General features: G+C 42.8%; 3 protein-coding genes, 3 long non-coding RNA genes and 1 pseudogene across 13 annotated transcripts; 3 read left to right on the top strand and 4 right to left on the bottom strand.

The window, feature by feature from the left end:
* Positions 1-1830: 1830 nt before the first annotated feature.
* On the bottom strand, positions 1831-6797 carry ASNSD1 (asparagine synthetase domain containing 1). The gene is given in 4 exon segments (XM_032354156.1): positions 1831-2213; positions 4825-5006; positions 5296-5781; positions 5783-6797. Coding segments are annotated over 4 exon segments (1938 nt in total). The 5' UTR covers positions 6767-6797; the 3' UTR covers positions 1831-1927.
* ASDURF (ASNSD1 upstream reading frame) lies at positions 6697-9965 on the bottom strand (the record flags this gene model as incomplete). The annotated part of the gene is made up of 5 exons (XM_032354047.1): positions 6697-6858; positions 7521-7596; positions 8797-8850; positions 9299-9513; positions 9563-9965. Coding segments are annotated over 5 exons (828 nt in total), but the record flags the coding sequence as incomplete, so codon positions are not given.
* A 381-nt stretch (positions 9966-10346) lies between these two features.
* Positions 10347-110093, top strand: LOC116596940. Of its 7 annotated transcripts, XR_004288373.1 has the most exons (8): positions 45060-47367; positions 53653-54111; positions 54280-55610; positions 90689-90837; positions 93082-93180; positions 93285-93449; positions 96237-96286; positions 110072-110093. It is a non-coding gene; the product is annotated as an uncharacterized LOC116596940 (long non-coding RNA). The 7 variants fall into 7 exon arrangements; XR_004288376.1 differs by lacking the exon at positions 96237-96286; XR_004288371.1 differs by lacking the exons at positions 90689-90837; positions 93082-93180; positions 93285-93449; positions 96237-96286; positions 110072-110093 and having other exon boundaries at positions 54280-54483; positions 55500-58812.
* A 25-nt stretch (positions 110094-110118) lies between these two features.
* Positions 110119-112321, bottom strand: LOC116596939. Its single transcript, XR_004288369.1, has 2 exons — positions 111779-112321; positions 110119-111156 (listed from the first exon to the last, which is right to left on the bottom strand). It is a non-coding gene; the product is annotated as an uncharacterized LOC116596939 (long non-coding RNA).
* Positions 111213-134030, top strand: SLC40A1 (solute carrier family 40 member 1). Of its 2 annotated transcripts, XM_032354158.1 has the most exons (9): positions 111213-111462; positions 111615-111692; positions 113165-113232; positions 118967-119126; positions 121298-121413; positions 122422-122548; positions 129590-129835; positions 130568-131224; positions 132472-134030. In XM_032354158.1, exons 1-9 carry the CDS (start codon positions 111324-111326, stop codon positions 132783-132785), a joined length of 1905 nt encoding a protein of 634 aa, XP_032210049.1. In that variant the 5' UTR covers positions 111213-111323; the 3' UTR covers positions 132786-134030. The 2 variants fall into 2 exon arrangements, with proteins under 2 accessions (XP_032210049.1, XP_032210048.1); XM_032354157.1 differs by lacking the exons at positions 111213-111462; positions 111615-111692 and adding an exon at positions 112448-112702.
* Positions 134031-157118: 23088 nt separating this feature from the next.
* On the bottom strand, positions 157119-161244 carry LOC116596975. Its single transcript, XR_004288401.1, has 3 exons — positions 160989-161244; positions 160017-160105; positions 157119-157707 (listed from the first exon to the last, which is right to left on the bottom strand). It is a non-coding gene; the product is annotated as an uncharacterized LOC116596975 (long non-coding RNA).
* A 46788-nt stretch (positions 161245-208032) lies between these two features.
* LOC116596870 lies at positions 208033-208993 on the top strand (annotated as a pseudogene).
* Positions 208994-230247: the final 21254 nt, after the last annotated feature.

Raw genomic sequence — 230247 nt, 5'->3', positions numbered from 1 at the left:
GTTCAGGTGGAGAGGACGGAGTCAGCGAGGAACACTAAGGGCGGCGGTCGGGAAGGCGGGAGGAGAACCAAGAGGCCGCACCGAGGCAAGAGAGGCGCTTCGTGAGTAAGGGGATGCCCAGCCTCAGTGCTGCGGTCACGTCGAGGGGGACAACTTAAAGTCTTGACTGAGTGTACCAACATGCATGTTTAGTGACGGTTTGGGGGCAGCATTTCTTAGTCCAACCACGTCATGATTGGAGCTGCCGTGGGGGTAGCGCTAGAAGCGACTGCTGTTCCAGGGCAGGGATGTAAAGATATCGCCGCTTCTGGAACAAACTTGCATCTTTGCACTTGTACGACATATATAAATTCTTCTACTGACATGTTTTTTGCTCAGGTACCCGATGGTTTGTTCTGTTTCAAATCTTGGAAAAACTAAGGACTAACACAGAACTTCATCCCAGGGTTTATGGAATTAAGTCCTAAGAGGGTCTGAAGGATTAGTCTCTCTGGGAACAGAACAGAACAGCAAACCCGCACACACAGCATTCTGCTAGAGGAGACGACCTGGCAATTCCCTAGCCGTTCAGCTGGGTTGATCCACGCAGAGTTGCCAAAGCAGTGCCGGCCACATGGTCATCAACGTCTCAACGGCAGATGTTTTGGTGTTGAACTCTACAGTTACTTCATTATATTCCATCTAGACTGCTGGGCAAAGCTGTTAGTTTATTCCTCATAGGAACGATGTCAATTTGGTGCTCAGGATTACAAAGACACTTGGAAGTTGTCTGCCCTCGGGCAGAGGGATGAAAGCTATTAAGGTTAGTATCTAAATATGGTTTTTCCCAGGGGATAAATTCAGGGCATGTGGAAGTCTCTCACAGGCCTCTGTCAGTATCCTAAAACTGCTTTCCCACGGAGATGAAAAGAATCAAAGCGTGTCCAGACCCAGGAAGGATGTCAGCTCTCATTGGGGATGGACCCATGACCTTGGTATGGTGGTCATAGCTCATGTGGGTGGATGTCAGGCTGGAGTGGAGATGACACGGTGGAGATGGTGAGTGTGGATGGGAGGCTTGAGGTGACAAGCCAAGGAAGATACAGAACCACGTATGTGCCATTTGAAGTTGGGTAGACCAGAACACCTTAAATGATGATAGGAAGGATCCTACAGAGAAGAGGCTGAATATCCTGGAGAGAGGAGCAGAAGAGTCCTGTAAGGCAAGAAGGGTTGGGATACGGAGAAGAGGCGGCCACACAGCCATCCGATGGGTGGGTGGACACATCTCCCTTTCTAATGACCAGAAGGGAGAAAAGGATGGGTGTACCTACAGGTAAGGTAGAAGTTCTGGTGTTGGTGAGTGGAGGCATTTCCTGTCCCGATGACTGATTCTCTGTGAAAAGTTCAGGTCATGAGCTGAGAATGAGGCCAAGAGAGGGAGGCTAGAGATTTGGGGACAGGAGAATGCTAAAAGTTGTCCGAAGTTTGGAGTGGGAAAATCAGCTGCCTAAAGAGATGTAACAGAACTAACCAGTGTTGCCCAGGAGTGAGAACCTCAAGCAAATTGTTCAGCCTCTCTAAACCTTAGTTTTCTCATCTGTGAAAGAGCACTGTTTAACCAAGCCCCTGACAATAACAAACGGAGTTATTTCTGGGTATAGCTACCAAGAAAAGAGTTGGTAAAAGCTGCTTTCTTTTAATGTTGCCTGTGGGACGTTACCATGAAAGAGCCCAGTGTGATGCTAGTGTCACAGCTTCAAACATCCAAGGTGTTCCAGTATTCTCTCTTTTCCTCCAGTGTCAATCTGACTCGGTTATATTAAGTTATAGCTAAGTAAGAAATTCATGTAATGGACCTTCATATCATTGCATTATTTAATAAAAGGACAGCAGAGTGTTTTCTTTTTACATAATCATCATTCAGTAAATGTTACATGGTGAAGGATTATGCTTTAATCTCCTTTTCACTAGAAAGGTTTTCTAAGGAAACGACTTGGAGTCTTTCACATTTATCAGATGCCTTTTCATGATTCTTTTCCATTTTTGCAATTCTTGATCCGAACTGCATGGCCCGCTTTGGCAGAAGAGCAGAGGTTGTTAAGCCAAGTTCTACTGCTGCAAGACGCAAAATTAGTTTTTCACCAATTCCACGGGGCAAAGTCAAGTCTGCCTTTTCCCAAACCGGTAGGGAATTTAGAAAGGAGACAACATTTTCATCCAGAAAAGGAAATCTAAAATAAACAGATAAATAGAACCATAAATACAATCACATAAGTATTAAAAAAAGTTATGATTTTTCTTTTACGTTTCATTCAACATTAAAATTTATAGCATCAAATTAATTTCTGATGGCACTGTTTTTCTCAATTAAAAATATTCTGGTTATTTACACAATTTTACGGCTAAAACTTAATCACATTAACAAATATTTCACATGACTAATTTTAATACATAGGCTACACATAAATTCAATTTCAGAGGCTATACACAAATTCATAGGCTATACGCTAATACATAAATTCAATTCTGCCTCAAAAAATAAATAAATTAGGCCTATGGTAAGAAATAATCTCAAATTGTTTCACAAGGTTTCTTTGGGGATGGATGCCTTGAAAATAAGTACAGTCTTTTTTTTTCTTTTTTTAAGATTTCATTTATTTATTTGAGAGAGAGCCCGAGCGGGGATGTGGGGGCATGGGGGGGGCTGGGACAAGAACAAGCAGGCTCCCTGCTGAGCAGGAAACCTAATGCCGGGCTGGATCCCAGGACTCTGGGATCATGACCTGAGCTGAAGGCAGAGGCTTAACCCACTGAGCCACCCAGGTGTCCCACAAGTATAGTCTTGACTCAATTACTCAATCTGTGTGCTCTCTATGACGTCAAAAGAAAACAAATTTTAGAGATATGAAATCAATACAGAAGGGCTCTATAATCCTGAACTTGTGAAACATTTACTTAGGGTAAAATTTTATGGCATCAAAATGATTTAGGGACGCCTGGGTGGCTCAGCCAGCTGAGCATCTGACTCTTGGTTTCAGCTCAGGTCACGACCTCCCCGTCAGGGACAGAGCCCGGAGCCCGGCCCTGTGCTCAGCAGGGCGTCTGCTTCCCTCTCCCTCCTCCTCCCCTGCTCGCACTCCTGCACACACTCTCTCTCTGAAATAAATCAGTCTTAAAACTGGGGTGCCTGGGTGACACGGATAAGTGTCCGATTCTTGGTTTTGGCTCAGGGGATGGTTGGTTGGGGGACTGAGCCCCATGTGAGGCTCCAAGCTTAGCAGGGAGTCTGCTTGAGGATTCGCTCCCCTCTGCTCCCTCGCTCATGCTCTCTCTCTGAAATAAATCAATCTTCTAAAAAATTGTTTGATTACATGTATGCCCTTTAAACGGAGACAAATGGTGTAACAGACAAAGTATTAGATTGAAAAAAAACCTTTCTGCCTCTTGGTTTCCCTCGCTTCCTATAAAATTCTCGTCTGTGTTTAAAACACTTTGAAACTCTCCCTCCGATCCTTTAATTGCGATACTGTTACATTAGTGTTTGTTTTCTTGTATCTTGTTCTCGCTTACACAGAGAGACCGGAAAGGGTAAAGGCACTTGTTATATGGAATATTTTATAAAAGTATATCAACTGTAAAAACATCTCTAAGATAATCTAATTAATTGATCACTGTTAATATATATGCCAAGATACATAATTAGTGAATTATTTAGATCCAGCCACTATCATATTTATTAAAGCACAAGTCTGTATTCGTTGTTTCAAACTTTCTTCATATGCACTTTTATATGAGGGTATCATATGGGGCCTTTAGAATTAAGTTTTACTAAATAGAATAAATTATTTTCTATGACCTATCTGAAATAAAGACTGAATTTGTCTCTCTCTCAAATACATACACCCTTCAAAAGGAAAACATTTTATAGTTTTTATATTATGGTAACGTGTATAAATTATGTATGTATATTATATACGTAGAGTTGATATATATAGAATTTACACATTTTCTATATATACTGAAAAGCCGAAGTAGGGTTAAGAGGGAAGTGTTAGAGTGTTGTACTATGATGTTCCAGTTCTCCCAAAGCTTACTGGACTCTCTGTTCTCACATGCTTACACACTTGTAAATAAACTATCATCTAATAAATTAACCTACTTGAACAAACTTCTGCTTTTTGTAACTAAACAATACCTCTTTCTTTATCCTTAATAATTTAAAGTTGTCTTCAAGCATTTGTTTACTACCATCAGACATTCATTGGAGGTAAAAATAAATCCCTGAATTAAAAAAAGAATATACATATGAAAGTGCCCTGATCTCTTTGACACTTTCAGGTAATCTGCAATGTCTGACCAGACGGAGTCCGAGGAGAGGTGGGTGTGGATCGCTACACACAGACTCACAGACTGTCCATGGCGACAAAGCCCGGTGCCCTCACGCTGGAGGGGAAAGCGTGGGAATAGGGCCTATGCTCTTACTGGGACGAAAGCAAACATTTGAAACAAACCCCAACCCTTTAAAAATACCCTCTCTCAGCATTTCATTGCCTCAGTTTTACAGTCTTTTCCACTGTAACATGGAACACAATCACGTCATTGTATTATCTTTGAAAGTTACCAAAAAGGCATTTCTTAGACAATAAGTTCTGGAAAACAACTGCTCCCCAACAGCTCCCCAGCTTTCCCTCTGATGGACAGTGTTTGTGACAGAGGCCGAGACATTACTGTCTCTACTGCTATTCGTGTGAACGGTCTCCAAAGAGAAGGAACGTTAAAATCTTCTCTTACAGTCTAGAGTTTCTACAGAACCACCCACAGCACTCACATAAGTAGAATTACCTTGCTTCTTTTCCATGATCACCAATAACTCTGTCATCACGACCAAGGTTTCTAGAAGATATTCGTCCCAGCTCCATCTCAATTTCCTGAATTAATCCCTCCATTCCGTGTGTGTGAAAGCGGACACGGTGGCGAGAATAACCCGCAAGCTGCTCGTCAGCACCAAATCCAGAAAGAACCACCTGTGATGGTTTAAGGAAAACCACACTCCCAATATGAGATAAAGGAAATAACTCAAAATAAAAGCAAAGCTTTAAAAGTTATTTATCTTAAACATAACATTTTCTGACAAAAACAAGGGAAGTCATAAAATAGTAAAATATGCCCAATTTTTAAAAAGTCTTACACATTGCACTGTAGGTTAAATGCAATTAAGATATGCTATATTCTTGCAACCTAAATGTTAGTACCTTCAAAGGGTCCAAATCAGGTCTCGGAAATTCCGAGTCCAGTGTGCCTGCCCTCCCATACCTTCGCACTGCTCTGATAGGATCCCATGTCGCCGTGGGCCGCTAACCAACCAGCTCCTCTGGCAGCAAACCAGACTGCACAGCCAATGCTGTCATCCAACACTGTATCCAAGGGCTGAACCAAATGGCGTATTCGAGCTCGTCTTAACTCTTGCAGTTCCTCCAGAGAAACATTAATTTCAACGAAATTCCAAATCCGGGAAGGGTTGGCGGCTTGTAGCTCCTTTAATCCCGCTCTTCCTGTGACTCGATCTGGCACACCGAATCGTCTGTCAACGCCCCTGTCCCCGCTGCCAGTGGCATTATCTCCAGAGGATTCCTCGGAAGGTGTTTCATAACGACTTTTCTGATTTTTCCTCTTTTGGTTAAAACCAGCTAATACGGTCTTCTCTTTAGTCGCGAACGCCACATTAAGAAGATCAATGGGTTCATCCAGGGGTATGTGGAGGTCTGCGAGGGCTGCAAGAACCATGGAATCGACGCCCCCCCGAAAACAGGACCGCGACGTTTGCTCTCCTGGCGCCCATTTCCAAAGCCGCACTGGGGTGAGTCAGGTTTGCATCCCTGGGTAAGCACGAGACACGTCTCTGCACTGCAAGACTCAGGACCTTGAGGAACTGCTGAACGACTTCCTTCGTGTGTCTGTCAGTAAGAAACATCTGAAGCATTTCCCTTGAGGGAGGGACACTGACGGTTCCTCGGGGCATCTCGAGGGGAGCTTGCGGCAACGTCCTATTTAAAGGAACAACAGGTTCTTTCAGATGTAGTCCAGCTTCATTTGCTACCACTGATACAAATGTTGGCAAGTCTGCTGAAACCTGAATTAGGCTATTAACACACTCCTTGATAATAACATTCTCCCCAGAAACAGATTGCCAAGGGTACAATTTTAAAACCACAGATTTGGACATGGAAGCAGACTTGAGATCAATTCTGAAAATTCCAGATGCTGGAACTTCTTGCCACTGACTGGCCCCTCCGGATGTCTGCGGGCCCACTGAAGAGAGGCAGAAACTCTTGTCCAAGTTACTAAAATGCCAAAGCAGGCTACGGCGACCAAAGAAGTCTCTACCAAACCACAAATGATGACTAGATGCTTGATAATATATAAAAGACCAAGGACCTTGGACTTCTGAGAAGAGTGACAAAATATCAGATTCATTCTTACAGGAGGAAAGGTAATTAAACATTATTTGAGTATCATTCTCTTCAGCTTCGACCTTTATGCCACTGAACACTTCTCCATTCCACAGGAAAACATCGTCCGTTTCACCTTCCACAGGCTGGGCAGTCAAAACACCTCTTAAGTGAAGGACATGCCCAGAAAACACACACTGGTAGCTAACACTGGACTTTAACAACTGTTTACTACTACTGGGTCCCCGTCGGCTAAGATTATACAGTAAATCCTCTTTCAAATCTTTGCTGAAATGCTCAACAGAAAAGCTCACAGAACAACAAATGCCACACATTGTTATGTGAAATCAAGTTGACTCTTTCTTGATTTTGGTCTTCTCTGAGTTTTCTAATTCTTGATATTCTTTTTTCAGTTCATCCAATATATCTGTAGGGGAGGGGAGAAGAAATAAGTAAAATTAAAATTCTCGGACCTTTCCCTAGTAATTCATAGAGCAGCACTTACCAAGATCAAACCACTAGAGTACACGCACTGCATTCAAAAGGCTTCTAATGACAGATGTCTATCTTTTGGGAAGATAATTTCTGTTTATTAAATGCTTATTCTGGCCCAGGCACTGGCTATGAACTTTATCTATTCCTTCTTATTTGAATGTCCTCAGCCTCTAGAAGTCCAGTGCGCTATCCATTGTGCCATGGAGCCACCTTATTCCTTCCTGTCTGAATCCCAAAAAACTTTGGAGACTCAAAGTAATTCACTCAAAGTTACAAAGGCAGAAAGCGGCAGAGCAGTTTTCATACCTACATCTGCCAAAAAAATGCTAAAGCAGACAATAATTATGGCTTTCTAATACATCTTATATATTTTTATTTTATTTTTTTACTGCAGACTTCCATCTTTGGAAGGCTAACTTAAAGAAAAACCAGACCACAGTATTACTTTCATCTAACATACCGCCATCTGATCTTCGGATATATATTTGAGCATTCAGATGTAGACAGCATAATTTAGGCACTACCATGAGTTTCTACAGAAAACTTTGAAAAGGCTTTTCATGCATTTCTATATAATATACCCAAAAAACTTACTTTTGCTTTCAGAAAGCATTTCTGTTCGGTCTGCAAGAAAGAATATGTTGCTGTTCTGTTGCTGCCTATATACTTTCTGCAAAACATAATTTAGACTAATATCAGGATTTGATCTAAAAAGCCTATGTCAAAACTTTGAATCCTTTTATTGCATATTCTTGAACTTTAGTAACATATATTCAGAACAATACCTTAGTAAATATAGGTAAATAAAAGTCACCCATTATCTTACCACCTAGAAACTGCTACCACTAACACTGAGCTGAAATGCTTTTTGTCTGCATGTATCAAACTATCAGTTTCCTTGAACAAAAAGGCTCTTATTATAAATAGATTTATTTGCTTTTATCAATGAACAATATATTGGGAATAAGTATTCCTTTACAACATTACTGTATAGGTATAATACTACAGTTTATTCCATAAGTCCTTAAATTTTAGACCTTTAAAACATTACCAACTTTATAAATCAATGTGGCAATGAAGTTTTTTTAACTAAATCTTTGTTCACTCAAATACTATAAATGGAACTGGGTCAAAGTGCTACATAGTTTTAAGGTTTTGATACATTCTGCCAACTTGCCCTCTAGAAAGTTTGTATCAGTTGTGACTTAAGTTCTAAAACTCCAAAAGGAACAATACCAGAAATGTTAAACAAACTGTTAGTTACCAAAGGCTTTAAAGGGCTCAAAATAATTTCTTCCTGACCTTTAAAATGTAATTTCTGACAGTATAACTATACATACAGCAGTAGCTTGCTTGTTTATGAATACATTAGTGCACATGACATAAAACAGCCATGTTAAATATATGGAAGACTTGTGTAAAATAATTTCAGGTAGGGGGAAGCAATTTATGCTTTTTGTTTTTTCAATAATTATCCACAGTCACTTAAAGGCATAGTTTCCTTTCTTAATATATTTAAAAGTTATTCATTTCAAAAGAAAACACCAAATTCAAGGATAAGTCAATGCCATTAGTGATTACAGATCCGAGATAGCACTGTATAATTAATATCGTTTGGTTCAAAGGTACTGCGAGTTTCATATGATGCGAAGAAAACATTATCAACTATCATCAGCACAGACATCCACATACATGTATAAAATCTTGGGCACTTTACACTTCAGCAATGTAAGTAAAAAAAGATACTGAGACCTTGCAAATTTTAATGTAAATATAAATCTTACATACAATTCTTCTTACTTTAGTATACAGTTAATAAGATATAACCAAACCTTCCCACTTACAATTCAGAATTATCCTCATAACTCACCCTGTTCTTCTTCAGGTTAGAAAGTTCATCCACCACAATTTTTTGTTCTTTAATCTATTGAAATAAAGAAAAACTTCTTAAATCAGAGGCTAGCGAAGTGTGCTCAACTGAGGGCCTTTTCAACTTGGAGAGATGGGTGGGACAAGGGGCTAGAATTCTCCGGTGGCGCAAATGGGCGGTCTGCAAACACACGGATTCTTTCTGAACCGCAGCGTGTGGGCTGCAGCCGGGGAAGCTGGGAGAGGAAACCGTGACTACACCTGACAGGTGCTCGAGAGCCCCCTGACCCAGACCGGGGGTTTGGGGAGGGTCACCGGCACTCCTGCAAGGGCCCCAGTTACTCAACAAAGTCTGCGCTTTTTGTTTCAAACAGACAATATGCATCAAAAGTAGTATCGGTTTTCATCGACTTCTTTCAAGTCGATGGCAATGGTTTCCGCGGTTTCTGCGCGAGGAGCCGAGCCAGGCGCTCAGCGCGAGTAGGTCGTGCGAACGCCCTCACCGGCCCGAGGCCGAGCGCTTTCCGTCCGGGCTCTGCTCCTGGTCCCGTTTCCGAGGCGGAACCGGGCCGGCCCGGCGGCGGCCGCGTCTTACCCAGCAGGGCCGGTCCGCCCCGCGCCCGTCGGAGACCCTCGACCAAAGGCAGAAACGCTCGTTCCGGCGGCGGCGGCTGCGCTCCGAGGCGGAGTCCCCGCGGCGGGACCGTCCCCGCGTCGGCCACTGACCCGCCACTGACTCCCGGGCGAGCCCGTGTGGGCGGCTTCGGACCCGCGTCGGGCAGACCCGACCCCCTGGCCCGGTGGGCGCGCTCGTCCCTTAACGAGGGGACGACCCCGAGGGGTCCGGCTTGGCGGACCGGTCGCTGCCCGGGACGGAGCCGAATCGCCCCGAGGCCGCTCGCAGCCGAAAGGCCGTCGCACCGCGGGGCCCAGCGCGTGCCGGAGCGTCTGTCTGCGGGCGGCCGCGCCCCGCACCCGGGCCTCCGCGCCCCTCCGCCGGCAGCCCGCGACCGAGCGCGCGGCGGGACCCCGGCGGGCGAGGCGGGGCGCGTGTGCGGGTGCGGGTGCGGGTGCGCGGACCGACGGGCTCGACGACGGCGCTTCCACACGGACCGCGCGGGTCTTCGCGACCGACACGGCGCGGTCGCGGGGCCGCGGCGCAGGTCGGGGGCGAGGTCACGGGTCGGGGACGAGGTCACGGGTCGGGGGCGAGGCGCTGCCAGCGGCTGGGAAAGCGCAGAGACCCAGGCACGCCTCGGTGCCCGCGCCGCCCGCGTCTAACCGGGGCGAACCTCACGGTCTCCGCTGAACGCGCCGCCGAACGCGCCGACTGAGGGGCGAGCGGCGGGGCCCCGCGGCCGTCCGGGCCGCACTCACCCTGCTGCCGAGGTCGTCCTTGCGCAGCGCCGCGCCGTCCTCCGGCCGCCACCCGCCGCTGGGCATCTCCACGGCGCGGGGAACGCGGGCCGCCCGGCCCGCACCGCCGTCCGCTCCCGCCAGGCCTCGGCCTCCGCGCGTGCGCGCTCCCGGGGCCCCGCCCCCTCCCATCAGTCTCAGCGACAGCGGCTGCGCAATCCGATGGAGCGTGCAGGAGTTTGCGCGTGCGCACTGATGCTCGGGGAGCGCGTGCTCCCGGCTGTGCGGTTCGAGAGGTTTCCGGAGGGTCCCCTAGTGGAGCCGGCGCAGAAAGGCTCCCGCGGCCCCCGCACGTCCGGGAACCCGGTGGTGTGCGTCCCGTGCGCCCTCCAGTGGTAAGCGGGAGGAATGGAAGCGGGGCGGAGAGGACCGCGGGGATGGGGGCGAGGAAGGATGCGCCGCGGGCAGCGGTGGAAGATACATTGTTGACAGCGAACCGCAGGGGGTGGTCAGTTTCCGTTACCTTCTCCCTGGGCTCGGAAGAGAAACGCGGCGGGGCTTCCAGGTAAGCAGCGTGGGCAGTGCCGCGGGGCTTCCAGGTAAGCGGATAAACGCGCAGTGTGCGTGGGCTCCCTGCAGTCTTCGCGGCGTCTCAGTCCCGTGAGAAAAGTCCTCCAGACTCAGCGAGGAGATTGCTGGGTGACTTGTAGGTTCTGAAGCGGCTGCCGTCGGGTGGGATCGTGCTTGCTTGTTCAGTCTGTGTCCCGCTCCGCGATTCTAGCGGTTTCTTCACGAGTCCGTGCTCGGTGTCTCGTGAGCTCTTCGGTTTTGACGTCTTACCTGTTCGTTAACTAATGCACTGAAGAGAACTTCGGCGTGTTGTGCTGGCGAGAGCCGTGATTTCGGGTCCGCCGTCGCGCCCCGCGCTCGAGCGCGGGCATCTCGGGGTCCGGAGCAGGTGCCGGCGGGCGTGTGCGCGCCTGAAGCGGGCGTCGACGGGCGTGTGCGCGCCTGATGCGGGTGTCGACGGGCGTGTGCGCGCCTGAAGCGGGCGCCGGCGGGCGTGTGCGCGCCTGATGCGGGTGTCGACGGGCGTGTGCGCGCCTGATGCGGGCGTCGACGGGCGTGTGCGCGCCTGAAGCGGGCGCCGGCGGGCGTGTGCGCGCCTGATGCGGGCGTCGACGGGCGTGTGCGCGCCTGAAGCGGGCGCCGGCGGGCGTGTGCGCGCCTGATGCGGGCGTCGACGGGCGTGTGCGCGCCTGAAGCGGGCGCCGGCGGGCGTGTGCGCGCCTGATGCGGGCGTCGACGGGCGTGTGCGCGCCTGATGCGGGCGTCGACGGGCGTGTGCGCGCCTGAAGCGGGCGTCGACGGGCGTGTGCGCGCCTGATGCGGGCGTCGACGGGCGTGTGCGCGCCTGAAGCGGGCGTAGACGGGCGTGTGCGCGCCTGATGCGGGCGCCGGCGGGCGTGTGCGCGCCTGAAGCGGGCGTAGACGGGCGTGTGCGCGCCCGAATCCAGAAGTGCTTAGAGCTCTGCGTTTACTGTTGACTTTCCCTGTTTGCTCATATTTTTTTTTTTAAGATTTTATTTATTTATTTATCTGACAGACAGAGATCACAAGTAGGCAGAGAGTCAGGCAGAGAGAGAGGAGGAAGCAGGTTCCCTGCTGAGCAGAGAGCCCGATGCGGGACTCGATCCCTGGACCCCGAGATCATGACCCGAGCCGAAGGCAGCGGCTTAACCCAATGAGCCTCCCAGGTGCCCCTCCCTGTTTGCTCATCTTTTAAAGTTTTGTTTTTGTTTCTAATGTATGGATGCCTGATAAATTATTATACATTACTAATAGCCATGATGAATTTGGTTTCCTGTATGTCCGTTTGATGATACCTATTGCATGCTGGGTATTTAGTCTCTATTAGAAGAGAGATGCGGAGAATCCAGTTTTTTGGTCTTTTTGTTTGTCCTTTGTGAGCGCAAATTAATTAAGAACTTTGTGGCCACTGGGAAGGAAAACTGGATTTTTGACTTCTAGGCTGGTAAATGTTTGTATTTCTGTTGTGCTTTCAACCCAAGATAGATGTAAAACTGGAGCTATAAGCTCTCTATGTGTCCGTATGACGAGAATTTAAAATAGCCTTTATATGTTGCTATCTGAGTGTAAAATGTTTTCATACTTCTGGAGGGTATTAATAAATTCCATTATAATGTCTTTTAAATTAAAGAACTTCTGTTCTGATTGGTCTATAGACATAAATGTGTTCTTGGATAAATCCCCAAATTTAAAAAAGCCCCAAATTTCTAGTATTTAATATGTGTTGGACTTTTTTTTTTTTTGCTTGACAGTATCGTGTTTTTATTTTTTATTTATTTTTATTAACATGTAATGTATTATTTGCTTCAGGGGTACAGATCTGTGAATCACCAGTCTTAAAACAATTCACAGAACTCATCATAATACATATCCTCCCCAATGTCCATAACCCACCCACCCTACCCCCCCCCATCCCCCTAGCAACCCACAGTTTATTTCTTGAGATTAAGAGTCTCTTATGGTTTGTCTCCCTCCCTGGCCCCATCTTGTTTCATTTTTTCCTTCCCTTCCCCCATGACCCCCCACCCTGCCTCTCAAATTCCTCATGTGCTGAACTATTATGGAAAAAATTTCTTCTTAGTAAAACTGCTAGCTTAGATAAATTTGAAGAATACAAATTTATATAAGTAATGTGAGTCTTTGGAGAAATCAAGTTAGATTAAAATTTTTGGTTTAAGAAAGAAAAAAAGCACATATGTTTTTGTGCTGATTTGTCAATGATAAATAAAATACAGATACATTTTTAATGACATTTAAATTTGTCTTTTTATGAAGAGATTACCTAATCTAAATTTCCCAAGCTGCTTTTATTGATTTACTGATGAAATAAGCTGGCATTATGGCTATAAAATATGGAAATTTATGAAAAATGTATATTTATATCTACTAAAATGAATAATTATTCAGACAGACTTTTTACATCAACATAGTTATGTTCTGTATCATGTAATTTTATGCATAACTCCAAAATCCTTAGGTAACTTGAAATCCTGAGATAAGAAATTGGGTTATTTAATGATTAATCATTAGGTAAGCAGATAACTTATTTTTAAAAATTGAATACAGAAACACTGATTAGTAGAAACATAATTTTAATTTTATATACTTTTGCTTCTTGTTTTTATACACTTTAGAATGGATGTCCTTTTGGGTCTTTTTAAAAAATGTTTTTTAAATTTATTTTTTAAGATTTGATTTTTTATTTGACAGAGAGAGGGAGAGAGAGGACACAAGCAGGGGAGTGGCAGAGGGAGAAGCAGGCTCCCGCTGAGCAGGGAGAAAATATGGGATCGATCCCAGGACCCTAGGATCCTGACCTGAGCCGCAGGCAGACCAACTGACAGAGCCACCCAGGCGCCCAATGTTTAACAGTTTATTACCAACTATTGTATTAATTAAAAACCTAAAATTTGGCATTCTTGTAACTCAACTCCTGGTTGCATTCCCCAAAACCTTTAGGGTTATATACAGTTAAGCTGGTGGGAACCTGGGAGCACACCTCTCCTGACACATGGGTGTTATTTTAGTTCATGCTCAGAGGCAGAGTTGTGGCTTTTCTCTGTAGCTCGAGACCGAGCTTCCCAGGACGTTGTTCTCCCTCATACTCGGCGGTCGGTAGCAGCGGCCGGCAGGGTGGGCGTTCTAGCTCTGCTTTCAGTTGACTCCTTGATCCATGATTTTGTCCATACTGAGGGGTCAGAAATACCGCAGGCCAGTCTATAGCTGCTTACCCCCTTTTGGTGGTGGATTGTTGCTTATGGCTGTGTTTGGCTTGGATGTTTTTTGTGGTTGTTTTTTTTTTTTTTTAATTTCTGGGGGCCTCTCAAGGTGGCACACTACTTAACAAAGTAGTGGTATTCATATTTGTGTGGTGAGAAACTGTTTTCAAAGTTCTTTCACATTTTATCTTTTTTTTCATGTATACCCTATTGTTTCTATTTCCTCCCTCAACTGCTGTAATTCCTACACTGCTTAAAATAACATTTTGGGGTTACCTGGCATCATTTGTCTTGTGTGACTGGCTCAGGACTGACCATGTGCAGCCCACCGCAGAATGAAGTAGACTCTTCTTCCTTCTTTCATTTAAGTCCATTCCTGTCATGCACCCTACCTGGTAAGATAACTTCATGTTTATTAAAGCTGTTATACTCTTGCTCTGGTGCTGCATTCTTAATGTATTTCATTCTGTTTAACAATACATAATTCACTGTTGACCTTTTTATGAAAGCATAAAGCATTATCACCCTTCCTTCCAAGGTTTTGAATGATGGTTCCCCATCCACTGTCTTCCCTTGCTTTCTTGGTATATTGCAACACACAATTGTTTCTAGACACATAAGTCTCCTCTCTGTCTTTCCCAAATGAAGTGTGGAATAGTGCTGTGGTTCCCACATACTATGGTAGCTGGGTGCCCTTCTAACTATGTAAAATCATCTGAAAGTTTTGTTCATATACATAGTGATTTCTCAGTCCTTTCCTCAGATTTACTGGATCAAATCTTTGGAACCGGGATATGGTTGTTTGCTACATCGCTTAGTATTTACGATTTGTCCTGTAATCAAAATGGCTGGGCTTGAATGTAGGCTTATATTTATTATATGTGTGACTTTGGATAAGTCATTCACCTCTCAAGCCCCAGTTTCCTAATCTGTAGAATGGGAGTAGTAAGTGTGCTTAAGTCAAAGGGTTGTTAGGAAGATTGGGTGAGTTAGTGTTTGTAAGATGTTTATAATAGTTCCAGGCATATAGTAAGCACTATCTAAGTGTGTGTTAAGGAGATAAGTTAGAAGTTAGCCCAGGTGAATTTGACACAAGCGATGGAGCAGAAAGAACCAGGTTCCAGATGCTTGGCCTGATTTTCATCCAAGGTCTGTCTTCTGTTCTACTTCCAGTGACCCCAACAGGGCTAAGGCTGAAGGTGTTGATTATCTCGGTTGTCACAATAAATGGACGGTTCTGTTAACTCTGATGAGGTAGGACTAGTGGGAAGCCAACTGAAAGGAGACAGAGTGACCAAAGACTTAAGAAGTCTAGACTAGCAGGCTAAACGGTGGTCTTAGCAGGGAGACAGCACTGGAAATGGCATGGGGTGGGATTTTGGCCTGGCTCTAAATAACAAAGAGACAAAATCAAGGATGAGGTAATATTGTCATACAAGTAGGTGATTTGCATCAGGAATTCTGTCAGACTGTGACAAGGCCTGAAGTATGGCTGGTGTTTATAAGCAGGGTTCTAGTATCAGAAGGCAGACGACTGGGTCTTATCATACAGGCACTGGGGGGAGGAGACAGTGTCTTAGCTTAGTAGAGAACCACATCAGCCTGATCTTGGTCACTTAAGGGAAATGGCCGAGTCCCCAGGCACTGGGCAGGAGATGAGTAGACCCTTTCAACTGGAGAGAAGATGGGTTCTGAGGCTTAGTTTCAGGTACGGAACGTGGAGCTTGGACACACTTGACTCTGACAGCCGCATCGCTTTGGGGCTCTTGTGCAGGGCAGGGGTGGCAGGAAGATAAATGAGAAACCCAGGTGAAAAATTTAAGGATGTACACACACTCAAGGTATTGCAGTGAGCACCTCTGTAGATTTCATCCCTAGGTATCTCGTACTCCTCATTCTAGGCGGGCCCAGCTCTTGTATCTACTGGGTCTGAACATCTCATTATTGGTGATACAGTCTTACAGTGCAGGGCTCAGTGTGGCTTGTCAGTGACAGCAGTGGAGGTTGCTTTTTATGGTACCCATATATCTTTCCATCTCTGCCAGTTAAGAAAAAGGCTGATTAAAATGATCTTAGCTTCTGCCATAATTTCTGTGATATGTTCACCTCATTTCTCAAAACTAGGGATATGCTTAAAAATTTTTGTTCTACATTATTGAAGAAGCAAGGTTAAATGTAACCATCTCTGTGAGCTAGATTACAGTGAATGGCTAAGTCAATTGAATAAAGTTATGAGAGTGCTAAAGTGATTAGTCATTTATTGTTATCAAATTTGCATTTAGGTGCTTTTAAAACATGCAGAAATGCATCCATCTGAGTGAATCCATAGGAACAAATAAAGTCTAAGTGATGTATTAATAATATATATTTATATATTTGCATAGTGTTTCTTTATATGCCCTCCTTATAATGTAGAGCTAGGTATTTTTACCCCAGTTCTGATTGTTAGCTATAATAAAGTTTTATAAAGCTGTTACTTCAGATCTGTTTATGGTAACAGTGTAACTCTTCCTTGGTGTCTTAAGTTTTTGTTTTTATTTTTCCTTTCTTTACGAAGCAATTACCAGGAAAATTATATTTGTGTTATCACAGTATGAACAAGCAAACAAGTTAGTTCAAGTTAGTTCAATTTATAAGTTATTGTGCTTGTAGGTTCTGTTGTTTTAGTATTAAAAGCATTGCTACACTGTGGTTATTTGCTTGCCGTAGTAAAACAAAACAAAACAACACATGGATATGTGTCCACAGCTCCTTGGGGTTTAATAGTGGAAGTTGAGTGTGCAAGCCTGAGATTAACTCCCGATGACTAAAGCTGTACTCAGTGCTGATGTACTGTGTCATAGGTGTGGCTGCCACCACAGCTGGGCCGGTGTGGTTGAGCCTACTTGAAAGAAGGGGCAGAAGATAATTTTTGCAGAAGAAAAAATTTATATAAGGGACAGGGGAAGAGGGAGTTGGTGAGAGTATGGAGGAGGTTGGGCAGTTAGAACTTGAGAGACTGGTGTTCAGAGAATAGAAATTATGATCATACCAGTGGTACTAATATTTGAACTAATTGTAATTTTACTTAAGAGTTAAGTAAATGAAGACAAAATGTAACTACGTACAGTTGTTTATTAATATAAACCTATAACGGGGCCTTGGCTTTTTTTCTATGTTACGTGGTTTAATTAAAGTGTTTAGTTCAACTAAAGAAAATTTGTATCAAGGCATGAAAATTTCTTTTGTTGTTGTTGTTGATTTCCTTTTTTAGTTTCAAGTTTTTATTTAAATTCCAGTTAGTGGGATGCCTGGGTGGTTCAGTAAGTTAAACATCTGACTTTGGCTCAGGTCATAATCTTGGGGGTCCTGGGATGGAGCCCCGTTGGGGCTTCATGCTCAGCAGGGTGTATGTTTGTGCCTCTCCCTCTCCTTCTGCATCTCCCCCCCGCTATGCTAACTCTCTCTCTCTCAAATAAATAAATAAATAAATATTTTAAAAAGATAAATTCCGTTTAGTTATCATACAGCGTAATATCAGTTTCAGGAGTATAATTTAGGAGTATAATATAGTGATTTATCACGCTCATCTCAAGTGCCCTCTTTTTTTTTTTTTAAAGATTTTATTTATTTATTTGACAGACAGAGATCACAAGTTTGCAGAGAGGCAGGCAGAGAGAGAGAGGAAGGAAAGCAGGCTCCGTGCTGAGCAGAGAGCCCGATGCAGGGCTCGATCCCAGGACCCTGAGATCATGACCTGAGCCGAAGGCAGAGGCTTTAACCCACTGAGCCACCCAGTGCCCTCTTAATACCCATCATCCATTTAACCCATCCTCCACCCACCTCCCCGCCAGCAATCCTCAGTTTGTTCTCTATAGTTAAGAGTTTATGTTATGGTTTGCCTCTCCGCCCTCCTCAATATGCATCTGTTTTATTTCTTAAATTCTACTTATGGGTGAAATCATATGGTATTTTTCTTTCTCTGACCAACTGACTTTGCCTAGAATAATATACTCTAGCTCCATCCATGTTGTTGCAAACAGCAAGATTTCATTCTTTTTTATGGCTCAGTAATATTCCAACACACACACACACACACACACACACACACACACACACACACCCCACCTCTTCTTTGCCCATTCATCAGTAGTTAGATATTTGGGCTCTTTCCATAATTTGGCTATTGATAATGCTGCTATAGACAATAGGGTGTGTGTATCTCTTCAAGTCAGTATTTTTGTATCTGGGTAAATACCTAATAGTGCAATTGTTGGATCATAGGGTAGTTCTATTTTTAACATTTTGAAGAACCTCCATACTGTTTTCCACAATAGCTGTACCAGTTTGCATTCCTGGCAACAGTACAAGAGGGTTCCCCTTTCTCCATATCCTTGCCAACCTCTGTTTTTTCCTGTTAAATTTTGACGATTCTGATGGGTATGAGTTGATATCTCATTATAGTTTTGATTTGTATTTCCCTGATGATGAATGATGTTGAGCATCTTTTCATGTGTCTATTAGGCATCTGGGTGTCTTCCTTGGAAAAATGACTATTCATATCTTCTGCCCATTTCTTAACTGAATTATTTATCTTTTGAGTGTTGAGTTTGAGAAGTTCTTTATAGATTTTGAATACCAACCCTTTATCACATAGGTCATTTGCAGATATCTCTCCCATTCCATTGGTTGCCTTTTAGTGTTGTTGATTGTTTCCTTCATTGGGCAGAAACTTTTTATCTTGATGAAATCCCAATAGTTCACTTATGCTTTTGTTCCCTTGCCTCTGCAGTTATATCTCGTAAGTAGTCACTACAGCTGAGGCCTGTTTTCTTCTCTAGGATTTTGGTGGTTTCCTGTCTCACGTTTAGGTCTTTCAACCATTTTGGATTTGTTTTTGTGTATGGTGAGAGAAAGTGGTCCAATTTCATTCTTTTGCATTTTGCTGTCTAGTTTTTCCAATACCATTTGTTGAAGAGATTATCTTTTTTTTCCATTGGATATTCTTTTCTGCTTTGTTAAAGATTAGTTGGCTATAAAGTTATGGGTCCATTTCTGGGTTCTCTATTCTGTTCCATTGATCTAGGTGTCGGTTTTGGGCCAGTTCTATACTGTCTTGATCATTATACCTTTGTAATATAGCTTGAAGTTCAGAATTGTGATGCCTCCAGTTTTGCTTTTCCTTTTCAAGATTGTTTTGGTACTCAAGGTCTTTTTGTGGTTCCATACAAATCTTAAGATTGTTTGTTCAAGCTCTGTGAAAATTGCTATTGGTAATTTGGTAGGGATTGCATTAAATGTGTGGATTGTTTGGGGTAGTATAGACATTTTAACACTATTTGTTCTTCTTATCCATAAACATGGAATGTTTTTGCATTTCTTTGTTTCATCTTCAATTTCTTTCATAAGTGTTGTATAGTTTTCAGAGTACAGATTTTTTATCTCTTTGGTTAGGTTTATTCCTAGGTATCTTATGGTTTTTAGTACAATTGTAAATGGGATTGATTCCTTGATTTCTCTTTCTGAAACTTTGTTATTAGTGTATAGAAATGCAACAGATTTTTGTATGTTGATTTTGTATCCTGTGACTTTACTAAATTCATATATCAGTTCTAGCAATTTTTTGGTGGACTTTTATTGGTTTTCTATATGTGGTAGCATGTCATCTGCAAATAGTGAAAGTTTGACTTCTTTCCTACTGATTTGGATGCCTTTTATTTCTTTTTGTTTGACTACTGAGCCTAGGACTTTCAGTATAATGTTAAATAACAGTGGTGAGAGTGGACATTTCTGTCTTGTTCTTGATTGTAGAGGAAAAGTTCTCTGTTTTTCCCTATTGAGGATGATATTAACTGTGGGTCTTTTGTATATGGCCTTTATGATGTTAGGGTATATTCCCTTTATTCCAACTTTGTTAATGGTTTTTATCAAGAATGGACACTGTTCTTTGTCAGAGGCTTTTTCTGCATCTATTGAGAGTTCTTATCTTTTCCTTTATTAATGTGGTGTATCATTGATTGATTTGTGGGTATTGAACCACCCTTGAAAGCCAGGAATAATTCCCACTTGATCATGGTGAATGATTCTTTTAATGTATGGTTGGATTCAAATTGCTGGTATTTTGTTGAGAATTTTTACATCCCTGTTCATCAGGGATATTGGCCTGTAGTTATCTTTTTTTAATGAGGTCTTTGTCTGATTTTGGAATCATGGTAATGCCAGCCTCATAGACTGAGTTTGGAAATTTTTCTTTGATTTCTATTTTTTGGAATACTTTGAGAAGAATAGGTATTAATTCTTTTTAAATGTCTGGTAGAATTCCCCTGTGAAACCATCTGGCTCTGGACTTTTTTTTGGGAGAGTTTTGATTACATATTCAATTTCTTTGCTGGTTGTCAGTCTGTTCACATTTTTTTTTGTCTTCTTGTTTCATTCTTGGTAGTTTGTATGTTTCTAGGAATTTATCAGTTTTTTCCAGGTTGCCCAATTTGTTGACATATAATTTTTCATGATATTCTTTTATAACTTTGTATTTCTGTGGTGTTGGTTATGATCTCTCCTCTCTCATTTATGATTTTATTTACTTGGGTCCTTTCTGTTTTCTTTTTGAGTAAGTCTGGCTAGGGGTTTATCAATTTTATTAATTTTTCCAAAGAACCAGCTCCTGGCTTCATTGATATGTTCTACTGTTTTTTGTTTGTTAGTTTCTGTATCATGTATTTCTTCTCTGATCTTTATTATTTCCCTTCTTCTTCTGCCTTTAGGTACATTTGTTGTTCTTTTCCTAGCTCCTTTAGGTGTAAGGGTAGGTTACATATTTGAGACTTTTCTTGCTTCTTGAGGTAGTCCTGTATTGCTATATACTTCCCTCTTATGACTGCTCTTACTGCATCCCAAAGGTTTTGGACGACCATGTTTTCATTTTCATTTCTTTCTGTGTACTTTAAATTTCTGCTTTAATTTCCTACTTGCCCTTTTCATTCTTTAGTAGGATGTTTTTTAACCTCCATGTACTTGGGTTCTTTCCAAATTTTTTCTTTTGTTTGACTTCAAATTTCATAGCATTGTGGTCAGAAAATATGCACACTATGATATCAATCTTTTTGTACTTGTTGAAGCCTGGTATGTGACCTATTATGTGATCTATTCAGGAGAATGTCCCTTGTGTATTTGAAAAGCCTATTTATTCTGCTGCTTTAAGATGAGATGTTCTAAATTTATCTGTACAGTACATTTGGTCCAGCATTCCATTCAAAGCCACTGTTTCTTTGTTGATTTTCTGCTTAGATGATCTGTTCATTGAGGTAAGTGGGGGGTGTTAAAGTCCCCTCCTATTATTGTATTATTATCAATGAGTTCCTTTATGTTTGTTATTGTTTTACATATTTGGGTGCTTCCAGGTTGGGGGCACAAATATTTATAATTGTTAGATATTCTTGTTGGATACACCCCTTTATTATGATATAATTGTCTCTTCATCTCTTATTACAATCTTTAGTTTAAAATTTAGTTTGTCTGATATGAGTATTGCTCTTTTGGCTTTCTTTTTACATCCATGTGCATGGTAAATCGTTCTCCATCCCCTCAGTTCCAATCTCAGGTGTCTTTAGGTCTAAAATGAGTCTCTTGTAGGTAGCAAATAGATGGGTCTTGTTTTTTTTTTTTTTTTACCCATTCTGATGACCTATGTCTTTTGGAGCATATAGTCTGTTTACATTCAGAGTAATTATTGATAAATATGAATTTAGTGTTATTTTATCACTTGTTTTGTTGTTGTTGTCTCTGTTCCTTCCTAGTCTTTGTCATTTTTATTCTTTTTTTCCCTCAAAGAATCCTCTTTAATATTTCTTGCAGGGCTGGTTTAATGGTTACAAACCCCTTTAGTTTTTGTTTTATCTCTTCTATTCTGAATGATAGCCTTGGTGTATAGAGTATTCCTGGCTGCATATTTTCCCCATTCAGTGCATTGAATTTATCATGCCACCATCTTTGGCTTGACAACTCTCTGTGGAGAGATCTGCTGCAAAGTTTATTTGTCTTCCCTTATAAGTTAGGGACTTCTTTTGTCTTGCTGCTTTTAGGATTTTTTATCTCTGTATTTTGTAAATTTAACTGTGGTATATCTTGGTGTTGGCCTGCTTTTGTTGATTTTGATGGGATTTCTCTGTTCATCCTGAATTTGGATGTCTGTTTCCTTCCCCAGATTAGGGAAGTTTTCAGCTATAATTTCCTCAAATAAACCTTCTGCCCCCTTTTCCCTCTCTTCTTCTGCTGGGACTCCTATGATATGAATGTTATGCTATGGAGTTCCTGATTTTCCTAAGCCTCCATTTGTGATCTAGTATTTTTCTTTCCCTCTTCACTTAAGCTTCATTATTTTCCATAATTTTGTCTTCCATATCACTTATTCATTCTTCTGCTTCTTCCATCTTTGTGGCCATTATATCCAGTTGGTTTCAAATCTCAATTTTGCATTTTTCATTTTGGTCTATCTAGTTTTTAGGTCTTTTATCTCTGATACCAAGGACTCTCTGGTATCTTCTGTGCTTTTCTCAAGCCCAGGTATTACTTATATCTGTTTCAATTAGATCTCTGGCCATGACCTTTTGTTCTTTCTTATGGGATGAATTCCTCCATCTTGGCATTTTTGTCTAGGTCTCTGTCTTCTGTACAGGGCCTGGCGCTTCAAGAAATGTCCCTCATATGCTCTGTGCACTCTGCTGCTTTTTTTGGTCTGCTTTTTCCCTCAAGTCAGTCCTCTGTGGAGTTTCCCCTTGCCTGTAGTTGGGAGTGTTTGGACCTTGGCCAGAGTGTCACAGGTTTTAACTAGGTGTGTTCTGGTCTTCTTGTTTAAAGAGACCTGATACTATTTCCACCAGAGCTGAAGCTTTGCAGAACTCTGTGGTCAGTAGATGTGGTGCATGCAGGGCAGGGAGGGGTTGGGCAGTTGCAGTGTGGACTGTGTGTGGGGGGGGTGGGGGAGGGGTGATGTTGGTGCTGCTCTTCCGCAGGAGGGGCCTATTGCTCTGGTTCTCAGGCACACTTGTCCTGTAAAGAAATACCAGCAGAGTGCAGGAGCTGCCACTGTTGGCACTGCACTGCCTATTGAAGTTAGTTTATAGTGAGGGACAAGGGAAAGAAATGGCACGAGCCTCCTCCCTCATCCCAGAGAGGGAAGTTGGTGTCTAAGAAGTTTCCCAGAAGAGCCAACAATCTCCCCTCATGTTCCCAGGTTTTCCTCAGATCCCTGCCTTCATCCTGTCTGTGTCTAAGCTGTCTGCCTGCCTGACTGTGAACTTTGGGCTCTATCCCCAGACTGGCTGGCTGCTGAGTTTTTAAAACTCTAAACCTTTCAAGACATGTTATGCTGGGAACCTGTGCTAGTCCCCTGGGGAGGGTCTCAGCCATACTGGAGCTGGTGCAGGTTTGTTCCAGAAAGTCAGTCACACCAAAGTATAAGTGGGAGGATTTGTAGTAAAGCAGAACAAAGAGCCAGTATACAGGTTAACCAACCTCAGTAGGTGTCTCTGTCCTTATGCTGAGGGACAGTGATGGAAATGGCAGCTATCAGCTCTTTTGTCTCAGGAGAGGCAATGCCACTTTTCCCAGGTACACTCCAAGAAGGGGGAATTGTCTCTTCCAGTGCTACCTAGGGGATCCTCAGATTGTACAGTCTGTCCCTCCCCCTCCCCCCCCATCTGCCTTCCTTCCCCACAGGAACACTGCTATGCCTGCCAGTCTCCACACCTGCCACAGTGTGAACTTCTCACACTCCAGTCTTTGGGTCCTGCTGGTTGTAAAAACTTGTGAAAATCAGCCCCTCTCACTTTCCCAGTCAATGGCGTTGGGGAGGCATTTTCCTTGTGCCATCCCCTGTGTGTTCCTTTCTCTCCTCCTCTCTCTCCCTGCACCCCTGACCAGAGCCACCTCCCTTCCACAACACCCACCATCCATTTCTCCCCCAACCCATGTCACTTTATCTCCTACCTTCCGTGATGTGGCTTCTTCTCTTTCTCTAGTTGTGCAGTTCATTCTGTCAGTCCTCAAATCGATTTCTTTGGTATTCAGAATGATTTGATATTTATCTAGCCATGTTCAAGAGACAAGGAAAGCCTGGGGTCCTCCTATTACTCTGCTATCTTAGCTTGGTATGAAAATTTCTATCATGAGACTCACAGGACCCTGAACCATTTTTTCAATTTAGGAATTCTTTTATTAATAAATTTAATTTTTTAAAAAATAAAAACAAAATATTTCTTAAATTTCCTAAATGTAGTAATTTAAATATTATATCCTTGTGATATATGAAGAAGGTTACATATTAAGGAAAGAACCAGAAAGAAACTGGTAGGAAAGGAATATCCTTACTGAGAACTAAATGCTCCTGCAACCAACTATCTGAAACTGGTGTAATATTTTATAGCCCTTTATTAGAGTGATAAGCTCTGTTTTTGAGCTCTATAGTATCTCACTTTTTTTCTTTTCTTTTTATGCTTAGCTGCTTCTGATTCTAAAATTATAAATTCTGATTAAAGGGCCTCATCAAAAAATCTATCTGATCCCTATTGATAAACTAGACAAAATACAACAGCATTAATAAAATCCTATGGTATTTCACTGCTTCCTCTTTCATGTACTTAGGAAATACTCAGCACCCCAGATAAGTAAGTTCTAGTCTAAAATGTGGAATCCTAGCTTCTAAAGCTGAGATAGTTCCAATTTGCTAGTTTACTAAATAGTTCTAATTCATTGAATAAGTTTCAAGAACTCTGTGCCTCAGTTTCCTTACCTACAAAATAGGATAATAATAAGCACCTGCATTATAAGAGCGTTATGAAGCTCCCTAAAGGGTAGCTTAAACATAACTCAAAAAACAAGAAGAAACAGAAGCTACATTGAAACTTTCTTGGATACAGAATACTGAAAGGAAAGTCATTTATAAGTTTTCCAGGAATTAAGTTTTAAAACCTCTTCTGTAATTGAGGACTTGGTTCATCTCTAAGGACACAATTTCATATGCCATCTGGAAAGACAAGTTTTATAATATAGATATCTGAAGCATCAAGCATCGTGGAATCAAAAAACCCCAAAGTTAACACCTGGAGCTCCCAATTAATTCATGACTATAGGTTTTTAACTTAGTCTCATTAATCTTATGGTCTCAGAATAAAAATACTAATGCTGCTACCAAGAATATGAGTTATTTTTGCCTTTCGGGAATATCTTACTAAATAAATATAGTTAAATTACTATGCTGTAAAGTGATTAGGTCTTTTTTACTTATGTCATCAGTATTTTCTATTTCTCCACATACATATTTTTCACCTTTTGACCATACATACGTTTACACTTATTCATGCATAGATATCTTATGGGTTTTAGTGGTATTGTAAATGGTAGTTTGGGTTATTATTTTATTTTCTAATTGATCACTTGATAATATATGCAAATGTTTGATTCTGTAGATTGATCTTATGTCTTGTGACCTCACTAAACTCACTTATTCTAGAAACCTTTTTGTAGCTCCTTCAGGATTTTCTATGTAGAAAATTATGTTTCTTGTGAATAAACAGTTTCATTCTTTTTCTTGTCTGATTGCACTGGCTAGAACCTCTAGTATGGTGCTGAATAGGAGTAGTGAGAACACACATCTTTTCGCTGTTCTTAATCTTAGGGGGAAAGCAATCAGTTATTTACCATTAAGTGTGATATTAACAAAAGGAACTTTCATAGGTTTTTAAAATCAGAATGAAAAAGCTGAAAGTTTGTTGAATGGATATTGAATTTTATCAAATGCATTCTTTAAGGTGATCATATGGTGTTTCTTTAGTCTGTCATTATAAGGAATTGAATTTCTAAATGTTAAGCCAATCTTATATTCCTGGGATAATTTCTACTTGGCTGATAAGTATTACCTTTTAATGTATTTTAATGTAATTTACTAGTATTTTGTTGAGGATTTAAAAAAATCTAGGTTCATGAGTGCTACTGGTCACTTTGTAGAAAGCTGTATTTTCTTTGCAACCTATTTTGCCTGATTTTAGTATCAAGGTAATGCTGGCGTCATGAAATTAGTTGGGGAGTGTTCTTTCCTGTCTGTATTTTGGAAGCATTTGTATAAGATTAATATTATTTTTTTCTGTTAATGTTATGCAGAATTTGCCAGTGAAGTTATCTGTGCCCAGAGTTTTTTCTTCTGGATAGTTTAAAAAAACTATTATTTCAATTTCTTTAATAGATATAGGACTGTTCAAATTATATATTTCTTCTTGGGCTTTGTCTTTATTTTCAACGAGTTCCTCCTTCAGCCTTGCTTCAAATCTTACTTGTGAGCACTGATGGTTGTGCATTTCCCTTCTATTTATGGCTTCCAGAGGTTTTATACTCTCATTCTCACTCACATTTGCCTTTTAGCAATTCGTGGACATGTTAGCTGAATTCTCCATCTTGAACTCTATGGTGTCTCATGGGGTCTGTTCCTGTTCTGCACTGATTTTCATGAGATACTTGTTCTTCATCCCAGCAGCCACCAAAACAACTGTGCAAAGAATTGGCATCATCAAAAGAAATATAGTAGAAGGTAATGTTGAAACTGTCAATACTTAATAAATAAATAAAATCTTAAAAAACAGCAACAACAACCCGCTCTCTCAACTAAATAAAATCTTTAAAAAAAGACAGGGCATCTGGATGGCTCAGTCAGGCCATGATCCTAGGGTCCTAGAATCAAACCCTGCATTAGGCTCCCTGTTCAGTGGGGAGCCTGCTTCTCCCTCTCCCCCTCCCCTTCCCCTTGCTTGTACTCACACACACACTCTCTCTCTCTCAGCTAAATAAATGAAATCTTAAAAAAAAAGAAGAAACTGTCAATACCTTGAGTGACTAACTCAAGCCATGTCCAACAGATGTCATATACCCCTGTTTCTCTCCAGAATGTAAAACATTGTACAGTGCCCCTGTGAGTTCATTCTGACACCCTGGAGCACCTTAGTGCACTGTTTGGGAATGTAGGCCTTGCCATGTTGCTGCTATAGTCATCACAGACAATTTAAAAACCTATGCCCTCTCATCACTTCCATTTCTAGGATAGCCCTCTTAAATTTAGCAACAACATTCTACTTTCTGAACACATTAGTATGGTCACACATCATTTCTCATTTTCTATTGCCATCCGTCTGCCATTTTGTACCCCAAAGTCTCAACTCTGAGTCCATTCTATTAGGCTAGAAAATCACCTTCCATCCCCTTACTTCCTTATATGTGTCATCACTTTCTCAGTCCAGTGGAATACAGTACTACTCTTACCTCTACTGACAATTCTTGAAACTCCTAAATTCAAAATTTGAAATTATAAATTAAAAAAAATCTTATTTTTTTTTTCTAACAATGAAAATACAGAAAGGGAAATTAGAGAATCGATTCCATTTACCATAGCAACAAGAGCCATAAGATACCTGGGAATAAACCTAACCAAAGGGGTAAAGGATCTGTACTCGAGGAACTACAGAACACTCATGAAAGAAATTGAAGAAGACACAAAAAGATGGAAAACCGTTCCATGCTCTTGGATCGGAAGAATAAACTTTGTTAAAATGTCTATACTGCCTAGAGCAATCTATACTTTTAATGCCATTCCGATCAAAATTCTACCAGTATTTTTCAAAGAGCTGGAGCAAATAATCCAAAAATTTGTATGGAATCAGAAGAGACCCCGAATCGCTAAGGAAATGTTGAAAAACAAAAATAAAACTGGGGGCATCACGTTACCTGATTTCAAGTTTTACTGCAAAACTGTGATCACCAAGACAGTGTGGTACTGGCATAAAAACAGACACATAGACCAGTGGAACAGAGTAGAGAGCCCAGATATGGACCCTCAACTCTGTGGTCAAATAATCTTCGACAAAACAGGAAAAAATATACAGTGGAAAAAAGACAGTCTCTTCAATAAATGGTGCTGGGAAAACTGGACAGCTATATGTAGAAGAATGAAACTCGACCATTCTCTTACACCATACACAAAGATAAACTCAAAATGGATAAAAGACCTTAATGTGAGACAGGAATCCATCAGACTGCTAGAGGAGAATATAGGTAGTAACCTCTTCGATATCAGCCACAGCAACTTCTTTCAAGATATGTCTCCAAAGGCAAAGGAAACAAAAGTGAAATGAACTTTTGGGACTTCATTAAAATCAAAAGCTTCTGCACAGCAAAGGAAACAGTCAAGAAAACAAAGAGTCAACCCATGGAATGGGAGAAGATATTCACAAATGACAGTACAGACAAAAGGTTGATATCCAGGATCTATAAAGAACTCCTCAAACTCAACACACACAAAACAGACAATCATATCAAAAAATGGGCAGAAGATATGAACAGAGACTTCTCCAATGAAGACATACAAATGGCTATCAGACACATGAAAAATGTTCATCATCACTAGTCATCAGGGAGATTCAAATTAAAAGCACATTGAGATACCACCTTACAGCACTTAGAATGGCCAAAATTAGCAAGACAGGAAACAACATGTGTTGGAGGGGATGTGGAGAAAGGGAAAAAAATTCTTATTAATACCTTGTTCCTTATGACCAGCATGATAGCACTGAATGCAGAGTTGGAGAGAGAGGAGCAGTTGCATACTATAGATGTAAAAAGCTAAAAAGCATGGATAGCAGTAAAATATAGGGAAAAGAAAAAGGATGTGATGAGTTATTAGTACTTACTCTTTGCCTTGAATATAATTTATTTCATTGTAAATTTACATAATTAATTTTAAATAATGGTCATGTTTGACTCTCAGGTTATAAAAGTTCTGAAAACCTAACAATCAGCCAGGTTGGGTTGGCCCCAGCCACTTCTCCTCCCCAGGCTGGAGTTTTAGTTATAAAATTAAAGGATCAAAGGGCATGGGAATTTTTTGGTTCATATTTATTTTGTCAGGTTCTTGTTACCTGTTAAGTTTTAGTGTATGACTATTGCTCTTGCCTTGATTTCTATTCAGTGTTTGGTCGCCCGTTGGACTTGAAATCGGCCATGGTTCAAGTAAGTACGCTCCATGCACTGGCAAATGAAACAGGTGCGAGCTTCTTGCACTCCTCCCTCCCCCACCTCACAGTGGGCAGTTTTTAAACATTATTAACACGCCGTTGTTCTTTTTAGGATATAATTTAAAGGTAAAATAAAAAAGTTATGCCTGAAGAAATGTGGCAGAATTATTCATTGCAAAAAAAAAAACAAAACTGAAAATACTTTAAATTACAGGTCAGGACTGGTTAATGATTTATAGCTTTATCTCTCTGAAGCACTATCAGTCCTTGTAATACACATAGGATGTCTAGACTCATGGACTACTGTGGAGATATAAAACAATGTTGACTGAAATTTTTATAATTATGTGAAAATTTTATATATAGAGGGATAGAGAGTGGAAAATGTCCCCGAAAAATTTTAAATCTTGTTTAGGTGCAGGCATATTACATCCAAAAATTATTTTAGTTTCAATGATTTCTCATTTACTTTATTTAATTAAATTAAATTAATTAATTAATTTATTTTTAAAGATTTTATTTATTTATTTGACAGAGATCACAAGCAGGCAGAGAGGCAGGCAGAGAGAGAGGAGGAAGCAGACTCCCTGCTGAGCAGAGAGCCCGATGCGGGGCTCGATCCCAGGACCCTGAGATCATGACCTGAGCCGAAGGCAGCGGCTTAACCCACTGAGCCACCCAGGCGCCCCTATTTTATTTTATTTTAAAAAAGATTTTATTTATTTTTTTGCCAGAGAGAGAGAGAGAGACAGCGGTAGCAGGAGCACAAACAGCAGGAATGGAGAGGAGCAGCAGGCTTCCTGTGGAGCAGACAGCCCGATGCGGGGCTCCATCCCAGGACCCTGGGATCATGAGCTGAGCCGAAGGCAGATGCTGAGCCACCCAGGTGCCCCTTCTCATTTATTTTATATATTGAACCCAACATATCTTCTTTAACTCTAAGGAAAGGCTTTTTGTATTTATTTCTTGTTATAATGCTATTTTGAAGAGATGAATTATGAGTGATCTTGGTAGGAAGAGTTTATAATGATCCTGAAAACTACAACACTGACCCTAATAATTGTAAATTTTTAAGACACTTCACAGTTTACAAGCATTTTAACACATGTCATTTCATCTAATTGAACTAGGTATTATGTTCCTTGTTTTATAGATAAGGAATCTGTACCTCAAATAGATTCAGTGACTCATTCAAAAGCATACTGCAAAGGGAATGAGTAGGTCAAGTCTTTTATTTTCCTTGGGAGAAATTAATTATTTTTATTTGTAAATGTCTGTATCAGGGCATGTAATTATATATTCTAATGATGTAGTCTTGTTAGCAATACTAAGGCCATAATGTAAACATGATTTATGAAGGCAAAGGGAATGTACACATCAGTAGAAAAGCATTTTCATCCAGCCTTAAATTAGCAGATGGGAAGGAGTAACTTGAGTGGTGGCATGTACGGCGGCGTGGGGCACAGTAGCTGAGCAGAGCTATGAAGACCAGCGTTGTACCCAGCACCCCTACTGACGTTCTTGCTGTGTGAACTTGGGCAAGTTACTTAAGCTCTTTAAATCTATGTCTTCTTCTCCAGAGAATGGGCATAATAGTTCCTATTTAATAGTGTCCTTTTAAGCATTGAAAATATGCTGAGGAGCCAGCACTGAATAGTCCCTCGATTATTGTCTACATGTTGTTAGAATTCTATCTTATTAATTTGCTGGGTAAAATTTTAAGGAAGAATTCATTTTGATTTTTTAATTTATATGTTTAACACTTAGAACATTTAACATTTTAATTAACATATCCTATATGTATATGCCTGTGTATATATGTATGACTATGTAATATATTAAGCGCTTGTAGCTAGTTTGCACACATTATTTTTATATTCAGTTTTTTAAAAACAAAACTAACTACAGAGTTTTCATGTACCAACAATGTCCACATACACGTGTACTTCATATAATTATGTTTTTTCTTGCTTATATAACTGCTACTAGATTGACATAGTTTCCTTGATCATCTTGAGCATGTTTTGCTTTTTATTTTTAAATTTTATTTTTAGAGGAGGGAGAGGGACAGAGAGAATCTTGTAGCAGGCTCCATGCCCAGCACAGAACTCGACATGTGGCTTGATCTCACAATCCTGAGGTCATGACCTGAGCCAAATCCAAGAGTCTGACACTTAACTAACTGAGCCACCCCAGTGTGCTGGCACGTTTTGTTTTTATGAACAATACTACTTTATTATTTATGGGATTATAGACTACGATACGCCCACGTATGGTACATAATGTAGCAATATACCCCACGAGTTATTTTCAAGTTGGGCTTGAATTCTAGCCAGTTATTTACTGGGCAAGTCACCAAAACTGAAACTTCAGTTTTTTTTCCAACCGTGAAATGGAGGTGAGAATAGCCCTGCCTCAGAGAGGCGATGAGAACCAGAGGAGAGGATTCATTTAAAGCACTTAGCGGGGCGACGGGAAAACGGTTGCCATCGCTCACTACCAGCATTGTTCTTGTTTGCTCAAAAACCGTTTAATAGCTTTTGATAAAATAAGAAATCCTTCATGACCTACAAGGTCCCACCTATGGCTGTAGACTCACTTCCACCACACCTTTCCTTTTCTATACTCTGGTTGAACTGTTTTTGTTTTTGTTTTTTTCTTCTTTCTTTCTTACAACAAATTGAGCTTCACAGCATCCCAAGGCCTTTACTCACTCTGGACCAGGGCATTCGGTCATTCTTTTCAGTGCTAATTCCTGTTCTTTAGGTTTGGGTTTAAGTGTGAGACCCAGAGAGGTTTTTCCTGACCTTCTGATTTAAATTAGACTCCCTTTCTTTCCTGTGCGTGTACAGAAGGTGGTCACGACACGTTTATATGTATGCTCACTTGTTTCGCTTACTTCCAGGAGGGCGGAGATTGTACCTGTTCCGTCTGGCACACAGGTCATTGTTACCTCTCTGCCAGAAGTTTGAGTAAATAGTTTTTTTCCTAACCAACCTGAATTTTATACTTGTAGCGGTAGGGATTTGGAAAGAAGACAGGTTGGTGGGGGAAAAGCATGTTTTAAAAAGAAAGAAAAAAAGTTCTCCAGAGAGAACCTAGAGCTTCTAAAACAAATTATTAGGATATGTTTTTAAATAATCAACCGAAGTGTTTCAAGTACAGCTGAATAGATTTGATATACCAATATGACTGCTAGGAAAATATAACCTAGATTTTACAAGCAACTTAACAGCTTTCTGAACAATTCTGTGTTGCTAAAATTAACGTATTTGAAAAAAAACAATATGTAGAAAGGACAAGAGAAGACAGAAGGAATGGAATAGTCCGCACAGTCGCAAACATATTTGCTATTCTTATTGTGCAACTGGAAAGCAGTTGAATGCTGGTGTTTTTGTACTTAATGGCAAAGGATCATGTGCATATAATTAGATTTCGGGGTCTTTTCTTAGAGCAGAGAGAGTAAGATAATATAATTTTGCCAGAAGTTTCTATTTTTGGAATTACTGGTTTTTCTAATATAAAATTAAATTGTATAACAAATTGAAGGTAATAAGGAAAGTGTTAGAATAGAAAAATATATATTTACAATGTTTATTTTCAAGATCAATTGTCAGTTATAATCTTTTGTTTTACCAAATGAAATAATTGGAAATGCAATGTGTAGTAGTATTTTTTTTCTTAGTAACCAAAATAATGATGAGACACTTAAGCAGTAATTATAATGTACTCTCATTTGTCTGCGCCAATAAAATCACTCAAAAGCAATCAGGAATGATCAGTCCCAACTATACAATTAATGTGCTTTTATACTTGATATTTGAATGTGCACATAGAAAATAACAATAGCCAAATTTATTAGGACTTAAAATTACAGATCAGGCACTAATATAAGAACTTAACATATTTTAACTAACTTAATCCTTACAACAATGCTATCACGGGCAAGGCAATTAGTATTTTTTAAAGGATTCATTTATTTGAGAGAGAGAGCGAGCAGGAGAGTAGTGGAGAGGGGCAGAGAGGGTCTTAATTCCATGCTGGACATGGAGCCGGACAGCATGGCGTGGGTTTCAGGACCCTGAGATCATGGCCTGAGCTGAAACAGAGTCAGGCACTTAACTGACTATGCCCCCCAGGCACCCCAGCAATTAGTATTTTAAGGGGGTATTATTTGTAATTCAATAGCAATAAATTTGAACATTTATTTAGTATGGCTTAAATAATAAAACCTGATTTTTAAAAATATAGAGATAAATATGTAAGTATAAACAAATTCAATCCATCACTAAACTGGAAGAAGACCATAGCAAAATAGAACTTGTTCCAAGCTCACCAGAATGGGTTTCCTTGTTGATAACCTAAATGTCAAGTGGATAAAGCCCAGATGTTAGAGAATTAAGTAACAGTCTCCAGGGTTTAAAGCAAGTCATTAAAGTAATTCCTTCAATACGCTTACAACCAAGAACTGACCTCAGTAAAATGCAATTAATATAAAGTCATCAACGATATTTGGAAAAATTGCCTATAAAAGTCTAAAATTTACTGTTTAGTAACAGATGAACATTTATAAGCCACATGGCCATATAACGGTATCAACATCTATCTGGTTCTTTAAGGGGTACCTGGATGGTTCAATCGGTTGAGTGTTTGACTCTTGATTTTGGCTTGGGTCATGATCTTGGGGTTGGAATCAGGCCATGCATTGGGCTCCATCCTAAGCTGGAGTCTGCTTGAGATTTTTCTCCTTCTCCCCCTTACCCCACTCACATGCGCTCTCTCTTTCTCTAAAATAATAAATAAATAAAATCTTTTTAAAAATATCTGGCCCTTTAAGGAAAGAATATAGTAGTACAGTGCAGTTTTATTTTATTTTTATTTTTAAAATATTTTATCTATCTATTTGACAGACGGAGATCACAAGTAGGCAGAGAGGCAGGCAGGGAGAGAGGAGGAAGCAGGCTCCCCGCTGAGCAAGGAGCCTGATGTGGGGCTCGATCCCAGGACCCTGAGATCATGACCTGAGCTGAAGGCAGAGGCTTAGCCTACTGAGCCACCCAGGTGCCCCAGTACAATGCAGTTTTAAACTTTAAATTATAATGAAAAGAAAGAAGACTTTTTTTGGGAAAACATTTGGTAATGGCTTTAATGTATATTTCTTAAAGTCAAAATTAATTTTTATTAAATATAATTGCATTTTAGGGAATTTTTAATGACTATTTTTTCATTGATCAAATATACAGTTTAGAATTTTGAAATTAAGAAAATATGCCCACACAAATATAGTCATATTTAATTCATGAACATGAGAAAAGCAAAATGAAAGCAGTTTTCTTTTTTGTTTAGAACTCAAAGGAATTTCCTTAGACTTTAAAGTAATCAAACTTGGGGCACATGGGTGACTCAGATGGTTAAACATCTGCTTTTGGCTCAGGTCATGATCTCTCAGACCTGGGATTGAGCCCTGGGATTGGCTCAGTGGAGAGCCTGCTTCTTCTTCTTCCTCTGCCTCTTGCCCTGATCATTCTCTCTCTCAAATAGATAAAATCTTTTTAAAAAATAAAAATAAAGTGATAGAACATAAGCCTTCCAGAATCACAGTTCCAGACTTCAAGTTATTTTACAAAGCTGTAGTAATCAAAATAGTATTGTACTCATCCAAAAAGAGAGTGGAGATCCCAGAAATAAACCCACAATTTTATGGTCCGTTAATCTTTGACAAAGGAGGGAAGAACATGCAGTTGAAAAAAGACATTCTCTTCAACAAATGACATTGGGAAAACTGCACAGGTACATGCAAAAGAATGAAACTGGAACACTTTCTTACACCATGCACAAAAATAGACCCACCCAGCAATTGCATTACTGAGTATTTTCCCCAAAGATATAAATGTAGTGCTCTGAAGGGGTGCCTTCTCCTCAGTGTTTATAGCAGTAATGTCTACAATAGCCAAACTGTGGAGGGAACCCAGATGTCCATAGACAGATGAAGGATAAAGAAGATGTGATATATATACATATGGAACATTACTCAGCCATCATAAAGGATGAAATCTTACTTATATCAATGTGGATGGACTGGAGGGTATTATGCTGAGCCAAATAGGTCAGCCAGAGAAACAATTATCATGTGGCTTCACTTATATGAGGGATATAAGAAATAGCACAGAGGATCATAGGGAAAGGGAAGGAAATTGAATGGAAAGAAATCAGGGAGAAAAACCACAAGAGATGCTAAACTATAGGAAACAAACTGAGGGCTGCTGGAGGGGACGTGGGGAGGAATGGGGTGACTGGCTGATGGATATTAAGGAGGGCATGAGAAGTGATCAGCACTGGGTGTTATATGCAACTGATGAATTATTGAACTCTAAATCTGAAACTGATGTTGTCCTGTATGTTGGCTAATTGAATTTAAATTAAAAAAATAAACTCAAAATGGATTAAAGACCTAAATGTGAGACTTGAAACCATAAAAATCCTAGAAGAGAGTAATTTCTCTGACATTAGCCATAGCAACGTTTTTCTAGATATGTCTCCTGGGGCAAGGAAATAAAAGCAAAAATAAACTATTGAGACTACATCAAAATAAGAAGTTCTGCACAGTGAAGGAAACAACAAAACTAAAAAAGCAACTTTCTAGATGAGAGACGACATTTGTAAATAATATGTCCGATAATGGGTTAGTATCCTAAATATATAAAGAACTCAACACCCCAAAACCAAGTAATCCAATTAAGTAAATGGACAGAAGACATGAAAAGACATTTCTCCAAAGAAGACATCGAGATGGCCAATAGACACATGAAGAGATGCTCCACATCACTCATCATCAGGGAAATGCAAACCAAAACTATGGTGAGATACCACCTCACACCTGTGAGAATGGCCAAAATAAAAAAACACAAGAAACAAGTGTTAGTGAGGAAATGGAGAAAAGGGAACCCTCTCGTACTGTTGGTGGGAATGCAAACTGGTACAGCACTATGGAAAACAGCATAGTGGTTTTTCAGAAAGTTAAAAATAGAACTACCCTATGATCCAGTAATCTCATTCCTGGTTATTTACCCCCAAAACACAAGAACACTAATTCAAAGGGGTATATTCAAAGAGTATTTATAGTAGCATCATTTACAATAGCCGAGAGATGGAAGCAGCCCAAGCATCTGTTGGTAGATGAGTGGATAAAGAAGTGGTACATATACACGATGGAATGTTATTTAGCCATAAAAAATGAAATCTTTCCATTTGCAACAACATAGATGGAGTTAGAGGGTATAATGCTAAGTGAAATAAATCTGTCAGAGAAAGGCAAATACCGTATGATTTCACTCATATGTGGAATATAAGAAAACAAATGATCAAAGGGAAAAAAGAGAGAGAAAGAAAGAGAGACAAACCAAGAAACAGATTCTCTTTTGTTTTTGGTTAAGTAAAATATATTATTAAAATCGAGGTAATTTTACCTCTTTTTACATTTTTATTGTTAACTTGAAAACTTAAAAGTACCTCATGTGATTCATTTATTTCTATTTGACAATGCTGGCTTAGACAACTCATGTTATTTTAAAATTTCACTGTTTTAGTATAAAGGTTTATACTGAATGGGCTTGCTAAACATTTTGAAAAATGGTGTAGTTAGTGCTAAAATATGATTTCAATGATTTTGTGACTCTTAAAATTTTTTGCTTATAATATTGTATTTGTTTCAGAGGTAAAATTTTGTGACTCTTCAGTCGCATACAACACCCAGTGCTCGTTATTACATGGTCTCCTCCTTAATGCCCGTCTCTCAATTATCCCCCCCGCCCCCCTCCAGCAACCCTTGGTTTGTTTCCTAGAGTTCAGCTTCTTTTATGGTTTGCCTCCCTCTACCTCTCAATGTTCATCTTATTTTATTTTTCCTTCCCTTCCCTATGTTAGTCTGTGTTGTTTCTTAAATTCCACATATGGTATTTGTCTTTCTGTGACTTATTTAGCTTAGCATAATACCATCTAGTTCCATCCACATTGTCGCGAATGTCAAGATTTCATTCTTTTTTAAAATTTATTATTATTTCTTAAAAAGAGTTTATTTATTTGTTTGACACAAAGAGAGAGAGCACAAGTAGGGGGAGCAGCTGGCAGAGGGAGAGGCAGAAGTAGGCTCCCTGCTGAGCAAGGAGCCTGACGTGGGGCCTAATTGCAGGACCCTGAGATCATGACCTGAGCTGAAGGCAGACACTTAATACCAATCAACTGAGCCACCCAGGCACCCCAGCAAAATTTCATTCCTTTTGATGGCTGATATATACAACATTCCGTTGTGTATATATATATCACATCCGCTTTATCTATTCATCTGTTGATGGACATCTCGACTTCTTTCATATTTTGGCTATTGTGGACATTGCTGCTATAAACACTGTGGTGCAGGTTACCCTTCAAATCACTGTGTTTGTATCCTTTGGATAAATACCTAGAAGTGCAATTTCTGGGTTGTAGGATAGCTTTACTTTTTAGTTTTTGAGGAACCTCCACACTAAAGAAATAGACTCTTGACTATAGAGGACAAAATGGTGGTTACCAGAGGGGAGGCGGTGTAGGATGCGTGGAAGAGGTAATGGGGATTAAAGAGTACATGTCATGATGAGCACTGAGTGACGTATAGAACTGTTGAATCACTACACTGTATACCTGAAACCAATATAACACCATATGTTAACTACACTGGAATTAAAATTAAAAACTTAATTAAAAAAAAACTTAAGCCCTCCAATCTGTGTAGCAAACTGTCTGGCACTTATGAGACATACAAATATTTGTTCAAGTCAACTGAAATCAGTTTTGCAGCCATTGAAAACCATTTCACAATTTTGTTTATTGAACTGTTCTATGATAGTCAATGAGCAAATAGTCCTGAGTCCTGGTATCATCTCTGTACTAATAAGCTATGTGACCTTGGACAAATCATTACATTATTTGGCTTTATTGAGCTATGACCAGTGGATTCTCAACACGGGCCCTTCTAGGACATGTAATCCACTTGTTTATATTTGTTCATAAATGAATTTTTATCTATCAATGTTGGATGAGCTTAGGAACTTACAGTATTAGGCCTGAAATATTAGCATAATAGATATTATTAATTTACCAATAAATAACCTTCTATGAGATAGGTACTATTATTCTGGAATAGCTCTGTTCAGTAGAACTTTAATGAGTCACAAATGTGAACTACGTATTTAATAGAAAATTTTCTAGTAATCACATTAAAAAAATAGAGACAAGGTAAAATTAATTAATTAATTAATTAATTAATTAATTTTGGTAGTATGTTTCATTTAACCTAGGATATTCAAAACCCATAATCCATATAAATCTTAATGAGGTATTTTACATCCTTTTAAACTATGATATCTTTAAAATCCACTGTGTATTTTACAACACATCTCATTTAAGACTTGGCACATTTCAAGGGTTTGATTGCCATATGTGCCTAGGGGCTATTAGTATAATTCTAGGTCTGCTGAATTAATAAAATAATACCAAAGAGTGTCTGTTATTATTTTGTGAAGTCTAACGTGATGGCCAAATAAAACTTAAGATGATTTTCAAACACATCAGAGGTACAGAAGTTTCACCTTGTTGATTTGTAGAATGAGTGACTCGGAGAAGTTCTCTTTCGTGTGTGAGACCAACGCTGTGGTTCTGTGGAAGTGCCTTGTGGAGAGGAGCCGCGTCCGTTGCTGTGTGTGCTGTGCAGGTCATATATGTACGCCTCGTCTCCTTCCATAAAAGCTCTGAGGGAGAAACTATTTGTGGAAAGAAAGACAACTGAAAAAAAGGAGAGAGAGAGAGAAAAGGAAAGACGGGACGGAGGATTCAGGCAATCCAGGGAGAAACCGGGAAGGGAGGAGGGAAGAAGCGGGGGAAGAAAGAGAAAAGAACGGAGGAAAGAAAAAGTTGGAGAAAGGTCAAATCTGAGAAATGTCAATCTCCATTATGTTTATTGGTGATTATCCCCGGTATCAAGTGAACTTTCGAACAGAAAGCTTAGCTGATGGGTGCAGTGCTCTTTTCCAAGAACCCCTTAGACTGTGGACTTATTTACATGTGGCACAGGCCTGACAGACCTTGGGCTTTGTGACCACAGCCCGGTAAACTGTAAAGTTCACAGCGCCATGGGAATGACCAAGCACAAAATCTGCAGTTTGCTTCTTGGATTTTCATGTTCAGTGATATCTTTTTTTTTTTTTAAAGATTTTATTTATTTATTTGACAGAGATCACAAGTAGGCAGAGAGAGAGAGAAAGAGAGAGAGAGGAGGAAGCAGGCTCCCCGCTGAGCAGAGAGCCCAATGTGGGGCTCGATCCCAGGATCCTGGGATCATGACCCGAGCCGAAGGCAGAGGCTTTAACCCACTGAGCCACCCAGGAACCCTGTATTCAATGATATTTAAAAGGGTGTGATGTTGATGTTAAGTGTATTTCAACTTGTAAATTTTAATTTTAAGATTTAAGTGAAATCTCTTAGTGGCTTAAGAAGTACTCTTGGTTGAAGCCCCATTTAATTAGGATAAAGTATAGACTAGTCTACTTTTAGATGAATTTCTAGTTGGAGGTTGAATTGGGAGGTAAACTTCCAGGGAGTAGAACAGAGAAAAATACACCTACTGGGATACTCAGGGTCATTTTCCTGGCAGTGACACGAAAACTCAGGCTTTGGTCATTCATGTCTGCGTTGACTGGACTATGAGTCACTTGAATGCGGTGGATCAGTCGCCTCCCACCTGCCGTGGTCGCTGACACGGTTGATGATTTCATCCACCTCTGCTGACTTCTGTTATCGTCTGTAGGCTAACAGCTCCCCATCTGTAACTTTAGTCTGGGCCTCTCTCTTGAGCTGCAGACCCATTTAATTCAAGACCTTCGCTTGGTGGACCGACAGGTGTCTCACACTCAGTGTGTGTCAGACTGAACTCGCGTTCCCACTGCACCGGCTCCTCCTCTGGGTTCCTCATCTCCGTGAGCGGTGTGGCCACTCAGCCCGTTACTCAGGCCCGAAACTTGACTCATGAAGTTCCCTGACGTCCCACGGCTTATCAGTCACCAGTTCCTTCGGAGTCCCTCAGCCTCAGACGGATACCTCCGGTCTCTTCACCTTTCGCCCTCTCTGCAGACACCACTTCAGTCCGTAATATTTCCCCTGACGACTGCCCTCGCCTGCGTTCTCCGTGTCCACTCAGGCGCCTCCGCCGTCTCTGCATTCCAAGCACTAAATCAGATCACTTCAGCCCGTGCTTCAAACATCCAGTGCTCTCAGAGTAGATTCTAAACTCTCGCACTTTAGCATTTGAGAATATGGTATTTTAGAATAAATTTTAATTTCTCTCACATGGCCCTTCATTTGGGCCACTCTCCCCCTGGCTTACTAGTTCCAGCCTCCAGTCTTTTTTCTGTTCCTAATACAATCCAGTCCCCCCCATTGCTTCCGGCATTCCTCACCCCGCACCAACTCGTTCATTTCTCGGTTTTCGCCTCGACGCGTACTTCCTCTTTCAAGCGTTTTCTGTGTGGGATAGGTTAAGTCCCCTTTATGCATTCTTGTAGCTCTCGGCACGCCATGTGCTTCTAATCAGAGTTGTAGTATCTGTACGATGGCTATCTTTCCACTTGGGTTTGGGCTGTGTTTCTTAGACCCTTCCGTATCCCCAGTAACCCGCACAGGGGTTGACGGAGAGCAGGAGCTCAGTGATAAATATTACTTGAAATGCTGAAGGAATGGGTAGGTGTACTCTGATGTCTGGTTGAATTAGCAGCTGGGTTGTTGCTTTTCACATGTCTGGGCCTACAGATTTTAGAAGACTTTATTATATTCCCTAATATTTTTTTGTGGTAATAATAACTCATAAGAATATGTTAGAATTATTCAGTCTCTTTCCTACATGAGTATCAATACCTAAGATGTTATTGAAAAAAATGGGATAAAGAATATATATGTTTTTATATATAGCATGAAGTAAATTTTGAGAGTTGACACAAGAATTAAAAAGTGATAGAGTTATTAAATCAGAGTTATTTCAGAGCCAAAGGGCATCTTAAGAATCACCCATTTTCTTTAGTTTAACCTTAATTAAGCAACATAATCACTTGGATCAATTAGATTAGAATCCCTGGATACAGTATGTTCTAAAAACTCCTGAAATGATTCTAATGTGTATCCGTGAAAGAGAACCTCTGATATGGCCGAACCCTCCCTTTTTCAATAAACAGAAAATTAAAGCTCAGAGTTCTTAAGTGATTTGCTCAAGGCCATACAGTTAGTGTCTGTATTAGTGGTCCATTTAATAGAATGTATTTATTTATATTAACAGCTAGAAAAATGGAAATTGAGGGGTGCCTGGGTGGCTCAGATCTGCTCATGCTCTCTCTCTCTCAAATGAATAAATTTAAAAAATCTTTAAAAAATAAAAATGGCAATTGATACAGAAGAATGTTGCTAAGCTCTTGAAATCAATGATTTCCTTCTTCAAGATGTCTAATTTCTGATTGGCAATCGAGCCTGAAGATCTCATTAGGTCACTTGGTAAAATAAACCTAATAGCTTGGATCAGTGTTTCCTCAATTCTTCTGATGCAAGAACTGCCTGGGATGCACGTTAAACATTCCAGTTCCCACACCCATATCCTGGACATTCTGAAGCAGTAGGTCTGGAGCAGGGCCCGGGAATCGGAATGGTTTATAATCCCATAAGTGATCTTATCCTCAGTTATGGTTGGGAATCCTTGGCTTAAATGAAGTCATAATTTCCATTTCCAGAGATGCAGTAATGAGGCCATAAGAGCTAACTTCAGCATGGTGGTTTGGGTTTACTCCCAAGGAAGGTCGGTGTCAAAGACCATGATGCAGTAGTAAGCTAAGGTGTGCTGATAAGAAACGGAGATCAGGAGTCTTGAAAGCAAAGGGCCAACAGAGGGCTTCGACTGGAAATGAGTTGGCAAAAGACAGGTGTGCTAGTGATTGTGCCTCCAAGTAGCATTGAACCCTATGCGGTGACCTCAGGTAGGGTGGAGGCTGTGTTCGGATAAGATCAGGAGTGTGTGTCTCTGTGAAGGATGGCAGGTGTTCCTACACCAGCAGGAGCCTTCCATGGAGTCAGTTTGTAGGGACTCACAGTGGGCCTTATTTGAGCACAGCACATATAGTTAAGATGTAGTAACAGCATCTAATGGAATTATAATCCACTAGGGCAAACCTGAAACTCCAGCAGATACCAGAGAGTTAAATTAAGTGCTGGGTTTTTAGGACAGACTGCTGGGGCTGTGAATATCTTTAAATAGAAAGGTCTTGAAGAGACCCCCAGTAGGCAGAGAATGCTTCATGGAGGGGCTTCAGTCTGAGCTGGCCTGAAAGAAAGGCCAGGATTTTGATAGGCATAGAGAGGGATGAGCATCACTGAACATGAAAGGCCCAGGATGAGGGGCACGGAGAAGCCAGGCTCCCCTCAGCCAGCTGGTAAGGTCGTGAGGAGTTTCGGGGGGTAAGAGAGGCTCGTGGGAGACAATTTGACAAGGGGTAGAGAGAGCATTTCAGAAGTCCTGAATGTTACATCATGAAATTTAAACATGATGCTTCAGAAAACAAGGATTTATTAGTGCCTTTCTAGTGGGGGCTGTAACTTGGTGCAGTTAATTACTTCAGAAGATTGTTCTGGTAGCAGGATGCCGAATGAATTGGGTTAGGACAGGGAGGACCCTGAAGCATCCTGAGCAAGGGTTATAGTGAGGACAGGGATCCGGTGGAGTTCAGAGAGTCGGAAGGGAGAGCTGAGTGGAAGAGCCTCTGTATCACTGGAGAGGAACTTGACGGGAATTAAAGATGGGTCCTAATATGTATATGTATTTTGTTTACATTCTTGACTGTGTTTTTAGAATAATGCCATTTTTGCTTGCTTACCCACTTTTGGGATTTACCAAAACTTTCTGCTCTGCATAGAAATCCTGTGGCTTAAGGATTATGGATGTGAGATGTGGATTCCTAAGATTGTCTCATGACTCTGTAGAAGTGAAGTTTTGCTTCACTGTCCTCCAGAGGTCCTCCTGTGACCTCTACGTGCAGTTAGTGCCTTTGTGGGTGAGAAGCCAAGGGAGAGGCATGAAGACAAGAGTCACATATGGGGATGTAATACAGTCAGTACTCTGGGGTCAGCTGACCCTCAGCATGTTGGGTCATCTTGGGCAAGTTGGTAACATCTCTGAACTGACATTTCTCCCCCCCCACACATTTGCATTTGAATTCCATTACTTAACGTACGGTGCAATAATTGTTTCAGGTGTGGAATTTAGCGATTCCTCACTTCCGTGTAACACCCGGTGCCCACCACACCCGGTGCTTCCTTCATCCCCGTCACCCATCTAGCCCGTCCCCTGGCCGGCCCCCCAGCATTTCTTTACTTATAAAGTAGAGGTAATCGCGTCGACGTACTCCGTTGTCAGAGTATTTTGAGAAATTAATAAAATATTCAGAAAGAGCTCAGTTTTGTGTACTAGCTTCCACCAGGACTGATTTTGCTCGCCCATCATGACTGGGGAGGTGCTACTGGCATCTGATGGATAGAGACCCGGCATGTGCTAAACATCCTGCGATGCACAGAACAGCTCCTCACAGCGAAGAATTCCCTGGCCCGAAGTGTCAGTCATGCTAGGATCGAGATTCCCTGGTGTAACGCCTGGCTTAGAGTAGGCACTCAAAAATATGAGGCACTCAAAAAAATGGGTTAAAGCCTCTGCCTTCAGCTCAGGTCATGACTCCAGGGTCCTGGGATCGAGCCCCACATCGGGCTCTCTGCTCAGCAGGAAGCCTGCTTCCCCCTCTCTCTCTGCCTGCCTCTCTGCCTACTTGTGATCTCTGCCTGTCAAATAAATAAATAAAATCTTTAAAAAACAAAAATAGCTACAATTCTTAAAGTTCTTGATCTTTAAAAGATAATGCTGAGTGTGTAACATTTATTTTCTACGTCATTCCTTCCAAAAGTCCTGTGGGAGGCAGCTACATTCCTTGAGCCCACTTTCCAGGTAAAGAGACTAGGCGTCGGAAAAGTTGGGTGACTGACCTGACGGCAAAAAGCCCGTGTGCGGACTCAGGCAGCCTGGGTCTGGAGATCTGGTTTAAACCACTTGTATCGTCAACCCAATATGTGATAGATATTGCTGCTGTTATTACTGTTGTGCAAAGGCAAATATAAATTTCTGAGCCCATCAATTCAACAAATTGAGTGCCTCTGCACCAGGTCTGTACTAAGTTCACAGACAGGCAAATATCAACTTATTAGAGCAATGGGCAAGGCTAGCTTCCATTAACTGGTGAGCTAGGCCTCTTATATCTTTCCCTTTTTGAAGACGGACAAACCAAACCAAAGACTTATGATAATGACTCGTGCAGTTTATAACAATTAGAGATTTCTAAATGGAAGCCACAGTGGTGATCAAGGTATTGAATGGACAAGTTGTTAGTCTCTGTCGTCTCCTGCACTCTTGCCCAAGTTCTGCTATTTTGCAAAGAAGAGGAAATACCTACCCCCACTGACTTCCACTCCAGGTTGCAGTTTCCGTGGCGAATGGAGCTGGAAGAATTGGGAGACTTCATGCTCTAAGCGGGGCCGCACTCTGACGTGATTCGGCCAGTCTTAGATGACTGGGAAAATAAAGTCTTTGGTTTGTCAGTCCCTATATGTGGAATTAATAAATGAAGCTTTAATATTTTTCTATTTTCAGGATCTCTAAATCTGGCTCGCTTTGCTTATCTGTTAGGAAATCTTCAGTTTGATTCTTTACATTCATAATATCTAGAATAAGGTATCCACCTGTATTCACTGTATGTTTTATGTGTGAAAGGTTTTCACGTGAGTGATTGAAAGATTAATCTTGGAGCACGCGATACTCAGGAGTGTTACAGCAGCTACCGTGGAAGAACACGGCAGAGTAACAAGCCCTGAAAAGACCTGTGTGTCGTGGAGAGACGGGATATAAGCACGTGTAGGTCTGCGGGCAGTAGCAGCAGCACTGCCGGACACGAGATGTGGCCGCAGACACACGGAAGGAACACGGAAGGACAAAGGACGTTTCCATGAGACCCAGTGACAGGAAGTGCGGCCTCCCCGTGGGATGGAGAACTTACGGACTCTTTGGTAGCCTCAGGCCGGGGGGTGGGCGGTGGTTAGGGCTCGGCCTGTGGTGTCAGATAGACTCGGACCAAACCCTGGCTTAGAGCTTAGTAGATGTGCCATTTTCGGGCAAGGGATTTCCAGCCTCAACTTTCTGTTTTCTCATTTTTAAAATGGGGAAAATCATAGTAGCTCCTTCACTGGGTTGATAGAAAGAGGAAATGACTTTCATACCTAAGTGCTTAAAATCTGGGCCGTCTGACTCCGACCTTCAGCTGCAAACACCCAAACTACAGCTAGGGTCGTTATTAGTGTTGTTGTGACTGTAGTTCTCACGATGTCGTGTGAGACAGAGGGATTAGGGAACCTCCAAACGTGAGAGACAGTCTGAGGTCGTTACGGAAACCTAGGCATAAAGGATCCGGATCTATATTAAGGTAGCGGCTTTAGAGGCAGACGTAGAAGGGAATAGACCACATCTAAAAGATGCCGCGTCCTGCAAATCCAGAAGGGAGTGTGGTGTGAAGTGCGGGTGCGGACTGACACACGAGAGAACAGGACTGCGACCCCCAGTGCTCCGAACTTGGGTGACGCCACGGAACGTAACGCTCAAGTTTCCTTTTATGACGGGAAAATGATCAGCTCAGTTTTTGAAATGTTAGACTTTGTATGTCAAAGGGAAATCTCAGTGAAGATCACCCCTAGACAATCAACGTATAGTCAGTGAGAAGTTGAAGACGGAAGTAGAAATTTGTTTTTGCGCCACATTGCTGTTGTGTCACTGGAGGAAGCAGGTAGGGTTGGAATATTGTCCCCCTCATCTTATTACTGACCTGTTTCTGGGGTCCGGGTGACTCGTCACCCTTAGGTGTCTTTGTTTAGAATATTTTTATATTTTCTGGTTCTGCTTCCATGTATTTCCTTATTTTAAAACTACTTCGGCCTTGTCTGCTTTACTAAAATATTACAAAGGTTGGTGATCTCATGGCGCAGTGGCCCAGTGATTGTCTCCATAGTTTCCGCCCATTTGATCAGCATTAATGCCTTCATTACTGTGTATTAATAGTTCATCGAAATGTTTCTGAGATTGAGTGTGATGATTATTACCACATAATTGTTTCAGCGGCGTTCAGACGGCTGCCGATGGGATGTGAGCACGAACACCAGGCCCTTCCCTTTTCCCTGACACTGACCTTTTGCTCAGGTCAGAGTACAGTGTTTTATAATTAGCCTTCGAAGCCGAACACCCAGCAGTTGGTAGGAAGCAGCCATATCCATGTAAGAGCCCGAATAACTTTCAGTGTCGTTATAGTAACTTGTAAAAAAGGAAGTTATATTTTCTTGAGGTAAATGGGGTATTTCAGGGTTTCTCAACTTCAGCATTATTGATATTTAGGGGCTAGATAAATCTTTGCTGTGGGGGCTGTTGTGCGATTTGTGGGATGTTTAACAGCATCCCTGACCTCTGCCCACTAAACGATGGTCGCAGCTCCATCCCCCAAAATGTGACCAAAAAAACTCCAGATGATGCCAGATGTCCCCACTGAAAACCAGGTACTTAAATTCTTCCATTTAGTGATTCACAGTGCTAATTTTGAATGTGTTTTAAATCTTTAATACCATATGAAATAACACCTGCTACATATGTGTTTTATCACCAGGGGTTCAGGAGATCGTTGCTTCTCAGCAGGTGATGTGCCCGGTTTGGACTCGTATGCTTCTGCAACGCAAGCCTTACCGTTTCCATGTGCAGAACGATACAGAGAGGAAAGGACAGCAGAGACTTGTTCTCTTGTGTTCCCTCTGTGTCTTGCTGAAGGTTCTTAAGCAAATATTTAAAATCTATTCAACATTCACTCATCTGAGACTCATTAAGGAACTCCTGCGTGCCTGTACTACTGCTGGTTGCTGGCCGCTGACCGCGCGGAGGTGAATGAGACGGTCTCTAACCTCTGAGAGCTCTCGGTCAAGCAGAGAAGCCAGATAAGAAAACAGTTACACCATAACGTGGTAAATATGGCAGCTGAGGATTATAAAACAGAAAGGGTAATTCTTCTTGAGGAAATCAAGGAAGGCTTTTCAGTGTAAGTCAAACTAGAACAGACTCTTAAGATGAGTAGGAATTTGCCAGACGAGTAGGAATTTGCCAGACGCAGGAGGAGAACAAGAACTTGGGGCACAGGGAACAGCCTCTGCAGAAGCTCAGAGCCTGGGCTTTCAGGAAACAAGCAGGTCGGCAGGTCTGGCGTGGGCGGAGGGGGTGCTGGCGGGAGACAGGCTGGGGAGCAAGGCCGAGAGGCTCCAGGCCTGGAATGGCTGTTTGAGGTCCCCGGACACCTGTTTCCTGTTGGCCAAGAGAAGCCTTTGAAGGATCTATAGGCAGAAAAAGTTTTATTCTCTGGCTCAGGATTAGTCTAGCCAATGCTGAGATGTGTGTTTTCCAATTGTGCTTACTTTTTGCTATTTTTTTAAAGATGGTGTTGAATTAAAAAAAAGAATTGAGGGTGGCTCTGTGGGTTAAACGTCTGCCCTCAGCTCAGGTCATGATCTTGGGGTCTTGGGGTGGGGCCCCGTGGGGCTCCCTGCTCAGCGGGGAGTCTGTTTCTCCCTCTGCACTTCCTCCCTCATGCTCCCTCTCTCTTTCCAATAAATAAATAAAATCTTAAAAAAAAAAAAAGTTAAGTGCCTATAATGAATAAGTTCTTGTGTTACACATGGGGGAAATAGAGCCAAAAAACACAAAAAACAAAAACCCAGGCAGAATGCACTATACCAGGGAAGAAAGCCTGGTATTCACAGACATTTGTACATAGCAAGGAGGGGTTATTAACTGCGGGAGAGAGCCCGGGAGTGTGGGAAGGCGTCACAGGACTTTGAGGACTGTGGACCAAGGCTCCGTGCCCTCACCTTGAGAGTCTGCTCACTCTAGGAACAGAAAATGTACCCTTGGTGTATTGGTTCTCATAAAACCACTATTGCTTTAATTTAAAAATGTAAATGGATACATTGAAAAGGCCCATTCAGACTTTTCCTCAAATGTGGATTTTTCTCTAAGGGTTTCCCTGGCAATCCCCTTTTTAATTTCATATTTTATATTTCTTTTATCACCATCTAACAGACTACATTGCATATTTTATTAATTTTGTTGCTTATTTTCTCCCGGAATAATGTGAGCTCCATGTGGCAGAAATTTACATCTGTCTTGTTCCCTGCTGTATCTTCAGTGCCTAGCAGAGGCCTGGTTTCGGAGATTTCAGTAAGTGTTGAATAAGTGAGCATGATTTTTGTAATTACTTATGTTAGACTGCCTAGAATTCAGTTAATTCTTATCGTCACCTACTGATGTACTATAACTGTACATAGTTATAATTGTATAGAATGGATTTCTATATTTAAAAAATTGTTTAATATTCTTGAAAATGGCTTTATTTCCTTCAGTTTTATTCCATATTTTCCAAAGAAAGTGAATTATATCTTTTCTTTCTCTCTTGATTTATACTAAATTCAGAATTCATAGCTACTTTCATAATGGCTGAATGATGTAGTGCAATTTTTTTTGCAATTTTTAACAAAAATTTATTTATTTGACAAACAGAGATCACAAGTAGGCATAGAGGCAGGCAGACAGAGAGGAGGAAGCAGGCTCCCCGCCGAGCAGAGAGCCTGATGCGGGGCTCGATCCCAGGATCATGACCCAAGCTCGATCCCTAGGATCATGACCCAAGCCGAAGGCAGAGACTTTAACCCTCTGAGCCACCCAGGTGCCCCGAGGTAGTGCAGTTTTTAAATTGAGGCTGTTGAAACCCATTTTAGAAATTTTAAGACCAGTAAATTGCTTTGAAGTATATATTTTCAGTATCTATAAATATTCAATCCCAATAACAAGGTTTGGCTTTCAATAAGTCAAAATGTCTTGAATCACTTTGAAAACATATCTAGGGTAAATGTACTATTATTTTATTTTATTTTATTTTTTTATTTTTTTTTATTTTATTTTTTTTTCCGAAAGTATTGAATTCTTTTTATTTTTTTATTTTTTTATTTTTTATTTCCAGCATAACAGTATACATTATTTTTGCACCACACCCCGTGCTCCATGCAATCCGTGCCCTCTATAATACCTACCACCTGGTACCCCAACCTCCCACCCCCCGTCCCTTCAAAACCCTCAGATTGTTTTTCAGAGTCCATAGTCTCTCATGGTTCACCTCCCCTTCCAATTTCCCCCAACTCCCTTCTCCACTCTAAGTCCCCATGTACTATTATTTTAACTCCATGGAACTCCTGAGTGTGTTTCTTTTTCCTCCTTTACTCCTTCTTCAGTCTTTCGTTCCCACGTCTGTCTGTCTTTGCTGTGTTGCAGTGGAATAGACTGAAATTAGTAATTTGAACGGCGGAAATGTATTCTGTCCATACAGGAGGATGAATTAAAGCCAAATTAACTTTAGCGTTTGTTGTTTCAAATTGAGAGATTCTATTTGATTGGTATAGTGGGCGAAGAAGTTGACCTTGGTTCAGGCAACTGTGGTCAGGAAAGGGACATGGTGTGCCGCCCAAGATTCGTCTTTTCAGTGGGGCTATGGTGGTAGCAGGTGGGTGTGTGTTTGGGAGGGGTGAGTAGGGAGAGAATGGGCAGGGGTCAGCTATACAGACACCCCTGGAATACCTAAATATTAACCGCTCGGCCTGAGTTGAGAAGGACCATTTTTTTCCTAAAAGAATTGAGAACCTTAAAAAAATCATTAAGATGAACAGGCACAGTTTTTCTTTTTGTTCCGGAGTTGGTGGTGGTCTGTTCGTCCAATACTTTCCCTGTTCCTAGTATTTATATTCAGCCTATGTGGCGTACTCTTATTCAAGAAGACCGAATTTCAAGAGTTTTTTTCTTTCTCCCCCCCTCCCTCCCCCCTCCCCTCCCCCTCCCTCCCCCCTCCCCCCTTTCCTGTCTCCCTCCTTCTCTCTCTCCCCTCCCCTTCCCTCCTCCCTCCCCCCTCCTCCCCCTTCCCTCCCTCTCCCCTCCCCTCCCCCTCCCTCCCCCCTCCCCCCTTTCCTGTCTCCCTCCTTCTCTCTCTCCCCTCCCCTTCCCTCCTCCCCTCCCCCCTCCTCCCCCTTCCCTCCCACCCCCCTCCCCTCCCCCTTCTTCCCCCTCCCCTCCCTCCCCCCTCCCCCCTTTCCTGTCTCCCCCCTCCCCTCCCCCTCCCTCCCCCCTCCCCCCTTTCCTGTCTCCCCCCTCCTCTCTCTCCCCTCCCCCTCCCTTCCCCCTCCCCCCTCCCCCTCCCTCCCCCCTCCCCCCTTTCCTGTCTCCCTCCCCCTCCCTCCCCCTCCCTTCCCCCTCCCTCCCCCCTCCCCCCTTTCCTGTCTCCTTCCCCCTCCCTCCCCCTCCCCCCTCCCCTCCCCCTCCCTCCCCCCTCTCCTGTCTCCCCCCTCCCCTCCCTTCCCTCCTCCTCCTCCTTCCTTCCTGCCTTCTTGGCTGAGATCCCTCCTGAGGAAAAAGAAAGGAGTATTTTGTTTTGTCTGATATCTAAGAAAAACTCCCAATTCAAACCAAGTATTTGCTTTTATGCTTTCCTCTTGAAGTTCAAACATTGGTCGAAATTCTACATCATAAGGACCGTCAGGTAGCTCTCTGTAGTCTCAGAATAAGACTGTGTTTTGAAGTGCTGTTTGACTCCGTTTATTTTTACTGTTATTTTTGTCTGTTTCCATCTCTTCCTCCCTGCCCTCCCCTTGATGTTGTTTAACAATTTGCATTCCATGTTAGCATTTGGATTCCTTTTCAAGTTAAAACAAAATAAATAAACAAGAGGAAGGATTCTCTGGAATGAAAATTGAGCTTCGCCAGCTAAGGAGGAGATAGGTTCAAATGACCACAAGTTTGTTTTCATCGCTCTCCGTATTTCTCTTGGAGACAAATGCTGAGCTATTGCCCAACCAGAGGCATTTCTTGGCCCACGTGGAAGACAACTTTTAATCCAGCCTGCTAAGTTCCTGTGCAGAAAGAAAACATGAGACCGACGCAGCGCTTCCTACCGAGCCGTACACGTCCTTTGTTTGTGCCACAGATCAATGCTGGCTCCTACCTTGTGTTGGGCCGGGTGCTGGGAGCATAATTGTGAACAAGATAGGCCGCTGTTTTTGCTTCAAGTGGCATGTGATGTAGTTAGGGAGGCAGAGAGGTGAGCAGATTATTATCTTCTGAAGTGATAAATGCTGTGACGTGGGAAGCACAGTTTGCTGTGGGAACATTTGAGAAGCAACAAAACAGATGGCCCGTGGGACAGACACAGAAAAGTCAGGGAAACCTTCGGGAAGCCTTAAGATGAGACTAGAAGCAGTACAAATCCGCTAGGCAAAGGAGGAAAGAATGGGTGTCACAGGAAGGGAGAAGAGAAGTATTTGCTCGTGATCACCACAGACAGTGCAGTCTCTCTGCTTCTGGGGTACTTCCTGGTGATCCGCCCTCACGTTGCTCTCCTGCTGCCCGGAGCAGGAAAATCAGATGAACAACAAGGACTTCTTCACCAGAGCGGACATGTGAGAACTGGCCAGTCCCACTTTGGGCAAGTAACATCTTTGACCTTTTAGTCACTAGAAGTTCCTTTCAGAGCTACAGTTTGCTTTTGAAGAACCCTCAAGCCCTCATCGTGAATGCCTCTATCAAGGCCCGTGGCGCCTTCGCTAAAACTCTTAGAGCACAGGAAAACCTCCTCAGGCATGTTCATAGTCTCAGAGTTTTCTCCCTCTGATTAAATAAATACTTTCTGCCTCCTATAAAAAAGTTGCTTTTTAGTTCATTTAGTTGTGTTAAAGTCTGGTGTTTAAAACCATTTGAATTTTTAACATTGTCAAAAAGATAATGTTTGGCAGCATTGATACAAAAAAACATAAAGTACTTACAAGGCAAAAATACTGCAGAAACAAAAGTTAACTACAAATGACACAGGGAAAAGTACTTGAAACATAGAAGAGGCAGAGTGTGGAATATTCCTCGCCATCAAAAACAGTGAAATCTTCCCGTTCACAGCAATGCGGATGGAACTAGAGGACATTTTACTAAGTGAGATAGGTCAGTCCGAGAAAGACAAATCCCGTATGATTTCACTCATACATGGAGTTTAAGAAACAAAACAGGTGAACATAGGGAAGGGAAAGGAAAACAAAAGAAGATGAAACCAGAGAGGGAGGCAAACCATAAGAGACTCTTATCTATAGGAAACAAACTGACGGTTGCTGGAGGGGAGGTGGGTTAGGATGGGGTAATTGGGTGTTGACTGATGATGGACATTCGGGAGGCACTTGAAGTAATGAGCACCGGGTGTACATGCAACTGACGAGTCACTAAGTTCTACCTCTGAAACAAAAAATACACTATAAGTTAATTAAATTGAATCACCATAAAAAATTTTTAAAGAAGAAAAATAAGCTAAAAGTAATGAACAAGAAATTAATTTAAAAGTACAAATGGCTAATAAACTTGTGGGATCTATAATTTAAAACACCAACGTACATCTTTTTTTTTTTTCCCACAAGTTTTTACATTAAAACACCAGTCTCCAAAAATGTGTAGACCAGAGTACCTCCACTCCAAGCTACCAATCCACTGATGCATTTTGATTGGCCTTGTTTTAGCGGTATTATTCAGTAGGGAACAGGGCTTGGGATTCTCTCATTCTGCGGGCCCCATTCTCATTGTGTTCTGTACCAGTATCTCCTCCCAGAGCACAACTCTATAAACAAAGTGCCCAGTGACCCTTGGGAACCCTGGGCAACACTGGGAGCCTGAGGAGTGAGCCTAGAGTATTTGAAAACATTATTTTAAAGAGCAATAGGTCCTTCACTATTCAGCTAATGGGTTTTGCCTCCTTCTTTTTCATATGGGGGGGGTCCTGGAAGGGAGAAACCTGGTGCTTTAGAAGCAGAGTAAGATGGGGGGGTCCCTTCTTACTAGCCCCCCGTGTCTTTCAGTCCTGTCCGGGCACTTCATCTGCTGTGTATCTTTAGAGATAAGGAAAAGTCTGGGGAGCAGGGTCTTTGGATTTGTCCTCAGAATGTCACTCAGCCCTTGGCGAGGTGTTCTTGGTCTGTGGATTCATGGCGAAGGTCCCCAGACTGACGGTCACGTCTGAGCTTCTCTAGTACTGGATTTGTCATTCATTGGGTTGACTCCGTTTCTCTGAATGTTATGAGAGTCAAGCAAAATGAGGGATGTACACTCTTATTTGCTATATTAAGAGATGGAATTAATCCTGACCATCTGTGGGCAGTGCTTCCCCTACAGACGGGCATTCTCTGTAAAAGAGGAAGTTTGCTGTTCTCGGCCCGTGAATCGGGCGCTTGGGTGAGGTGACGGGACCGGGAAACAGACGTGACGAGCCGTTCTTCTCAGGCCGGGCCTGCGATGCGGTGCGTCAGGTGCCTCAGAGGGCTCCTTTCACTTCACCTTTCATTGGGCCCCACAAGTCACCTTAGCCTCTTTCTCTGTGGTAATGTCTCTTTGATGTCTTTTTTTGCGTCCAGACACTCCCCTGTGCAAGTCTGTGGCTTTGACCAGATGACATGGATATGCCTGGATGAGGACCTGCTTGGTATCCGTGACCATTCTGGCTTCAGAGCACTGGATTAGGGGCCAAGGCAATCTGTCGAACCCCTGTGCTTGGGGAGAGAAGTGTCGGATTCACCTGTGCTGTGTGAACCATGGACGTCCCTGGAGGTCTGCCAGGGTCTACCAGGAGCTTGAAAATCACAAGACAGTACCTCAGCCCCGATCATCAGACTGTGTGCACATCCTGCCTGATATCAAGCGTGGCCTGAAGGAGCACATTCAGGTTGCGTCCCCCAGATCGGGGAAAGAGCGATACCTGCTTGACAGTGTTCCTACAAACATTGTCTTGTGCTCAGAGAGAGGATACGTGTACATTTCCTCCGGGATGGCAAGAGTGTGCTCACCGTGCCTGACGAGCCTCCAGAACCCAGAAGGTGGGGACCGGATCAGGGTGTGTGTCGGGGGGAGGCGCGTGGCTGAGGATAACAGGAACATTCCCATTCCTTCCAACCAGCTGGATCATTCTCCCTTTTTATTGTTTCTTTCTCCTTATTTACCAAAGTCTAAACTGTTTTCTCACTTTTTGCCTCATTTTCCCCCAGGCAGAGAGGCTGAACCATGATGACTTTGGCCATTGATAGCAGGACAATACCGGAACCCAGTAATGCATCATCGTATCAGGCACCTTGAAGACTTGGAAAGGGGCTTTCCTTCCCTGGGGTGCCTACTCCAGAGGGAGACCTATGTGTCATGTTGAAAGTTTGCTTTCCAGACGTACTTTCACCACAGACATGGCAGATTCTGAGGTGAATTTACCCTAATCTTAGGTTGTACTCTGAGCCAGCCCAGGATCCCACACAGCAATAGAATATTCCCTACCATACAAATGCCCACCTAGTGTGTACATAGCTCTGGGCTCAGTGATACTGGAGACGATGTCTAAAATGCAAAAAGCCACCGTTTTCAGGAAAAATGTTCTGTCCCTCACCTACTTCAGAGCCGGGCTCTCTTGGTGTGTGGATGGGGAAGTAGAGATGAGGTCGGGAGAGCCCAGGCCAGGACTGAGCTTTCTGCGTCAAGCTTGGAATCCGTTTCGCACCTCGGCGGTGGAAAGTGACCTGCGTGTTGCGTGGCAGTACATCCACATTGCTTTTCCAGGTCTTCTTTTGCTTCCCAGCCTGTTCTCCCTCTTTGTCTTCTTCCTGACAAGAAAGAGGAAGGGGACAATAGATTCGGCTTCACTACTCTCATCCTGCTTTGCGTACACGGAATCCTGCGGTCGGGGACCAGCACTGCTGTACGGACACACCCATGCCCCTGCACACCTCTCACACCTCGCCTCACCTTCTGTGGGGCGGGAGAGGAAGGGAAATTCTTTGACCTATGAAGAAAAGGCCATTGGGACATAGTCACCTTTCCTTTGATCCAGGAGGACGAACAAGACCCAGCAGCTTGTCTGCTGCCTCCGCCTCTGTCTGCAGCCCTCCAGGCTGCAGGGTGAGCAAAGCCAAAGCAAACTTCCTTCCCGCCTCTGGTCACCTCTGAGGAGCCACAGCACGCCTCCTTCCTTCCTCCAAGCCCAGACTTTGGAGATTCCCTAGACAATACTCCAAACATAGCCCAACAGAAGGGAGCTCTTTGGGATTAGAATAGCAAATATGTTTGGAAAGAATAACACCTTTGGCTGTGAGAAACAGAACAGAGACCGTCCTTTTCAGAGGACATTCCTTTCATGTGGACTGATTCATTTTCTCGAATTGTACAGAAACAGTTCTTTACTTTTTTTTAAAAGCAGTTCTTTAATAAAAATTTTCCTTCTCAGAAAAGATGGAAGACTCTCTTGCGGGCTTGATGGACTGCATCCTTCAAGACAAGCCTAGGACAGTGGAGAGGGTAGCCTGAGGAGCATGGCCTCCTTCCCCCATGCTGGCAGGTAATGACCGGGGACACGGGGGCTGTGGGATAGAGGCGATCCAGGCAGAGTGGCTGATGGATGATTCTGACAATTTTGTGGTGGTGCCTGGAGATACAAAACTCAAATACAGGTATCCTACTGGGTCATGTTCTGGATGAAAGAAAATAGCTTCATGGACATTGTTTTGCAAGTTGATGTTGTGATAGGATAATAGATAAAATGCTGAGGCAATGTGAAATTGACTGTAGTTTATGTATGCCTTGTGTATGTAAGATGGTATCTTTTTTTAAACAAATAGAAACTGTAGTTTTTATAGGTAAAGGGCTTTGGTATATGTGCTTGCCCTTTAATGTTTGAAAAAAAAAAATCCTTCTCTATCTACCTGTCTGTACATAGAGCGTAAGTGAGCACGGGAGTCCAAGGGACAAATGGTTCAAAGAAGGCAGACCTGGTCATGGGTGTCGTCATGCAACTCTTCGTTGGGTTTTCTATTATTGCCAAGTTAAAACAACACGTTGACTCTGCCTTCCTCTCATCAAGAGGCACACATCATCTTTTAATTATTTTAATATTTTATTGTGAAAAATTTTAAACATGCACATCAGAGAAAAATGTAATGAATTCTTATGGCCCACCTTCTACCTTAAAATTATCGGCATTTGTGACCATACCTGTAAACCTTTAAAAGAACATAGAGACCCAGTCCAGTTGACTTCATGTCCTCCATCCCTTGGAGGCAGGGCTAAGCCTCGCCTGGACCAAGCTCTCTGACCCTCTTGGGCTCTCCCCGTCCTGCATCACTTGAGGAATATACTTTCCGCAGCAGGTTGCCATAATGCTGTGGCCTTGGACTCATCTTCCAAGGCTCTGGGCATGGGTTTGCCTTGTTTTCTAGTCAGCTCCCAGGTCCCTCTTTAATGAATTTCCTCCACATAACATGCAGGGAAGTCATCTGACGGAAATAATTGCACTGCATGACAGTATAATCCCTTAGTTACCTGCTACCTGCGAGCATACAAAAGAGAGAGAGAGAGAGAGCGCGCGCACAAGCAACTGGAAATGTAATTAAAACCTCAGCGCCCTATCTAAATACAGTCTAATGTTGATAAGAAAATGGATCAGTCCTGAAACACATCTAAAACAAGAATTTGGGATTCCAGTTGAATAGCATTGATGGAACACATATTTTATTTTATCTTTTTTCTTTTCTAACATAGCACTAAAAATAAACGAATACTACGAAGCCGATAAGAGTGGAAGACGGTAAAAGATTTCACAAATTTGGGGAGATAGAAATTAGATTGGGGTTTGGTAACTAATTTAATAGGGTGAGAGAGTTAACCTGCTTCAGTGCCTGCCCGGAGGGATTCAAGACGCAAATCATGTCATTCTGCAAATCTTAGTGGACTCAGGATTTGCAGGCCCCCGAGAAGGAAAAATGTGGGGTAAAGTGGGAATTGGCGTGGAGGGATTCAGAGAAAGTCTGTGAGATCAGACCCCGCAGTTCGCCTTGAGCAGCCACCTCGCCTCCTTCATCTCTACCGCCTCATCAGCAGGCCTCTTCCCCCGGGCACGTGTGACCCGCGGAAGCAGGATCTTCAGTGCCCTTAAATCTAATCGGATTAGAGAACCAATTCCAGAAAATCCAGGACAGATCCAGAGAACTCAACTCCTCTTGGACCGTCTCAGGTACTAAGTTCCGTATCACTCAGCTTCGGGCCAGAGAAGCGCAATATGTATATTTGTGTATCTCGGTGTGCACACAGACAGACTTCTAGGGAAGCCGACGTGCACAGCCGTTAGGGGCCGAGCGTGTCCAGACTTGGTGGGGCCGCACTGGAAGACCCTGAGCAGGGCCAGAAAGAAGCTCGCTGTCCACCGGAGGCTGGCCGTAGACGAGCAGGAGTGTGGCTCGCGCTAAGGCCGGTAACTTGTAATCGTGGACGTGCTCGCCTGCGCCTCTCCACTAACCGTCCTGGACTGGGCAGCGCTGTGGAAGGCCGGCGGCAGGCGGGCAGGCACTATGGACATGGTGGGCATGACCTGTTGACTCTGTACCTGGGGTCTCGGCGTTTATTTCGCAGCTCTCTCCTGTTAGAAAGACGAATTCCACTCAGAGGCATGAAAGCAGGTGGGAAGGAACATTCCTTCGAGATCCTTAATGAATCAATGACCCAACTGGTTGTCCAGGGCTAGTCAGGGATGGTGATATTTTTGAAAATAATGACTGCTCTTGGTCACACGCCTACTGTGCGCCGCCACACGCCTACTGTGCGCCATCTGACTGCTCACGTTTCTCCACGGCTCGTGAGAAGAGGCGCTGCTTGCCTTCGCTCCTGTCTGCCTTCCAGGGTATTTGCACATACGCTAACCTCACGGCCCAGCAGTCCTATCCCAGGTTTGACCCAGGAGGCGTGGGAACAGGTGTTCATACAAGAAACCTGCTCAGAAGCCAGATTTGGTGCGCATTACGACATAGTTGGGCTCGCTGAATGTGAGCTTCCTCTCCCGTGCTACAACTGCCCGTGTAGGTGGCGTCTAGCTTTCTTGGCATCATCCCGTGTGTCAGGGCTCAGGAGACTCGTGCGAATGCCGGTGTTCTGGTACTGGTCGTGCTCTGAGTCATAAACTGTCCTTTGCTCTCACTCAGGGGTCTCGGGTCTTTTGCTGGTATCCACAACGAAGTTGATGACCTCGGAGAAGCTGAACATGTGAGAGTCTTCAGAGTTCTAGTGCTACACATACAAGATCATAATTACTATAATGCCCTTCTGAGGGAAGAATTATTTCTTCGATTCAGAAACTGGGATTTAAGGAGGCGAAATGGGCAGAGGTGACCATTTATCAGTGGCAAGAGAAGGTAATAAACTTAAGAGCTTTATCTGTAGCCTTGGACTGTCTGTGTTAAGTCCTGACTCCATCACCAAATAGCGTCTGTAAGAGGGGACCTGGTTAGGACTGCTACAGGCTCACTTGTCTTGCCCTGAAGGCTCGAGCATAAATGTTCATGAGGAGATAAGACTTTATACATTTAATATGAGCTGAATTATCTATTTAAATGAATAGGCAAATTATCAGGATCTCTGTTGTCATTTGTAGATCTTCTCATAGAAAGACTGCAACTACCTGATTTTTTAAAACTTTGAGCTCTGAAGTTTTGCAATCAAGTGTTTTAACTTTTTACATTGTGCTTCCTTTCTTCTTTGTCTCCAAAATTCAAAGGTGCAGGAAATCCTGTGACAAGTGAGGTCTATGAGCTAGTAGTGTTGCTGTGGATTTGTCCTACGTACCCGTCTTACCCTCCCGTTAGGGAAAAGTGGTAATGAAACGGGATAGGTTGCTCTTGGACGGGGGATATGCAAGATGATGAAACTGCTTCTGAGGATGTAATGCCAGTGCTTCTGTTGGATTCCTGAGTGATGCTTGGGTCTGAGAGGAGTTCTTCCTTTTCTAGACTATATTGGACCATATCAAGTAAGAATAAACTTAAGGTCCCTAAAGTCAACAAAACAAAAACTTACATAAGGGAAGATCAAGTCATCAGTTTGAATTTAAATAATTTGTCTTTTTATGATATTAAAAATAAAAAGACCAAAAATATTGTCTCAAATAGATTTTTCTGGGAGGTGAGATTGGGTAGGCCTTTAACTTTCTACTTTCTGTGCTTATGCTTTTGGTGGGAGTTTAGGGGAAATGCATTTTTAATAAAGTTTTTAAAAATTAGAAGGAAAAAAATAGAGCCATGCCCTCTCTTACGAAGCCCGAGTGGAAATCGGTAATGGACTTGCTCAGCACAGTGGGGAGGCAGCCTTCCAGGCTGACGGAGAGACGCTCCCTCCTTCCAGGCTGACGGAGAGACGCTCCCTCCTCCCTCTTCCTTTCTCCGTTTTCCTTGCTCGAGTCCTGCCTTCTGAGAGGCTTCCCGCGAAGGCCGCTTCCCAAAAGGTTGGTGGGGGGTGCGGAGGAGGGCCATTTGACCGAGAGACCGAAGTGGCGTATTCCTAGAGTTAACTGAAAGCACGAAGCTTGCTTCGTCCAGCCTCTCACAGCTGCTGGTCTGCATCAGAGCTCTGAGGTATGAGAAGAGTTCTGAGAAACTCGGATTCTTCCAAAAAGTACAAGGATTAATTTTTTTTTCCTTTATCCACTGTCCTTTCTTTTATTTGCAGGTTTTTTTCTTTTTTCTTTAAATCATCTTTGGAGATGACCGTTCAGATTCTAGGAATTTAAAATCTGTGTTAGGTGTGGGTCATTGAGGTCATGAGGAACCCCAGCACCAGTTACATCAGTACAACCGACTCTAACAATAGCTGGAGTCAAACCCTTGTATGTTTTTACACTCATCAGTGTGTACCTGAAAGCTAAGTTGTTCTTAAAACTATCCCATAATTAATATCCTCTTGCCAGAGGAGAAATGCATTTTACTTAATTTAGTTTTCCTTACTTAGTGCCTCTTATTTCAAGTTAAGATTCCCTAGGAAAGGAAGAATGTTCTGTTGAGCATATTTTATTGGATACTGTCATGTACATTATGCCATCGAGGGTGGGTGTTGGCATCCTGTTTTACTAATAGTAAAATGAGGATCAAACCCTGGCTCTGACAGCTTAACCAACCGGCTCAGAGTCAAACCACTGGTGAGAGGCTGGGCTGAAATTGAGGCCCTGTCAGATCTCAAAGCCAGTCTAGCTCTTTCCCCGGAGCTACACCAGAATCTCACATTACGCAATTTTAGAGGTCAACTAAACAGTAATTGAAAATACTCAGTTTCAGCTTAACTCAGGATACAGCATTGAAAGTAAAACCTCACATACTGTTTATTCTCAGCTTACCACAGATTTAGAAGAGCAGTTGTGTTTGCTGCTACTAATACCATAATTCCAGCAAATCTTCACCAAGTAACTCAAGGAAAATTTTCTCACTCAAACATACTCCCTAATTGAATAACTAACAAAAATGAAATTTATATAGAATTATTTAATTATACCATGTGTGACATTTTACACCCTATGAGGGTCTTTAGTGAAATAACTCTTGTAAAGCTTATTATTATACTAGGGAAAATGTCTGCACATGAAAAAGCAGACCCAAGGGTAGACAGGTTCCTGTGGGATTGACATGTTTCCACTCAGTTATCTTAGGTGGTTAGAAAAGAGTTATTGATTACATCATTAGAGCTTAGTGAAGATCTATTTCAGAAATACCTCCAGTTCCCTGTTACTGAACATGCCAAGCTCTTTTCTGCCTTGGACCTTTCCACTGGCAGTTTGCAGCGCGCGATCCTGCCTCCCTGGCTTATCGCCTGGTTGCCTTCTCCAGCTCTCGGGTCAGTGGCCGTCTCCCTACGGAGGCTTGGGTTGTTTTGCCCCTAGCCTCCATCCGTCCTTCTTTTGGCAAAAGAGGGATCTCGTTTTCTTCTCGAGTTCCATTCTTACCCCACTTTCAAGCTTGCGGATTAGGTGGGATGGCGTGGGTCAACAAGCCTCTTCCCTGGCCTTGGCCACAGTGATCGGTTCAAGGACGGGCCTAGAACCCAGTTAGAGCGAAGGAGATGTAAGAAGACGTTCATTAGGTTTTCCGACAAAGAAAAGCTCCTTTCTACTCACCGAAAGCTTTTGGAAGAGACCTCTCTCCTTCCCTGGATGGTTGGATGGTGGTTACGTTTGTGAACGAGAGTGCGTTTGTGTATGTGTGTTTGTGTGCGGGGGGTGGTGAGGGGTGTGGACTTTCTCAGAGAGGAAAGCACAGATGGGAGATGCGCTGAAGAAAATGTTCTGGAATGACTCTGAGGTGGTAGTCTACGCCCTGCGGGAATTTAGACTTAGTCCCAAACAGGTCGGTAAATTCTCTTTTTTAAACCAGTTTTTTGTTGTTCGTTCCCTCTCTGCTACTACTACTTACCATGAACTTTTTTTTTTATCTCCTTCATGTTACTTATTATAATCTTTAATTATATTCTTGACTTATTTTCTTATTTTTTGTCTGTCGCAGCTAAAAGACTATAAAGTCTTCAGGGCTAGAAACTTCTGTGTCTAGTTCACTGATTATCACCAGGTTTTAGAACCGTGTCTTAGCATGTGGAAATAGCATTCATTGGTTGAATGGAGTAGGAGCTTTTCTACAGATCCAAGAATACATTTTCTCCAGATTCCTGCTCTCACCCCCTTGCAAAAGCAAGAAAAGAGATAGATTACGATATCACCGCATGTGCACATCAGCACGAATTCTGACAGTCCTTTTCCAAACAGAATGGAATAATTTTCCTGGAGGTCAGCTTTTAACATGAAATGTTATTTTCTCCAGCCGCAGTTGGACCACCAGCAGTTTCATAGCTCGGTGTCTGACAAACAAATTTCTCACCATCTGCTTTTAATTTTGCAAGGGCCTTCCAAAAGGCACTTTTGAAAACACATTGAAGCAGAACTTAAGATAGCTTTAAAAGAGAAGCATAAAGTTTCTTCCAAAAACAGTGACCCACAGGGTTAGAAATTAATTAATAAATACTTTTTGGCAACAAAAACAGCAAAAACAGAATGACAGAAAGCTTCATCATTCTATGATAGTTGCAGATAATGACCAGAAAGAACTGAGACATAAACATAGTAAAAAAAAAAAAAATATTTTAGATACCCTGAAATTTCCTGAAGAAACATCTTAACAAACACTATAGACTTCTAATCCTACCAGTGATATTTGAGCCATTGCTTTACCTGTGATGTAGAAGTTTACAGCAAAGGATTGTTTTCTTTTTCATATTCTAAAACATAAACTATTCACAAATGGGAAAAGATATATTTTTTAAAGATTTTATTTATTTATTTGACAGAGAGAGAACACAAGTAGGCAGAGAGGCAGGCAGAGAGAGAGGAGGAAGCAGGCTTCTTGCTGAGCAGAGAGCCCGATGTGGGGTTCAATTCCAGGACCTCGAGATCATGACCTGAGCTGAAGGCAGAGGCTTTAACCCACTGAGCCACCCAGGTGCCCCAGAAAAGATATTTTTAAAAAATATTCTCACAGAGTGTTTTTCAATTTTGGAGAGACCACAGTAATTTTGCCAATTTTTCCAATCAAGATCTCTATCTCTTGATATTTCATTCAAAGGAATATTTATTGAGCAGCTACTCTGTGCTAAGCACCTTGTTATACTTACTTTTGGACAAGATGGCAGGATCCCAGCTCTTAAAGGTGCTCATACTTTAGTTGGCAGAGTGTACTAAGTGTTCTAACACATATTTTATATTTTAAAATGCACTGATAACAGGAAATTTAAAAGGTGAATTGCTGAAATCTGCCACAATGTATAACTTTTGATGACCCGTCACTGAAGTATGTTGTATGAGCATTTGAGAAATCTAGTTATTGTAGAGCTTTGGGACTCTAATAATATAAAGGGATCATAGAGGTCATCTAATCCATTCCCTGTGTCAAATAATAGCAGAAGAAAATAATCCTAGAAAATAAAAATCCAGTCCATTTTTATGTCTTTCTTAATGTGACTTCCTAAATGAAGACACATTTGTTTTAGGATAAGGAGGTTGTAATAGTACTTTTAAAACAGATACTCTTGGAATTCTGCTGCTTTGTTCTTGAATTATAAGACTTAAGAGACAAGAAATTGATTTTTAGGAATTTCAAAAACTAAAGAGCTGAGAAAGAAAAATGTTTTCTATTTCCAGAAAGAAACAGAAACCTAAATATTAAATTAAGAGGCAGTAAACTTTGTGTGGCATGGGACACAAAACAAGGATATTTAACCAACCAAAACATCTTAATAAATGCAATTATTCTACCCTGTAACCCACACAGGCTGTTGGTGTCTTCTTTATTTGCGAAATATGCCCTGTGACTTGTCACCACTGCAGATGTTCATTACGGTTCTTCTTTAGAGAAACCTGACGTAGGAATTCCTCGCATAAATCCTTGCACCCCTTTTGTCCCCTGCCGCTGGACACAGACCTCTTCTACCTGCGAGCTTCTCACACAAGCCTCCCCTTGCCATTTTTGCTGCTTCTGCTTAGTCCTTGCTCCCTACTGACATCCCCTTGTTAAGGAAAATTAGCCAGAGCTTGGAAATCAAGCCAAGAGAGCGTGTCGTGTCTCCTCCTCCTCATACAGGGCAGTGCTTAACAAGCCCTCGCCCACCAGGGATTCCTCAGTCATCTTGGGAAATGCACCTGCATTTGAGGCTCCAAGGACTTACTGTGGATTAATGGCTCAGGCCTGGGAAGTTCCGTGTTAATTTAGGGGTTTGCTTCCAGTCAAGGTGCGAGTGTTGCTGTGGTCTGAAAGGCAGCCCAGAGGCTATGGTGGTTACGGTTTCATTTTCCTGTAAGATATTCACCACTTTATTATCTAACTTAGGAATCATATTCTAACATTCTTCCTCAAAATGTTTATAAATACTCAGTTCCTCAAAATGCTCTGTATACCAGTTTTACCATTTTCCTAGCTTTTTCCATTCATTGACAGGTTGAGTAAAACCTTTGACATATATTCAGTTCTTATTTGTACAAGTCAAGTGTTTTTTTTTTTAAAGATTTTATTCATTTGAGAGAGAGAGAGTGAGAGAGAGCATAAGAGCAGAGAAGGTCAGAGGGAGAAGCAGAGTCCCCATGAAGCTGGGAATCCAATGCGGGACTCGATCCCGGGACTCCAGGATCACGACCTGAGCCGAAGGCAGTCGCTTAACCAACTGAGCCACCCAGGTGCCCCTGTATGAGTCAAGTTTTAACTTTCTGAAAACTACATATATTTTTTTGGAAGCTTCTATTGATTTTTCCAGTGAGGCATGGAATTCAGCCCCGCTCACCCCTCCTATTTTAGGGGAGAGGCACTATGTGCTTACTGTATTAAAGTGGAATTAATGCGGCCGGCCTCTGGGAAGTTTATGTGGTCCGCCGGCTCCTGGCTCTCCTCAATACTTACACTGGGCTCAACGGGAAGGTCTTACATCGAAGGTCAAGTTTAAGCATCTTTGAGGAGCTTGGGCTAGAGAATATTAATGTTTCTAACACATTGTGCATTAAACTGGTTTCCTTTTGGGGTTACCCAGAGGACTTTATCACATATCTTGATATCCGTGGCAAAGTGCAAGCAGATTCCTACCAACTATTATATAAAAGACCATTTTGAATGTAACCGGATGGTATGATCATGGACATCTGTCCTCTTTGCCTGCCTGGCATCTCTGTCTTGAAATAGTACCTTGGTTTTACTCAATTACCCTTGGAGTATTAGTGGGAGTTTCTTTCTTTCTTTTTTCTTTTTTTTAAGATTTAATTTATTTATTTGACAGAGATCACAAGTAGACAGAGAGGCAGGCAGAGGGGGGCAGGCTCCCCGCTGAGCAGAGAGCCTGATGTGGGGCTCGATCCCAGGACCCAGATATCATGACCTGAGCCAAAGGCAGAGGCTTTAACCCACCGAGCCACCCAGACACCCCTAGCAGGAGTTTCAGTTAGAATGTCTCATTATCTCCTGGGTCGGGGATGAGCACTCAACTCCCAACCAAGCCAGCTGATGCTCTGGAATTTGAACCTTAAGTGAGAAACAGTCATCTGAAATAACGACTGTGGCTCATTTATCCCAAGGACAGGGGCCTGAAGAGACTGCCAGCTGGTTCCCGATACCTCCATCTCCAAAGCTGCATGGATCCTGCCCTTACTGAGACCTGGTTCTCCAGCTTTCTTTCTATTCCGTGAGCTATCCCGTGACTTCCAGTTAATTCCTTTTTTTGCTTCTGTTAGAGAGACTAGATTTCTAGTGTTGGTAAACAGAGAGTGCTAACTGACAGATTTGGGGATTATATGCGTCTCATTAAAATGGAAATATCAAATATTATATTGTTATTTTATTGCCTTTTAGAACTAAAAATAGTAATTGTAATAGTTAGTAAGTAGCATTTACCAAGTGCCTGCTGCTGCCCTAGATTAACCCTAGATTTCGTCCTCATAGTAGCGCCAGGACATGGAGAAACGGAGGGTCAGAGAGGTCAAATAACTTGATGCAGTTTACACACGGGTAAGGCATGGTACCAGGATTTGAACTTTGGCTGTCTGGTGCCACATCCCTTGCTCTTTTTTTCTTTTTTCTTTTTTTAAGATTTTTATTTATGTATTTATTTGACAGAGAGGGAGAGAGAGCACAAGCAGGGGGAGTGGCAGGCAGAGGGAGAAGGAGAAGCAGACTCCCCCCTGAGCAGAGGAGCCCAACAACGATGCTGGACTCAATCCCAGGAACCTGGGATCCTGCCTTGAGCCGAAGGCAGATGCCCAACTGACTGAACCACCCAGCAGCCCCTCACATCCCTTATTGTTCATCACATCTCTCCTCAGAACTGAAGACACCCTGTAAATTACGGGAGGAGCCACTTTGCAGGTGACCCGCTGCTGCTGAGGCCTCTTCTGCCCGGTGGCGACTTCGCATTTCGCATCTAACGCGGTCTGAGAGCTGGTCTGAATGTCGCGTTTGCTGAGACGCCGGCAGGAAGAAGAATGTTCTCTGCTTTCCCGCTCTTCAGTGGCTCCGCAGTGCGGACCAAAGGAGAGCTTTCCGCCCTCCGCGGTGCCCGTCTGGCTTTCTGGAAGGAATGGCTTCCTCAGCTTTTCCACACTAGCTCTGTGTATGGGATTAACAGGGTCAGCAGCAACTCTGGACGGGGAATCTGAATTAATGTTTTCATAGACAGAACTCTAGACTACAAATGTGGACTTCATCTTCAGTTTTCTGCTCCTTCTCCCAATCTGGATTCGCTACTTTCTTTGTATCACTAGTCTTTCCCTATAGGTCTGGTTCCAGTCGGGACCCCATCCAACTGAACATATTATTGATTGAAGGAATGACCACAGGGGACACCACGCTATGTCAGCGTTTCCTCTTCTTACCTGCCTGATACTATTACCTGATCAGGGTGAATCTGTCGGAGCACCAGCTTCAGTAGAGAACCTTTTACAAACATGCAGATTTCTAGGCCTATGCCAGACCTCTTGGAGGTGGGATCCAAGAATCTGATTTTGATGTCACATTTGGAAACCACCAGCATGAAGGGAAGCCTTTGGAGAATACTTGGGATCTTTGACCCTTAACATGGTCCTCAGCTTCTCTGGGCGTTGATTTCACAATCTGTAGAATTGGGAAACGGGTCATCTCTGTGCACCTCCCAAATTGTGGGAAAACAGCTGGGAAAACATTCAGGCAAATGATTTACTATTATTATTTTCAAGGAAAGACAGTTTAGTAGGTGTTTGTGCTCTACTAGGGAAGTGGAGCTTGCAAAGTACAAGTGTGACAAATCACAAAATTCATGCAAATTGTATGGGACGTGTTTATACAGACTCATTGCCATTGCTGGGCCTGGATCTAAAATTAATCATCGAAGTCAGTCTGAGAGTACTCTAGGGAGTTCTCTGCCTGCACCACCACTACAGTCCCGACCCCACACAAGGAGGCCTAAAGTTCATTTAACAAAGGAAAGGTCTTTTGTTCCACAAGTAAAGAGAGGACCGCTCTTCAGTGCACACTCGTGAGATTAACAGGTTTACTTGGACTGACCCACAGCGGCATAGACTGCAGCCGTCTGCGGGTGCTACTGGAGAGCAGCTTTGGAAAAGGCTCAATGGTCGCGGGGAGGAGACTGGGGCCTCGGTGGGGTGGCAGGGAGGCGCTGCTCTCAAGTGGGTTAGAAAGTGCAGACTAGAAACAATAAGGAAATATGCACAAATACACACTTCAAAATCGTTTCTAGGACCAGCTCTGGTGTGACACCTTATGTTTTTCCAAAGAGGCAGCAACCTCATCTTTCTCTCATCAGATTTGCCTGTCTTTTCTGGTGAAAGTTCAACTATCCTTAAGATTTTGCTTGAGGAGATAAGCATTTAAGTTTCTTATGTTACAGTTGGCTCACATGCAAGGGCGAATGAGGAAGGGAGGCTAGGAATCCAATTTCTAACTCAGCCGAGAAGCAGTGACATTGATATTTGTCAGCTGGTTAGTTGAACGAGTCTCATTAAAATTAGAATTTAGATTTCCCAGTACAGCATCACATTTTTGCTGGGTTCTTTCAAGATACCTATTATTCCCTTGGAAGAAAAAATTGTATAAAGAAGTTTGCCATCAGTTCTGCCATTTCCCTTTTAAAAAAGAAATCATGTATGTTCTGCTCAAGGTCATGGATATTTTGGGATTGAAATAGCCAGCAACCTTGACATTTTTGGTCAACTCTTACAAAAAGGCAGAAAAGCACATTAGAAAAGAATCACAGGAAGAGAAGCTCTGGCTGGCAGAAAGCAAAAAGGAGATAGGGCCTCGCAGATGCCAGCCCTCCCCAGCCCGGGACTCTCGCTGTCTAGTAGCCCTGTGACGGGTCGCAGATATCGGGTCCTAAAGGGCTGCAGGCTCACACCAGTCAAAAACAAACACACCCCAAACCGAAAACAACTCGTCCCTGCCTGGAGGTTAGCATTAAGGGAAAAAACGTTTTGTTCATCTTCACGTGAGAGTACAAACAGATTTATTTTGAAGACAGTTTTATGGCTTAGGCCTCTGTTAGGGAGAAAGGAAGGGGGGGGAATGAGGCAAGAGAGGAATACTAGCTGTTTATGTGTGGGTTACTTTGTTTCCTTTTACATTTGTTCCTCTCCCAGGTTTGCTAGAGATAAAACGACATGCAGGACTGATTTGATATTCATTCTTTTCCCTAGCAAGAGGTCAGAGAAGCTTGTATAACTCTTTTTCCAGTATTAATCCTTCAGTGAAGTCTCCGTTTTGACCTGCGAATCAGCGCGGCGCGAGAGTCGCCGACGGCTTCTGAGGCGTGTGCGAACCTCGACACCCCGCCTTCCCCTTCCCTCCCACATATTTGCTTCTAGTTTTCCTGCCAAAGCAGGCGCAGGACAGCAGCTGGCTCAGCTCTTACTACGGAGAGAAAAAAATATGTACACTCTGGGTTTCATTTTCTGCTGACACCATGTGTTTGAACTGGTCAGTTTGGACATTTTGGGTGGAAAAGGCCTCCTAAATCAGAAGGTCAGTCCTTCAGCAATGCAGACGAAGCAGTTGAAAACACACTCTCGGGCGCTGTGGACCACAGTTCTCATTTTGTTAGAAAAACCTCACGTCTCTTCTGTCATGACTGGCTCTTTCCTGTGGGAAAAATACAATTTAGACTTTCCCCTACATCATTTTTTTGAAGTTAGCACATGCATTTTTATCATGTACTCGTTCTTGCGGTTATGTAAGGTCCTTGGTGACTCCTTGCTCCCGCAGTGCCGCTCTCCAGTGCCATCACCCCAAGCAGTGACACCATAAGGAAGTCGGTCTGGGGGACTCGGGGACAGGGTCATCGAGTCCTTCCACTTGACTTTCGGCCAAGCTGCACCAACTAAATATCCAGTCTAAGAACGTGTGCTTCCTGTGATGGTTTAGCACAAGCCCGTCATCTACCTATACTACAGCTCTGAGGCCTTCTAATAGAGGTTCTAGAGGTCCCGCTGCCTGGGTAAGTGGTTGGCTGGGTGCAATGGAGCTTTTAGGATTACACAGTAATAACCACTTCATGGGATTACAGAGGATTCAATGAGATAAGTCGGTAAAGCATCCAGTATGGTCCCTGACAGGCAGTACGTGCTCATTAAAAATGTTACTTTCTAGGCTAATTCACCTAGTTTGTCCACAATCCACTTGAATTAATTATATTGTCTAAAAGGGGAGCAAACAAAATCCCCAGTTGGGAAAGGGGCTGGGTTCCCAGTCAGATATAATTCTTGTTTTGTGATGTTTAGTGGGATTTAACCTCTAGGTATCATAGATCTTAAAACAATTATTAATGAGGGTCTACAGAAGAAGTTTGAGATACAGTCTCAGAGGAGTGCATGGATTGTGACCCGGTGCGAGACGTACACGATGTATTTTCTATCTGTACTTGTCGATCTTTTCTTTTACCTGTGACGTCTGTCCCTAGCAGTGCAGAGAGGGATCATGTTGGAGTCTTGGAAGACTGCCAGATCACTTCTTTTTGAAGTGGTTGGTGCAGTTTCTGAGATGAGGGAAATTCCTGCTTGAAATCCCGTTTATTTTTAGATTTAAGTTTGTATCGTGTGAGTCGAAACCTGGAATTTGTATATGAAATTGCTCTTGAAGTGTAAGATACATCGAGAGCCAGTTGTGACTGGTTTGTTTAAGCCCAGAGCAAGGTAAGACTGTGAGGGGGAGGGACGGATCAGCCTGCCAGCGCATCTCAAGACCGTGCAAACCAGTCGGACATGCTCACGGGAGCGGGACGCACCCTGGGGGGACCAGATCCAAAAATAATGGCCTGTAAGTGCCAGGGTGTAAAGGTGTCTTAACTTGGATCTTCTGAGGCCGACGGATTTTGACAAAGATTTGCAAAAGCACAACTCTGTATTGTGGAAGTTCATCTACAATTAGAAATTAGGGATGTGGATTTTCATATGTGGTTACAGTAAGCTTAAAACGGGTTTCAGTCATCTGACATTCTACTTGTGATGGTACAGAACACTGTTCGGTCCTTTCGTTGATGCCTGAAACGGTGACTGTGGTACAGTCGTAATGTTTCTCAAGACTCTGTGCACACGCGGGGGTCTGAAGACATTCTCAGTTCCCTGTGTTTTGAGGGCTGAGCGTGTGTGTGTGCATGTGTGTGTTTTCAGTTCAATGATGATATTTAAAATTGTTGTTTACCCTTCCATAAATAAGAGTTTTCTTTTTACAGTGGTGATTTATAACTAAAAGGTGCTTTCATAACTTGTATCTCAGATCATTGTGTTTTAAACCCAGAGCTTGGTGATTCTTATAAAGTTATCTATTCTTTTTATTCAAGCATGAGAAACACTGAAGCTTGGACAGGTCATTCAACCCCAAGCCCTAATTTCTTGATTTTTAAATTACGATTTATTGTCTCCTTCAGAAGGTTTCTCTGGACTAAATGAAGACAGTATTTATAAGTCCTTGGGACTCTGTAGGTCCTAAATCAAAGGTTAGTTCCCTTCTCTTCCTGAGCTCCTGCCCCATTTCATGGGGACATACACGGGTACAAAACAGATAGAGAAAGGACTCCAATTCCAGATGTTTAGTTCTTCAGGAAGGTAGGATGGTTTTTCATTCTAAAAGCACCTTTTTGTATTAAGAAATCACATGCATTACATTATCTTCATATGCTTATGTAAATTTAATAATAAAATTAATAAAACTTAAGTATAGCTAGTGTAACTTCTCTAATTTTATATGGAAAGTTTGGCACATAGCCACAAAATTAATCATACTGATTTCCCACTTTAGGAGATATTTTTATTTCTTTGAATATCGTAGTCCTCTGAAAAAATTGTTTTGGAGGGGTCAAGGAAGGGTGTCTGTATGTTATTAAAATAAGTGTATATATTTCAGTACAAGAGAACCACATTTGATCTAAAAATAAATGATTTGATTTCTAATACATTCATGATGAGTTGATTTTCAATTAGATTTCCGTGAGATTATGATAAACCTCCTTCAAAACAAAGGTGAGGTCGTTATAAATCTAGAGAACAAACTGATGCTTGCCAGAGGGAATGGGGGGAGGGAAGGTGGGCAGGATGGGTGAAGCGGGGGAGATGCAGGCTTCCACTCACGGAGCGAGTGAGCCACGGGAGCGACCGCCGCAGCATCCGGAGGACAGTCCGTGATGCTGTGATAGCGACGGATGGCGCTGGACATGACGCTGTGATAGGGACTCGGATGACGCTGGACGGCAGCTATGTCTGTGGTGAGCACAGCACGGAGCACAGAGAATTTGAATCACTACACCCGAAACGAATGTAGCATTGTGTGTCAACTATACTAAAAAAAAAAAAAAAAAAATTAAAAAGGTCAGGTTCTCATTTCATTTTTTATATGTGTGGAGGGTTATGTGGATAATGTTTTCCCAAGAATTGATACTATATAAAGGTTTGAAATTATGAAAAGGAATTTGAAATAAAATACCTCAATCCTAACCCAAGCTACCTTACAGACACATTTGATGTACCTTTTCAAATTTAAGTTATGAATGAGCATTTAGGGAGCCCACTAGTCTCTCTTGACTGTCCATTAGGTCAGGGATGTACCCCAAGTACAGATATTCTCCTCTGTTTCCAAGATGTGTCACTTCCCAGCGTCAACAGGCACACTGCCCGGGTTCGGAACGGTGAGGAACACCACCTACCCGACGGAGGAAAAAGAGGCTTCCTCGTCTCAAATTTAGTAACGGTTGATTTTGCTCACATATACATTTGATTATTGATCATGGAGATTGTGATTATATGAGCAATTTTACTTGAAAAAATCTCAATTATTACTGTTTGTACAAAGTTACTAAAACATCAATATTTTATATATGAATGTATACCCACAGACACACTTTAAACATATCAAGCTTTAAAAACAAAGATGCATCAAATCATCTCTTTAAATCCTGCACATGGTCCCCTCATCTTCCTCGGAGTATTGGTGATTCTCATCTCCATCCCTTTTGAGTTTTCTTACCCCAGAGTGTCACCCTGAGGCACCCCATAGAACCCCAGGGCCAAGAAGAACGTAGTTTGGATTGCTCTATGGTTGGCTGCGTTGCAACATCCTAATTGCATCACCAAAGTAGGTGCATATGCATGTACAATATTAAAGACTTGGAGAAATGGCTCAGAGATCACAGTTATCCTTAAACTCTGTGATGGTTCGGTGACCATCAAGGAGACGTAGGAGACCAGCAGACGAAGCTCTGCTCCCTGCAGCACCCCTGCACGTACAGTTACTCTCATACCTGTTTGCCCTCTTGGGGCTCACATGTAAGTTTTGTCTGAGAGAGAGAGAGAGAGAGAGAACACACGTGCAACGGAAGTTGTGATTCTCGTCTGGGTTGAATCAGTCCGTGAAGAGCAGAGTCAGGACTACGGCCAGGGTCCACGGGACCGTTGGGCCCACACCGGCTGGGCATGTGCTCTGTGACAACCACAGTCCTACGCAGGAGCAACCTTCTAAGGCCAGTCTTTCTCAGATGCTTTTCTTTCTTTTCCTCTTTTGGCTCTACTTGGATGAGCACCGAGGTCTTCCGGGATGAAAATGGCATAGAAAGAATTCTGTCACTCGGCATGAACACGGAGAGGACTTTTCACTGGGAACTTTCATTCCATATCGCATTTTGACTGGAAGTGTAGTGAACTGGATTAGTTCGGTGCTTACTCATCTGTGGCGTGGTTTTATATATTCTCTGACAAAAGGGAAATGCATGTGATTCTAGTTTAATGGGATTTGTACAGTCTAGGGTTTGCAGGCGAGGCGTAGGGCCAGGGTAGCGTAGTGAGGAGAGGTACTGGAAGCCAGCATTCTAATTGAATTTATGACACGAGATTGAGGAGGAAAACAGGGCGAGGGCAGATCCTAGGCCACGGCAGCCTCGTCAGTCTTGCTGGTGAGGCAGAATCGGCACAGCTCGTTCCCAAAGAGCAATCTGCGAAGTCAGTGGACAGGACACGACCTCGTCCGTTTCTTGCCTTGCTGTAGGTGTGAGCCTTTGTTCTGGCCGCCGCAGCTGCGGAGCCACCATCGCCCTCCCGCGACGGCCTCCCGGGGCCGTTCCAGATGCTGGACACGCAAGCCTGCTCGCGTGGGGGCCCAGGGAGGTCACTCTGATCTGGAATAGTCAGGGGCTGCTCCTGTTGCAAAGCTTCTGTCAGTCGTGTCATTGTGGACGTAAGAATCCAGCTAAAATATTACATGAAGTGCCGACAGCCCACAGAGGCGCGGATTTATCTGTGTAATGTGGGGTTGTTCTATTTAAAAGTGAGTTTCTGTACTGGGTTTCTAAGAACATGAGCAATTGTCCGTTATTCTCTAGGCACGTCAGGGGAGGATTTTCTCTGCTCATTCCTTGTTCTTTCTTCTTCAGTCCTCTGTCCTTTCCCGTCTCTCCTCTCTTATTTCTCTGTCCCTTTTTTCCTGCCGTCCCTGGGAGGTACGAAGTTGTACCCGACTTCTTATCTCTTGGTGTCTTCCTCTGGCCAGATCCTCAATAATTTGTAAATATAAGATATATAATACATAATAAATATATAATAAAAGCAATAATATGTAAGTATAATATAATTTATGTATGATGTATATGAAATATGTAAATATAAAAATTTATGTTTGTATAAATTATACATAAATTCATATTTATGACTTTTACCCATATTTGTAGATAAACTAAGGCACAGAGACCTCTGCCCTCAAGTAGATGGTATCACTATTAGACTGTATGTCCCAGTCTCACCAGCCTGTGAATAAACCGAGTCACAATTCTTCCTTCCTATGGAAATGAACAAGGCACAAGCTTCCAGCATCCTCGACTGCCCCACGTCTGATCTTTGCCAGGCCCCTGCCTGCAGGTGCCCCGGAGCGGAGTCAAGTATGTACATGCAGGTGTGCCCCGGAGCGGAGTCAAGTGTGTACATGCAGGTGTGCCCCGGAGCGGAGTCAAGTATGTACATGCAGGTGCCCCGGAGCGGAACTCAGGTTTTCCTCCTTCAGCCTTTTGGTACCACAGCTCTACTGCTGCTTCTCCAGAGAATAGGGAAAGCATGGAACTTTAGGTAGGGAAGGAATAGTGGCCCCAACTGGGCTCTGAGGGTATTTCAGGGACACTGACACTGGGACAGAACAAAAATACAGACAAGGAAGAAAAACCAGATCCCCTTATCCCAACTGCTGGGCTAAAGTGTTTTTCTAATAATCACACTGTAACCACAGAAAATAGAAAATAGCCACAAAAAATGATCTGGCCTCAAAGGAGAAGTTAACTGTAAAGTTTAACCAGACCTAACAAAACATGTCTGTAGATCACAGACGTCACAAGAAACAGACTCTCACATAATGTCTACGAGTCATGCCTAGTTCCAGACCACTGACCACCAGCAGGTTTCCTGGTAAAGTCCTAATAAAAAGGCAGAGATGAAAAGCCCTCATTGGCGGCATGGTTGGGACCCCTCTCACTCCTGAGAGCTTTTTCTGTATCATTGCTTAGTAGAACTCTCTGGTTTTGCTCGCTCTCCTTTGTCGGTGAGGTTCATTCAACTCTGTGAGACAACCTCGCTCACCTGCCTCACCAGCGGCGGCCTTATGAAGGACGCTGCTCCGCCAGCCTCAGTCGACCTCAGAACCTCTGCTCACACAATACTGTGGTTCTGTGCCCAGCAACACTGCTGCTGCTCCTCTCAGCTCTTCTCAGAAACACAGGGAAACCTTGAGTTCACTGGCATAAACATGAACCCAAAGATCGGTTAAGTGATTTCGTCTCCGGTTTCTCAGAGCAGGGCCTGCTCACCCTCACCCCTTGGCATCTCCGTGCCTTGGACTCTAGACCCTAGAAAAAGATGAAGGACATTTCCTCCTATTACCATGTAGCTATGTAAGTAATAACTCTTGGGAGTGGATCTTTTTGGCTAGAAACAGGTTCTAGGTCTTCTACTTCGAAGGCAGAAAATGATCAGGGCGTTAAAGTAGCAAGTTTGAGAGCTTTCAAAGTAATATTAGCATCCAGATACCCTGGGGCACGTGATCACAGTGAATTCCTGAGATTAACCACATCCTCACAGAGGGGTCCCAAAGCCATCCCCAGCTTCAGCCTTGTTCCCGTAAAAACACGGCTCAATGCCCTTTGGAGGGAGTTGGGACATGTTAATTTGATGAGGATGTGCAATCTTAGCCTTTTAGAGTGCTCTACAGTCATTCCATGTGGTGAATGAACTGTGATTCTAAATGATGCTCCAGAAAAGAACCTGTCTTACATTTTCAGTTACAAAGCTGTGAGCACATATGCAGAATGAAGGAAGATGGACGCTGGCGTCTACTCGCCTGACGCAGACGAGACACGCCTCTGTCCCACATCACTTCGCAGCCCCAGCACGAGTCTGGAGTTTCCAGCCTGGCTGGTTCATGTTACTCCCTTCCCCAGCATCCATCCCCTTCTCTTTCTTTCTCTTTCGTCTGAATTACCTGGGAAACTCTGCTGTGTGTAATTTTTCTTGCTTTTTCCTTGGAGACCTCCTATGTCCCTACTTTGTTCTAGTTGCTCATTAGCATGTGATTGCCAGATTGAAGCAGTTTCCAGGGGAATGTGGTCTTCTAGTCTTTAACATCAGTCCTCACAGGATGGTCTATATGCATTTTTCAACCTTACAAAATAAGGGCAAAAGCAGAGGAAGCCAGTCCTTTTGAATGATTTAGTAACCTCAGTGAAACAGTAATGAAATATTTGGAGATGGAGAAATAAAATTATTGCCTTTCTGTTTATTTTCTTAGAGTTGTTTTCCAGGCTTAAAGCTGGCAAACCATAAGAGACTATTAACAGAGAACTATTAAGAGAGAATAAACTGAGGGTTGCTGGAGGGGAAGTGGGAGGGGGATGGACTAAACGCGTGATGGGTATTAAGGAGGGTAATGTGTTGAGCCCTGGGTGTTGTATGTAAGTGACGAATCACTAAATTCTACTCGTGATGCCAAGTTAACTAGATGTTAATTAAGTAGAATTTAAATAAAAAATGAAATGAAAACAAAAAAGAAAACAAACAAATAAAGCAAGTTTATTCTATTTTTTTCAATAAGCTTTGTTTCTGCATTGTCTGCCGGATTTGGTCAGTCTTTGTTATTTCCTGTGTGTGTGTTTTAAAGTTTCTCATTTCAATCCCGCATGTTGTCATGCAGTTTTCTATTAGACTGAGGTACACAATACAGTGTACACCAACTCCGTACGTTACTCGCTGCTCCCGTGGTACGTGTCCTCTTTGATCCCCATAACTTGTTTCCCCCATGACCCCCCCCACCTTCCCTCTGGTAACCATCAGTTCGTTCTCTATAAATAAGAGTGTGTTTCTTTGTTTGACTCTTCTTTCTTTCCTGATACCCACCACCACTGTGTTTGTTTTGTTTCCTAAATTCCAGATATAAGTGAAATCATATGGTATTTGTCTTTCTCTGACTGACTGATTTCGCTCAGCATAATACTCTCTGGCTCCATCCATGTTGTTGCAAATGGCAAAATTTCTTTTTTTTGTTAAGTTGGCTAAACACCCAGCTTGGAGCCCAACATGGGACTTGAACTCATGACCCGGAGATCAAGATCTGATCTGAGATCAGGAATCAGACACTTAACTGACTGAGATACCCAGGTGCCATGATTTCATTCTTTTTTATGGCTGAGTAATATCCCATTGTATATATATGCCATATCTTCTTATCCATTCGTCAGTTTGGTAGACACATAAACTGTTTCTATTATTTGGCTATATGCTGCTATAAACGTTGGACGCATGTATCCTTTGAATTAGTATTTTTGTATCTTTGGGTAAATGCCTCAGAGTGTAATTACTGGGTCATAGGGTAGTTCTATTTTTAAGTTTTGAGGAACCTCCCTACCACTTCCAGAGTCTACACCAGTTTGCATTCCCATCAAAAGGGCAAAAGAAATTTCCCTTTCTCCACATCCTTGTGAACACCTCTTGTTTCTTATGTTTTTGATTCTAGCCATTCTGACAGGTGTGAGGTGATACCTCATAGTTTTGATTTGTATTTTCCTGATTATGAGCAGTGTTGAGCATCTTTTTATGTGTCTGTTGGCCATCTGGATGTCTTTTTTGGAGAATGTCTACTTATATCTTTCACCCATTTTGTAATTGGATTCTTTATTTTTCAGGTGTTGAGTTGTATACGTTCTTTATGTATTATGGATACTAACCCTTCATCATATATGTCATTTGTAAGTATCTTCTATTCAGTAGGTTGTCTTTTAGTTTGGTTGATTGTATCCCAAAGCTTTTCATTTTGATGCAGTTCCAATAGTTTGTTTTTTTGCTTCCCTTGCCTCAGGAGACATATCTATAAAGATGTTGCCATGGTCAATGTCAGAGAAATTACTGCCTGTGCTCTCTTCAAGGAATTTTATGGTTTCAAGTCTCGCATGTGGTCCTTAATACATTTTAAGTTTATTTTTGTGTGTGGTGAAACGAAGTGATCTGGTTTCATTCTTTTGCTTCTAGATGTCCAGTTTTCCCAACACCATCTGTTGAACAGACTATCTTTTTCCCTTTGCATATTCTTGACTCCTTTTTAGAAGATTAATTGACCATAAAGTTGTGGGTCCCTTTCTGGATTTTCTGTTCTATTCGATTGGTTAATGTGTCTGTTTTGTGCCAGTACCACACTGTCTTTATTACCACAACTTTGTAATACAACTTGAAATCCAGAATTGTGATGCCTCCAGGTTTGCTTTTCTTTTTCAATATTGCTTTGGCTTTTCGGGGTCTTTTGTGGTTCCATACAAATTTTAGGATTGTTTGTTTTAGCACTTGAAAAATGCTAGTGTTTTGATAGAGACTGAATTAAAATTATAGATCACTTGTGTAGGATATACAATTTAAAAATATTTGTTCTTCTAATTCATGAACATGGAATGTTCTTCCATTTCTTTGTGTCAGCTTCAATTTCTTTCATCAATGTTTTATAGTTTTCAGACTGTAGTTCTTTCATCTCCTTGGTTAAGTTTATTCCTAGGTATTTTACTATTTTTGGTGTAATTGTAAATGATATTGTTTTCTTAATTTCTCTTTCTGCTGCTTCATTATTAGTGTATAGAAATACAATGGATTTCTGTACATTGATTTTATATCCTGCAACTTTATAGAATTCATGTATCAGTTCTAGTAATTTTTTTGGTGTAGTCTTTAGGGTTTTCTATATAGAGTATCATGTCATCTACAAATAGTGAAAGTTTTCCTTCTTCCTTACCAATTTGTATGCCTTTTATACCTTTTTATTGTCTCACTGCTGTGGTTATGACTTCCAGTACTATGTTGAATAAAAGTGGTGAGAGTAAGGGATGCCTGGGTGGCTCCATCAGCTGAGTGTCTACCTTCAGCTCAGGTCATGATCCCAATGTCTGGGCTGGAGTCCCACACCAGGCTCCTTGCTTGGTAGGGATCCTGCTTCTTCCTCAGCCTTCTACTCCCCCAGCTTGTGCACTCTCTCTCTCTCTGAGAGACATCCTTGTCTTGTTCCTGACTTTAGGGGAAAGCTCTCACTTTTTCACCATTGAATATGATATTAGTGGTGGGTTTTTCATATATGGCCTTCATTGTGTTGATGTATGGTTCCTGTAAACCTACTTTGTTGAGGCTTTTTATCATGAATGGATGATGTCCTTTCAAATGTTTTTTCTACATCTATTGAAATGATCATATGATTTTTATCCTTTCTCTTTTTGATGTAATGTATTTGATTGATTTGTGAGTATTAAACATCCCTTGCATTCCAGGAATAAATCCCACTTTTTGTGGTGAATAATTTTTTTAAGAGATTGTTGGATTCAATTTGCTGGTATTTTGTTGAGAATTTTTGCATCTATGTTCATTAGAAATATTGGCCTGTAGTTCCCTTTCTTTTGTGGTATCTTTTGTGGTCTGGGTTTGGTATCATAGAATTTGGCTTCATAGAATGAATTTGGAGGTTTTCATTCCTCTTCTATTTTTGGGAAAAGTTTGAGAAGGATAGGTATTAACTCTTCTTTAAATGTTTGGTGGAATTCACTTGTGATGCTATCTGGTCCTGGACCTTTTGTTTGTTTGTAGTTGTTGATTATTGATTCAATTTTATTGCTAGTAATTGATCTGTTGAGGTTTTCTATTTCTTCCTGCTTTAGTTTTGGTTGGTTGTAGTTATATGTTATAGGAATTTATCCATTTTTTCTAGATTGTCTGATTTGTTGGCATATAATTATTCTCTGACAGGCCTTTGTAGTTCTGTAGTGTCAATTGTTATATCTGCTTTTTCATTTCTGATTTTGTTTATTTGAATCCTCTCCCTTTTTTTTTTTTTTCACGAGTCTGGCTAGAGGTTTATCAATTTTGCTGATTTTTTGCAAAGAACCAGCTTCTGGTTTCATCAATCTGTTCTTTTTTAGAAGATTCTATTTATTTATTTGACACAGAGAGAGAGAGAGAAAGAGAGAGAGGGAATGGAAGCAGGGAGTGGGAGAGGGAGAAGTGGCTTCCCACTGAGCAGGGAGTCCTCTGCCAGGCTTGATCCCAGGGCCCTGGGATCATGACCTGAGCCAAACGCAGATGCTTAACAACTGAGCCACCCAGGCACCCCTTCATCACTCTGTTCTATTGTTTTATTAGTTTTTTATATTATTGATTTCTGGTCTAATCTTTATTATTTCTTTCCTTCTGCTGGTTTGGTTTTTGTTTGTTCTTGTTTTCCAGCTCCTTTAGGTGTTAGGTTAGGTTGTTTATTTGAGGGTTTTTTTTCTTTTTGTTTTTTTATTTTTTTAAATTTTTGTTTGTTTGTTTGTTTTGTTTCTTGAGGTAGGCCTGTATTGCTATAAACTTCCCTCTTAGAACAGCTTTTGCTACATTCCATGGATTTTTGGATTGATGGCGTATTCATTTTCATTTGTCTCCATGCATTTTAAAATTTCATCTTTGATTTCGTGGTTGATTCATTTGTAGTGTGACAGGATGGTATTTATTCTCCATGTATGTTTTCCCTTTCCAGATATTTTCTTGTGGTTATTTTGTAGTTTCATAACATCATGATTAGAAAAGATGCCTGGAATGACTTTAATCTTTTTGAATTTGTTGAGACTTGTTTTGTGACCTAATATGTGATCAACTCTGGAGAATATTCCCTGTGCACTTGAAAAATGTGTATTCTGCTGGTTTAAAATGGAATTTTCTGTTAATTATATAGATATCTGTATATTTATTAAATCCATCTGGTCCAGTGTGTCATTCAAAGCCACTGTTTGCGTGTTGGTTTTCTGTTTGGATAATCTGTCTATTGATATAAATGGGGTATTAAAGTCCCCTACTATTATTGTATAACTATTGATTAGTTCCTTTATGTTTGCTATTAACAATTTTATGTATTTGCGAGCTCCTGTGTTGGGTGCATAAATATTTGTAATTTTATATCTTCTTGTTGGATTATCCCCTTTATGATTATATAGTGTCATTCTTTGTCTCTTTTTACAGTCTTTGATTTAAAATCTATTTTGTCTAATATAAGTACTGCTACCCTGGCTTTCATCTGACATCATTTCCATGATAAATATTTCTCCATGCCCTCACTTTGAATCTGCAGGTGTCTTTAAGTCTTAAGTCTAAAATGAGTCTTTCATAGGCAGCATATAGTGGATCTTTGTTTTTTTCTACTCTATCACCCAATGTCTTTAGGTTGGAACATTTAATTTATTTACATTCAAAATAATTATTGATATATTTTTATAGTAATTTTGTTATATGTTTTGTGGCTGTTTTTGTACTTTTTCTTTGATCCTTTCTTCTCTTGCTCTCTTTCACGGTTTGCTTGCTTTCCTTAGTAATATACTTGGGTTTCTTTCTCTTTATTCTTTCCATATCTCTTACTGGTCTTTGATATGTGGTTATCATTTGTTCTGTATAGAACATCTTCTATATAGAGCAGTCTAAATTAAGTTGATGATTGCTTAAGTTTGAACTCATTCTTTACTACCCCCCCAACCATGTTTTAAGTGTTTGGTGCCATATTTTACACTCTTTTATTTTGTGAATCCCTGGAGTGGTTTTACTGATATACTTATTTTTACTGTTTTGTATTTCTTACTTTTCATACTTTTACTTATGGTCTTTACTTTCTACTCAAAGAGTTCCCTTTAACATTTCCTGTAGGGCTAGTTTAGTGGTCATGAACTCTAGCTTTTGTTTATCTGAGAAACTCTTCATCTCTCCTTCTGTTCTGAATGTTAGCCTTGTTGGATAGAATATTCTTGGCTGCAGATTTTTTCCCTTTTTAGCACTTTGAATATATCATGCTACTCCTTTCTGGCCTTCAGAGTTTGTGCTGAAAAATCCACTGACAGCCCTATGGGGTTTTCTTTGTATGTAACTGTCTTCTTTTGTCTTGCTGCCTTCAAAATTTTTTCTTTATCTCTCCCTTTTGCCATTTTAATTACTATGCGTCTTGGTGAGGACCTCCTTGGGTTGATTTTGGTGGGGGATTTCTGTGCCTCTCAGATATGGGTATCTGTTTGCTTCCCCAGATTAAGGAAGTTTGAGGAAATAATAGCTGCCCTTTTTTATTCTGTTCTTCTTCTGGGATCCCTGTAATGCAAATGGTATTACACTTGATGGAGTCACTGAGTTCCCTCAGTCTGTTCTCATTTTGCATATTTTTTCTCCTTGATTTCATTACTCAGGCTTTGAATGGCTCAGTTGGTTCTGCATCTGACTCTTGGTTTCAGCTCAGGTCATGAACTGAAGTCCTGAGATCGGTCATGACTCGGGTCATGAGATCGAGCTCCATATCAGGTTCTATGCTGAGCATAGAGCCTGCTTGAGATTCTCTCTCCCCATCTCCCTCTACTACCCATCCCTGCTTGTGCATCATGCTCTCTCAATAAATAAATAAATTTCCAGGCTTTAAGTCCTGTTGGTTGTGAGAACTCATGAAATTTGGATTTTCTTGATTTGAAATCCAAAAGTTGTGGGGATTTGTCTTCCCCCTGTAAGCTTCCTGGTGTGATAATCTGTTTCTCATCCTTCTGGGTACCCCTAGCCCCCACCCAACTACAGATGGCCCAGGGCTCCCCACTATGTCTCTGCCCTTCCTACCCTCTTAGATGTGGCCTCTTCTTTACTTTTAGTTGTGGGGTTTGTTTTGTCAGTCCTTCTGTTGTTTTCTGGGTTATTTATATCAGTGTGAGTGTTATCTGACTGCATCCGGGGACAAGGTAAGGTTAGGGTCCTCCTACTCTGCCATCTTCCCAGCCTCTCTCCCTCTTGTGTGTTTTTATAATATTTATCATTTATGTCAAACTACAGTACTATGAAGGCCAGATATAATAGTTTTATGTTTGATTAACTACCCATGGTTGTTTTTATGATTGTTCCAACTTCAAGTGTCTTAAGCACAGCAAATTGAAGGATAATTTTTTTAGGACAACATTTCTTTAATTCACATGGATACCAGGGAACCCATAAAAATAAAACAATGATTACTTTACTATTAAATAATTTAAATAACTTTCTATTATTATTTTAGTTAAAATATCATGCAATGTTTTAATATAGACTACAAATTACCTCAAACAGTAACATTTTATAAATAAGAGCAAAAATAACATGGCATATGGAATTTCTCTGAAGTGCTAGGTATACAAATGACATGTCACTACTAGAAAATTAGCAGATTCTTCAAGACTTCTAAGCAGCCCTGTCACATTATCCAAGTTCATTAGCTTGTATTGGTAAATATGTTTTCTGTCTTAACAAATTAGTTTGTGGAATGTGTAAAAGAAAGTTTTCCCCTCTACTGTCAGAATTCCAAACCAGGTAGCTGTAGTAGAAAGAGCTTTTAGAATATGATATGATAACTGAAACAACTACTCTTCTTTTGGCCCAGGTGTTTGTTATGTGGGTGATAACATATATGATTAATGTCAACACCATAATAGTCAAGACTGTTAATGGAAAGACAGTGAACATAATTTCAAAGGAATAGGATGAACCATTCTTGCTGTTACTGTTCTTGGTAATTTCCCTTTTTTTCTATGGGTGCTGTAATCTATTGAACAGGCTTCTTCTGAATAGCACAACTCAATATTTACCCTTTTATAGAATTTTATAGATTGATGGAACCCATAGACTTCAAAAATTTTAATAGAATTTGAGAAGTCATCTAGCTGAACTCTGTCATTTTATAGATGAGAAAAATGAGGGCCAAAGCAATAAATGATGATTTAAATTGCTGTGCTTACAGCAGAATTAGGTCTAGAATTTAAGTTTCTTAGCTTCTGGACCAGTGTTCTTTTCACCATATTATGCTACCTCCAGTGCATATCAAAGATGGAAATGGCTGATTTGGGGAAGTTTCTAGTAAAGGAGAGATGTTTCCTCCTAATTCCTGAATCGTTATCTTCTGTATATCTTGAAGGAAGACATATGAGTTCTTTTTAAATCTTTTGCTCAAAATACCTGTGCCCCAAGCACTCACCACATATTTAGACTCAGAGTAGAGGCTCCTTCAGTGGAAACAGTTGGTATTGAGTTGATCAAATAAGATAGTGGTCTCCAAAAACCTGTGCATGAATAGGTAGCAATTATTGATAAAGTTATCATTCATCCATGGCAATCATAAAAATTAAGGACAATATATTAAAATGATCAGATAGCCAACTTTATTCAATTTAAAAAATTTTAAGTTTGTTTTTTTTCCATTTTTCCTCCCAATTTCTTTTTTAAAAGTTTATTTATTTTTGTTTTTTTATTTTATTAACACATAATGTATTGTTTTTTCCAGAGGTACAGGTCTGTGATTCATCAGTCTTAGAAAATTCGCAGTGCTCACCATAGCCCAGCACATGCCCTCCCCAATGTCCGTCACCAGCCGCCCCGTCGCTTCCATCCCTCTCCACTCCAGCAGCCCTCAGCTTGTTTCCTGAGATTAAGAGTCTTTCATGGTTTGTCTCCCTCTCTGGTTTCATCTTGTTTCATTGGTTTTTGCATTTTTCTTTATTTTATATTTATGACATCATGTTTTCTATTTTATATGTATATTTTTTATTTATGGCATTGATATACAGTGATTTGCCCTCGTAACATTACGTTCTAGTGGAGGACACTAGACTAAAACACACATTTCGTTCATCATAAGTTGTGTAAAAAATAAAGCAAGGTAATAAGACAGGGAATGCCTGTAATAGGGCAGGGGTAAGCTAAATTAGGTCATTAGAGAAGTTCTCTGAAGAAGTGGCATTTGAGCAGGGAATGAATGAGAAGACAGAACCAACCAACAGGTAAAGATCTAAGGGAAGAAGATTTCTATCAGAAGAAAGAATATTTACAAAGGTCCTGAGGTAGGAATGGGCTTGATGGTAGCAGAAGTGTAGTGATAAAAGGGGGAGAGGAATAGAAAATGAGATCACAGAAGAGGTCAGGAGCCAGGTCATATGGGTAAGGTGGTAAGCTAATAGGGCAAGAGGAGACAGAGACAAGTTAAGAGATTGTTGCAATAGTATAAATGAGAGAAAATAAGAGCAGACTAGGGAAGTTGGGGGTGGATATGGAGGTTATGAAAAGTGGCAAACTTGGAGTATATTTTAACTGTTAGCTGACAGTGTCTACTGAAGAGTTGAGTGTAGGGAAAAATATGAAAAGTGACAGACAAACTTTAAAGTGGTCCCCATCACCCACGGCCTTGTGGTGTCATGCTGTTGTGTGATTCCCTCCCTTTGAGCATGGGTGGGACCTATGACTAACTTGTAGCCAATAGAATATGGTGAAGGTAATGAAATGTTACATCTTTGATTATATTATATAAGACTCCATCTTACTACCAGGATCTTTCTTTCTCCCTTTTAGCTTTGAAGAAGCAAGCTGTTATGTTATCAGATGGCCCATAGAGAGGGTTCTGTGGCAAAGAATTGTGAGTGACTCCTAGGAGCTGATAGTGAGAGCTAGCAAGAGGCCAGGGCCCTCAGTCCTACAACCACAGACACTTAATGCTGCTAACAACCTTGTGAGAATGGAAGTGGATCACCAGCCAAGTTTCAAGATAAGAATAAAATGCTGGTCAACACCTTGATTGTAGCCTTGCAAAGCCTTGGAGAACTGACCTGGGAAAACTATGAGATAATAAATATAATATGAGTTGTTTTAAGTTACTAAATTCATGATAGTTTGTTATATAGCAGTAGAAATGTAACACACATAGGATGTTTAATTCAGTCATTCTAGTCTTAGTGCCACAAAGTGCTAAAACAGTAAGAAAGCCATGATCCTCAAACATGGCCCATTTATTGTACAGATTGAGGAAACAATGTCACGAAGAGTCAAGTGACTGGTCTGAGGCCACATGGGTCACTAGCACTTAGAACCCCCTTTCCTCTTCCCTATCTGTAGCTCTTCCTGCTGCCCTCTGCTGCCTTCTAAGTATTATACAGTCCAATTTTTAATTTTTGTTTATTTTGTTGTTTGCTTGTTTTTTCTGTTAGTCTATATAAAGCACTTTATTCTAGCTTATTAAGATTTAGAATTTTTCTTAATTTGACCCATGAAGTTGTGAGTTAAAAGCTCTCTCTTGAGTTAGAAAAAAGATGTCTTTGTTTACCTTATCAGGGAGATCTGTCCCATCTATGAGTCATATGAATTCCTAACCTTTAACCTGTGATAACCTGCATCGTGAAAATGAACTGGCTTGAGTTTAGAGAGAACCCCTTAGAGTCCCCCAAATAGAGCTAATTTTAAAGCTTCCTGGGTGGCACAGTCAGTTGTGTCCAGCTCTTAGGGTTGTGGGACTGAGCTCCGCATTGCTTCCATGCTCAGTAGGGAACTCTGCCTGTCCCACTTGTGTTCTTTCTCAAAATAAATAAATCCTTAAAAAACCAAAACAACTAAAACTTCCTGCCTGGTCATTGCAACTGTCCTCTCCCCCGTAAGTACTTTGGATCTCAGGAAACCCTTGTCCCTGTTTATGAGGCCTCTGCTGAGAAACACAGTCACAGTATGGGTCACTGGAGAGCCCCTGGGCTGAGGTGATAGAAAATATTTTCAGGAAAGAAAGGAGGAGAAAAAAAGGAAGAAAGAAAAAGAGAGAAAGGGAGAAAGGAAAGAAAGAAAAGAAAGAAAAAGAAAAGGAAGGAGGGAGGAATGAAGGAAGAAAGGAAGAAAGAGAAAGAAAGAAAACCACGTGAAACCATACAGCCTAAAAGTCCAGTAACTGTCGTGCTCATGGTTGAAAACAGGGGCCTTGAGCAACCCTAGGAGAACGTCTATCGGTAAGTGCAGAGCTGTTGTCAAGCCTGGTGCGTCTTACCCTGCTTCTGTGTCCATTGTCAGAGAGACGGGAGCTGGAATTTTAGCCAACGTGACTTTGGAAGTTTTCCTTTGCGCAGTTCATGGAGTGCGGGAAGGATTTAGCAAACAATCTCCTCGTATTGGGACACTTTCATACTCTCCTGGCAAGCATCCTCCTATTTTGCTGCTCTGTTTTCACATCGTGTTCCTACAAATTGCTGTAAATTACTATTTTCATTCTTTTAATACCGGGATGAGAAAAGGGAATTCTTTTCTTTTGTGTAGGAGCCAAAGAATGATGAGTGTCGAGGCTGGCGGAGTGAAGCAGGGATAGAGCGAGAGACGACGGCTCCACACCCGGGGGCAGGGACAGCCAAGTATTTTTCTATAGGTTACAGTAGCTTGGGGGTGACTTCGGATGAAATGGATCTTGTAAATCATTTTGGCCTAAGTTATCAAGCTGTAAGCTGGACTGCTGTTCTGCTACTTGATATGAGCAAGTACTAGCAGTCGCAGTTTATGTGGAAATGTTTCACCTGGCCGAAGAATGTATGAATATTTACAGCAATTCCGAAAATAATTTGAGATTACTAAATTTCTCCTATCCCTTTTGCTTTGAAGATCTCCCCCACCCCCACTGCCTCACTCCCTGTCATCCTGCAAAAATACGGTCTTTACTTACCAAGGTCTTGACATTAGAAAACTAACTGCTCATGCTTTGTTTATTTGTTGTTTGACTAAAATTTAAATAACTCAGGAGTGATAACAAATGAAGTTTTGTCAGCTCTTTATACATGAAAGTGAGTCTGTCCCGTCATTTTCTGAAACAGGTTTAGCTGAAGGATGGGAGTCTGGTTAGTAGTGGAGGGAGTTTATGGGGTGTACTTGGAAGGCATATGTTGGGGGATACACTTCCAGAGGGTCAAGCAGAAGGAAGAGGAGTTCTGAAGACCAAATTAGACCAACTGGCCAGGCAGCAGGCTACTGTAATCTCAGCCTGCCTTCTCTGCTGATCCTTGTAGAAGATGGTAGGCGTCTGAATAAGCTCAGAAACCTAAATAACAATTACGGTGTGCCACTCAAAAGCCACACCTTCTTACACATCATTGAGGAACATAAATATTATTCCATAAAGTTCCATGTATTCAAAGCTTTCAGAAGCACCCTATGGTTTTGGGTGACTCAAGGATGTCCTATGGTACTACATTCTTGTCTGATGAGGGTATGTTAACTGATGATATGCCTGTTCTTCTGTATGTAGACAATGCATGAAAATAGTTACATTCTCTGAATTTTCATATTTCTGAGAAAATTTAATTTTCAGTCTGGGCACTTGATATTGTACTTGATAAAATGGTCATGATTGAATTGAATTGGTCAGTTCAATTAAACAAATAATTTAGTAAAATATTATTTCAATTTGGGCATTTTTATTCATTGCCTAAAAGCAAATATAAGCAAAATTAACCAAAACCAAAACAAAACCTCAAATACCAAGCTTGCCAGTTAACTGTCAAAAAAGTTGAGGCATTAAAGGCAGATTTTTGGCAATACATATGTGAATTTTTGTGAATCTGCTGGGAGTTGAAGGAACTTGATTATGGTTAACTTGACTTTAAGAATTAGTTCCTAAAATCTGTATTTATAAAAATTTCCTTCTGTAATGGGGAATAACTTGTATAGTTATGATGGTTAGAATGTCATTATATAATTTATACAATATCAAGAATGAACCTTAATGTAACTGTAGACTTTGGATGATAATGATGTATTAATGTAGGTTCGTTAGTTGCAACACGTGTCCCACTCTGGTGGGGGACACTGATAGTGGGGGAGGCTGTGCCCGTGTGGGGGCAGGGGGCATATGGAAAATCTGCATCTTCTGCTCAGTTTTGCTGTGAACCTAAAACCGCTCTAAAAAACAAAGTGAGAGAAAGGAAGAAAGAAAGAAAGAAAGAAAGAAAAGGAGCCCAGACTTAAGAATATGGACTTTCATTAAAGAGGGAGTAATGATGAAAATGCCAAAAAAAATAAAATAAAATAAAAATAAATAAAAGAAGAAGAAGGAGAAGTTATAGTGTATGACGGAAAACAGAAAAGTAATTTTTCTGATTGACCAGGAAAAGCTTAGAAATGTTTGGCTAAACTCTATAGGTGCCAAAGTTTCATTCAAGAATGAAGTTCTCTGTCCTTCATACTGAGCTCAGTCTCGACTCATGGGCCAGACCACGGAAACACACGGCCCCTGAAGGACGGAAAGAGAGGGAGCTGTGTGTCCGTGGGCGTGTGCGTGCGTGGGAGGTTCAGCTCCCACTCGGCCAGCTCTGCCTGGCCTCATCCACACCTGTCAGCCAGGGCTGCACTGCTTCTGTCCTGGGCAGAAGAAACTGTTTCTGTCATCGGCTAAAATGTCGAGAGGTTTGCCAGCTTCACTCTAGAACATGGGCCGTTTGTTTCTGTTTGCAAAGAAATTTTGGGGGAAAAACCAAGCTGGAATCCCTTGGTCTTGTTTAAAAAGATAGTGCCTATGTGGTGGTAGTTAAGCTTGGGAGTCAGGGAGGTTTGAGAATGATATGTCTGTATGGGATAGACCCTTGCTGTCTGCGTGTTGGCGGAATAGGATTCAATATGTAACAGATACAGGATAATACTGATAATCTTCAGAAACTTAAAGTTATTTTTTAAAAAGTAAAATAAATTAGTTTTTGACCCCAGGATACTATTGAGAGTCATGAATACTTGCAGATCCCAAGACACTAGTGTGTTTTAGCCATAAGTAGCTCAGCTTCCTAAAAAGCTATGAAGAGACAATAAAACCAATACATAAATGCATATATATATGTGCATATATATGTACATATATATTTATATACATCCTGTATATACCTGTATGTGTACATATATACCTATATAAATATCTATATACGTTCTATGAATTGTGCATTTAAAATAAATACTAATTTAAAATGACAAAATCAAATGCATAGCTATTTTCGCATTTAATTTGTTTTAGATTCCCATTACCTAACAGTAAAATTAAATATCATTCCAGCAAGTGCCCTTTTAGAGAGAGAGAGTTCTATTAAAAAGAATTTCACATATCATTTTATAACTACTCCACACAGGGAATTTATGTTTGTTTTGAACTATTCAGAACATTAAAAATACATAGTTATAACAGAGGTCTTTATGCATCAGTTTATTTTTCCTATATAATTCATCTTAGCATTTAAGTCCTACTAAAATAACTCAGGACTATTTAATTTGGGAAAGCTGAGATATGTAACAGATTTTCTGGTCTTAATACATTGGCATAAAGTATTCACGGTTATTTTTACTGCAGAATTAGCAAACTTTCAGAAGTCTGACAATGTACAATTGGGAAAATTCCAAAATTATCTATTTGGACATTGTTTCAGAGAATAAAAATAAATCTTTCCCTCTAACAGCAATTATCTATAGTGTTCTTACACTTTAAATAAATAACCAAATTAATCATCCTCACCCTTAAATTAGATTTGTAGAGTTCTCATTTTTCACAAGAATAGTTGGCTTTCGTTAGCATCTTTTAATGAACTTGCCCATGCTGGGCAAAAATATTCAGATCTAATAAACAATTGGTTAAAATGCATTCCCCTGCACTGGGATAGGGTTCTTTTTTCTTTTCTTTTTTTTTTTTTTGTAATAAGTTTCATTTTTTAATTAGCAGCTTCATCCTGGGCTGGTTAGTATCAGAGCTCTCACCTACTGCTTTGTCCTCAAGACTCCACAATTCTATAATTATGACGCCCATATATATATATGAAGATGCATTTATATTTATTTTTAGAATAAATATAATAATAATCAGTTTATGAAGGTTGCAATGAATCATTGGCTACCAATTGTTTCATTTACTAGTAAATAATAATTTATCATGATTAAATGGGATTAAAATGTTTTTGTTTCTATAGTTCAAAAAAAACAGGGAAGAAAGAAAAACAAAAAAAAAAACTGTAATAAATATAAGTTACTTAAAACAGCTTTTGAAAGACTATTTGTGTGAAGTCTGAAATTGCAAAATGGTTCATTACTTATACTTTGGGGGAAATTTTCCCCCAAATAGCAAATTCAATTATTACGGTGTCATAGGAATTACTGAAAATATATTTATACTTGATAGCATTAAATATATAAATTAAATATTAGCCTTAAGTAAAACTATAAGCAAAATGACTTTGAGGACAGATGACTTAATGAAAACAGTATTTTTTATGTTTTTGCAGAGTTTTTGCTGGTAGCATAATTTCCACCTGAAATATACTCCACTTCCGTATCCCAGCCTTTCATGACTAACACAGAGTCGCGTCGTCTTCCTCAAGGCCCTTCCTCATCCTTTCTGCTTCCTGTAATTCCCATCTGTGGACCTCCCCTGGTAATGTACCCGAAAAATACTTTTATTGATTCTTTGTCAATTACAAAGGCTTTTCAAGTTCAAGCAACAGAGACTCTGACAGTGGCTTAAAAAGATAAGGTTTTATTTTTTTCACGTGACACAGAATCTGGAAGGTGGTGATAGATAAATGCCAGCCGCTCAGTGACATCGGGACCAGCGTCGTCATGTTCTCCCGTACTTTCCCATTTGATTTCGAGATGGCTGCTCTGTCTGATCTTGCTAAGTTTCATCCTTGATGTTTCCCTCCTTTGGCAAACTAGGAAAAAAGAGGCGATCATAAGAGGGATGAAACATCCATGTCTTTTTTTTTTTTCTTCCCTGGATGAATATATGTGTAACAAAATTAAAATATTTTAATTTAACAGAGTGCATTTAAGCAATAATGAGCAACATAAGAAGATATGTATTTCATTTGTAAATGAAAATTGCAAATGGTCAGTATTTTGGAATAATGCATACTTTGGGGGGAATGTATTAATTCTTATATAAGAGGGGGGAAAGAGAGAAAGACATGGGTTTTTATTTTTCATTCAATTTTCTATTTTTTACAACTATTATAAAATGAAGATCTACATTGAGCTTTTTCAAATTTCCAGCAAAAGTCCCTCTCAACGTATCCATTTCTAACCAAAGTGTTCATGTTGTACGCTTTAAATATAAGTCTTAGGTTTCAAAATAATCATTGTTTTATATTAAATACAGACCCTGGGAACAATGCTAATGTACTTCTCTGTTAAGGGCCTTGTTAGACACAACCATTTTTTAAAACTAATATTGGCTTCTGCCTTCTTGGTGTTTTTCTTGGCATTTTTTTCTCTTTTTGGCAGGGAAGATAGGTAGGTTTACACCATTTGTGGGACTGGACCTCAATGTACTATAGTAACAAATGGACTCAGAAGAAGACCTAAAATGCCTGAGGCACCAGGAGCCAAGCCTGGCCTGGATTTAAGCAGCAGAAATGGACGGGGTCCTTGAGGTGGCTTGGCCATTCTGCCTTCTCATGTTCTAGACTAAACTTACTGAGTATCAGTGATCCCTGAGGACTCAGGTTCCTTCACGGAATGTGGACATTTCTGGTGATTCTGAGCTTCTTAAATCCCAGAGTAGACTTGTGTCTCCAGAGCTGGTGACATAACACACAGAGATTGTGAGTGTCTGGATAATGGCAGAAGATTTCTTCAGATTTATCTAAGTCTGGTTACAGCGAACAGAATTAAAGTCATATTGACCTTGAACTTAATAGTGAGTCTAAGGGCCTACCACATTATTCCTTTTGACCCAGTAGTCCTGTTAGTGTAAATATTTTATTAATTCTGAAAACATTAAAAGACCAAAGAAAGGCTTTAAAAACTATTACAGTAATAATACAGAATTATAATAATACAGAAGCCATCTGGGACTGGATGAAAATAATCATTATGAATGAAAGCTATAGATATGTTTTTAGTCCTTAACATGTGTTAAGGTTTTAGAAAAGCATTAGGAGTAATTTGCTGTAATTGGAAGGACTTTCAAGTATTTGGATGAAAGGCACTTTGGGAAATACAAAGAATGAGCTCTCTGATCCATAATAATAATAATAATAATAATTTGGCACTTTTATATGAGGAGTTCAATGCACATCAAATACATTAAATATCCCAACAGGCAGACTCTTTCCTAGATGACCAAACAAACAGGAACTGACTCACAAAAGTTCACAGGACAAGTTACCAACATAATTTGAATTTTAATCTGCGACTTGTTCCCAGTCCAGGTAGCTACCTGTGGTTATAAGCCTATGAGGTGCACACTTACTAATTACCATTTATCCAGTAGTGACTAGGTACCAAGCACTGTAATGTGTGCCAGGTCTGAAGGTGAATGCTACCTAGTTCTGCCTACAGGAAGCTCCCGGCCATTCTGTGTTCACCTAATCAGGCTGCAGCTGCCCGCGTGGCTTTTCTGGAAGGGCCTCCTGGGCTTTCCCCTGCCTCCAGCCTGGGAATCTCTCATAAAATAAATATGAGAAATACGTTTTAGAAGTAGACAGTTGCCTAGGCTCTTTGTGTATCATACACTAAAAATACAAAGGTACATGGATATGTGGGGTGAGGCCATGACTTTTTTGATGTAAATGTATAGAAATATCCTTTTGGGAAGTTTTCAAATATTAAATTATTAACCAATCAAATGTATTATCACTGTTCTTTTTAAGTTATTTTCTTCTTTGCATTGAAACAGTGAATGCTGCTCTGCTCTCCAGCCAGTTGCCTCTCAGCCAGGTGGTTCTTGCCGCCCGGTGGCTCCCTGGGCTCTCTTCCTCTTATAAATGTACTTCATGTTTGTTTCTGACTTTGAAGACGGAGGGTTCTTAGAAAATTCTTTTCCCCTTTTCTGTGGGCTAGATAATCCAGTGATCATCTGTTAACTTCCTTGTCTTACAGACAGAGACTCCTGCATGTTAGATAAGAGGAACTTACAACTGGATACTTTTCAACTCTTCCCTCAGGTCCTAATTTATTGCTGGAGATGCGCGAGGACTTCTGTTCCATCAACACTGGGCATAAACTTCTTGAAAGAATGAAATGGCTACCAATGACAATCCCAAGGTATTGATCCTTATTATTCATAAACTTTTCATATTACATGTTGATTCTATAGTATATTCATAGTCCAATTAAATGGTTTTTAAAAAGATACTTGGAACACAGTGGTGGTTGCCAGAAGTGGGGAGTGGGTGGTGGGCAAAGTAGGGAGAGGAAATCAAAAGATACAAACTTTCAGTTACAAAATTAGTAAGTCATGGGATGTAATGCACAGCACGGTGACTGTAGTTAGTAATACCGTATTGCGTATTTGAAAGCCACTAAGAAAATAGAGGGGCACCTGGGTGGCTCAGTCAGTTAGGTGTCTGCCTTTGGCTCAGGTCATGATCCCAGGATCCTCGACTTGAACCCCACATGGGAGTCTGCTTCTCCCTCTCCCTCTCCACCCACCGCTCACGTGCACACACACTCTCTCTCTCTCTCTTTCAAGTAAATAAATAAAATCATTTTTTTTAAAGTTCTCATCACAAAAATGATAATTTTGCAACTATGTATGGTGACAGATGTTAATTCGACTTATTGTGGCAATCATTTCACAATATATGCAACTATCAAATCATTATGTTGTACACCTGAAAGTAATATAATAGATATAAATTATATCTCAAGAAAAAATTAAATTTGGAGTGAAGTCATGTCACGTCCAAAAGACCTCATAGGTATTTGGGGGTATTTTTTTTTTTTTTTACCACTGTTCCGTTTTAGCAGAGATAATGATTATATGGTTACACGTGTCTCCAGAATGAGTTTTGTGCATACATTTTAATGTGGGTGTTTTGTGCTAGAAATTTGCAGTAGTTCTGACAAAAGAATGAAGCTCAGACTCTAAAATACAGAAGCTTTCTATTTCCTGTGTCCTAGGTCTTCTTACCTCCTCCTTGCTTTCTGCCTCATGCTGGGGATTGACCAGCATCTTCACTTGGTTTAAAGACTCGACAGCTTGAGCAGAGATGGTTCCCTCCATTCCCACCCAGATGACTTGCTGTTGGTTTTTCTCTTCCACGGTTGTTAGCAGGGTTCATTAAAATTTTTACTCTACACAAAGGTACTAAAATCTTTTCCCCTCAGTTTTTGATAGGCTGTACGCGGGCTATTGAGGAAGAAGTTAAGCAGTAAGATAGTATCATAAAGATATTGTACTGCTACCAATAATAGGAACAGTTACCGTTTATTCATGTTCCTTAACTAGTCAAAGATTTATGTTGTATTTGAGAATTCTTCATGTTCAGCAGAGAATTTTGCAGCTACATTTATTTCCCTCCATATTGAATTTCTTCCAATGAAATTAGCCAATCAACAGATGGCACACTTAATCCATTTAGAATGCAAATCCACTGGCCTTTTCTCTGTTTTCACTAGCAAACTAAATTCTTCCTCTTTACTTCTCCTCCTCCAAGTGCATATGTCGTGAGTTCAGAAAGGAGAAAAATCTCCATTTTTATTCTTTGGGTTCTCAACATCACTCATTTTGTAGATAAGGGCCAGCCAGCCGCTCCCGGAATCTAAGCTCTGACAGTATGGTGCTGCTCAGGGGAGTGACCTCTTGCGACTCCGGGTTGTGCGCTTGTTTATAAAGCGTTCTTGTGGGTGCAGGAGCCTGGAGTACGGCCTGCAACAAGTCTTCATCCTGTCTTCAGTTCTCTAAGCCTTTTCTTTATGTAGGTAATATTCAGACATTGTTCCCTTTAAGAGGACAAGACACTTTCATAGTGTCAAATAGCTTTATGTCACGCAATATATTATTAAATAATGAAGGCTGATTTTGATAGTTTTACATATTATTATTAATCATGCATTCATTCTAAAAATATTTATTGCACATCTTTTATGTGCCCAGACTGTCCCAATTTGAAGATTCTAAGTATTTCAGGGATTTCTATTTTTATGGACTGTTGATTGTAGTCCGTAATGTAGCCTTGTCTGTTTAGGATCCGAAGCAGGGAGGAGCGCGGGATTTTCCAGTAGCTCCCCGAGTCTTGTGCGCTAGGTCCGCACGTCAGTGGGGTGCAGGAGGGTCTGAGCAAAGTGTGGAGCCTCCTACAGAGCGGGTGCCCGTGGGTGCCCGTGGGTGCCCGTGGGTGCCCGTGGGTGTCCGTTCTCCATCCTCCGGCCCTCCACAGCCTCCCTTCTCCTACCGTCTGAGGGATCAGTATGTCCAGCCTGCGTGGGTCACAGCGTATGTAAGCCTCCCTGGGTGGCTTGTCCTGTTCCCTGACGTATTTCCACTTCTTGGCCAGCGTCTGCCACCTAGCAGGAGCGGCATTCGTGAGGGCGGACAGGAAGGCCGCGAGCCGCCCTCCCGCAGCCCCTCCAAGAACGTGTGGAAGGCGGTGCTCCTCCCCGCGCCCGACTTTCCTCCCCTGCTCTCGTCCCCCGACTTCTCTGCCCGTCTCAAGACCGGAGAGGGAAGGGGATCATACTTCACACAGAGACTGATAAAGCCATACTTCTGTGTTTTCCCTCAGTTTATGTCTCCTTCCGTTGCTCTCTCATTTGATTAATTTATTTTTGTTTCTTTAATGTTGATAATATAGCAGAATACTGGAGACCCAATTCCGTAGTCTTAGCTCCTAAAAAATCCGAACAAAGTAACAAAATTTGTTCAGAATTTGTTATTCTGAACAAAGTAACAAAATTTAAATGTTTTATTGGTAAAGGGGAAAGGTAAACCACAGGGAATTTTTCTATGCCTGGACTTCGTGGTGCTTATTTCAGTTCATCTAAAGATCTGGAGGATTATCAAGGAAAACCAGGAACTTCAAACTGAAGTTTTACTCACACATTTTTTAGGAGTCACAGTGGTTCCGAGGAATGCGTGAAGGCTCCTGCTACACGGTGGGGTAGGCTTTCATTCCTCGCGGTCTGAATATCTGGTGCTTGCAAGAGAGATGCCCCTTGCAGAACTGCGTGTGGTTCTGCAGTGCTACTTCTAACCAGCGACGGAACAGGGTCAGCACAACCTTTCCCGTAATCTGTACACCCTGAATGCTCCGGCCACTCATACTGCCCTTCCCCATGGACGCTAGGCAGAGGCCAGCTGTGGAGAAGCACTCAGCCATGGCTGGTCTGAGAAGATAATGGGTCCTGTTTGCAGTTCTTTGTTGCTGTCTGCGCTCTCAGGAGGGCATTGAGTACAGAGTTACTGAGACAGAGTGGGTGCTACCTTGTATGCACGACAGACGACACTGTCTATTTTAGGCCAAATGTGAGAAGATAAAGTCCATTAGGGAATTACTACTGCTTAAGGTTTTAGTTTCTTAACTCTCAGGTCCAGAAACTTAGTAAAATGCTTCCCCAGAGGTCTAATCCTTAATTTCTTTGTCTATAAAATGGCATAATAATTACACTTACTTACTTCGTGGGCTTTACTATGAAAACTAAATGATTTGGTGGTACTTAAAGGAACATCAGGCACATAGCAAGTGCTCTGCAGGCGTTAGCTATTATTTTTTTATTGTTATAACTTGATCGTATTTGCTAAACTCAGGGATCTGGTTTCCTCTGCTTTTTTAATTTTCAGAGAGGCATGTTCCTTTCCAGGAAAAAGAATACTTCCTCATACTTTCTCTGCCCAGTACCATGTGATCTGCAAAATTAAATCAATTAATACCAGATTACTTGGTGAAAATTAAATGGGAGAAAGTAAGTTAGATGGCTTTAAAGGATTTTTTCAAGTACGTGTGGCAAAGCCAAATGATGTATTTACTATGGTGAGCTTTCTAGGGCTACCTGTCAGGTCGTGCTGATGACTTTCTGTCTCTGTCTCCGTCTCCCTGTTACCTTGGTCCCTCCCTCCTCGGTAGGGACCACCTCTTTCATAGGAGGGTTTAATCTTGCTAGAGGGCCTTACCATACCCTAAGACAGCCGCAGATCTATCATGACTTTGGGTCCTCTAGCCACCTGCCAAGTGATCACACATTGTGCTATATTATATCCAAATCTTTAATCTGGAGGGCAGAAACAGAAGTTGAAATTTGCCTTCATCGACTTCATGAAGATGGGAAGAAAAATTCGTAAGGTAATTGCTATCCAACCGCTTCTGGTTTCTTTGATTACTGAAGTTGAATCGTGGCTTTTTTATCTTAGATATAGTCTTTCATGTTATTTTTGCATATGAAAAAGTTTAGCTCTCCCGTTGTAATGCTGAAACGTATCTTATTATTGGATGTTATAATTTCCCTTACTTGTGTACACTCTCCCTCAATGTCACATAATGCTATTTCTGCCATACGTGACATTCATCTTTGCATACATAACTGATAACCAAAATTTAATCAGTTTCCAAAGAATTTTTATTACAAAGTATTACCTGGAAGGCGTGTGGTAGAAATGCGATAGGTGCTTTGCTTCAGCACTCACCACCACCTTGTGTTTGACCCTGAAAAAAGTCAGTGCCTGGGAAAAGTCCGATGTTATTTCTTTCTGATGAAAGAAACTTAATTATGATTGATTATTAATTTGCTAAGGCTGCTAACAAAGTACCGTCAACTGGGTGGTGTAGAACAACAGCAATTTACTGTCCCACAGTTCTGGGGGCTGGAAGTCTGGAAGAGCGGTGCGGCCACAGCGGAGGCTGTGAGGGAGCTTGTTCCCTGCCTCTATCCTGGCTTCCGGTGGTCCGTTAGCAGTCTTTGGGGTTCCTGAACATGCAGACCCCTACTTTTATCTTCACATGGCATTCTTCTTGACTGTGTGTGTTCTCAAATTGACCCCTCCCAGTCATCTCGGAATAAGGGCCTACCTCACTGCAGTACAAACTCATCTTGGCTAATCACACCTGGAAAAATCCTCTTGCATAAAGGTCACATTCTGTGGTACCAGGGGTTAGGGATCAACATAGGAGTTGTGGGGGGACATAGTTCAGCCCATTCATAATTACAGTCCTCTAACTCCCATTTTTAAATGTTCCTGAGCAATGGGGCCTTTCTCTTGGGCTTGTGTTTTACTTAGAAATATATAAAGAAACAATTACTGGAGAAAAATAGACAAATGAACCCACTAGCCAACAACGCGCTGCCAGACAGTGATCTCGTTGCTCGGTTGGCAAGTTGATGAGATAGGCTTCGTTTCATAAGCACCAATTCAGACATGATATTCTCTTACATCCTGACAAGTGTCTAACACCCAAGTAAATTATAATGTGGAAAAGAAGTTCTTAAAAAAAAGAATAAGCAGACAAAAGAGAAAAAATCAAATTTGGAAATCTTCAGATTTTATATAATCTTAGTAGGAAACCATAAGGGTAGGCATTCTGTGAAATTGTTTCAATCTTATCAAGAAGAGCTTATACCTTATAAACTTCACTTTCATATTGAAATAATGCTTATTATTTACTAGAGTGATAAAGTGATTACTGGTGATGACTTATCACATTACCACATAGTGTAAAAAGCACATACTGTAAAATGTATGGAAAAACCTATCAATGATAACTGAAGATATTTTTAACAGTTACCTCTTAGAGGATAGAACATTTAAAAGTGAATGACTTTTAATTTTAATGTATTGGCTATTTTTTAAAGGTAGAGATAAGATGAGAGTTTTGGTTTGATAGCCAGGTTTACTCTGATATGTCTGTCTCTTATGAAATATAACATTTGGAGGTTCAGTTATAATGAGAAATGGACAAATTACATTTTTATCATTTTATCCGAATTATAATCTTTAATAATCATTTGAAAATTACTGGAAACAGATTTTTTTTTTTGAAGAGACATTTTACTCTGAGATATCTTAGTATAATATGGACCGTTTTTAGTATTGTTTATGTTTGATGACTATCACCTAAAAAAGTGTATCTGAAAACTGTGCAACATTAGTCTTACTGGTCCTAACAGTCTGGAGAATCTTGCAAATCTGTAACACCCCATCAAGTCATTGCTACCCCATGGACTAGTGCTTCCTGAAACCCTGTACTTCCTCATTTAAACTGAAAACAGTGTTTGAGACCAAGCTTGTGTTTTCATAAACAAGTAGTTTAAATTGAATTTCAAAAGGTTGGTTTCCACTTTTTTGAAAGCTTCTATGATAGATATACTAGATATAGTATCTAGTACTTCTATGGTACTCAAAAATAGTTTGAATTTTTCACTTTTTGTTTCATGATTTTGTTCTTGTGGACACTGAGTAGTAGGGAAACCATGAACTCAAAATATTCTTGTATTCACAATAAAAGACGTGTTTTCAAAAAAAGTCCAGATCACAAACTATTTCTATTTATTTGAGTAGATTTGATTCCCTTTATGAAGGCAAAAAGCCATTCAAATACAGCTCTTCAGAAATGCTGACAAAAGCACAGGTACTGACAAAAATTTAGAAGGATTAGAAATTTAGAAGTTCTTTTCCTTGAATTATACACACCATTTTCTTTTTTTTTTTTTTTTTTTTCTTTTTTTTTTTTTTTTATTTCCAGCATAACAGTATTCATTATTTTTGCACCACACCCCGTGCTCCATGCAATCCGTGCCCTCTATAATACCCACCACCTGGTACCCCAACCTCCCACCCCCCGTCCCTTCAAAACCCTCAGATTGTTTTTCAGAGTCTATAGTCTCTCATGGTTCACCTCCCCTTCCAATTTCCCCCAACTCCCTTCTCCACTCTAAGTCCCCATGTCCTCCATGCTATTTGTTATGCTCCACAAATAAGTGAAACCATATGATAATTGACTCTCTCTGCTTGACTTATTTCACTCAGCATAATCTCTTCCAGTCCCGTCCATGTTGCTACAAAAGTTGGGTATTCATCCTTTCTGATGGAGGCATAATACTCTATCCCCAGGGGTACAGGTCTGTGAATCACCAGGTTTACACACTTCACAGCACTCACCAAAGCACATACCCTCCCCAATGTCCATAATCCCACCCCCTTCTCCCAAACCCCCTCCCCCCAGCAACCCTCAGTTTGTTTTGTGAGATTAAAAGTCACTTATGGTTTGTCTCCCTCCCATACACACCATTTTCATTAAACATTTCCTTAGTTCTGCAGTCAGGCTTGGCAGTGGTACCTAAAAGTACCAATGTTGTACCTAGTTAGAGCCAAGGAGTGTCAACAGAACTCCGGCTTCTAGCAAGCTGTTCAGGTGATTCCAGTAGCACAGTAAGCTGGGGGATAGCAAAGCCATTCTCGTCCAATGTCTTCTTTGCTAAGAGAATCCCTATTTAGATATTCTCTGGAAATGTCATGATCTCAGGGAAAATAGTTCTAGGTTTTTGGTCTAAGAACAAGCATGTGTCCCAGCTCTGACCAATGAAGTGTAAGGGAAAATCCTGTAAGGGATCTCCTACGGAATATTTTCGCTTCTGGTGAGAGGCGGGAGGCTAAGGGAAGCTCTTGCCCTGTACCACTCGCTGTTCCTGTCTTTGAACGTGGTTGCAGAAGGACGTGATATTGGGACTCCTGCAATGATCTTGCAACCCAGAAAAGTCCAAGAGACTAACTTTTTAAAAATTTTCATTCCCATGTAGTTAACATGAAGTGTTGTACTAGTTGCAGGTATACAATATAGTGACTCAACGATTCCATACATCGCTCGGTGCTCTTAAGATAAGTGCACTCTTAATCCCCTTCACTCATTTCAGCCACCTCCCCCCTCTTCTCTCTGGTAACCACCAGTTTGTTTTCTATAGTGAAGAGTCTGGTTTTTGTTTTGTATCTCCCTTTCTTTTTTTCCTTTATGCATTTGTTTTGTCTCTTAAATTCCATGAAAGAGTGAAATCATATGGACTTTGCTTTTCTCTGAGTGGCTTATTTCCCTTAGCATTATACTCTCTAGATCCATCCATGTTGTTGCAAACAGCAGGATTTCATTCCTTTTTATGGCTGAAGAATATTCCATTGTATATAGATGCCACTTCTTCTTTATTCGTTCATTTACTGATGAACACTTGTGCTACTTCCATAATTTAATTATTGTAAATAATGCTGCAGGAAACATAGGGGTATATCTCTTCAAGCTAGTAGTTTCATATATTTTGGGCAAATAACTAATAGTGTAATTGCTGGATAATATGGTATTTTTATTTTTTAATTTCTATTTTTAATTTTTTGAGGAACCCCCACACTTTTCCACAGTGGCATCACCAGTTTGCATTTCCACCAATAGCGCACAAGGGTTCCTTTTTCTCCACGTCCTCGCCAACACTTGTTGTTTCTTGTGGGTTTGTTTTTAGCCATCCTGACAGGTATGAGGTGGTGTCTCATTGTGGTTTGGATTTACATTTCCCTGATGATGAGTGATGTTGAGTATCTTTTCATGTGCCTGTTGGCCATCTGAATATCTTCTTTGGAGAAATGTCTGTTCATGTCTTCTGCCCATTTTTTAAACTGGATTATTTGTTTTTCAGATGTTGAGTTGTATAACTTCTTTATATGTCTTGGATACTAACTTTTTATCAGATACGTCATTTAAGAATACCTTCTCCTATTTGGTAGGGAATGTCTTTTAGTTTTGTTGATTGTATCCTAAGCCTTTTATTTCAATGTAGTCCCAATAGTTCATTTTTTCTTTTGTTTCCCTTGCTTCAGAAGACTTAACTAGAAAAAATGTTGCTACGGCCAATGTCAAAGAAATTATTGCTTGTGCTCTCTTCTAGGATTTTAATGATTTCAGGTTTCACATATAGGTCCTTAACCCTACTTGAGTTTAGTTTTGTGTATGCTCAAAGAAAGTGGCCCAGTTTCATTTTTTGGAATGTAGCTGTCCAGTTCTCACAGCAGCATTTGTCAAAGAGATTTTTTTCCCCCCATGGCATATTCTTGCCTCTTTTCTGGAAGATTAATTGGCCATATAATTGTGGATCTATTTCTGGGTTTTCTGTTCCCTTCCATTGATCTGTGTGTCTCTTTTTCTGCCATTACCATACTGTTTTGATTACTACAGCTGTGTAATATAACTTGAAGTCGAGAATTGTGATGCCTCCAGTTTTGTTTTTCTTTTTCAAAATTGTTTTGACTATTTTGCATCTTTTGTGGTTCCATACAAATACTAGGATTGTTTGTTTTAGCTCTGTGGAAAATGCTATTGATACTTTGGTAGGGGTTGCATTAAATGTGTAGATTACTTTGGGTAGTATAGACATTTTGATAATATGTGTTATTCTAATCCACAAGCATGGAATGTCTTTCCATTTCTTTGTGTTGTTTTCAATTTCTTTTGTCAGTGCTTTATAGTTTTTAGACTAGAGATCTTTAGCCTTTCTGGTTAATCTTATTTCTGGGTATTTTATTATTTTTTGGTGCAATTGTGAATAACATTGTTCTCTTAATTTCTTTTTCTGCTACTTCATTAATAGTGTATAGAAATGCAACAGATTTCCATACATTGATTTTGTATTCTGAGACTTTACAGAATTCATGTATGAGTTCTAATAGTTTCTTGTTGGGGTCTTTAGGGTTTTCTATATATAGTATCATGTCACCTGTAAAGAGTGAAAGTTTTCCTTCTTCCTTACCAATTTGGATGTCCTTTATTCCTTCTTGTCTGATTGCTGTGGCTAGGACTTCCAGTACTATGTTGAATAAAAGTGGTGAGAGTGGACATCCTTGTCTTGTTCTTGACTTTTTGGGTAAAACGCTCAGTTTTTCACTATTGATATGATGTTGGCTGTGGGTTTTTCATATAAGGCCTTTATTATGTTGATGTATGTTGAGGGTTTTTATAGTTTTTATCCTTTTTCTTATTGAGGTAATGTATCCCACTGAATGATTTGTAAATACCGAACCATCCTTGCATCCTGGAAATAAAACCACCTTATCATGGTGAGTGATTTTTTTAAATTGTATTGTTGGATTCAGTTTCCTAGGATTTTATTGAGGATTTTTGCATTTATGGGGATCAGAGATATTGGCCTTTGATTCTCTTTTTTGGTGGTATCTTTGTCTTCTTTTGGTATCAGGATAATGCAGGTCCCAGAGAATGAATTTGGAAGTTTTCCTTCCTCTTCTACTTTTTTCAAAAAATTTGAGAAAAATAGATGTTAACTCTTCTTTAAATGTCTTCTTTAAATGATAGAATTGACCTGTAAGGCCCTCTGGTCCTGCATTTTTGTTTGCTGGGATTTTTGATAACTGATTCAGTTTCATTGCTGGTAAAAGGTGTTCAAATTTTATATTTCCTCTTGCTTTAGTTTTGGTAGTTTATATGTTTCTAGGAGTTTATCCATTTCTTCTAGGTTGTCTGATTTGTTGGCATATAAATTTTCATAATATTCTCTGTCAATCCTTTGTATTTCTGTGGTGTCGATTGTTAGATATCCTCTTTCATTTCTGATTTTATTTATTTGAGTCCCCTCTCTTTTTTGATTCAGGAGTCTGGCTAGATGTCTGCCAATTTTGTTGATTTTTTTTTTTGCAAAGGACCAGTTTCTCTTTTCATCGATCTGTTCTATTTTTTTCTAGTTTCTGTATCATTTATTCCTGCTCCAATCTTTGTTATATCATTCCTTCTGCTGGTTTTGGATTCTGTTTGTTCTTGTTTTTTTCTAGCTCCTTTAGGTGTAGGTTTAAGTTGTTTACTTGAGAGTTTTCTTGCTTCTTGGAATATGCTTGTGTTGTTACAAACTTCCCTCTTAGAAGTGTTTTTGCTGAATCCCACAGATTTTGTACCACAGTGTTTTCATTGTCTCTATGCATTTTTAAAATTTCTTCTTTGATTTCTTGGTTGATCAGTTCATTGTACAGTAGAGTGTTATTTAATCTTCATGTACTTTTGTTCTTTCCAGATTTTTTCTTGTGATTGATTTCTGGTTTCATAATGTTATGGTCAGAAAAGATGTATGATATGATTTCGATCTTTTTGAATTTGTTGAGACTTGTTTTGTGACCTAATATGTGATCGAGTCTGGAAAATATTACGTATGCTCTTGAAAAGAATGTGTATTATGCTGTTTTAGGTTGGAATGTTCTGAATATATCTGTAAATCCATCTATTTTAGTGTGTCATTCAAAGCCGTTGTTTCCTTGTTGATTTTTTGTTTACTCTTTCCACTGAGGTGAGTTGGGTGTTAAGGTCCCTTATTATGATTGAATTTCTACCTATTCTTTCCGTTAGGCTTGTTATTAACAGTTTTGTGTATATGAGTACTCCCATGTTAGGTGCATAAATATTTACAATTGTTATATCTTCTTGTTGGATTGTCCCCTTTATGATGATAAAGTGTCCTTCTTTATCTCATGTTACAGCAAGAGACTAACTTCTTAACAGTGGACCAGCAAATACAATTTAAGTTCAAAGATTCTAGGCTATTGTTTTTCAGGTTGTTTTTCAGAGTCCATAGTCTCTCATGGTTCACCTCCCCTTCCAATTTCCCTCAACTCCCTTCTCCTCTCTATCTCCCCATCTGAGGGTTTTGAAGGGGCGGTGGGGTGGGAGGTTGGGGGAACCAGGTGGTGGGTATTATAGAGGGCACGGATTGCATGGAGCACTGGGTGTGGAGCAAAAATAATGAATACTGTTATGCTGAAAATAAAAAATAAATTAACAAAATATTCTAGGCTAAATATCAGAAGGATCTCCCTACCCTTTTTAATTATAAAAGAAAAAGGATTCCAGTACATAAGTTTCCTTTCCCTTGAAGGGGCAATAGTTATATAAGGATGATTTGAACAATATTTATACAATATTTATATCCAGAAGTAATCTGTTATATATCAGAAGGATAGTTTTACCAATAAGCCTTATAGACACTTCAGAAATGCGCAGCCGCTCCTCTGCTGGCCGAGCGGACAGTGAACGGATCCGGACGGACGTCCATGTCCCGCTGTGTAAGCTTCACTGTCTTTCACGGGCGTGTCTGGCAGAGAACTGCAAGTAGTTTGAGCTGGGAGTGTCCGAACAGCTGGAAGTTATTTTGGTCTTTTTCTGCACGGAGATAGTGTCTATTCAGTCTGACGAAAAGGCACAGTTAGGACACTTCTGGGATATTTGTATCATGGAGCCTTTCCAGGCCCCACGGCTTACAAGGCAGCTCAGAGCAAACGGCAGGGTGACCCGAGCAGTGGCTGAAGTACGCGAGCAGGAGAAATCAGTACTGTTGTCGTGTGCGTAAAAGAAGTTCTCAGGCGCCTGGGTGGTTCAGTGGGTTAAAGCCTCTGCCTTCGGCTCAGGTCATGATCCCAGAGTCCAGGGATTGAGCCCCGCATCAGGTTCTCTGCGGGGAGCCTGCTTCCCCCCACCCACCCCCACCTGCCTCTCTGCCTACTTGTGATCTCTGTCTGTCAAAGAAATAAATAAAATCTTTAAAAGAAAGAGAGAGAGAAAAGAAACATAACTTGGAGCTTCAGATTCCAAATCCTGTGGCCTTCAGTTTAAACTTTTGTATCCCAAGTTCCTATATGGGAGAATCTGACTGGCCCCCTGGTTTGAATACCCTCTCCAATGATTTGTGCCATGGTGGGACTTCCCTGATGCAATAGTTTCCAAAGGGGGTCACTTGTAAGATGATGTCTTGTGATACAAGGTTTCAAAATTCTAACTGCAACTTACCGCTAATATTTACTTCGTTCTCACCTCACCTGGCAAGCACACAGCTGTCCTGCTTAAGAGCCAGATGTCCCGCATTTGGCTCCTCTGCTGGCCGAGTGGACAGTGTATGGATATCTCTTATATCTCTTGTAACAAATCCATAACCATTACTTCCAGAGGTCATGCAAGGGATATGTTCAAGTACAAGACTGAACACAGGGGCGCCTGGGTGGCTCAGTGGGTTAAGCCTCCGCTCAGGTCATGATCTCAGGGTCCTGGGATCGAGCCCCACATCGGGCTCTCTGCTCAGCAGGGAGCCTGCTTCCCCCTCTCTCTCTGCCTGCCTCTTTGCCTACTTGTGATCTCTCTGTCAAATAAATAAATAAAATCTTAAAAAATTTTTTTTTCAACAGTTTGAAAGAGAAAATGTGCCAGACTTTCCTCGGGGCCAGATAATACATTCAAATTAGGATAAACATCACGTTAAGGTAACTCCTGAGATTTTAGCAAGAAACTCTTTCCAAATGCCCAGATGGCCGGTGCAGGATAAACCCGCAATGGGCAGATGAAAACACTTGATTTGTTGTGATCCAAGTGCCACTTGAGCTGGTCAACTGCTTAAAAAATGAGGCTTTTCAGTAGACTGAGGAGACTCCTGTGACAAAAATCTGCATCTTTCCTCAAGCATTTGCGGCCACATCCCCGGAGCTCCGGAGGCCGGCCCCCGGCACAGTGATGCTCGCTGTCCCCGCATCAGGCTGCCACACCGTCAAGGGCGACCCGCCGCGCTCGGGAAGGCAGAGCAGACGCGTCTCCAGTCACTGGTGCTGAGGAGAGACGACTGACCTCCTTAATGACAGCCTGCCTCCTCGTAAACCGGTCATTGCAGTCTAGGCGTTGTTTACTGGCAGTTTTAAATGAGTCAAAACATGAATGTGTTCTAAGGTGACCTCTGAGGAGTGCGTTATTATCGTTTTCAAAGGATGGAGCTGTCTTCGTGCCGGCGACAACACAGAGTCGGTGACACGACAGGCGCACACCGTGTGACCACAGGAAACGGGAGGCTGAGCCTGCCCGCGCCGTCCTCCCGGAGGAAAGGGTGTGGGCAGACGAGGGAGGACAGGGACGGACACACGGTCGGTACAGACGGACGGCCCGGGCGGCCTGAGTGGGCCCAGAGCAACGGCTGCGGCCAGCCCGAGCCCGACTCCGAAATTCCCAAATCGGACGAAGCCCGGAGGTGTCAGGACGCGTTCTTCCAGACGGACCGCCTGGACGGCCTGCCTGGACGGCCTCCTCGCCCGCCCGAGCGAGCGGCGCATCTTACACATTACGTTGTTGGCTACTGCACATAGTGTGTACACGCACACGCACGCGCACGCACACGCACGCACTCGCACACACACTCACACACACGTCACTGCACATGTAGCAACATCTACTGAAAACGGGTCTGCGCGCAGTGCGGGGTCTTCAGGAAGCGCCGTTTCAGCAGCCCCCCTGAGCTTCACATGAAGATGGACCCGACGATTCAGTTCCAACAATAATTTAAGTGCGGAAGCGCCAAAATAGTTACCAAACCCAGGTCCCTTACTTGGGGATACTATTTTTCAGGTTATGAATATTTGGATCCAGTAGATAGTCTAAAAATACATAAGGATTATCTGTTGTCTTAATAACTCCAGATTCCCTAAAGGTATCCTAATGGAATCAATTCACGTGCAAAATCAAGTATAGAACAAAATCACCCTCCATTCCTCTCAAAGGAAATAAAACCCATATATATATAGATAGATAGATAGATAGATAGATATAGATATAGATATGTGAAATATTTACTGAGATTTCATTCCATACTACTATTGCAACTCAGGTTTTCAAAAAGTTTCATTTACTTAGTGTTTTAGGAATCCATGTTTTTTTTAAAGATTTTATTTGTTTGTTTGACAGAGAGAGAGAGAGAGAGAGAGAGAAAGATCACAAATAGGCAGAGAGGCAGGCAGAGACGGGAGAAAAGCAGAGAGCCCAATGCGGGGCTCCATCCCAGGACCCTGAGATCATGACCTGAGCCGAAGGCAGAGGCTTAACTGACTGAGCCTCCCAGGCGCCCTGGATCCGTGTTGTTGAAGCGAATTTGAAGTTAGCGAATCCCGAGTTTGGTCTTTCTGTATGTACCGCAGGGATAATAACAGTACTACTTCATAGGGGTGTTATGAAGATGAAATGAGATAGTATCTGACAAGCTCCTTGTTGAACGTCTGCCACTGTATTGTGCTCCAAGTATATGGTGACTTTGTTATGTCCATGGCTCAGTGCAGATAACAACACAGTAAAACATTGTTTTCCTGACAGACGACCTTGGGAGGGGCCTTCTTACTGGATTTTTAACTACCCTTAACTGTTGAAGTAATCGCTCCAATCACTGTTTTCTAACTGCATCAGAGAGGAAGGCTTTGTCCAGGACACAGGATGTGGCTCTTCATTATTGTGTCAGGATCTTTCTTATTCCACAGACTGAGCAATTTCAGGGACCCAAGACAAGGAACAATGTCTAATCAGGATTTTATGTCCGTGAGACACAGTTACTTTCTGCTATACTATACTCATAATTGTCATGTTCATTGGGCACTTTATGAGACATGAGGGACAAGTCAGCCGCGTGGGAGTCGCGTTTCTAGAAACGAACAGCATGGACGAGCAGATGCAGTGACCGCGTCACTAGGAGGTTGGGGTCGGAGGGAGCAGGAACACAGGGACTCTTGCACTGGACAGGCCAGCCGTGTCCCCAAGGGAACACTGAAGAATCTGACATTTTTATCAAGAGCCCAGAAGGCAAATGTCAGGCACAGTGCGTGGCCCGCGTGGTGGGAATCGGCTTCAAGGTGCTTAGAAACAGGCCGCGGTGCGGAGCGGCCGAGGTGAAAGACGGAGGCTCCCGAGTGTGCCACGCAGGAGCCCTTCGCTGACACGGGGGTCCCCTGTGCTGCTGCTGGGGGGCCTGCAGCCAATCGTGCTGTTGAAACGGTGCCAAGAAGACCCGCGAAAGTGACCGAAGGCCGAGATCGCCGCCCTGTTTCCGCGGCCTGGGCAGGGTTAGGCCGAGAGGTCTTGGGACTGTGAAGGGACTTCGTGGCGACCTTGTGCTGTTACTTCAGAGCACAAGGGCATGTATGTGATGCTGTAGCAGGAGAGAGTCCGGTTAGGCCGCTAAAGAAACTACCTGCGGCCAAGGTGGCATGAGTGAAACATTCCTGGACTGAGATGTGTGTGTTTTCCGGCTGCACGTGGAGAAAACTCAGTTGCATGTTTCATTTTCCAGGGAGTATGACGGGCAGGATGTCTCTCTTCCGCTTCCCAAATCCTTTCTAAGATGTCCTAGGACAACATTTGGTCTTCATTTATACCGGTGAACACTGTTACTGAAAAATGGCAAACTTCCCATACAGGAATAGATTTTTTTTTTTTTTAAGGTAAACTTCACATAACATACATTTCACCATTTTCGCCATTTTAAAGTACACATTTCAGTGACTTTTACTACATTCACAGTGTTGTGCAACCAGTACTGTTTTCTTGTTCCAGAACATTTTCATCAGCCCAAAAGGAAACCCTGTACACATTAAGCAGCTGCTGCCCACTCTTCCCTCCTCCCGGCCCCGGCCCCTGACAATAACTAACACCTTTTCTGTCTCTGTGGATTTGCCATGGGAACGTATTCCTTTTGGGATCTTCTGAATTCTGCATTTAATTTTCCAACTGGAACCTACAGACTACAGAGTGTGTGTGAGAGAGAGAGAGAGTGAGAGCAAGAGAGAGAAATGAGGAATGAGAGTCACTATTCATGAGAACCTTTGCAAGCTCAAGTCTATTTAAAATATCCAAACAAAATGAAAACCTGAGAGGACATTTATTTTTTCAGTTAGATGTCCATCACTTAAACTAGGTGTTAACTTAAATTGCTCAAAGCTTTAGTCAGTTACAGGTTATAGAAACATAAAACAGTTCTTGAAATATGTCTGTAATACTGAAAAAGGGGTTTGATGCAATGTAGGTTTATAACTCCTAAATTGGGCTGAAAAGCTTCACAGCCATCAGAAAGCTCTGTTCTAGATCTGAGCTCTTCCTGTACTAGTCGATGATAACCCTATGGCTTTTCTTCAGGGCAGTGCAGGGGTGACCATTCCCTCCCAACCATAAATACTTATCCATTTAAAATTAGAATATACTTTTTATTCTACTGGAATTTATAAAAAGTTAACCTATTCACAAACTTAAAACTTTGAAAATGAGCTAGAAAATGGTTCTTAGGGCATCTGTGTCTTTGTAAACTGATTTAAAATTTGCATGGCTTGCTTAGTTATTACATTGATAGAGAAATTGTGTTTCTGAGTTCTGGAAGAAATACATATTTTTGAGAGAAATTTTAATTTTCGGCCACTCAAATAATTCCTTGGAAGGAAGAGTAGCCTGTCGGGATGTGATTTAAGCTGTGCTTTATGATCTTCAATGTCAAGGCCAGGAGATTACTGTCATTATGCATTTTGTACATGTTTTGAGGACTTCTATTCCATTTTCATTTTCAATTCCTTTTTTTCCCATGAGCCTTAACTAATATATCCTGACTGTTTCCATTAATAAGGACCTAGGATTTCCCTGCCAAGCTCAAACACCTCGCCGGCTTTCGTGCCGCGGATCTTGCCGATTTCGTTTTCAGACCATCTTTCTTACGTGCTTCACTGCAGTCTCCTGTCTGTTCGGTTTTCTTTTCGTTCTCTGGGTTTGGGCTTCTGGGCTGTCCTTGATGACAACAGGAAAGTCTCCATGTCACGTTTTGAGGTGTACATGGACTTAGCTACTGTTCCCACAAATACCTCTCAGCCAGTGTCAACCAGAAGCAATTTTTTTTTTTTTTTTTAAAGCGACGGGACCTCCTTTATGCCATTTGGACGCTGGGAACAGCACAGCGCTTCTCTTCTGCACGTGGAAATTAATTTAATGCACTTGGAGGTCCTTGCTGCTGAGAGACGCGGTGGCAAACGTGCGAAATGTCATTAGCTTTTTTGCCTTGCTTGAGGAGCTTATCAACAAAATTCATCTCCAGTAAGCCCTGGCCATCAGGTGCAGGGGTCAGTGGGCCAGCTCCCTCCTCCGGATCCCTGTTAATTTGTGGCTGCATGATCCTATTCTCCAACTTTAGAAGACAAACCGAAACTTCTCTTGGAGTAAAGACAAAGGGCTTTAAAGTCCTGCGGATAAAAAAAGGGGGGGGGCTTTAAAAGAGGGGAAAACCCAGGAGCAGTTAGCAGCAGAAAGAAGCTCAACTGTAAAGCCCGTATCTCTGCCCTCCAGACCACATCCCAACGAGTCCCGCGGCGCCCCGCCCGCTGGCGGGCCCGGGAGGCTCCCGACTCTGATGGTGCAGATACTGGGCTTGTACTTATCCGAGTCTCCTTCCCTGGGGGTGTCAGTCCGGCCTGGGCTCAGGGTGTGGAATCTGGCTGGAGTGTCAGGGTGTAGGATCCACTCCCGGGGCTTTGGCAAGATTGAGGAGGGTAAGGTCATGGGCTGGCAGGAGGGGCTGCTGTGCCCGGGGGCTTCGCACTGAGGGGAAAAGGCAGAGTTCACGGGAGGCTTAGCCCGATGATGTTCGTTAGGTCATTCGCCCGCCACTTCAGGAGGCCCCTGGATGGCCTTATCTGGACAGGTGCGGACCCGGGCCACAACTGGGACAACCGGTATTGCTGGAAGCGGCCTGTCCGACGCGGCGGCGCTCCGGGGACAGGTGGGGAAGGGAGGCAGGGGTGGGGGCGGAGTGAAGGTGACGAGCAAGACGGAAGGATGGGAAGGAAGGGTCCGCAGCGGCTGCACCTTGCCGCACCTCCGGGGGGGATCTGGGGACCCGGTGCTGGGCGGGGAGTGGGTCCCCAACACCCTGCGCGGCGTCACTTTCCGCGCCTCCCTCTGCTCGCGGCGGCGGCTCAGCTCTGACCCCGGCGCCCCTTCCTGCGTCCGGTCCCCTCGGAGCAGCTCCGCGGCGCAGCGCCGGGACGCACTGGCGTTCCCGGTGCGGGCGGCCGGAGGGAAGAGCGGGGAGGCCGTCCCCAGCGTCCCGCGTCCAGACTCCCACGTTACAAACCCGGTCCTTGAAGCAGGGACGACCCCCGGCCCCAGCCCCGGCGGGCGCTCTGCCCGGGACCCCGCGGCCGGCCGCCTCGCCACGAGCCTCCCGGCCGCACCTGCCGGCTCGCGCGGCTCCGGGCCTGGCCCTGCGGCCCTGCGGGTCCGGCTCCGCGGTTCCGTCCCGCCTCCCGCGGCCTTCCCGACCCTCCGCCGCGGCGGGTTCCCGGGGGCTCCCGGCCCGAGGGCGCACAGGCGGCGCGGGGGGTGCGCCCCGGGGTCGGCGCGCGGCGGGCGGGCAGACGGCTCCTCCGGGGCGGGGCTGGGGGCGGGGCGGGGCGGGGCGGGGCGGGGCGCGGGGGGCGGGGGGCGCGGGGGGCGGCCCGCGGGAGCCCCGCCCCGGCCCGTATAAGTGCGCGCGGCGGGCGGCGGCGGCCGCGGCGGCGCGGGGTCCCGGAGCGCCGCGCGAGGCCGGGCTTTCCGACTTCAGCTACAGTGCTAGCTAAGTTGGAAGGAGACGCGGAGGACCCGGCCGCCCCTCTCCGCCTGCGCGCTGTCGCCGAGCGTCCCCGCGAGCTGCTGTGTCCCGGCCCCCCGGTCCCGGCCCCTCGGAGCGCGGCGGCGGCGGCGTCATGAGCAAGGCCCGAGCGGAGCCCCGCGGGGCAGGATGCTGCGGTGAGCAGGCGCGGGCGCGGGGGCGCGGGCAGGGGCAGGGGCAGAGGCCGGGGCAGAGGCGCGGGGTCGGGGGCGCGGGCAGAGGCCGGGGCAGAGGCGCGGGGTCGGGGTCGGGGGCGCGGGCAGGGGCAGGGGCAGAGGCCGGGGCAGAGGCGCGGGGTCGGGGGCGCGGGCAGGGGCAGGGGCAGAGGCCGGGGCCGGGGCCGTCGGGAGCGGACGGGCGGTGCGGACTGTCGCGGGGAAGAAAGACGGAGTCCGGGACCGCGACTGTGCGGGAGGCTCGGCGGGGCAGACCGGGGCGCGGGCAGCTGCGGGGCGGGTGCACGAACCGCGCGGGCTCCGTGCGGGACACACTGCCCCGCAACCGACGTTTCGTGGTCGTGTTCAAGGACGCAGAACGCAGTGGGTCCCCCTCCCCGCGCCGACTGAACGCTCCTTCCCGCGCCCTCCGTGTCTCCGCAGGCCCCGTGGCGCAGTACCTGAGCTCGGCCAAGTTCCTTCTCTACCTGGGCCACTCGCTGTCCACTTGGGTAAGCGACGCGGACGCTTGCGCCCACCACCTGCTTGCGTAACCTCTCGTTTCCTTCCACGCGGCCCAGTTTTACTCAACCGTCTTCCAGGTTTTTCGTGCAGCTGAAGAAATAAAGCCGCCAAACACCCAAGTTTCAGTGAAAAAGTTATTTTCACCAGATACTTTCCCGTCCGTGTGAGTTATGCATTGAAGTACCCCACTTGGTGCCGATGAACAGCTACCCAAGATGAAATGACAAGACAGGAATATTTGCAACGCTTGTCAATAGAGTTTGCGTTACTAGGCTTAGGAAATGGTAAAATTTGCTACGAAGCATGGGTGATGTCTCATGTATCTCCCATGTCACATTTGAAGGTATTTCTCCGTTTTCTTCTTTCGTTAAAATGATAAGTTCCAGCATATCGCACAATGAAAATACGTAGAAGAGCGGAATGGCTGCCTTAGGCTAAAAATATCATTCTGAGATTAATTTAAATATAATTAACCCCAAGAACAAATATCTGAGTGATAAGAATTCTCGGCTTTAAAAATGTTATCCATTAGCAGATGCAGGAACGCGTTTGGCATCTCAGGCTCTTTTAAAAACCATCATCCAAAGAAAATTTGCAGATGATTTATAATTCTCCTTCTGATTTCCTATGTGGTCCTAGAAGAGTGCCTGTGTTTCTGTAGGCCTGGATTCCTTCATCCACACCCCAAAAAAGAGTAAACCCAAAAGGATGCTGGATGTGTGTTTAATTAATGGTTAGAATCTTTCAACAATTGTTCTTACTGTTGAAAAGCAGTATCTGAGTAAATTCTGTTTATGCTTCCTATGTAATATCTGATTTTAAAAAATCATAAATAAGAAGGAATTTTTAGGGTAAATTTTGTGAATGTTATTTTCTTTTTAACTGGATCATTGGATCTGTTGGATCATTCTGTTGGATCTTCGTAAGACACGAATGCAGACTATTCTAAGAGGAAATGTGTACCCATGCTCTTGGGAAATTATTAAGCTTGGTTATCGGCTCTTTAAGAAACAGCAGTTCAAAGATGGCTTTGGCTTTTTAGAAAGGCCAGCTCCTATCTCCCCAGAGGCTTAGGCGGGGGTGACTCTGCAAATACACATAAACAAACTGAATTTGTTTTGTTTCCAACAGCTGATGATTCTAAGTAGAAACTAGTGAAACTACTCTTAATTATATGTAAATCAATAGTTTCTTCTTCCATTTAATTTACTAAGTATTAAGTATTTTAAAAACCAGAAACAGGTGGTGGAGATAGTATCTGAAATTGTCGTCTTGTGGTCTGGACCTGTCTCTTCGAAGACGGAGGCGCCTCACTGCCTCACTGCCAAACACTCATTACCTCGCTTCATGTTTATGTGACCTTGTTGCTAGATTGGGAGGTCAGATTTGCCAAAAGGGTGGAGCTCTAGATGTTCTGGGAGGAACTGTTTGTCATGTTCATTAAGAGTCCTACAAGAAAAGTGACAGACACCCCAGTCTTACATTAAGTTGAGCAAAGGGAATTCTTGAGGAATATTGGATTAAAAAATAGAAACAAAAAACCCAGGAATTACAACCATACAAGATTTAGTGGAGTTTTACTTCTTGTTGCAAAAAAGTGCAAAAGAGGAATGCTCGCTAACTCTAGATGTTCTGCCTTTTGCGTTTTGTCTCCTGTTTGACACTGGTTGATTTTATTAGAGCAAAATATATGTGCTTATGTATGTGTATGTCATATACGCATATCTATCCATCCATTCGCCTGCAAGCTGCCAAATCATGGTTTCCTATACACTGAATACAGAAGTGTTAGCATAGAAGGTTAGATTTATGTGGGGTTGATTGCTTTTTATTTGTCTGCCAGTAGATCAATATATTTTACTCTATACTCTCAAAATACAAACTACTGTGACAAGTGGATCTGTTGTCGAGGAGCTTAAAATGTGATTTAGTTTGGGCTTCAAAAAATGTGTCTGGTCACAAAAAGGTGACCAACAGTGTAAGGCAGTGGAAAAGGGGGGCCAGTTGCTTACATCTTATGTCATCATGATGGGGTTATGGAATACAGGTGAGGTTTAGAGAGGTGGAGTCCAGAGCTGACAGCCAAGAAGATTTCTCGAGACATCTTTAGTACAAAATGGTGGTTTATTAAAGCAGAAGACCCATGGGCAGGATGCCCTGGGTTTGTGAAGGGTGACTGATGATATCCTTGGGAGTTCGGGGCGTTAAAAGAGCTTTCACATGCTGAAGAGGGCCCACAAAGTATACAGAAGCCTTGCCATTGTCAAGTTAAGGTTGTTTTTCCCTCTAGAAAGACATTACCAGTAAGATGGTTGGGAGCCTCCTCGAGGAACAGTTCACTCTGCCCGCTTGGGCTGCAGGTTATCAGGGCAGTTAATTGTGTCTGACTTTCCTTCTGGAAGCTGGGCCATTGATGGAAATGCTTTGTTCTCGTAGATCGAGGAGACATTTGTAAACTGAGGGAGACTGGGGTCTTGCAGGCTTGTGATCTCTACAAGTTAACGATTTGTTTTTCCTTTTCTTAGCCTTAGGGCAGCCAGGAGTGCAAGAGGAATGTCACCTATGTCCCATGGGGGGATGGGGAGGTTGGGGTATCAGCTTCTGCCCCGTCCTCAGCTTGCCGTCCGCTCCCTCGTCATTCATGCTGCGGACTGTCTCTGTTCAGATCCCGGGTGTCGGCGCGGCTCCGGCTCTCATTTCCTTCAGGTCTCTGCTCAGAGAAGGCTCTGTTGAACGCAGAATGCCACTTTCCTGCTCCCGCTGTTTCCTCACAGCGTTTATACTCCCTGAACTGTTCTAGGTTTGCTTTAGGTCTCTGCTCCCTGAGATGCCAGCCGTGTGAACATACAGACCTTGGCTTTTAGGTACCGCTGAGTTTCTAGTGCCTGCAGGAGTACTGGGTGTCCGGTAGCCACTCAGTAAGTAGCGAGTGGGTTACTGGCTGTGGCCACTGGTTCCTGGATACTCAGTTGGCCTCGGGCCCGCAGTCAGCTGGGGGCAGATGGACATGTAAACGAATCATCAAAGTACAGGGAGAGCACATAGGAGGCAGGAAATGGATGTAAGGAAGGAATGGGTGGGCTTGAAATCGCACTTGGTCAACATTTACTTAGACTTTGCCTGATTCTTGGGCTTTGTGAGCATGGGAGCTGTTGCCACTTAAAGCCTAAACTCTTTAGGAATTGGGGTAACGGGGGCAATTTTGTGCCTCTCCGTCAAGGAGGTGTCATACCATACAAGGATAAACAAGAAAGAAAATTTTCTTTTAGTAGCACTTGTTTTGACGGCCCACTGTAGAGGAATCTAAAACAAATGTTTTGGGTAAAAAAATAGGACTTAAAAAACAAGAAAGAGAGGAAAGAAGGAAGGAAGGAAAGAAAGGAAAGAAAGACGTAATTGAGTAATATTTTTCATTCTTTGTGTGGAGAAGGAGGAAATTCACTCATGGAGACAGCCTGTCATTAAGGGCATTTATATGTTTTGGGGGTAAAAAATAGCAGTTAAGAAAAAAAGGAAGAAAGAAAAGAAAGAAAGAAAGACAATAGAAATAGAGTAATAATTTTCATTCTTTATGTTGAGAAGGGGGAAACTCACCCACAGAGGCAACCTGTCAGTAAGGGCATTTCTGTGTTTTTTGTCTTTTCCTTGGGAGCTCTTCAGAGGCATGGGGATTAAGGTAAAGGAGGGAGGTACTCTGCTTACTCTTTATTCTTTACTTGTGGGGGCACTAAGTCTCCCCATGCCATTGTGTTCTGATTTAGTCTAAATTTGCTTCTTCTCTTGAAGATTAAGAAAACAGTTTTTCTTATTGACATCTTTATCTTAATATAAACTTGTCCTTTTATGGGTTTCAGACAAATTGTGTGTGTATCATACATTTTTAATAATTTAGTACAACAGTATTTGAAACTTTAATAAATCCTACTTAATTTAAGTGGAGAAACTTTCTATTATCAAAGTGAATACAAGCTGTGTCAGAAATAGTAATTACGATACTGATGAATCCTTGAACTTTTGAACATTCTGGCAACAAATCTCGTGTAGCAGAACAGTGCGATTGGTAAATCCGTCTCGGTTCGGCCACTCCTGCATTTACTCGTTCACAGCTGGGATTCACGGCATGTCTACTCCTTTGTGGATTCCACAGTGTCTGCCCTGGGCCCTGCACGCGGCTGAGGTGTGCGAGAGTGCACACCGTTCTAGAGCTCCCGTGGGTTTCCTGCAGTGCTTGTTTTAACATTTACTTGACCATACCCGCCCCATCCACCGAGGGCCTGATGTTATGTCAAGTTTGAATTGCATTTTTTTTTTATGATTTTATTTACTTATTTGACAGAAAGAGAGAGATAGCAAGAGAGACTGTGTGTGTGTGTGTGTGTGTGTGTGTGTGTAAGCAGGGGGAGGAGCAGACCCCCGCTGAGCATGTGGGGACTCAATCCCAGGACCCTGGCATCATGATCAGAGCTGAAGGCAGGTGCCCCTCGAATTGCCCCTCGAATGTTCATGATTCCCTACATCAGGGTTTCTCTCCCTGGTGGCAGAGCGTTAAAATCACCCCCACAGAGAAATCCTGGTCCACATGATTGCTGTCGTGTAATGTGCATCCGTTTTAAATGTTGAATGCATGAGATTGTTGTTTTGGCTTTATTAAAATTTTTAAATCATTTGATAGACCTGAATAATATTTTGCTCCTGATACATCAAATTTATCAAACAGATGTTAAGAGACTTTGGAAAGAACCAGGACTCAGCACTTACACATAGGGTCAAATCCATGGGGAGCCTGTCCTGGGAATTTTGTTTCTGGTAGTGATTTCCAGGGTTAAATTATAATAGAACATTGCTGTCCTGTTTTATGTTAACTCAGAGGTCAAAGGTGGAGCCAAAATTCTCATAATAAGGTCCACTATAGGTTTCTTACCTAGTAATTTACCTGACTCATATAAAGGTTTTGTTTTTCTACATTTTCCAGTGTTGAATTCCAAAATTTATAGTCTGGAGTGAAAAAATAAGTAGTTTTTTCCCCCTTTCGAAACCCATCTGTATTAAAATGTTGAAATGTAAAGCTGCTTATGCATTTATTTTTGACATTTTTGTAAATGTGATGCCAGAATTTGCCCATGTTAATTTCACGTTTCTGAGCCTTTGCTGGTTTTTGACTTTGAAATTCATTTGTGAAATAGAACACATATTTTAGAATGTTGGAGGTAAAAGAAACTTTAAAGATCATATGGTTCATTCTTACCAGTTTACAAATTGGGGAATTGGCTTTTTCTTGACATTCAAGGCGTATGAATATTTGTGATCTAGACCGTGGTTTCATTCCAGCTCAATATCAAACTACTTTATGCCTCCCAAATCAGCATAGGTCTGTTCCAGGCCCGGGGGGAAACCTGACCTGAAAGGGAACAAGTTTTGTCTCTAAAAGCCTCCTTTGGTATGGAAGGTACATTTTTTCTAGAGTGATAAGGAGTGTGTGTGTCTCATTGATATCATACCTTTCTGGGTTTACTTACTAAATGGGCCAGAATACTTTCCACTGGGCTACGATGGATGGTTTTACCACCTGACCCATGTTCAATTCGTAGAGGAGTTGTTGTCTTTGAACATCTCATGGTATAGCCTAGAAGTACCTTTTGGATAAGGAAGCAACTTCCTCTCTATAATTGACTAGAAAATAAAAATAATTTCATCAAAACATTTTCTCTTTTTTCATTGAAGGGAGACCGGATGTGGCACTTTGCCGTGTCTGTGTTCTTGGTAGAGCTCTATGGAAACAGCCTCCTCTTGACTGCGGTCTACGGGCTGGTGGTGGCAGGGTCTGTTCTGGTCCTCGGAGCCATCATTGGTGATTGGGTGGATAAGAATGCCAGACTCAGAGGTGAGTACCGGTTGACTAAGGCTTTGTATTCTCGGGGCCTGGAAACCCCTGGGACTCACCCAGGGCATGTGGCCTGGCACCCCTGAGGGATAGGATGCTGCATGGCAGCTCTTCTGCCTGCAGGGTCCTGGGGCCCCTGCACGAAATCAGAATGCCAGGATATTAAGCTTATTGATTTTTTTTTTTTAGATCTTTGGCAGTTCGTAAATTCCAGATGTTAATAATTAACGCCATAGCTCTTTTCTGAGAACCGTGTTAAACATTAAAAGTTTGCTCAACTCTGACATTCTTTCTAACCATGATGTGCACTGAAGTCTGCTAGTGTGATGTTGCTGGGACAGCTTTAACATCTGTCCTCTGGGTTACAGTGTTTGACACAGTGGCTTGTGTAGGGACTCAACAACTATAGATTTAAGTAAGTGTGCCTGAGTCTGCATCGTGAAGAGCTGAATTATAAACTTTTGATAAAAAGATAAGAAATGATAATATGTTGACATTTATTCTAGAACATTAATGCAATTTTCAAAGAGAGAAACTGAACAGTTCAGTTGTGCAGAATATAAGGGCACTGTAAAATAAGAAGTCAGGGTAGAATTTTCCCAAATTATGCACTTGGTAATCCACGACCTGGCCTTGTCTGTTTTAGACATTGGAGACAGATTGAGGTATTAGTTTCTTTCAGTGCAGGGTGACTGGCCCTGTGCAGAAAGCAATTTGGATCATCAAATTCTAGGACTTGATGCTATTAGTGAAATGGTCAAGATGACATTTTTCTGTCTTGAGAACGGATCTACCAAAACGCAGATAAAGTGAAGTTTTGTGTGCTAGAAAAACATTCCTAGTTGCTTCCATCATTGTTTATAGGAACGTAGGAATATTATACATCGAGACCTTTTAACCTTAACAGTTGTCAAACACTGAAAATCTAGGTTGGGAATGTTGAGTTGGGTGAAAAAGTGTGGTGGGGTAGCAGTCTCCCATTCATCCCATGAAATCAGCTCCTGGGTCACCTTCCATGAAAATCTCTGATCTTTCTAGGCTGAGTTAATCCTTTCTTCCTCTGTGCTCCCAGAAGACTCTGTCTGTACCTCAGCTGTTGTACTTAACACTCTTACAATTACCTGTTCACATATCTTTCCTTCCTCTGGTCTGTGGGCTCCTAAAAACTAAAAGGACTTCATGTAGTTGACAGTTAGTCCTTGTACAATGAAAGAATGAGTTCTATGTTGGGATTTCATCCCAAACTAATTTCAGAAAGCAGTTTAGGCCTTTATATGACTTTCCGAGCCAGAATGAGCTTCGCTGCCCTTGAAGACAAGAGCTATAATTATACCTCGCATACACACAACTCTGTATTTTTCAAAGTACTTTCATGAGTATTTTATTTGAGCATAATAATGACCTTGAGAAGTAAAGAAGGCAGGAATGGCTTCTTATCCTCAGCGCATAGACATGAGAGACCTTATGTATCTTCCCCTAGATCACCTTTCCTGGTACATGGCAGAGAAGAGACTACGGATAAGACCGTGTCCTTACTTGGTACACGGATGTCCTCACTCCAGTACTTTGTCTGCGTGGGCGTCTCACTCTAAGGAAGTTGGCATTTTCTGTGAAGGAAGGTGTAGCTTGGGGTTTCATAGCCCGGCATGTAGCAATAGAATGCCCAGAGGACCGCACTGCTAGTCTTCATTCCTGGCAAATTTTTATGTCTTTCCTATTCATCTAGACCATCTGATCGTATCAGATTCCGCATACCCTGGAGGAAGTTATGGATGCTGTGACTTCTTCCTTGACCTCTTCTGTCACTTCCTATGGTTTCTTGTTTTAGCCTAAGCAACAAAGCGCTGAAAGATGGAGCTTGTCTGTGTAATGTGGTTCTGCTTATGACAGTAAACCGTCAAGAGAATACACTAGATGAAATTGTGGTCATTATGAAAGACTTCAACTAACAGGAAAAATGGTGAATACTTCATTCTTTCTGCAAGTTTTGCTGGCCTGATGTGATATGGTGTGGCCTACTGGAAATAGTTCATTCAGGATTCACTTCAGGAATGTTTATTTCCTTACAATAATTTGCATATGCATGAATGTAGTAGAACAGGGGTATGTGGACAAAAACGGCCCCCAAGATGTTGTGGTGTAGTGAATGCTTTGTCTCTCCTTCTGTGCAGTGGCTCAGACTTCGCTGGTGGTACAGAATGTTTCGGTCATCCTGTGCGGGATCATTCTGATGATGGTTTTCTTACATAAAAACGACCTTCTGACCATGTACCATGGATGGGTTCTTGTAAGTTCCCAGTGGGATTCCTAATGGCAGAAAATAGAACATCTCGTAGTGGTAAAAAATGAAAACCATTTGAGACTAGGGAATATCTTTTTACAAAGACACTGTTGGTCTCTGTGTCCACTTTAATATCCCCTACAGTTACTATGTTTTGTTTCTGTTTGTTTTTTTTGCTATTGTTTGAGTTTTAACTTTTTCAATTGTTTTTTGATGGCATTTCTAAGAGTTTATTATGTAATTCAGTTGTTAGTTTTCAGCTCTCTAGTATTGTAATTTGTTCACAATATCTAAGAAATGTTACCCATATACCTAACAGTGTGTCGTGATTGTGTTCCTCTGGTAATAATGGGTGTTTGTGTTTGGGGTCATGAGCTCGGTAACTTCTTACACGAGGTTCTCAGTGAGCTTGATGAAAAAAGGAGAAAGACCTGAGGAGGAGGTGGGAAATAGTGGATTAGATGTCACTCTTGAATCGTCTTAAATACTTAGTCTGATATCGTCCAGCGTCCAGCTTCAAGGCCAGGCGGGACAATCGAAATCTTCTAGTGTGTTCCCTTTATTTTGTTAATGAATAAGTTGAGGCAAAGTGATGTTAGTTGATTACCCATTGTCATGCAACTAGCCCGCATCAGAACTCTGACTTAAATATGGGTCCTCTCACTTCCCCTTCAGTGGTTTTTCCAAAAGAGATATTCTGGGGAGAAATTCCAACCTTACCCCCTTGTTAACCCTTATTATGGTAACTACGTCACCTGAAAGTATGTATGACTTTTACAACTTTTGTATGATGTGTTTTATAGATGATACAGATTAGGAAGATATTATGCCCTTTAACTCGACCACTGGTACCTTAACATATCATGTCGACAAAGTAAAATGATTTCTTAAAATTTTGTGAAATGAAGTTAAAATTTTGTTATTATGCCACCAAAGAACATTTAAACTCCAGTGAGGTAGGTAGAGTGTGTTCACGCTGACCCTTTACCCCCACTTTCTCTGGTGACTCCTCAGACTTCCTGCTACATCTTGATCATCACTATTGCCAATATTGCCAATTTGGCCAGCACTGCCACTGCCATCACCATCCAGAGGGACTGGATTGTCGTTGTTGCAGGAGGGGACAGAAGCAAATTAGCAGGTAATCTGGTGATCTCTTTTAACTAAGTGGGTTATATGAGGATTCACTTTAAGTCAGAGGTTGTGAATGAAGCTAAACCTTTCTTCTGGGCATTTTTAGAAAATATTTATTTACTTGACTGAGAAAGAGAGAGAGAGAGTGAGCACAGGGAGCGGGAGAAAACCTCAAGCAGACTCCACGCTGAGTACAGAGCCTGGTGCCGGGCTCAGTCCCATGACCCTGAGATCTTGACCTGCTCTGAAACCAAGAGTTGCAGCTTAACTGACTGAGCCCCCCACACACTCCTCTTCTGAGTGTTTTTAAAGAAGGATAAATTGAAAACGAGTCTTTGTGTTATGTCACCATATCAGTCTCAGGGCAGTGACTTATCTCACTTTAGCAAGTTACTTTATGAGACAGCAAACTTATCTTTTATTCCACGCAAACCTGGCAAGTAGAAGAACACTCCTTTAGCTCTTTCTTTTAAATTCTGCTCACGGTCTCTTTACTTAGTACCTAGAACAGTGAAAATCTGCTGTGAAATTATATCAGTCACACTGTGGATATTATTACCAGTGCTAACTGGTCAGTATGGATTTTATTCTTCTCTAAAGCAATTGGAAATGCCTTAGTCCTAAAAGAGACTCTAACAGTTAATTCCTTCAACTTTAAAGTTACAGTCTATAACTTTTATTACATTACATGTGATATACAACGTAATTGCTGTTATAAATTCTAACAACATTAAGGCCAGAATATGGTTTCTAAGACGCTTACAGTCTTAGCTGTCTATTGGAAACGTGTACAAGGGGCCAGAGAAAGGTGAAAGAGCGCTTCGGAAGCAGCATGTCCTATCACGTCCATATTACCTGGGCGCAGAATAACTCCCCTCGCTCAGTCTTCTCTACCTGCCCCCCCACAGATACCCACTGGACTGATAATTGCACAGGGTGAAGGAGGAGGGGTATGTCTATCTGCTGATCATTTCAGCTGAATCAGTTCTGCTGCTCACTGAGACAGTGGGTGTCATAAACCTGTTGCCCAACCATCCTGACGGACTAGAAAGCCGTGGCTGATGATTTAAATGGCTTATCCCAGGACACAGAAGGCGAGATGAGGTGTTGGGGGTAACAAGCAACTTTGGGTCATGTGGCTGGAAAAAGGCAAGAAGGTGGTGACAGAAAGGAAGCGAAATCTATGGAAGGTCCAAACGAAGAAAGAGAGGCATTTGCTTAAATCATCACTTTGTGGTCCCTGGGTCCTGGGTTTGAGCCCCGCGTCGCATCGGGCTCCCTGCTCAGGGAGGTCTGCTTCTCCCTCTCCGTCTTCCTCTCTTCCTGTTCCCTCTGATTGTGCTCTCCTGCACGTTCTGTCAAATAAGTCAATAAAATCTTTTTAAAAAATCATCACTTTGTTGTAGCAGTGTTACAATCGAGACAGAACTAGCACAGGGATTTGAGAGGCTGGTGTTTGAAGAGGACGAATTTAGCACGTGTGAGTGTGCTACGTGACATTCCTCCTAGAGGTGAAGTAGTGATTCTCATTGATTTCTTTTTCCTTCCTATAATCATTTACTAATGGGAAATAGTTCCATGCCTCTTTTTGTTACACTGAACTTTAGATAAGGCTATGTCCTTTTTTGTTTGTTTTTCCTTGTTATTTACTTTCTCTATTTAACCTACTATTTTAAGTATGTCATACATGTCCATGGTTTAAAATTCAAAGCGTATAAAAAAGTGTGTTTTGAAAATAGGTCACGTACATATCTGTTAGAATATACTTGGGAGAAAAAGTTGGCTTATAAAGTGATTTTCTTTCTCCTGATCTGAATTTCTTAACTCATTTTGACTCAGTGAAGTCTGTATACTCTGGGGAAAAAAAGTTCGGATAAAGTGTAAGTTACTCAGAATCTTTAATTTGTTCTAAATACGTACATAAATAAATAACAAAAAACAAAGATTCCATAAAACTTTGTGGGCTTTTTGATGTCCCTGGACAACAACAAAATCAGGTCCATTTCTCAGCTGCCCTTTATTATTAGGAATAATTGCAGAGTGGGAGAATCTAGGCCAGTGAGTCCATTTTCTAGCCTTTTGGAATTTCTCGGGTTTAAGGAAGGAAGTAGCTCTTATTGAACTTCGGTCTGCCGTGACCCAGCTTTAGGAAGCGGCGCTTTTCTGCGTCCAGCCGGTAGTGGAGGTTGGTAGCCTCGCGAAGGGATGCCTCTGTGTTGTCTTTCTTCAAGTTTCAACATCAGCCTTTGTTAAAAAAAAATTTAATTAAAAACCATGCTTCCAAGTAGGATAGAAACTTCTAGTTCAGAAGGTCAGCAAGAGTCTAACCATGGATTTGGGGGCCATTTCTGCTACAAGGCAGAGTCCTAGGACAGACCGAAAGGAGACAGAGAGGAAAACCAGAGAAGGGGAAAGTGCACGTCCGGGGACCCCGCTGCGCCTGGGTTCTCTGGCGTCTCTGCACAGACAGATCTGCTGCAGCCGGGAAGCACGGACATTTCTGCCGGCCGAGTTTTGAAGTCCCCAGAAAACTGTGAGGAACCCCAGCAGGGGACGGGGCCGGGATGCCGAACCCGCATGTGCCTCGTGTGTCCGTGCACGTCTGTGCAGGGCTGTGGCCCGAAGAGGAGCGGTTGTGAGCTGGGGCTGATCGCGCCCCTTCCCCTACCCCGGTGTCCCTGGATTTCAGAGTAGGTTTTTACTTTGAAGTCATATCACCGAGGGTAAAAAAACAAACCAACAAACACAGGAGACATTTTCCCGGGAAGATGAAGAAATTTTGGAATTTCGGTGGCATCCAGCCAAAATAGAGCTGTTAACATCTAGTTTGGACAGTTCCGGAAAAGGAATTGTTTTCCTACCTAAAACCATTGATTAATTAGTTAGTTAACTAATTTGCCTCGGTACTTGGTTTAGTGTTTTATTAAAGCGTTCTCCTGTGCCATGACCCTTAGCCTGTCCAACCTGCTTGAAACTCATTTCCTCTTCCCAGACTTTTTCCTCTACTTTATTTCCCTATTTTCTTTGTTAACCACTCTTTATTAATGCCTCTAAGGTGTTTTTTTGTTTGTTTGTTTTTTGTTTTCTTTGTCCTCCATCCTAAAGAAACATCTGCTGGTGAGCTCGGTCACGTGTGGCAGTTACATTTCTTATTTGAGCTCTGTTGACTAAAAACTGATCTCATGTTTAAGGTAGACATACGTCCTGGCTGCTACTCCCCGGTGGGTCTGGCTATGGCTCTCGTCCCATGAGACTGAATATACTCTGTTGTAATAGCAAGGAGCTACTTCCGGTCGCATTCTGTGCCTCAGCTGTGGCTGAAAACAGTTAAATTGGAGTTAAATGAGAACACATTGTGTGTTTGCAGAAGAATAAAGAGAAATTTGCAAAAAGGACATGTTTGCTTATCCAGAGGACTGATTCTTCCCTAGCCTGTTACCAGTCAAATGATTAGGTTGTTTCCAAAAACCATCATGTAGTTCATTCTGCTTCAGAGAGATAAAAGCTGCTTCCTGATGCTACGTTACATGTAAACATTATCAGCTTCCTAAGCATAATATAAAAGATAGAATTTGGTGGAACTGGGAAGCTTCTGGAGCACCCGAAACCTGAGGTAGTGCCAGAATGGCAAATCATTGTAATTAAACTAATTTTTTTGTTGTTCTGTGGTTTTCAGAACATGTGTACGCTTTCCCTAATCCTTGATTTTTGGAATCAAAATATTGAGTTATTTCAATCAGTGCTACACGTGTCTGTTAGCACAGGCGCTGGAAGTTCACTGGTGGGGGCAGATGGAAGTTATGAGGTCTCTGCAAAAAATGGTCACGGGTGAGGTCAGCGCAAACTGCCTTTGCCTCTCGAGTAGGGTGAACCGTGTCAAAGTTCTCCTGTTATCACGGAAGCCTCATACACTCATAGGACTAATCGGAAGGCAGTTGAGGACCAGGAAGAATTAGAGAAGGAGTAAAGGCAATTTTCTGTTAGCTCACTTATTAGTCACGCATTGCTTTTCCCTTAAGGTGCCCGGCGTGACTGATAAGGATTTGTCTCATTAATCCCAATCTACTCTGCCAGATAGAGGATAAGAAAATAGGTCATTTTCTTGACTTTCCCTCTTCCTCTCGACTTCGTCTTGTCCTGCACTCTGACTTAGCTCTGTGTTCCTGTGGTCATGTCGTAGCCTTTGTCATCACCACTCAAGCCTCCCCTTCTGTCGTCCTAACCGTGGGCATACCCGACTTGAATTGCCACCTCCTGTCTTTCCAGCTCCTTCCTTCTGGGACCCCTCCCCCGACAGTACTCCAGCCTGGTTGCCACCTACATGTCATTAAATCCACTCCTCTTGTGTCCCTTCCTTACCAGCTGGAATTCCGAGGTCAGGCATTCGGAGCCCCCATGATCGCTTCCTAGCGTGTGCCCTCAGTTCCGCTGGCCTCTCCTCCTCCTGTCACTTTTCTTTTGTAAGATCCTGGCTAAATCCGACCCTCCCCAGGGGAACACGGCCGGAGAAACTGCGCAGTTGTGCTCACCGTCCTCGCTTCAAGTTCGAGACCATTGGGTTCAAGTTGGCCCTTTCGTGCCGCCGGAGACGGTCCTGCGTTCTGTGGTCCTTTGCTCCTCCCACTTTCCGGAAGGACTAGTGTCACGCTCCCTCACGCAGCTCTTCACCCCGCACCTCTCTTCCCATGCCCACTTTCAGTGATGCCCTCGCTCTGTGTTTCACTGGGAAAATAGGAGAAATGAGAAGTCATACAAGCTCCCGCCGGCACGCCTGCTGCAGCCGTGGACGGGGTCTGCGCTCTTGCTCCCAAGGACGGTTCTGCTGGCGTCCGAGCGTAAGCCTCTGCCCTTCTGCTGGGCTGCAGGACGGTCCAGGCTCCGTCCCTTCTCGCCTGCTATCGCGCCCATCGACATAACTTAAAGGACAGTAATTTGGCATCTAACAAAAGTGTTCATTTGCTTTTAACAGTTTTACTTCTCCCCGCACCTCTACCACCCCATTTCTTTGTTCTCCTTTTCAGCAAAACTCAAGAAAACGATGTCTGTTCTCACCCGCTCTCGTTCCGCTCCTCGGTCGGGCTTTGCTCTCCGTAATGCCAGGGCCACCATTCACGCCGTGAGTCCAGGGAGCGCCCCTCACTGAAGTACAATATACATGTGTCCCCGCGGTTGGCGCTGGTCTCTGAAGCTTGCGTCAGGCATTTGCCCTCACTGCTCTACCCGAAGCCCCCAGGACCTGCGTGGGACCAGTCCAGAGCCGCTCTCCGCGCTCGTCTTCCTTGACTGCAGCAGCACTTGCCCCTCATTCCCCCCTTAGAACCAGTGGTGCCCGTGGCTTCCGGGATGTCGTACTGTCCTGGATTTTCTCCTCTTTCCCTACTTCCTCTTCATTTTCCTGACCTCCAAACTGACATGCCCAAGACTCGGTTCTCAGATCTCGTCTCTTCTGGATCTACGCTCAGTCCCTTGGCTGATCTCATCTAGTCTCACTGCTTTAAAACTCAACCAGCTGGGGCGCCTGGTGGCTCAGTCGGTGAAGAACTCTTTCTCAGGTCATGATCTCAGGGTCATGCGGTCGAGCCCTGAGTCAGGCTCTGTGCTCAGCGTGGAGCTTGTCTTTCTCTCAGCTCCTCCCCTCGCTCGTGTGCGCTCTCTCTTTCTGAAACAAACAAATCAATAAAACCTTTAAAAACCCCAACTCAGCCAGCCGATGACTGCCAGATCGGCCACCTACTTCTTCCTTTAAGTCCAGACATCTTTGGCTGCCCACTTGCTGTGGCCTCTTGACCCTCGGTAGGTCTGCGAAAGTCAGAATTTCCAAACGAAATACTTGTTCTTTTGCCCCAAAACTGACCCTTTTGAAGTTTTTCCTTTCTCAGCAAGCGGCAGCTTCTTCCCGGTGGTTGCTCAGGACGTAAACAAGAAACTTTAGAGTCCTCCTTAAGTCCTCTCTTTCTCACACCCCAAATCTAATCAGTTTACGAGTCTTTCCGGTTCTACCTTTGAAGTATGTCCCGCGCCCGTCTCCCTCCGTTATTGCTGTCCTGGGGCGCGCCGCGTCGTCTTCGGCCTGTCTTCTCCCTCTGCTCCTGTCTGCAGCTCCTGCTCTCATGCTGCCGTCTTTTCACGCCACAGAAGCGGAAATGAACCTTTAAAAACAGAAGTCAGACCGCGCCGTCTCTCTGTCCATCAGCTTCCAAGGGCTTCCCGCAGCAGTCATCGTCGAAGTCCGCATCCGTGCGTTCACAGGACCCTGCGTGATTGGGCCACTCTGCCCTCCCCTCCGACCTCTGCCCTCCCCTCCGACCTCTGCCCGCCCCTCCGTCCTCTGCCCGCCCCTCCGACCTCTGCCCGCCCTCGCTCTGCTGCAGCCCTGCCAGCCACCTTGTTGAGCCTCTAACACTGTGGGCAGCTCCTCCTGCCCCAGACTTTTGTACCCTCCTTGGTCTGGAATCCTCTATTCACGAATATTTACGCGACTGTCTCTTTTTCCCACTGCTTCATGTTTTTGCCATATTGCTCTTTTCTTCAGTGAGTCCTTTCCTGACCCTGCCATGTTTAAAACTGAAATTTCTGTTTTCCCTTGAGCACCCTCTATGCCCTTTTTGTGCTTTATTGTTTACCCTAATATTTAACATCTGACATGCTGCAAATATATATGCTCATTCATTTATTCTTTCTTCTCCCCGGGGAAGGTAGACTCCAGGAAGACACGGCAGAATATTCTTCTTGTTCTTTATAGTGAGAGAATTGGTGCCTAGATCTTCATGGGCATTTAATAATTATTGAAAAAATGAAAGAAGAGTCACCATTCTAGATGTTAAACTAATTTTTTCAGTCCCAAAGCAGTCGTGATTTTTGAGGCAACCGTAAAATGACGTGTCCCAAACAATAAATTGTTTCCAAACAAAATGGTTTGCTCAGAATGATTTTGGAAATTTGCATTTTAGGCATCTACGCACTTGGACCATGAGTTTGTGTTATGTGAGTGGGCAGCCTCTCTTTGACAGGTTGCGCACTTACCTGCCTCTCTTACCTGCCTCTGCAGATATGAATGCTACAATCCGGAGAATTGACCAGTTAACCAACATCCTGGCCCCCATGGCTGTTGGCCAGATTATGACGTTTGGCTCTGCAGTCATTGGCTGTGGCTTCATTTCGGGGTGGAATTTGGTGTCCATGTGTGTGGAGTACTTTCTGCTCTGGAAGGTTTATCAGAAAACACCTGCTCTAGCTGTGAAAGCTGCACTTAAAGTAGAGGAAGCTGAATTAAAACAGCTGAATTTACAGAAAGGTAAGCTCAGCGCAGTGATTCGTTCCTTTTATTCTGGTGTTCAGACCTTAAACGTTGGGGAAGACCAAAATTACGTTGAATTTATATCAGGTTTATTACTGCTGAAGGAGTTAAATATATGAATCAAACCCAGGCTTTGGATGGCCCGAGGAATGATTCTGGATTGAATCTCAGCAGGTTGGAACGGGACCCCTGGCCATTTTCCTTAATGTGAGCAGTAGACATGAAGGGAAATTAATTGAGAGACGGCTGGGAAAATTGAGCCCTAGGAATGGGAAGAACAATGGAGGGAAAAAAGGGAATAAGAAAATCCTAAGAGTGTGAAGAGAGGCGTTGCGTAGCTATTTGTAGGACAGTAGAAGGGAGTGTGGACTTGAAGTGGACATTTCCCAGGAGGAGAGAGGAAGTTCAGTTTCTGGGCAAATGGAGTCTTATGGGGCGCAGAAAATAAGATGCTATGGTTTTCCAGACAGTTACTGTATTTTTATTTTATGGGTTTTCTTATTACTTACTTTGGTGGAAATACAATTTGTTTTCTTAGGTGGGAGTATAAATTCCAAGGGAGTCGGTGGGGAAAGGGAGACCGACCGTATGTGAGAGAGGGTTATCATCTGTGTGCTGTTTATTTAACATAAATGCTACTTGGAGATTGTTCCTTGGCTGAAATTCTTAGATTAGCAAAAGAAAATACACATTATATTGACATATTATCATGATGTCTTTTATTAACAGAAACTGAGCCAAAATCCCTGGAGGGAACTCATCTCATGGGTGGGAAAAGCCCTGCTGTCCATGAGCTTGAAGACGAGCAAGAGCCCAGCTGCGCCTCTCAGATGGCGGAGCCCTTCCGCACCTTCCGGGACGGATGGGTTTCTTACTACAACCAGCCGGTGTTTCTGGCGGGCATGGGCCTCGCTTTCCTCTATATGACTGTGCTGGGCTTTGATTGTATCACCACAGGGTACGCCTACACTCAGGGGCTGAGCGGGTCTCTCCTCAGTATTTTGATGGGAGCCTCTGCCATCACTGGAATCATGGGAACCGTGGCTTTTACTTGGCTCCGGAGAAAATGTGGCCTGATTCGGACTGGTCTGATCTCAGGATTTGCACAGCTTTCCTGTTTGATCTTGTGTGTCATCTCTGTGTTCATGCCTGGAAGCCCCTTGGACTTGTCTGTTTCTCCTTTTGAAGATATCCGTTCTAGGTTCATTCAAACGGAGCCACTGTCCACAATGAGCCCTACGAAAATACCTGAAATCATCCTAACAACTGAAATACACGTGTCAAACGGGTCTGCCCCTGCAAATATCATCCCACAGATGAGTCCTAAGCCCGTGCCCATAATCTCCGTCAGCCTGCTGTTCGCAGGCGTCATTGCTGCTAGAATCGGTAAGTCCTCTCTGTGTGTTGATGGGCTACAGGGTCTTTCTACAATGCGGGTTCAGAAAATTCTTCAAGAAATGACCTGAAATAGTCCCCGAGTGTTAATTTAAGCAAAATCCATTATTTATCCTTATGTATGATCCAGTCTTTAATTATAAAGTTTTTATTTTTTAGTTTAAAGTATAGCATGTGTATAGGTACATATACTGTCTTAAAACATAAGGGCTTGACACTTTGTTATAAATGAACATCTTAAATATTACTCCTGATGTAATTTAATTTTCAAAAACATATGAGCTATAGTAATTATAATGCCATTTAGTAATTTAGAGTCTTTATATTGCTAATAACTCTACCAAAGGAACTATAATTTAGAGACTATTTGTATAGCACGAAGTAAAAAAGATAGTGTTTTTGGTCTAAAAAACAAAAGCTAGAAAAAAAAGAGCCTTCAGAAAGTCCCTTTAGCTTATGTGTGTTTCTAATATACTTTGCCAGACAAGTGGATTTTGTAGCTCTGAAAGGAAACACAATGTAAAGACTTCTTATAAGGCAAAATGTAAGTAATTATTAATAGAGCACTGATGAATTACCTCTGCCTGAATTCATTCTTGAAATGAAACTGTGTTTATCTTGTGATACAAAGCAGCCCATTATTTTATCAAGGATAATTAATATTCAGGCAAGACAGCTTTATTGTAGTGGCTTTAGAACCCAAGCAGTAAACGTAATAATGGATTAAAGTCTCCTTAAACTTTAACCGTAAGAAGATATTAGTACATTCACTTTAAGTTTTAAAAATACTCATACTTATATTCAGATTTATTGTCTCTGATTTCAGAGTTTTACTTTTATTGTATAAATAATCACAGTAAAATAGAATTAAAATGTTTGTAGATTAGACTGATTTTTGTACTGTGCCTCTAGAAATCCTTTCCTGAAACCACTATAACCCATACTAGTAACCCAGTGTTTTTATCTTATTTTTTATTTTTCAAGTTTTTATTTAAATTCCAGTTAATTAACATACAGTGTAATCTTAGTTTCAGGTGAAGAATTTAGTGAATCAACACTTACTTAACACCAGTATTTATTGATGAAGAGAATTCTCAAAGACAAGGCTATGATGATATATATATGCACAGTGCTAGGAATAAATGTATATTTTGCATGTCAGCATTTTCAGACTGTGAATCTGCAATGTAAAGCTATGAATTAAAATTCAGTTGTTAACAAATATATTTTATTTATAGGTCTTTGGTCCTTTGATTTAACTGTGACACAGCTGCTGCAAGAAAATGTAATTGAGTCTGAACGAGGCATTATCAATGGAGTTCAGAACTCCATGAACTACCTTCTCGATCTTCTGCATTTCATCATGGTCATCCTGGCTCCAAATCCCGAAGCTTTCGGCTTGCTCGTGCTGATTTCAGTCTCCTTTGTGGCTATGGGCCACATCATGTATTTTCGATTCGCCCAGAAGACTCTGGGCAACAAGCTTTTCGCCTGTGGTGCTGATGAGAAAGAAGTCACGAATGAAAATCCAGCAAATACATCCGTTGTGTGAGACAGCGGAGCTGGGGCTGCCCTCGGGACGGGGTTAGATTGCACGCTCGCTGCTTTCCTGCTTCAGCCTCCCGGTGGACCGCGAGGCCCTTCTCTCTGGTTTCCCCCCTTGTGCTGTGAGGGCTGAAAGCTATTTTAGGAAACTTAGGTCAGAGGAAGTGAGCTGGTTAATTTCCCTTACATTTAAGGATGGAAGAAAAATAGGAAAAGAAAAGCTCCATTTAAATGTAGCCCGTGGAATGGTAACGCTGATCTCTCCCTGTTTCTCATGAGTGGATGAGATTTTACGTAAGAGCGGTTAGTCAAGGGATTTAACTTATTCTTTAGCAAATATCTGTTATCTGTGCAAGAATTCGGATGCTTCATCTTCCCCTGAAGCTCATTCGTGTCCAGGTGTAGCTCATTTACTTTTTTCTAACATCTTATTCGCATTATAAATACAAATTCTGCTTCCTGTATGAAGAAGAGAGTTTGGGAACCAGTGTTTTTCTTAGGGACCCTATAGACTGGAAGGGATTTACATTTATATGGAAGAATGGAGTCCTTCAGTAGCATTCCCAAATAGGGTTTATGGTTGTAAGTTTAGGGAGCACCTTTGTCTTTTTATTTTCCTGGTGAGGTGGCGTGGTCAGCCGATGTAGCACTTGACAGAAGTGGCTGTCGCGGAGCCACCGGGGGGCGAGGCTGTGGCTGCACCACGGTGACCGCTCGGGGCTTCCCGTGCCAGATGGTCTGGCCGCAGGACCTGGGAGCGAAAGTCCCACAGAAGGGGAGACCTGAGCTGAGTCCCAGCACTGTCCCCGCCGCTGTCCCCTGCCATGTGTATCTTGGAATGTGAGGGAGCCGCTTCCTGCTGGGCCACGAGATGCAGACAGCGCTCGCGTGGGAAGGTTTTGTTGTAAAATCATCTGATTGACTCTAAAACGTGTCCCGTAGAGCATTCTTCCTTCACCGTGTTGTGCCTGGAGTTATTTTTACACAATTGTAGAGCAAGGCTGGTGGCCTGTGTGGCTCCGGCACTCGTCTGTGAGAAGGATGGAGCCAAAGAAACACGTTTGTATGGACTTTTAAGAAAACTTTTGTAAGTCGTCTGGCCACAGCCAGCCCCTAACCGACGTGCACTTTGGAGGGGACCGCGGTCCGCCCTGTGAGCACTTTCCTGTGTCTGCCTCCTTCTCTCCTGTGACACGATGATCTCCGGTTGTAAGTCTTTGTAAAATGTTTCTATATAAAACCGTTTCTAAAATCTGGATTCCTTTTCCTGAGTTGCGCCACCGATGCGTTCCTGTTTGTCGCAGAACACGGGTTTCGGATGAGCGCGTCTTCCTCTTTAGAGATGTAGGACGACGGCGGGTAGAGCGCGGTGGGTTTTCATGTCCCCGCACTGTCCCCGCAGTGTCCCCGCACTGCTCGTGTGCACCGACAAGCCTGGCCTGTGCCTGGTCCTTGGCCACGTCCTCGAGCTCCGAGTCCTTCTCCGGCGGGGTCAGGCCGGCTCGCCCCACCGGGTCAAGTCAGGGGAGTCGCGGGGAACCGCCCTGTGCCCCACGGGGTGGTGGCCTATGTCCCGTGTCGCCTGTCGCGGGAGGGCTGGGCCTCGCTCCTGAGACGGTCCCCGCGAGGTTCCCCCCGCGGCCCGGAGCGGAGCCAACCCCGCACCCGGCCCGCGGCAGCGCAGACGCGGTGCGGCCCAGGCGGGGCGTCCGGTGCGGGTTCGGCTCCGACGCGGCCGGTCTGAGGCTCCGCGCGGGAACTGGACACCTCGGCGTCGCCCCGGCTCCGCGTCCGTCGGGCCGGGGGTCTGGCCGCCGTCGAGCGGGCCCCGAGCTCCTTCCCGGGTGGGTCCGAGCGGGAGTCCCATCCCGACCGTGCGGGATGCGCGGAGTCCGGTCCTCAGGGGAAGGTCGCGGATCCGCGTGCGGCGTCTCGCCAGGTCGCCGGTCCGGGGGCGAGGCCGGTGCGGGACGAAGGAGCAGCTGGAGTCTTGGCCGTCCGTCCGCGTCCGCAGGGACAGGGAGGGAAGCGGCGGGGGCCGCGGGCCGGGCGGGCTCTGCTGCTCACGGACGGACGGACGGACGGACGGACCCGCATTAACCGGGGGACGCGCTCCGACCCCTGCGCGGCCGCTTGGGTCACACCGACGAGGGACGCGGCCCGCGCAGGCGACAGTGTCTGTCACGCGCCCCATGAGGACATTCATGAGAGACTCACGCACGTTGTCCCCGTCGCGGTCCGTGACTGCGAGCCTGTCCCCCTCCGCGGCGCGTGGGCTCCATGCGGGGCCACCGACGCCGTCCTTCCCGCCGGGCCGAGCGCGGGCGCGTGTGGCGGCTCCGGTCCGTGAGGACGCCGTCGCCCAGCCCCCGCCCAGCCCCCGCCCCCGCCCCGGGATGGAAGCCGGTTCCAGAACATTCTCCCCGGCCGACCACGGGACGGACACGCGGCACAAGCGGCGCGAAGCGGAGCAGCTGGACGTGCGGGCCCCGCGTCGGTCCCTGCGCCCTCCCAGAGCAGCCGCGGCTGCGGCGTCCGCGCGGGGTCCCCGGTGCGCACGTGCCGCCCGGTGCCCGGACCGTCCCTCCTGCCCGACGACAGGTGCCCGGACCGTCCCTCCTGCCCGACGACAGGTCCCCGGACCGTCCCTCCTGCCCGACGACAGGTGCCCGGACCGTCCCTCCTGCCCGACGACAGGTGCCCGGACCGTCCCTCCTGCCCGACGACAGGTGCCCGGACCGTCCCTCCTGCCCGACGACAGGTGCCCGGACCGTCCCTCCTGCCCGATGACAGGTGCCCGGACCGTCCCTCCTGCAGACGACACCTGCGGCAGCCCCGAGCCCCATGCGCGCCGCGTCCGAGTTTCCCTGGAGAGCGGTTCGCGGGGCAGACGCGGGCCCCGGGGTGAAGTGCGAGAGGAGACGCGGCGGACGCACAGTTGTGGGCGCGGAGAGCGGGACAGAGCCGCCGGACGTCGCGTCGGGGCGAAGGACCCGTGTGCGTTCACCCGCGGCCACACGACGTCTGCGCGTCGGGCCCAGACTTCTTACTCCGGGTTCTTTACACGGTGCGGCTGCAGGGTGATGACGATTAAAAACAAACAAACAAACAAACAAAAAACTTGAAAAATGTTCTGGATTATACAGTGTGCTCCTGTTTTGAAAAGAAAAAGCACAGAATTTTACAGGGACAAAGTGCCCTTTCCCATCGCACTCCCGCAGGGAACCGTTTACGGGGCTTCCTTACAGGTACCACTTTCGGGATGAAGTTTAAAAAATAACTCTTCGTGTCATCGTTGGGCTGCTTCACCAAGATGATGTTGATCTCTTAGCTCCTCTTTGATTTTTAAGTGTATTTTTACCCCCCAGATTCTGAGTTAAAAACAAATTTGCATTAAGATTGCTGATATAGCAATTAAATTTTGTAAAATATAGATTAAAACTTTAAAAGCATAGAAGTAGGTACACAAATCTCTAGTCTAATATATTTATAATGACTGAAAAATCAGTTTAGTCTGAGATTCCTTTCAGCCAAGACAGAAGGCCCCTGAATTTGGCCTTTGCCCCCTGAGTGACCCTCACGGAGGCGCTTCACGATCTCAGTTACACGTTGCTGCTGCTCTTCCAGCTCCTTTCCCTCGATCCCCCGTTCAGAATCATCTTTGCTACCAGAGCATTTTTGTTTTACAACATAGCAATTCACGGGTAGAGCTGAAATGTTGGAAGAACCTTGTGACAAACAAGTCTGAACCGGCTACATGTAAGTCACACTTTAAAAGTTCAGTGACTTTTTTCCTTATATGGAGACTTGTTTACAGTCTCCAAGTCCAAAATGGAGCAAATATTTTATCTAAAGGATGGACCAATGAGAGATCAAAGTACAAGAGCTTTTTTTCCATGTTCTTCACCCTGCCCTCGATGCAAATTAGTATATATATATATATATTTTTATTTTTTTTAATTTTTTAATTTTAATTTTAACTTTTTTTTTAATAAACATATACTATATTTTTATCCCCAGGGTACAGGTCTGTGAACCGCCAGGTTTGCACACTTCACAGCACTCACCATAGCAGTGTATGTTTTTTATGTGAACATTTTCCTTATTGCATTTTGCTGGGAGAAAGGTGCACCGGAGAAGTTTTGTTCTAAACGGTCTGAGAAGGCGGTTGTCCTCCACTGACACAGGCAGTCGTGGTGCTGCTAGTGCACGTGCTAATCGAATTAGATTGGTTGAAGCGGTGAGCGGATAAACATGTTTTGTGGTGGTTCAAACACTTCAGGAGAAATGTATGTTTGAAGAACTGGTTTTCTTACAACAGATGGTCCCTAATAGGCGAGACCAGTCACAAAACAAATCATACCTGAAGGAACACGTGAACCCGGTGTGTGCGTGTGTGTTCTGGAAGGAATGGTTACCATGCACAGGTCTGTTTCTATTTGCTGCGCACCTGACCGAGCAGAGGTGTTTAAATCAGAGACACGACAATGGAAAGGAACTAACTCATAAACTTCCAGCACTTTCTTTGATCCTCGCAGTAACGCAGTGAAGGAGCTCTTACCCTCTGTGTTTTACAGACGAGGAAACTGAGTCCTACACGAAGGGTCATGTGTGGCACAGCTAGGAAGTGTCTGTCTGCAGAGGCTGTCCTCTGCTCTCCACACCACACGACCCCGGCAAGGCCTTCTCTGACGGGAAGTGTCAGAAAATCCTTACCACCCCTCCGGGGTCTGTTTGTCACAGCACACGTGCTACCTTCCATGGGGACACGGGTGTGACTATGACTCACGGAGCAGGAGGATTTCCAGTTGCGTTTCCAGGAGCGAAAGTGTTTCCAGTTCGTGGCCCGCGTACCCATCGAGGATGTCCTGGCTGGTCCCTGTGTGGCACTTACAGTACCGTGGGAGGCGTGAGTGAGGTACGTCGGGGTATTTCCTCACATCCCTGCGAGGTGGCACAGGGAAGTAGGAGCAGCCCGGAGCGCTGGGTGTGCGCTGCGGCCTTGTCGTTTGCCCACATCTGTGCTCCTCGTTAGATGGTCCCCCTTCCCGGGACCTTTGTGAGCACAACGGGAGTGGTGATATGTGTCTTGTAGGGAGCCGCATTTCCAGCCCAACACCCGATACAGAGCCCCCAGGACAGTGTTGCTCAGATTCACGTGAGAAGGGATTAAGGATATTCTCTGTTTCAACATCATTTATTTTTACCTGAATTATCCTTGCGTAAGTGTGTCATGTTGGATGGACTATTCAGTTAAATACACCAATTAACTTTACTTGTTCATTGTTTTCTTCAAATGTAACATATTCCCTTTGACAGTGGAAGTCTACCAACCCATCTGTCTAGAAGAAAAGTACACTGGATTTACGTTTAGTTTTAGGTCTTCGGAAAACAATTAGCTGCAATTTCTTTTGTGGACATTAGAAAGAACGTCTGATTTTAAAACGAAGAATATTCTCATCACTGTTTTTAATTCTAATATTTCCTAAACTTCTGTGTAAATGAAAAGGGGCGGGGACAGAGGGAGAGAGGGGTGAAGAGAAGGCTTCACCCGTGGGGCCTGGGGAGGGCGGGAAGGGAGTTCACAGCGCGGGCTCTTAGTCAGAGTCGACAGCGTCCGTATGTTTATCCACTCTTCCTCTTCAGATGTTCCTGAAAAGACAGCAAATGAGTACAAAAACCTTCAGCTCCTTTTTGTGGCTTGTTTCCAACCTTGGGCAGAAGCCTCCGCAGATCAAGCGTACATTTCTGGGATAAAGAAAGAAGCCAATGAGACTGTACTGACGTCTAAGCCCTGGTGCCGAAGGCTGCAGCACGGGTGTGAGCGACTTTCCTGGAGTAGCCTGTGTGGACAGGTGTAGGGAGCCAGTGAGGAAGGTGGGCAGAAGGTTGAATACAAAACAGCTGCTTGCTTCCAGCAGAAAGGAGCTCCAGGCTCTACGGAGAGCAGGTGTGCAGGGCTAATGACACAAGGACATTTGCAAGGTGAACGGTTAGTCTGGAGAGGGTGAGTTCTCCTAGGGAAGTAGCTTCCCCCATAGAGAAGCTCTCATGTCCTGATACTGGAAAGGAAACCCTGATTGTCCTTGTGCTCTCTGCCCAAGTGTCTTAAAGACTCTGTGGTCTCAGGCACCTGGGTGGCTCAGTGGGTTAAGCCTCTGCCTTCGTCTCAGGTCATGATCTCAGGGTCCTGGGATCGAGCCCCGCATCGGGCTCTCTGCTCAGCGGGGAGCCTGCTTCTCCCTCTCTCTCTGTCTGCCTCTCTGCCTACTTGTGATCTCTATCTGTCAGATAAATAAAATAAATAAATAAAATCTTTAAAAAAAAAGACTGTGTGGTCTCAGAGCTATATCAGTTAATTCCAGTATTTATCAAATAGTTATTAAATGCCATAATGTTTTACGTTTTACTATTTACATCATATGTGATTGTTTTGACTATAGCTTATAGGTTATTTGCTTTTGGTACTTCTTTTATCATTCTTCTAATTCTAATCTTTTAATTCTCTCCCATCCTTCTTTTTCCTGGCAGTATTTCATTCATACTCTCCAATGTTGTACATTGTTTTAAAGTTCAGGTCCATGGATTTTAAGTAAATAAATATTTAGCCATGCATACCTGTCTTATGAGCAGTTTTATGTAATGCGCTAAATTCAAAATGATGACACAAGCTTAAAGTAACACGTTGTAGAAACTCAAAGTTTAATTGACAAAGGATTGAGTAAATAAACACTCAGAAAGACACTGACTGACCTAGCATTGTCAATATTTATGAAGTAAGAGTCACAGATTTCACATGATCGTTAATAAAAGCTGGTGCTTTCGTTGGCTGGGGGAGCGTGTGAAAATCCCTCCCGCCGAAACGCAGGGAGACAAGCCTCGTGATGAGTAACTACCTGAAAACCCGCCAACAATGAGAACGCGTTCGCTCTGGTTGCAGTAACGAGGGTGAAGCCGGCACTTCTCATGGGCTACCATTCTGCCCTGTTCGAGCGCGAGCAGCGGTTAACACCACGACACCGACACCGTCTTCGGCACAGCTTTAAACGTACATGAACAGTTCGGGTGTGAAGTACAGGCCTTTCCGTTCTTAACTGGAAGCTACAAGTTACAGTTGCAGGGCTCCTTCTTACTCTCGGGCCATCTGATGTGTACCTGCTCCCCTTTGCACGTGTTTATGTATCATGGGGAGCTCTGATAATAGCTAGTAGAGACCATTTTCTACCTTCAAATCATGTGTGCTGTTACAGTTCAAAAGCACTAACCCTGGAGTATAATTTGTGATCTGGCTCACATCTCACATGATGAAGTCAACAAATAGATAAGAGAAGTTTATTGTGAAACAGTTTTGAGTGTCCCTCAGAGCTGAAACATTGTTTTCAATGTCAAAATGGAAACAGAGTTCACTGGAAAATTTGGAGCAGAAATAAAGCATGCCCGGAGGAGAGCCCTCCACAAGTCTGCTAAGCTACTCCGCATCCCTCCTCACTGGCGGTTAGATGCCTGTTGCTGGGTGAAATGCCCCCGATTCGAGTTTGCAGCTGCAGAAAGTGAGGGTTTCAGAGAAGTCGGTGGACATGTTCCCAGTCACAAATCAGTGTTAGTCCTTGCCAAGACTTACATAGTAGTGCTCAAAAGATTCTGAAGAATGTTAATTTACTGAGGCCCTGTATCTTCCTTGAAGGGAGACAGATCCATTAAAAAAAAAAAAAAGCCATTACTTTTCATTTTCCCCACAATTTATTTATCTCATTAAAACTGAAAACTGTTGAAAAAAAAATCACGTCATTATCTCATAAAACTGACATCTGTGTCTCTTATGATCTGTCACTTTATAGGAGGTTTTGGAGTCCCAGATTGAGTCATGTGGTGTCTGCTCTGTGCCAGTCTGACTTTCGCACAAGAAAAACAAAAACACGTGGGATATCAGGGATATTCGAAAGCTGAGGGCTTCACGGGAAATGGTATCTTTACGTTGTAATGTGGCTTTGCTGTGCTTGAGCACCGTGCTGTGAGATCCAGAGAACAGCTCTTGGAGCAGCCCGGAGTCAGGAAAGGCCTCCTAGAGAGGCCGTCCTCGCTTCCTTTTTTCTGTCCCTTTGTCTGTGGTATTTGCTTATTTAAAGATTCCAAATAACACATGAAAGTATAAACAAGACAGTAGAATTCACCCCAAATCTCTTTACCCAGAGATGATTACAGTTTGATATTTTGGTGAATACCCTCCTAGAGGAGTGTGTGTGTGTGTGTGTGCGCGCGCGCGCGTGAATAGATAGAATTTTATACAAATGCGGCTATTTTCCACATGTTATTCTGTATCCTGGTTTATTCCATATCAATGAATTAGAAATTCTGTCACTTTTCACAGCTATATAGTATTCCCCTATAGTTTATACCTTTGTTTAGATCGTCTCTGATCAAAGTACAATTAGGTTGTTGCCCTTCTTATTGTTGTTTTTAACTAATTCTGTATTTGGTATCATTGTATATATAACTTTGGATACTCAGGCCATGATCTCTACAGATTCTCTGGAAGAATTGCTAGACCGTAAATGACACACATCTGAAATTTTGATTTATAAATGCCAAACTGCTCTCCAGACAAGTTATACCAATTCCTGTTGCCATGTTTTCCTGGGTCTTTGTCAACATGGAATTTACTCTGCCATGTCTTTGCCAGACTGACACATGAAAATTCCTTCTGTTCCAGTGTGTATTTCTTTAATCATTAGTAAGTTCGAACATCTTTCCACATGTTTTTGTCTCATTTTGAAACTTTCATGAATTATTCCTCTCTTCATTGGCATGTCTATCACCATCTGGTTGATTCACGAGACTCTTCTGATGCCTGGGCCGTGGACGTTTGCCCATCGTAGGCACAACGGCTCATATTTCACCGCTTTGTCAGAGTCAGGCCCATCAGTCTTTTTTATTTTGATCTTGACTTCCGTGTGGGTGGTGAAAAGTCCTCTCCACATCAAGATTTCTAGAAGTTTATAGTTTCTTCAATGACTTCTATGGTTTAATTTTTATATTTAAGTATCTAAGCCACCTAGAATAAGCTGTGATACAAAAATCTGAGATAAGGTTTCAGTTGGCCATCTGTTTTGAGTGACATTTTTTCCTTGATTTTAAATAATGTGTAGAGTAGTGATGAAGAGAATGGGTCTTGGAGGGAGGTTGTCTGAGTCCAACTGCTGGGTCCACAGCTTACAAACTGCCCTGACTGCTAACACATAAAACAGGGTTAAATAGCGATCTCTTGAGTGGTCAGGATGATGTACATTTGTGTATGTCCAGGGATGAGGAGAATACATGGCACATTATCAGAGCTCACAAAATAGTGCCGAATTCCTACGCCACATGGGGTTGTTTCTAGACCCTATTCTGTTACACGCACTAGAGTCTAGAAGTTCATGGGTCAGTACCAGTTCCAACTATAACATAACATAACTGTGGACAAGGTCTCTCATTCTTTTTCAGAATTTTCCTAATTCTTCGAGGATTTTTATTTTTCTAGGTAAGCTTTAGAGTCATTTTGTTCATTCTAAATAAACTCATTAAGATTTTGATTGTTGTTTTAGAGAATAAATACTATATTAGGAAAAATTAATTTCCTTGTAATTTTGAATTTTTCTTCCTGTTAAATAGGTATGTCTTTCTATTTGTTTGAGTGTTTCTGTTATGTAATAAATGTTCATAGTTTTATTCCTTAGGTCCTTCTCATTTCTTGATACTGAATGTTCTGAGCTACATCTTAGAGGGTGGATACGAGAGAGCCAGACAGAGAAAGAGAAAAATTGGTCCTGCCTCTTCAGCTTCCAGAAGTCATAGTTATTCTTGAAACACTCCTAGTTTTAGAAATAATGTTCTTTAGTCAATCCACATAAGATACAAGTAGTAAACTGAACTGCCAAAAAAAAAAAAAATCTTTCCACAAAGATCTTTCCTACAAAGAAGTGGGAAAGGCGGGCAGCCAGTGTAAGAAATATTTATGCAGCTGTAGCCCGAACTAATCCAGGAAACTTGTGGGGACTGGCAGCCACATACATGCTCAGCTTTTCCTGAGCCTACTGACTTGTTTAAGAAAATCTAAAACCCAATATGTGTGTATGAACTAAGGGATCTGAGTACCGCTCGGTGTGTGTTTGCGGGTGTTTGAACTGAGCTGGACCCGGGCACGTTGCTGAGGTGATTCCAGGTTTTCTTCATTGCCTGTGGCTCCAGTTTCCGTCTGTCCCACCTCAGCTTTCGAACCACGCCTGTGGGACACCAGCACCATAGTGTGATTTCCTGCCCGCGCGCTCCCATTCTGTGCCCTGTCCCTCGAGATGTCCAGTCCTGAGTAGTGGGACCTGGATCACCTGGGCTCACCTGAGTATGAAATAAACAACTCCTCTTCCTCTCCTCAGAAGGTTCCTTATCACAGAATTTTAAAGAAATTTATGATCCCCATCATGTGATAGTTTACTACGACGCTCTCTGCCACTTAAAGGTATAGGGTTGCATTTTCCCCTTCCTCAAGCCCTTTAAAAATACAATGTATACATGGGTAAGGGAACTCATTTCATACTTAGGGCATGAGTCCAGCCTACAATCCAACTGTTGAAAAAAATAATTAGGCCATTGCTTTTCTCTTTCCCACCAGTCTAATCTTGGGATCTTAGACATTTTGTAAGATAGCTAGGAAGACAGAATCCATCCAGTACTGTCTTCACATTAATTAAAATGTGTACCTTCCCAACTTAAAAAAAATACAGGTTGTTCCATTAATAAAGTTTTTTCTTCTAGTAGGCAATATAACCTTTACAGGGACTGTAGGCAGAATTCTGAAAAGACGATTAGAATACAATAATTGGGAAAAAAAAGTTGGTAATTTATTATGCAAAAAACGTAGATCAAAAATGTCCTAAAATTAGGTCTTGTTGATGGTTGCACCATTCCGTGACTGTAGTAAACACCATTTTATTGTATCCTTTACATGGGTGAAATGTTGGCACGTGAATCACATCTCAATAAAGCCGTTTTTAAAATACCTTGGAGCCAAAGAAAGACAGAAAGACAGAAGGAAGGAAGGAAGGAAGGAAGGAATCAGTGTAATCTGATTTAGTAATGGACTGCGTTACATAACAATAGTGGTGGGGCGCCTGGGGGGCTCAGTGGGTTAAGCCTCTGCCTTCGGCTCAGGTCATGATCTCAGGGTCCTGGGATCGAGTCCCGCATCGGGCTCTCTGCTCAGTGGGGAACCTGCTTCCTCCTCTCTCTCTGCCTGCCTCTCTGCCTACCTGTGATCTCTGTCTGTCAAATAAATAAATAAAATCTTTTAAAGAATAACAATAGTGGCTAAAGCGGCTGGGGCGGCTTCTTTGGAGCAGGCAGGTGTGGAAACGCTCATTTAATGTTCACCATCAAGTGATGGGGAAGGAAACACTATGAGCAGCATCCTCTGCTTGCCCAGGCGGGCGCAGGGGCTACAGCGCTGCACGCCGGGGAGGCCGAGCCCCGCGGGGCCGGGGCCGTCTCCGAGCTCGGCGGGGCCCGGCCCGACGGCCCGCAGCGTCCCCAGACGCGCAGACACGCGCTCGCGTCCGCGTGGTACGAGCGACCTGGTTTTCTGCGACAGATCACGTAGAAGAATTGTTTACAAGCAGTAAATTCTGCATCGTCTTTAACTCAGTGGAGCTTCCTGATAAAAAAGTCTTAGTTTGCAATTCGGATCGCGCTTTAAAGTACTCGGGGCCGGAACGGCTTTCTGCGGAGAGGGACCGGTCTTCCTCCTCTACAAGTAAACAAAAATGGCAAATAGTTTCCATATCTGTAAACCCGCATTTTTAGACTGCATTTGCTTTGTCGTGCTGTCGGGTTTCCCTGGATTCTCAGAAAATCCGGCCTCGTTATCCCCCCGTGCGCAGCCACCGGCGCAGGGGAAACGGGCGTTACCGTTGGAGGAGGAAGGGGTCTCCACTGCCCCGTAGGAGGACCAGCCTCTAAGGTAAAGCGAACAGAGACATGCGCGGTTTATGGGGGCTTGTGAGAAAGTCCACGGAGGGACGACTTTTATTATTTATCCAATGTTCAGTTTAAGTGATTAGAAGGCAAAACCAAACCTTTGTCTCTTGTTCTAAAGAACAAGAGGAAGAGTCACGTATGAAAATGTCACGGGGACGTTCCTGAGGTTGGGATTTGGGACCATTTCTTCCCCGTCACTCTCAGTAGGGCCCATGCGCGCCCGGAGTTTCCTTGTGCTGTTCCCTCCGTGCTCCCAGCGTCCGGCCGTGAGCAGCCCGTGGTTCATAAGAGGACTGTTAGGAAGTTTTAAAGATAAGGTTATATGATCTACTGATTAATGTATATTTAACAAATTATTTCGATTAAATAATAATTTTGACCTTCTGCTCGCCCACTGGCTGTGAAGTATCTAACAATTTTTTGGTGTGTCATGTTGATTTTCCAATATCATTTTTAGTCTAAATCAATAGTCTTTAGTTAGTGGTCTATTGAAGGCCCAGAAGAAAATCACGGATGAGTATATAGGGGTATAAAGAGTTGAATAAAATAGAACCCCTAGTTTTTGGGACTTTGCAATCTAGTAGACAGGGTAAGCCAAGCACGCCAGTCACCCTACAGCAGGGCATGCTGTGAAGGGCAGCCATTAAGATATCCGCTGAGCGGACACCATGAGCCTATCACCAGGGCTCGTGTTAAGTGGAATGATGCACAAACAAAATGCTACGCATCAGAGATATTGTTTGGTTATCGGAAATGACTTCATGGAGAACATGGAATAAATACGTCTTTAAACTTAAAGAACACACTGGAAGAACCCATTTTTGTGAAATCCATTGGGAAAAAAAAAAAAAGAAGTGCTGTGAGTAGTCTGCGCTGGCCAGAGAAGTAGGTACCTGTACAGAACTGGCAGGAGATGAGGGTAACCAGAAGAGTTTATCCCTATCATAGAGGTCACAAATGCCAGTGGGTTTTTTTTTTGAGGATTTATTTACTTTTGAGAGAGAGAGCATGGGTGGGGGGAGGAACAGAGGGAGAGGGAGAAGCAGACCCCGCTCTGAGCACAGAGCCTGGTGTGGGGCTTGATCCCAGAACCCGGAGATCATGACGTGAGCCGAAATGGAGTATGACACCTAACCGACATCACCACCCAGGGGCCCCACAAATGCCCAGTTTCAAACTGGTGCCTCAGTTTAAAATTTACAGAAAATGGGGAATCAGTTGTGTTGTCCAGCTGAATTCTTAGAAGCGGAAGACACTGGGTATGGTTGAGAAAGGAGCCGAGAGAAGACTGAGGTGACAGGAAGCAATTTAAACTGGTGAGAGTACCACGTGGCTTGGAGCAGGACAACTTAGAGAGCAGAGGTAGAGACGACATGATTTCTGGAATGCCTGCACATATGGGAACACAGAGAAAGACACTTATGATGACTGCAGGGTTCTGAAGCTGTTGAATAAAAATAAATTACCAGAAACAGCGTAATAGAAGAAAACAGCTCAGGAAATTGGAGGGTATGATGCTCTCTGGTTTAGTTTTACTGAGTTTCAGGGGTGCACAGCTGGCAATGAGAGTCTGTAGCCAGAGAAGCGAGGCCAAGCTCAGCGCCGTGGCCGTATCGTGGTCAGTGAGGTTTACCTGAGGAGCGGTTATTGCTAAAAGAGAAGCCAAGGCTAGAAATATCAGCATTCAGGTGACTGAAAATGATCATTAGAGTCAAGGAATAAATGTAGTTATAGGAGAGAGAAGGGAAAGCGGACAGGACTGCTGTATAATTTGGAGGAAATTCCACGTTAACAGTTGGAAGGAGAAGTGTGAGACCCTGAAGATGGTTACGAGTAGTCAGGAAAAGAATGAAAAATAGAAAGCCAAGAGTGGGAGCCAAGGAGGCTTAAGGAGGAAGGCAGCGCTGGCAAAGGTTGTACAGGGATGGACAGTCATGCGGAGAAGGTCTCTTGGGTTGTAAAAAAACCTACCCTTGAGCCCAGTTATCTCCATTTTAAGAGATACATTTATCATATTTGAAATGTTCTCATTCTTTTATTTTTAGCTTTTCAAATAAAGTCTGACAATATCTTTACCATTGCCAGTTTTGGAAATTAGTCTCTGATAAAATTAACTATAATGTCTAAATGCTGATCAAAACTTTCCATAGCTTTCACCATGATAAGGGCCTATCATTCATAAATATGCTTCCTTTCTCCAAATGCCGAGCCCCGACAGATGGTGTATGAGAGAAGAGGCTCATTTACAATTGCTCTCTTTTTCTTCGAGCTTCGTTTTCTAGGGTTTTGGCCCACTTGATACAGAACATAGATTTGGGGGTGCCTGGATAGCACAGTTGGTTAAGCATCCAAACTCTTGGTTTTAGCTCAGGTCCTGACCTCGGGGTCCTGGGATCAAGCCCCACGCTGGGATCTGTGATCAGCACCGAGTTGGCTGGAGTTTCTCTCTTCCTTTCCCGCTGCCCCTCCCACTCATGCTCTCTCTCTGTTTCTAAAATAAATAAATCTTTAAAAAGAGAGAGAGAGAGTGAGAACATGGATTTGGTTCTGTTAGAGTTGAACTGTGTCCCCTCCAAATTTATATGTTGAAGTCTTAGCACCAGTATCTCAGAATGCGAGCTTACTTGGAAATAGGATTGTTGCGGATGTAATTAGTTAAGATACGGTCCCATTGGAGGAAAGTGGGATCCCAGTCCTTATGAAGAGGGGAGGCTGGGTCACAGACACACACAGGAAGAAGGCCATGTGAAGACGAAGGCAGAGATTGGGGTGATTAGCCAAACCCAATGAAGGCAAAGATGGTCCCCAAACCAGCAGACGCTGAGAGACGGCATGGGATGGATTCTCTCTCTCAGACTTCAGAAGGAACCAACCACGCCAACAACTTGATCGGGAAATTGCTGTTTCTAGAACTGTGAGACAATACATTTCTGTTGCCTAAGCCACCCAGGTTTTGGTCCTTTGTCGCACGAGGCCTAGTAAACCACAGGCCCACAAGCAAGTAAGTCAACAGCGTGTCTCCCCAGTCGTGCGCACGGAGCTCTCTCCTGCTGCAGAGAGAACGTGACTCCGTTCGCTCTGAAGAACGCGTATTCGCAGAGCAGTTGGGAACCGCCTTTCTTCCCGATTCACTCGTTTCCCGGAGACAGCGGTTCTTTGACCAGAGTTTGCATCGTGAGGGAACAGCCAGTTTTGGAGAAAAAATCTCTTCTGCTCCATGGGACTGAGACTCTTCTAAACCAAACTAATAATAGAGCTGGCGCTTTGGCAATGACCGGCCATCGCACGGCTGAGCCATCAGAGTTGTTACAAAAATAAAGCCCAGCGCCGGTGTCCATTACAAGTGAGGGTTCCGAGTAGTTGTTTTTAATGGAGGAAGTGATTATGATTTCTGGAAATGTACTGTTGGTGCTGCTTTTTTATATTCAGTGTTACTGGGAAAACAGACCGACCGCTAGTTTATAAAGCAGCCTTTTGTACAACTTTGGACATTTAGAGTTTGTCGTGGTTGCACCTGGCTTGGCACAAGATTCTCTCTATACAGTGGAAATATTTTCCGACGGTCAAATTGCTGAGTGGGTGGCTTCCATGGCAGAGCTGCTGCGCTCCGGGCTCCCTTTAAGAACAGGGCATTAGACATTTCTATTTTCAAGACCTTTAGAAGCTGTTCTGTGGCCAAAGTTTTTCGTCCCAGACAAAACAACCCAGATTCTGGCTAACATTTCCTGGATTTAACATAATTTTATAAAACATGATACAAAGCCATCACTGGCCGACTATTTCTATAATCTAATTTAGGCTTCTCTTGTCTCCACGCCCCCCCCCCCCAAAATGCCAGAGCTTTCAAGGGATCATTATCTGAATTTGTGGATTGTTGTGATTACTACAAATCACCCAGGAAATAAAATTATTAAGACGAACCTGTCTGAACCCAAGAGGATATGGTGTCTCGATTGGTGACACTTATTAGGTTGACCCGGTCCCACCTTTCAGCTCGTCTGTGGACGCATTATCTCCTTCCCTTGGTTCACTGCAATTTCCTGCCCAGTACTTTTCAAAGAAGAGGGCTTTGCATTGAAAGTTTTAAAACTTCAAACGGCTGTCCATGTAAGCAGTTGTTCAAGTCAGTAAAAGGGCAGGGGAACAATGATAGGACCACTGTGCTGCCCGAGCATTGCTTGAAGAACCAGCCATAAACCAGGGTAGCTAACGTGATAACAAGAGCCCACATGGGGCTCAGCATCTGGGAGCCCAGGGAACGGGAAGCTGTACGATTCTCCTCTGAAAGAGGCAGCAGCTGCCCAGCTGATTTCTGCCAATGGAAAGTGGGCCAAGCGTGGACAGACTTCCTGATTTTCAAAGAGAGACCAAAAAGATAGATTTTCTTCTTCATGTCAAATCTTCCCGTGTTTGTTTGTTTTTAAAGATTTTATTTATGACAGAGACAGTGAGAGAAGGAACACAAGCACAGGGGAGCTGGCGAGGGAGAAGCAGGCTCCCTAGTGAGCAGGGAGCCTGATGTGGGGCTCGATCCAGGACCCCAGGATCATGATTTGAGCCGAAGGCAGACGCTTAATGACTGAGCCACCCAGGCACCCCACTTCTGGAGTTTAAATGTGAGAAGCTGTATTAGCTTCCTATTGCTACTACAGCAAATTACCACAAACTTAGTGGCTTAATGTGAATTTATGATCTCATAGTTCTGAATGTCAGAAGTTTGAAATGGGTTTCGTTGGGTCAAAATCAGGGTGTTGGCCCGGCTCTGCTCGCTCTGGAAGCTCTAGAGAAGAATCCATTCGCTCACCCTCCCGGGGTCGAGAGGCTGCCGGCGTCCCGTGGCTTATGGCCTCCTCCTCCCTGTTCAGCTGCACAGCATCGTGTGACTCCTCTGATCGGACCCTCTGCCCCCTTCATCACGTCCCCTTTTCGGGCTCTGGCGCTCCTGCCTTCCTCCTTCTCATGTAAGGGCCATCGTGGTTGCGCTGGGCCCGCCGGAGTCATCCCAGACCCCTGCCCAGCTCAAGATCCAGCTCCTTAATCCTATTGGCAAAGTCGCTTTTGCGGGACAGTGACGCAGTCACAGCTTCTGGGATGCGCACAGGGACATTTTAGAGGGAGCATTTTTCTGTCCATTCCAGAAAGAGATTCATTTCTTTTTTAAAGCAAAGCCCCAAACAAAGTCCGTCTGTGGCTACTATTTTGTGATTTTGGTTAAACTGTCTGTACTGTCTCTGGGCATGAATGTTTGTCCTTTAGAGCTGCGGGTACCCAAGCCAACGGTGCTCTCTGGCATGGCGAAGAAAGGACTGTCTGCAGCTCACACCGACGGCAAGTTCTCAGAGGCACCTGCAGGCGACCGTCTGCGCCACCTGGATTGCTCTGCCGGGAAAGAATCCCACCGGCCTCTGCCGAGCAGGTCGGGCTGCAGCACCTCGGGGATTTACTCTAGATGGAATGACTTGGGGGTGACAAGCAGCAAGGGAAGGGCAACCACTGCTTTTAGGAATGGGGTTTCTCCAAGGTCAAGTTGTTCGGCAGAGGTCACAGGAAGTGCAGAGGTTACCCCAGGAAGGCGCTGACGGGGCAGAGGGGTGAGGGAAGGTCTATGTGGGACCTGCGGCAAGGGCTTAAACTCGTTGGCTGTTTTGCTCCTGGACCATTTCTACTGAACTAAATTACTCCATTCTCAGCCCAGTTCTTGGGTCAGGTCGCCTCGGCGATTTGGCGAGGACTCATAGTCAGACAGCTCTGCGGAGCGATAGTCCGGAAAACGGATGGGTTGAGCAGAAACAAGAACGACTGATCCTGTCTGCTGGTCCCAAGGGGGGCAGCCTCCCCAAAGGGGGACTTCGATTGCAAGACCTCGAGGGTTCCTGGCTGCCAACGGAGCCATGCCTGGTGCCAGGGGTCGGAGGACTAGGGAGAAGCAACTCCTGGGTGAATAGTTCGGAAAGATGCCGGGGTCAAAGCCGACTCCTGAGTGTACTGGAGGGAAGCCTCTGGGTGCAGAGAGAAGGGCAGGCACAGGAGGCAGGGGTGAGGCCCACAGGGTCACGGCCATTTGTGACATTGCACCTGCCTACAGGGAGAGCACATCAAGAATCAGACCACTAACTTCTGCCTTCCGCCAACAGTTGGACGGTTTGGTATATTGGTGTTCTGACACTGTTTCAGTGTGCTTCAGGGGACATTAGGGTGAAAACTAATTCATGTCACCGTATTCCATTTCAGATATCCGCAGGAGAATTTTCTATTCACTTCTGGCTGTGGTCCTATGTGACCTTTACCAGGTCAGTGTTTCTCCTTAGCTGCTGTCACTTCAAGAGTTTCCCCTGCTTTTTCCTGGGGAGAACCTTGGGCCCAGACGCAACCTGGCACAGGGCGAGTGACATTAACTGCCCTCGTAGCAGTGATCTGACGAATCAGGTTGCTTCTCAGCTTTGTTGGCCCCTTGTATGGACCCAAGCAAGGACAGAGTCGGCACATGACTGTGCAGTCTTTTCACATGACTTGTGGGCTATCCAGGTCAAAGCTGAAACAGCGCAGGTAGGCTCAGCTGGGACCGTGCCTGGCTTGGGTTTGCTTGTCTGCTGCCAAAAGACCACCTTCTACTCACTCCAGGAAGCACTGACATTGCACTGAGAATATGTGCGCACACTGCAAGCACATTGTAAAGAAGGATGCCCCCCTCGCTCAGGACGGACGCCATGTTTGCCCTCAACGAAGGACTAAAATACAGAGTAGGCTTTGGGCACATGGCATCGGGCTTCACCTCGGGCAGGTTACTTCTCAACTTGTTAAAGAAAAGAATAAGATCCATTTCACAAGAATCTTATAAGGCCTAAATGGAGTAATGAGTGTGGAGATACTCTGTAATTCTAAAGCGTCATAGACAGTATCGAGTTATTATTTGCGCAATTTGAATTAGATCTTACCTTTTCTGCATACTGTGTTCTTTGGGAGAAAACACCAATAATCTCACTGATTATCTGGCCTAGGTACCTTCTAATGTTTATAATACTTATCTAAGGGCATCTCAGCTCACTAAGTTGCCTGGAGCCCAGATGCTGTTAGTTTAAAAAAATTGTTTTTGAACTTCTTGGGGAAAATAAAAAGCCAGAACTAACCCAGAACACCCATCCAATAAAGTCTGCCGCACGAAGTACGAAAAGCGCACACTGAATGAGTCTGAATGAGAGCTTGGGGATTCAGGATCCTTTTATAAATTGATAATTGTATAGAAGGATGGATCTTATTAATTTCCAATTTGGCAAACGTCCCCTTCCTAAAACAGAGTTAATTGGTTCGATGGAAACATGTTGATGAAATATTTTGGGAGGAGAAGCAGATTGGGTCATTGACAAACTATTTCCCATGCACAAAGGCACTGGTTTACTGGTTGTTGAAAACACCTGGAAGACTTCATGTTTCACCTTATGATGAACTAGAACAATAGCATCGTAAAAACATTCCTGCGGATTATAAAGCTGGTCAACAGGGACTACCTGTCAGGGACGCTCTCTGAGTCTGGCAAAAGTCAGATCACTGTTCGGGTGACTGGGTGGCTCAGTGGGTGAAGCCTCTGCCTTCAGCTTAGGTCATGATCTCAGGGTCCTGGGATTGAGTCCCAAATTGGGCTCTCTGCTCTGTGGGGAGCCTGCTTCCTCCTCCCCCTCTGCCTGCCTCTCTGCCCACTTGTGATCTCTGCCTGTCAAATAAATGAATAAAATCTTAAAAAAAAAAAAAACAAAAAAACTTAGACCATTGTTTCTTAACTCAGTTTTGGCTTCTTTGTCAATCTTTCACAAATAGCTCGTATTCTCTTGAGGAGGCACATCTCTGCCTGTTACTAAGTCGATCCTTTGACCGAGTGAATGGAAGGGTTTGTGTTTGCCCATCTCACTGGGCTGGTTGTCAGGAGGGAGTTAGTTTTGTATCTTCCTGTAGACAAAGAAGAGATAAGCCTCCTCATTGACAGGCTGACCTTCACAGATGCTTACCCCGCTTCGGAGCCGTCTGCTGCTGGGAGTGGTGTACCCATCCTCGGGGGTGGGGTGGGGGATCCTCAGACTTGGTGCACACAAACAGTCATTACTGTGGTTCTGTCCCCAGCACGAGGAAGAAGCTCGGTGGGCCAGCTAAGAAAGAAGTGAGTCTAGAAAAATGGTCTTGAGTCCCAGTTTGCCATTTTTTCCCCCCGGATAAGCACTGCTACATTATTTTATGTCTTGATTATAGTAGACCCTTGAAATACTCAAGGGGTACCCCTGAGATGTGGAATCCTTAAATGCAAGAATACTATTGGAGCTACAAAGGCTGGAGAGAAAGGTGAGAAAATCCAGTTGAAATAGAGATGCTCACCAAATCCCATCTCATTCACTGGTGAAACACTCACTCCCCTAGTCCAGCCTCCATGTGGGCACCAGTTTCAAGTGACAGGTCCTTTACTTTTGGGGTTACTGGCAAATAGCCAAACCCTGTGGTGTTAAATCTTTAAGTCAATCACAAGAGTCTAATATAGTACCTACTTCTTAGGTTTGTTGTGACTATGAAAAAAAAATGTAATGGTGGAAGAAAACATGTATGTAACATGTAAGTAAGATCACCCATATAATTGTATAGATATAGAACACTGTATAATCCATAAATGTGAGACTCCTTCCTTCCAAAGTGTTCACCTGAGAGAACGAATTTGGTAAGAGAATTCTTCCTCTTTAGGTGAAGATGTGATAAATGTAGGTGGTCTTCGGACATTTTTTTCTAGAATTCTCTAGGCTCATGGATTTTGGGAAAATCCGGCTGATATCATCCGTTGGCTCTGTGGCCGCAGCCGCACAACCAGGAAGTCAGGCCGCAGCTTGTCATTCACCCCTCCTCGGCCCTTCCTAAGCTCTCTTGTCTGTGCGGTAGGATTTTGCTCATTCACAGTGTGTGGGTGTGTGGGAGGAGATGGTATTGTTTTTCAAATACAGTTTCTCATTTTGAGCCACATTTTGTAAAAAAAAAAAAAATTTTAATGTGGCTTAAAAGATGCACCACAGAGTTATCATAAATCTCAGAATTAAATTAAAAATGAAAGTTAAGAAAATCAACAATCATGTAATGACTATATTTGGGTTCCTGTGGGAAGTCAAACTCAGAAGAGAAAAAGCAGAAACAAGTGTCTAGAACAGATCATGTGTGTCTCTTAATTCCTTTACATATGCACAAGCTAAATAAAATATTAAAAATAATTACTTTTAGCACTTGTCCTAGTGGGCAAATGAGGTATGATTTTCATTTTAAATCTCCTGAGCTTGAAGTAGAGAAGCATGAAAAGAAAGAAATCAATAACCCTAACGAAAATGAGGGTGGGAATGAACCAACAAACAAATGGTTTTAACACTTTTTTGGGAGTTGAAACTGACTGAGAATGGCGTGGTGAATGAGACAGGCCGAGAGCGGAGGTTTTACAGACGATGGAGCTACGGGGATGTAGAGCTGATGCTCGACAACGAATCCCAGACGGTCTCTGGCCTCCGAGTCAATAGCAAGCAAATGGGAACCGGAGTTGAAACTAGGGGATTCGCCTGAGGTCCGCCGTGAAGCCGCTGCCAGCACGGGCACATCGGGTCCTCTTCCCCGAACCAACACATGGGCAGACGGATGGCACGTAGAGCTTGTCTCCAAATAAACTGACCAACGTTTGGGGAAAGCAAAGATGACTGACCCTCCGTCACCTGTGGGCAAAGTACAGGAAGCGTTGCTGCGCCTGCAGGACAATAAGCTCATAGTGTGACAGAGCAGCGCTGCAGCTGTAGGTGGAGGAGAAGGACACATGGAAGGGAGGCAAGAGTGATAATACGCTGACAACATCTGTCCGGTCATTCGCTCATTCACTCGGCAAGTGCGCGCTGAGAGCAGCTGGGTGCAGGCCTGTTCTGGCCACACAGACGACATCGGACGTCTGACGGCACCAGACAAATCTCTCCATCTTCATGGAGCTTACAGGACGCCCTTAGTCAGTGAGGCTGCTAGAGACACTGCAACTGCTTTTGGGATGTCCTATTACATTAATCATAATTACTTATATAATAATAATTTGGAATGTGGGAATAAGAAATAGAAGTTTAAGTATGTTGTTGTAATATATAAAGATAAGTAACAGAAAAACTATGAATAATAACGTACATGGCGATGAGTAGAACTGAGTAAGTGACCTGACTTTCAAGCTCTTGTATACGGGATTCATTAGATACTGTCTAAAGCGGACACCCTGAAACCGATAAAATCATGATATCTAGAGTTAGGGAGGCCGTCACCAAAACTGAGAACAGAAACAGCTGAAAGAGTTTGCCTGTGGGGGGTGGCACGGAGGGAGAGAAGAGAAGGGCCAGACGGTCATCTTTGTGGTCATCATGTCCTGTTCGCCTGGCTGCCGTGCGCACGCATTATATGGATTAGCTTGTATGTTTTGACTTAGGTGACCTCTAAGAACAGTTGTAAGCAAAGAATGAGACTCCTTTTTCATCTACCAAGTGTCATGGGATTAAGCACAAAGTCATTAGAAATAGATTTCCTTTCTCTATCTTCTAGTAAGTGTTTAAAAATAGATGCCATTTCATTGCGTTCTCTTGCCTGTAATAAATGGTGAGGTTCCAAGAATAAGTCTGCGAAGAAAAGTGCTGGAAATGAAGGATCGCCTGGGAGCAGTCCATTCGAACAAAATAATGCTTTCCCTTCCCCCTCGTTTACCTGTACTTAACCAACAGCATTTAGAAAAGTGGGGGTAACATTTACTTAGTACTTATTTTGTATAAAGCTCTTTGCATATGATAAATCACTTAACATACTCAACAGCCTGATGGTATTGACATTAATTTTTGCATCTGATAGTTGAGGGAATTGAAGATTAGACAAACAAAGAAGTTTGCTAATGGCAATTCAGGGGGTAGGTGGAGAGCTAGATATCCAACCCAGGTCTGTCTGGCTCCAGTAGCTATGCTCTTTCTTTCCCAACCTTTGGTTTTTCCAGTGTGCACCTTCTTAGAACGAGGCCAGATTTTGGTATAATTCCATTGTAGGTTATATTATAAGTCAGTATTGTCTATGATTTAAATTTCTGTAAGTGCCCAGTTTTTCTAGGTACCTATTGATAATAAAAGTACATATCTATTAGTTTCCTAAAATTTAGGCCAAAAAACCCCCTTGTAACGTTTTATTTTCACCCTCAACCAATAATATCCTTCCTATTCCCTATGTTGTATTTAAAAATTTTTTTCAATGGTACTTTGTCCCTGAACAAGTCTTTTGGTCCACTTTATGACCAACTTCGCACACATGATCTCTTGTATTGCTATTATCTGCTGAAATGACACAATGGTCCTCTCTTAAGTCTACTGTTATCAAAAAGAAATATACTCCAGGAACAAGTCAGATGCACATACATTTGGGGGAAATAGTAATAATAATAATAATATAAAATAAACTGGCTCCTGTTTTGTGTACATATAAGGTGTCAGATGCTTTTCATGAATCATCTCACTTAATCCTCTTTCCAGATCTGTGGGGCAGACGTTGTGATCAATATTCTACAAATGGAGACTGTAACCTATTGAGGTTAAACTGTATGTTCAGACTTGGCATAAACCAAGGAACTGATACAACTAAGACTTGAACAGTAGGTGTAGGCGTATGCTTGTCATGCTTCTGAAGCTGCCTGACATAAATAATTTTACATGTTCTGTCATGCTATCCTTGGGGGCAAGATAGGCAGTTGAATAGTAGGGTTGGACACTGTGACCAGTCTGAAATGGATTTGCTTCTACCGATGCCACTGGAGGGAAGTGGGATACATTCTCTATCTTATTTGGTTCCATGTTGTTATTAATGGATTAGAGATGTTCTTGCCATGTTGTTGCTTTTCCTCTGATTATTATTATTATTTTTATTATATTGCAGAATATACAAAACTGGAAAGAAGAGAGGGAAAGTGAGAATGAGAATCTTAAAAAATATATAACAGGTTACAGCAAGGATCTGATTTTCTGACAAGAGGAAATTAAATAAGGATAAAATTACAATCATGCTTTTGTCTGAAAAGTTACCTATTTGAACACAGGGGAGGAAAGATGAAGCTTAGTAAAAACTCATGCAAAAATTTGGCCATCTTATTAATCTCAAGCCTTCATTACCATCCTCACAATGATAGTTCCCAAATACCTGTCTCCAGGCCAGCCCTCTACATGGCTCTAGTCCTGTGTGTCCAATAGCTCTGTTGATTGCTCCTCTTGGTGTTATATGTCCAAAAGACTTCTGAAACTTACCATGTCCAAGACTGAACTCTCAAGCCATCCCCTCTTCCAATATACTGAAATCAGTGAATATGACCACCATCTGTTCTGCTAGTAAATTTAGGCATCATTGTTGATACATCTTTCTCCCTCATTCTCTCTTCCCCACCTTTAATTTCTCCCCACACCCCGTCCATTTTAACTCCTAGAATCTCAGAATTTGTCACTCTTTCTTCTCTACCATTGCCTTATTTTCCATGGGACCATCATTTCTGACCTGTGGTCCATCTGGTCTCAGTGTTTCTACTCTAGCCCTCTTCGACCCACTTAACATGCACGAGTGAGCGTTTCATCACACAAATTAGATTGAGTCATATGTGCATGTACAAGATTAAGTCCCTCTAACGCCTTTTCATTTCTCTCCACTACAGATAGAAACCATCCTGTTTACCTTCTCAACCTTGTCTCCTCGGTCTTCCTCTGCTCTCTGTACTCCAGCGCTATGGGTTTTCTTTCAGTCCCTTGATCACAGTAGCTTGTGATCTTCTGTGACCCTTCTGCCACGTCTTTCCACAGGTCCTTCCTTCTGTCGGACATATTCTTTCCTCCTCCTCATTTGGCCAATGCCTACTCATGCTTCAGGTCTCTCTGTTCAGGCGGCATTCCCACAACTCTTTAGGTTGAGATTCTCTTGCTACATATTCTTATAGCTGCATGCTCTGTTCCTGTCCTTTGGAGCTCTTATCTCTGTTTATAATTCATTCATTGGTTTGTATGACATATTTACTGACTGCAATGTGGCAGAATTCTGTGCTAAGTGCTGGGGATAGAGTGATGACTAAAACAGCTAAGGATCTTCATTTGGTGATGGAGGAGGTATATAGTAATCAAATCAACACTGAAATATAAAGTATGTCCTTTGGTGAAAGTGCCACAGAGAAAAATACAGCAGACAAAGAAGATAGGAAGTACCTATGTGGGCACAGAAGTGTGTGCTATTTTAAATAATCAGGGAAAAACTGAGAAGGTAACATTTAAACTAGTTGAGAGGATGAACCTTGCACATATCTGAAGGAAGACTGCTCCAGGTAGAGGGAAGAGGAAGGGCAAGAGCTCTAAGATGGAAGGACGCTCCCCACGTGCAGAGAGCGACAGGAAGACCAGTATGTTAGGAGCAGATTAATAGGGGAGATGATGGGGCACCTGGGTGGCTCAGTTGGTTGAGCAACTGCCTTCGGCTCAGGTCATGATCCTGGAGTCTCAGGATCGAGTCCCACATCGGGCTCCCTGCTCAGCGGGGAGTCTGCTTCTCCCTCTGACCCTCTCCCCTCTCAAGATCTCTCTCTCTCAAAAAAAAAAATCTTTAAAAAAAAATAGGGGAGATGATGACAGAGAGAGGACTCGGCTGAGGCAGGACCTCAGAGGTCAATGTAAGAACTTGGCTTTCAGTCTGAGTACGTGGGAAGTAGTTACCTAATGTAAGCCAAGGATGTGATCGGACATATGTTCTTAAAGGATTACACTGGCTACTATGTGGGGAGTAAACTTTACAGGGGGATAAGGCTGAGGAAGGGTGGAAGCAGGGATATCAGTTGGGAACTTTTCTCCACTGATTCACACAAGGTCAGGTGGTGGGTTGGTCACGATGCTAACAGTAAAAGTAGCGGAAATGGTCAAATTCTGGATATTTTTGAAAGAAAACCAACAGAATATGTTGTCAGATTGAATATGTGTTACATAAGAAAGAAAAATCATGAATTATATTAAGGTTTATAGCAGAAGTAACTAGAAGGATGGAGTCATGATTTGCTGAGATGCACAAATCTATGAGAGAAGCAGCTTTGAGAAAGGTCGTGAGTCCAGCTGGACATATTGACTTTAAGATGCCTCTTACGTATTCTGGTGGACTTAGAGAGTAAGTAGGTAGCTGCACCTATGAATCTAGAGCTTGGGAGAGAAGTCTGGGTAGGGTGACGTGGGACTGAGGAGGTTCATGGAGCACAACACTCTGGTTCTAAAGCCAAGAAAGTCCCGGGCAAACTGGGCTGAGGTTTTACACTAGGTCTGGGGTATAGATATGAACGTGTGCATCTTTGGCTTATAGATGATTCTGCTTACATGAGAGATCTAAAATAGTTAAATTTGTAGAATCCCACATTGAAATGGTGGTTGCCAGGGGCTGGCAAGAGGGGACATGGGAGTTCTAACCACTAGGCATAAAATTCCAGTTAAGCAAGAAGAATAAGCTCCAGAGATCTGCTGTACAACGTTGCACCCATGATCAACAATACCGTATCGCACACTTGGGATTTTGTTCAGAGACGGATCTCACTTTCAGTGCTCTTACCACAGTCACATATATACATACGTAATAAAAATTTAAAAAGAAGTTTAAAACCATCTTCCTCCTAACATCTTTCCAAGTTTCTACTTCAGCTAATTTTACCACCACCTACCCAGGAGCTAAAGCCCCACATCTGGCATTCATCTGCCATTACTTCTACCTTACCGTCACTCTACACATTTAATTAGTTGGCTAATCTCAAGCATCTCAAATATACTTCCTCTACTCCATTCCTACTGACATTTCTTCAGGTCAGGTTTCCACCATTGCTCACATGAACCAATATAGTAACTTTCTCACTAGAAATCCTGCCTCGACTTGCCACCCTATGTAAGCTTGTCTCCACGTTGCTGACAATGACCTTTCTAAAGTTTAAACCTAGTTGTTCACTTCCTGGACTAATACCTTTCAAAAGGTATCTTATTACCTTCCAGATAAAGTTAAAAGCTCTTCCAGCATATAAAATCCTTCATAATTTAGTGCCCTCTGACCCCAGCTCCCAGTCCTACTCCATTCCATACACTCTCATCCACCAGTAACAAACCATTAGCAGATACCCGGATTTGCCAGCCCCCTTCATACCTCCCTGGGCTTGCCATGTTGATACATTTACCATTATGCTACGCTCTGTGGCGAAGTCCGGTTCCTCCATCTCGACTCAACTAAAAATCGCTCTCATTCATGAATGTTTTCTTGATGTGCCTGTTGGTAGAATGAGCCCTTTTAATCCATGCTTACTGCCCTCAGAGCAATTGTTACAGTGCAGTGCAATGACTAGTTTTCATGTCGATTCCCCCCTAGACTGAGAGCATCTGAGGGCGGGATCTGTTTCTCACTGTCTTTGTGTCTCATGTACCCGACAGAGCATCTGACCCGTTGCAGGTATTCAAAGAATGGTTGCAAAGTGAATTAAACTCATCTGGATTTTCTAATTTCTTCTCATCAGATTTCTTAAACAAAAGAGGGAGAGAATTATGGAGAGATTCATTTTTGTCCTCACCCGGCCTGTGATATGAGGTTTTAGCAGACTGTAGAACGCGAAAGGTGAAGAGAGATGGTCTGTGGTGTGCTTTTGCAAACATCTGGAAGGCTCGAGATTAACAGGATGTGGAGAGCTTAGTCTGCCTTTGCTTTTGCCTTGCTGTTTCAACAGGAAGTATGCGAGTTACCAAATGCCCGAGATGATAAATTAGCAAATTACAGGGAAGGACAGAAGAGGCAGTGAAGCATGGTTCAAAATCCTCATGTGCACTCGGCTTCTCGCTTGTTCTGCCAGGACCCTGCTTTCCTTATCAGACAGCTGGAGCGGACCGAGTCATGTGGAGATTACAGAACTCGCTCCACGGCCACTTCATGCAAGTCTTTATGCTTTCTTCCTTACGTCTGTGCAGCGAAACAGAAGGGCTTACTCTTCCCGTCTTACTATTCACATCGGAATGAAGTCAAAATAATTTTCAGGCCGCAGCTGTTAATAATTACAGAGAAAGCATGTTATGGCTACACAGTCAAAGCAGTTTTTGTGTCTGAGATGATGACACGTAGTTAACAGCTGCTTTCCCTACTCTACCTGTTTTCATTTTCTTACCTTCAGTTGTATTTCTTCCTGTGACAGACACCACACCTATCCCCTGTCCTTTGCTTGTCAGCTGCAGACTCCACCAAGTCCAATTAAGACTCTGACCTTTGGTCTCTGGGCTGTTGACTAGTCTGTCATTAGCGGCCTCTTAGATTTGAACCCAAACAGTTGCTAGAGTTTATAGTCGAATCGGGAAAGCAGGCTCCCCGCCGAGCAGAGAGCCGGATGTGGGGCTCAATCCCAGGACCCTGAGACCAAGACCGGAGCCAAAGGCAGAGGCTTAACCCACTGAGCCACCCAGGCGCCCCTACAGTTGAATCTTAACACAGTCCCCAAATTCTTCATGAACAAGACTGGTCTTCCTCTCCAGACTTAATTCTCCTGCTTCGATTTTGTATTCTGTAGCTAAAGTGTTTGTAGCTTCTCCAAGCAAACCATGGGCAGGTGTACACAGAGTTTTAATTGTGTTTCAGCAGTTTGGGCCTTTGTTTACGTTCATGAGTTCCTTCTGTGGTGTCTCTTCCTTTTACCTCCCTGGCTAGTTCCTTTTTGTCCCTCACAGTTTAGTTAACGTGTCTTCTCTTCCAGGAAGTGTTTCAGATTTCCCAGTTGGCGCAGATGGCCCTCTGCCTTGCTCCCAGAGCACATTGTGCATAATTTCATCTTCAAACTTACGACATTTCCTCAAGTGTATGCGTTTCATTCCAGCCTCTCTGTTAACTCACAAGCTGTCGGCAAGAATGCGCCTTGTTCTACTTATCTTTCCGTCACGTGCTCAGTACGTATTGTTTGAACCAAACTGAATAGAATGATGCCAAACATGGGGTTTTACCTTGTATTTCTCAAGATATTTTCTGAGTATGATTATATTCACATCACCATGTCACAAATAGAGAAACAGGGGCTATACGATCAAGGATAGACCCTCAAAACTCAAGCTTCTAGGAAGAGTCCTCTACGCACATTTCCTCATGCCTCACTCGCCTTCCACAGCTAAGTCCTCTTCAATCCGCCCGCCACCCTAGCTGTCCTGGCTTCCATCTCAGCAGTGGCCATATTCCAAAATCCGACGTATGCCTCCAGGCCACCCCTTACTTGTATTTCCTAAGCGATCACTCTCCCTACTTGAAATTCTCTTTCCTTCCGTCTGATGATGCAGCGTCGCGTAATACTCACTCTGGGGTTCTTTCCACTCCGCCCAGCCCGTCCTCTCCTGTCCCTTTGCTGGTGCCACCTCCTCCTCTCCTGTCCCTTTGCTGGTGCCACCTCCTCCACTTAGCACTGGGAGTTCAAAAATCAGTCTCGGACTCTTGTTTCTTTCTCACCCTGCATTCTTTTCCTGTGATGTCTCATCCATCCCACAACCTATAAAAAACACTATGTATACACCAGCAACTCCAAGATAGGTTTCTGCAACTCAGATCTCCCTCCTGAGCTAGGAAGTCATCCACATGTTTATCTGCCGTTCCCTCTCGGTTGCCTCTCATGCATCTTGATTTAAACATTTCCGAATCCAAACTCATTTTCTTACTCCTCAACCTACTCTTCATCTCGTCTTTTCAGTCTCCCATCCCCCACCTTCCCAAGTGTCCGTGGCAAGAATGCTGATATTATCCTTGACTCTTGTTTTTTGGTAAGCCTCTGTCCATGCCTCCTCGTAGATGAATCTTGAATCTGCCCTTGTCCTGGCTCAACTGCCGCTATCTCTTGGCTGAAGTCCAGCGACAGCCTCCCAACTCCTGCCACCCTCCTGTTTTGCTCGTTTCCTTCAGTCCTTTCTATTTATAGATCAGTAGAGTATTCTTTTAGAGGTGAAGTTTTAATCATGTTATATTCCTCCTTTTCTCTTTAAAGTGTTCTCCATTTCTCTTAGGATAAAACAGAAAATCCTAGCGTGGCTTGTAAAGGCCCCGTATAATCAGCTCTCACTTTTCCACTTCTCCAGACCTTCCCATTTGGGCCCTAAACACAATAACTGTAGCCTTATTTGTTTGCTCTTTTTTCATTTTTCTTTGAAAAACTCTTCCCCTCTAAAATGTAAATTCTATGAGACCAGTGTCCAAGTCTGTTCTGTTGATCCCTGGATCATAGAAACCTAGGATAATACCTGATGTGCAAAGATAGTCAATAAATATTTGTTGAATAAATGAATCAATCAGTTAATTAATAACAACTTCTTTTGGTACATAAAAGTAGGTCATCCTTGGGGCACCTGGGTGGCTCAGTGTGAGCCTCTGCTTTCGGCTCAGGTTACTATCTCAGGGTCCTGGGATTGAGTCCCGCATTGGGCTCTCTGCTCAGCAAGGAACCTGCTTCCCCTTCTCTCTCTGCCTGCTGCTCTGCCTACTTGTGATCTCTGTCTGTCAAATAAATTTTAAAAATCTTAAAAAAAAAAAATAGGTCATCCTTCATGGCTTCCCCTCGGGGCAATTCTCCCAAGTCAAGCATTCTTAAGAATCCTTATTTTAAGAATTAGACTCAGCCGTCCATGTTATTCATTTTCTTTCCATCATTTGTTTATTGGTACATAAAAGTCAACTATATGCCAAACACAAAACTAATAGAAATAAAAATACAGCAAGGTACAGTGAGCAAAAAAAGACCCCAAAGTGTATATGGAACTGTTCTTTAATATTTTAAAACAAATATTTACTAGTTTGAGAATTAGCATGATGGGATGTCTTTCCGAGATTTGAAAGATGATGACTGCTAGGAAGTATGATTTTTTTCTCTTTCTGCTGCGTGTCTTGACGTCAGGACTATGGTGCTTTTTCAGTCTGCATATGCCCTGTGGCATTGTGGTGTGCTGAACGCTAGTCTGTTTTTACTGCGATGATTCTAAGAAACTAATACAACCCTTTTAGGAAAGCATTGTCATTTTGATTAATTTCTTCGGCTTGGCTGTCTTGGCTCTCTCACAGATTTTTTGGTATGCTTTAACCCCAGTCTAATATTGTCAGGAGTCTGACCTGTATTTTGGGGAAGTCAATTGTTTCCTCATGCCAGAAGCAGCGTAAGTTTACAGCACTCAGTGCAAGAAACAGTAAAAGCCAATGTTAGCAGTGGACTGAGTTGCATATCGGTCATTACTCAGCTAACAGCACTGCACCTTCTTCATCAGATAAATCCTAAGCAGGAAATGGCAGGAATGTGTCACGTGACCGTGACTCAGCATTTTCCAGGAGCACTCACTCACCGCGGCACTACTGAAAGTTCAGCAAATGGCCAGGCTAGTCATGGTAGGTAGGAGACTATCAAGGCATATGCATTTATTTATTTATTTATTTTAAAGAGCATTTAACTAAAAACAATTTTATGTCAAAAATGTTAGCACTGCCAGGAATTCACAAGATTCGATTATTATTTGTACACTTGTTTTTTTCTTCCCAGAGATAGATACCAGTACCCTGGTGCTAATTTAGTACTGGGGAGTTAGCAAATGGCAGACTTGAAAAATATCTAGGGTTTAGCGATAATTTTATTTATTTTAGTTACTAAATCTCTTGCACACAGGAAATCACAGTTTGCTTCTGAAGATATGAAAACTTGGGATTTTAGCACAGCATTAATGCTTTATTATACTGAGAATATTTACTGAGAAGAAGTTGGCTCTCCTGGGCTTCCATAAACATTTGTGGGTTTTTGTAGGTTGAACAAAATATGTAGCATTAAAGGACTGCAAATTCCTAGACTAAAATCTGAGGCAAAGTTCAAATTGCTTTTGCTCTTTTGTTCTGGGCAGACTGTTTTTTCAGTCAACCACAGTGCTGATCCTGCCCAGAACTCTCCTTTAAATGCTGCTTTATTAAAATCTTTCTTTAAATCTGCTTCAAACTGTTAGAAGGTTTTCTGGGAGGAAAATTAAGAGACCGTAACATGGTAACTTTTTAAAAACAATTTCTATGGGGGCCTGAGTGGCTTTAAGCATCTGCCTCCAGCTCAGGTCCTGATCCTGCGGACCTGGGATCGGGGTCCCTGCTCAGTGAGGAACCTGCGTCTCCTTCTCCCTCTGCTTGCCCTCCCCCAACTTGTGCTCTCTCTCTCTCAAACAAAAAAATTTTTTTCAATTTAAAAACATTTTCTAGAATCACCAAGTAGTATTAATGAATCCAGAAAGAGCCATGATAACTGAAATATTCAGTGACTGAGGTAGTTTCTTTCATTATGATGTCCTCTAGATCAACTTGTGTTGTAGCTCTCTGCGTTTAAGCTCCCTTCACAGAAAACTGGTAAAATAAACATTTGCCTTTCCTCTGGTGCATGGGTGGTTCCAGGTGACACAGTGGCCTTTATTTTGTGGCAGAACTCCTGGGATCAGTCCTAACTAACAAACACCTCCGCCCCGGCTGCGTGGGCGTGTGCAGGCCTCAGATGACACACATCCCCGGGCTGCACTCGCCGGTGGCTCCGGCTGAGGTTAGAACTCCAGGTGCACTAACCCACGCTTCGTGGAAGGAGAAATCATGATCCTGGTTGTTTGTTTTTGTTTTTCCACATTTCCCAGGGACTGTTCTGGCAACGTCTCCTCCGCTGGGGAAAGCGCTGTTTGCAGGGTCGGCCCCGGGAACCAGGGCCACGAATCTTCTTCCCTTTCTTCCTTCTGGGGCGCTCATGCCGAAAAGGTGCAAGATAAAAGACACTTGCAGTATTTAGTGTGGGTTTTTTTTTCACTTTGGGCAAGGAGTGGCTGACCAGAGACGGGAGGCTGGGAGAGATCAAGAGGAGGCCTCCCAAGAGATCAAGAGAAGAAATGGTACGGGGGCAGAACACGGCGCCAGAGAGGGAACCATTGGCAAGCTTTACCTGATACTCTGGGTCTCCTTGAGAAGACCTGCTCTGTGAGGATACGGACGCCAGAAATGAGGGAGAGGGCTGAGGAGAGAGGGCAAGGACCAGCTGGAGCTCAAAGGCTGAGTGTTGAGGAGGAAGGAGGGTTAAAGGACAGCCAGCAAGGACATTAATGGCCTTGCAGTGGTTAGCAGGACACTAGGACTTAGTAAAAATGGGTCAGAAGCAGAAGGGGACCCATATTCCACACTTCAGAAAAAGATCAGAAAATGACCAGAACAGAGTATGTGCAAAAGTAAATATTTAGAATGAAGAGGGAAATCCTAACAAATTACAATCATTTATGTTTGCTATGACCCAAAAGCATGTGACTGAGGGAACGGATTGCCAGGGCTCCTGTTACGGCTCAGGAAGAAGGGCTTAAGGCTTCCAGCAGCATCAGCCTCATGGCAAATCGGACTCTGGCCACGAGGATATAAACGCCCCTGACGTGAGCGCAGCTAAAGTCAGTGTCTGGAAGGAGGTACGTGGAGGAAGATGGATGCATTTACAATTCCAGCTTCAAAATGGTCAGGGTAAACTCAGAACGGCTCTAACTCCTGATTTTTTATACAATTTAAGCAAGACCATGCATATGAAGGTGTTCTAAAAACTTGTAAAGTTCTTACTAATGTTAGATATCTATTTTCTTACATTCTGAAAAACCCATTACATCTCAACCATTCACCAAATTTATCTAGGACTTCAATGAGCCTATTTTTACCCTATGCAAGCTCCTTAGAATTTTGTTTTGTAACTACTGTGAAGCACTGCGTCTCATTTTTCCTAAAACATTGTTCTCTCAGCTTCGATGATTCATATTGGAGAGAATAAAACTGTTTCAGTCCCCATTTAAAAATGATTTCACTTTCATCATCTCTCCAGACTAACGTTCTAATCCTTGCTTCCATCTTCTCTTCTAAGCCCTCAGTTCCTTTGATAACTTAATGTTCTCATCCTTGTGCTCTCTCGAGACTAATCCTTGTGATTTTTCAAGGTGCCTGGCCGGAACTGAAACAATGAATGGAAAAAGTATTATAAATCATTTGCGTTGTGTGTCTGTGCTTGTGCCTGTTTTCCACTTCTGCCTAGCATTTGGTTAATTTTGGGCAATAAGTGGTAGATTTGTTTTCCATTTGCTATCTTCCTTAGAGGAATTTCAACAGTAGTTAGTTGGGATCATAGAGGAAATTTGAACAGGATAATCCAGGATGCAGAGGAAGTTTGGAAGAGCGAGCAAAGTTCCAGAGAGAATTAATGAATAAAGCATATGGAAACTACGAACTAGGACTCCAATGAGAAAGAAGCATTTGAGAGACCACCGGAGGGCAAGCCTGCTCACAGAACAGGGAGAACCGGTAACTGGCAAGATAAGGGGTTATGATCCTGGAGGACAAGCAGGAAGTTAAGTCACCAGGTTGATATAATGGAGGCGAAGCTGTACCTTGTAATTGGATCAAAGGTTTTTCATGATGAGTGGCCAGTGTGGGATGGGGTAGGAGACCAGGATGATCAAATAGAAAGGATTTGTGGGATAGAGATTAGAGAAGATGTTCCCACTCTGTCTTGATACTACAATCATCTTGACACTTTTTTTTTTTTTAATTTTATTTGTTTGAGGGAGAGCGAGAGCATGACCTGGGGAAAGGGAGGAGAGAGAATCTGAAGCAGACTCATGCCAGGCTCGATCACGAGATCATGACCTGAGCTAAAACCAAGAGTCATCTGCTTAAGGGACTTAGCCACCCAAGTGCCCCCACCTTTAATTTTTTTTTTTAAAGACTTTATTTATTTATTTATTTACTTGACAGAGAGACACAGCGAGAGAGGAAACACAAGCAGGGGGAGTGGGAGAGGGAGAAGCAGGCTCCCTGCGGAGCACGGAGTCTGATGGACTTGATCCTAGGATCCTGGAATCATGACCTGAGCCAAAGGCAGATGCTTAACGACTGAGCCAGCCCCAAACATGTCAATGTTCTTAAAGACATGTCAATGTCCTGGGGCCATAAACCAACTGAATTAGAATCTGGAAGTGGACCTAGGCTTCAGCAGATTTGGAAGAATTATCAGGTGTTTCCAGCTTGCGTTTAGAACAGAGAACTAGGGTTGGGGCCCTGGTTCCAAACTGGAGAAATTTTTATGACCCTGGTGGTGCAGTGGGCCTTACTCCTGACCATTACATTAGAGCATTCGGGAGTGAGATCTAGGTATCCCTGTTTTTAAAATTTCCTAGGTGATTCCCATGAGCCACCAAATTTAGGGACTATTGGATTAGAGGGGCTATAGCCTGTGATCTACTGTGCATTACAGATACAGTGAAATTATGTTGTGTGATAGACCTTGTATATTAAAATCATACTTGCGGCCTTGAAGTTTAAGGCATAGAAAATAATTCAGATACTGCGGTTTGTCTTTGTTCTGATGCCTCAGTACACCCTTCTAATTTAACGGAATTAGAATAACAAAATCTTGAAAACTAGAAGAGACCTCAGGAAAGATGCAACCCAGACTCCTTCTCTTCTACATGAGAAATAAGAGGCCCAGAAAGGATGGTGAAATCGTCTGTGATCACTTGGGAAGTTCATGACAGAGTGGAATCCTCTGACTTAAATACTTTTCAGTCTTCTTCCACAACGTTGGCTACATTAAAAGACTTAGTTCTGCAATGTTAAATGCTAAAAGGAATAGGATTTAATTTACAAAATCTAGACAGTCAATGAACAGAGTTAATGTGATGTGACCCATCCACAAAACTCAAGGAATACTAGAAGTAAAAACTACTCTTGAGGCATAAAATAATTTTATTTTAAAACAAGAAAATCAAAAAATAAAATAAAACAAGTGAATTAGGTTTAAAAAACCTAATCCCCAACATGCTATTTGTGAAGTTACTGGCCACGAGAATCCTTTAAGCCATAGGGACAGTCACTGTACAGCCACTCTGTTTTTTTAGGGAGGCTAGAATTTTGGGGGACTTTAGACCTGGAAACCCAAATACTTGGATTTCCTAAGGTCCTCTGATAAACTGTAAAAGAAAGTTTTGCAATCAGTACCTAGACCCTCAATCATGAGGTTTTCATATCCTCTGAGTTGGTTAGTCCAATTCCTGAATGAATCTAACTTCATAGAAATCAGAACAAAAGTAGATCTCTTTGGGGGATAAAGTTAAATGCATCTGATTACACTGTTTGTTAAATGGACACCCTTCCTTGTGTATTTGTGGACTTGAGTTCCAGTATACAATCTTTGCAAAAAATAGAGTGGGCGTTTCCCCTGTCCCTCAGGTGATATCATTTGTCAGGCTCTGTAGCCAGCTTTCAGGCCCGTATCTTTGACAGTGGCTATGGTGAAGACACAGGAGTGCGATGATCTGGCCTAAAAGTGATGGGAAGGAGGGGATGTGAGTACGTTAGATCACAGAAAGGCTTCCATGGACTGAAACGAATGGCCAAAATCTAAGCAGATGCAATTCAGCAGGGAGAGAAGACGGCAAGGCCTGCCCTCGGACACTGTACAAGGCACCTGAGGGAAGAGGACTCTCTACCTTACAGCACTTGAAGGCTTCTCATTGGAGAGGGTGTTGATGCTTAAGGCCCACAGACCGCCACGCCTCTGAGGGGCTTTGCCATGGCCCAGAAATTGCCTATGGCCTTCTCTAAATGCTTAAAATAGGAAAAAACAAAACAAAACAAAAAACTAACAAGCCCCCCCCAAAAAAAAAACCAGATTAGACCTAAAGGTTTCAACTGGAAAAAGTAAAAGGAAGCTACCAACAGATTTTATTTCCATGTGAGGAAGAAATTCCTCTGTTAAAGCTATCCAGAGATGGAATGAGCTATCCTGGGAAGTTTCAACTTTCCAGAACATTTGGAAAGAATATCAGAGGGGACTTAAGCAACAGATGGGTAGTTGAAATACGTTATTATGTTTCTTCAAAACAAATGACTGTGTGCATGGAGAGAATGCCTGAGTACAGCTCACCTGGAGGCTGGCGGGGTCGGGAGATCTGGGACCATTGAGGCCCTGGACTACACAGGCTATAGCAGAAACTGCAGGTAATAGGGCTGCCTCCTCTAATAGATCCTGGGTCACAGACTATTCCCTCAAAAGGTTCTCTGATGGTTTTGTTTTGCCCTTGAGGGAGGACTAATAGGAGGACTTACTCTACGATGAGTTCACTATGGCATCTGATAGACAAGGTCCCCACACACTGTCACTGTGGGGAAGCAGAGAAATAAAGTATGAGGGTGTAGCAATTCTGAGTGTGGGGTGTGAAGTTAGGCCGACTGAATTTCACTTCTACTCTGTGTTTGCTGAGTGTAACTTTGGAGAAGTTGTATAGCCACTCGGTGCTTCCTTTCCTCCTATCTAAAATGAAAATAACTAGTGCCTCCATGGAGGCTGGAGAATCAAATAAACATAAAAACCATGTAAAAGAATTAAAAATGATGATAAAAAATGTTAGCTATATTCTTGTTTTTTTTAGGTACCTGTTGAAGGTATTTGAATTTTGTTATTAACTGTCATTTATCCACTGTGTGATATAGGGAAAATTCTTTACCTCTCTGGCTTCTTGTTTCCCACCTATAAAACAGTGACTACATTTCTACTAGACAAAAATAATATTGCATTTAATTGCCCTTAAGAGTTCAGAGTCGGGACACCTGGGTGCCTCAGCTGGTTAAGTGTCTGCCTTCGGCTGGGGTCACGATCCCAGGGTCCCAGGATCAAGCCCTTTGTCAGGCTCCCTACTCAGTGGGGGTTTGAACCTGCTTCTCGCTCTGCCCCTCTCTCTGCTCATGTTTTCTCTCTCAAATAAATAAATAAAATCTTAAAAAAAAAAAAAAAAAAAAAAGAACTGAGTGAAAGGACCCTGAAAGGTCTGACTAAGGTAAGAGAGTACAATAATTTTACAAATTTATGTTTGTCTTAGAACATTAACTCTTAATTCGGAGGCAGGACTCTAGGGTTTGAAATCACCAGCAAGGTACACGGATCCTCCCTGTCGTCAGGCATGGGTAGAGCCTCACCCTTGTTTTGCGTTGACGTCTCTAGAACTTAACCCAGAACTTGTAATTCAGAATATCTGAGAGAGATTTTTTGGGATTTGTAGATTCCCGGCACTTCGCGGCGGTTCCCGGCTTGGCTCCTGGCCCGAGCTGGGATTCCCGGCCTGGAAAGGAGCGTGGCCGCCGCAGCCCTCGGAACCCGCGAGGCTTCCCGACAGCGCTGTCCCGCCGCAGCCGCGTGCTGCCGCAGCGGGAGTGCCGGTGGCCGGACTGGCCAGGAGCTCTGCCCTGCCTCGCGGTCTACTTACGAAGTGGGGTTTGTCCTGAAGGGAGGCCTCGTGTGTACGTCCGTGTGCGTAAAAACGCACACTCCTCCACTAACAGCCAGTGAAGCCTCCTAGGGAAGGTAATAGGTCTTTGCTGTAAAACTGAGCTTCAGATGCCGAGTCAGCTGCGGCGTGGACGCGCCTCGGGGCGGCCTCCGTGCTTCGGGCTCCACGGCGAGCAGTACGCGCGCTGACCCACCGGACCGACATGCGCGCTCGCTCCGGCGTCTCCTTCCGTAGAGCGTAAATTCGTCGCAGACCTAACGTTTAAAGACCCAAAAGGACAGCTCCGGAGCACCTCGAAGTTCTCGCGAGCAACGACTGACTGAGAAGCTCGTTCTAAGTTACTCCGTCGAGTCAGGGCGTGTTTTCCCGAGCGGAATCAGAGCCTCAGGGGCGGACGAGACCGGCCCTTCCGTCAGTTCTCGGCGTTCCCGGAGGAGGGGATTTTACCACGTTCTTCTCTCAGCGCAGGGCTTGGGGCTGGGCCTTTCTCCTCCCTCCCTCGTCGCCCGAGGGGCCGTCGGCGGCGCTTCCAGCGGGTCGTCGCGGAGCAGGCGGCCGCGGCCTCACACGGCGGCCGGCAGGGCTTCCTCAGGCTCGTTAGCTCCCCGCGGAGGGTCACGGATACCCGCTTCCGGTCTTCCGACACCCGCTTCCGGTCCGCCGACACCGGCTTCCGGCCCACCGGGCCCAGCGTCCCATAACGCGGAAGGAGCCCCAGCCGGCTCTGAGCCATGCTGAGCGCGGGGAGCCACCATGATCTCGGGCCGGTTGAGCGGGAGCTCACGTGTGCTGAGGAGATTACTTACAAATATCCTTCAAGAAAGGAGATTTTATCTGTTTTAGAGAGAGAAAGAGAGATAGTGCACGCGGGGGCAGGGGGAGAGGGGGAGAGAGCGAAAGGGGCAGACTCCCTGCTGAGCCCCACTCGGGCCTCAATTTGGAGACCCTGAGGTCATGACCTGAGCAGAGACCAAGAGTCCGACGCTTAACCCACTGCACCATGGAGGCTCCCCGCAAAAACATCTAAAAAATGGAAATAAATAGTCAAGTTGCTTCATGCAGAATGCGTGACCCGATGGGCTCTTTCCCCCCATGGGAGCTGCCCCAGAGCAGGCGGCGTTTCTGGGTTGTCGCCTGGAGCCCCGCGCGCGCCGCGTACTCGCGCCCCCAGGACAACTCTGTAGCGTGTGTGGCGTGACGGAGAGTTCCAAGCATGAGACGTTCTGTAAGAAACAAGCGGAATTACGGAGTATCCTAAGAATTACAAATATCGAGAGGTCGTTGTCAGGCAATGACGCTGATATAAAAGGGCAAGTTAAGATTATTTCCAGTAAGGTCAACAAATGGTGAAATTCTATTTCAATTATATATGTCAATACATAACTTGGCGACCTGGTCAGAATTAATACAAAACATCAATAGTAAAAAGAATTGTTTAAGCAATTGTGGCTTTTTACTTTTAAACAGACAGAATATCTCATAGTAGGCCTTAAACTGCTGCCTCGTAGAGATTTTTCTTCCTCTTCACTCGGCTGTGTGACAGGAACTGTCATGGCTTTTTTTTTTTTTAAGATTTTATTTATTATTTATTTGACAGAGATGACAGGTAGGCAGAGAGGCAGAGAGAGGGGGGCGGGGAGCAGGTTCCCTACTGAGCAGAGAGCCTGATTTGGGGCTCCATCCCAGGACCCTGGGATCATGACCTGAGCCAAGGCAGAGGCCTTAACCCACTGAGCCACCCAGGTGCCCCATGTCATGGCTTTTGAAAACAGTTCCTTTTGAGGCACCATCTCTGGTCTGAAGCAGAAGAAAGCATTCTAGACTGGCACAGGTGAACTAAATTTTCCCTTTCAGAAAGGCCATGGGAATAAACTTAATTTATGCTTTAAAAGGTAAAGTAAAATAAGTATAAAATTACAAGTAGGGGTTAGGGTCCCTGACACCTGCTCAGTCAAAAATCTGTATCTAACTTTTGAGTCCACCGAAACCTAAGTACTGATACCCTACCACTGACCAGAGGCCTTACTGATAACATAGAGTCAATTAACACGCATAACATACAGTGTATAATCTACACTCACCTACAATTTTGCATTGTACTACAATAAATTAAGCTAGAGAAAATAAAATCTTAAGAAAGAGAAAAAGCATTTACAGTATTATACCGTATTTACTGAAAAAAGATCACATATAAGTGGGACCCATGCAGTTCAAACCTGTGTTGTTCAAGGGTCAACTGCATAAGAAAACACTGAGAAATTATGACTGAGACTGATCATAATTACTGAACTACTTGAATGAATGAAATATTTAACCATTATGTTGTATACCTGACACCAATATAACGTGTGATAATTTTTCTTCAGTAATAAACATTTTTCAGTGAAATTAAAAAAAAATATTTCAATAGGAAGGCAATGGTATTGCTTTCAGATAGAGATAGGCCCTGGACCACGGTTAGCATGTCTTCTAGCAGTCGCCTGCTTTACAGAAAATAGAAGGAGGTCGGCAGCTCTGTGAGTGAGGCTATGCCGGAGGAATCTTCTCACCATGAAAAGTTCCTGTTGGCAACTATTTACTTCAAACTTTAATACGATTTACACACTCAAGTGGATACGTGTCCTTGAACATGGGATTACTCTGTTAATGGCTTCAAAAGGAAAAATTTAAATGTGGACCATTTCTGAATTACCCAAACTGTCAGAGAAAGGATGGAATTAATGAGAAATTGGTCATTTTAAAAGTTGAATGTGTGTATGGGCAGGGAGGAGGAAGAGGGGACTTGAAAACATAACTCTCTATTTCATTCACAAATGTAAGTTTATTTAAAATGATTTCTAACCCATAAAGAGTGAGAGATAAGAGTGCTAGAATATGGGATTTTCATTCCAAAAAAAATTTCAAAATTAGAAGTTCTGATTAGTAACTCAGTCAGATCACAAAGTACTTCCTCATTGTCAGCATTTCTGTCACCAGATCCCTGGCTTTGCAGTCCTCAGACATGAAGACACCCTTGTGACTGGCTTAGGAACCTGGCACTTTGACCTCCAACAAAGTGGAATAAAAATAAAATATTCTCCAATCATGTGATGTTTGGATTTGAAGATGACCCACAAATCTTTTTCAGCTGTAATTTTTATAAATGGCATAACATGAGTAGGGGTTGAGGAAATTAGGTGAGGAGAAGGAAAGGGAAAATGAAGGTTGTCCGTCCTCCAGGAAGAAGGAGTGTAGACATAGTATGGAAAGGGCTTCACTTTTTTTTTTTTTTAAAGATTTTATTTATTTACTTATTTATTTGAGAGCGAGAGAGAGGGACAAGCAAAGTCCGCACCAGTGTGGAGCCCCGAGGCAGGGCCCGAACTCATGACCCTGATGTCATGACCTGAGATCCTGACCTGACCCCGAGATCAGGACCTGACCCAAGTAAAGAGGTGGAGGCTCGCCTGACCACCTGCCCCGGGCCCCAGGGAAGGCTTCACGCGGTCGCGCAGCTTGAGGCCTGCCCCTGGTTTGGAAACTACTGCTGGATGCTGCACGTAGCTGATGTCCCCGAGCGTCCCCTCCCAACCTGGGCCATCTGTGCTTCTCATCTTCAACCTTCTCTTACAAGAAAGAGTGTTTGATTCAAAGAGCAGGGAACTGCTGACCCTGTGTTGTTAGGAAAATTGCAGAATTTATGGTGATTCCCGCCCTCCCTCCCTCCGGGCACTTCATGCTTCCAGGCAAACTTTGCTTTTAGTGTCTTTTCTTTTTCTCCACTGGGATGGCCCCAAATATTGTCAGATTTTCCATGAGTCTTTATCCTACACATCTTCTCATTCTAAGTGTGTGACTTTTATCACTTAAATCTTGGATAAAATTAATCTCATTTATTTCTCTTCCCTGTCCTTCCAGCATCAGTAACTTCGCCCACACCCCCTCTCATCCTGTCGCCCTGGGGGTATCTTCCCCATCCTCCTTGGGGAATCCTTCCTTTCCTCCTTCAGGACTTTGCTCGGTCAGTTACTGGCGGCTTCACATTCTGCACTTTGCCTCCTTCCTTGAGCCAAGAAAGACTTAAAAAATCTCTTAACTCTGCTTCCACCTCAAATTTCTGCTTTATCTTTCCACTTTTTTTTTGGACAAAATTCACTTAAGATCTATGTTGTCTATATTGGCTCTCTTGAGCTCCCTGATCTCTCTTTGCAAATTGACTTCTATCTCACAACTCCTTAGCAAACACGTCGGCTTGGGTTCCCAGTGACTTTGTCATGGACAAATCCAGAACCTCGTTCAGGTTTCCCCTTCCTTGGCTTCTTTAAAACAACCACACTATTGACTCTCTGTTTTTCTTAGTTCTCTTATCTCTTTTACTATTCCTTCTTGGTTCCTCTCATTCTTTCTGCTTCTTCATATTAAACATTTTTAATCAGCCAGGATTCACCCAGGATTTACTTGCGGTTCGTCCGTCTCCCTGTCCTCCAGCGTTAGTCATTCTGCGCACATTCCTGCAGTGTCCACGGTTCCAGCGCTCCCTCAGCAGCCCCTATCAAATCTGTTCCTCCTGCATCAGTCCCTCCTGGGGCTCCCTTTATGTGTAAGTGACAGCAGCTTTGACATAGATGTGACTGTGGGTGATTTATTTAAGTTTCTGGGGGTTTTTTTATGCGTAACGTTTGATGTAAGATTTCATAACATAACATTTCTTGTCGTGCTCTGGGAATAATAAGGCCGATGGAAATGTTTTATTCCTAATAAATGTTTTTCTGAGCAATAAAAGTGAAAAGCAATGTTCGTGGATCCAGTGGGGAGCCTGTGGAGGAAGCAGGAGTAGAAGTCAACAGGGGAAGCACCGAATTTTGCTTGCAGAGGAACTAATACTGCTGGATAAATGCAGAGTGTGACCCTGCCGGCGACAAGCATGAGAAAGCAGAACTAGTCCTAAAATAAGCGATTTAAAATGCTGAGTTTTATTCCATTTAAATATCAGCATAATCCAAATAAGAAGACTTTGTCTTGCATTTTCTGCTGGTGAATTAGCATTTTCCTTAAACATACGCATTTATAAATATTAATCAAGTGATAGATTGCTTATTATCTGTCATCTCAGTAGTAATACATGAAACTGTTTTGAACTTAGGCTTTTCTCAATGATTTGTTACATTGAAAAAGCATCGGAAAAATTTTATTTATTCATCAGTTTAACAAACTATTTTTACATAGTGCTCTGTGCCAGGCACAGTTGCATGGTGGTGAGATTATTATAAGACAAGGGTGCTTGCTTCAAGAAACTTAAGAAGAAAGCTATACAACTAGATAACACACAAAACAGACACATTTAACAGCCAAGAAGAATCATTTTGCTCAGAGCAATCAGTAGAATAAACCCATGACTGGAGCTTGCCCGCCCCCCACCCCGGGTCAGGTGACTCCAACAACTCAGGAATGCTGACGAGTCACCTGCCCTAGACCTGTCTCTCTGGGTCAACGTCCTAAAATAATCTACGGCTCCTTCAGGACTAGAGTCTGCCCTATTTTCTTCCTCCTCACCCATCAACACTTCTCCTTTCTGTATCCTATTCCCATGGGACTGACCTCACTACTTCACCAAACCATTCCCACTCCCCACACCCCATTTCAATATCCTGACTCTTGAGTTAATTATGTTCTAGAATCTTAGAACTGATTGGACAGTTTTAAGATCTGCCGTTTGAATGTTCTGATCTCAGGTTTCAGGACAATATTTGACAATTTGAAGGTGTTGAAGAAAATTAAAGTGCTTGCTTGGGTTGCCTTGATTAATAACAAAACCATGTGAAAGGTAATCTGGATTTTTGAAGTTAGAGGCTAAAAATGATAATTATTTCTTTCATCCCTAGAAGGTTTAAGAATGAAATGGTATGTCTTCAAATGTTTGAGTAACGATTCTATTAATTAGGTATGAAGAACTCAAGATAAAACTTGGAGAAAAAAATAGTATTTTACTCTTCGACAGGTTTTGGACCTCCTGGAGTAGTTGAAACCCATTTGATATAAAAATTTGATTAAAAAAATCAATGCTCCATAAATTTGGGCAACACTTACTGCTGGTACTTGTTCCCATGAACAAACATCTTCTTGTGAAGGAAAGGCCAATATTTCCTTCCTTTTCAAGGGAACTGATTACAGTGACTGTTTCTATTTTGGTAAGATACATAAACACATTTCGATGAGAGCAAAAAGCAAAGCATAGCATGGTTGGTGATTCAGCAAAAATGAGGGTGGCTTTGGTCAGCAAAAACAATTTAGGTTTTTCTCATTAATGAGTGCCATTTCCACTAACTGGCAAAAACATTGCTTTTAAAGTTGCCTTGAGAAAAAAAGTAGACTGTTCCTGAAAGTCCCTTCACTTTCAAGCGTGTGTTAGGATCATAACAAAAGTGATTCGCAGGGAGGACATTTCCTGGGAATGAGATAATGATTCAGTATTTGGCCAGACATTGCCTTCCAGATAACATTCTTTGCCAGCTTTGAGGTTTCTATGTTTTGGACTACAAACTGCCAAAGTCAACGTTTTCATACATAAAAATAAAGACTGGAATGGCTTTTCAAGTACCTTTCATTTGAAACTTGCATGCTTAGTTTGTGAATATGGCAATGTATTTGTAATCTGAGATTTTTTTTTTAATTTCAAGAAAATTAATTTGATAGAAATTAATGCAGCTTCATTTTTCCTTCTCACAAAACAAATAAAGCCCGGCTGGACTGTTGACACAGGGAGACAGGGTCAGACAACGCCACCAGGATAGGCTTTCCACGGTCACAAGAGTAAATACACCCAGAGTGTAACCAATGCAAGGAGAGGTGAGGCACTTCACGGGGAGGATTTATTGGAAAATTAGAGTTTAAGTATTCATCCATTCAACAAACATGTATTGACCATTTTCCATGGCAGGGAGCCTCTGACGTCACTAAGCTTTCAGGCCAGTGGTGGAGATCATCAAGGAAACAGACGTAACCAGGATAACATTTTGAAAATACTAAGCAGATGTCATTTTAATTCCCACTAAATCATGATCTTCTGTGGCTCCCCACCATGTAGGCCTACAGACGGACAATCAGACCCAACTTAGACCAAGGAGGTATTGTTATAAGGATGAATAAGGGCCAGAGATTAGATAATATTAGGCAGAAACACAAAGAAGTGTGAAATCCTGGATCCCAGTGAGAGCATTCGAGGAACTAAAAGAGATTTTTTTAGCATGGCTGGGCAGAGGGAGGAAATGGCAAAAGATGGGGGTGGCGAGCAGAGGCTAGAGAGTACAACGCCTAATTACCCTATTACCACATATTTGGTGTCCTCGAAGAACTGGAAGAGGGCTATTGTGACTGGAGCATGCAAGGGGAATATTTAAAATCGTCCGTGTAAGTGGTGTCCAATCTGAACGTTAGAGTCTAGTGAATTAACCCAGCTTAGGGCGCTATGAAATAGCCCAGGATGTTCGTTCTCACGATCCTATTGGAATGAGCGCTTCGTGTGAGCAGGAAAGGTGAGAAGGACCTGGTGTTTGGTCAAGTTGCCCAGATATCTGAATTGGATGTGGGGAGGATGGGCTCTGCCCAGCAACCCCTGGGTGCAGAGTCCCAAACATTCCGAGGGCTCATCTGTGACAAGAGTAGGCTTAGGTTCTGGCTCCGGAAAGAGCAGGAGAAAGTATGTGAGGCAGCTCTGAGGACTCTCCCCCATGCCCTTGCCAGGGGCAACTTCCCTAGAGGAATAGAAACTAGCATTCATAAGAGGTTTTGAATATGGCCCCTGGAAGAGCTATAGCGCCCCAAGATGGGGTTGATGGGAGAGTGAGACAGGCGTGGGGGCACTGCAAAAGGTAGTTATTTTACTTAACTATAAGAATCAGAGGCACCCAGAAAGCTAGTCCATAGTGTATGTCCAAGAAAGAGTGTTGGGTTCAAGTCAGAAGAACTAAATCAGTTACGGTTCCAAAAGTCAGGCAGGAATTCAGAAACAAGATGAGGATGAGCAAAAGCTCAGGAGCAAAGGTGTGTAGGTCTGGAATCTTTGCAGTGAGCAGAGTCATGATGCTCGGATTCTCCTCCGTGGGCCACCAGCTGTTGCTGCACGAATGCGTCAGCCTCAGTTAAAACACAGGGTCCAGGTAGACATGTCCAGAAATGAGGGACAGTGCTGACAAGGTGGTCAGCATGGGTTGGAACTATCCCCTGCGAGACCACTCATCAAGGCAAGTCATGCTAAACCAAAGAAGTTACCAAGATCCTCAAGGTGGAATCGCTGACACTGGAAACTACTGTCAAAAGAAATCAAGGAAAACCACAGAAGAGAATCCCAAGAATGAAAGGTAACTAGAGGATGGCACAGGGAGACCACACAGCTCCGTGGCCTCCATCAGGTTTCTCTGAAATTCCAGTGAAAGCTATTTTTGCTCTAAGACAAGGGAACAGAGATGTGGACTTGGGAAACAGAAAACTCCTGACAGGAGTCTTAGACCAGTTACTTTAGAATTATAACCTATCCTTGGACTGCTGGGAGAAAGTAAGAGAAAAGATAGCTACTTCTGGTTTGCAAACTGGCAGGTCAGAAATAAGATTTCTTCCATGATGACCTGATGACCTTTGGCATCTTCATCTATTTTTATTAATACATCACCTTGTGGGGAACTTGGCTTCTTATACCTGAGCAGAAAATATATTTATAGAGGAGTTACTTAGGGAATAGAAATAGAAGCTGTGGGGGCATCTCTGGCAGGATTTTTTTTTAAAGATTTTATTTATTTATTTGACAGAAATGACAAGTAGGCAGAGAGGCAGGCAGAGAGAGAGGAGGAAGCAGGCTCCTGGCCAAGCAGAGAGCCCGACACGGGGCTCGATCCCAGGACCCTGAGATCACGACCCGAGCTGAAGGCAGAGGCTTAACCCACTGAGCCACCCAGGTGTCCCTGGCAGGATATTTTTTTTTTTAAGGTCTACCATAAGAGTTATACTTGGTGATTTGAACTTAGAGCCAAACAAACAATTTCTTTTCTTATCTTTTTTTTTTTAAAGATTTTGCTTATTTATTTGAGAGACAGTGAGAGAGAGAGAGCACAAGTTGGGGGGGGCAGCTGGAGGGAGCGGGAAAGAGAGAAGCAGGCTCCCCGCTGAGCAAGGAGCCCAACATAGGTCTCCATCCCGGGACCCCAGGGTCATGACATGAACTGAAGGAAGATGCTTGACCAACTGAGCCACCCAGATACCCCTAAACAACCAATTTCTTTTAAAGTAAGAACATCTATAAAGTTGTTAAAATAAGGAACTAAAAATCCCTGAGTCTTAAGTTTTAAGTAAATGGAAACACAAACATATTAAGTAATCTTGCACGTGCCTTTTGTACTTTTTGCTAGTTCTGTTTCCTTCAAGTATATTGTTTATCCTTCTGAAAAAAGAATTAAAATAAATGATATTTAAAGTAGTATTATAAAAATGATTTTATTATTAATCTGTTAAAATTAAATGAATTTAAGCTGGCTAAAATCTTCAAAAAAAATTTTAAAAATACAACTTTTAAGACAGATTATGTTGAAATACAGTAGGGGGAAAGAAGAAAATATTTATAGTCTCAAAATAGTAAATGAGCTGAAAACGTAGATCTGAGTTTCTTGATAGGAAGAGGAAAAGTAACCTATGTTGGGTCATATACTTTTTAGTATCTAGTGTAAGGAATTGTATACCTTTGTGTCTGAAAGTACATTTTGTTTTTCCCTATATCCTGGGAGGAATTTCTCACAAAAATCATTACATATGAGACATCTCATAACACATTCAATTCATAGGTGAAGAAATGCAGAAGCAGTCTTCACTGGGCCGTTTCTTACAACAATCCTTTCTAAGACAGAAGGTGGAATGTTAAGACAAACTGGTGAAAGTCTGTCTGTGTTGGGGTAAATGAGTAACAGGATTTTTATGTGGTCTGGTTGCTGCGCTGGTAAACTGGTGAGAGGCCAGGACAGCGAACCCCACACCCCCCACATGTTTCAAATGTCTCAGATGAGCTTGGGAGAAAAGGAACAGAGGAGGGGATTAAAAACAAAGCCTGCTTTAAAATCTTAGGATTCTGGCTTATAAAGTGACAGGAATTCCTCATGGAGCTATTACTTGTGTAGGAAACAAAGTCCGAGTTCTATTAAGTAAGTTAAATGCTTTTGCAAATTCCTGCCCAGATGGAAGTTTCTGCTTACATTTTCACAGAAGTGGATTGCCATGAAAGCAAGGTCTGGAAAAAATTAATGGTATAGTTTTCACATAGTATATTGGCTACTGCCATGTTATTTGAAAAGAATATAGAATATTCATCAGCTAACCGAATTAAAAAATGCTTAAACTCTCATTTTCTAGCTCATGTGGTTGATATTCTATTGACACAGCTGTCTTAACCAATGTGGGGCAACACACTGGCTTTTTAATGATTATGATTCATCACCATTTTGCATAGGGGAGTATGTTGCAGAGAAAAGCAGCCCATGGTGGTCAAGACTATCGTTAAAAAAACTTGCTTTGTGTTTTTTTTTATTTGAAATTTTTTCTTGAGATAGACATAGATTCGCATGCAATTGTAAGAGGTAACACAGAGAAATCTTGTTTACACACTTCCCAGCTTCTGTCAATGTATAACATGCTACAAACTATAATATGTCATCACAACAAGGATATCGACACAAATACAGTCCAGTGATGTGATTCAGATGTCCCCAATTTTGCTCGTGTTCCTTCGTGTGTGTGTGTTTCATGCTACACAGTTTTACCACATACAGGTTTCTGTATCACCCTAGTCAGCACACCGCAAACTATTCCATCAGCACAAGGATCTCTCCCTTTGCTTTTTATGACCATATCCTTGTCTCTTCCCCGTGCACCACTCACTGCCACCCAAACCCCTAACACCTCCTCCTCTGTCCTTCATTCCTAACGTTTGTCCTTTCAAACATGTTACACGTTATGTAACCTTCAGGACTGGCTCTTTTTTCACTCAGCCTAATTCTCTAAAATCCTTCCAGGCTGTTGGAAATGTCAAAAGTTTGTTTCTTTTTATTGTTGGGTAGTACCATGCTATGGATTTCTGGTTTGTTTAACCATTCATCAGTTGAAGGACTTCTGGGCTGTTTCAAGTTTTTGGCTATTACAAATTATGAAAATCCAGGTGTGGACATAACTTCCATTTCTGTGGGATAAATGCCCAAGACTAACTACTGGGCTGAGTAGCACTTGCATGTTTAGCTGCATAGGAAACCACCAAGCTGTTCTCCAGAGTGGCTGTATCTTTCTACTTCCCACTAACAAGGTAGGCGCGATCTTGTTTTTGCACATCTTGTCCGGCATTTAGTGTTACTGGGTGTTATTCTGTGAGGTATATAGTGATATTTCATTGTACTTTGAATTTGCATTTCTCTAATGGCTAATGATGGTCAATGTCTTTTCTTGTGTTTATTTACCAGCCATACATCTTCTTTAGTGAATTGTCTACTGCCATTTCTTGTATTTTGAAATGCACAACTTTCTAACTTCAGGTGTGAATTTTTTTTTAAATGTTTTATTTATAAACATTGGTGTACAGATGGCCCTTCTTTTCATGACATCTGTATCCTTGGGGTAAATACCCAGGAGTGCAATTGCAGGGTCATAGGGAAGCTCTATATTTAATTTCTTGAGGAATCTCCACACTGTTCTCCAAAGAGGCTGCACCAACTTGCATTCCCACCAACAGTGTAAGACGGTTCCCCTTTCTCCACATCCTCTCCAACACATGTTGTTTCCTCTTTTGTTAATTTTGGCCATTCTAACTGGTGTAAGGTGATATCTCAATGTGGTTTTAATTTGAATCTCCCTGAGGGCTAATGATGAACATTTCTTCATGTATCTGATAGGCATTTGTATGTCTTGACTGGAGAAGTGTCTGTTCATATCTTCTGCCCATTTTTTGATATGTTTGCCTGTTTCGTGTGGGTTGAGTTTGAGGAGTTCATTATAGATACTGGATATCAACTTTTTTCTGTACTGTCATTTGCAAATATCTTCTCCCATTCCGTGGGTTGCCTCTTTGTTTTTTTGACTGTTTCCTTTGCTGTGCAGAAGCTCTTGATTTTGATGAAGTCCCAAAAGTTTATTTTCGCTTTTGTTTCCTTTGCCTTTGGAGACATATCTTGAAAGAAGTTGCTGTGGCTGATATCGAAGAGATTACTGCCTATGTTCTCCTCTAGGATTCTGATGGATTCCTGTCTCACGTTGAGGTCTTTTATCCATTTTGAGCTTATCTTTGTGTATGGTTTAAGAGAATGGTCGAGTTTCATTCTTCTACATAGAGCTGTCCAGTTTTCCCAGCACCATTTATTGAAGAGACTGTCTTTTTTCCACTGTATATTTTTTCCTGTTTTGTCGAAGATTAATTGACCATAGAGTTGCCCTTCAACGGACGAATGGATAAGGAAGATGTGGTCCATATACACTATGGAGTATGATGCCTCCATCAGAAAGGATGAATACCCAACTTTTGTAGCAACATGGACGGGACTGGAAGAGATTATGCTGAGTGAAATAAGTCAAGCAGAGAGAGTCAATTATCATATGGTTTCACTTATTTGTGGAGCATAACAAATATCATGGAGGACAAGGGGTGTTAGAGAGGAGAAGGGAGTTGGGGTAAATTGGAAGGGGAGGTGAATCACGAGAGACTATGGACTCTGAAAAACAATCTGAGGGGTTTGAAGTGGCGGGGGGGTGAGAGGTTGGGGTACCAGGTGTGGGTATTATAGAGGGCACGGATTGCATGGAGCACTGGGTGTGGTGAAAAAATAATGAATACTGTTTTTCTGAAAATAAATAAATTGAAAAAAATTTTTTAAATGTTTTATTTATTTATTTATTTTTAAGATTTTTTTTTTTAATTCATTTGACAGACAGAGCTCACAGGTAGGCAGAGAGGCAGACAGAGAGAGAGGAGGAAGCAGGCTCCCCGCTGAGCAGAGCCTGATGTGGGGGTCCATCTCAGGACCCTGGGATCATGACCTGAGCCAAAGGCAGAGGCTTTAACCCACTGAGCCACCCAGGAGCCCCAGGTGTGAATTTTTTAAATTGAAACTTACATTGATACCATTACAGATCTTCCTTAACTTACAGTAGGGCACCATCCAGATAAAGTTATCCTAATTTGAAAATACATAAAAATGCATTGAATATACTATGTGCTGAACATCATCCCTTGGCCTGGCCGACCTTAGATATGCTCAGGACACCCACATTAGCCTACATTTGGGCCACATCACCCAACACAAAGCCTGTTTTGTAATAAGCTGCTGAATATCCCATGTGACATATTGAATCCTGAACCGAGAGTGATGAACAGAATGGCCGTCTGGGTACAGAACGAGTCTAAGCATGCCCGTGGTCACCCTTGTGATCACGTGGCTGACTGGAGCCGCATCTCCCCATGCTGCTGGGCATCACAAGAGATGTTGTACTGCACATCCCTAGGCTGGCAAACTATCAAATTCGGGATTCAAAAGTATGGCTTCTATTGAATATGTATCATTTTACAACATTGTAAAATAGAAAAATCTTAGGTTGAACTATTTAAAGTGGGTAAAGGTTCCAATTTTTTTTATTGTTTCATTTCAAACAGAGATGCCAGTACATCTCCCACAAATATAAGCTTCCTATTTGTACTCAAGGTTCACTCAAGAGACAGCTGCGTACCTCAGTCAGTTAAGCGTCTGCCTTAGCTCAGGTCATGATCCCAGGGTCCTGGGATGGAGTCCTGCATTGGGCTCCCTGCTCAGCGGGGAGCCTGCTTCTCCCTCTCGCTCTGCCCCTCCCACACCCCACTTGTATGCAGGCTCTTTCACAAATAAATAAAATCTTAAAAAAAAAAAAAAAGAGAGATTCACTTTTGAGTTTAGCAACCAAGAATCCAAGAAATGGCTTTCAGAACACCCTTTAAAAATTTTTTTAATTTCATAAAATATTTTTAATCATTAGGTTTTCTAATTGTTTTAGTTAATTAGCTAATAAATTAGGTCAAGTAATAGAAAATAAGCCTACAGCTTTAAAAATATATCTGAGCTGGGATGCCCGGATGGCTCAGTTGGTTAAGCATCTGCCTTCGGCTCAGGTCATGATCCTAGGGTCCTAGAATCGAGTTTTACATTGGACTCCTTGCTCAGCAGGGAGCCTGCTTCTCCACGTGCTTGAGCTCTCCTTCTCTCTGACAAATAAATAAATAAAAATATTTAAAAAAAAAAAACCCTCTGAGTTGAAGAATATCCTACACTCTCCATCAACAGCTAGTTTCAGCTAGCAGGAAACTTCCAGGAGACATTAGGGTCACTAAGAGGTTGAACCTATGTTGGGGAGCTGGACCCAGCAGGACAACCACAACTGCCAACCCTCGACATGGGGCTGGTTATCAGTGGAGTCAGCAGGAAACTAACAGGGTGGTGAGAGGCTGAGATCTCATCTTGGCCAGCCACGCACACACCAATGCGACACCGATACTGGGTGGTACTTGCTGGAATTCTCTACGGTGAGAGGAGGAGTGAGTGATGGGGACTGGAATGGAGAGGGCAGTGGCGTGTCCCAGGCCCTATTCCTGTCTAGCGCCCAATGTAGAAGCGGAAGTTTCCAAGCCAGTGAACATAGAGATGGGTGAGAAGGACTGACTAGGGATGTTGTGGGCAAACAGGACACAGCTTTCATAGTTGTTGGGTGAAAGGCGTCTTTGAATAAGAGGGAAGCCCCTGACCTAAGGGGAGAAATATTATGTCTCGTTTTTGCTTTCCTTCCAGGACCACACCACTAAGGATGGCTTATTTATTATTTATTTATTTATTTGACAGACAGAGATCACAAGTAGGCAGAGAGACAGGCAGAGAGAGAGGAGGAAGCAGGCTCCCTGCTGAGCAGAGAGCCCGACGCAGGGCTCGATCCCAGAACCCTGGGATCATGACCTGAGACGAAGGCAGAGGCTTTAACCCACTGAGCCACCCAGGCGCCCTAAGGATGGCTTTAGAAGTCATCAACCCTGGGCGGGCTTTGTTGGCAGTGGATAGGGAGGGACTGAATAACCTGCTTATTGTTTTGTTTTTAATTCTGGGATCTACATAGTAGTCCAGTGTTCATACTCCTCAAATACTTTCTAAGGCTATGATCTGGAGAGGACTGAAACCACCCTAAATTAAAGGGAAAAAGAAATTCTGACTGAGACAAAAGTTATTGACTCAAAATATGAGGAGTGAATAAAATATCCCCCACTATTTCCCTGTCTGTTCTTCCCCTCAGCTACCACGATCTTTAGCTTGTAATTTCCACAGCCAGACTTCTTAAACAAGCTGGCCCCAGTTCCCTTCCCTCTCACTGGTTGACCTGACTTTTGTCTCCATCTCTCCTCCAGCACAGCTCTTGTTGAAGGCTACCATGTCGTCAAATTGGTGCATGGTTTTCTTTTCTGAGTCCTTATTTGACTACAAGGCAGAATTTCTTTTGGAGTCAATATTTGACTCCAAATATCCCTCTGACCTTCCTGCTCCCTCTTTCAGACTTACCATAAATTTTGGAGCCCCTCAAGACTTTCTCCTAAACCCTTTCTCTTAATCTACCTATATCTGTAGACATGAGATGTCCCGTGTACGTCTTTGGAAGCCATCAGAGGTTTTCCACTGAATCAAACATACTGTTATTCATTCTTTCCCCTGGCCCCCAGTTCACTTTCTACAGTGTTATTTTAAAAAAGTAATCTTGTCACTTCTCTACTGTTAAAGACTGGCTCCTGCTTGCTTCTCCTACTGCTGTCAGTCTCAGGCTCTGTCAACACATCCTCCTTTCAGTTCTTTCTGTCCCAGTGTCTTTGCTAAGGCAGTTCCTCTGCCTGAAATATTTCTGCCTCCCCTCCCCTCCCACCTCATCTAGTTGTTGACTAATCATCCTTCATGTTTTAGCCCAAATGTTACTTCCTCAGAAAAGCTTCCTGACAACACCAAAATAGAGCAAGCCTATCTCTCACAAGCTTCAGAGACCCCTGAACTCTTCTTCTAAAGGTTTTTCACTGTTTTTATGTATTCAACTGATTATTTGATTAATTTATGTCTCTCTTATGAAACTGTAAGTTCCAGAAGTGGAAGAACCTTGGTTATTAGTCCTCTCTGTAGCTCCAGAACCCAGTCTAGAAAATGAGTGAAGAGACAAACTAGTCATAATCATTCAAGAGTCTGTAAAGTGTCCCAGCCTCCAGGTGTCCAAGGGGTAGGTCTTCCACAGCCAGAGGATGTGGGATCTTGGAGTAGTTTCACTGGTTCCAGAAGTCAGTGTGGAGTGTGACTGCCTCATGCTTCGCTGTGTCAAGTTCAATTTCTGCTCATCTTCTTTTCTGATGATTTGAATAATTCCTGAAAGCCTTGCTCATCCAGAAAATTGTCTCAGTTTTTATTTTTAAAATGTTTTAAAATAACATTTGTAGAGCATTTTATAAAGTATATACATTTGCATGATGTCATTTCAATCTCCAAACCCCCTCTGAAAGAACATATTGTTCTCAGTTGGCGGATGTGGAACATGAGGCTTAGAGGGATTAGGCGACCCACCCGCATTCTCTCAGCTCATAAGAGACTAGGCAGGGACTTCACTCCAGATTTTGTCTTTTCCTACTGCTATACAATTTCTCATGGCTTCTCTTCACTTGGCCAAGGCTGAATTTGGACCTTGAGAGTTAACAACAACCCAAGAACAATGTAGCTTGCATCACAGCTCCATATACAGCATATAGAGCATGCACTATGGCATTCGTGGATCTCTCCTAATTTGGGAGACTACCTCCAACTGTATCGGTTTCTCTTACACTAGAAGGGAGACATTGGAAGAGTTGTGTTTGTCAAATAGTCACGTGTTCCTTCCTTCCTTGCTCTTTTTCCTTCCTTCCTTCTTTTTTTTGTTTTTTTATTTTAAAGATAATGTTCAGGAAATTGTTCACTGGGTTTACAAAGTCATAGGACAAACCCTCAAATCTATGGAAAAATGAATTATTATTCATCTATTTGAATCATTACTTTTCATGATATTATCAAGCCATATTTATATCACTTCAGATAAAATAAAAAATGTAAAGCAGTTTTTAGAATAGCTTTTAAAATTTTTTTTAAAGCTTTATTTACTTATTTGAGAGCAAGAGCGAGAGAGAGGGAGAGAGAGCGCGGGCAAGCAAGTGCCAGGAGGGAGGGGGGGCAGAGGGAGAGGAGAGAGATTCTCAAGCAGACTCTGTGCTGAGGGGGAGCCTGAGGCTGGGCTGGACCTCATGACCCTGAGATCGTGACCTGAGGCGAAACCCAGTCGGCTTACTCAGCTGAGCCAGGCCGGTGGCCCTAGACAGAACAGCTTTTGCAACAGCTGGTTGTGTGTCCTCGCCTGGGGCAAACCCTTACCTTTTGCAGCACAACAGAAGACAGGTGTGTATGTCCACTTCTCAGTGTGCGGGTGCAGCCAAGTCCTCTCCTGCCGGACCTCTAGTCGCACAAGAGTCGATGTCCGTTTCTGAAGTCGGGTTCGTTAGTCCTGACCCACCAGGGAGCGGCTGCTGGAAAACAGAAAACTAATTGCCGTGTGGAAAGTCTGAGTCTTTGGGCTAGTTTAGATTTTTATCGCGTGTCTTCTCCCGAAGGCGGGCTTTATGGCGGCCGTTGAAGTCTAATTCTTGGCTCCATAAATTCCATCTGAAGGTCACCCGTAAATTCGGGTCCTGCGTCCAGCGTCCCTGCGCGAACCGGACCCGCATCTTGGCTGCGGAGGCTCCGCGGAAAGCAGAGCGAGATGGACAGCGGCCGCGCCGCACCCCTGCGGGAGGCAGGCCCCGCGCAGACCCGGCGGGTTGTGGGGTTCGCGTGAATCTGAAAACAACCTCTTCCCTTCCTCACTAAAGAGAAGCCGCCGGAGGCCACGGTCCTGGGGGCCGCAGGCCGCACCAACCCGGCTGAGAGCAGAAGGGGCTCCCGCAAACAGACGAACGAAGGCGAGAAAACCTGCCAGTTCATGGAGAAGAGCCCATTCCAAATTCAAGCACGCTCATAGAAAAGCCTTTTGATTCTAGAAAAGTTAAAATGGGAAAAAAAAAATGCATCTTCGGTCACAGGAAGCCTGGTAGCTGATTCTGTGGGGCCAGTTCCTCAGTTTACCAGAGTTGGCCCGGGGCCCTGGAGGAGGGCGCGTCCGGGTGTCTCAGACTCCAGGACTGTGAGTTTCACAACGGTTTGCCTCCAAATCCCCTGGGTGTGCGACTAAAAACATCTCAAAAGATGGAGATTTTCCATGGTGGGTCATTACTGGCCACTAGGTGTTTCTGCTCTTCAAAAAATCCTCAAGCATTTCAGGTTCTTTAATTCAGATTCTTTCTGAGAATACAACGCCGAAACTTCTATTTTGTGTATGGACTTTTGCAACTTTGAAAAATTTACTTCACACAACTAAAATAAGCAGCAAATTTCTTCAGCATCCCTCTTAAATAATGTGATTTCAGGCCGAGAGCTTGCAAACAGACCCACGAAATGTAGAAGAGAGGTTAATTGTCTTATACTGAAATGACATCTGTAAAATCTATAACATTTTAAAATGAAAGGAAAACTTACTGTAACAAGTTGAACTGGTTTTACCTGCAAGCTTGAAGAAAAGGATCCCCTACTCACACTGGGACTGGAGCAGGAAGCCGGTAAGCTCCCCCGGGGCTGACTCTTCCAGATGCCTGCTGAGCCCCTAGCTTGGCCGTTTAGGCCGTTTGACCCTCATCGCCTCACGAGGAAGTGCAAATGCTCCAAATAACTGTGACGAAAGTCCTTCTCTAAGTATAGGACAAAGTGTTGTATAACTAAGAAGAGTCCATAGTCTAAAATTTACAAAGTTTTTGTGAAAAACTACTGTGGATAAAAAAACTATAAGAAAGCATGATGATTTTAATTCAGAATCATTCTAGAAAAAGCATTAGTCTTTTTTTCCCCCCTATAAATTCCTCCTAAATTACTTCTTGCCTAAAATCACCTTGTTCTGTAGCCAGTGGTTTAAAAATAATCATTCCTCTTTACAGGGCCTCAACATATGTTCTTTGTACCTGTGGGAGAGTCTGTAAAGAGAAGTTACATGATAATGACTCATTATTTTCCAAAGCCCCAATATATAATTTGTAATGTGTGTACACGAAACGATGAAAATGACAAGTTAGATTTCTTTTTGCTACTGATAAATTATTAAAAAGTTAAAGTTGTTCAAACAAATATTTTATAATTGTTTTTGTACTTTTGCTCCTAATGGAAAAATGGTCAAATATTAGACACATATTCAACTGGGTCAAATAGAGTTGAACTTTTTCTTTGAACCAACTTACAGCTGGTACAGGTTGTCATTGTTGGATCCATTTTTAGATGCCCAGAAATAGATTCTTACTATGAGGGCAATCACACGGTTGGACTGGACGTTTCCTGTTACAGCTCCCGAGGAGATGCGGCGGTGGCCTTACGGGAGCTACTGGGGAGGAGGAATAGAATTGATTCTGCCTGATGGTAATCGGGGTTCTTCCCGGGCAGAAAAGGCGCGCAGTGTGCAGTCCTATGTAAGAAGCATGTAGCACCTTCTGTGTCAGAATAAACCTGCGGGATTTCGGCTTGAGGCTTCTGTGAGCAGAAGGAGGAGTAACTGCCGTCAAAAGTCTCAGCCCTTCCTGTGCCTTTTACATTTTTCCAGCGAGGAACTCAGACTTGGTTCTTCTCCGAGTGCATGTCTGTTAGCTCCTTCCTGCGACACGAGTGTCCTGAGCTGAACTAAGGGAAGGATCCTTCCCTTCGATCGCGGCAAGACTCCCGCCTTTCCCACAGCGTTTACACCCGCTGTAACACGGGGGCTCAAGGGTCGGTGACCTGGGGGATGTTTTCTGCCCTGGAGGAGCCCGGCGGACGGTGGTTGTCCGTTCGCACGACCCGCACGGACGCGTGAGGCCTGCGGAGCCCCCGGCCGTGACCGCCTCGGAACGGCCCTTCGGCTTCCCTCGAGCGACAGGGACAGAGCAGCTCTTCCCTGAGTCCGAGGAACAGGTGATCGCGCTGAACCTCACGAAACCACGAGACCCGGGCACCGGGAAACGTTTGCTCCTTATCCCGCGGCCCGTGACCCCGCTTCCCCGTCACCCCGTCCCCCGACAGCAGAGTCCGTCGGGGCCGAAGCGCGGCCGCAGTGTGGACCTTCCGCCCCGGAGAGCAGCGACTGTCGCCGCTTGGAAGCCGACACACGTGGAGTCTCAACGAACCTTGTAGGTCAGTGACCCGCGGTCCACGCAACACACTGTTGTCGCTGCGGGGCAGTGCGGCGCGAGGGGCTCGGGGACACGGACCGGGCGTTGTCTTCCGTCCGTCGCGGATGTCGGGGACCTGGCCCGGCGGGGCTCGTGGCGGCCGGTCCCGGGGCCGCGCGGGGGAAGCGGACCGGAGGCCGCGGAGCAGGTCGGACGGGGTCGGGTCCGTCTGGGGTCGGGTCGGTCCGGGGTCGGGTCGGTCCGGGGTCGGGTCGGTCCGGGGTCGGCGTCGTCCGGGATCGGGTCCGTCCGGGTCGCTCCTACCGACGCGCCGGGCACGGGCGGGCGGAGCCGCTCGGAAGTCGTGACCCTCGCAGCGACCCGGGCCGAGCCGCACTGGGCGAGGCCGGACGCAGGGACCGCAGGGACCGCGCCCCGCTCAGCGCGTGCAGGAACCTTCGCTCCCGTGTCCACCTGGACTCACCCCCAGACTCTTCCACTCCCCGCGGCGGATGCTAGTCTTCTTCGCCCTTCTGCCGCCCTAATGCGACCCGGGCCCCGCGGCGCTTGTCCCCAGACGGAAGACGAGCGGGGACGCCGCGCTGCGAGGCCGAACTCGCCGTCCAGCCGCTTCTGCTGCGGGACAGTCCGTCCGGCCTAACTCACGCGCTTCAGTCCTGCCGTTGGTCTCATCAGCCTGAGATCCGCTTTCAGAATGGGAAAGGTCCGCGACATGAACAGGAGAGCACTTGAGGACGCGCTTCAAACCCGGAGTGCACGCGGAGCCCAAGGCCCAGCAACGTCTGTTGACTCCACAGCTCGGCTCATGCGTCCTACTGAAGTTAGGAGGAAAACATTGTTTTAAAGATTTTATTTATTTATTTGACAGACAGAGATCACAAGTAGGCAGAGAAGCAAGCAGAGAGAGAGGAGGAAGCAGGCTCCCTGCTGAGCAGAGAGCCCGATGCGGGACTCGATCCCAGGACCCTGAGATCATGACCTGAGCTGAAGGCAGAGGCTTTAACCCACTGAGTGACCCAGGCGTCCGCGCAACAAAGACTTTTACTTGAATGTTCACAGCAGCTTTAATTCATAATAACCCAAACCAGGAATGACTCAAACATTCATCAGCTGATGAACAGGAGAAGATAAATTTTGATACATTATATAGTATTTTACTATATAATATACTAAGCAGTAAAATGGAATCTACAACTAACCCATGCAATAACATGGATGAATCTCAAAACCATTGTGCTTAAGTGAGAGAAACCAAACTGAGAAGTATGTATATTGTACGATTACATTCATATGAAGATGTACAACTGGCAAAAACTAACCTGTTGTGATAGGAATCAGATGAGTGGTTGTCAGATACTGCGAATTAGGGGAAGGGCTTGGGAAAGGGCCCAAGGATGGTTTTAGGATGTCGTAAATGTGTTAAGAGAAATTCTGTTGTGAGGTACCACATCAGGACCATATCCCAATTTTCCAATGCATGGTTGTTCAGTGAAATGAAGGTATAACTGAAAAAAGCCAACAGCATCGTGGTCCAGGTAAATTATAAATTAAAAAGTATTGGTGGGGGTGGGGGGAACCTGGGTGGCTCAGTTGGTTAAGTGTCCAACTCTTGGTTTCAGCTCAGGTCATGATCTCAGGGTCCCAGGATGGAGCCCCGCATGGGGCCCTGTACTCAGCGGGGAGTCTGCTCTTCCCTTCTGCCCCCTCCCTGCTCACGTGCTCTTTCTCTCTCTCTCTCAAATACCCCCCCCTCCAAAAAAAGGTTTTGGTGGTTTGGCATGGAAGCCTAACCACCATTTTCTAATCTGACAAGAACACATTTTCCTGTTGAAAAAGTCAGTTTAATACTCAACCTAATGCTCTGAAGTGAGAAACAAACAGTGACACGTGTGCGTGGCAGAGAGGCAAGAGAAGGTCAGAAGAAACCCAACAGACAGAATCTGTACTGTGTGTCTGTGTGTATCCTCACGAGGATCAGGAGTGGGGACATGTACTTATGGGTTAGCAGAGTTGAGCAGGATATCGTGATCCCAGACATACTTACGGGGAAAATAATAAGGAGTATATTCCAAGAGAAGGTAACTGAGCAGTAACTCAGAAAAGCTGGACGAACTGATACAGGAAAGATCATTATCTAATGCTACAACGTCCAAAGGTTTGGGTTCAAATTTGAGGGGGAAAAAATCATTTTGCCATCCTTAAACGATTAGCCAAAATGCCACAGGGGACTTGATATGATTCCCTGTGAGGAACCATGGACCTTCATGATCGTTTAAGGTCTCTTTCAGTTCTGCAAACTGAATCTTCTTGAAAAGATATTCTAATTATACAGCCAAGAAGATTTAATAATTAACTCTTGCTTGTCTAGAGAAAAACTACTTCAGGAAGTGAAGTCACAATGTTTAAACTATTCACCCGTGGTCCTTCATTGGTGCAAAACCCAGTCCAGGCGACTGTATTCCCAGTCCGGGCTGTGGGAGCCAAGCGGGGACTGGGCCACGGCGCCCTCTGGCCTGGACGCCGGCGCGGCTCGAGGAGAGGCTCTCCGGGATTCGGCAGGAACCCATCAGCCTTCGTTAATAGGTTGTCTTCATACAATACATTCTCTTACTTGTTTATGTCATTTATAGACTTCAAAAGTGCTGTTCTCTCTTCAAGTTAAAGGACACTGTTCATTTTAGGGAGATAAGTCACACCACACCCAAGACCTCCTCTACTCCACTTAACTAACATTCCCTGGAGTTTTAATTTTTAAAACCTGATTTTCAGATATTTTGTTCTCATGTAGGAAAGAAGTTTATGGCAAAACATCTTCATATAGACAATAAAGTCACTGCGTATTTTAAGATCATATATTTGGAAAAGTAAATGGATGACTATAATATTAGGTGGAATCATATTGCATTTCTCTAAACTGCGTTTGACCTACAAAAATGGTTGTTTCGCATGATTTACCCTTATTTAAAAGGATCAGTAAGAAACGATGAGAAGAACTGGGATCTGGGAGACGCACGAGAAGCAGAATTATTGTCTAACATATGTAATTTTAAATCCAAGGATCTTTTTACCACACTTGAGAAATTAATAAAAACAACTTCAGAGGAGAAAAGAGAAAAATATGTGGTCATAGATTCTCCTACGCTGGCTGACTTTCTCCCCTTCCCAGACTTCTCCCCATACACTTTGCCCTTCTTTGCCAGAGTTGTTTTTTAAACTATCTTTTAAGCTATTATTTTCAAACTTCTGACTACTTTTAGAAATATAATCTAAGGAAATGTATCATCCGATTACATAAATATATACATGTAAGGGTTTTATTGTTTTAGGATGGTGGAAAATTTAAATGACATAGATGGGAGATCATATAAAATATGATGCCTGCATCTATTAGAATACTATGTAGATACTGTTTTTAAATGTACTTTTAGTATGTTCTATAACTTTTTTTTTCTTTTCTTGGATAGCTGGACTTGTCCTGGTACAAGGCATTGCTGTAAACAGGCCTCCAGTAATAAGGCATGTGTGGGGGGGAAGCAGTTTACTGTTCTGTGATCGGGTCTGTCTTTCAGTGAGCCTGAGCTTCCGGACTGTTAACGTCACAGTGTTTCTTGGTCATTTCTCCCCCTTTGGGTGGGGCAGGATGGCCGCAGTGGCCTGGCCGTGCGTATTTCCCGCCCTCCCGTGAAGGACTGCTGCTGGCTTGGGTGGCGCTTCCCTGCGCCAGGGGAGTCCGGCTCTCATCCCCGTCCAGCAGCGAGGCCGGGGTTGACTAGTTTCTCCTGAGGGCAGGCCTTGTTCGGAAGAGCAGGCACCTCCGGTCTCTTTCCAAATGGGTACCTCTTCCTTCCCAGCCAGAAGCCGGAGCGGATTTCTCTCCTTACTGTAGGAACTTGCTCAAGCTCCTGCAGGTGAATTTTACAAAATTGTGGAGATCTTTATGATGGAGTCCCCTGGAGTTCTTAAGCCTCAGATTTGGGAATCCTGAGCCTCAGGGTCCATCAGTGACAGTTCAAGTTCCTCGAGCCCAGTGACTGAGGTGAGCTTCTGCTCTGGTGAGCCACGACGCTCCGTGTTGTCCGGTCAGTCTTCCCAGTCTTGGGGACAGAGATTTGCCCAGTGTTCTATCCTCCCTTGTGAATCTGGGAAGAGCTGATGATTTTTGGTGTTTAGCTTCTTACTTGTTAGGACGCCGTGGCTACTGTCAACATCTTTCAATGCAAAACAACAAATGCCCTGAAATGAGTTTTTAAGGAGACACGGAGGTTGTTCCTCAGGAACATTATAGGAGATGATAAGGGAAACGGGAGCGTCTCTATCTAGGGCAGAAGAGAGCAGAGGAGGGAAGCTGGGGCGGGGCGAGGTGTAAGAAACGAAGGTGCAGTGCCAGGAGCCCATCAAAGCGGTGTCCGACAGAGAGCCCCTCGGACAGGGCTAGGAGCCCTGGGCCTGAGGAAAGACTGTGAGGTGCCAGGACTCAAACTGGATCAAGGCCTCGCCAGCCAGAAAACCACCTAGAGTTCCTGTGAACGAGAACTTCACGTTGCCTCCCCCAGGACCTGCGCCTGTCCGCCGCGGGATCTGCACTCTGGAGAGCTGTCCTCCCTCCGGACCAGGTTCTCAGCAGCTGATCGTGCAGCGTGACGGCGCCCAGCCCAGCCACCAGCCCTGGCTTTCTCCTGTTTCTTGACATTGTCTTTAGGGCATCTGTTAGCTCCAGGGCTATGGTGTGGGGGTGGCAAGGGATGGGCGGGCTGACAGACTGGCTATGGCTGAGGACCCTGAGCTTGAGCAACCAGGAGTGGAGCTCCCTGTTCTGTCCGAATACATTTTTAAAAAAGTCCGAAGGGAAATATACCAAATAAGTACAGGAAATGTTGACCTCTGTCTTGGACAATTTTTCCCCAATATTGTTCTAGGAGATTATTTTGACTTTGATTCTAAATATCAGAACTTTAATGACCATTTGTAAGCTTGATTGTGTTTAAAAAGAGAGAGAGATAACAGACCCAAGATGGAGTGACTTGTGCTGGGCCCCTGTCAGCAAACCAAGACTTAAAATCCAGCTTACTTGCAGTCCCAGCCTTTCCAGAGAATACGACCTTTAACCAGCCAAGGTGGAATTACCTGATCAGCACTAGTGGGGAGTCGGCAAGAAAGACCCCTGCCCTTCACCGAAAGGAGGGCAGCCTTGCCTGAAACAACTTACTTTTTTATTAGAACCTTCCTTTTCAAAAAATTAAAAAAAAAAAGGGAAAAGGAAAAAACGATAGAAACTTCCTTTTCTGGGGGCTGCGTGGGTGGCTCAGTCGTTAAGTGTCTGCCTGTGGCTCAGGTCATGATCTGGGGGTCCTAGGATCAAGCCCCTGCTCAGCAGGAAGCCTGCTTCTCCCTCTCCCACTCCCCCTGCTTCTCTCTCCAACAAATAAATAAGTAAAAATCTTAAAAGAAAGAAAGAAACTTCCTTCTCAGCCCCCTTCTGCCTACAAAATCTTTCATTTCGTCCAGCCTTTCAGAGCTCTTGTGCACCGGCTAGCTGGGTTGCTGCCCAACTCATGAATTGTTGAATAAAGCCAATTAGGTTTTCAGGTTTACTGAGTTGGCTTTGGTTTTCTAACGATTGGTTTTCAGAGTTAAATTATACTAAGTTTCCATTTTTGTTTTTATTTTGCTAAAGTGGTTTATTCGGAGAACAGCCGCCATGTGTCAAGTCTGTAATGATTTTCTTGTGAGGCACACAGTGTGTGACCTTACTCGGGTGCGTTATTGCTACTAAGTTCGGTTTGCCCAGGTCAAATGTGCACATGAATTTTTTCAAGGAGATGGAATTCTCCATTACTTCTCATGAAAATTTTATTGTGCATATAGTTTTGGCAATTTATTTGTCCTCAAGAAAGAAAAGTTTCTCTGGGTTAGCAGGTGCAGCCTGCTGCAGCCGGTCTCCTGGCCGTGACCGCGCAGAAGCGCCCCGTCGCCGGCGCCGCCGAAGGCAGGCGCTGAGAAGCCGGAGGTTCGCCGTCGGAAGACTGAGATGGTTGGTCCAGAAGCTTCTGTCTTCCCTCAGGACCGTGAGGCCAGGAGAGCGGCTCGGGGGCGAGGAGCAGCTGACCTGTCGCGCGAACGGGCCGCGCTCGGCGCTCTTTGAGACGCGTGGACTTTCGGGGAGGCCCGGGGGCGCGTGTCCGCCTCGGTGTCCGCCTCGGTGTCCGCCTCGGTGTCCGCCTCGGTGTCCGCAGCCGGGCCGCGGGGACTTCCCTGCGCGGCGGTGCGGCGGGCGCTGGCGGCCGCGGACAGGGCCGTCCGGCCTTTTCTCGCGGTCACGGACTCTTACTCCGCGACTAGCTCCTTTGTGCGAGGTTCGGTCCGGGACGCCGTCCGTGGACAGTGACCGGCGGCGCGCACGAGGCTGGCGCGGACCCTGCGCTCCTGAGAGCCGCGCGCCGCCCCCGCCCTCGGTCGCTTCGGGGCTGACCTCTTCAGGGACTCCGGGCGCCTGCTCCGCTCTCCGCACTTTCTCGACCGGCCCGGCCCGCCTCGACCGCGCGCCGGGCACTCAGCGACCAGGACGGTGCCGCGGTGCGACCCCGAGTCAGCCCTCGGCGCCCCTGGGAACCTGCTTCTCTTCCACCGCCGCAGCCCGTCCCCGCACCGCTCCGCCGCGGCCCCTCCGGCATCTCTTCTGCCGAAGGTCGACTTGCTGGAGGTCATCTTGCTCGGAATCCCGTTTTGTCCTCCAGCTTATTACCCTGGGGGTCTCCTCTACTAGCAAGTAGTAGAGATGATCCCCTAAACTGATTTTTGATGTTGGAAATCCTCGCACTCTGACATCCCCCCTTGATTATGATGTTTTCTGTACATGCATCAGTGCAATTTGCCTTTTTTTTTAGGAGTTTTGCAACTGTGTGTCAGTGAGATTGCCTATAACTTTTTTTGCCTTTGAATTGAACTTAATTTTTCAAATAAGCCCTATTAAAGAAGAACTATTTCATATTGCAACCAACATTATTTTAATAGACCTTTCCTTTCTAGAAACACTGATTAAGGCAGCCAAGTGCTGTGTCAAATGTGGTCCCGAACCAACCTACAGTGAAAGGTAAACCTTGACTTAACTTTCGCTTCCTCCCAACAGGACACCCTCGGTTGCTCAGACTTGGAACAAGGTGAGGAACAGCGCCTCAGCGGCTGGGAGCCCCGTGGCCGCGACATCAGGGCTCGGGCAGTCGCGGGACCCTAGGCGGCTCAGCGGATTGAGCCTCTGACTTGTGGTTTTGGCCCAGGTCATGACCCCGGGTCGTGGGATCGCGCGACCGCAGGCTCCGAGCTCAGCGGGCTCCGCTCCGTGCTCTCTCCCTCGCTCTCTGCTCCTCCCTGCTCGCTCGCTCTGTCTAAAATAAGCAAATAAATCAATCTTAGGAAAAACAGAAAACCTCAAGCAGCTGGATATGGACACTCTTAAGAGAATCTGGGGGACCCTAACAAAGGATCCTGGTTCTACTTGTGATGACCTGTCCGGAGGTGGAGTGGCTCCTCCCAGATGGCAGGAGGACAGAGTCTGGCCGGGTGCGGTGCTCCCCCGTGCTGTGCTCCCTGAGCAAAGTCTGGGACTTCTGCTCCGGGGGAGACGTTTTCTTTTTAACCGTTCTGTGTCCAGGGAGTGCTTTGTGCGAATGGTTTGAATGTAGACTCCATGTGGGTATTTTCAGGGTTGGAGGCAAGACTGTTTTTCTAACATGGCCGGGCAGAGTCCAGCTGTCAAAAGGGCTCATTTCCAGCTTGTCCTACTCGCTCACCGCACATTTGTAGACCGAGCACCACAGACCTCTGTTACGCCATCAAAATCACATCTAATGTCTGTCCTAACTTAGGATTAATGTTCTGCGCCCAACAACAGTTCCTGCATTTAACATACAGCACCCACACACAAAATAACCCACCGTTACCAGGCACGTGGTCATAAAATTTTAATAATGTTCTGCAGACCAAGCAAATGTTCTAAACCAGAACTGCTCATGCATCAGATTCACAGTCACAAACCCCATGATCAAAAACATTTACACAATATAAATAAAAGACACACACACACACACACACACACACACCCCTTACAGAACTGTACTTAGGGGACACCTGGGTGGCTCAGTGGTTAAGCCTCTGCCTTCGGCTCAGATCATGATCTCAGGGTCCTGGGATGGAGCCCCGCATTGGGCTCCCTACTCAGCAGGTAGCCTGCTTCTCCCCCTCCCCCTCTCTGCCTACTTGTTATCTCTGTCAAATAAATAAATAAAATCTTAAAAAAACCAAAAAAAACTGTGCTTAGGGAAACTCTATTTGGTGAATGTCACTAAAGGCATATTTTGCTAAACTGCTACTCCAGGTACTTTTGTTTAGAAAATCTATGCCAGTCATCGGGCACAGCTATTTATTGGATGAGGAGAAAAGAAAGAGATGCTTGTGACAACAAGTTTTTTTTTTTTTTTTAAGGTGTTGTTTATTTATTTGACAGAGAGAGAGAGATCACAAGTAGTCAGAGAGGCAGGCAGAAGGAGAGGGCAAAGAAAGCTCCCCACCGAGCAGGGAGCCAGATGTGGGGCTCCATCCCAGGACCCTGAGATCATGACCTGAGCCGAAGGCAGCTGCTCAACTGACTGACACCCAGGTGCCCCATACAACCAGACAGTTTTAAGGTCTTTTCAAGTTGTATAAAATGGACCAAAAGATGCATTTAAGCATTGTCAGGATGGAAAGCTGCAGCTGAAATGTGGTAGCAAACCGGTCATGAAGCATACAGCCGCTGTGTCTTGCAGACAGGCCTGCACCCAGATAAGCAAAAAGTTTCAGGACACACTTGCTGACGTTGTTCCGTATCATTACGTAACGGGATCGATCATGTCTGGTTTCACAAAAGATTTAGAGGATTTGCTCATACCCCTCCTACATCTAATCTTAGTCTTCTAAGGGATGCTTACTTATCATTCCAGCTTGTAGGAAGGTAGAGGGGCCGGTCCTTCTTCAGAAGGAATCGGGGAGCGAGGTGGTGTGCGCGCTGACGAGTCAGGCTGACCCTCCGAAGCACACGTGCCGCTCTGGTTAAGAACGACGTCTGAAGTGGGCCGCTGGTAAGGACTACACTCACGCCCTATCCTCTGAAAGTCTGCTTCCACGTTGGACGGTTGGCAGCTGGGCGGGACAGGCTGCGCATAGTGGGCCACGGTAGCCAAGGTGGCCCTGGCCCCCAGGGCCCGAGATCCCAGGTGTGGCCGGGCTGTGGGGTGCAGCACTACTGGGGGGACTCTGGGCTCGGCAGCCCCCCCGGTCTGCGGCAGTGTCTCAGGGCTCCCGCAGCGGCCCAGCAGCAGTGACCGGAGCCAATGCTGTTGAAACAGTGACCCAACCGGCCCCTGCTCTGGGGAGCGGACAGGCCAGGCTTCTCCAGGGACACCGCCAGCAGCCGCCACGGAGGGATAGTGATAAAAATTGATGCACAATTATCACTAGAGTGTTCTGTGATTAACTAGCAGCTGTAAAGGATTAGGTAAATATCAAACACCCAAAGAAGAGTAGAATAACTGAAATCCAGTCTCTGAGATTTAAGAAAAAGAAATGGCACTTAATTGTTTTATGTATTAATATTTTTCCTCTTAGTTTATAATTTTAGAAGACTTTAAAAATGCCAGATCCATGATCCCAAGTTTTTCAAGTATGAGGAACCCTTTGTAACAGAAAATATCTTATAGGCCTTTATGTGATCAAGTGATATAGCAAATTCTTTTTCTTAATTTTTTAAATTTTAATTTCAGTAGATTAACATAAAGGGTTGTCAGAGTCAGGTGTACAATATAGTGATTCCACAGTTCCGTGTGTTCTCAGTGCTCATGATGTCAGTGTTCTCTCTTCCATCTGGCCCCCACCCGCTGCCCCCCGGTAACCATCTGTTTGTTCTCTATATCTAAGAGTCTGTTTCTTGGTGTGTGTGTGTGTGTCTCTCTCTTTTGTTTTGTTTCTCAAACTCCACATATGAGTGAAATCTCATGGTATTCATCTTTCTCTGACTTATTTTGCTTAGCGTAGTGCATTCTAGCTCCGTTCATCTTGTTGCAAATGACAAGATTTCATTCTTACGGCTGAGTATTTCATTGTATACATATGCCAGGTCTTTATCCATTCTTCTACTGATGGACGCTTGGGCTCCTTCCACAGTCTGCCTATTGGAAATGATGCTGCAATAAACATAGGGGTGCACGTGTCCCTTTCATGTTTTTGTGTGGTCTGGTAACACCCAGTAGGGTGATTGCTGGAGCGTTGCATAGTTCTGTTTTTAATTTTTTGGTGAAACTCCATGCTGTTTTCCACAGTGGCTGACTAGTTTGCATTCCCACTGGTAGTGCAACAGGATTTTCCTCTCCATCCGCGCCAACATCTGTTTTCTTGTGTTTTTGATACTCGTCATTCTGAGAGGTGTGAGGCGGTATCTCCTGGTGGTTTGGATTTGCATTTCCCTGATGATGAAAGACATTGAGTATCTTTTCATGTGTCTGTTGCCCATCTGGATGTCTTCTTCGAACAATGTTCATATCTTCTGCCCACTTTTAAATTGGATTATTTGTTTTTTTGTGTGTGTTGAGATGTAAAAGTGTTTTATAGATCTTGGATACTAACCCTTTATCAGGTATGTCATTGGCAAATATCTTCTCCCATTCTGTGCATTGCCTTTTAGTTTTGTTGATTAGTTCCTTTGCTGTGGAGTTTTTATTTTTATGTAATCCCAACAGTTCATTTTTCCTTTTATTTCCCTTGCATCAGGAGACAGATCAAGAAAGAAATGTTGCAGTGGCTCTTGTCAGAGAAATTACTGCCTGTGCCCTCTTCCAGGATTTTTATGTTTCCGTATCTTGCCTGCAGTCCTTAATCCATTTTGAATTGTGTGTGTGTGTGTGTTATAAGAAACGGGTCCAGTTTCATTCTTTTGCCTGTAGCTGTCCAGTATTCCTAGTACCATTTGTTGAAGAGACTTCTTCCCATTGTATATTCTTCCTCCTTTGTGAATATTAATTTACCATACAATCATAGGTTTATTTCTGGATTTTCTGTTCTGTTCTATTAATCCATGTGTCTATTTTTATGCCAGTACCATATTGTTTTGTTTACTACAGCTTTGCAGTGTAACTTGAAGTCTGGAATTGTTAATACCTCCAGTTTTTTCTTTTTCAAGATTGCTTTGCCTATTGGGGTTTTTTTGTGATTCCATACAAATTTGAGGGTCGGTTGTTCTAGCTCTGTGAAAAATGCTATTGGTGCTTTTGGTAGGGGTTGCATTAAATGTGTAGATTCCTTTGGAGACTGTAGACATTTTAACAATATTTGTTCTTCCAGTCCATGAGCATGGTACATCTTTCCATTTCTTTGTGTTGTCTTCAGTTTCTTTAATCAGTGTTTTATAGTTTTCAGAGTATAGGTCTTCACATCTTTGGTTAAGTTTATTCCTAGATATTTTATCATTTGAGTGCAATTGTAAATTGAATTGTTTTCTTAGTTTCACTTTCTCCTGCTTCATTATTAGTGTGTAGGAATACAATGGATTTCTGTACATTGATTTTGTATCTTGCAAATTTATCGAATTCATTTATCAGTTCTAGTAATTTTTTGGTGGAGTCTTTAGGGTTTTCTATATAGAGTATTATGTCATCTGCAAATAGTGAAAATTTTACTTCTTCCTTGCCAATTTAGATGTCTTTTATTTCTTTTTGTTGTCTAATTGCTGTGGCTGGGACTTCCAGTAAAATAAAAGCGGTGAGAATAAACATTCTTGTCTTATTCCTGACTTAGGGAGAAAAACTCTTCAGGTTTTCACCATTGAGTATCATGTTAATGGTGGCTTTTTTGCATAAGGCCTTTAATATGTGGAGGTGTATTACCTCTAAAGCTATTTTGTTGAGAGTTTTTATCATGAGTGGATGTTGTACTTTGTTAAATGACTTTTCTGTATCTACTGAAATAATCGTGCAGTTTTATCCTTTCTTTTATGGATGGGACTTAGCACATTGTTTTTCCAAATATCAAACCACCTTGCATCCTAGGAATGAATCCCATTTGATGGTGGGGAATGACTTTTTTTAATGTATTGTTGGATTCAGTTTGCTAGTATTTTGTTGAAGTTTTTGTATCTGTGTTCATCAGAGGTATTGGCCTGTAGTTCTCCCTCTCATGGTGTCTTTATCCGGTTTTGGTATCAGGGTAATATTGTCCTCATAGAATAAATATGGAAGTTTTCCTTTATTTTCTATATTTTCTAGAATAGTTTGAGAATAAGTATTAACTCTTCTTTAAATGTTTGAATTCACCTGTGAAGCCATCCGGTTCTAGACTTTTGTTTATTGGGATGGAGCAGGGAGCCTGATACAGGCCTTGATCCTGGGATCATGACCTGAACTGAACACAGACACTTAATGACTGAGCCACCCAGGCAACCCCCCCATTTTCATTCAAAGTTATTATTGATAGATACATATTTATTGCCATTTTATTACTTGTTTTATGGTTGTTTTTGTAGTTTTTCTCTGGTCCTTTCTTGTTCCCTTTCATGGTTTGTAGCATTCCTAAATGGTATACTTGGATTTCCTTCTCTTCTTTGCATATTCATTACTGGTTTTTGATTTGCGGTTGCCGTTAGGTTTGTATAGAACATCTTCTGTGCATAGCTGTGTATGGAGTACGTTGCTGCTTAAGTTTGAATCCAGTCTTTACTCCTCTTCCCCACCCTCTCCACACACTTTTTAGGTCTACAGCATTGTCATAGTTTACATCTTTTTATTTTATCACGCCCTTGACTAATTTTTATAGATATACTTACTTTTACTACTTTTGTGTTTTTTACTTTTCATTCCCCCACTAGTGGTCTTTCCATTCAGAGTTCTCTTTAATATTTCTTACAGGGCTGGTTTAGTGGTCATAACTGCTTTAACTTTCGTTTGTCTGAGAAACCCTTTATCTCTCCTTCTATTCTGAATTATAGCTTGGCTGGATAGAATATTCTTGGCTGTAGATTTTTCCCTTTCAGCACTTTGAATGTATCTTGACACTTTTGGCCTGCAAAGTTGCTGTCGAAAAATCCGCTGATATCTTTATGGGGTTCATCCCCTCCCCAAGTGGGTGACTTACTACTTTTCTCTTGCTGCTTTTAATTTTTTGTTTGTTTGTTCAGCACTACTTTTTTGTCATTTTAATTACTATGTTTCTTGGTGTGGATCTCCTTGGGTTGATTTGGGGGGGTATCCCTGTGCCTCCTGGATCTGGATTCTGTTTCCTTCCCCAGATTAGGGAAGTTCTCAGCTATTTCTTCAATTAAATTTTCTGCCCCTCTTTCTCTTCTTTGGGATCCATATAATGTGAATGGTATTGTGCCTGATGAAGTCACTGAGTTCCCTAAAACTATTCTTAATTTGCATGGTCTTTTTCCTTCTACTTTTTTCAGTTTTGTTACTTTCCATTACTCTTTCAGGTTATTAATTTGTTCCCCGACTTCATCTACCCTGCTATTTAATTTTTAATTTCATGTATTGTGTTCTTCATCTCTGATTTTTTTTAAATATCCTTGTTAGGGTTTCACTGATGTCCTCCACTTTTTTCTCAGGTTTAGTATCTTTATGATCATTACTTTAAATTCTGTATCAAGTGTTTACTTATATCTGTTTTGCTTATGTCTTTTGCTGTGGTTTGGTCCTGTTCTTTAATTTGGGTCATATTTCTCTGTCTCCTCATTTTTTTTCTAACTCTCTGTGTTAGGAAAGTCAGCTGCATCTCTGCTCTTGGAGACAATGGCCTTCTGAAGAGGATGTCCTGGAGTGCCCTGCCGTTTGGTGCCCCCTGTTCCCTAGGGCCTGACGCTTTAGGGAGTGTTTTGTGTATGTGCTGCGCATGCTCTGCTATTGAGTCCTGGCCTTTTTTTCCTTTAGTCCAACTGTCTGCAGAGGCTCTCTGCCTGTTGTGGGCAGTGTGAGGTTCCCAACAGGGCTGTGGCAGGCTTTAACAAGGTGTGTGCTGTTTTGCTCGTGAAATAAGAGCTTCTGTCTTCAGAACATAAAACGCACGACTCTGAAAGGAGGTGTTGGTGGAGTTTATGCTGGCCTTTTGGGTGACGGGGCACATAGCACTGGAACCGAGGCAAGTGTGACTAGGAAAGGTGGACCCTCCCAAGCATGGGGGCCACGCTTACTGTAAGCAAGTTAGGTAGCAAGTGTCATTGCAGTGCCGGTCCCCACAGGTGGTGTGGATTGTGCTGGGGAAGGAGATGGAAATTTCCCCTGCCAGCAACTTTGTGGAAGGGTTTCCCTGTGATCCTTCCCTCTCCAGGACACACTCTGAAATGAGTAAATCACTCTTTATCCAGTTTGCCCCAAGCTTTTTTCCAATTGCTGGTTCTAAACTGTATCTACAAGGGCTGTTTATTATGCTGCCTCTTTAACAGAGGGGACCCTGCTTCTTAATGCCCTCCAGGATTTCCCAGAGCCACCCACTGATTTTTATAAATCAAGGTTATAAGTCCTGGTGGTTGTAAGAACTAACAAAATTTAGCCCCTCTCACTTTCAAAGGCAAATGTTAGGGGGATTCATCTTCCCTGTGCAGCTCCTTATAATGAGTGTTTTTACATGAGGAAATACTCAGGCAAAGCTACACTGATGCATGAATATGCTGATGTAAACCTGTATCTTATTAGTCCTGGGCTGCGTGTGGTGGTGTGGTGAAAACATGAGCTCTAGAGCCAGACTGTGCGTGTTCAAATCCTGCTCCCTTATTTCTTAGTGTGTAACAAGGGGAACCTCTATGTATCTCAGTTTCCTGATATTTAAATTGGCAAGTAATGGTGCTTATTTTCATAAAATCGATGATGGTTCATTCATACCTGACATGAAAAACCCTTAGAAGAGAACCTTGGCACATAGCTTATTCATTTGAGAAATAACACACCTATTTACATTGCACTCGTTTTTGAGTTAGCATGGAATGCCCACTGGACTATAAAGCTTGGAGACTAAGAAAAAGTCCCAGAGGGCAGGGGCTGTGTCTGTGTCCTTGATCTGCATCTTCAACACTAAGTATGGTGCCTGACATGTAGGTAGTGGATGCCCAAGTGAATGAAATCAGACAGATTTGGGTTCTGGTCCTAGCTTTGCCATTTATAAGCAGCTGCCTAAGTTGCCTGACCTCTCAGCTATAAAGTGAGGGTAAATTCATAGGTTTGTTGTGAGGATAAAGTAAGCATGTAAAGTACTTAGTAGCTATCACATGCTGCATCAGACATGTCTGCTAATAGCAGGAATTTGGATATTGACAAATTAAGGAATTGATGGAATTGCACATTTGAGATGGGAAACTGTCTATGTCAGCCTGTTCAACTGTCCATCAAAGCTGTAGCTGGAAACCCCTGCCCAGGAAAGCAGTCTGTAGCACACTGATTTCCTCACTTCCTCCTCATCCTCCTGCTAACGAACACCCTCAAAACAAGTTTCTAAGTCTTCTGATTGCGCTCGTGTGGAAGGCAATGTTGGATGGCGTCCCAACAGCTAGTCCTTTCTTGCTTGCTGGCTCTCAGAGCTCCAGTTTGTTTGAAATGAGGAGATAGATTAGATTTTTGTTCCCAATCCTTCATTCTCTAATAGGATTTTACATCTACACGTTTTGGTATGTGACTTTGTAGCATTTTCCACTGGAGTAGGCAGAGGACATACGCATCCTTGCCCAGTGTGTGTTGGAGTTGGCCAGGCAATTTGTTTGGCAAATGGAGTGTTACTGTACATGACATGAGCAGAGACTCTAAATGCATTTGTGTGATTTTTTTCCGGCTTCCTGTGTACCTACCGTTTGCCATGAGACTATGCCAGGGGTGTCAGTCATGCCAGAATAAGAATATGCATCGGGCAGACATGAAAACACAGACAGCCCTGTACGCAAGCCCAGATGATCCCAGCCAAACCCAGGAGAATTGCAGATGGACTACGTGCCCATTAAATGAGGAACAAATGTTTGTTCTTATAAACCACTAAGATTTGGGGGTTGCTTATTATGAAACATTATCACAGTGGAAGTTGGTTAATATAGGCACTAGTCTACCCACCACAAGAAGGAGAATCTTACTTAATATAAGCTAATACTGTTGTTCGTTTCCATACAAGAGAATTTTCCAGATTCACTTGGAGCTGAAGGTGGCCGAATGGCCCAGTCTTGGCCAGTGAAATATATGATGATGTCTACCGGGGACTTCTGGGAAAGCTTTTGCCTTCATAGTAAAAGGCATTTTGGGGCTGAAAGTGGTCTTGCCCTCTACTTTCTTGCTTGGAATTTCAGTGGGCAATTTTGGGACCATAATTTGAAAACTCAAAGGTGAAAAACTAGCAGCTGTGGATGATGGAGCAAACAAGTAGAAAGTCCAGGCTCCTGACGGCATGGCTTAGTGGCTGCCCCGTATCAACAACCACATGTCTTCATACTTCTTATTTAGTCACATTTTTGCTTCTTGCTTTCTAAGCCATTCCTAACCTATGGCTGAGATAATGTCAGTTTCATCCTCTTAGTCACTATTTCTCTGAGGTGAGTGATGAAAAAGAAGAGGGAGCTGTGTATTCGCAAGTCTCCTCCCACGAACCTTGGAAACCTTGTTAGGTTATTACAGCCTGATGTGTGTGTGTAGTCACTATTTATTTTCCCTGTGTGGCCTCTTTGTTAAGTGTTTCTAATAATAATAATGAACAATTAGCTTATGGTTACTTTTAGCCAAAAACGTGGTGGGGACTGATTTGGATACAGAAAAACATATCTTGGCCCAAACTGGAGATCACTATGTCAAACAGTGATTTCTGGAAAGGAAGCATGGTCAACTGTAGAGTCACAATAAGAGTATCTTTTAGAGGGTTGCCAGGGAGTGAACTGCCAAATGTATTCAAGAAATGTGTGATGTGTACAATACAACCATCTTAACTTGTTCTGGGTGTATCCTCAGTGTAAATTTAGAGTGTGTGTGGATTCCTACCAAATGAAGAGCAAAAACTGCCGACAGGGTGCTACCTACCAGAGTTTTCCTCGTTAGGATGAGTGAAGAGTCAGGTACATGACCAAGGAACTTGGTGTCTATACAGATTATTCTTGGAAAAGTTCTCTATAATGTTGGAGCCTGTTCATTTTGTAAGAGCAAAATGTGGGATAAAGGCAAGTTGTCCTTGTAAAAACAGGTAATTCAAGCTCTTCTCAAAGCCAGCCTTGGAGACATAAAGCAGATTCCTTTACTTTGAGAAAAATCTGTTCTTAAAGCTGCACTTCAATAAAACCCCTCAGCGGGAGCCAGCAGCTGTGGGTGAGAGTGCAGCCTCCAAGCCAATGACAAGCATTAAGTTGGCCTGTCCAGTCAGCACTTTTCCTATAAACTGGCCAGCAGACTTTGCCAGAGAGAATGTTAACAAGGAAAACAATGACAAAAAGGGCACAAGAATACACAAAAAATCCTTGCTATAGAGGCGCCTGGATAGCTCAGTGGGTTAAAGCCTCTGCCTTCAGCTCAGGTCATGATCTCAGGGTCCTGGGATGGAGCCCTGCATCGGGCTCTCTTCTCAGCAGGGAGCCTGCTTCCTCCCCTCTCTCTCTGCCTGCCTCTCTGCTTACTTGTGATCTCTGTCTGTCAAATAAATAAATAAAATCTTAAAAAAATCCTTGCTATCTTTGCTTCTTTGGTAGAAAATAAGATTTGCTCTGATTTATGTAAGAACCTCAAAGAATGATGACATCACAACATTCTGATAATCCTCACTATTGGATGTGGGGTAATTCCTTACTGTGCTTGCAAGATTCCAACAATAAGAGGAACTGGAATGAGTTCAAGGAGTACTAGACACAAGGGTACCCAGCAATGATGTATGGAGACATCATAAATGGAACACTGAATTTTGAAACCCTGAGTCTTTCGTCAAAGAGTTTGGTGACCAGTAAGTTGATCTAGTTAATTGTAGGACTGTCTTAGTCTATTTGGGCTGCTATAACAAAATACCATACATTGTATAGATTAAAAAGCAAGAATTTATTTCTCATAGTTCTGGAGACTGAGAAGTCTAAGATCAAGATGCTGAAAGATTTGGTGTCTGGTGAGGGCCACTTCTTGGATTCATAGACAACTGTATTCTTGCTGTGTTCTCATACGACAGAGGCAAGGGAAATTTCTGGTGTCTCTTTTACACTGGTACTAATGAATTAATAAGGGCAGAGTCTAATCAACTCCAAGGACCCCACCTCAAAATATCATCACACGGGGGGATTAGAGTCAAACAATGAATTTTGGGGAAGACACATTCATACTGTAGCAAGAACCAATGAAACCGTCACTGAAGTCACAACAGGAGACTTTTGAAATGACTTTGAAGGAGTTCCACATTTCTTGGAATGAAAATGAATTAACAATGTTGAAACTTAAGACTGCCTACCAGGAAGAAATGTTAGAAATACGCTTTCCAGGTTTCATGATCTCATGGCCAACATTCCATTGCTTGAATACACAAGGTGAGATGGTGAACTGTATTTTGTCCCCAGGCTACTAAAATACTTTGGCCAGATTGAGATCTCAAGATGTATAATGTTTGTAGACTAATTACTCTGGAAGTTCAAGAATGTGGAGTAACATCTTTGCTGAGACATATCTGGTGCAGCTGATGTCATGGCCTATGTGGGAATTTCAAAAGGACAGTGTGATTGAGAAGTCCTTAAAACTGTCCAAGATGGAAATTTTCACAAACTCACAATTAAGCAATTTATTGAAGGAAAAGAGAAGCCTAGAGTCTTCTGGTACATACATACCAGATATATATGAGAAGGCACAAAGAAGATTTGCACATTTCTTTTAAAATTTTCAGAAAAGCAAGCTCAGGAAAACCCAGCAACCACGGTCTTACTAATCACATCTGGAATTTTTAAAAAGCCATACCTGACTTTGGAGGGTACTCAAATACTGTGTATTTCAAGTGCTTACGGATACTACATGTGTACGTGTAGTAAATATTCACAGAGCGTGCATCCTTAACCTGTGACTTCTCACCCAGGGCAGAGCTTTTACCAACCTGTGGAAACCACCCCCTTCCCAGCCTCAGAGAAATTCCTACAGTTATTCCACAGCTACTGATTTGGATAGTTTAGGCAAAATGCATCTATAACTATTAGGAATCACTTTGCAGTTTATTTGGTTTGAATTTTGTTTCATGCTTGTCTAAATACCCCTTCCTCTGCCCTTTAAGATTCTGAAGAGTAATGGTGGAAATCAACAACTAATGATGGAGCTTCCAGTATATTGCACTGGGCTGACATGAGGTAGAAATTAACTACTGTAAATCTCTGGGGGTTAATCTTTTTTAAAAAAAGCTTTATGGGGATCCTTGCTGGATTCAAGTGTTAAGCATTTTGCACATTTATATAATTTTTAAAAAGCTCGCAAAATACCTTTGCTGAAATAGAAGTAATGTAACATCAAATCATGCAAAGCAAAAACTAATAGATTTGAAAGAGAAATGGGACCTTATTATCATGATTTGAGACTTCAATAACCCTCTGTCAGAATAGAGCCAGCAGGCAATATTAGTAAGGGCATAGTAGAATTCAACAACATCGCCAATCAACTGGATACAACCAATATCCACAGGCCATTGTATCCAACAACAGCAAAACACATATTCTTTTTAAGCTCGCATGGAACATGCACATTCCAGCCATAAAACACTTAAAAAATTTAAAAGAATAGAAATCAAACAATATCTTCTCTTAGACCACAATGGAGTTAACTAGAAACCTATTACTGAAAGATAATAGGAAAATCCTCAAATATGTGGAAATTAAGCAACACACTTATTTCTTAATTTTTTAAAGACTTTATTTATTTTTGCAAGAAAGACTGATTATGCAAGCACACAAGAGCAAGCATGAGCTGGGGTGTGGGTAAGGAAGGGACAGAGCAAGAAGCAGGCTCCACTTAACTGACTAGCCATCCAGGTGCCCTAAACAACATACTTTTACATAACTTAGTGGTCAAAGAAGGTATCTCAAAAGAAACTAAAAAATACCTTCAGGGCTTGAGCCCTGAATCCAGCTCCTTGCTCAGCAGGGAGCCTGCTTCTCCCTCTCCTGCTCCCCCTGCTTGTGCATGCTCTCTCTCTGTCAAGTAAATAAATAAAATCTTGAAAAAAAAAAAAAACCTTTCAACTATGTGAAAATGAAAATACAAACTTATCAAAATATGTGGAATGCAATAAAAGCAGCACTTAGAGGGGAATTTATAGCATCGAATACATATATTAGAAAAGAGGAAATTTCTGCAATCAATAATCTAAATTTTCACCTTGGGAAACTAGAAAAAGATAGAGTAAATTAAATCCAAAGTAAGCAGAAGACAAGAAATAAGAATTTGGGCAGGAATCCATGAAGTGAAAATCAGGAAATCAATAGAGAAAATTAATGAAGCAAAAAGGTGTTTCTTTGAAACAATGAATGAAATTAATCTGCCTCTAGGCAGGCTAGTAAAAACAGGACACAAATTATTAATATCAAAAATGAAGGTGAAGACATCATTATAGATTCCACGGACATTATAAGGATAATCAAGGAATAGTGTGGACAACTCTATGGCTCACAGATTTGATAACTTATATTAAATGGATCGATTCCTTGAAAGACACTATCTGTTAAAAATTCACACAAAAAGAAATAGGTGAAGCAAATAGACCTATGTCTATTAAAGGAATTAAATCAATAATCAATAGACTTCCAAAACAGAAAGTATCAGGTATATTGTGAATTCTACTAAACACTTAAGGAAGAAATTACACCAATTCTCTACAATTTTTTTCAAAGGAAAGAAGCAGAGGCATACTTCCTAATTCATCCTATGAGGCCAGGATTATCCTAATACCAAAATACATTGCTAGAGAATAAAATGACGAATGAATGTCTCTTATGAACATAGATGTAAAAATCTTCAACAAAATATTAACAAATCAAATCCAATGATGTATAAAAAGAATTGTATACCACCACCAAATGGGACTTATTGCAGGTATGCAAAGCTGAAAAATCAATTAATGTAATCCACCACATTAGTAGGCCAAAAGAGAACAATCTAATGATTGTATTAATAGATGCAGAAAAAGCATTTGACAAGATCTAACAGTAATTCATGACAAAAACTCAGTAAACTAGATATAGGGAAATCTTCTCCAGCTTGATAAAGAATTAAAAGCAAACAAACCTTATAGCTAACATCATACTTAATGGTGAGAAACTTGAAACTTTCCCACTAGGATCGGGTACAAGGGAAGAATGACTCCTTTGACCACTCCTTTTCAACACTGTAGTGGAAGTCCTAGCAAATGCAACAAGACAGGAAAAGGAAATAAAAGATGTACAGAAGGGGAAGGAAGAAATAAAACTGTCTTTGTTCATAGATGACATGATTGTCTATGTAGAAGATCTGAAAGATTCAACAAAAAACTCCCGGAACTAGTTATTAAGCAATTAGAGCAAGGTTGCAGGAGCCTAGATTAATATACAAAAGTCAATCATTTTCCTATACACCAGCAATGAACAAACAGAATTTGAAATTAAATTTCAAATTTACCTAATATCATTTAGTGTCCAAAATAAGAAATACTTAGGTATAAATGTGACAAAATATGCACAAGACTTCATGAAGAAAACTGCAAAATTCTGATGAACAAAATCAAAGAAGAACTGAATAGTGTATGTTCATGGATGGGAAGACTCAATATTGTTGTGGTGTCCGTTCTTCTCAATTTGATCTGTAAACGCAATGCAATCCCAATTAAAATCCCAGCTAGTTATTTTGTGATTATCAACACACTTATTCTAAAATGTATATGAGGAGGCAAAGAGCCAGAATAGCGCACACAACATTGAGTCAAAGTCGAAGGATTGACACTCCCCAACTTCTAGACTTACTATAAAGCTACATTAGTTAAGACTGTGTGGGCATTGGTTAAAGAATGGACAAAGAGAGAACAGTGGAACAGAACAGAGAGCCAAGAAATAGATAAATAATGTCAACTGATCCTTGACAAAGGAGAGAGTCTTTTCCATAAATGGTGCTGGAACAACTGAATTTCCATAAGCAAAAAAAAAAAAAAAAAAAGACACCGACCTTATGCCTTTCACAAAATTAACTCAAAATGGATCACGGGCTGAAGTGTGAAATACGAAGATCCTCCTAGAGGATCACAAAAGAGAAAACCTAGTTGTCCCTGGCTATAGCTATGCCTATTTAAATACAACACTGATGGCACAATCTATGAAAAAATAATTGATAAATTGCATTTACTAAAATTAAAAACTCATGCTCTGGGAAAGGTCAAGTCAAGGGAATGAGAAAGTAACAGGCTAGGAGAAAAACATTTGCAAAAGACTTATCTGACAGAGGATTGTTATCCAAAATATAAAAGAACTCTTCAAAATCAACCATTAGAGGGCTCCTGGGTAGTTCAGTTAGTTAAGCATCTGCCTTCAGCTCAGTTCATGATCTCAGCATTCTAGGATTGAGCCCCGAATTGGGATCCCTGCTCAGCAGTGGCTCTGCTTCTCCCTTTGCCTCTGCCCTTCCTCCCTGCTGGCAATCCCTCTCAAATAAATAAAAAACATTTAAAAAATATTTAAAAAAATCAACCATGAGACAACAACCTGATTGAAAAAGCCAAAGATTTAAACAGATACCTCATCAATGATGCTATCCAGATTACAGGTGAGGATATGAAAAGATGTTTCACATCATCAGGGAAATTCAAATTAAAACTATGAGAGACCTCTGGACACCTATGGAGTGGTCAAAATCTGGAACACTGGTAGCACCAAATGTTGGTGAGAATGTGGAATGATGGGATCTCTGATTCATGAGTGGTGGAAATGCAAAATTGTAACGCCACTTTGGAAGTCAGTTTGATGGTTTCTTACAAAACTAAACATACTCTTACTATATAATCCAGTAATTGGACTCCCTGATATTTACTCAAAAGAGTTGAAAATTTATGTCTATCCGAAACCTGCACACAAATGTTTATACCAACTTTATTCATAACTGCCAAACTTGGAGGCAACCAAGATATCTTCAGTAGGTGAATAGATACATTACGGTACACCCAGACAATGGCATAGTATTCAGCCCTAAAAAGAAACGAACTATTAAGCCATGAAAAGGCATGGAAAAGCCTTAGAAACATATTACTAAGTGAAAGGAGACAATCTGAAAAGGCTACATATTGTATGATTCTAACTGCAAGATATTCTGGAAATAGCAAGACTATGGAGGCAGTAAAAAGATCAGTGGTTGTTGGGTGCTGTGGGAGGGGGGATAAAAATATCTTATCTTAGATTGTCACATACTCCATTAGCCCACTTGCTGCTGCCATTTCCCAGTATTCAATTTACGTCATATGACAACAAGTAGGACCTCAGTGCATCCTTACACAATTTTTTCAACTGGTTTGGCTTAAGGATTTGTAACATCTTCATGTTATAGGAAGTTGAAAGAAAGATACAGTAACTATTATAGTAATTAACAATATATTGGCAGTATTGGGTGCTTACATAATATTACACAGAGCTTATTTGTGAACAGAATTCTGGTTTTATAATCAAAGATCTGAATTATAATTTGAATTGTAGAATTTATTCATCATATGACTTTGAATAAGTCATTTAACTTCTTCTGGGCTATAAGAACCATTCTTCTGACTCATGCAGAGTTACAGAGAGCAATGAGGTATTCAATGGGCATTGTATTTGGTACACTGCAAAGGGGTTAGGACAGGTACATTTCTTTTAAGAGTACATATCCTCAGAACAGATATGTGGAAGGACAGAGCGAGGCAGCAGTTTGAGTGTGGTTGTTCTGGGGCTGGACATCTGGTGACAGTCTTAATGTTTCACATGAAATATATGCCTACATGTGATGATGATGGGCCTACTCTGAAACTCTTTGGTCTGACCTGTAATAAATTCACCATATGCAGCACTGTTGCAGCTTAAGGACAGAAGCTGCATCTGACCTTTTTTCACAAAGTATAAAATTAAAATCTTGTTGAATGAAATGAATTTGGGGCACCAGAAATTTTTAGGCATTTCTTGATATGATGAGAACATTGTGGGTCTTTTCAGGGAAATAAAGCTTCCCTGGATTTCCTTGTGCTCCAGTGGAAAGCCCTGGGTCCCAAGACTCTTCACATACCGTAAGAATTAGATCTGTATCTACTTGTCTGGTTAATTGCTCTCATCTGAAATGATCATACAATTTCTTTTTTTTTTTTTGGCTTATAATTACAATTTTAAATTTAAAAAAAATTTTATTTTGTTGGTTACCACACAGTACATTGTTTTTGATGTAGTGTTCCATGATTCATTGTTTGCGCGTAACACCCAGTGCTCCATGCAGTAGTGCCCTCCCTAATACCCACCACCAGGCTCAAACATCCCTTTACCCCCCTTCCAGATCCCTCCGTTTGTTTCCAAGTCCACAGTCTCTCATGGTTTGTCTCCCCGTCCGATTTCCCCCTTCCTTCTCCTCATGCCCTCCATGCTACTCCTTATGCTCCACAAGTAAGTGTAACCACATGATAATTATCTTTCTCTGCTTGACTTATTTCACTTAGCGTAATCTCCTCCAGAATTTCTTTTATATTCCTGAGAGAGCCAAATGGCTACAGAACAGACTATGTCCCTAGGTTAAGACACAGTGTGCAGGTCAACCGATGGCAGTGCTATCTCTATATGGACATATGGTATGAAGCCCAGACCTTGGCACCACCTCTAAGTCATAAAAGCTGAGACACATGAGGCTATATGGTCCTTGGAGATATTTTACTCACATAAGGAGTAAGGACCCAGACTCGTTATGTTTCTAAGAAGACTATTTCATTAGGGCAGGGGATCGCCGCCTTCTTCAATTTTCACCGTCACTCATCTGTAGTGTGCAGATGTTTGTGCAGGATCTGTGACCTTGCTCTCATTTTGATACCCTCAGGGGTGGAGGGGGGAGGGCCTAGTGACTCATTATTCATGTTCACTGTAAGGTAACTAACACGAGCTCTGTCTCTGATCCACATACCTCACGTGCATATTCAGGATAAAATGATAGATATTTAAAACAATGGTTTTGGTGTAACTATAAAAGAATAGTGAATTTCTAGCCAAGGGGACTGATGGCCAAGATGGGGCCCGAACTCTAGATCCCTCACCCAGCCCCTTTTTTAAAAATCCACACTTAGTTTAGGGAAAAACAAACAAATATCTGAGTATGGGGCAGGACACAGGCAGAGCATGTAGTGAGGGAGAAGTGAAAGGGCAGGAGATTATAGCACAGCTGGGACCTGGGAAGGGCCACTCCCAAAAGGCACATGGTAACAAGTTAAAGGGGGCTACAGCAGCCAGGGGTCACAAGACTCGTAGGTGAGGGTTCCTTGGTAACTTCTCTGTGGCTCTTCTAGGAGTCATATCCCCGGGTCGGGGCAGAGGTGCTCCAGAGGCCCGAGGGACATGCCGGTGTGCATCCCTTCCTGGCTAGGCTGGCTCCTCCCCGGCAGTGACAGGTCCTCTGGAGAACTATCCTGTCAGGAAGAGCCAGGCCACAGCAGAAGGATGCCCGGGATCTGCAGAGCAGCTGAATCCATGGCCAGGTTGAGAAGAGAGACAAGGAGATCAGAGGGCCTCCAGAGGGTGGGAGGGGGCAAAGTTGGCGGTTAATTGACCACAGCACCGCTGGCAGGGGAGGCAGAGTAGCGACCCAGCGTTGTTGGAGGGGGGATAGCCCAGAGGCGCTGCTGCGTTACTGGCTATGGAGACCGCCCCGGATGAGACAGCGGGGCCCTTTGGCTCTAGGAGCCCCAAATGTATCTCAAACCTCCATGCTGCTACTTACTAGTGCTGTGACCCTGGGCAAGTCACCTAACCTTCCTGGGCCTCAGTCCTACCTGCAAAATAGGGAAAACAAGACTGCATTTTAGTGTGTAACTACATCCTAAGGTGAGGACATGGTGAGCCCTAAATAAATGACAGGGATTCTCATTGTTCAGTCATTACGATCATGGGGCCCTTAAGGAGGTTGAAACTATTTCTGCAACGAGTTGTTTCATGTCTGACTCTCCCTCCGCCCTCTAGCCCTAACCATGCAGACACATGCGGACTAAGCACCAAGAGAGAAGGACCAGGGCCAGTGTCATTGTGCCATGGGCAGAGGTAGTTGCCAAATCATGCTTCTTTTAATTGTATAAGGAATTCTGCACACTGCAGTAGGCTTCCCTAGTCTATTAACATATTCAGTAATGAGTTACTGCTATAAAAATATTGCCATCTCTTAAAAAAATCTCTGCTTTACGGAAGTTGAAGTTGCCCTTAAAGAAAGGGCGAGAGTGGGGACACCTGGATAGCTCTGTCAGTTAAGCAACTGCCTTTGGCTCAGGTCATGATTTGGGGGTCCTGGAATCATGCCCCGCCTCGGGCTGTCTGCTCAGTGGGAAGACTTCTTTTCCCTCTCCTCCTGATTTGTGCTCTCTGTCACTCTCTCTGTCTCTCTCTCAAGGGAGGAGAAGGGAAGGGAGGAAAGGAAGAAAGAAAAAGAAAGAGTAGGATTGTCCCAGGGCCACACAGCAAGTGAGGCGTGGACTCCAGCCAAGGTTCTCTGTCTCCGCAGTCTGCTCTTCCAAACATTACATTACATGGCTATACGAATAGATTAAAGGTAAAATTTTTTCCTCAGGAAAATAATTCAATTTAGACCAGATCTAATACCCAGAAATCTAATCTTGGTCAAAATCAAAATCTATCATGAGTAAACACCTTTTAAAATAATTATTACCATCTTAATTGCAAAAGATATTATGTAGTCCTCTTGCAGTCAAGAACTATGTGAGCTGGAAGTCACTTCAGAGAGGACGGTCTCCTTCTACTTTACTGATGAGAAAATGGAAGCCAGGGAAATTTAAGTGATTTTTCCAAGCAGTTCAGCAGTGACTGAGACAGGGATTGAGCTATACTTTCTTTGCCCTCTTAAGAGGGGCCTGGGAGGAGATACCACAACATCCTAAATAGGGACCTTAGAGTGACTGGCATACAGATTGCTCCTGCTAGAGATCTTTCAAAAATGTAGAGATATTCAGGGTGACTTAATTTCCCATTAAAAGAGGACTTTGAAAGTGTTAGGAGACAAAGGGAAAATATAGAATAGTAATTATTCTTGGCTCAAGGCACTCCCAATTACGGGACATACCAATTAAAGGTGAACTTTCAGTGTAGTTTGGTTTCAGTAGTCAACCACACATCTGAACATATTGGTATGTTTTGTAGGGTTCAGTGTCTTCTTTTGGTTGTCTTGAATAGTCGATAGGATATTTTCCACCAAGGTTACGGACTGCAGGGATGAGAGGAGTGTCACATATTGGATACACGAGAGGGCAGGGTGGAATGAATTTGGATGCATTCAGTCAACAAGAATCTCAAAAATCTGCCAAAGACAGGGCAGAAAGGCAGAACAGATTTTATCACACAGTGAGAAAAATCTGAGTGGGAGTGCTCAGTCCCTGAATTGCAGGGGACGTGAAAATGGCAAAGATCTTAAAACTCCACCTGGAGGTTGCAAACTGGTTCAAATGCAGCAGAAGAGCAAGAAAAATGCAGAGGAGGACGGAGAAGAGAGTCAGGGGTAAGCAGAGTCGTGTTATCGAAACTGAGTACAGATAAACTGCTTAAGAGGAAACTGTAGCTGCGAAAGTCGAGGGTAGCAATAGTTGAGGAGGAAAGAAGGAAGTCATCAGGAGGCGTATCAGTGAGGGATCTGAGCAGTTCTGATGACAAACTAAAGATAGCTAGCCTGGTGGCAAGCACTGGATCCTGCAAAGACAGAGGCAGCAGAAGTCGAATTTTTATATAGTTTTTGAAATTTATACTTTTATTTTGAAAACTTTCCACCTGTAGACAATTTGCAAGAAGAGAACATTAAATATCCATATGCCTTTTACCTAGATTTACCGGTGGTTGACATTTTGCTAGAATTGCTCCTATCTCATAAGCATCTTTATGTAATGAAACATTTATATTATCTGTGAATTTTAAATAGTTTGTGTCACACTTAACACCTAAATATTTATTTATCATTATTCTCCAAGAACAAGGACATGATGACATGACTACAGTTTCTTACCACCTTCAGGAAATTTAACACTGATTTAGTCTTATATCTAAAATTTGTATATATGCAAATTTTCCCAGGTGTCCCAAAAATGTCCCCCAAATTTATAGCATTTTTCTCCCCTCCAATCCAGTATCCAAACAAGGATCACACGTTGTATTTAGCTGTTGTATCTCTTGTGGTCTCTTTCAATCTACAATAGTTACCCATCTTTATTTTCTTTCAAGACTGCTGTTTTTTGAGTCCAGATCAATTGTTTTGCAGAATGTCCCTCAGTTTCGTCTTGTCTGTTTTCTCTTGGTTGAATTTAGGTTAAACATTTTTTTTGTGGCTGTACCGTACAAACGGTATTGTAGACAATAAGCTTTACAGTCAGTCACAGAGCACCGAAATCCTACAATCCTGCTGCTGATTGATTCTGCTAGTCATCTTAAATACATGCTTTGTGAAGAACATATGGGATGTGCTGAAAGCTGATCTGGACCTCGACGACATAAATGGGATTCATCTCAAAATTCTACTTCCCTCTGTGCTACACGTCGCTCAGGAATCAGAGCTACTGATTCCTTTACTGATAATCAAATCCTTTTCATATTAGAGTTTATATTTTGTACTTTCTTTTGTCTTAAAGGAACTGACTTATAAATATAATATAAATACCAAGAATTAACCTCAAGATAGGTTTTAGTCTTCACTGCAATTCATCGTCAAGTGAAAGTGAAATCCTTTCACAACACATTTTAGTCAGAGTGGTTGAATTTGCCAACTGCTTTGCTTAACTTCACGCAAAAATGTGTATTTTTTTGAAAATCTTTATTATACATGATTATATTTAATGCTCAGGATGATCCTGTGAGGCCGTGAGATGACTGGGGCCTCAGAGAGGAGATTGGTTGGTCCTGATTTCCAGTGAGACTCACATCTTGGCTTGTTGGGGCTACTATACAGCCATGCATACACTACCTTCCCATCTGCCTGATGGTTTTTGTTTCAGAATTGGTTACTGGAAGTATCAGGTTAATTAACATTTGAATCTCCACAATTTTTGTAGAAAAATGGCCAGTTCTAAAACAAAAATCTCATTTTAATATGTTGTTTTAATTGCATGGTACCCAATAAATCATGACATGTATTTGCTCATTGAGTTTTCAAACTTTCATTTGGAACTCACTTTACTAGATCGAGGTTGACAAGTTGGATATGATACCTGTTAGGGTACGTGAATATTTGCATGCCCTTATATTCAAGTCTGTGTCCAAAGAGATTTAAGATTGCTTACAGAAATATGTGTGATCTAACAAAAAACAGTAAGAGGAAAAATAAGTAAATGCAGTGGGGGTCAAAGAAAAAGGACATCAACCATGAGATTCACATGCGACACTGCTGGCTGTGGGATTGTTTTAAAAGTTGAAGATATTTGAGTGTAAGCACGTTCCTATGCCAAGGGGAAAGGAGGAAGTGAAAATTAGAGACAGACAAGTCAGGGGTGAGGACTGCTGGGCAGGAGCGAGAATTAGTCACTCATCAACACAAAGGGTGTGCTTGTGGAGGACACACGGGGATGAAGCAGCAATGGTTCTTGTCAGCGTGGAACAGAAAGTAAGGCAGCGTCCTCTCCCGATGCTGAAGCATGTGGGCAGTGATGTGGGCAGTAGACAGCAGCTTCAAATATCCGGAGAAGCACTGTATTCTAAGATTGGAAAAACCGGTCTGTATTCAGTTTTCTTTAGCTACCCAGTTGACTACTAAAACTCATGGACTGTGTTGCCTGTGTTGTAGAACATGGAAGTCCTCGTCGGTTTCTGAGAGCCCTTGGGGCCTGGGAAATACACTGTTTGGATAGGGCAAAAGTTGTTCACTTAACTCACCATCTTTAGTCTGCAGGAGATTTCCTTCATTCAACACACGTAAGTGCCTCCCGTGTGTCATCCCGACCTCTCCCTCATTCCAGCTTTTGCTTTTGCTCATCGCTTCTGAGGAAATTACCAATGAGGAGAGCTCTCAATCTAATCTGTTCTCTTGGGTCAGTCTACAGAGATTCAGGTCAAGTGCATCTCAAAAGCCCAAGTAGGTACAGGATCATCTTTCCTATTCAGAAATAAAATCTTTTAAGCTGCTTGTTTGCTCTTGTCTCCAGCGCCAAAGGAGGCTCTAATTAAGCAGGAAAGCCACACACATTTCTTTGAGTAGGGCTGATGGATTTCTGGGCATGCTGGGGAACCACAAATTGAGAGGCCAAACAAAACAAAACAAAAAAGCCTTCGAGGACCATCTAACACAGCACAGCCCTCTTATTTTAGAGGTAAAAAATTATGTCTTCAAATAAACTTAATACAAGCGTACACCTAGAAAGAGAGCGAGCTGGAGCTACGAGTCTTCTGACTCCTAGACCAACGGTCGTTCTGGCACACAATACGGCTCCCCAAATAAATCTCGACTAGTGAACTTAAATTTCACAACTGCAAACAGGCATTTTTGAGGGAACAAGTTTAATTTTACCTTCCTATGTGAGCTAGAATATATCAATATTTGCATTTAAAGTGATTGTTTTCAGAGCACTTATATTTGTCCTTCCGTTAAAGCAGGCAACAGCTGAGCAGCAAGGATTATCAAAACTCTATGCAACAATGGGAGGAACTGGTGCACTTTCATGTCTGATTATTTCATTTTGTGAACTAAGTGCTCTGATCTCCCAAGGAGTTTCCAAGGTAGAGGTATGTTATGCTTGAAGATAGGAAACTAAGATAGCTATATCTCTACATATTTATATACAGATACTCCAAATTTAGTACTTGCAAGAACAGATTCTTGGCATTTGGGGGCATGCGGAGGGAGCAGTACTGTAATATACCGCTCTGGCATCTTAGTTTTGTGGTCACGGACTATCAGAGCTAGAAGAGGTCATTTTACTTCTGCAGTTTAGAGGAAGGAACTGTGATTCAGAGAATAAGTGGTTTGTTCATGGTTTTTGAAAAGCAAAACCAACTGGACAGTTCAGTCACTGACTGCATTTCTCTGGTTGATTCTATTCTCCTCACATTTACCCCTCTGTGGTATACTACCATCAAATCCCAGTTACTTCATTGTTATTTCTCTCTAATCCCAATGATAAGTAATCTACCTGGGATCCCAAATCCTTTTTGGGTCTTAGCTTTTACATTTCATTTAGGGTTGTGTGGTGTTACAGATTCTTGGCTTTGTTGTTGTAAGACAATTTTGCCATTTTCGTGGCTTTCAAAAAATAGAGCTAACAGAAGCAACCACAATTTTCAGAAGCTGTAGTTCAGATAAAACAGCCTCATAGAAAAATCAATGCCATTTATAAGACTTAGTTTTTAACCAAGCTGTTATGTTTAACTTAGATTTCTATTAACAGTGAGCTTACACTAATTAATATGTATTCAGTTGGCTTACTTTTCATTAAAAATTTGCATATAACCAACCATATAACTCAAACAATATCTAAATGTTATATACTTTTCCTGTATTTGGAACATGATAGTACTAATCAGATAATCAAAACCATTTGAATAAGGAAGGAGAGCTTCATTTTATGGAAGAGGGGGCTAAAGTCCAGTGGCTTGAAGGCCTTCAGCCATGTGACAGAGCTAGCTACTATTTGTCTCTGTGGTGAGGACTGTCTAAACCTGGGCTCTCTATTCTGCTTGTTTCTTAGTATGATTCCTCCCCAGTTACAGATGACTTTCTAATGCTAAGTAGCTGTCTTAAGTGCCTGGGAGACCATATGCTAGTCTAGAAAGAGCATAGGATTTAGAATTTGATGGAGAAGAGTGCTTAACTCCACTTTTTTTTTTTTTTTTAAGATTTGTCAGAGAGAGAGAGAATGAGAAAGAGCACAAGGGTGGGGGAACGGCAGGCAGAGGGAGAAGCAGGCTTCCTGCTGCGCAAGGAGTCCGATGTGGCACTTGATCCCAGGACCCTAGGATCACGACTTGAGTGGAAGGCAGCTGCTCAACCGACTGAGCCACCCAGGCATCCCTTAACCCCTCTTCTGGAGGCCAGAGATCTAGATACAATTCACCTGCCCTCTCTGGAGCCAGTTTCCTCGTTTGTCAAATGGGGGTGACTACACGACATACGGAGTTGTTGTGGAGAAAGTGTGATGCATGTGAAATGTGTGGCACATGGTGAGTGGTTACCCTGTGGCTCATCCATCCCCCAAGAGGCTGACGCTGGACACTTCCTGAAGTACGGGCTGCCCCCGTGAAAGCACCACGTAATGGATCCATGATGGACAGACAGATTGGATAAATGAGGAAGGGGACAAGGGAATCATCTTTATTAGTTCACTTATTCTGATGAAACTAGTTCTTTGCGGGGGCAGGGGGAGGAGTCTGAAGGGCCAGAACGGCAAATCTGGTGGACAGGTCCAGATTTTAATGACCAGAGTTGTCATTTTCCTTTTATTTTTATCGTTGTCTTTGGAAAAAGAAACAGTATATATACATTTTTAATGTTGGAGGAGGAATAATTAGAATAATTTTTTCCGAGTGTTGTCATGTCTTAGTGTTAGACTGATCAACTTTTTAGAAAAAGTAATTAAATCCACACAAAGCAACTATTCAGATTATATAATAATCATTATTTTAAAAAGATATGTTTCAAATGACTTGATCGAAACTATGGAATCTTTCATATATAGCTGCAAAAAATAAGTATTTCTTAAACTTGGAAGTACCATGTCAGCATCTGAATATGACAAAATAATAATGAAATTTATTTGTAACTATGTCAATATGTCCTACTTCGTCGGCTGAGAGCAGGCTGAGAATACCGGAGTTCTGGTCATCCTTCCCCCAGCTTGCTTAGGGCAGAGGATCCATGAGGAGGGACAAGCACAATTGAGGCTGTTGTCTCTCCCAGCTTGTAAAGCAGGGTGTCCCTAAGAGAAGGTGCCATTGTGCCTACCGCTAGTTCTGGAGCTGTGACTGACAGATTTTGTCCAGGGGCAGTCTGTAAGAATAGAGAACATTAATTTAAATAAACATTAACATTATTTGAAATAAAGTTCAAGCCTAAAGATGTCCCTGAAAACAATGGAGATTTTGGTGGTAAGTAATTAAGGGGAGGTTTGTAAGTAGCTCCATCAGTGCAATAAACTAACCCATAATCCAGCTAGTTTACCAGAAAGAAACAAGAATCCTCCTGGAATCAGAAAAAAACCCTCAAAAACTAACCCTGCAAAATGACCTAAATGTAATGGACCATATTATGGAACAATGAATGCTCCACATAATGTAAATAATGTAAAATTCTGGGACTGATTTGTAAGTCTCCTGATTCTTCAGAAAGTTAAACACAGACTTACCAAGTAACTTGGTAATTCCACTCAGGTGTATTACCCAGGAGAAATGAAAATAATTAAAAAGAATGATGTACTGCTTCATAGTATGGCATGAATGCCAAGGGAAAGAAACCAGCCAAAAAAGATCATATATATGCTAGGATTCCATTTACACGAAGTGTCCATATAAACAAACCTATAAAGACACAAGTATTATGTTTGCCTAGGGTGTAGGGTGGGGTAAGTTGGGAGAAATGGGTAGTGATAGCTAACGCAGTTCTGGCATGAGGAAAAAAATCTGAAATTGATTGCGGTGATGGCATATGACTCTGTGAATATTCTAAAAAACGAAATTGTACAGTTTAAATGAGTGAATTGTATAGTGTGTGAGTTCTATCTCAACCTTGCTATTATTTAAAAAAATTGTATAGGCCTGACTTGGATACTGACTTAAACATACTGAAAAACTATTTATGGCAATTTCATTAACATGTGTTGAGATGTGCTCTTATGATTTGTATACTTTACTGTTTTGTTTTCAATTGAAGTATGGTTGACACACAACGTTACATTCGTTTCAGGTGTACGACATTACCATATGCTCACCAGAGGCAATCATCTGTCACCGCGCAACAGTGCTACATCATTGATTATATTCCCTATGTGGTAACTGTTATCCTCTTGACTAATTCATAACCGGAAACCTGTACCTTCCATTCCTCTTCACCCATTCTGACCATGCTCCCACCTCCTTCCCTCTGACTACCATCAGTTTATTCTGCTATCGGTCTGTTTCTGTTTGTTCATTTATGTTGTTTTGTAGATTCCACATGTAAGTAAAATCGTATGGTATTTATCTTTTGGTCTGATTTATTTCACTTAGTATAATACCCTCTAGCTCCATTCATATGACAAATGCAAGATCTTGTTCTTTATGGCTAAGTAATATTCCATTATTCCACAGATGCACACACGCCTGCACACACACACATCCCCTATACCTTCTTTATGGGCTCACCTGTCAATGGGTATTTAGGCTGTTCCCATATCTTGGCTATTGTAAATAAAGCTACAGTAAACAAAGGGGTATATATATATCTTTTCAAACTTGTGTTTTAATTTTGTTTGGATAATTAGCCAGTAGTGGAATTACTGGATCATTTGGTGTTTCTACTTTCTAATGTTTTTAAGTAAACTCTATACTGTTTTCCACAGTGCCTGTACCAATTTACTTTCCATCACTCACAGTGCATGAGGGTTCCTTTCTCTCAACATCCCAGCCAGTACCTGTTTTCCTGTCTTTTTAATTTTACCTGCTCAAATAGTTAATATCTCATTGTGGTTTTGATTTGCATTTCTCTGTTGATTAGTGAGTGATGTTAAGGATCTTTTCATGTGTCTGTCATCTGTAGTCTTCTTTGGAAAAATGTCTATTCAGGTCCTCTGACCATTTTTTAATTGGATTGTTATGCTATTGAGTTGTAGTTCTTTATATTTTGGATATTAAGCCCTAATCAGCGATATTAACAAATCTTTCTCCCATTCAGCAGGCTGCCTTTTTGTTAGTGGTTTCCTTTGCTGTGCAGAAGTTCTGTGTTTTGGTGGAGTCCCAATAGTTTATTTTTGCTTTTGTTTTCCTTGCTTCAGGAGACCTATCTAGAAAAATGTTGCTATTGCCGATGTTAGAGAAATTGCTGCATTTTTCTTTTAGATGTTTTATGGTTTCAAGTCTTACATTCAAGTTTCAAGTCTTACATTTATGTCTTTAACCTATTCTGATTTTTGTGTATGGTGTAACTTGTTCAGTTTCATTCTTTTGCATGTAGCTGTCCAGTTTCCCCAGCACCATTTATTAAAGAGACCATCTTTTCCCCATTGTATATTCTTACCTCCTTTGTTGTAGATTAGTTGGCCATATAAGCATGGGTTTATTTCTGGGCTCTCTACTCTGTCCCATTGATCTATGGGTCTTTGTGTCAGTTCCATACTGTTTTGATTATTATAGATTTGTAGTATATCCCAGAAATCTGGGAATGTGATACCTCCATTTGTTCTTCCTTCTCAAGATTGCTGGCTATTCAGAGTCTTTTGAATTCCACATAAATTTTATTATTTGTTCTAATTCTGTGAAAAATGCTGTTGTTATCTTTTAGGGATTGCTTTGAATCTAGAGGTTGCTTTGGGTAGCATGGACATTTTAGTATTAATTCTTCCAATCCATGAGCATGGAATATCTTTCCATCTGTTTGCGTTTTCTTCAATCTCTTTCATAAGAGTGTGTTATAGTTTTGAGAATACAAGTCTTTCACTTTCATGGTTATGTTTATCAGTATTTTGTTATTTTTGATTACTTGTTATTTTTGATGCAATTATAAATGGGATTATTTTTTCAAAAATTTCTGCTTTATTATACACTATTTACATAGTGTATAAAATCACAACTGATTTATGCATAGTTTGTATCCTACAATGTTACTAAATTCACTTATTATTTCTAATAGTTTTGTATTGGAATCTTTAGGTCCTATGTATAATTCTTTATGTCATCTGCATATAGTGACAGTTTAACTTCTTCCTGACCAATTTGAATACCTTTTTTCTTTTCTGGTTGCTGTGGCTAGGACTTCTAATACTAGCTTGAATGAAAGTAACAGGTGGACTCCCTTGTCTTATTCTTGGTCTTAGAAAAAAGCTGTGTCTATTGGAGTATGTTAGCTGTTTCTCCTATAGCCTTATTTATGTGTGGGTACCCCCACTTGTTGAGTTTTATCATGAATGGATGTTGAATTTAGTCAAATGCTCTTCAACTATTGAGTTCTGATTTTTATCCTTCATTTTGATAATGTATTATCATGCTCATTTGTGAATATTAAAGCTTCTTTGCATCTGAAAAATCCACTTGATTGTCGCAGATGAAACTTTCAATGTATTGCTGAATACAGTTTAATATTTTGTTGAGGATTTTTGCATTTCTGTTCATCAGGGTTATTGGCCTGTAGTTTTCCTTTCTGTATTGTCTTTGTCTGGTTTTGGTATCAGGGTCATATTGGCCTTGTAGAATTTATGTGCAATCTTTCCTTCCTTTTCTATTTTTTGAAATAGTTTTAGAATAGGTATTATCTCTTCTTTAAATGTCTGGTAAAACTCACTGTGAATCCATCTGGTCCTCCACTTTTATTTTTAGGGATTTTTTTTTTTAAAGATTTTATTTATTTATTTGAGAGAGAGAGATCACAAGTAGGCAGAGAGGCAGGCAGAGAGAGAGGGGGAAGCAGGTTCCCCGCTGAGCAGAGAGCCCAATGTGGGGCTCAATCCCAGGACCCTGAGATCATGACCAGAGCTGAAGGCAGAGGCTTAACCCACTGAGCCACCCAGGTGCCCCTTAGGGAGTCTTTTGATTACAAATTTAGTTTTGGTAATTTTTTTCAGATTTTCTATTCCTTATTCAGTTTTGGAAGATTATGTTTCTAGGAATTCATTTCCTCTAGGTTGTCAGATTTGTTGGCATATAACTTTTTGTAGTAGTCTCCTAAAATCCTTGTATTTTTGTGGTGTTTGTGGCTATGTCTCTTTTATTTCTGATTTTGTGTCTTTTTTTTCTTGATGTGTGGCTGAAGTTTCATCAATTTTATCTTTTGAGAGAAACAGGTCTAGGCTTGGTATTTTATACTTTGTATTTCATTTATTTCTGTTCTGATCTTTATTTCCTGCCTACTATCTTGAGCTTTATTATTATTTTTTTGTTCCTTTAGGTGTAGGGTTAGATTTTTGTTTGAGGTAGGACTGGAATGTTATAAATTACAACTGTTCCCACTGTGTCCCTAGGATTTTGGACAGTTATTTTCATTTTTCTCCGTTTTCCAATTCTTCATTAATCCATTGGTTGTTTAGCAGCATGGCATTTAGCTTCCATGGTTTTTTTCCCTCCCCCTTGTGATTTTTAAGTTTCTTACCATAGTGGTTAGAAAAGCTGTGTTATGAATTGTCTTAAATTTAGTAAGACTTGTTTTGTGGCCTAACATGTGATCTATCCTGGAGAATGTCCCATGTGCACTTGAAAATGTGTTCTGTTTTTGGATGGTATATTCTACATCTCTATCTGTTAAGTTCATTTGGTCTAATGTATTGTTTAAAGACTGTTTCCTTATCGATATTCTGCCTGGGTGATCTATCCATTGATGTAAGTGGGGTGTTAAAAGTCCTTACTATTCTTTTATTATTATCAATTTCTCCGTTTATGTCTGTTAGTAGTTGTTTTCTGAATTTAGATGCTCTAACATTGGGTGCACAGAGCTTTATAATTATTTTAAGTATTTGTTGGCTTGATCCTTATATCATTATGTAATGCCCTTGTTTCATATTATAGTTTTTGTTTTAAAGTTTGTCTAATATAAACATTGTTGCTCTTTTTCTTTCACTTCCATTTGCATCAAGTATTTTCTACCCTGATTCATTTTTGGTCTGTGTGTGTCTTTAGGTATGAAGTCTCTTATAGGCAGCATACATATGTACCTTTCTTTCCTCTACCGCTCTACCTCTTTGGATTGAAGCATTTAGACCATTTGAAGTAGTTATTAGTAAGTATGTACTTATTGCCATTGTGATTTTCTGGTTTTCTTAGTACTTCTCTCTTTCTTCTCTTGCTTGCTTTCCTTGTGATTAATGCTTTTTTTTTTTTTTTAAAGATTTTTATTTATTTATTTGATAGACAGAGATCACAAGGAGGCAGAGAGGCAGGGGGAAGCAGGCTCCCCGCTGAGGAGAGCCCGACGTGGGGCTCGATCCCAGGACCCTGAGATCATGACCTGAGCTGAAGGCAGAGGCTTAAACCACTGAGCCACCCAGGCACCCCGATGCTTTTCTTTAATGTTATGCTTGGCTTTTTATTTTCTGTGTACCTATTAAAGGTTTTTGTGTAGCTATTACAGGTCTTGAGTTTGTGGTTATCATTAGGTTTAATGTAACATTCTAAGTATACAGTAGTCTATAGTAAGTGGATAATCACTTAAGTTTGAACACATTCTAAAATTCTAAAAGAACTTTTTTACTCCCTCCATATTTTATGTATAAGCATTTTCTATCTTTATTCATAGTTTTCCTATTCCTAATTATGCTTTTTCTCTTTTTCACTTAAAGAATTTCCTTTAACTTTTATTTATCTGGGAAGCTTATTTCTCCTTCAATTTTGAATGATAACCTTGCTAGGCAGAGTATCCTTGACTGTAGTTTTCCCTTTAGTACTTCCAGCAGATCATGACACTCCCTTCATACCTACAGTTTCTGCTGAAAAATCAGCTGAT

This window comes from Mustela erminea, chromosome 8, assembly GCF_009829155.1.
Source record: "Mustela erminea isolate mMusErm1 chromosome 8, mMusErm1.Pri, whole genome shotgun sequence".
In the NCBI taxonomy this organism is placed as follows: domain Eukaryota; kingdom Metazoa; phylum Chordata; class Mammalia; order Carnivora; family Mustelidae; genus Mustela; species Mustela erminea.
This window is presented reverse-complemented; position numbering and strand designations above follow the sequence as displayed.

Excerpts from the sequence above, each read along its gene's own strand:
- SLC40A1 (XM_032354158.1), top strand. The coding sequence starts at position 111,324 with ATGGTGCAGATACTGGGCTTGTACTTATCCGAGTCTCCTTCCCTGGGG. Across the intron at positions 113,233-118,966 it reads GCCACTCGCTGTCCACTTGG|GGAGACCGGATGTGGCACTT; the intron begins GTAAGCGACGCG and ends TTTTCATTGAAG. Across the intron at positions 121,414-122,421 it reads TGTACCATGGATGGGTTCTT|ACTTCCTGCTACATCTTGAT; the intron begins GTAAGTTCCCAG and ends GTGACTCCTCAG.